Source organism: Rhamphochromis sp. 'chilingali' (genome assembly GCF_963969265.1).
Source record: "Rhamphochromis sp. 'chilingali' genome assembly, chromosome: 2".
Lineage (NCBI taxonomy): Eukaryota > Metazoa > Chordata > Actinopteri > Cichliformes > Cichlidae > Rhamphochromis > Rhamphochromis sp. 'chilingali'.
Genome location: NC_137930.1, coordinates 16,933,744 through 17,222,101, shown reverse-complemented (window position 1 = coordinate 17,222,101; position 288,358 = coordinate 16,933,744). Strand labels below are relative to the sequence as shown.

The 288,358-nt window shown below is 39.6% G+C and overlaps 2 protein-coding genes across 4 annotated transcripts; both read left to right on the top strand.

Moving 5' to 3' along the window:
- Positions 1 to 55,068: 55,068 nt before the first annotated feature.
- On the top strand, positions 55,069 to 180,014 carry fibcd1b (fibrinogen C domain containing 1b). 2 transcript variants are annotated; one of them, XM_080874886.1, is made up of 8 exons: positions 55,069 to 55,933; positions 84,345 to 84,428; positions 91,859 to 92,338; positions 104,601 to 104,760; positions 118,113 to 118,249; positions 140,879 to 140,975; positions 176,003 to 176,182; positions 179,745 to 180,014. In XM_080874886.1, the coding sequence occupies exons 1-8, from the start codon at positions 55,862 to 55,864 to the stop codon at positions 180,008 to 180,010; spliced, it is 1,476 nt and encodes a 491-aa protein (XP_080731012.1). In that variant the 5' UTR covers positions 55,069 to 55,861; the 3' UTR covers positions 180,011 to 180,014. The 2 variants fall into 2 exon arrangements, with proteins under 2 accessions (XP_080731012.1, XP_080731013.1); XM_080874887.1 differs by lacking the exon at positions 84,345 to 84,428.
- Positions 180,015 to 261,599: 81,585 nt separating this feature from the next.
- On the top strand, positions 261,600 to 266,106 carry LOC308392475 (protein CutA homolog). Of its 2 annotated transcripts, XM_080875545.1 has the most exons (6): positions 261,601 to 261,926; positions 262,471 to 262,619; positions 263,605 to 263,664; positions 264,419 to 264,464; positions 264,559 to 264,608; positions 265,080 to 266,106. In XM_080875545.1, exons 1-6 carry the CDS (start codon positions 261,852 to 261,854, stop codon positions 265,180 to 265,182), a joined length of 483 nt encoding a protein of 160 aa, XP_080731671.1. In that variant the 5' UTR covers positions 261,601 to 261,851; the 3' UTR covers positions 265,183 to 266,106. The 2 variants fall into 2 exon arrangements, with proteins under 2 accessions (XP_080731672.1, XP_080731671.1); XM_080875546.1 differs by lacking the exon at positions 263,605 to 263,664 and having other exon boundaries at positions 261,600 to 261,926.
- The last annotated feature ends 22,252 nt before the right edge of the window (positions 266,107 to 288,358 follow it).

Genomic DNA, 288,358 nt, shown 5'->3' with positions numbered 1-288,358 from the left:
ACAGCTAAAACAGGACATAAACAAGTGTCATTCAAGAAACTGGCTAGTTCCCAACACTCCGAAAAAAAGTGAAGACTAAACAAAATTCCCATCACATTCCAGTCTATGATGAAGGCTCTCACATGCAAATAGATTAAAGCCATTTGATTAGTCCTGTAAGTACACATATCTACACACCTGTGCGGGATCTGTTGAAGCTTTGCTTTAAGCTCCACAGTTAGTGGATTGATCCTGCTCTGTCAGCGTATGTTCAGGGAAAAAATGTCATGGTCCTGGGTCGTGTGACCCAGTGTGTTATGCTTAACCTATTTTGATGTTTATTGTTTGCTTAGGTTCTTTAAGGTAGTCCAGCCCTTTTTGTAATTATGTCACCCTTGCATTACGTCTCCCTTGCCCTTCGTGTGTTTATGTCTGTGTGTCTTGTACTGTCAAGTTCATGCTGTCAGTTATGTCACCTCCCCCTGTACTACGTCTCCCCGGTTCATGTCTCATGTTTCCTGTTTTACTTTGAAGGCCTGCATTCACTGTCTGTGTATTCAGCTCACTCCTCCTGTCCTGTCGTTAAGTTCATGTGTGTCAGCTGCGTTCCCATGTGTGGCCACTTCCCCTGATCATCCCTCATGTGTATTTAGTCTCTGTGTTTCTTACAGTCTGTGTCGCGTCGTCTGTGTTATCTCCCCTACCCCTTGTCATAGTTTCCCAGCCTTAACTAGTCCTAGTTTGTACTTTGTTTAGCCATAGTTTTCCCAGTCTATGTTCAGGTTTTCCCTCAGTTGCTTTGCTGCCTTGTTCCTTAAGTTTTCGGCCCTAAATACAGGCTCGCCTTCTGTTAAGTCCGGTTTTTGTGTCCTCACCTCTGTTTGCTCTTGGGTCCTCCACTCACTCCACACGGTCTGCCCCGGTGGCCCGTGACAGTACGACGCGACCAGTATGGACCCAGCGACACAGAGAAGGGAGGTCGTTCAGGCAGTGGAAGCGCTATGCTGTCAGTGGATGCAGCGTTCCAGGGAGGAGGATACGGAGGAGTTGCTTCACCCATTGCGGGTGAGCGTAACCGTGTTCCCCTGGCTATGGGAGGCGCTACCCCCCCTGATTTCTGATTACCTCCGCACCATCCTCCAACCCCATCCTCAGGAGCAGGCGCCCAGCGCACGGGCTGCGTCACCACCGTTCCGCTGTCACGCAACTTCCCCATCACCGCCTCCACCATCTTGCGGCTCCGGGGTGATTAAGGTTGGCTCACTGAGACTCGGGCGCAACCTGGGGTCGCTACCATCCATTCCTTCGTACACGAGCCGCTCACCCTCGCCGTTTCGTTTGGACTTCGCTTCTCCAGCCTCCTTTCTGGCACGGATGTGGTCGGAGGACGAGGAGCCAGCCGTCACGGCTATCAATGTTGTGTCAACAGCCGTTGCTAGGAGGAAGCGGCGCCCTCGTCGCCGCCGCACGTCAGCGCAGCCAGAGTCCGGGGTGTCGTCAGAGCAGTCGCCTGGGCTGGAACCGCTGGCCGAAGTCGCCTCCGAGTCCGCGTCAGCAGTGATTTTCGGCTCTGAGGAGATGTCCCCACAAATCACTGCCCAGGACGTTGCTGAACGGGAGCAGGTGGTTCTCGCGGAGCTGGAGGAGAAGCTCCGGTGGAAGCCGTGGCTGACCCCCGACTATGAGCAAGTCTTTCGGGGAACGCGCCTGGCTCTTGGGGGCCCGCGGAGCTGCCAGGGCCTGCCCCCTTTCACTTCCCCTGCAACCGGAGCTTCCGTCACCGCGTCGCCTTCAGGGAAGAGGCGACGGCGACGTCACCGTGGCGCCGCTCGGCAGCTGGAGGTTGGGGAGGGTCTCGTTTCATCTCGTGCCCCTTCCGACATGGAGGTGAGTGACTGTGCTTTTGCTCCACGTGTCTTTTCCATGGGCGAGATTATGCCCACTACTGAACTGCTGCCTTGCGGGCTCAGCCATAAGAGAGGCGATCGTATCAAAGAGCCAGAGTCCGTGCAAATAGCTGTTTTACCGGCCAAGACTAAAGAGACTGTAAATGGACCAGCTGATAGTAACACTACGAGCAGCAAGACTGAAATTAAACAGCTAGAGAGGCCCCCCAAGGGTTGTAGAGTGTCTCAACATGAATGTTTAGCGTTTCCATGTGTGACCTGTGTTAACCACCACTCAATCACTGATGATGAGTCTGGGGGCATTCTTGTTGCTGGAAATGTGAGCAACACTGAGCGTGAACCATTAAGTGGGGTTTCCAGGAATTTTGATGTAGAAGCTCTTCATGTGGCCGTACAAGCGCCAACAGAAACCCTGCCAGTGTCATGTAGCGAGGATGGCAGGGCTGTGTCTACCTGTTCTGAGGGAGCAGATAAGGAAATTCGATACCATGTTAATGATTTAGAGAAACCAGAGACTGTTTCCTGTGTGGCTTATATAACTGAGCCTTTTGACTCCCAGTTGAATGCGTCTGAGAATTGTGACCATGAACCCACTCTAGTTGGTGAGGACGCCACTGTGAATTCTAGGCATAGGAACTTAGACCCAGTAATTAACCCACCTCCATTCCGTGAGGGCAGGGCACCTGTTTCCACCTCTGCCAGGAATAATTCAGTCCAGGACCTGAGACCAGGTGGCGAACTGATAAACAGTGAGTACATGGGCACGTTAGCCAAGAAGGTGTATTGTGTGTCTGAACATGCTCGGCCTGAGACAGTCATGACTCATGCTAGAGGGTCTATGGATAACCTGGACTGTGTTCTGGATGCTGTGGGAGATGAGCAAACTGTGTTAGCTGACCTGACTTTTTCCCTGAGCGACACTCTGTCGAAGTCATGTTATGAGTCAGAAGAAACTGTGTTTAGCTCCACAGCGAGGGCAGCCAAGGGCAGCAGAAGCCACGTTAATGGCTTAAAAGGACAAGGTTCTGTTTCAGGTGTTGCTCCCTCAGCCACACCCCATGAAGCTAATGTTCCCAAAGCTGAGATTGAAGTGCAGTCTACTTTGGTTTTCTGTGACATGACGAATAACATTGTATGTGTTACTGATCTTGACACTGGAAACGTACCCCTAGGCAATAATTCCACTAGCAGCCATGTGAATGTCGTCCATGTGACCAAGTTTTCTCACATCAAGCCGGACACAATGAACTCTGAGTTTAAAGATTCTAAGACTGTTGACTCAGGAGACATCGTGTTCGCAGAGTCTAACGCCGGTACTGTGAACATTAAAAGCGTTCACTTTCTTGACCCCTGTTTGAAGATTGCGGGTGCTAAGGACAGTTCTTCACCTGCCCTCTCAGAGCGTGGAGTTATGTCCCAGCGGTCTGTTTCGCCACAGGCTTCAGCCCGGCTACCTGCTCAGCTTCCAGGTCGGCATCCCGCTCTGATGTTTGCTCAGCCACTTGTGCAGGCCCTGACACAAACACCTCCATGTCCACTTCAGCTCCCTGCCCGGTTACCGGCTCAGCTCCCTGCCCAGTCAGCGGCTCAGCTCCCTGCCCAGTTCGCAGCCCGACCTGCACCTGTGGCTGGATGCCTGGGTGTGCCGCCTCGGCACCTCGCAGCACCCCCACTGCTTCGTGCCTCGCCAGCTGGAGGGCCCGAGGAGCCCGTTCAGCTTCCTTCCACGTCTGCTGTACAGGCTGAGAAGCAGCCTGCTAGGAATGGCGTGAGCTTTCTCTCCGCCTCAGGCTGCCTTCTGCTTCAGCCGTCTCTTCCAGCTGGAGGGCCCGAGGAGCCCCTTCAGCCTCACGCCGTGTCAGCTGGAGGGCCCGAGGAGCCCGTTCAGCTTCCTTCCACGTCTGCTGTACAGGCTGAGAAGCAGCCTGCTAGGAATGGCGTGAGCTTTCTCTCCGCCTCAGGCTGCCTTCTGCTTCAGCCGTCTCTTCCAGCTGGAGGGCCCGAGGAGCCCCTTCAGCCTCACGCCGTGTCAGCTGGAGGGCCCGAGGAGCCCGTTCAGCTTCCTTCCACGTCAGCTGTACAGGCTGGGAAGCAGCCTGCTAGGAATGGCGTGAGCTTTCTCTCCGCCTCAGACTGCTTTCTGCTTCAGCCGTCTCTTCCGGCTGGAGGGCCCGAGGAGCCCATCCGGCCTCAAGCCACGTCGGCTGGAGGGCCCGAGGAGCCCGTCCAGCACCATGCCACGTCTGCTGGGGGGCCCGAGGAGCCCATCCGGCCTCAAGCCACGTCAGCTGGAGGGCCCGAGGAGCCCGTCCAGCAACCTTCCTTGTCAGCTGGGGGTTCAGGAGAACCGCACCGGCCTCGTGCCACGTCAGCTGGAGGGCCCGAGGAGCCCGTCCAGCCATCTTCTGCTTCTGCTTCGCCTGATCCGGCTTCTGCTCCTGCTTCGCCTGGTCCAGCTTCAGCTCCTGCTTCGCCGTCGCCTGGTCCAACCTCTGCGTCAGCTCCTGCTTCGCCGTCGTCTGGTCCTGCCTCGACTGGTCCTGTGCCCACCGGGCCTCGGCCAGTGCGCCTGACACTGGAGAGCCACCGCTGCCTTCCGCGCGGTCGGCCCCCTGAGCTGCTCCGCCGTCCCCTTCGCCGCCGCCGTTGCCACCCACACGGCTGGCCTCCTGACCGGCTCTGTCACCTGTGGCGCCCGCCTGGTCGGCCCCCCGACCGTATGACCCTCGAACTCTTGTGCCCGCGGGCTCCGGGTCGGCCTCCCGAACCGCACCGCCACTGCCTCTCACATGGACGGCCTCCTGATGGGGGATGGCGTGGCCTGTTGGGTTGCCAACCCCCGGGTCGGCTGCCTGAACTCGTAAACTGTGGGCTGGTGTGTTGCCGCCCTCCGGGCCGACCCCCTGAACTATGTCTGGCCTGTTGTCACGTGCTCCAGTGTTTTCTGTTGGCTTTTTTTTTTTCTCTTGTTCTGGTCCCTCCGTCCTGGTCCCCCGCCGCCCGCCCGGGCTCGGTGGTCTGTTTCTTTTGGTTTGGGCTGTCTGGAGCCGGCCCTTGGTGGGGGGGGTGGTGTCATGGTCCTGGGTCGTGTGACCCAGTGTGTTATGCTTAACCTATTTTGATGTTTATTGTTTGCTTAGGTTCTTTAAGGTAGTCCAGCCCTTTTTGTAATTATGTCACCCTTGCATTACGTCTCCCTTGCCCTTCGTGTGTTTATGTCTGTGTGTCTTGTACTGTCAAGTTCATGCTGTCAGTTATGTCACCTCCCCCTGTACTACGTCTCCCCGGTTCATGTCTCATGTTTCCTGTTTTACTTTGAAGGCCTGCATTCACTGTCTGTGTATTCAGCTCACTCCTCCTGTCCTGTCGTTAAGTTCATGTGTGTCAGCTGCGTTCCCATGTGTGGCCACTTCCCCTGATCATCCCTCATGTGTATTTAGTCTCTGTGTTTCTTACAGTCTGTGTCGCGTCGTCTGTGTTATCTCCCCTACCCCTTGTCATAGTTTCCCAGCCTTAACTAGTCCTAGTTTGTACTTTGTTTAGCCATAGTTTTCCCAGTCTATGTTCAGGTTTTCCCTCAGTTGCTTTGCTGCCTTGTTCCTTAAGTTTTCGGCCCTAAATACAGGCTCGCCTTCTGTTAAGTCCGGTTTTTGTGTCCTCACCTCTGTTTGCTCTTGGGTCCTCCACTCACTCCACACGGTCTGCCCCGGTGGCCCGTGACAAAAAAGTTGGCAAAAAGTTGGAATTCTGAGTTCATGTGCAGATCATAAATACAAAGTAAATATGAACATTATCATCAAAATATAAACTGCAGCAGTCTAGTAAACAGTGGCACAGATTATAAGGTCATTACAAATTTTTGTATTTCACATCCCATTAGGATTTACGTCAATGTGTTGTAATGGCGTAAAACTGCAGTTCGTGCATTTAACACATTTTACAGTCCACACAACAAGTTAAAAACAGTCTGTGTTGAAAAGCAGCTGCCTTCAGATGTTCGTGTGTTAAATCTATTTAACTTCACAAACTTGAACCTCTACAGAGCATCAAGTAAAAATGATTCAATTTCACTTGTGGGTAGAAATCCAATTAATCTACACCGGTCTATATATTTGATAGCTATTTCACCTCATCCAAAGTGTCAGTTTAATGGCATGGTTATGTAACTATTGTAATGCCCTCACCAACCAGTCTGATTAAGCTACAGTATACTGGGCCAAAGTACAGGCTCAAGAGACAGATGCTAAAATGCGCAAGATTAGTGAATAGCTGGAAGGTTGCGACACAAAGTTAAAGAAAACACAAATGAACAGCTTAAAAGATTCCATTTACCAAACACTGAAATAAAATAAAATAAAATATTGCCATTCTGCCGTAGCGCTCTTACACTGGCATATGTGTTAAATCTGAAAAATGAACAATGCAACAAAATGGCCACAATTTCATAAGAATAATAAAATTTAATAACACTAAAATTCTCTTTCTTAATTTCATTAAATTCTGTACAAGTCAGTAATTATATACTCTGGCAACTGAGCAAATATTAGTTATTACTGCATCACTGCCTGTTTCTCCAGATAGAAAAGTATTTAGTCAGGTGTTAAGTGAGTTTGCTCTCTGTGGGTGTACCCAGTAATAACAGCCATCAATAGAATGTGGGATCTGTTAATCTTACCACATCCAAGTGTTTCACCAGGGGGAAAGATGGAATGGGTGTGTTCCTTCTCCGGTGAATGGAATGATCAGAGCGTTGGGCAGTTCGCCACGTCCTTCAGAAGGTATCAAAGAAAACCCACAACAATAAAATACTAGTAATTGCATTGGTTCATGTATTTTTAATTACATCAGGCCAATTAACCTTTTCATCTAATAAGCACTGTTTTAGTGATTTTACGTTAGTTATGAACTATCCCATGGAGTGTTTACAACATTAGCTTTTTTTTGTTTTTTAGCACTTTTCAAACCATGAATTATCATTTAATGACCATGAAATCCACTTGTTTTTGTATGTTAAATCATCTACTGAAATTTATTTCAATATAACAAACTCCCTTTCTCTCCCCAGATATCTTACTTAATACATTTTGTGGGCTTTCTGTGCACATTTTTACCTCTCGCAAAAAACTGAACATATTTTTAAGAAATACGTTTTACAGAACACATTTGGTACTACAATAGCCTTTTATGTACAACAAAACAGAGCTTTAGCTAGCTTTCAAGATGAAATTCTCCTATAGACCCCAAAAAATATGTCCTCCATACTGTACATGCTGTACACATGTATACAGCACAGTAGTGATTCAGCATCTTCAATTTGCACAACACAAGAAAAATATACCCACTTAGATATTAGATAGACATGCCAACGCCATAACGTAGCGGTAAATTCACTCTGACAGACAGCTTCCCCACCTCTCAGTCACTTATACTGTTACTCCAGAACACTTCAAGAAAAAGAGGACTTATTTTCACTCAGATTATTTTTCTTAGTTACTTCTCTGCTTCTTTTTGTTCCGTGTGCTGCAGTGCATCTCTGCTTCTGGCTGCCCTGGCTCCTGCTACATGCTAGAAGAGAGGATGCAGCCTTCACTCCAGTAGGATTTACCAAGAGGTTAACGTGGGCCAGCATGGTGTTCTGACATATTCAATTAATGAGCAATTAAATATGATAGGCAGGTTAATACACAATGTCAAAGACGTTACTTGTAATTTTTCATGTACTTCCAGCAGACAACACCCATACACTCGCTCACTAATAAGAACATAATGACATCACATGACTTTTAATGTATGGATTTTTCCTCCTCATGCTCAAGGTGCAGATATAACATTGCCAGCATGGCACTTCAGCTTCTAGGCAGCCCTACAGCAGAGGGGTGAGTGAAATGGAGTAACGATTTTTAATTGGCAGAGAGAAAAAAAACATACATTTGTGGCACAGGGATATGGACAAACATACAAGAAAGACACAGCAGGAGAGGAAGATGAGACATTGTTGTCAAAGGTAGGGATTGCTGAGCAAATGACATTTTATAAACTGGAAATTAAAATCTTACTCATCACATCCTAATCATCATTTTTCTATATTATATAAGGTCTTTTGTGAAACATCTCATTATAATTATGTGCTATTCAAAGATTGCATAAAATGATGTACCAGGCTGTTTACTGCAAGCTAAACTGTACTCACACGAATGTTTAGGGTCAGGACAAAAATGTAAGTTACAAAACAAACAACGGCCCAAAAAAGTCAGGGGCTAATATATTTGGGTTCTTTATTTCATGGAAAACTAATTCCCAGTGACATAATGAGAAATTAATGTAAAGTTCCTGTGCTCCATTTAGCATTCAGAGTTATCCAGGAGCTATTTATTAAGAAAGTACCTGCAGGTTCACAGTTCATGTAGAAACTCTGCTGAGACAGCTGGTACACTTTTTCAGATTCAGTATGATTCAGTATCCCGCAGTCTGCTCTTAGTTTTCTCAGCTTTCTTAAGGATTTACGTGTTAGCTATTTGTTCCCACCTACCACTGAGCTTTTTCATATGGTTTGAACACCAGAGGAGGTAAAATATAACAAATAGGACACACCAATCCATCATACTTAGCTAATGAAAGATGAAAAATGATTTCTTTTAATGCAACCCTCCACTGGTTACAACGTTGCTCATGAATACAATGCACTCGCTTTGTGTTTGCAGTATGTGTTTGACCTATAAGTGAGCAGTGATATCCACAGTCCCAAAAATCAAGCAGTGTAAGACGCTCAATGCTGGGTTCCCGATAGTGTTAGGGCATGTGGCCCAAGAATCCAGGTGAAGGTTGGGCTTTTGTGGCCAAGCAATTAGGTGGCAGGTGTTGTGTGGTCTGGCAGGAGGAGCCTGGGCTGTGTGCCTGTGGGCACTGATTGACAGATGGGTAAAAGAGTGAACCCTGTCTGGAGAATCTCCTGCCGTTTGATGGATGGGGATGTGACTGAGGAGCACCAGCGCATATTTGGATGCAGCCTATTAAGACAAGAGGCGAAACTTGTGCCATACAAATAGCATTTATGCACAACCACTTTTTAACCTTGTACATGCAGTATGTTTCATCTGTGATCCCCTTCTATCACTGAGCTAATACAGAACAAGAAGATTTCTTCTTCCAATCCTCTTAATGTGTAAAACTGGTGCTAGAATTAGGTTGGGTGGTTAATCTACTGTAAACTGGGCTTCAGACTTGTAGCCTTGTTTGAACTAGGATTTACTAGTCTGGGGAAAGATTTTACCCGAGAAACACTTCTGGCAACATCGTGTTTTCTGTCAACCATAAGAGACTTTCTCTCATCCATTCATCCAGATGTTCAATCATATTCGTCATAATAATGCGTGTACAAAAACACTCAAGTGCACTACATTTGGGTCACCTAAGGGTTACTGCCTGATAAAACAGAAAAGTCAACATTTTCTGCAGCTGTGGAGTGGAGCTGCTACTTGGACAGCTATGAGACGGAGCAATGTCTCCAGGGATGGGATAAGTATTCCTCAGCACTGACACTGCCATTTAGCTATAATAAATAGTTCTTTGAAGTAACATGGTTTTGTTTACACATTTGAGGGGTTACCTGTATTACTTTCAGCCTGATATTTAAAAAATTTAATTATGTAAGTCCTCCAACCGAAACAACCATACAGGAAGTTTGTCACTACCTTTTAATAAAGACCCATAAGAGATGGAAGCAGCACATGATAGCTGCCACTGCTGAACATGACTGTCCCTTTATAATATTCTGATGTATGTTACATGCAGCTTAGGTTTAGGCAGAAAAACAACTTGTAAATAAATGTGTGTTACATTTTTTTGTCCTTGTGGCTGATTTGACAAAGACACTCATCACAACAATTACACAGTTGTGATCTTGTCAGTCCCAGACAGAAGGTCTCTCAGCAGGTTTCCAGCAGTTCACCTGTCTCCTGACTTGAGTAGCGGCACCTTGATCAGGAAACCCAACAGATGGGGATTCCCCAGGTGCACCTGAAAGGATATAGAGCAGATGAGTCAGTATTATTAATTTATCCTTACTTCATGAGCAGTGTAACCATTTGAAAGCACTATTTCATTGCACTCCCTTATATGCTAGCTGAAATAAGTCTAACCTGTACTCTTGATGAAGTGGCTAGTAAGCACAGTGGCTATTTTACCTTTCCTAGCATTCTGGGGTCCCTGTGCAGGACCTTTTCTGCAAAATCTCCACATTTTTTAAAATAGAAAAATCACAATTTTCCTCCGTCTTCTCCTATCTGAATTGTGGGCTCAGCTGACTGAAACGTGTGTTTTCCCCATCCAATCCCAAATTTTTTTTTTTAGATCAACTGTGTTAATACAGTATGTCAAAATGAAAACATAACTGTAAATTCAGACACGTGAGGTTGTGCTGAAAACAATGATACTAAACAAGGCAAAGTAAATAACACACAGAGTCGACTATGAAATCTGAGCAGGGCAGATAGTAAACCACACACACTGCCTCTATTAAAACTAATAATAGTAATTCATTCATTACACAGATTAAATTAAAGTGAATTAAATAAAATTAACATTAAACAAATGGACTCACATATGGATGCATTTTAAGGAATCCATATGTCATTTAACATGTCATTTTATCTTCTTCTATGAAGTCTTAATTTGGGTGTGTAGGCAAACGGTTATCTAAGGAGTAAATGCCAGACTCGGATTCAAACCACTGGTTAAAATTGTGTGATTGTAAAAATTTCCATTTCACTTTGAGAATAGTTTCTTGTTTGCCTGTATTGAAATATTTAAAGGGAATTGTGATACCAAATTAAGTCACTTTCAAGCAAGAGGCAGCAAGAGGGCATGCTTGCCACCTGTGTTCATGTCTTTTACAGGTCAATACTGTTAAGACACAGTGAAAATACAGACACATAGAAAGACATCATCTACAGTAATCAAACATATTAATAGATTTATAGTGTATAATGTGGAAGCTATTAAAAAAAAGCACAAAAAACATGTTTTTTAATTGCGCTTTATAGACAAACCTAAAGAACTAACTCACTGTTTCACTCAATTCAGCAGTCACGAGTTTCTGCCACATTTGGCTGTAATATTGTTTCATAAATCTAATTAAAAAATGTTGTTCATTGGGGGCAAAGCTTGTTTAATTATTAGATGCTGCACAACCCTCTTTGGATAAAAGTCAGGACACTACATAAAATATATATAAAAACAAAAAGCAATCAATTTGAAACTCATTAAAACCCTATATCTTCTACGTAGACAACAAAACACGCATCGAAAGTGAGAACCTTTTGTTTAATTGTATATATTAATTTAAAAAGGTGATGCTGAATTTGATGCCAGCCAATTTTTTAAAAAGTTGAATCTGTGGTGATAAAAGACCAGAAAAGTTGTGTGCTAGGAAAACATCAAATGAAAGAACATTGCAGAAGCTTATCATGCTACAGATAAGGAAGAGTTTACCCTCTTGCTTCCCTTCTCTGGGCTAAGAGATCAATAACTTATTGTTTAATAACAAGTTATGGACAAGGTTAAAAACCCAAATTAAACTATGGCTACTGGGCCATCAGGCAGCAGAGTTATTTTGTAGAAGAAATCCACTTGCACTTGCTCAGGATCACTTCTGAAAAAAGGGAAAGGGAAGGTCTCGCTAACAATACAAAACCAAATTGTGTGCATATTAGAAGAGCATGACTCTGTAGGACAAGAAATGACTGCAGTGAAAAATAGGGCAAGGGGAACGACAAACAGTTGAAATTTTATAGCCAACAATAATAGAAAAAAGTTTGCTATAGATTTGACTGTAGCAAACCTTCTGCTGTGACTAGAACAAAAGTTTCTCACCTACTTTTTGTTTTGGGTTGGATTTTAGCCGGACAGTACGAGCAGTTACAGCCGATTCCAGTGTCCAATCACATTAATCCATGACTCATTTGTGTATTATGGCTCGTATCAGTGTGAGCAGAATCAAAATCTTTTGACCTAGAACTCACTGGATTAATGCTGTAAAAGCAGATGACTGTATATCCACCACAATTAAAATTGATGAGCCCACTGTCTGAATAGGGCTTGCTGACTTTTTATTGATTTCTGCACCACTCACTCATTTCCTATATGCAGTGCAAGCCACTGATTCTTGTTAGTATTCCCCTCAACATCCCCTTTTAATGCCTTCTCCACAAGAAAACATGCAAGCAGCTCAACAGCCTAAAGAGAAATATTCATATTTTATCATTGCTGGTGAAGGTCACTCCTGTCTATGAATCCACTATTAGCCGTGTCATTGGATATCAGTCTAGATTGAGACCATATTTGCAGACTGCCAATTATAAAGGCTAATATTTTTATTTGCATTTGCATAAAGCTGGGTTCATTATTCTCATTGAAATGTCAAGTTAGCTGACAGACATGCACACACTTATAATTTTATAGCTGCTGCATAGTAGGGTACACCATAATAATACTACTATGAATAAAAGTCATTTATGTGCTTTAGAGAAAGAACATTTCAAAATTTCAAGATATGGTTAAAATCATGTCTTGAGCCACTCCTCCCCCTCCTTTTTTTAAAGTTGTCTTAAGCAATAGTTCTCCAGGCTTTCTGAAAGTATTACAAAGCTTTTCTTTGGACATTCCCTGCTTTATCACTCATTTTTAGGAAAGGGAAACAAGGAGAAGAGGCTGCATGGCAAATTACACAAGAACTGTGGAGGGCTGAGTCCAAATTTGAGATTTTTGGTTCAAATCATGAAGGAGGTCAGGAGAGAGGCACAGCAGTGAATTTCTACAGCCATCTGTACATTGCAGCGGAGGCTCTGTCGTGATTTGTGGCTAGATGTTCAGCCAGTTAAACGCAATCCTAGTTAAAATGTATCTATTTTTCATAGGAAAGCATAAAGAAATGTGGGATGGCTCAAGACTTTTGCATTGTAGTGTCCACCAAGCTGATCAGATGCAATATGGGTATCCAATGTTTTTTATAAAATCAACACCTGTTGAGAGAAAAAAAGATAAAGGATTCATTCTCAATGACAAAAACAAAATCAAGACAATCGTAAAGTATGCTAAAATATCTCCACACACAAAACACGTTTTTTTTCTGTAGTGGTTCCCAAAGTCATCTTTGTAGAGGATTCTTTCTGAAAAGACTACTAGAAAAATTGATATAATACTGTTCTCTACCAAAACAAAAAATAAATAGACGTTCTACTTTTGGAAGAGGTGAGAGCAAGCTGATATTTAAGAGTGTTTTTTCAGTAAAAACAGAGGTGTCACTGGTGCTGCACAGCTGTTTGTTTATATTCTCTCTCTCGGTTAGAAGCATTGGAAAAAAAAATGTTTTCATCAGCACCCCAGAAGGGATAGTAAGCAAGTGCTATCTCACACAGACACATTCCCTTCATCAGGCATAAATTTAACTATGGTACAAAAACAATTTCTGGTGTGTAAATGAATACCTCCCGTACCGTAGACGCATCTTCGACAGGCGTAACAATTGCTATTAAGCCCCAGAATCACCCTAAAAGACTCTAAATTAACCGAGAACACATTGCTCATTGCTTCATCTCCACATTAAAGGCATCTGCAGCATTTGCAGTAATTTTGTGTGATGAGGTTTTTTTTTGTGTTTGTGTGTGTGCGCGTGGTCTGATTGCTCTCCGGATTAGTTGCGCTGTCTCTGTTTCTAGCTGTTTGTCCCTTCATCGTCATCTGTTTCCTCGAACAGATCAGTGCAGATTGGGTCCAGCCTTAATCTGAGAGGTCCACATTGCTAAGGCAGCTGCTGGCCGACCAAGAGGTTGGCACTGCTGCCACCTTGTAATGACCACAACAGCTGGCGTGGCACAGGCTCGCATCGCAGTGGTCGAAGACAGAAGTGTGCCTCTGCCATCTCATAGCAATGAGTATTACCAAAACTTTTAGTTATACCAGATTTGCTAGGAACGCATTTGCCATTGTGTTGCGCATAAATCTCAACTATATGGTTAACTATTATCATACTTAAAGTACTATTACAGGTACAAATGATACATTTCCTCATTCCCAACTTTCTTTATTTCTCTTGCTTTCATACGGCTCCTCTTCTCTCTTCTTCTCTAGCACAGATTCTCTCTTGGAGTGTGCTGCAGCAGATGCTCACAGGGCTAAAATCTGGATGGATTACAGGGTCTAACAGATGCTTCTACTGTTTCCAATAGCTCCCCCAAATCAAGCAGAACGCAAATATGCATATGTGCACATTCTGGCCGGTATTTATGTTACTAGGGAGTAGTCACTCGAAAGCTGCAAATAGTGGAAACGTCTGTGGCGCTAATGCAATAGTAAAGCCATTTATTGGGGGGAAATTGTTTTACATACAGACTATCAAGTGGTCATGAAACTCCTTATTTCTTTCTCTTTTTTTCCACTGAAGCTTAAAGTCTCATGTGGTGGAAGCTGCTGAATGTGGCGAAAACACAATTGCAAAACTCAGGGCTGATCTTAATACTTTCATCTGGAGCCCCCTTCACCCAGCTCTCTGACAAGTCGGTCCGGCCAAACAATTTGTGAGAATCCTCAGTAATTCTCTGCTCTTCCTCCCTCCCCATCCCTTTCAACTTCTTTTTTCTCCCTCTGACAAAGAGTCACACTGAGGTTTCTACACAGCAAAACGGTTTGTTCGGCTTCTCTTAAAACTCATCTAGACTTCTTTTTTTTTCCTCAGGGAGGATACGCGCTCACAAAACGGCCATTTACTTAAAAAAATACTAATCAGAAACACATAATAGCGATTGCACTTCCATGCATAATTTAAAGATTTGAGGGCACAGGAAATGGCTGAGCATTTTAAAAAAAAGAACACACCAAAACAGAATATCTTATTATACAATGTTTATGTCCTCGTTACAGCCCACTGATAGAGCCACTAAAACAGCAGTTAACAGCTTCTGTTCTCTCAAGGGTATGCAAAACTCGGACTCAATCGGTGATGTACAATAACAATACATAGAAGGCACAGGGTTGGAGCTTCGATTGATTGCATTTTTATGGTAGAAAAACTTTGTGGTTTTGTGGGCAGTGGGGTGCAAATATATGATGATGCTGTGATATTTTGCAATTGTCTCGTATAACCCCCACTTTTGCCATGTTAAAACGCAAAAGAGCACAGAAATCCAACCATCCATCCAGAAATGTCAATACAAAATGATGAAACTTGGAAATGAGAGATAATGTTTACATTGCGTTCTTAAATAAATACTGCACATGTCATGAGCTCGTGCCAAAAAAAAAAGCAAAGCAAAGCAAAACAAAACAAAACAAAAAAACTTAACCATTGTTTTGGGAAGCAATTTGTAACAGATGGCTGGATGTAATTATTTTAGACAGAAGGAATGAGGGAGGCAAAATACAAACATACACAAGGAAATGAAAATATTGCTTGATGCTGAGATAGAATAGATAGGCCCTTTTTTCCATGTCAACAATATTTATGTATATGAAGATTAAATTAATTGAAATAGAAAATAGTCTAACGCTGAAACAATATAAAAGTAAAGGTGCCATGGTTAGATGGAAGTCATTATATTTCGGCTCTGGCTAAGCCAGGTTGATTTACAACATGCAATCACATCTGATTTTCTTTTTGTTTACCAAATGTGGCCAGTTTATTTCAACCATGTCCTTCTTACTCTGTTTTGGCATATTGCACCTGTATTTTTTCACAATATTTCATGAGGCTTTTGTGTGATCATTTGTGTTCCAATCAGGGTTATAACCAAATGAGTAAAGTTCAGAACTTTTTTCTCTTATTGTGTCATGTTTAAGGTGTAGCACCTGTGCTCGGGCGACCCGCACCAAAGTCTACACTTTTATAGAGACAAAGTCCTATAACTCCGTTACAGTCAACACAACAAATTTTGTGTTGTGTACAAAATTGACTTTATTTTGTATTGCTTTATGTCTTTGGTTGAAGAAACTGTGTATGTATGGAAGATAAGCGTTGTATGAACAACAAAAAATTTATAAATCAAAAGATTTTCCCTTCACTTGACGTTAAAATAGCACAAAGGAAAAAGTTACACGCCCAGTGACTCTGGTCCTACTCTCATTCGTTCCTCATGCCAAAACCAGACAATACAACCAAATCATAACTCATCATAACATAATTGAATCCCCATGTCTTTTCAAAGTAAAAGCCTACACAAAAATGACCATGGCCCACACCTGTGTGACTGCACAGCTGGTTACAGCCATGGTTCAAGTTACACTTTTAAGACAGTTCTGATAATGGCAGCGGTTTCAAACATGTAGACATTGTAGATTACTGAACCTAGAATTCAATGTGAAAACCTTCACTTTTTAAGTGGTGAGTGAGGAATGAAATCAAACTGTGCTTTAAAAGTACACTGGCTATAAGTCCATTTATTTAAAAAGACATAAATAAAAGGACGTGTGGTGAAATGAAACGTTTTTGGATTGTGGGCAGCATATTGTGCATTCCAGCATGTTGCTAAAATGCCTGAGGGTTCATGTAATGAACTGTCATAATGTGCGTGCCTGCTCGTTTCCTGTTTTTCTTGTCAAACACATATGAGGTATATTGGAACAAAATCTGTATCTGCAGACAAATCGGTATAATATACATAGCTAGACAGACAGAGTAAGCATCTTATACTGGGTGACATAATGGACTGCTTAAATGAGGGCAATAAGTGATATGGGAAATGCACCTTGATATTTGGTGAAGAAGAAAATGAGGAAAAAATAGTATGAAGTTAGTGAGGATCTCAGGAAAGAGAAACACCTGTTAAGTTTATATGAACAGCTGGTCCAGTGGCAACCTTGGGGAGCGTTGAAGGATACAGGCTTTGTGGGACTGTGTGCAGTTCTCTTGTAAACATCTACAATGTATTCATTAGCGAGTCTCAAAGCACAGAATACAGCCAATAAAAGACATGCATTTGCAGATATTAAAGGTTTTAAGCAGCACACATCCTAGAGTCGTATGCACAGATCTTCCTTTGGCCTCGTTCTCACATCTTCATGTGTGATTTCAATCACAGTCACTGTCTTAAAGCTGGTTATTTGAAAACTCTAAGGAGCTCTTTTATCGCAATTTTATGCCCTCTGTGAAATATGAGTCATTGAACACTAAGTTATGGAGAGGGTCAATTCAATCTTAAGGAAACTGCTAACAGTCAAATCATTTTTTTTCTCTAAAAATATATTTGAAATTATGACCTTTTAGACACTTTAAAGCACATGCTTTGAGGGAGGGCACAAGCACGGTGCATATTTGGAAAGCTAATCAGGTTGTCCTCCTGCCTAAGCTTAAACTCAGACCTATGGTTTGCAGGTTAACAGATCTTGATGTTTTAATCCTGTACATCTAAGGTGCATCGCTCACCATCTGCTTACCATACCACCCCTCAAACCTTGTAGGCATATTAATTTCCTTGTAAATAATTTAATTTGTGCCTTCAAGAAACAGCGACCTTCTATTCATAGTCATGTATCTACATTTTATGCTAGAATAATTTAATTCATTTAATTAAATTTTAATCAATGCCTCTGGAACCCGACTGTTGTTTTCTTTGTTTTATTTTTCTTACATGTTTTTTTGGTTTGCTTATTTTATTTTATGTGCTTTGTAGTAATATAACTACTGGCATCTTTGCAAATTCTGTGACTCATCTGTACTAATTGCACATAGGCGCTGTAATCCTTAAGCATTCTTAACAAACTTCCCCATTGCTATTTGTGTTGCTTTTCTTTCTTCTTTCTTTTTCAGTTTCCGGTGGCATTTCTGTTCATTTTAGTGTTTGCATTTCACGGTGAGTTATTTAAGTCAGTTCCGAAGGCTGTAAGTGCTTGTATGTGCATAATGAAACCCTATATTTATAGTATCCCCGCTGCATACAAATATGTATCACAACATGTAGATCTAAAGCAAACAGGCAGAGTAAGTCTGCTATAAAGGCTGCTCTTCATTCCCCTGTGGAGGTTCAATCAGGTGTGACTCACGGTGAATAGGCTTGGAGGACAAATGGAATTCATAGTGAGCCGTCATGCTGACAAGCTTGTCATCTTCCTCCCCTATAATTGTCTTTCCGTGTCTCAGCAGGTCAGCAGAGATACGGCTGAAATCTGTAGTGTTGCATTTATGTCTCCCTGTCAAGTCCAAGGAAGGCTCTAAATAAGGGATTTTTATCATGTCTTTAGATCCTCTTTTGTCTTCAGATGCAAAAATTTATTGTGATTGTCAAGATTCATGGGTTCATGAGGATCACTGCTTGGTGCCAAACTTCACTCTTGTTAAAATGCATTCCTACCCCCTGTTGTTTTATTTTGAAACTTGAATTAATGGCTGTCTTGGCCATTTGGGATCAGCAAAACTGGGATGTAAACAGCGTTGACATTACCCCCACATTTGTTATTAAATACTTGCCTTTCTTTTTGATATGTGTCAAAGGAAGTCCCATAGTTCATCCAATATCCAAAGTAATAGCAGCATTTATCCTCCTTTCTTTTTCTGTTTAGCTGCTAAATACTCCACCATGTTCTCCGGTATGCCACTAACAGTGCTAGAAGTCAAAACATGGGATGTAATAAAAAAAAAGACCTGAAGTAGTAGAGCTTGTGTTTGCAACTGTTATTTGAGCCACTAAATATGTTTAAAATTTATTAGGGTAGATGAAAGAATAAAAATTTCTTGGCAACGCTTGAGTAGCATTCTTTTCTCCAGTTGGTAACCTTATGAAAAGTTAATCCGAAAGCATGTGCTCAAGATCTTTTTATGTGTGAACTTGGCCAGGGTGAATTTGTATCAAAAGGGCTGGAACTGGCTGCCAAATTCAAGTGAAGGCTAAAAGCATGAAGACCTTTCAAAGCTGAGCGGAGCCACCCCTGTGTAAGACCTTGTCTGTGAGCAGCATTGTGAATTGTGCTAAAAGCTTCAGTTGCAAAACAGAGTCAACTGGTTTTTCTTTTGTTTTGGTTTTTTTTTTCCTGTATGTAATAATCAATAACAAGCTTCCCTTCCCTTGTGTCTATCCTTGACAGAATTATTAAATAAATAATAATATGTTGTAATATGAATTATAAATATGTTTTAACATATAAATATGTATGCACACACACATGCATTAATAAATCCTGCTTCACCAACATCTGATGTGATCTAATTATTAAGCTCAGCGACATCTGAGCCTGTATGGTGTTTGCTATGTGTTACCTGTTCTGACATAGACTTGGGTAGCATTGGCTGGGAACCCTTACTGGACATGTGTCCTTACAAGGGCTTGAACCAATAATCTAGTGTTTCGAAGACAGTAAAGTGGCCACTACTACAGCAGGTGTGTCCACTAGTGCCTAGAAAAGGCTGGCACAAAGGCTTTGATCATGGCAACACAAGAAATAATAATAATAATAACACATTTTATTTGAGGGCGCTTTTCAGAAACCCAAGGTCACCTTACATTTGCAGGCTGTGCAATTCCTGTCCTATCAATTGCAGTAGACTCCTCCCTTTATGGATTTGGGTCTTTATTATTATTATTATTATTATTATTATTATTATTATTATTATTATTATTATTAAAAGTAGAGTTTGACATAATATGTGTAAAATCTGAATGCATTCCTGCCCTCTTCATCTGCTTTGTTCTTAACACATTTTTTGTGTCACTTATGAAATTTGGTGGTGCATCAGAGCTGGACTGTAACACAACTGGTGCATTTCATCGTGTCTGTTTGTAAACATAAAAGCTCAAAAGGTTTTAAATGAATGATGCAAAGGTGTACAGTGGAGTCATGTTAACAAAAACATTAAAATTTGGCTTACATGCACCAAGATCTTCAAGGTCATCTTTATTTATCAAAAATTGACAAAAAAAAAGGCTCAGAACTTGAAATGATTCTCATAAGTGTGGTGTGTAATGTGAACATACAGAATGTAAGATATAAAGATTTTAAACTTTGTATATGCTTTGTATGAAGCTTGTATGACCTCTGATATCCTTCGAGGTCAACAGATATGAAGGCCAGACTTATAATAATGCTGTATAGAGTTATTTAAAACGATGTTACTTACTGCCATTGTTTGTATTGACAACATATAGACATATAGGGAATGATATTTTGAGATTTTTACACAGTACTTTGAACCTCTGAACTTTGAACCTACTTTCAAAGTTAAAAAAGGTCATACTTCCATTAAAAGTATTCAGTCTTTAAAACTATCCTTAAAAATTCTACTGCCTTTGTGTGTATTGGCAACAGTTTGGAAATGATACGGATGTGGGGATTCTAAATATCAAATTGTAGTTTGAATCCAAAACACATTTGATCTCTGATCTAACGTTTTCATTTCACATCTGCATTTCTTTCAAGTTTACCCTAAAACATGTTATTTTTACTGCACTACAAACATCTTAAAATTAATTTGAAAAGAAGAAAGAACAAATGTATATATACAAATTACAATACTATTCCCTTAAAAGTAAATACTGCACAGAGAGGGAGCTGCCTTAGCGAAGGTTTGCACTATCTGAGTGCTACTTGAAAGTGAACTATGCAGTACAGAATAGAAAACACCTTACACAAGATGATTCATACACCAGTTGAAAACAGAAAATCCTAGTGGGTAAGTGTAAGTATAAGCACCACAGGGGTGCATCGATAACCAGGTTAAATAAATAAGCGGAATATTTTTTTCTCCTTTTACGGAAAATAAAAGAGTGTTCTGGTGCTGTTGTACTGACCTTTATTTAATTCAACTTGGATCTTCTTTTTTCTGTTTATAAACTTTTTTCTGAAATAGGGCATGTTAGAAAAAAGTTTGAGAACCATGCACTGGGGAGTTTCTGGAAAGGAAACAGAGATGTTGTCTAATTAAGAGTACAAGATATTAGTGTGAGTGAGAGAACCTTTGTATCCATCCAGAAAGGACTGAGAGATTTGCCAGCATGACTGACAGCTGTTGATGGTCCTGATTTGAGGATGACTAAGTAGGGTAGTTCAGAGTGATAGTTCAGATTGTAAGTGTTAACTTACAATGAGATGTAAGTCGTAATAGGTCAAACCCTAACTGTAACCCAAAGGCGTCTGTTTTTTATGTTCACAAGCATGTTCACACAAGTAATAATAATAATGATAGTAATAATGATAATAATGATAATAATAATATTGTTAATAATAATAATAATGAGTCCTGTGGTAGTCAGGCGAGCAGGTGGAACAGACAGAAGGGAAGCTGAAGAAGAGCGAAGTGTACGAGGAGGTGTGTATGTATGGAGAAGATCAGATAAATATGCAGGAGCAAGATTATGAAGCACTTTAAAAGTAAGAAGCAGGATTTTGAAATTGACATGGAGGTGAATTGGAAGCAAGTGGGCTTTTTAAGAACAGGTGTTATATGTTCAGTGGATCTAGTTCTGGATATAATACGTGCAGCTATATTCTGAACTAATTGCAATTTATGAAGGGATTTATGAGGTAGACCATAGAGAAGAAAATGACAGTAATCTAAACAGGATGTGACAAGAGCATTGACAAGTATGGCGGTACTGTTTGGAGCGAGTGAAGGACAAAGGCAGTTAATATTATGAAGATGAAAATAGGAAGACTGAGTGATATTATTTATATGTGCTATCGAGGATGACACCAAGACTCTTAACCTGAGGGGAGGGCATGACAACAGAGTTATCAATGGATAGTGAAAAATGTCTAGTTGGAACTTTAGTCAGTTTTGATTTGGTGCCTATTAAAATAATTTTTGTTTTATTGCCATTAATTGCGATTTATTATTAAGAAAGTGAGTAAACCAGACCTTGATTTCACTTAAACAGTCAGAATGAGTGTGGGTGGGAGAGTAGCTGTGAGTTTGGAAGATAAGTAGATCTGGGTGTCTGTATAGCAGTGAAACTGGATGTTATGTTTTCTGAAAATGTTACCTAGGGGTAGGAGATAGATGATAAAAAGTAAAGGACCCAGGACAGAGCCTTGGGGTACACCGGAATTAACTGGAGTAGATTGTGATCTGTGAGTGAGTAACTAAACAAACGGCCAGAGAGATGCAAAGTAAGGCGAGTGCCAAACCATTGACGTTAATAGATGCTAATCTATGAAGAAGCATGCGGTGGGAGATAGTATCAGTGATAGATAGGTGATGAGTCCAGAGTCAGCTGCAAGCAGAAGATCATTTGTGATTTCTACGAGAGCTGTTTCTGTAGTATGAAATGAATGGAAGCCAGACTGAAACTGGTCGTAAATGTTATTTCCAGTGAGGTGTCTATGAACCTGTGCAGCCAATATCTTTTCCAGAATTTTGGCTTGGAAAGGCAAATTTGAAATTGGCCTGAAGTTATTTAGATTGGAAGAGTCTGAACCTTCTTTTTCAATATTGGAGTTATTATTGCAGTTTTAAGAGAAGATGGAACAGAACCAGATATAAGACAGGAGTGTATGATATTAACAACCAATGAGCCAAGAGAGGGGAGTGAAGTTTAACAAAATTAGTTGGCAGTGGATCAAGTTTACACGATGATGACTTTAACTTAGTAATTATGGAAGATAGCTGAATAATTGTAGGTAATCCAAATTTGGATGACAGTTGTGTAGGAGAAAAAAATGCAGTTAGAACAATTGACCATATCACAAGTAGAAGGCAATTGTTTAGCATGATAAATAGCTTCTTTATAGTGCTGCATATGACTGAGATACATGTCCTTATGAATAGTAAGTCCTGTTTTCCTGAACAGACGTTCCGGGCGGCATCCAATAGCTTTAAGTTGGCGAAGTTCAAATGAATACAATGGGGCTGAACGAGAGAAGGAAATGTAATCTTCCAAATGACATGCATCAAAAACTACTCATGTTTTTCATTATTTTTAAGTCAGGTTTGATCTCCAAATGCTACAATTAGTGTCATCACCTATGACAAGTAGGACTTAAGGGTTTAAATTACAATAAAAAAAAGACCTTCTCACAATCACAAAATGTCAATGTTCTGTCAACTTTTCTCATAAGAATCAGATTTCAACACTTTTAGGAAAGTACTTGCAGGAATAAGTGACTACTGCTATTTGTGATTTATTGAATAACCACCTCATCGCCTTCCAACTTTTAAAAGCCATATATGACTGAGGTGCATAGTATTAAATTTAAACTGCTTTATTCTTTAACTGCATTACATAAAAGTTAAATACCATATATAATTCTGCCTAATATGAGTCAAATATCTCCATCTTAACAATTTGTACCTCTGGGTGTCATTGTTAGGGTCGAGTCTATTATAAACCTCGCTAAAGACTTAGGTGCACAAAAGTCTTTAATCTTCTAATGAAAAGGTCGGTAACATTACACTGACCACTTCCCCACTGTCCGGCCGTGGGTGCTTTTAACCTCTCTCTCTTCTTCTCACCTCTTAGTTTTTCCTCTTTTTTCCCCCTCTGCTTTCTGAGGTTTTTCCTCACTGCCAGTCTGCAGCTCGCTCAGATGTTACCCCCTTTGTACCTTTCTATAGAGCTGTGTTCATATGATGGCTTGTGATCTTATGATGAAATGAATCCTAAATGTCTTCACTCTACAGAAGCCTGGGATGCCTCTCTATCTGTCGCTCAGTCTCTTTCTCTCTCATTGGATAGTGTGTTTATGTGTGTGTGTGTGTGTGTGTGTGTGTGTGTGTGTGTGTGTGTGTGTGTGTGTGTGTGTGTGTATTGGGGGGAATGATAATGGCTCACAGCTGTGCATCATCAACGTACGATCATTGCCTCTGCAATCTCTGTTAGAATAGATGCCCAACCTGACAAGTCTTGACAAGGCTTTTCTAATTTCATATTGTTGCTGTCAGGTTTCTGAGCTGCTGTTTTACAGGCCATTTAACGTTGCATTATGTGAAGATGCTATCTTTCCCTGACTTCAAGAACATAGGTGAAATTGTGAATTATGTTCAGGCATAAATAGTATTCTAGGTATTCTCAACACATGCAAAAAACGAGAGAGAGAGATGCTTAAAACAGCTTAAAACTAATGCCAACAATTGTGGTATGGGAAATATTCCTTAAATGTCTTCCAATCGAGATTAAATTACACATAACATCGATCTTACATACCATAAAACTACAAGGTAACAAGAAATTTCTTTCAGTATTTGTAAATACCATATACGCTGATACCTTTCAGGAAAAGAAAAACATAACATTAAACACAGGTTACTGTAAAATTGGCTTCTGTTGAGTCAGACCTAAAAACGTAACTCTTCTGAAAATCATTTTGCTTGATGTCCCATTGTCTCATTTAGAAAACAGTCAACACACTGTAAGGGCATAAAAATGTTTTAGTGACCACCTGGATTAGGGAAAGTTTTACGCAGGCAGACTCACGAGAATTTATGACTTCCACCAACCATTCTTCACCTTTGTGGTCTTGAAATGTTAAACATACAGAAGCTGGATTTCTACAACCAAGTGGTGCAAGGAGCAGAGGAAATCTAACAGAGGTTTTTGGGGGTTTTTTTTATCTTGTCAAAGTCCAGGAAAGACAAGCAGCTGAATTCATGGTACATTGGTGAGCACATTTGTTTCAAAGAATTGTATTTTATAGAGACAGACCTACAGTACGGTAATAATTTTACTTTAATAAACAATTACATTGACATTATAAGGGAAATACTAAAAAAACAGTACATGGTGGGGCGACCGTGGCTCAGGGGGTTGGGAAGCGTATCTGTAACCAGAAGGTCGCCAGTTCGATCCCTGGGCTCTCTGTCTCGGTCGTTGTGTCCTTGGGCAAGACACTTTACCCTACCGCCTACTGGTGTTGGCCAGAGGGGCCGATGGCGCGAAATGGCAGCCTCGCTTCTGTCAGTCTGCCCCAGGGCAGCTGTGGCTACAACCGTAGCTGCCTCCACCAGTGTATGAATGCGAGAGTGAATGAATAGTGGCATTGTAAAGCGCTTTGGGTGCCTTGAAAAGCGCTATATAAATCCAATCCATTATTATGGTAAAATGTTAATTTTAGGCCAAGTACTGTAATATTTTGACAAAATGTTGTTAGAGCGTAAATAGCATGCACAACGAAAAGCAGTGTTCATGCTGGTAAATCTAGCTGGCACCTGTCCATATGTTTTTGGATAGTGATACTTTTGCTAGATGCACCACCACAGTCTCTTGGTTTAACTGCACTTGTATGCAAACTTTTTATGTAAATATTCTCTTTTCTCATAAAATTTACAACTAAATAGAATCAGCAGTCCAACACAAACCATGAATGTTGTGTAATATGAGAAACAAAACACTACAATGCCAAACTTTGTAATGATCTGGTTAATGGCCTTCAATGAAACCATCATGAACTACAAAGTCAAAAGTTATTTCACTGTCCTGTATATACATACAAAATATGACTTCAATGTCTTCTGGAGGCAGAGGTTAGCACTGTAGTTACTGTAAAAGAAAACTACTGCTATAATAAATTGGTGTAAAAATACAGTAAATGTACACTTTCCCCTACAGACAGTCATTTCCTTCTGGTTGGATTCAAAGAGCGAGGTCAGACTGAGGTTATCATCATTTTTCTTACATATTGATCAGTATATGCTGCTGGGAAATTAGAGGTCAAAAGGTGTCTAAGAAAAACAAAGGTAAATACTAAACATGACAAAATGTGGAGAGAATGTTCCTCCACACCCAAAAGCCCTCCGAGGGATTAGTTAACCAGTGTAAATTACGGTAAAACTTGTGAAATGACATGGGCTCTGAGACCAATTAGGTTCAAGGCCTCCAGGCATCGGTGAATATATGGCTGCTGCACCTCTTGAGAGCATGTTTCAGGTCAGAGAAAAACAACATAGAAAACAAGCACAAACACATGACTACACAGAGGGAAGAAATGTTTTCTAACCCAATCTTTTATACATTATGCATGATTGTAATGAGGTGAAGTGATTTAGTGGCTCTCCAGTGTGTCACGTTTTTCATCCATATGTGACCATTACTTTTTTTTTTCCTTGTGTAGGTCCATGTATTATTTTACAAAGAAACTGTATTATTAATTCATCCTTAGAATCCTTCACAGCCTGTGATATTGATCATGGAATAAGAGGTCCAATTGCTTGTTCAAGCACATTTCAGTACCATCAAGGGGACTTGAGGAGATTCCTTCTTTTGAAATGTTGTATTACATTACAACATTTGTTGTCAGGAGAAATACAAATACAGGCTATAACAAATTGCATAAAAGCACATTCAAAGTATTAAAGCAAGCTGAAACATCTTTGCCCTCTACATGCAATTTCAGAATGCTGCATTCAGAACAGATGATGGTCTATTTGTTAGCAGCTACCTCACTCACTCACTTTTTAGCAACACACTTCAGAAACTGCTGTCACTCGATCGTGTTGCTGGATCGTGACTCAAACAGTTGGCAGTTCGTCTTGTAACCGGAAGGTTGCCGGTTCGAGCCCTGGCTCGGACAGTCTCGGTCGTTGTTTTCCTTCACCAAGACACTTCACCTACCGCCTACTGGTGATGGCCAGAGGGGCCGATGGCGCGATATGGCAGCCTCACTTCTGTCAGTCTGCCCCAGGGCAGCTGTGGCTACAACTGTAGCTTGCCTCCACCAGTGTGTGAATGTGAGAGTGAATGACTAGTGGAATTGTAAAGCGCTTTGAGGGCCCCAAAAAGCGCTATATAAATGCAATCCATTATTATTATTATTATTATTACCTATTACAACTACAAGTATTGACATAAAAGTCTTTTTTTTAAGTATATATAACTGGGTCATACACAGTTATAAAATATCAGGGAAGATTTTAAAGAAAATGAAATTATGTGTATAACCTACTATTAAAAGATTAATGCCTGCACTAGGAGCCCGTCTGTTGTCACTAAGGAGAACCTGCTACAATATCCTTTTCCAGGCTTGACTAAGGTCGGGATGTGAGTAAATGTAAGTTCTAGACACCGGTTGCTGTCTAATGCAGATCATCATTTCTACTGCGACTACAGGAGCCTGTGAGCACTTTGCATAAAAAGTAACAAATGAGATGCCTAATGAAGAAATCATTTTGCTTTACGAGATATACTGCAATCCCTGCAATCCATCCCTTCTAAAAAGCTGTCAAGCCAGAGAATTCAAAAGCTAGCTTAAGCAAATCTAACAATTTAACTTAAGAAATAAAATATTTGAAAATCCCCTACCTTTATGTAACGCAATAGCAATAACTGACTCATTATTGTCAAAAAAAAAAAAAGTCTGGGAAGCCATGCTAAGCCAGATATGACCACAAAGCAACTGAGGTTCAAACAAAGTTGTCTTCATTTTATATGAAATGCAAAAGAAATATAAACAAAGAATATAAATTTGACATCAGTCTGACAAAGACAGAACAGAATACTGTTAATCCCAGCTGTAAAACACCAGACTTTGAATGAATCACCACGTCACAGCTGAAGACACTGTGTGGTATAACAACGCCAGGCCACACGAGAGTCTTAGACAAGTGGCTTACATAGGTCAACTTTCATAATTGTCTCAGGGACCACTGTGACCCATTTAGTCCCACTGTGTTAATAACGTTGACCTTTATTGGTTTGACGAATCGCTTAAAGTGCACCCATTCATACAATATAAAGCTAAACTGCTGTCTAGAGTCACCAGCAACCAACAAGTACTGTATGCAGGAATGTTCCACCTGTACCACCTAATCAACAATACGTTTAATTACGATATCATGAATTCCAAATCAGGACGGATAATTGTGAACAGTTCTCATTAGATGATTTTATTTTCGATGTTTTTTTTCAGTATGGTTGCAACAGAGCCCCTTTAGGCCTGCCAGGCTTAAAGAAATGTCTGCTGAACAGAACACCTGAAAGCAAGGTGGTATATACTGAACAAACTGAGCAGTGCCTTGGAACACTTTCCCTAAGACTTCAAAAATAAGCCTTGGCTTTTGACGTTCACTAAATTTGAAAACAAAGAAGAAAAAAAAAGTGAGGTGCCAAAGACACAAACCTACATTAGCAACTACCTGCATTACCAGAGGAGGAATTATGCTCTCCAGAAGTTATATTGTTCATGGCCACGTATTAGGCACTCTAGTAAGAGCCCTGACTTCAAAGTCAGAGTGTGAAAATTACACAAAAGTGTCTTCTGAGCCACAGCATTCTGGCAGCTTTTCAGAAGCAAAAAAGAAAGTGTATTTTGCCCTATTTTATCCACAAAAATTGTAAAAACATAGGAATTTGATATACCTGGAAGTTGAGAGTTGGTTAGTTATTAGTATTCTGAAAGCGATTATAAGATAAGAAGCTAGTGCCTTTCAAATCATCCAGGTAGCTAATGCTTAAAATATGCTTTATAACTGATTCACACTATGTGAAAGTCTGACAACAACCTGCATTAGCCATATACCATCTTTTCAGTTGGTTTTTAAAATATATCTCGGGACACTGGACAGTGGATCATAAGTGGGCGGCTAAAACACACCTGTTTCTGTACTATTACGATATATTACTGTACTATTACAATTTAATTAAAGTGTATCACCTCTGCTAAAGGTCAAACGGCTTGTTATTCTGTGATTCATCCAACACTGCATTTATTTGGCAATGGCTTACAAAGAAAAGTATTTTCATAATTAACATACATATACAGTGCAGTAAAAAGTATTTGCCCCATTCCTGATTTCTTACTTTTTTACATATTTTTCACACTTCATATTTCAGACCATCAAACATATACAAAATGCAGTTTTTGAATGATGATTTCATGTATTATGAGAAAAGAATAACATACAAATCTGCTTGGTCCTGTGTGGAAAAAGCATTTGGCTTCAGGACGACTTGCTGTAAGTATTGGAACCATGAATTCTGCTCTCTACCAGAAAATCCTGAAGGAGAATGTCCAGCCATCAGATTGTGCCATGAGGGTCAAGCACACTTAGATTATGCAGAATGCAACTATGATCTTAAACACACCACCAACACCATCTCTGAATGGCAAAAGAAAAAGAATATGAAGGTTTCGGAGTTGCCGGACTTAAATCTCATTCACATGCTTTTGTATGACCTTAAACATTCTGTTCATGCTTGAATACCCTCCAATGTGGATGAATTAAACAGTCTAACTTTCACAGACGTTCATACTCTGACTCATTGGAGAACAAGGTCCCAAGGGTGGCACAACCAGTTATTAGGCTCAGGAAGCAATGACTCTTTTTCACAGGGACAGGTAGATTTGGATAGTTTTTTTTTGTCTTTAAGAAATGAAATCCTCATTTAAAAACTGCATTTTGTACTTGGGGTATATTTTCCTTGTATTTGACACATAAAGTGTTTACACTACCAAAAATCTGGGGACAAATGCACAGACAAATGAGACATTTCAAAATCAAATGTTAACATTATTAAAGTGGCAATAGACAACTTAACCTTACCCCTCCCCTCGTGGCACTGTTTTGAAGGCTGGATTGCTTCTGTTTTAACATACTCACTAATATAAGCACGAGGTGATAAGCAAACAATGTTTCCACTTTCTATTTTTTGTCAGAACATTTTGCTAATCTTAAACGTTTCTTGCCAACTCAGTGTGACCTTTTGTTTAGTTCAAAAACTAACTGCAGAGAGAAAATGCCCACCTGTGCTTCCTCTGTTTTCTGTTGCCGGGTATAATCCTGTGTTAACCATTTTAGCTACCTGATCTATTTATCAATGTCTAAGAAAAAGAAAGAAAGAAAGAAAGAGAAACCCTTTTTTCCACTGGTTACACAGTCAAGCTTTCATTTTTTCATATCTGTGAGAGCATTTCAAAATTATGGCAAAAACAAAAAGGAATAAAAGAAGAACAACTCATTAACCAGTATCTTTCATCTCCCAGTGGAGGATCCAACCATTGTCATTTTGTGGGAATTATGATTAGACGTGATAGGAGTCATACAATCTATCTGCTTAATCAATATGCATCATACATGACTCTGATGTCACATCATTAGAAAACAATGTCTGGTGTTCCTTTCACATGAGAAGACAAAAGGTTTTCTCATGCTTTATATTAATTTGATGCTCAAAACACAGCATTTCAGGTTTCATACAGTATGTTTTCTCTTGATCTTATTTGTATTGTGTAATTGTCACTAAGCTCTGCATTAACATTGTGTTTTTGTGTTTGCATTTATCCTGAACTCTTTATTCACTCTCAGACAGTAGTTCTTTGAAAATGTGATTAGATGCAAGTAGAACTCATCAATCCATGAAGATAAGACAGCTGCCCTAGAGCTGTGGATTACAGCCAAATGAATAAGTCTGTGGTGGAAAACAGCACCAAGTAAGTCAACCCACTACCCATTTCTCCTTTGCCAGCTGAGAATGAGTCATCTGATACTGATGCTTCTCCCCAGCTAAATCTTTCTTGTACAGCCACTGGACAGAGATCCTCAAATGACTCAGTCAGAATTCGAGCAGGTATATTTGAAACCCTCTATTCTGTAATGTCTGTCTGTAAACCACACAGTGGAAGTCATGTCCATATTGGAGCACCCCACACATTGCGATTTATAGCCAGTGTCTACTCTGAGAGCCAGCGTTGGCCTCCAGGGGGCACTAAGCAAAAACTTCTGGCATACTAAAGGGTTCCTACATGACCCATAAGCCATGTAAATTTTGCATGGCTTATGGGTCTGACAACATAGTGGTCCCACTGCACTCCTTTGTGATCAATATTAATTGTGTTATTGTAAAGTTACCAATGAGCCAGTGAGGAGTGCCACCTGTATATTGTCTGGACCCCTGTGCAAAGGTGCCCATTGATGTTCATCAAATATAGTAAATAGTTATAATTAACTCTCACAGTTGCCTGCCTCAAAGTGACCAAACGCAGCCCCAGAGATGACAAAAGACAAGGAAGACAAACAGACGGACAGAGATATGCACTACAAGCTAGAATGCAAGATAACCTGATTACTTTCACCACACTCCACACTCGTATTGTCGTTTTCTCTTTCCTTTCTTGACCAGATCTTTTGTGGGGCATTTAGGCTGTGGATTATTCCTCATGATTTTATGGACTTTTCCTGTGCTGTTCCAAGACTGTTCTGCTGTGAATTAGCTATCCCATTCAGGTATAAGCAGAGATGGGCAGTAACGCGTTACTGTAATCCAATTACCTTTTTCAAGTAACAACTAAAGTAAGGGATTACTATTGCAAAAAAGTAATTAGATTACTGTTACTTTCACGTAAGCACGCTGCGTTACTAAACCAAGATTTTGTGAGTGTCTCATGACAATGACGTAAGCGCGTGGCAGAGACAGACGTGTGTAGATCAACAATGGATGATATGGAGTGTGGGAGAGAGTACGACCATGCAGCGTTTAAAGCTTGGAACTACTGACCTTACTTAGAGTTTGATTCTGTAAAAATTGACAGGAACATCAGCCTCCGCTGTTCACTCTGTGTGGGAAGAAAACTTCTTTCTACAGCAAAAAATTAAACTTCAAATCAGGAATGTGAAATTCACAGAGAAACCCCCGGATCCCTCCAGTGACATTACCACATCCAAAACCTCAGACGGCCCCACTCCAGCTAAACAGGTATGTTTTACTTGCATTTATTTCAAAGAGTGAGTGTAAACACAAAAAAAATATTTTATTTTATATGCTGGAATATGCAGAAAATAGGTTTAAATGCTAAACAAATTTCTCCAAGTCAGAGAATGTTACATATATTTTAATTTTTGCTTGATGCAATGTGCATAAAGTTAAAAGATTAAAACTAATAAAACAAATTTTAAAAAGAGACTTTTTCATTTGATTCAATTTTATATGATGGATTATGCAGAAAAAATAGAATTGGGCTGTAAGGTCTATTGCTTTATTACATATTTAGGTTGTGTATCATGTTTTTAAACAGTAACTAATTACTTTTGAAAATGAGTAATCAGGAAAGTAATGGGATTACTTTTTTATAGAAGTAATCAGTTTATTAGTAGCTAATTACTTTTTTCAAGTAACTTAACCAACACTGGGTATAAGGAAAATTTAAGAAACGTTCCTAAATTTACCTCTATCTGTTAGTGTTATCTAATTATGGTCTTACATGGCCATCTTTTTATATAGAGGAGCCAGCTTTCTAGAAGCACTGGACTACCACAAACCACAAACTCAACTCTATGCATCACATAACCCTGGATTTTAGTTTAGATTCAGCACCATGTCTTATGGAGAAAATGGAGCACAGACGTGGAACCCAAGGGGTCTATAGTGTGTAGATTGATTTCTTTTAACATACCTCATCTTGCTTTCTCCCCTATTCAGTGTTAGAGAAAGTCAAGGGCTTTCCACATTTCCAACAGATGGGCTACAGTGTTGAAATTTTTACAGACAGAATTTGGGTTTTGAAAGTTTTACACTTTTTTTTTTCAAATGGTTTAAAGAGATTCATAAAAAATACCTTTTGAAACAGACTACTTGGAGAAATTCTGTTAAGTATACTTTTCCAGCTCTATGGCTTTCTCTGTGATACACATAGAGAATGATATCTCATTTCATTAGGTTACCTTCTTTAGTAACCTGCAAAAATATATTTCATTTTTCAGTAATTCAGTAATTTTTGTTATTGTTGGTTCTTTTCTATCCCACTAGAAACTAAATCCTGATTCTTGAGGTATGCTTAATGGTTTTTATAGTGGGATATTTATTCTACTATTATAAGGGATAACCACTTATTTTTTATATAGTTTCAGTCTAATTGTGAGAATATTATTAGAAAGTATGAATCTCTCTCCCACCTTTTAATCCTTGTAAAGGCTGATGTAATAACTGTCACAATGTCCAGAGAGAACAGCGATTATAAAATGCCTAATATGTAATAATTCTCAAATAACAACTTATATAATCATCTTCCTGAAACTGTTTTTAATAGAAGTCATTTTGCTTGGATAAAAAAAGTATTTCTGGCATTTTTTTTCCCATTTGCATCATTCTCTTGTATTTTTCTTTTCAGATTTTCCATAGATATGTGAATTATTTTGTTAAGGCAGCAACTTTTTGGCCATAAAAATTGTGCAGCGAAAGCCTTATTCCAAACCTGAAGGCCTGTCATTTACTCGTTTTCCATGGTCATAATAAGAAGGACCTTTTTGCAGGCTACTCAGCACATCCACGTCACTTTATGACACAATCACTGAGCATTATGCCAAAGTGCCCATTGGCTTCTTAAGCCATTTTTGGGTTCACATACACGTTCAGTTCCCAAAAGCAAGTGACCACAGAGGCACCTCTGAGCGGTATGACCAGTCCAAATTCTTCCCCAAGCATGGAAATCATGTGTAGCTCTGAGCATCCATCAAAAACCACATTTACCATATAAATATACATAGTAACATCGCAAAAACTGGACAAAACTAAGATGTAAAAAACAAATACTCATGTGCTAGTGAAGGAATGGAGTTGAATAGAACCACTTAAGGGTCAGTCAGTATGGCACAGGTACATTTGTAACTCGCTTGATCCCTATATCAAAATCCTATTTGAGGTTGACAGTGATTTTCTAAATTGTTAAAATATCAGTGTTTGAAAACTTGTGAGACCATGGACTTAGGTTAGAGACATGCTACACATAAAAAGCACTGCAAAAATAGCTTAGATGAAGCTTATAGCAGGGCACACTGACACTAATAAAAATAAGGGGCAAAATGATACAGCATGTTAAAAATACGAGAGTCAAAACCAGCACAGAATCGATTCAGACACAGAATCAAAATGTTATCACTTAATGTGCAGTCTCCATAGATTGTAGTGGTTTATGTGAACTCATTAAAACTGCTGCAGTTTTACGTAAAACTGCTAACCTATCTCTTTGTGATACTGATGGCATGCAGTGTATAACAAGAGAGAAGAAAAAATGGTAAGAGGGTGACAGAAGAGAAAAAGGAGATGGAGAGATAGTGATGGGAAGAAAGCATTTGCAAAAAAGAGTTGATGCTGCTATTACCTGCAGTGACAGGTGTCATTTCATTCCCTGATAGTCCTTTTCCCTACCTGGGGGAGTTATGGGTCATAGGCTATGGCTCAATCACATAGGATCAGCTTTATATCTCCTCTCGCGCATAGTCTCTTGTCCTTATTCTCATCCATCCATCCTGATTACACCTCTAATGGTTTCTCTTCACAGCAGCCACCAACTGTAATGGAATTATGCTTGAATGAACAACTGTGTCTCTCCACTTCTCCCCTTTTCTCCCTTTCTCTACTTTTTTTGTCTTTCTTAACACACACTCAAGCCTTCCCTTTCTCATTTGTACTGAATACAACATACTGGAACCCATGGAAAAAGACAAAAGCACTGCTTTTTCATATTTAGAGTGTGTTTGTAGTTGGCTCCAGTTGGAAAGAGTCCCTCAGCGTATATATCCACTATGTGAAACACTTTATTCAGGAGTAAAGGTAATTAATCATCTCCTGCTTTGCCCTGTATTTCCACATTAAAATGCTTTAATAATTGCTCATACTTTAGCATTATTGTTCAATCTTGTCCCTTTGCCCCTCCCCGTGTGCCTCTTCAAGTCTGTATTGTGACACTGTTGCGTTGCATCTCCCTCTCCTCAGGGAAAATCATCCTCCCATCGTCCAACCCCGCCAGCCTTATCAGTGACAGGGTAGAGATGAATAAGGGATCAAAAGGGCCTTTTCTCTCCCTTTTTTCACACTGTCAGGTTATATTTACTCTGGGTCCCTGTGGCTCAGCACAGTGCCACACACACCAATTACACATGACAGGCTTTTTCATTCCTGGGATCCTGTCTAATGCAACTATAACTGCTGTACCAAACATGTCTGAAGACCATACCTGCAAATATCACCCAGCTTAATTTTACAAACTTTTTTTTTTTTTTACAGTAACTTGATTATTTTCTAATTTTGCACTCTGTTTGCCAGATTTTGGAGAAGTTTGCTCACGGCAATCCTTCGAGTATAGATTTACAGCAGGCTAGAAAGGCCAGAAAGTGTTTACATGAAATGATTTAATTGACAGAAAAGTATCACCAAGCTACCGTTAGCTCATGTGAGACCAATTATCATCTTGCACCACAAATGGACAGCTTGTTTGGCAACATGATTCATCCATGGATTCTCTGCTAGTTCAAATAAACCCTGCTGTGGAGAAAAAAAGAAAAAAAATCCCCAAATCCCACAAATCATTTAAAAGGAAACAATGGCTAACAGTATCAGCCAAGCCAATATAATGACCCGTGTCTCATTCTTTTAAAGAATAAAAGATGCCTTGTTTCAAGTCTCTACGCTAACTGCAATGTCACGATATGTCCGCGCACTACATAAGTGACGAGTTCACCCCTGCCACTGGGATCAAGGTTAATAACTAATCCTTGATATAAGCAGGCAATTTAGCTTTACAAAACTACAGCAGGCCAAAAATCCCAGTGTGTTTGAGTGTTTACCCAGCCCCCATTACAATGTACTAAAACCTTGGCTCTGATGTTGAGCACTGGCAATAACCCACCACTTAATGAGTAAGGCCTACTGCTGCTCCTGCCAGGCGATAATCTTCTCTTGGCATAACCAAATCAAGCAAAGAAATGTTCTTATCAGGAGGGAACAGCACACATCCCCCCCAAACACCCAACAGACCCCCGACGTAATTGATTTTCACCATCCCAAGGCAGCTCATTGCATGCATCAAACTATTTTATTTACTGGACTCCCTGTTTGGGTGCAGGATTGTTTTCTCTATATTTTTTCTGCATCCTTTTTGATTTGATGATGTGATTTTGCCCTTGATCTCGGTTGTGGAAAAGCAGCACAGATGTCATTGGGCGTTTTTGTGTTGCTGGTGTGTAAGTGTCCTTGTTTTAGTCAAATTAAATCGGTTTCAAAGTTACATCAAAATGTTGTACAATGAAATATTAATAAAGACTTTTTTAGGGGACATTCTAAGGCTTGTTAGTCAGATTAGTCATTTGTAGGACAGATTCATACATAACATGTGTAAAGGGACCTGTCTCTGTGAATGTCTTTGTAGGTCGGTTTCTCTTAATACAGTATATAATGACTTTTATAGTTAAAACAGCAATCAGAGTAGAAAGGGTTAGTTTCATATTTTATATTTGTCTTGTCAAATGTTAAACCTAACCTGATTAAACAACTAGACTACCACTCGGACTAGGGAGAATAGGGATGTCCAACTAATCATACATCCTGGATCACATGCAACTGGTGTAGCTCACATTGATGGGTTGGATCAGTTAAATTCCCTTTTCTAAAAGTGTAAAGACATTTTAATTGAACATGTATTACATATATTAAGACATGTCTTAATATAAGAAATAGCAGTGCAGTCGTGCAATTTGTTTGTAATATATGTCTAACAATGCATTTCAGTTTTCTTCATGACAGACCTGTAAAATTACAAAAGAGATTTGTGTATCTCAGAACCCAGACTGTCCTTTATTTTTAATGTTTTTTTGTGGTTGTTTGTTTTTATCATGGACCTACAATAAAAATAAATAAATTATTAAATACTTCTATAGCAAATATTAGAAAAACAGGAACTTTTCCATCATTTAGTTGTTTGTCTATTAGTGAACTCAGTTAAGTTAGGATGAATGCTGTGAGGGAGCTATAAAATGTATGAAAATACAATTAACAGTTTAAAATCTATGCACTCACATCCCAAAGCACTGCAGTGAAGTCTCTGCTGTCTGGTTCTTGCCCCCGGGCCTTATTTTTAACACCTCAGCATTAGACTATTAGATATTTTCAAACAAAGCTTGTCAGATTTGAACTTTCCCACTTCTCCTCTTAATTACAACTTTCATTTTTTACTTGGTCCTTGAGGTATAATTAATCCTATTAGACATCTCCTTGTCCTTTGGGTAAAATATTACAAGAGTGTTTTGTAAGTATTTTTTTTTCTTTTAAAATAATAAATTTAACATGTAATATTGTAATAGGATTCTAGAGGATGAACCTGAGCAGATTGCGCCTCGTGCTTTTGCTGTACTTGTAAAAACCTCTTAACAGGATGACAGGTGATGTGTTCTTGGTACCATTCATCACTGTAAAATAATTAGGCAGTTAAAAAAGAGGCAAGAGGACACGCAAACACTGATGGAGACAGGAAGTGACATTTTCTGCATAAAAACATAACAAATCTTATGGAACAATTTAATCAGATAACTTATGTAAATGTTAGTCCAAAATATACACTCATTCAGTCATTTTATGACCAACTATTGTTATAAGATGTTTTTATTTGTCACTTGCACAGACCTATTTTTTTTTAAAGAAAGAGGAAAGGCGGGTGAATTTATGCCTGTCTGGATGCCTAGATTTAATCCTGCTACAAAACAGACTGTTGCCTCATTCAAAGCTAAACTCTAAACTGTCTTGGAAGAGGGATTTTTTTTTTATCTACAACATGTTTTTCAGTAGCTTTTTTTCTTTTTTTTTGCTATACCATACCCGTTCTTGTATTTGAAGACTCCTGCTGCTCGTCCTTGAATAGTAACTTACTTTAGAAGAAGCCAAAGCATGCAGAATGCCTAGTGGCTATGGATCTCTCAGTATCACAAAAGTTATTAACCCTTAAAGCAGGGATTGAACTTGGTTGCAGACGGGAACATAAACAGCAGAAACCACAGATGAGTAGTCACTCCTGTTCTTTGAAGTCCACTAGAAATCCATCTGAAGGGTGCATGTGTAGATAGTTCATTCACAAAAAATTGGCAGCGACATACACATTCTCACTGAGCTTCAAACTCACTTAAGAGGAAATTTACACGAACCCCAGCACACGCAAGGATATGCAGACGCTATACAGAGCAAATTTTTTGTTTTGATGTGTTTCAATATTTAATCTCGTTTTTATCTATGTATAATAGAGGTGAGCCGATGGACAGTGATGCCAGGGACGGACGATGGTGATAAGGTTAGGTAATGGTGATAGCTCATCAGTCAAGGAGATTTTTATCTAATTTCACCGTTGAGGCATTAAATTAATATTGTCATTGTGCTGAGCTTGATAATAAATCGTATCTGGAAAGCCATCGTTTCATATCACACCTCCACACATAAGCAGTGCTGCAGCACAGACGTGTCTGGGCCTGCACAGGCGTCCTCGCACAAGTTGGCATATTAACTTCTGCACGCGTTGAAGTTGGTGTGTGTGGAGCAGTTGCATGGATCCATCATAATCATCATCAAATGAGAGGAAAACAGGAGGAGGATATTTCTGACTGCCGGATTGATTTTTAAATCAGAGCTTAATGTGACTGCATTTGTGGAGACGCTCGTTTGTCTCGTCTCCTTAACTTTGTTCCGCCGGGCGTTTTTGTCAGCGTGTTGGTGGGAGGGGGTCAGTGAAGAGACATTTTATTCAGAAAAAAAAGATGAATCAGTAGAACTATAAATGCAAGTTAAATAAAATATAAAGAGGCTTTAAATCTCATGACCTTATAACTTTTTAGCTGCCACATTACTGTAATTACTGGCTACCAAGTATTGTCGATCAGCATTTTATGTCGACGTGCAAATATTTCTTCATCCTCGAAATGAGAAATAAACTCCCAGTGTGCATGCTTCTATTTCACCTGTGTGTGTGTGTGTTTTGTTTGGGTTTTGGGGGAGGAGGGGTTCTGCAGCTTTAGACCACAGTTTTGCTACATTACGAAGGGTGGATAGCACTAAAGTAATTGTAGGCTCCTCTGCTGCCCAGCAGAGATGCCATTGTTGTAATGGGATGCAATAGGATGATTGGACTATAAAGCAACCCTAAAGTAGAATGTAACCAGCTGTCATTTCTAGCTCTTTTGAGATTGTATCTTCTGGTACAGATTATTACTAATTTGAAGTTTGCTGTACTAGTAATTGAGACTATTACTTTTACACTGTTTATTGTCCCTAAACACTCTTTCGGTCATGGAGCGTGGAAAGTACATGGACCGGGCTCCACATCTGCATAGTGAAGCACGTGGGAATGTGTTTTAATCTGCTTTCGTTCTAATAAACATAATGAGGTGACTTATCTAGTTGCAAAACAGAAAGTCTGACTGTAAAAAATCAGAAGACATCTTAAGTTAATTGCCTTTAGATATGTGTGTGTATGTATTTCTATAAAATGTTTAACTTGGATAATTGTTGCTTCATGTATTCTCTTTGTGTTCAGTTCCAAAATGATTTGCTTCCTGAATTTGTTTTATTACACTCTTTAATTTAACCACTCCAGTTTTGAGACTGTACAGTATAGCAGTTTGGCTGCATGACAGCCTTGTCAGCAGTAGACGATCATTTCCTCCTCTCCTTTACCCGAGTTCCCCACTGTCGAATGAAGCGTATACAAAGTGAGAGTTAAGCAAGATATATTTGGCATTGTTTGGCTGTGGTGTTTAGCTCAAGTCAATTTGCATACATAATGATTAAAGTTTTCTGTTTTCAAACTTTGGAGGAAGGCAGTGCTGCATATGCAGTGTGCGGTATGCAATCCCAAACATTAAAGCAGCTTTAAAGCAGCTTTATTATAGCAATAAATCAAATGACTACATGTAATGTGAAAGCTATCTAAGGATTGCAATGACAGTGCAACTCTTACACTCCTCCGGGACACAGCAGGGAAGGACTGATCAAGAAATAGCAGCTACTATGGATATTGTGGCTTTCCGAGCTCAACTGACTTCCGATCTACTCGGGTTTATGTCTGTGAGAGATCCCATTTTGTTTTTGTTTACTCTCGTGGGGGGGGAAATGGCAGTATTTGCAAGCCAGAAAGCGAAATCGAGATGAGATAACACAATGTATGCTCACAGTCTCCCACTAAGAAAGCATTCAACAAGGGGACAGAGCCGTTTGTAATCCACCCGTGATAAACTAAGTGCTTCGAGAGACGGTTTATGAGAGCCGCTCCATCTGCTCCAGATACCCGAAATGCATCTTTTATCTTCCATGAGTATTGTAATCACTTCCACATTTAGAATGGATTTCTTTCTTCCTTTTAGTCTTCCCATGCAATTTGTTTCCAATTTGCCTTTTCTTGGTACAGCACTTGAATACACACATCACCCGAAACGTCAGAGTGCTTCAATAAAACTTTGCACAATAAAGCAGTAAAGCATATAGTCCATGTATTTATGATCCTGAGTTTTCGTCATTAGTGCTACCTGGTGTATACAATGTAATCTTTGTTTAAGTTGCACACTGATACAATTTATTAATGGATATGTGCCTATACACAATAGGCATTGGCACATATTGTGCATCAGTGGAAATATTTGCTTTGTATTGCAATACCAGTTCAACACTGCGTCCTACTTCCTCTATGAGGATACTGCTATTATTCATTTTTGGTCCACACTAGTTTTAACCACAGTATCCACAAACACAATAATAACACTTGACTACATGGGACAGGGGTTTCTGCAGTCACACCACTGTGTGCCTGAACAGCTGGTAAATAGCTTTGCAGCCCCACAGGAAAAATTCCTGTCTCCTTTCATGTTCACACTGCACACTGTAGACTTCAAATGAAACCAGGGCTCATCGTGTCTTTGACAGAATGCCTCAAATGACTCTGCAGGATAGCTAAGCAGGGGTTTGAGTTCGGGGAGGAGACTGACAGCTTGATGGAGTGATGTGGTGTGAGCCATATGGACCTTATTGTGACAAAGACAAAGAAGATTGTTGATTTAGGGAGAACGACGAGCAACCGGCCGGTCAGTAGTGGGTGCACACGTAGCATCAGCAGAAACCAATCTTGCTGAGGATGTCTCAATCTAGTGCAAGTCCAAACACAGAGGAAACAGATAAACAATCACAACTTTACTGGCAGAGGCTTTATCTAAAACTCATGTGGCCAAAATGTAATGTCACAAAAGTCCATGTAGATGGACACAAATTGTTCTGTAAAGGTTACCATGTGTTTGAAAAAAAAAAAACAATTAGAAGTGTGATTTATGTGAGCATATGTGAGGTAATTTAATCACACAGGCAACCCCAAAAGGGAGCTTGGAAAAATGTTAAAAATAGCATTTTTACCCAATCCACATTCTTTTAATTAGCTTTAGTTTGGTGTGGAAACTTAACTAAGCAGAGTGTTGTTGTTTTTTCTTCATTTTACATGTTTTTTAGCCTAATCCTAACTACACAGCAAGTTAAAACGGTCACGATCCTGGGTCTTTTGACCCAGCATTTTAAGTTTTAGTTTATGGTTTATGTTTAAGCCCTTCAAGTTTTCTAAGTTCATTTTTATCATGCCTAGGTTGTTATAGTTCTTTGTCATTAGATTCCCCTTGTGTCTTCCACCCCTGTTAAGTCTCCCTTGCCCTTCATGTGTTTCATGTCTGCGTCTTATGTTTCCTGTTTTATTTTGAAGAGGTCTTGCGTTCCTGTGTTCATCGTGTTTAGTTTTACTCTTCCACTGTGACGTCCTTATGTTCATGTTGTCAGCTGTTTCCCCCATGTGCTCCCACTTCTCTCATTAGCCTCCTGTGTGTATTTAGTCTGTGCCTTCTCATTCAGTCTTTGTTAGATTGTCTGCGTTGTTCCCATGCCATGACCTGCGTTCAGGTTTTCATATATCCTCATCATCATGTGAGGATACATGTTTAGAGTTTTGTTTGTTTTTCTGTTTGCCAGGGTTTGTCACAGGTTTCCTTTCTAGTTTACCCAGTTTAGGTTATTGCTTAGTTTGCGTTGTTTTTGCCCTTTTATTTTGTACTGTTCTGTCTGCCTTAATAAACGGCTCATCATCAGTTACGTTTGACTTTTAGAATGTCTGCACCTGGGTCCACTCTTCACACTCCACGCAGTTTGCCTCGGCAAACTGTGACAAAAACACATACACGTGGATAAAGTCACAGTTTACTACAAAATGAAAATTCACAAAGAAAAAGTAACAAACAATGGTCACGGACATTTTCAGAATCCCGTATTGACAACTTTCAGCTTTTTGGTATCTATATTCATTAACAGAATTCAATTCAATTTTATTTATATAGCACCAATTCACAATAACAATCACCTCATATTACTTTACTTATTGTAAGATAAAGACCTACAATAATAGAGAGAAAACCCCAACAATCAGATGTGCTCCCGTGAGTGAGCAATTGGTGACAGTGGCAATAAAAAAAACTCCCTTTCAACTGGAAGAAACCTTCAAAAGAGCCAGGCTCATGGACCATCTGCTGCGAATTACTGGGAGTGAGGGGAAAGAGATGAAAGCAGATAGACAGGACTAGTGGAAAATTATAGTAGAGAGAGCCAGGGATTAATAATTGCAATAAATTAAATATTTATAACAAAATTCCATGAGACAGTGTAGGAATTGTTAGCCCCAATGGATAGAGCTAGGGCCACTTACAGAAAATCCACTGGATTAATTAAACTGATTTCACTGCAAATCTTCTGCATTTCATGTGCTGTGATTGCAAGTTTAGAGATGTCATCAAGACTGTAGTGCATTATCAAATGTTAATGTATTTTATTCATTTCTTTTCAGTCTGTGGTATGATCCTGGGCTACTAGTAACACATGCCCACAATGGTATAATCAAATCATGTCAAGCACATATGAGCTGTAGGCTACAGATGTCTGGTAAGCTCATTCTTTCTAACCTCCGTTTTTGCTTTCAATTAAAAATTTACAGCACTTGTTCCACCCCTGCTGACATTGCCAAGTGACATGACTTGAGAAAATTTATTAGACTTTGCATAGCCTCCTGTAGGACTACAAACAGTTTTTTATATTTTATTTATACACAGTTTCTCTTACATGAGAGTATCCCAAAACCTAAAGAAACCATGATGTTTAAAATTTATTAAGTTCACCTTTAATTTATAAAATACTCTGCGTTTTTTTACGGTGGAGATCTTTCTTTTGTTTGTTTCTTTGATGTTCTCTGTGTGGGCTATTAAAATATTTAATCAAATTTGATTATTTGTCATGAATTTCATCAATACTTGTTTGAAGCACATTAATTGGGTGGACTCGTAATATTTTTATGGTGTTTTTCGGCTTTGGCTCATCTCGAATTATGCATTATTTGTTGCCTTTGGATAGTCTGTGGAAATAAAGTGAATACTGTGCAGATTTATTTAATATGAACATTTGCACTATGTTTAGTACGGGCGCATCAAACAGAGGATTTCTGTTCTCACTCCCAAAGTACCGAGTTAAGTATTTGAACACAATTCTTGAGGGAGTGAGCTACGTCCAAATTTAGATATTAATCACTGACTGGTGGCAGAGTATAACCACAAGCAAGCAATAAGAGCATTCAGCCTTTTTAGGCAAGCATAAATTATTCAAAAACTTGATATTATTTCTTGGTATTAAATATAATACTGTCGAGATTCAAAATAGACACAACCCCAGATATATTAGGGTCAGCCAAAGCTTTTAGGAGAACAGAGCCTTTCACCTTTGGCTTGCTCCCAACATAAGTAATTTACAGTTTTTGTGTATGGATAGATATGTTTTTCTACACCAAAAGATTAAAGAGTTGGATCCTCTTTCATCCATGGCAACTCAACCCACACACCCCTCTTTGATCAAGGTGCTGTTTTACCTTTCCTTCAAGTCAGGAATGAATTCAATAGGTTGACATTCTGTCCTGACCTATCTGCAATCATCTCCAATAGCTCTGATACTTCAAGCAGCAAGACTGTGATATTATGATTATTATATATCATTTTCATTCTTCTCTTTGGTTCAGGCTCTTTGGTTTCACCTGAAAGTGCACTGACACAGGCGGAGTGAAGAATTTCATCTCTCTACCTTGATAATTCACACACATTACTGCATATCGGCACAGGAGAGACTCTCTCGCACAAACTACAGCTTATTCATTTCCAGAGCTCTGCGGTCACATGGTGCAACACCGCAAAATTCTGGTGATGACCACAAACGTTCAATTCTGGAATACATGCCGTAGACACAACATACACATTACATTGGTCCTTAATAACGTATGAGAGAGAAGGGCACAAAAACATGGCTATTATTTAACTATAAACAGATCCGAATTTATTTTGTTGCTGCTATTGTGCTTGTTGTGGGACCTAGATAATATTACCTGCATAACAATTTGCTCAAATGGCTAGAACATGTACAATACACATTGATACATAGAGCCCAACGGTCAGACCTGACAAATGGATCACCTTAATCAGGTTCATCTCATCCAAAAGGACAACAAAACAGCCCCCCAATAAATCAATTAAAGGTGGAATTATGCTAATGAATCCCAAGGTGAATGACTGCAATGCTATTTAACTACATTTCATGGCATTCGGCTTATGTTAGCGAGCAAACCGTTTCTGTGATGAGCTACAACATGTCGAACATCACAGCTGACAGATAAACATCTGTCCTCTGTGCTGTGTAATCAGACACGAGGCACGACTTTGATGGTCCTGCAAAGAGAGTTGGCCAGTTGTTCCCATTAGGCCAAATGACACACAGCTCCATGTGAGAACTGTCATCATTAAAAATCCCACACACATTATATAACCTATTTGATTCTTCACAGTCAAATGAGAAAAAAAGATAGAACAGAAAATTAAATTCATGTGTTCAGGAGGATGTTTATGTGTATTCATAATTAGCCTGACCCGTCAATGATGCAGGACTCTGCTGTGAAAATATTAAAAAGCCATGCAGCTAAAATCAATTTCACATTTACAGTAATAATACAATAAAATGCGATGATTGCATTCAAATTCATAAACATGACACATGACTGTGTGAACATTAATATTTTCTTCATTCACTGGTGCAGGCATAGTCCAACAATTCCACAGGAGGAGGATCCAAACACAGGCCACCCTGAGAACAGAGTTAAAGTCCAAATTCCAAATCTTTAATCCAAAAACAGGAGATGGTCACAGACAGTGAGGCAGGCAAACAGTTCAGTGAGCAAAAGTCAAAATCCAATAAACAGACCAGAAGGCAAAGTAAACAAAGAAACAAGAAAAAGACTTGAAACATGGGAAACAAGAAATGATGCCTGAACACCTTAAGCAAAGAAACAATACGATCGAGCAAATCAAAGCTGCAGGCATAAACATATACGTAGACTCATTACTGACAGGTTTGACATAAAACTACTGGAAACAGAAATGCAACTAACTGAAGTCAGAGACTTCAAATTAAAACAGGAAGCCAGTAAATATATGCTAATACAGTGACCGAAAACTCTTAGCAGTGGGCAATTACCAATGATGACAAAAGGAAATAGCTCAAGAGAAACTCACTGTAATAAATACTAACATACAAACTTGTTTCTTTCTCGCTCCTCTCACCCCAAAACAGTCGCTGTAGATGGCTGCCCCTCCCCGAGTCTGGTTCTGCCAGGGAGGTTTTCCTTCCCGCTGTCACCATAGGGGGTCGTCTGGGATTTTGTCTGTATTATTGTTGAGTCTTTACCTTAAAATATAAAGCATCTCAAGGCAACTGTTGTTGTGATTTAGTGCTATGAACTGAATTGTTTCATCAGCAGTCTATGCAGTGCACATCTGACTGTTGCAAAGCTTCAGGTTAAGTTGAAAGTGGATGCAGGATACAAGTGCATTGTGTTATATACATAATGTTTCCATTTTAGCCTCGCAGTAAACACGACTGACACTCATTGTTATATAAGTATAGACATTTATTTAGCAGGACCTCGGTGTGTTCATGAATATAAAAAATAAAGATATTCAGGGGGGAAAAATCATGTTGTACAGGCAACTAAACCCAGAAAGCACACACTCAGTGTAGTAATGAATCAACCGTTATATAAGTTACATTAATTTGCTAAAGTTAATAAGCATAACAGGGTGTCAAAAACATTTTTACTAAATCAAGAACCAAAGCCTGACATGTTTTGAATAATACGGCACTATGAGACACTACTACTACTGAGAGACAAAACAGAAAACTACAACTCCTAGAGAATCAAGAAAACAAAAAGCCTTTGGTCAAAGAAATGACAAATTTATGACAAACATCTTGGTTGTGTATTATGTTGCATGAATAATTCACAGTTCCTGATGTGTGTGGCTACACTCCCTTACAGTACTGTGCAGAAGTCTTGAGACACATTTTGTTTCCAAGGAGTCAGACTTTCTTGTAATTTTTTTTTAAAGTGGTCGTGAGCAATAGTTCTCCAGGCCTTCTGTAAGACTTTAAAAGTTTTTCTTGGGGCACTGGCTGCTTTTTCATTCACTTTCAGTTCAGCTCTTGTACTTGACCATTTTTGGAGGAATGCTTTTGTCCTGTTAGGCTACTTTACACTGACCTATGACTCATTCAAGCACATAAATGGCACTGAAGTTAAGGGAACAAGTGTTGTGTCACAAAACAGAAAAGTTAGAAGTGAACTGATTTTTAAAATGTATCTTTATATCAACAGTAGCAAAGTTTACCAGGCTTAAAATAGTAATTCTGCACAAAAAATGTGATTCCAAAATAAATATTAACTGAAAACTTGGCATACTTCAGCAGGGCGTGCAGTGTGCCCTAAAACGTGGTGCAAACTGAGCAACCAACTCACCCACAAAGTGACTTAATAACCTCAGACTTCCAATTCCATTTCTGCACTTAAAGAAAACTTCTCTCCCTCCTGCTTGTGTCCTACCTTTGCCTTTGCAATCTAACACTGATATTTTTGCACTTCTAGAACCGTGGCTACATTTCTCTGTGAGGGCACTGTCCGTGTATGGTTGTAATAAGATTTGTGACGTAGTTTAAAGGAGCTTATTTATCTATAGATTTGTTGTGTGGCCTGTAAATTTATATAGGTTTATTAATCATGTAATATTGACTCTTGTAGTACTATTTTAAATATACATTTACATTTTTGCTGTGTATTTTAATTTATAACCTCTGTTTTGTTGACATAGGGTGCAAGTACAGTTGCACTTATGCACCTATGTGACAATATGAGTATTTCAGTTTTCTTTTGTTTTTAATTCATAGCAAAGTGGTTTCATACAAATGGCCTGCTGACAAAGTTGGTTGCCCATCCAATTCATATGCTCTGGCACCATACGCCACACCCAGCTACTACAAAGAAACACGCAGAAACACATAGTTTCTGTGTCCTGTGATGGCAATCAGAACTGTAATCTATGATCCTGAAATGAAAGAAAATCTGAGTGTCTACCATTTGCATATACCATGAATGTAATAAGAGCAACCACCCTCAGCCATCTGTTGTTTTGGGGAGATACATCCTGATCTAGCATTATTGTAGACTTTACCAATTCACCTCACATGCAAAGTTAATTTTCACTTCAGCCACACCATGTTTTAAAATGAGATTTGGGTGGGCGGTCCACATTAAAAGAGAAGCATTTTCTTTCCAAATGTAATGACCCAGGAGTATTAAGGAAATCCTTGTGTTATTTAATGTCTCTTTCACTTTGTGCAGATTACACTCACAGGAGATTTCAGGGGCTAAAAAAAATAGTGGGGCATCCTTTCCTACCCAGGAGCTACCTACAGCTTAAGGACGTTGTAAGGTTAAATGGTAAAATGAGGTATCCGTCTGTCTTTTGGGGAAATAAATAGCCTTCATCAGGTAACTGTGAGCATGTGATGCTGAAGCCTGTGTGTTTAGTTCTAACACCTGTAAACACAAGGCAGAAGAAAAGCTGACACTATATTGGGAAAGGAGGCCACTGGTTTCTATTTTCTTTTTTTCCCTTTTTTAAAAAAAAAAAAAAGAAAAAGCCTTAGGTAGACTTAGTCGTGTTCCACAGAGGAAAACAGCTAAACATGTGCAATTTGGGGCATCAAAGAGATTTAAGGGCATTATATGAGTCACATTAAGTCTTGAACTACTTCAGATATACAGGGTCGTCCTTGTAGGGGGTAAAGATACTCAATGGAGTTATATGGCCCTACGAGATGAACAAGTATTTTTGGATTACTTCCTTCCTACTTAATGCCCAATCCCTTAAAGAGGTACAGATTGGATTTAAACCACTCTGAGAGCTGAGTCCCACATACATTAAGAGACTTTACATATTACAGGATTCATCAGAGTCAAATACTTGTGTGTGTTTTGGTAGGTGTGCTTGTTTTTGCATATACACATCAATGAGTTGCTTAGGAAAGTAAACTGGGAAGTCAGAGGCTGAGAGGTGAGTGTGTATTAAAGCAGAAGGGTGGGTTGGTTTTTATGAATACTCCTACTTTCTACTATCTGCATCTCTCAAACTAAATGTGAAAACTGTGTTTTCAAACATCCTGCAAAGAGCAGTAGCTTCAAGTAAAAAGGGGTTAATCAGAGTACTGCAAACTTGTAAAGGTGCCCCGAAGCATTGCCCATGGGAGGCCTGCGGATAATTACAAACCATTCAGCAAACACAACCCAGCAGCTCACCGAGACATTCTGACAGGGAGCCAAAAGGTAAACACCGTGCAAACAAGACATAGATGGCAAAACACGGAGTATATAAGTTATACAACATTAGCTCTCAGATTGAAAGCGTGGATCGAAGGGACACCTGACTCATAAATGGACCACAGCTACGCGTGGAGCATAATCAGGCTACGGATACTGTAAAACATCACACACAGAGAGCATAATCATAGTTAATAGCTTAGATACAGAAGTCTCCCACCATATTTCCAAGATCATAATCATTACAGTCTCTTTTGTGATCATCATCAGCACCACCACCACTTATGTAGTTCCAACTCCCAGATTTGTGCCTAATTAGCCTCATTAGTAAATGTCACCTCAATCTGAATTTGTACTCACTGGACCTCCAGTGCTCAAGAATGTGTGTTTGCAGTTGGCTGCGTGTGCGCTGCGTTTGATGAAATAGTTCTGCCCCACGGGGTTGATATTGCAGCTGAAAAAAGGAATAGGGCAGAGCGAAGACTGCAAAGAGTCTGATGTATCAGTAACCTCCATCTTGTCCCACACCTTTGGCTAACCTCGGGCTAAGTTAGGGAATTAACAGAGGGAGCCGGGGAGAGATGCAAGACTGCCTTTGACTTTGCACTTCAGAGGTGTGAGTGGTTTTTGCCCCTCCTCTGGAGACTTTGAGAAAGACCGGCATTATACATTAATAACACCAGAGATTTTTCACCCCGTCTGCACAGCATTTGTTTGTGCTCCTTATTGATTTTTCATGGAATTCCTTTGATGAGAGTATAGGAACTGACACCTTTGATACCACCTACCGTTAATCGTTGTGTGCCCTTTTGTGTAAGCGTGAACCTTTTTAGTATATAACCGTGCGAGCCATTGCTAATTGAATGTATTATTAAACTGTGCACATCTGTATGTGCATATATGCGTTTTACTAGGTGTTCTTTTCTTGTTTAGTAATGAGTGCTGTTCAATTATCTACATTAAACCACAGTGTCATAACGTCCCTCATATTTTTTTTATAACCATGCAAGCCTTCACACACATCTTTTCTTTTTTCTTTTTTTTTTTTTTGCATCTCTGTCACTTTACAAATTATAGACTTGGTATTTTGGGAAGGGCAGTTCACGCTGTTGGATCTTCACAGTTCTGTGCATTTGTCCCACTGCCACTCCATGCGTGAAAATAAAAAAAAGAAAGGAAGAAAGAAAGAAAGAAAGAAAGAACATCCAAGAGGAGAAAATCTCAGACAGCAACAATGAATGAAGTATGAAACATAACAAAAAGCACAATGGATGTTAGGAAACCAATGCCAATAAATGGCTGTATAGTTTGGGTTAATTTTAGAGATAAACAGCTTTTCCAGGAGATTTCTGGATGTCTTTGTAGATGTAGCTGATCAGATTTCAGTGACATTCAGAGATGAAACCAGAACTAAGCACACAGATGAATGCACATAAATGAAAGCATGCACGTTTCCAGTCAAAGACACAACTGATGGGATGACCAAGATTCTAACTTTAGCCGCTCTGCTGCATTTCTGGCAGCCCTCTGTTAAGTCTCTTCCCTCGATATTAAATTCATGGCTCATTCCTTGTGAAATAAATTGCTATATTATTGCAATATTTTGTCAAAAGCCCGGAAGGATATGGGCTAAATTGAACACCCCTGCAGTTTGTAAGCAAATGTGCAATGTTTGCACATTCCTTGTTTTTCATCAAGTGGTTACCACGACACCAGGGTGTAAAAAGACATTTGGTGTTAACTGCCTTTTGTTCCAGTAAGCACGAGTCGATACTGTATGTCTGTTTTTACATGTTATGATATATGACACACTCTCTTGAAGCTGTTTGCGAATGCCTAAAGGATATCATGTCACCTGACTTTGTGTCAAAACAGACATAATTCATGTCTGTTTGCATAAAAATACTTCACCGAAATTTGTACATTTGAAAAACATGTGATGCCCCTGCCAACATGTCATCACATGTTATCTTGAATGGTGAGCTTGATGTTTTTTTAGGAGTACTCAAAGGCTGCACAGATTGTGAGGGGAAAAAAACACATTGGGAATGACAAAATAAAAAAATAGGAGAAACATAGAAGATTTGGCTGTAACAATGAAAAGCATATTTACTGTTAACCTGCTCATTAAATATGTAGTACCCAATCAACCAATTGCACGGCAGCAATTCAGTATGTTTAAATGTTTGATAAACAGTCACCCATTACAGCCAAGGTGTGCAGCAGAGCATCTCTGAATACACAACACGACCATAAAACAGAAGGGCAGCAGAAGACCGCACCTGTAGCTGAAGCTACAGTTCACACATTGGACCACAGAAGATTGGAAAGACGTTGCTTGGTAATGAGTCTCTTGTGGCATTTGGATGGTACGGTGTGAATTTGACATAATGAAAGCATCCATCCAGCCTTGTATCAACTCTTCAGGCTGTTGGTGCTGGTGGTGTAATGGTGTGGTGGATATCTCTTGGCACATTTTGGGGCCCTTAGTGCCAACTGAGCATCATTTAAGTGCCACAGCCTTTACGCAACAAGTGTCCAGTGACTGTACATATGCTCTTTCTACTGTGCATGTTGCACTTACATGTTATTATGTTCATCCACATAGCCAATGTCATTGAGCATGCATGTATTCAAATACAATTACACAGAGATATGTGTGTTTTACAACCAGTTTTCCATGCATGACAGTTTGTGGATTTGAATTCACATATGCATATTGCATATTATTAAAAACATACATACACATGTATTTTTAAATAGCTAAACAGATGAAAGGAAAACTAGAATTAATGTGTAACATTAAAAACTACAAGCTTTTCCCCCATTCTTTCTTTATTAATCGCCCTACGAAGCCTTAGATTGAAGGAATTCACACCACCAATCCTCCAATAATTATTAACAAAAAAGTGGCAAATATGTCTTTTCAGAAAAATGCAGGACCAAACTTTAAAAACTTTAAACCACAATTCTCCAGTGCTATTGTGGTTTTCTAATATGTCAGATAGGTTCCTGCATGAGCACAATGTGTTCTGCCAAAACGGAAAAAGTTATTTCACACGAGAGTTCAAAATTCCTTTTCCATGTTGATTTGTAGTCGTCTCGTTGGTTTAAAATGAACTGGAAAGGGTGAAGTTGCATACTGTCCTTGAAAGATTTATAAGAATCTGTGTGACGGACTTAATCTTCACCACTAATTTAATGAAACCTTATCTGAATTGAAAGAGCTACAAAAAAGAGCAAGTCTGCTGCGTATCATAGCATTATTTTCAAGACATTCATGACGAACCATGCAACCTTAACCTTTACATACTTTTCCTATTTCATACCTTTATAGTATGCTATCATGTATCATGTCTTGATTTACCTAAGAAATGAGAACATGATAGCTGTAACAACTTAAATATATTTTATTGTATGTAAAAATGGCAAAACAATTCTGAAACTGTTGGAGCTTGTTACATAACTACATTATTGTATAACCGTTACAGCTGGTGTGCACTCACTGCTATATCCTCACTGCTATATCACAAAAATCCTCAGAACAACCATCTGTACTGTAATCATTATTATTAATTCAACATTAAGAATCACTGAAAACACAAAACATGCTTATTTCAAATTAACATATTTAAAGCAGTGGGAGGAAACCTTACATTTATGGGATTTCTCACGTGTTTCCCACACACTCACTGAAATGGCAGCTCAGGTGCATTATAATCTTAGGACTTTCCAGCCCCTCTTGGGATCTCTCGTCTCTGTCTTTAATCTCACGAAGCTCTCAGTTTGATCTCAGCTCAGAAAAAAAGAACTCTGATTGGTTTAGTTTTAGATTATTTTATTATATTTCAGATGCTTTATTTAGCAAGAGCAAATATGTTTGCATTTATATCTAATCTCACTGACCACTTAAACCACTTTTAACTACAATTCAGACTTTAACTATACATTAATACAGCACTACATTCTGTGCAATTCAAGGACTTTATTTACCTCATACCCATGGCCGATTTAGAATCACCAATTAGCCTAACATGCATTTCTTTACTTGGGGGAGAACATGCAAAGTTTAAACAGGCTCTGCCTAGATTTGAACCAGGAACTTTCTTAGTATGAGTTGACAGTGCTAGCTCGTGCACCAACATGACTGCCCTATTTCAGGTCTCATATCTGTTTCAGGGGACCTTCTGACTACTGTAGCACATCTGTTGCCTTTGTGCACTATCTATGATCACTTCTATGTTTACTGTTTAACTCTTTGGAGGTTCCCCCATGAATGCTCAAAGACCAGCAGGTCCCTATGACTGCAGGAACTTGGGCAAATGTGGTGGGAAGACTGAAAAATCGTGTGACACCTCAAATTTTGTCATCACTTTCCCATAAAAAAAACACAGACGTGTGCCACGTCAAAGTCTCAAGATTCTTTAAAACCACCATTTTCTTGAAATCCATCTCAGTTTACAGTATATAGGTCAGTTTTGACCCAGGTCAGCTAGCCCCTGCACAACAGTGTCAAACTTTCAAATAGTTTTTGTGTATTTTGGGTCACTTTAGGAAAAGTCACCAAAATTAAGGCTAAAAGGATGACATTCAAGGTATTTTTAATCCTGCTAAATGTCAGGACAGGTCCAATTTGACCCAAACAATATGTAAAGGTTAACAATACCCTCAATTAACTGGTGGGTGTCAGATCTGCTAACAATGTACATTGTTTAGCAACGACTCATTATTCCCCTCAACCCATCCTCACTCCTCTGCCAGCAACTGCATCTTTATCACAGGGTTGAGTAATGTCACTCCTGCTTTGCCCCCTGCACTAATTATCAGATCTCTAATCATCAGTTTATCACACTTTCTTAAATGAGCAGAAACAAGGCCAGTATTGAGGCCCATCTTATTGACCGTATCGACTGCGTGGAAAAGAGAAGGGTGGTGGTGGTCTGAGGTGGGAAAAATGTTGAAGAGAAAATTGATTTTTAGGAACGTTCATCAATTCATAACTGGAGTTCAAATAGTAGAGCTATTATGTTAACCAGCTGAGCTTTCTTTTAATGGTGTTTTTTTTTTTTTTTTTTTTTGTAAAAACTGCTTCCAAAAGAACCAAACGAGTCAAGTGCACATTTTTCCCTTATTATCATTTCCCCCCTTCATAGTGGCAATTCATATGATTTTCCTTTTATTTGGTTGCCGCTACATAGTCACTTTACTACAGGTGGGAATGAAAGGAAAAGGCTGAATGAAAGAATGGCACAACACAAAATATGCAAATGATTCCACACAGATTCATCGCATGACACAATTGGGCAATTAACAGCTAATCACGCTCTGTGTTCAGCTGACTGGTGTGTCAGTAGATACAGTGCATTTAGAACTATGGCAGACACCAGAGTCAGAAACAGAGATGGGAAAGTGCGCGTTTACAGACCTTGATACTTGTGCATTAGTGCCATATGCATGGAAAAACAGAGGATCAACTCTACCTTAGAAAATGTCAGTGGCGTGATTAAACTGCAAGCAAGACTAGTCAATAAATTCTTCAAATACAGAGAAATTTTTTTATACCGAGCTTTAAGTGGAAAAACTCAATTTTAAGATGAATGCACACTTTAGAAGTCAGCATTGTTCTGCAGAGATGCAAAGAGAAGGTGATATGGTGAGATGAGTCATCCATCACCAACTTCTCAGTGTGTGGGCGAATGCATGTCATGCACCAAGAGAATGCCCATGGACATAAAGGCTTGACCCCAGCAGCAAGAGGATCCAATGGCTCTGTGATGGTATGGGAGGAATTTTGCTGACATCAGGAAGTGTCACTGCAAACCACTGCAAAGCTGTACCGAGTGGCCACCTTTATTCTGTGACAAAACATTTCTTCCCTCATGGGAGTAGCCTATTTGAGGATGACAGTACCCCCTTCCCTATGGCAAAAGTGTTCACTGAATGGTTTGAGTCACTGGCCGGAGCTGTGGAAGCTTTTGAACCAACAGCGCTTCTCATAACCATCATTGAAACTGTCCAAATCTCTTTGGATGAATTGAGTTCAATCTCTCAGGTCGAGTGCAGAGTCAGTACAGACGTGCATGCAAACTGTAGTGATGTCAACACCAAACTGAGACGCTGTATGTATGTTTTTCTTTTAATTTGCCACCCCTTTTTTAAAAACTGGCCTGGATTTTTATGTTTGGGATTTGATGTCCACTAAGCTTGAAACACAACACAAACTTGTGTTAATCCAGGAAAGGGCTCTAGTCGTCTGACTTCTGTGAAATAAATGAGGTAGTAGCTTCAGTTTAATATTCTGATTCATCTCCCTCTTTTTTTATATACCTCACTGAGGTTCTTCTGCCTTTAACTCCCAAAGAGCCCCCCCCCCCCCCCCCCCCCCCCACACACACACACACACACACACTTCTAACGGCTGTCACACCAATTAGAAATCCTAGGTAATCTTACGTCTAGTCATTAAAATCCAGTCAGACACTGGGTGCAATAATGTTCAAAGGGTGCTGTGACAATCTCTGAAATATGAAGCAACCTTTATTAGATTTCCACAAGGAGGATTCCATCAGCAATCTGTTCTCAGGATTGTGTTTAACCGCCTACAGTCTGTTGTCTCCACATTAGAAATATATATATATATAATCTATGATCTGCTTCTGTTTGGGTTGCAGCGGGATAGGAGGGTTTGCGCTGAGGTGGAAGTGAAGCAGTAGGCGGTGAGGCGGTGGCACATCTATCGAGGGCAGGGCGGTACTGGGGTGGAACGTTGCCCTGGAGCGCGCCGCACGTACCGAAGGGACGCGCTGATTGACAGTCGGAGGCACGGAGCGCCCCGTGCGGAGCTCGCAAGCGGAGCACGCTAATCTCACCGCAACACGTCTTGTCAACGGCATTGTGTGAAATTCCCAGATAGATCAGCCTGGCGCAGAAAAGAAAAAGAGCAAGAGTATCCGTCCAGCGGCTCCGTTATTGGAGGGTTTCTGGAGAAGTGGAAAGGACGCGGCGGCTCTGCAACTCTCTCCCCATCTTCTCTCTACCTGTTCAGTGATAAGTGGAAACAGTCTTGGCCAACCTGGCGCCTCAAAGTGTCCGGATAACGGGAGTGGGTGGACGCAAAGGTCAGAATGCACCAAGCAATCTGAGCGAACAAAGATTTTTGTCGATTTCTTTTTGTGGACTAAAAGGACTGCGCTTGGTGCTTGATCAAGATAAATTTTTGGGGGGGAGAGGTTGCTCTTTTTAAAAAAAAAATTGTTAAATGCAAAATAATCGCGTTTGTGAATCTGTTTTTAATTTCCAGGCGATTGTAATAGAAGAAAACTCTTTCTAATTGGAATATTGGATACAGAAGCAGGAAAGTCTGGAGGAATTTAGTCTAAGTTCCCTTGGTGCGTAATGTGTGCAAGTGCCACATAAGTACTTTTGCCTTGTCCGTTTTTCTACGTCCAGTACCCCCATTTTTCTTTCTCATGGAGTAGGCTGAATCGCAGGTAAAGACTTAAAAAGAGTGGGCTTATTCCCTGCCGCCCCGAAACACAGGCGGATTCGATGCGCCGATTCTTCGTGTGATGGTAAATGACCGATGGGGAATCATGAACAGCTCTTCTGAACTCGAAGATGGAACTCGGCATAAAAACCAGGTATGTTCCGCACATTCTCCACTCGATCTGTGGGCTTTTTTAAATTATTATTATTATTATTATTATTATTATTATTATTATTATTATTATTATTATTATTATTATTATTATTATTATGAGGAGTGGTGCATCTGCTTGCTGCAGTGTTACCACGCTGAATTTGGTGATGTGCCTCTCGGGCGAATCACTGCACTGTAGAGACAGAAGCTGCAGATGAGCTGTTATTCCCGACTCCCCGAGCTTTAGCACTTCTGTTCCTGTCATAATGTTTCAACCCACCCGCGGATCACACGGTCCCCACGGCTACTTTTTATTTATTTTTTTATTTTAATGTGTCACAGCGCGCGAACGTGTTAGTTAGCCCTACTTAGAAATACATTAATTAAGGGGAATAGGTGAAAATCACTGCAGGAGATAATTGCGCATCTCGGCTGCATCCTCACCACATATTGTCAGATTACTTCGGGCTGCAAGCTGCTCGCTTGTCTGAAAATCCCGTTTGTCTTGTTGAAAATGCCGAAACTTGGCTCACAGACATCCTCCCGACAGTCTTGAGTTCAGCCTGTCTCCCGCTCGGGTGAACTGGGACAGGGTCGGACGTGTATGGTGTTGCATGCACGAAAGGCTTACTTTGGGGAATAGTCAATGTGTTTTCACAAGGTCAGTAGAGGGTTATTGACAGCCAATGAGAGAGAGAAAGAGACAGAGAGAGGAGGCGAGAGAGAGAAAGGTCTCCTCGGGAACAAGGGATCGGATTTCGGGGCACTGATGCAGCTTGTGGCCTTTGCAAAACACACAGAAAGGAGAAAACACACGTTTTCCTTTCCTTGTTTCTAAAAATGTAGATGGCTTTTAATAAGAAATGTGAAAGTGCTGAAAAGTTCCTCAGAGAAATCTGAGACAGTAAGAGCAAATCTGACGTGAGCCTGCAGTTTGGCGACCTTTCCATTGCTGACGCACCTTTGATTTGTTTCAAAGGAAATCAGCTCACATAAATCGCACAATAGATTTTTTTAAAAATATACGACAACATTATTATCCCAGTGAGACTAATCAATAATATGTGTTTTTAGAATGTTTTTGTTTTGTTTTTTGTACTGTGAATTGCGAATGGTGCCATTCCAATTGTTAGAAAGACGCTCGACTTTGGCACATTTCTAATACTGCTTAGGTGTTGGATGTGTGGCTTGCTGCTCTCCTGTAGATTTCAGGGCTCAGTCAGAGTCACTTGCATGGTGGCACTGTGGGCCTGTGTTTGAGTCTTGCTGCATGAGTATGGACTGATACCGAGATGAGTTTAATGTGTTGTATGTTACAGCTGGCAGATCTTCATGTAACCTGCTTATAAGTGAAGTCGAGGCCAGCGTTTTATTGCCTGCAAGCTCCCCTGTCTATTTTATAAGCACTTAAAGGTCACGTGAACACCAGATAGCCTGCCCTGGGTTTTAATGTGTTGAGTGTGTGTGTGTGTTCTGCAATGCTAGCCTCTCTGTGTCTGATCAGTAAACTAAACTGAGGTTGGGGGGGGGGGGGGGGGGGGGGGTGTTGTTGATGAATGAATGAAAAGTGAAGAGTCATGTTTAGATTTAAAAAAGAAAAATCTGAATGACTCTAATATTGTGAAAAAGCCGAATGTTATCCATAACTTCAACACTGGGTGAGAGGAGATGTTGTGGGAAATAAGAATGCCTAATGCTCCAATCTGTCCCACTCCTCCCTACATCAATCTGTCTCTTTCTTCGGCACTTGTTATGTTACTATCACACACAGGCAGACATAGCCATTCTCTCTGCCACCCCCACCCCATCCCTCTTTTTCTGTCAGCCAGTCTCTCCCTGCAATCTTTAGCAGTAATACCAATCTTTTATCTCCAGTCTCGTCCTATTGACACAGTCATTTCAGACCCAGTGGGGAGGGATCAGGTAATAGAGATCTCTTGCGGTCTCTGTTTGTCTTGATATTACAAAACATCGCCTGGTATTTGTCTGGTAACTCTGCATATTTGAGTCGTTGCTGTAGGTGGGCTGTCATCTGTGCCCTTTTGTAACAGATGGGTGCCATTTAGAGTAAAGCGGAGATTCAAGTGCGACTTAAAAACCGGCTTTGAAATCTTCGCCAGATACAAAGCAACTGTGTGACTGTGGCCACATGGTTGGATGTGCTATTAACTTGGGAGAATTTCGAGCGAGCACAATAGCGGAGCATTCATATTAGGCTTTTTTGATGAAAAAAGTCAGAGCTGAGAAAAGTCAAGGCAACAGTCACCTCAAGGTGCTTTATATTGTAAAGTAGACCCTAAAATAATACACACAAAGAAAGACCCAACAATCATATGCACCCCCATGAGCAAGCACGTTGGCAACAGTGGGAAGGAAAAACTCCCTTTCTATATCAGATTTATAGATTTGTATATTAGTTACTGTGATGTGATTCTTATAGCAGGTTAAGGGGCATTTTCTTTTTAAATTTCATAGTGTGATATAAGTGCATACACATGTGCTAACACCTATGGTATATATAAATGTACTGCACATAGGATATGTCTGTATATTTCTCATCTTTACCACACATGATGCAGAAACACGCACACAGTACAGCTTTAAAGGGAGATAAGCCCAGTGGGGTTGCCCACTTGGGCTGGAGATAATCAATAACATTCTCTAAACTTTCCAAAGCATTGAGGAAAAAAAACTTTTTGTTTATGACTAGAAAACCATGGAATATATCTGACAGTTTGTCAGCTCTTACACCCTAAGCTTCACTTTAGAACCACAACCAACACAAACTGATCAAAGTCAAGAAATGGAATCAATGAGTCAGCAAAGCGTGTAACAATAGTTAGGAAGTCTATCTATCTCCAAAACATCATGAAGGAAAGCTATATGAAGGAGGATGATGTGCAACACATACATGCAAAGATATGTGCACACACACACTATGTTTATCACACACAAGTATCAAAAACAGACTCAGCAGCAACCCATATCACAAATTATGTCGACACCTCTGCTGGTATTTATCAAACTGCACTAACTCACTTAATTAGATGTTGTACCCACACGCAACTGTGGCACAAGAGTCAGGCTCTGTAGCACTTCATGCACACACTGATTTACGCCTACAGCAATAGTGGAAATTTTTTTATTTCTAAGTAACTGTGTGATTATTTTATTTCCGTCCTGTACGTTAAATTGAAGTGCCCCGAAGTGAGTGCAATCACTAAGTAATCTTACTCATGTACTAATGGAATATGTATCATATGTATTTTTTAAGCACCTTAACCTCAGTTTTTAATGGAAGGGAAACGTGCAATATCTTCTGGTCAATGGGAGGGGGTGTGCCAATCAACAGTAGTCTCATGCTTGACATTGCTCAGTAGCATTCAAACATAATGAAGAAGTTCCAAAGTGCCTTTAGATTTCTGGATAACAGCACAACACGATTGCAGAGTGGCTACTCCATGATAATAACGACAAGCAGCTGTTAAGAGGCAACTGATGGTAATCTTGATATCTGCAATCACAAAGCACGCTTCTTTGCAGCTCTGAATCGTTCAGGTCCCGATTTATAGCGTTCATGTGACGAGTTCAAAACAGTAATGTGCGTACAACTGAGAAGCCATTTACACTCGACAAACAAACACATGAAACTGCCATGATCACTGTACAAAAATGGTAATTATTCTTTTTTTCCATATAAAGAATACGTCAAATGGCAGCAAAACCTTTCCCACATAGCGATCAATACAGAGAATTATTAATCTCCTCTTCTCTGTAGAGCCTTTTAAACCAAAAGCCATAATTAGTGAAAAAGAGTGAAAATATAGATGAGTGCAGCCTGTAAAAAGTCAGCTACTTCCCAAAGGATTTGGTAAAGACCAAAAACATGACTAAAAGAGAGTCGTGGCTGTACTTACATTCCCCGCTGCTAATTAATGATCAAATTAAAACTGCTGGCATGCCCACAGTTAGCATACTAGCTAGGATGATAGCTAGGATATGCAAAGATTTAACATTTATTAACTGTAACAGAAAGAATTTGCAGTTGTCATCATAGTTTAAACTTTTACTCGCTACGGCTTATTTGTGTTTAATAGGGCAGCATTTGCGATTGGAAAATTGCGGCCTTTCATATCGTGACTTTGATTAATTGTTCGGCCCTAATAACAACGCTACAGTGGAAGCAGACACATGTGAAGTATATGTTCTATACAGCCATGCCATGATACTTTAATCATCAGCATAACAGTATGTTGAGGGCTGAAGATTGTAAATGCGTGCCGTCTCCGTGACAGATGTGGGCTTGCTGCTTCTGTGGGTACCCTTGTCGAAATAATGAACCTGCTGAGCTGGCCAGAGGTATAGGAGGCCATGTGGACTGGAGCAAAACAGAGCAGAGAGACTTCCCTGGATCACTGGGCCTGTGATTTCCCTGTGGGGGGTCTTGCTGTGGCAGGACTACAGCTCTAACAACCTCGGCCTTGGTCTCCCCTGCCTTGCTCTGGCTTGGCATCGAGGAAGCACCTGACACCAAAGGGCTTCGTGTATTTGTCACATCACCGATACGGATACAATAATAGCTACACATTCTGCTTTCAGTCAACTTCAGCGCATCAATTACAATGATAATGTGGAAGTTGCTTTCTCTGTCTTTACATGTGGGCGCTTTTGTCTGTACTGTAAACATCTCAAATTAGGCTGTGTTAAGAACTGTACAGTACATGAAAGTACTTATAGTTTGACATTTTCATGCGAGGGTCTATGCATGTTTCTCTTGTGTGATGACTTACTTTTATCAATCCTTTCAAACTTAGTTGGGGGAGGGGGACAGAATAGATATAGTAACTCTATTTATCAAGAAGAAAACAAAAACAGTCCCTCGGTGTCACTGATTTCACTTTGCTCTTCATAGCAACATCCCCTATAAACTGGCGCGTGTACTATAATGAATTTCAAAGCCTTAATTTTTTGCTGTTTCTCATCTTCCTGTGGGTACGTCTCTTCTCACACAAATGCTTTTCTAATTGCCTCTCTCTGTTTTTATTCTTTGTATCGGTGCAATATCAGCTTCCTTCCAGCTATAAACACATCCATGCTCTATAGATGCTTTCCATTGTTTTAGTATTGTTGAATTGTGGGTTCAAAGCCTAAGTGGTTCACAGGAGTGTAGGACTATTGTTAGAATGAAGGTATGAATGTGTGAGAGGACCCTGTGTGTTGGTGGATCAAAGAGGTAATGAGCCATTACTGTCAAGTTGTTATATAAGTGAAGAGTGCTTTCTCATAGAAAGTGATTGAGTGTCGTAATGGAGCGGCATGCAGTTTTGTTTAGGTTTCCGACACAGACAGAGACATTTTGTGTAGCATCCCAGCACACTCCATGGTTACAGCAATAGAAATGGTCACTGTTCAGCTGCAAAATACTGAAGGGTCATAATGAGCAATGAGGCCAGAGGTGGCCAAAATATTGGTTACCAAATTGCTATGGAAATAAAAAGCAGATGCATGTTGTTTTTTTATATTTTTTTTAATAATATTTCCAACTTTTTTAGTTACAAAATGGTTGTAAACAGGTAGTCTTAATATGTTGAGTTATTTTTTTTTTAATTGAATAAAAAAAAATATTTATGTATGTATTTCAATGTAGAATGTTGGTGGTTCAGTCCCTGAAGAACCAGAATCCAATCCAATCTGAACCCCGAGCTGATCCTGATGCGTTCATCGGACTCTGAATGTGTGTCCGAATACTGGATAGGAAGTACTTATGCAGATGAGACATATTGTATAAAGCCACTTAAGCGCTTAAGTACTCAAATGGCACTATATAAGAACCACTCCCATATTTGGAGTTTTCAAAATCCAATACATAATAGGCTGTATTTTTTCAAAATATTGGTTATGTGTAGGGATGGGTATCGTTTAGGTTTTATCCGATACCGGTGCCAAACCGGTACTTTTGAAACGGTGCCGGTGCTTAAACGGTGCTCAAACCGGTGCTCAAACCGGTGCTTAAAGAATGGAGAACACAAAATTGTTCCAAAAACCTCTCATGTTCAGCTGTTTTTTTGTAAAAAGATAACAATGTTACCCTTTTCTGCAGCTATAGGGGATTTATGGCATCACTCTGGGCTGGAAGCAGTGCTTAAACAATGGAAAAAACACAAACTTTGTCCAAAAACCTCTCATGTTTAACTGTTTTCCACTTTTTCTTTGGTCATTTTAGCCTTTTTGGCCAGGGTGAAGGGAGCATCTGCCATCAAACAAGAAGACAGCCGCATGTAACTACGACGGTGTTTGCTAGTTCACCTTACATGCATTAATGTAATAACGTGGTTAGCCTACTCAACGTAAATTACACACAAACAACATTAAGCTACTCACGCAGAGAAGAACGGCTGCTGCTGCCATCATCATCCTCATCATTTCTGCTACACTGGCAGGGCTAGGGGCCAGGACTCTCCTCTTTGGGTTTTTGGGGGATGTTGCTAACTCCGGGTCCGATAACAGGCACCACACCCACAGTAGATGTGCTCGGTGTGAGGTCTCGCAGCAAGCTATCAAATACGCGCATTTTTCGGCTTTTAAAAAAACGCTATGCGTCGCCAGGTGTTTCATCAGATTCGAGGTGTTACCTCTTTGCACAGTATCACAGTATCAGCTTAAAGCACTTGTTGCAGGCTGCTGAGTTTGCATCTTTTGCTGTGAAGTACAGCCAGACTTTTGACCGCTTGGCCTTGGGCGTTTTTAATATGTAGCTCTGCTCTAAAAGAACGTACGTACCTGGACCCGCCTACTATCCTCAGAAACGTAAAATGATTGGCTAGAATCTAAAGTGTATCACAGCTCAGGAATAAAGCACCGAAATGTGCGCTGCTTTTCGGTCTACCGTTTATGTCAGAACCACTGGTACCCATCCCTAGTTATGTGTATTAAGTTCTTACAATAATGACATAAAGATCATCTTTCTTTGTTGTCATGACAAGTCGTATATCACTCATGTCTTATAGTCTGCTAGCATTAGCTAGTTGTTATTTTTGTGGTGTTGAAAACAGAGAAGTTGCAGAGCGCCTTCTGATGGATAACTGTGTAATTAATTTTCAATTTTCCACTGTTGTAAATGCCAGTACCAATATACTGACAAATAGATAATACACAAATACAACCCTATGGTTAAATTGTAATTTGGCTAGTTCATGGTAGGATTAAGATTATGAGTCTGTCTCATGATTGTGTTTAATGTTCTCATGTTTCCTACTCTTTTTATAAGTATTTCTGTCATCTTTTGTTCTAATACGACGTTTTTGTAAACAAACTGCTTGTTGGTAAAAAGTCCAGGAAGGGCCTCTAGGCGATATTCAAAAAGGACATAAAACAGGTCACATCTGGAATGCCTGCACCATTTTTCAAACAAGACTACAGATCCACAATATTGGTGAGCTAGTGGATATTCAGAATAGAAATGTATGCTGGGATGCGTAGCTCTATGAAGATAGGCCTTTGCTCATCTGAAGGTTAAACATGGGAACTGCTTTCCTGTGTGCTTTTCACCCCTTATTTCTATATTTTTTTTCTCACTTTCTCAGTGTATATATTTCTTATTCACATGAATGTGCAGACTTTCAGATCTCTAGTGCTGCAAGCTGGCTAACAAGGCCTTCGGAGAAAAAAGAGCCATTATCCAGGAAGGACAGGAACACAAATGAAAACAGAATTTGATGAAGAAGAATGAAAACAAGACCTAGAGTAAAGAAACAAAAGAGTAACCCAAAGTGGAGTAAAAATGACACAGGAGGGTTGGAGCGAATGAATCATAGACAGTCCCAGATCAGTGTTGCGCAGACAGCGGGCTAGCTGGGGGCACATGTACCTTTGCAAGATGACGCAGATATATTCCAGCTGCTCAAAATCCCACGTACCATCAACAAAGGGTTGTTATCAGATATACCACACATTGCTTTTGGGGAGGGAACGCAGTCTTTTGCCACACAGTCAACTCTTGGATCAGTTACAAGGCTCATTGCAGATGCCCCAAAGCATCACCAAGGGCTCACTCGCATCCAGGAAAACAGCTGTAATAGGGAATAACTGTACCTAATTGATTCATGGTTCTGGTGATTATGTTGATTTTGTGCACTACATACGCTTTGGGTCAAGTGTGTATGCCCGAAGGTGCACGTGACTCAGTGCACTTGCATGTCCTTAAATGTGTGTGGGCAAACACAACGTGTGTACATGATGATGATGGTGGTGGCCTGTTGTATGTTTTTGAACAGTTGTGAGAAAAAGTAAATGCGAGCATTAAGAAAGAGGCCAAGGTTACTCTCTACCAGCCAGAGCACGTATTGACAAACCTGTCAACAAGCTGACCTGATGGGTAGGGTTTTACAGTAGAAGAGCTAAGAGTCCAGGAAAAGACTTGGGGGGAGAGGAAAGCAGGCAGGGAAGGACATGAAAAGTACATCTGTTGGACCTTTGCTGGTCCTGCAGCATATGTAGCAAAAAAAGTCATGAAGATTAAAAAAGGAACACTTTAAAGGAAAGAAAATGTTTTATTTTATTCCAAGAGACTATAATATCACTAATATGCAGCTGATCATTCACCTCCCTGCTAATTCAGCATTAAAAATGCATTGGAAATCACCTGTGAGAGGCAGCAGAGCGAGGCAGATGAGAGGTGTGTGGAGATGGGAGGAAAAGAGTGGGCTAGATGTGAAACGAGCGGTGGGGTGAGGGATGAGAGCGATGCAGCGTGTGCATGTATTACAGAGTTCAGTCATCGCAGAGGACAACTAGCCGGGCTCGTTTCCCTGACAGATTGGACCCTATCTTTATATCTGCAGTGAGAAATGTCCAATTTCCTCCTGGCGATTTCAATGTAAGAGTTAAAGAGCTCTGTTCATGTCACGCTAGCGTCTTGATAAAATAGAGATGTGAGATTAGGATCCTTCTTTTAAGCGAACATACATCGCTCCACAACACCACATAATGGGCTTTTTTTTGTCTTGATGCTCCCTCATCATTAATCAACTATTAAATATCATCACACATGGAAGCACACAAAACAAGTCACCTATGCATTTTTCCTTTCTGATGCATCAAACTAAAAATGAAGCCTGAACAGTGAATTAATTGAGCGAATTCATTTGAAAATCTAGTAAATAATTTATGATATACAGGGAAGTTTAATCAAGAAATCCATCTGCTGGCCACTGGACCTGGAGCAGAAAAAGCATAGGAGAGCAGGGGGTAAGAGGATGATAATGCAGTCTTAACATAAACTAAGCTGAATATGGAGAATGCCTCGGAGCAAGCCACAGCTGATTTTTAAAATAGTAATGCTAAAGAGTGTCATCTGTTCCTGTGCTTGTGTACTGGGGGCCTCTTTTTACTGCCAGAGCACACGTGATCGAGATACTTTGCTCTCTCTCGTGCAGCCATCTCTCCAAAATCACATTATTGGTTCTTCTCTGAGCCAAGTAAAGGCAATTCCACAGCAAACCAGCTTCATATATTTACCTGCTGATGACTTGCTTAAGCTAACGGAGGAAACATAATAGCGTCATTATGGGCCATGCGCCATCAGATGTCTCAAGGTTAATAGCAGCATTAATTGACAACAAGGATGGAGGCTAAGAAAACCTTGTTCTAATTAGGTAGTATTCTTGACTTATGAATTGGCTTGGAAATGTAATTCCTTATCCATTCAGTTAAATGTGTCAGAAAAAACACACTCAGTGGATGGTTAATAGCCACCGACTTTTTTTTTTTTTTTTTAGTTTCAAGGACCGGCTTTTACAAGATAATAAGAAATGAGAATTAATTAGATCCTGCACCAAACCAAGCCCAAGCCCAAACACACTCAGTGGATGGTTAATAGCCACCGACTTTTTTTTTTTTTTTTAGTTTCAAGGACCGGCTTTTACAAGATAATAAGAAATGAGAATTAATTAGATCCTGCACCAAACCAAGCCCAATCCCTTCCTTTAAAATGTACATCACATTTTCTGCAAGGATGGCACTGACCGCAAGCAGTAAAGCATCTTTGGTATCAGTCATTAATAGTAGAAGAGTTCCCGCTAACTATATTTTAAGTCAGTTATGTTTTACGTTTGTGATTAGTAGGATATGAAGAAAACACCAAGAGAGAGGTTAGGTGAGTGATATGAGTATCCCAAAAGGTATTGGAAGTGAGAACAGTTTTAGGAGAGGAATAAAAAATAAATAAATAAAATAGATTTGATCCATGAAATCTATCCAGGACTAATCAGACACAGAGGGAGGCAGGGGGGTATGCAGAAATGTATTTATTGCAGCTATCCAATTAAACAGTTATGACAAACTCATGGCTAATGTATTAACAGACTTATCCACTAACATCCATTATTTATTCATCATCAAAAATTCAATCTGGCAGACTGTGTGCCATTATTCAGATGTGCTGGGGGAAAGTGGCACATTTGAATAAATGAGGATTGTAGGCCTCACTCCCATGGCTTGTTGTTATTCCAAAACCCTCCTTTTAAGTGATTCAAACATTAAATCTGTCAAAAAAAATGTAGGAGAATGATTGTTGTTGCGTTTTGTTTTTTTTAAAAATCCCTCCCTAGCCCACATAGCTGGATTTACTATATCTTTGGGAAGAAACATATTATTGTTCTCAGCCCATTTAAAAAAAAAAATCACACAGACACAGAGCTGCTGAAATGGGCTTTGTCATACATCATCTACCTTGCATTTTTTTAATCACCAAAAAGAAAACCATTATGCTTTATGTCAACTTACATCTCATTTCAGAGCAGTTTTTGAGCCCCTCGTATGGCTTCACTAGACAAGAGCATAATTATTATATGTGGTTTGTCTTGTCTCCTTTGGTGAAATTCTGCACGTCTCTGCAATACTATATCCTGAATGTGATTGGATATGGAAATGTTGAGTACTGCAGACCACTCGTTCTGCTGATGCTGTGGAATTTGGCATCAACAGAACAACATATTCCTCAGAGAAACAAACACTCACTCATGCAGACACCTACTGTGCATGAAACCGGACACACAGACTCTTTAGTAATGCAAAACATTACAGGAAAACCAGCTACAGTAAAATGTACACATCTAAAGCTCGGTAGCTAAAGCAGCTCGTGAATGGACACAAATATCCAGGAAACAGCAGATAATAGGCATAGCATTCTACAATATTCCTAATACTCAATATCACATGCAATACATTTTGACATGGAGTCTGTAGTCCGTAATAAGCTTGTAATGTTAATGCTTAGCATGGACCAGCAAGTTCATCTTGGACTGACTCACTTTGGTTGATCTGGCTTCACTGAGCCTAGCATTAGGTGCTCTGAATAACTAACATCACAGAGCAGGCTGTGTTAGATTTAGATTTACCTATTCAGCAAAAACCATTTTCATGTGAAAGAGGTAGAAGTACATAATTGCAAACTCCATTATGATAATTATGAACAAAGCACCGGGAAAATGGTGTTATAGTTACACACAAATTATGATTTGACATTTAAAATCTGATCTGCAAATATTTCCGATGGTCTTCCTGTCAGTCCTGTGGGAATGATGACTGTAATTTAATCAGTAGTGAGCTGCTGGTCTGATCCTCTGAAGTTAACCCGGTCGAGAATAGCGCTGGGATGACCTTGGTGATCCAACCTGGTTAAAGTGAGACATCTGTGTGGCAAAGGTAAACACGAGTTAAGCTGATAGTTTGCTGATAATCTTCTCTGTGTGTAAAGTTTACCATGTTACCTTTACCTTTACCTTGGTAACACAGTAGTAAAGGAAAGTACCACTTTTATGAGCTTCCATGAGCAAATATCTGCAGACTGACTCTGCACATATTTGCTCATAACCTTGGTCATATGGGATGAACTGTTGAGATCTCACCATAAATGTTACAGTTTGTCTTTGAGAAACCATGACTTCATAAAAATAAATTCAACTCTATGATGCATAAAAACAACCAGCTGGGCAGAGGTTTTGTATTTTCTTGTTGTGTGAAAGGCAAGCAGTGTCCTTTACTGGCATTTTGTCTGACTTGGCTCTCACAGTGTTTATTGGCGTAGACTTGATAGCCACCTGTAGAATAATAGCAATCTAATACAACATCCATACAGGAAATAGTATAAATAGTTTTCAGGCTTTTAATGTTAGTGTTTTGTTTAAATTGTGCCAGAGGGGATTTTATTATTCTCTGCTGAAACTGATGTCTTAGTTTTGTTATTCTGCTGGAGTGCTTGTTATTTTATCCAAGGACTTAGAAGATGTATGGCCCAAACACTGCAGCATTCAGTCCCTGACTATCAAACAGTTCAAAACAGAATCTTAAGACTATCTTTGCATTCTCTCTGAGCATTATCTGCCCTCTATATCCCCCTATCCTTGTGTTTTTAGTATTATTTAATTTCATTCATCTATTTTTGTGTCTCATGGATGGCATGTAAAAGCACAATTTAAAATCTATACACTTGTAAAAGTTTCTTTTTACTTTCATCTTGACCTTGCTTTAGTAATCTTAAATTGACATTTTCCAGACAAGCTGTCAGATTATCAGGTACAAGTGCTTCCAGTCTAGGTTTGTGTGATATTGTAAAAGCCTTTAGAAAGTCTGTCAGCACAGCAGTGTCTCAGCCATTTGTCTGCCACCTTTATTTAAAGTTTCCTTACAGAATCACTAATGAATTAAGTTTACACGCGACGGAACTGGACTGGATCTGTGACAGCCCTCTGTCTTGGTCAGGGCATGATGTGTTACGGCTGTTTGTTCATTTGTGTTGTCTGGTAGGCAGAGTTAATCAGTACAACAGGAAACACCTGGCCAGTCTTCCCAGAGCATTTAAGAGCTTGGTGTCTCAGCTTTTGCTCCATCTCTCCATTCACCCAACACCATATTATTTGTTTTGTGGGCTTTGGCCTGGTTGTTTAAGGTTATCACAACATCCAAAGCCATATATATTTAACATTCAATCACCCATCCAACTAGTGTTACGATGAAAACGCTGATTAGCACACCTCATGAAGCATGATGTTTGTCTACTTTATTTGGTTAATAAAAAGGTAAATTTTGGTTTAAGTCATTTCTCTCCTATTATTTGTCATGGCACTTGACTAACTGTGACAAATTTGGGGGCTCGTCCAGGATTTGAACCTGGGACCTCTGAACTGGTGGCATCATGTTATTGGTTGGGCGGCTTTTGGCCTGGTTGCTTTAGGTTTTACACTAAACAACACATACCTGACATTCATCCGCCAACATTTTTGGAGAGGCTCCAGGTTCAAATCCCAGATGAGCCCCCAAATTTGTCACAGTACAACTAAAGGGCCATGACAAATAATGGAAAAGACACTACTTGCACCAGAATTTAACAATGTATTTACCACATTTAATAGAAAACTATAGTACTCCATGAGGTGTGCTGATGTGTTTTATCAGTTGATAAAATGAAATGAAAGCCAAAGTAAACAAATACCATGGAGTTGGGTGAATGGAGAGAAGGAGCAGGAGCTGAGACACCCAGCTCTTAAATGCTCCAGGGAAGCCGGCTAAACTTTTCTGTCACATATCTAACAGAAAAGTTTGAAGTCTGGTGTTTTTATAAAAGATGTAGGGTTTGGAGAAAAAGCAGCGAAAAGTAAAGAATAAAACTGAGAGTCTATTTCTTTTTTTGACAACCCTTAATTTGCGACTAGACTGTAGCATAATTGTCATATAATCACAGACAAGTCTTGAAAATTGTTCTTTAGCTAACAGTGTCTTTCTTTAATTCCCACCATACTTTGAACTTATTTTCTCTCTCGCACAGCCTCTCTCACTTGGGGAATGAAATCTGGCAGCCCCCTCACAGGCTCCTATAATGTGCTAACATAAGAAATCAATCAGACTCACACTATTTCTACAGCCACTCAGCTCACATTGATTTATTGCATGTGTTGAAGATGCAGAGAGAAACTCTTTAGCACTATGGGGCAGGGTGGTCAAGAGGAATGGATGTAGGAGAGGAGGATGAAGGAATGACAAGTTTAGGAGAAGAGATGGTGGGGGGATTTGGGGTCACTAACCTTTGTTCTGACAGACTGACTTTTAACTCCAGGGTTAAGGTACTGCCAGTCATCAGCTGAAGAGAAAGTGATGATTGTGTATTTTCTATTTTAGGTGGCTGTGGTGTTATTGCTGTGGGGATTTCTGTTATGTGGGGTATAACAGTTGCTGTCAGCTTGTAGTGAGACGTGTCAGGGGTCACAAAGCTGCAGTGGCTTAGATATCTTCCATATATTATCAATAAATGAACCTGAGAAACTTATAGAACAATGTTCCTGACTTCCCTGTCTAATGGAAGAATTCTGCCCTAATAGCATTTGTTTCTAATCCACTTAACAATTTAACTCGATTCAAGTCTTGGCATCAAGTGTGTGCCATTGATGCATGAGCATCACTGGGAAAATGTGATAAAAAATGACTCCTATCTTTGAAACAAAATTATTACTGTAATAAAATCATAATCTTTACCTAATATACTTTGCAATGGCTTTTTGACTGTTGTCACTGATCTGAGGAAAATTCAGTTTTGACATTTTTAAGCTCAAAACAAATTATTTTGCCATTACTAAAAAAATTATGACTCATGCAGGTGAAGGGGAGGGAATACCTCACCAGTAAGTTATATACACCTCCCGAGTGGAAGGCTTGTTTATCTGTTTTGTGAAAGATGACTGTCTTAGGGAGAGACAGAGTAAGTAAGAGCTTAACAGCAGCTTGGTATATTTATATCATGAGCATACACTTAGAGACACCAAAGAGAGTTGATGGAGATGACGAGTGAAGTGGATTACTGAGATAGGATGGCACTATGGGGAGAATGAAATCGTATGTTTATATTAGGCTTTCATGAAACACATAAGCAGGAAAACACACGTCATTTGTGGCCATATGCAGCTCCGCTGAGTGGCTGTAGGCGTCTCTCTGCTGGGGCTGCGAGGCCGATGGAAGGGGTTAAAGAGAAGATTAAAGTGATAATGTACATCTCTAATCCGCAGCACATTAGGAGGGCAAAGAGGCAAAAACTGCCTCTGACCACGGAGCCTAACATAAAGAGCATGCATCAGTCGCCATCAGGGTCAGCTGTCACCATGGTAACAGATTATTCTGAATAATTGTGTGCCATATGCGCCTTGTCACAATTAGAAGTTGGCTGTGAGCCGGGCCATGGGTCAAATGGTGATCAGGGTATTGGGGGTGGTGGCAAACACATCCCTCTACAGTGTTTATTAAAATAAAGTTCAGCTTGCTGTTCACATCTGTCACAAGCCTCACAACCCACTCTCTGCTTCAGAGCAGATTTTCTTAGAGCTACAAGCTACAACACTTTGGTGCTGTGGCTTACTCGAAATGTCACTGCGTGCTGTATGTATTGAGCTTTCAATAGTTTTTTCCCCCCTTTTATAATAGATCTTCCAAAATGAAAATCTGGAAATGAATAAAAATGGATTTATGATTTCAGTCAGACTACTAAGCTTCTCGAATCAACGTTTTAGCAGAGTAGCGAGGAAAGGAAATGACTGTGTGAAGACAGTGCTCAAATGTAAGCTGACAGAGGCTCAAGTAAAAAAAAACAAAATTGTGTGGTGTGTTCTCCCTCCATTAGGAGTCCAGACATTTTAACTCATCACTGCAGTTTTCCCACCGGGCTTATACAGAGAATGCCTCTGTTCCCATAAGCCATGTTCACACTAGTGCAGTGGGAAAAGCAGCAACAAGGTGCAAAGTGGTTTATCCATTATAGTGAATCATTTATTTTGACACTTCAGCCCATGTGTGAAAAGTCATTTAGAGGGAGATACTGTGCTTCCCTGTAAAGCATAAATCCCCAAATCACAATTAATTAAAATAGAAAAGCTGGTCATCCAAATACCATGAAGTAATGCAGCTGAGTTCCTTCTTGGTAACTTAGAGCGTCTTACGTTTGGCTCATTTTCCTAGCCAACATGTGCCATCTGAAACTTAACTTTCTCAAGTGACCCGTGACGATCTCTATTCACATCGAGTTTCTACATCTGATTGTGAATTTGGCACTAAACAGGAATCTCCAGGGAAGTGCAAAATGTGACAGCGGCTTAATCAGTCTTAAAACGCTCGCTTTTCTCTGATCAAATTTGTCACATCATGTCAGGCTGGATCATAAGGTGCAGGCGCAGTCGACACATTTAGGAAAGAGCCTAGATGTGTTCAGACAAGTCACTTACATTTAAACACCAATTAAGCCTCGTGCACCACTTATATCTGTAGTCTATTAGATTGTCACCCATCACTATTAAGAGGTACTTGAAAGCCCTCTGGCATTCTGGGAAAATAATTACATTCTTTCTGCGTCATAATTACTGCCTTGAAAGTGGCTCTTTCAAACACTAACAAAGCAGGCTCTTACTCTTTCTCCGTCTCCCCATTTCTCTCCCCCCCCCCCCCCCCCCCCCAAGGTCTGCCTTTCTCGTCTGTCTGTTTTCTCCCCAGACACTAATGAAGCAGTTTAATCTCGTAACTCCAGAGAAATTGTCAGCAGAGAACTCCATTAATTAAGTTCTTGTGTGTCTTCCTTTTAAAGTTTCCTTATTTTGAGAATGGGTCAAATCTATAGGTTTGCCACCTTACTGTTGTTTTGAAATTGGAGAATTGGCATGCTGTAAGGACTGCATCGTCTTGTTTAATTAGTCAAAATTAAACTAAGTTAAGTTTTTTAATTTGATCCATTTGATTTCCAGTTGCCAGTCTTAACTCAAGTCGATGTGTAATCTAGAAACTCATATTAAGATTTGTTTTTGCTAGCTAACAGTAAGCTAGTAGCATTAGGATACCATATGGTTATTTTCCTGTCACTTCTGAACCTACACTAGCCCTTGCAAGAAGTTGGTATGAAAAACCTGCCAGACATGAGGTGAGTTTGAGTTATTATATAGTTCTAGTTCAGTAAATACAGTGAAAAGCTTGTCTGCTACTTCCTGAGCATGACTGATGTCTAGCACTAGCTAACCACACTCAATTGGTCTGTTTATGCAGTCACTCTACATTTATTTAGTCCTTGCTGTATTCTGACTGTTCATTTGGAGTACTTTTTTTGACACAGCCCTAGTTCATTCACAGGAAAAGTGACAGTTGTGTGACAGTTCCTATTACAAACAGCCAGAGAGCAAGTGTGCTTCTGCTCTCATATTTGTCTGCTTCTCAGTCCCAAAGATTCAGGCTGGTGACTTTTGATCCAAGTTTTCAGAGTAATGTAAAAGGAAAAAAAGTGCTCTATTTCAAATGGTGTGGCCTGCATTTCATTTTTTCCACCTCATCACTTTTTTTTTCTTATTTGAGCACTAGCCCAAGTAAAGTAAAATATGCTAGGTTGCAATTCGGATTGCATTAACTGGCTTCAGTAACTGTTAATGGAACAGCTTAACAGTACATACAAAAAATTGTTGTATGCAGTGTTGTTCCCGGATTCAAGTGCAAATAGTTATTTCAAACCATATTGAACAAATGGGATGCTTGGATATATCTAACAGGAGTTTTGCAACAAAAACAAATCAAATTCACCACGAGGGAAAATGTTTTACCACAAATCAGAACACTAATTTAGTAAGATTGTTATTATACATGAACATAAATATGTTATATGGTTAAGAAATATATTAAAACATACCACTAAAAATGTTAAGGGAACATGTGAACAACATTAACTTATTTTAAATGCAATATTTAAAGATTTGCTGATTTTGGTTTCCACTGGCTCTTGTTATGACTTTTGGTTTTCAACAAATTATATGTCAGTAAAGATTTTTTAGTTTGATTATTTAACTCATCACAATTTTTGAGCAGTATATACTCCATACCAACCCTGGGCAAGCCATTAGGGTTTTACTTTATTTCCCATTTTTCACTAAGGTGGGTACTACTGCTTTCCTCGTGGAGTGGAAAACAGTGCTTGCAGCGCTTTTATTTTTGCTGCAGCACTGTTTTATGCATAATGCCATTGCTTTGCTTTGTTTTGACTCATTGCTAGGGTATTGCTTTACCATGCAATATGTATTTGCTCGTAAGACTATTCCTTTTCCATTTGTTTGCCCTTTGATAGCTTTAAATCTAAAAATATGCCCTTACTGATGCTGAAACTGTGTCATTCTCAATAAGTTATACAATAACACAAACATTTTCCTGTGACCGATACTACACCTTATAAAGGCAGCGATCAAACCCCCGCACTCTACATGAAGAGCCCCTTAACGATGCATGCATATCCCCATTCTGCAGTACGTGCTCCACTTATTGCCCATAGCTTCTGAAGGGTTATTGTGCACCGAAATTTAGAATGTTTCCATTACAGTAAAGGCCCTATTGACAAAATTGCTTTGGTATTTATGAGTAGTGCCAGCAGCAGTACTACTGTGTTTGCTTTCTGGGAAGCTTTGTAAAGGCTAACAAGACCGAAGCCAGTAATAATCTTTTCACATTCACTTTTGAGGAGGGAAAATCAGATTTAGGACTCCAGGAAATTGACCTTAATGAACAGGTGTGTTCACACATACATGATCATAGTCGAACACAAACACATACTCTTTTCTAATGCAGAACATTGAAGAAGTTTGGTTATTTGTTGTAGAGGATGTCACTTTCAAAGAAAATGTGAAAAGGTACAAATGTCAGGGAGACAATTAAACTTAATGGGTATATCTTTAACAACAAATCTGTTCTTTAGATCTTTAATAAAAAGATATTATAGCAACATATCAGAAGGTACCTTCTGTAGTCTTACAGTTATTTATGTTATGATAAATAATACGAGTTACTGTCTACACTTGTGCTGGAAGTAACTCAGTAAGCATTTCATACTAAAACCTAACATCAATATTACAAGATGTTTAAGAAATACACTGTTATCCACTGTTAAGGATTGAAAGTGAGGTCAAGGACTCACAGATCTTAATAATGCCCTTGCTGTGCTTAGTCTTTCTCAGTGCAAAAAGCATAGAAATGCAAGTCATTGCACTTGATTGGTTAACATAACATCCCATTCTTAAGTAATATATCATTATAAAACCTTGATAGAGTTATTAAAGAGCAATTTGGTTTCCATACACTAGCATTAGCCATTTTTTTACAGTTCTTCTGCACTTTAATGAAAAGAGTTTCTATTTTACCTCTTAGCACAGTTTTCATATATCAAGCTAAGTTGCAAAAAAGCAATAGCAGACGTGATTAGCTATAGAGTGGTGAGCATTTACTCCAATGTGTACAGTCTAGCTTTTTTATGCCTGTCTGATTTTTCTGTGATTTTCCAATGATTCAAAATCAGAATAGAAATTCCTAATACGTAGAGCACAGATTATAAAGTTTTGAGAAAATAATATAATCTTCTCCAACTAAAAACAACAAAAATGATTATGCTACAGAGTGCTAAATATAATAAGAGATTAGTTTATTTGCTGTGTCTTCATGGTAGGCCACAATGATTTGAAAGGAGCAGCTCTGTGTAAAGCTCATGATTGATGAAAATGGTGCACTTTCTTTGGATTCCCTAGCTAATGACTCGCAAAAATATTATATTACCCTTTATGAGCAGTTTATATGTATATACGCATATATTTTCTTAATTCTGCTGGTTGTTGATGCTGTATTCCTACTTAGTCGGAGACAGAACACAGGGTCAGACACATTTGGCATATGTGTTTGGCTGAAGAGCCAATGGTGTGAAGCTACCATCTGTGGGATTATGACTGAATGCCTCTAAGACAAATCCTGGCTAGAAATCACAATATTAGAGCAACGTAGAACTTTGGTTGGTCCCAGACAGCCACTCCAGACTGATTAGAAAAAAAATCCCCAGGTAAAAATAAACTTAAAAAGTCATAATAAAATGCATAATATAGTACCAAGGCCTAAGGAATAGTTTTTATGATAATGTTTAAAATGTTTTATATGGTCAGAATAGTATATATAAAATATACAGTATAAGTATTTATATCTCCGTTGGGCTAAAGCAAATATGTAAATTGTGCTGTAGCGCTTTGTTTAACATACAATATCCTTATGTGAATGTTAATGGCTTATTTGAGGATCTGTGACCTTGTGTAACTGTGCACGCTACACAAACTCTAAATTCGGAAAAGACAATATGCTGCATCAGCTAAAATGAATGCATGCAAACACTGCAAGAAATGTTCTTCACCTTCAAAATAAGACAGCATGCAGAGAAAGAAGAGGAAGGAGAGGCCAGCAGGAGAGCAGGGGGATGAGTTCAATCCTAAGAGACAAATCACCCGCTCTACCCTCCACTGCCTGTCCTTGGAGCTCACACTGCAATTGGCCACACAGAGACTGACTCTGTCACCAACTGTCCCTGAGACGCACACACTGGAATGCAAAAACATATCACTGCAGCCACGATTATAAAGCACGCAATCACCGTAAGGTCAGAACGGCTTCTTTGTAAGCATGAAGTGAAACAGCAAGATTGAAAAAGGGCTTTCAGTTTCAAAAGGCATATATTGTTACCTCTTCTCTCACAGGTTATGTGAGACTAACCAAATGGAGACAAAATATGAACTTTAAGTAAATATTTTACATCTACTTTATGTCTTGTAAGACCTATATGTCCTATGCTGTCGTTTAGTGATAAAAAAAAAGTGTTGCTTGCAATTGTTAAACACATAAAGCCTATCAGTATGAGGTAGGGAAATATTACATATTGAATGAGAAATGTGTCAAAGCAGTAAGTTTCAAACATCTTAAAGAGTTTTTAATAAAAGAAAATGATTTGAAATTTCTTTAAAAATCATGTCTCTACCATATGGGTCTTTTTTGCAGACAGAAAACATCATATTTCAAAAGCTCAGCCTACAATTTTTGCAATATTATGTTAATTTTCCGTGATTTCTGTGAGTTTTCTTCGACTTCTAAGACATTTCAACTCATAATTTTCACTTTTCTCTTTGATTTTTTTTGTTCCATGTCACTGACATCCCCTCGTTCTTTAAGTTTTTCATTCCTTTTTCAGAACAAAAGCAACCAGGCCTTGCTTTGGTGATATGATGACAAAGAAGACAGTGAATGTGAGATTGGGCTTCACAAATAAACCTGACTTGTCTTGACTTGAAATTAAACTTTAATGTGCAAGACGCAGGTCAAGTAAGGAGGATTTGAGCATGATTGCATAAAATGTCAAAAACATAATGCTCATGCACATATGCACATCAAGAGGGGTGTATTCTATTGGAGGTTATACATGCACCAGTCATGCTTTGTTGACAGCAACAGCATCCTAATTGCACACACAAACACAAGAATATCTTTGGTAAAGGCACACCTTCACCATTCAATAAATTATTGTGGAGTGAAAAGGATAGATTTATAGTGCTTTTCCTGTTACTCTCGTCAGGAATAATCAAAATAATTCTCATCAAGGACTCCTCACAGCTGAACTTCACCAGCTTGCTTGTCTTTCTTCGTCCTTTCCACTCCCACTTCAATTTTTCTCTTTGAAATTGCAGGCCACTTAGAGTTGTGATTGCTGTTGCAAGAACAGTTAAGTGCACAAGCACAATCATGCAAGGACAAGAAACACACTTACCTGGGCACGCAAGTACACTCCTACCTGGATGCACAAGCACATTCACTGATACCCTTATGAACTTCATGCAGACACACACATGCGCACGCACACAAATAAGACGCATCATTAAAAAGCAAGATGAATCTCCACCCCACAGTGTTGCTACTTTAATAGCAGCGTGATAAGAAGGCAGACACTTCCTCAAATAGGCAAAAATGAAGAGCTGCGTCTCCTTAATGTATACATTTGCATATATCACTACGTGTAAACCGTACAGGCACTCATAAATAATACATGCATGTTAGGGATACTGGTGTCCTGCTTCATGGTACAGCTACCCTGCAGAATGACTAATGACTGTAGCTCAAATAGCACTACTGGGTCCCCTTACTTGTGTGTGTGTGTCCATGCATGTGTGTGTCTGCCCATCTATCTCTCTGTGTATGTCTATGTTTGCGACTGCGTTCGCACAAAGGGGGTATCCTACATCTTAAAAATTTGACCTTGGCAAGGAGATCAGATTTTGATGCTGATGGCACAAGACAAATGTAGCGTTTGCTCCTTTACTCGTGTTAGAGGATATGTGCATGCATGTGTGTGTGTGTGTGTGTGTGTGTGTGTGTGTGTGTGTGTGTGTGTGTACATGTATGGCAGTGCACGAGTAAAAGATGTGATGGTTGAGTGCTATCGGGTGGCAAGTGGTCATGTTCACTCTCTCTCTGAGGGGATGCTGTGCTGCAGTGGATATTGGTCTTCTAAGGTCAGGGGGTTAACTCAGCTCTCCGTAACAAAACTATAGTTGTGCCATCATAAAACACACAAAACCATTATTTTAAGGACACCAGCACCTAATCAATTTCACCCTGCTAGATATTTGTTAATATGATTACTTCCATACATCTTCAGTCCTGCATAAATAACAATGGGAAGGACAAGATCCATGAAAGATGGATATTGGGTGGTGGTTTACTGGGACTCAACAGATAGCTTAACATTTGGACCAGTGACTGGGTACAGTAAGTTCTACCCCCATACTGACACTCTGGCTGACTTCTGTAAGTAGATGATGATAGCAGATCATCTGCAGACATGATACAGTGCAGCTTTGGGGTGTCTTTTCTTTTAGTTAAAGTTGGAAGCTTCCTTTCATCTCAGGTAAGCATCTGTAAGACCATTAATCATCATTATTCTGGCAAGGCCGGCCTCAGAACTTGTTGAATTTTAAATGTAAGTCCCTGAATTAATGATTAGACAATGTTTATTTTGTTGGGTTGTGACATTTGAATCCTCAGAGAGAAAAAAAACAAAACAAACCCTCAAGAAATAAATGACCGTAAATTTAAAAAAAGAAAAGATTCGGATTAACTCCCATTTAAAACAGCCCCAAATTATCTTTAAAATCCAAGAACTTAATGAGTTCTTTGTGATTTTACATTGCCATATTTTAATGTAAAATACACTCAAAAATGATTCAATGCCCTCATAAACAGGACGCAATTGTGTGAGTAAAACACAGCTGATACAAATGTATATAAAATCAAAAGTGTATCTATTCAGATAAATAATCATTAAGGAAAAAAAGCTTCATATAGACTGAATGTATACCAATCAAGTAGATTTGTTTTGATGAGATTCTGTTAAATGTAATGTTTTACATTGTATAATATATCTACATGTAATCAAATTACTTTAAGTCATTATTTTGGGTATTAATATTTCCTTGTGGGTTTGGAAAATAACTTGTTGAAATAACTGCATGAATTGTTATTAAGGTATTAAAATGTTAGATTAAATGTATATTTTTAATACTAATCTGTCTCATTATAGATTTCAAGGTGTATTATAGTTTATCTTCTTAAGATCTGATTACAAGCTAGAGAACATCACAATTTATTTTGGAGGAATGGCACAAATTTATACACTTAGTCATTATTTTATCACTAATAAAGTTTCCGTTTGGTTTTGAGTGTTGTTTGGTATAGCAGTGTCTACAGAGAATGCACACTTAAGTAGATAATCTCTTATATGAAACACTGCTGAACTATGTAAGGGCTTTCACCCCTACACAATATCCTTCTGCTTTTCATCCTGCTTTATATACCCCCTTTTTCTGCTTTTTTCATCATTCTGTCCCCTCATTTACCAATCTGCAAGTCCCATTAAATGATTTGTAAGCCCACAAGTGAATATATGCAAAGCCTCTTTTACTCCATCAGCTTAGTGAGCACTAGGCTAAAACACACCTTGCTAAAGTCCCTGTCACACAGTCTCACGCAAAGGTATTCTGCAAAGCGAACTAATTATCCCAAGAACAACACGTTCACACAATCCAAATATTCTGGGGATACTGGCCTAAAATATTTATATTCACACACTATCCATGCACTCATGCAAATACATAGGTACGCTTATTGAAAAAGCACACACGTACACATTCAGGCACGCCCGGGATAAGTCTGAGCCCTCTCTGTCTTATCGAGACGTGCCTCATCAGATAGGATTCTGCTTGTAAGGTCCAACCAATAAAAAGCCCAAATATTCCATTAAGTGTAAATCCTCTCCGCTGGTGGAGCTTGTGGAGTCAGTTTTGGACTAGACAAACACTGCCAAGCAGTCATGCCCAAGCTGGGACCACTGCCAACAAGAAGCTCCACAGATATTGGTGTGTCACTGTGGGGCACGTGCGTATATGTTTGTGTGCACGGGCAGCATGAAACCCCAATGTGAGCATTAGCAGGCAGGGGAATGAACAAACTAAAGCTCTGATCCATGCTGCTCAGTATAATGGAAAGGCAGAGTCTCAGGAATCTAAGTGGGTTGCAGCTGCAACACATAAGCTTTTGTTCTGTGTGTATGTGTTCACATGTGATGTTTTTATAAATTTTTTTCCCTTTTGCAACAAAACTGGAGTACACGTTGTGCCCATGTGTGTTGGTGCACACAAGCATTTACGCATTTTGTATACTCACAACACATTTGCCTGCTTTTTATTACTAAAATGAATTTGTAAGACACACAAATTCAGTAGCTTTCACTCTACTATGTAGCTGATTTGTTAGTGCGTTGGTCATATCACTGTGGAGTCTGTGTTTATTTAGTAACGCAGCTCTGTAGCTCTCTGTGTACTGCACAGACAGCTGCAATGTTTTAGGCAGAACAGACATAGATTTCTATCACTGACCCTAAGGCTGCTCATTAGAATTCTGCACACCTCTCTCAAATCTCCCGCTTCCCCCATCCACCCACCCTTAACTTTTTTCTCTCTCTCACTACCTTCCTTTATTTCTTTCTTGCTGTCTTACACACTGGAAATGAATGCTTAGAGCAAAAAGGTGAGCTATTGGTTAGCCGAGATAACAATGACTGTGTGAGTAGCATACGCGGCAAGTCGCAGCTGACAAAACATACACAAAGGCAAGCAACGCTGCACAACTGCATACATGTAACTGCTGTTTGCATGTTTACAACATGCACTTTCACAGCTACTATATTTGAAATATTAACATTAAAAAGCTCAAGGCATCCATCATACCTGCATTAATCTGAGAGAATTATCAGCAGTCTCCCAACTTTAAGTGGATTTCAAGACTCTTTTAAGTGTGGCTTTTTCAGAAGGCCCACACAGTAACTGTGTGGCTTTGTATAGCTGCCACACTTGCCCCCCATAAGCAGCCATTTCCACATTTAGAAAGCTTAATGTTTAGAGATTTCTCATTTGAGGTCATAAGCCCATTGCTCCAGAGTTAGCCATATTGAGCGTCTTGCTGCCACCAGCTGCAAGTGTAAAATGTGTATTCTGTCATTGGTTGACAAGTAGTTGCCCGAGGTTGCCCATATGGAAAAGATATATATAAATCTTATAAAGTTTGTATCTGTCTTGTGTGAAACTTGTATGAAAAACATACAAGAGTGAAAACAGATATAAGATCCCTTGAAAAATTATATAAATTGAACTTGTATTTTTTGGATACTTACTAAAACAATATATGAAAGTAATGAGAAAGTGGCCACTTTCACGAGTAAAACCTTATATGATTCACTATATGGAGTAGGCCACATCTTATGCAAGTCTTTTATAAGTTTTTACTATTTCTTTTCCATATGGTTGTTGACTGACACTAGGTGAAATTGGTTGCAAACTTATCTGCAATCACTTGCAAACTGCTAGCTAAGCTACTTGAAAAAGTGGACTTTTATTTTGATGGGAAAAGTTCTCTGTGTCTATTTTGTGTCGCACTTTTCACAGTTTCACTACAACCTTAAAAGTAGCTGCTCAGTGTTTTTCCACGTTTGTTTTGGGGTTTTTTTGTGGACTTTGGATGACTGTGCCAATCTCCGACCAACCAAAGCAATTCCAAAGAGGCTTTTGCCACATCTTTCTTTAGTGTCAGGGAGTCATTGACTTGTCAGCAGATGTAGGTGACTGGGGCTTTTAGCAGTCGATTTCCCAGCAACTGCCATCAACCTCCAGCAACCACTCACCAGCTGGTAGGGGAATACATATTTTTCCCTGATGACCAGTGGTTTTTAGTTGGTTGTAGATGGGTCTCTAGGTTTGTGTGACTGGGGCCTTAATCACTTGGCCACATGTTCAAAAACAGAGCAAGTTAATGGTATGTCGTTAGAAGTCATGTGTCTGCAAAACCACCATATGAGTTATGAGCATCACAACAGTCAGACAAATCAAGTTAGCTTAACAATTAGCACACAAATAGTTCTAAGGCCAAACCAGAGGTAAAAAATGAGTGTGGGAGGGTGGACATGCCATGTCTGCTGAATATAAGAGTCAGTGGTTCTTTGCCAAACCAAAGCAAAACTTAACCAAACCCAACTTACTTCACCCCCTGGTTACTGAAAATTAGTACAGCTCTAAAGTGATCTTATAATACTGCTCATAACAGGTGTAAAGACATATAGTCTTAGTCATATAAATTCACTAATGAAAATCTTATGACACCAGGCTTGGATAGAAAACTCATTTTGATATATTAATTGCTAATGTTTGCTGCATCCATTCTTAAGTACTCAGCTGGGATTGGGGATGTGTGCTTTTGTGTTGGGGTTATTGTCCCTAGCTAATTGAGCAATTCCAGTGGGGGAGGAGTAGTGTTTAAGGTCATGGAATAACGTGGTCTCTGGAAGCAGTTAGAAAGCTCACACTTCCGTAATTACTCTGGTTTTATCTGTGTAGCAGCTAGAACCGCTAGACAAACACACATATAAGCAGCACTAGGCACATACTGTATCCTGAAGCATGTTCAAATTTCACACTGCACACATTTACCTGTATGAATAAGTGCTGCTTGCACACAGTGTTTTCCCCGCATGCAGTTAATTAAAAGTTACTTTTTGATATTTTCTATTATAGAAGAAACTCTGTCCATGATTTCTGGAAATTGAACCTGTCATAAAAACGGAATTTAATGATACGTTTGAGATGTAAAGGAAACGTTTGAAAAGTCATGCTGAATATTTATACTGACATTGGATTGGGTAATGTGGAATGACAGGATGCCACATCACTTGATGGAAATGAAAATGATGAATCTACTGTACAGAAGGCTGAATTCGGACATCCCGAAAATCAAAGTGGAAAAATGATGCAGCAGACTCCATTTTGACAGACCTGAACAGTCTGAGGTGCAACCTGGCAGCGTTGGACGGCCTAAAACATAAAGTTCCAGAGGTGTTCGATTAGATTTAGGTCTGGCGAGTGTGGGGGTACAGTCATTGGTATCAATTCCTTCAATCTCCAGGAACAGCCTGCACACTCCTACCACGTGAGGCTGAGCATTGTTGGACACCAGGTGGAATCCAGGACCCACTGCACCAGGATGAGGTCTGACAGTGGGTCCAAAGATTTCATCTCGATACCTAATGCCAGTCAGGGTGCCGTTGCCCATTGGCTGTAGAGGTCTGTGCGTCCTTCCATGGTTATTCCTCCCCTGATGATCAGTGACCTACTACCAACCCAGTCATGCTGAATGACGTTACAGGCAGTATAACATTCACCATGGTTATCCAGACTCTTTCAGGTGTGCTGAGGGTGAACCTGCTGTGATCTATGAGAAGCACAGGGTGCAAGTTTTGGCACCAATTGTGGTATTCTATGGCAAATGCCAATCTGGTTTCATTGTGCTCTGCAGTGACCATGAAGCCCTTTAGAGGATGTAGGTTCCTCATAAAGTCTTTTTCTGATTGTTTTCTCAGACACATTAACACCAGTGGTCTGTTGGAGGTCATTTTGTAGTTCTGACAGTGATCATCCTGTTCCTCCTTGCAAAAAGGAGTAGATGCTGGTCATGCTGATGGGTTAAGGACCTTCTATGGCTCTGTCCGGCTCCCTTAGAATAACTGCCTGTCTCTTGAAATCCCCTCAATCCCCTCAAGGTCCAATGTGCTAGGACCTTTGCACCCTCTGTACGGTCCAGATTTCAGCTCACAGTACCAGTAGTGACACTGGCCCTAGCCAAACAGTCAGAAGGGATGAGGAGGGAAAAAGTCAGTGGCCTCCACCTGTAAAACCATTCCTATTGTGGGTGCTCATTGTTACCCCTCTAGTGCACCTGTTTTTAATTTCATTAACACCAAACCTCTGCTGCCAGATCAATATCCTACAAGTTTAATTGACTTGATGCTAAACCCTGATTAAAAAGTATTCCTTTACTTGTTTTCAGGAGTATATATCCAAAGCCTGTGCGTCTATGCATGTATGTGTGTGTTTGTTTGCATGTGCACGCATGCTTGATTGCACATGTGACTTGAACAAACGCCAACACTAGTGGCCCTATCTGTTTGTCCCATGCAGACGTTCTGTGAATGTGTGCCCAGCTCCTCTCAACTCAAACATCGCTGGTCAGATTCAGAAACAGCCAGGGAGACCCCAGCTAAGGTAAGGCCCCGTTATCACAACATGTACGCACATGTATACTTGAGCAATTTGTCTTTTTAACTGGTTGAATTTACACAAATCAAACAAATTATTTTGGCTAGAGTTTGAATTAGATTTCTGCAGAATAATATGTAAGTTGATATGGGGACTAGCAAACACTGAAGTGGATAGAAATGGCTAAATAAAAATAATCCAAACTGATATAATGTATAATATTATAATGACACAAATTAAATCCCCTTATTTCTTCCTCTATACTACGTGCACTGCTGTATACACTACCATCCACCATCCTCCTTTTTAGTCAAATCAGGGGCAGACATTGAATAGTTACTTGCTCACCTGTGGAGGAGATTATGTTTCACCGACAATTATTTTTTTAATCACCAGCCACTATCTCACTCCTTTAGAAATGAATCGTTGTGTGTAACACATTATATTTTGCCACTGAGAAGCAGCAATTGCACAACCTCAGCTCAAATACCCAGACGCACAAGAGGAAGATGGATAAGACCCTGCAGATACTCTGAACTGAGAGGGGAGGTCATGGCTACACTGGGAAATGGAGCCTGATTGTATAGCAGATTATAATGAAGAAACTGCACTGAATGCTGTTATGAGTCAGATTCAAACCGCCAGTGAATGAAAGGAGGGTGGAAATGGTGAACATGACTTCTTTTAAAACCAGTCCGTGCATGCCAGTTTAGCTTCAAAATATTTTTGTACCTTTCTGCGTGTATTAGTTTGGCAGCTCCAACGTGAATGTCTTCTGTGTATACATCGATTTGTGTCAGCATGTGCGTGTTTGTGTTTTGAGAAGAGGGAGAGAGGACGAGAGAGCGAGGATGCTTGGAAGAGTTTTGCTAGTTTCCTGCTTATCTAATGAGCAGGCAAAACCTTTTGTCCAAGAACTGTCTGCCAGTTCTCCTGCGTGGGAGGACATCATTTCCACAGAGAGGAATTCTCTCTAATTCTCTGCCTCTTCTTTCCGATCTATCTATCAGAATTCCCCAGTTCTCCTCTCAAATCCCATGGTGTGGCTTGAGTACAGAAAGGAGAGGACGTGAAAGTCAGCCACTAATTACAGAGTGGTCTCCTGCTGTGAGATCGAGAGTCTCATTTACAAAAAAAACCTAACTGTTAAGAGGCTGCTTGCATCCTGTTCTCACTGTCATTATGCCACTACAAATCTCAACCTGAGGTGGGAGACCGCGTACTCCAATGGGGCATGAAGCAGGTTGCTGTTTCATTTCATTTTTTACTGACCATCAAAACACAATGCAAAAGAAAATCTCTGGCTCCAGAAACATTTTGGTTGGTTAATAATGCATAAAAAAAGGTTAAATTAGCCACCTTTGTTTCTAAAGTGGAAAAGATGCCTGGTTAGTTAATTTCTTTTTACACTTGCTCTGTTTTCTATTTCTTTTCTGTTGTCTTATCCCTATGCCATGTTTATTACTGGGAACATTGTTTGCCACAGCACAATAAAAAAATAAAATCATAAAATTATAAGATCAACTTAACTGAATAACCACCTTGTTGTTGAGCCAGTGCGTTTCTACAGACCAAAATATTACCTGTAAACAGAAGAATGAGTGCATTTCCTGTGATTATTCTTCTGTTGAAAAATAAATAAATCCTCATCCTGTACTTGTTTGAGCAAACATCCTATAATGACACATAATTATGTTATTGTTAAGTGACCTCGTCTTTTATTGACATTGTAAGTTGTAGGAAAAATTGACATCCAAAGCAGTAGAACTTCCCAGGAGAAAAAAGGCCTTAACAAAAAAAAGTCAGCAAACCTTTTAATCTTTTTTTTTTTTTTTTGATTTGATGGAATACGTGTGTGGTGAAGTGTGGTTTGTGCAGGGGTGGGGTGGAGCAGTGGGTAACTGCCAGGGTATCCAAAAAGAACTATAATAAAGCACTGTTGACTGTGACACACTGAGTGAGTTGTGTCCTGTCTTCACAGCATGCAATTTTGATGATTTTTGGTAATGGTTCAAAAAACTTTTCAAATAAGTGTCTATGGGCATTTCGAGATGGTGCTGAGTAACACACTTCTACAAGGACTGTGTCTCTATCAGTGAACTGAGAGGTTTTCAGCAGTATTTCAGCAAATGCTTCCCAACAATGCAGTGTCTGTGGGCAGGAGGGTGAAATCTGGATTGACAGATTAGCAAAACACAGAACTTTAACACTGAACTGCACTTTTGTTGATTCATTGTTGTATTCATAAACATGAAAAACAGATTCTGCAGTCACGTTAGGGAAAATGGTGGTTTGAGATTGCAGCAACACCAAAGTTACTGCAACCATGTGCAATGAATTTGTGGTTTTGTTGCCCTTTGAAAATGTTTCTTTGAAGACGAACGGCAGGTATGTGTATGAGTGATCAAAGCAACTTTGGTTCATCAAACCAGCAATAGAGCAGCAATAAGACAGACTCAATAAGACTGAATTAGATTAATAACACTTAATAAGACACAGAGTTGAATGTTAGATAGCAAGCACTTAGATGTAGAAAAAAGTTCTTATATAAATGTGTGTGAATGAGACATGTTATATGAAGTGCTCTGAGTGCTCAGAGTAGAAAAGCACTATGTAAAAACCAGCTCATTTACCATAAATGAACTGGTAAACACAAAAGTAGAGATTCCTAAAAAAATAGGATTATTGTACAACAGCAATTTCATGGCAACGTAACATAGGCACGTTCTTTTATAGAAACCAGTTGGCAACTAGTTAGGTCGAGTTGGGAGTCTCTCCACATTTATATATTATATGCCAATTATAATTGGCATATAATTATATTATATTATATTATATATAATATAATTATATTATATTAGCCTTAATTTTTCAAGACTAAATTATTATTACAGATTCGATCATTGTCTAGTTACGGTTCAACATGCATGAAACACATCTACTCCTCTGTGTTCTGAATATGTTTTAATGTATAGAGGTCTGCCTGTCAGCATAACTATGACTATCATATATCTTTTCCATTCTACGTTAATAATCAGTGTGCTAGCAATGAATATTTAGTGTAGTGCCAGTGATAGCTTTCACTGATGTCTTGGCCCGCTAGCGATAGTACTCAGGCAAACCGTTCTAATGTTACGTTGCTGTCATTCTGCAGAGCAAGGCCATTATACACATTATGTACGACACAGACACCCCTCTGCACACACATCCATAGACACAGCCAAGCCCAGTGAGTTAAAATCACTGAGCCGCACCTCATACAAACTGGAAAAAAGAGAAACACAGTTTTGATATGTAATGAAAGATTTTAAGGTAAATTCTAAGTATAGTCATAAGGCCTACATGTTGAATTAGAGCAAGCAAACGAAAAAAAAATGCTATGTGCAGTATTATTCCCCTGGAGCTCATTTCTACGATGATGTATATGGGTGAAAAAATAAAGCAATGCGCCAGTTTTTTTTATGTTCTTTTTCCCAAAAAAGCATTATGGTCAAATTATGTAGGTCTCCATGCAACTATGTGTCCATGTGCATATATGCAGTGAACATTAAGTGGCATAAATGTGTGTAGTGTATCTAGTGTCTAGTTGTACAGTATGCAGTATGTTGCAAAATATTACATATTAGGACATAATAAAAAATTATCTGGTCATCACCAGCTCTTAAATTAGATAACAACAGAAGACACATTATACGGTCTCATTACTTATTTAACTAAAAAAAAAGTACATTTGAAAAATTAGTACACCAGAAGATTCAGAACTTTTAGCAACAGTAACTAGATGGCTTTAGTCTGTCACATCATTGTGGAGGAATTTGAGCCCATTCATTACAATGTTGTCTGACTTTATTGAGGTTTGTTGGGATTCATTTATGCACAGCTCTCTTAGGGCCCTGCTATCCAGTCGTTAAGTGATGACGTGACGAATCCTACTTCCGGGCCTAAAGTAGTCTGCGTTTAATATGGCTTTTGTGTTGTTAACATGTTTAATGCTTTGTATTTTCTTCTATTTAATCTCAAAAAGCTCCTAAAACAGTCAGTGATCACTGTTGACCTCCCTCGGCTTTTATTACCACTAATCATTTATTTAAGCTCAGTTTTTCAAACCTTAGGATGTAACTACAGCCCAGTCCATGCAGCAGTATATGAATGACTAACCTCCTATTGTGGATGGATTATCTCAGTTGTTCTCCTGGCTGAAGTTTGGTCCTTTTACAGCATCTCGCCATGCGATTACATTTGTTCCTGACCACCGAGAACACTCACGTTAACTTTTATCGAGTGGGAAAAAAGTTAGCTTGTTTATATTACGCTAACATAGCTGAGTCGCTAGCGGTCACATAGCACATCATTATATACCAGCTAGCCAAACTTCAGTAACCCTACAAACGTCACTGCTGTTTAGTTTTCTGTCTTCATTTATGTTGGAAGTGATAACAGAGCTGTACGCTTTAATTTGTTTCCAAAACCCCGCAGTCTTGACATGCTATATATTGCATTTAGATAGAAGCTAGCGAGCTAACTTCCTGCTAACTTCTAACTCCGTTAAATGTCATAAATTCTGTTTTCATTGATGCCTGGATGTTAAACTCAATTGTTACACCTGGTAGAGCAGAACGCTGATCATTTTATTAAAGATGAAAGACTTTAGACAGTTTTTCAACTCTCAGTAATGCCATAGTGATCGTTTGATATATGGACCTGCAGCAGAGTTTAGGCCCAGACACGGCTAGTGACGTCAGACTTAACGACCGGATAGGAGTTCTGTCAAGTTTAGGTCTGGACTTTGACATCTTGGTTCTGTTCTTTTTCAGCCATTTCGCTGCAGATTTGCTGGTGTCTTGGAAATATTATTATTATTGTCCTGTTTGCCAACCCACTTTTGCCCAAGTTTATTTGTCACACAGAAGCTCCCACATTTGACTCTAGAATATGTGTGAGTTCAAGGTCAACAAGTAGCTCCGCAGAGCGGATCAGCCACTAACCAGAAGGTCAGTGGTTCGATCCCAGGCTGCTCCAGTCTGCATGTCAACCCCATCTTGCTGTCCAATGCATCCATCGGAGTGTGAATGTGTATGAATGTTAGGCACTTAAGCTTAGAATTGCTTGTGTGAATGGGTGTGATTGGGTGAATGAATTAGCTGCATAAAGCGCTTTGAGTGCTCGGATAGAGTAGAAAAGCGCTATATAAGAACCAGTCCATTTACCATTTAACTAAGGGACTGCAAAGTGCTCAGGTCCTGTGGCTAAAAAAAACTAGTCCGAATCAACATGCCTCCACCACCATGCTTGACAGCTGGCTTGATGTGTTTATGCTGACATGCTGTGTTTGGTTTTTGCCAAACATATTGGTGTGCATTAAAGCCAAAAATTTCCACTTTCATCTTGTGTGTCCAAAGGAAACAGCTTTGCAAATGTAACCTTTTTTTTCTATGAGCATTATAATTTATTGAGCTAACTGAGGCTTAAAAAGTCTGAGATGTAGCGCTTTGGTTTTTTGTGGTCCTTTGGAAATAGGCTCATTACCTTCCCAAACAAATGGGGAGGATATAAGACCGTAATGAAGTAGCAACTGTTTCTTAAAGATCATTGCTAATGTCTTTCTTCCTTGGCTTTGTGTTAAAACACCTGAATGCCTCAGACCCACAAAACTGCTGCTTTTACTCAAGTGCTCACACTTTTTGATGATTAGTTAATCAAGTGTATTTGATTAGCAGCACCTGATTGCTTCTTACCCTCTTAAAGCAGTAAAGGTTTTTGTTTTTTTTTCAGTTCCTGCATTTTGGCTAATTTTTGGTTAAATAAATAATGTCATAGTGAAATATGTCACATGTTGTTCATCTGAGAGCATCTTTTTTCCCATTTCAAAATCTGCTATGGACTTTTTTATTTTGTCCCAATGTGTAAAACCTTACTATTGAAAGAGGGTGTACTTTCTTTTTACCATACCTGTACACCAGTTAACACCCTTAACCTACTAATGTTGAGATCCTCATCATTTTTACCTGTCAGGGCATGGTTGCCCATGCCCTGTAGGATGATGCCTTATAGCATGTTCTGAAGCATCCCATCCCTCTGATGCTAAATCAAATTGGGTATTAGAAAGTATGGAGGCCTGGTACCCTCTGACACTTTAGCTGTCAGTAGTTTTAACAACATTGTTTATCATTACATCTGTACAGCAACTCATTTTAAAAAAATTAACGCAAGAGAGTTTTTGCAGCGACAGTGATCACACACATGTGAATGGTATCTCAAAAACAAAAGCCACATTAAGGTGCTTTAGTAAGCAATGATTCATGAAATTTCACTAAATGTAATCAACAGATTCTACTGGAGACAGGAATTAAAAAGAAAATAATAAAATAAGCCAAGTGCGGTTGAAGTAGTCATATTGGTTGTGTGTCTTGTGTGCTTCAGGTTTACAAAATTGGCATCCCATGTACACCTGCACATATCCAGGCAGTAACAACGTTTTATGTCTTCTATCCAAAGACTGTGGGTAAACAAAGTTGATAGGAGTACTTCCTGCACAACACAATTGATTTTCCTCACATTAAAAGAACTGTAAACCTCTCTCGTAAAGCAGGCCATTAGCTGTCTATTAGTGTGCTTCGCGGTGCTTTGTACAGCCAATTTACATATTAATGTGCTCACTCTCACTTTCACATGCTAACATAAACCAAAGCCCACATACAGTCATTGAGAACAAAAAAAAATACAGACTGTAGAAAATAAAAAACAAAAATCACTTAGACATCAACTGGTGATTCATTTGTTAGAAAGATATTGGGGAGCTAGGAACTATTAATCATTCATATAGGCGGGCCATAGTGCTTTCTCCTATCCATTGCTTAACCTAAGTGGGCCATCATAAAAAAAACATTTTATAGCCCAATTATTGAAGACTATGTTACCGGTACAGTTCCTCCATTTTTTCTCTAAGTGGTTTCTGCTCATTTATTTGCATCCGACTGGCCGTCCACATCGTCTTTGCTTTACTCTTTCTCAGTAGCTCCAATTTCTTCATGTTTTCTTGTTTTCTTCTCCATGTTAGAACTGAAAAGAAGGAGCTCTCAGGTCCCTGAGTGGTTTCCAGACATGTATGAGGCTAGTATCCTCCCCCACACTGCATCACCACTCCAATGATAAGCAGGGTCTTTGGACAGAAATTGTCTCTTTGAGTTTTAATAAGGCCGACAGTTGATGGGATCTTTTTTTTTTTTTTTTGCTGCATAAATAATTCAAAACTACACTTTATCACGGAAATATGGTTACATTACTTAAAACTATGGCCCCGGTGATTGAAGAAAGTCATTTCTTTTTGAATAACTCAGCTTTTTTTTAAATGTCATTTTTGGTGTAATTGCATTTACTTTTCTAAAACATACCTTTTCTCTGCCTACCTTTCTCCCTCTCTTCTTTCTGACTTACAGAGGATGAGCTGCAGCTACCTGCTCTGCACTATCCTTCTCTTCGTGGCTGTATTGCTGGCTGTCACTGTAACTGGCACCATCCTTTTCATGAATCACTATCAGGCTCCGCCCATGTCTGATGGCCTACCCCACATTTCTACCAACCAGGATGAAGCCAATGCCCTGGTCACTGTTGAGAGAGGCGATGGCTCTCGCATTAACATCTTCATTGACCCCAACTGTCCGGATTACAACAGTAACTTTATGCGACTGGAGGGTGTGCAGACCTCATTGCTCCACTCACTGACCGACCACGACTCCGACTTGAAGTCTGTGAAAGGACAGGATCGGGCTCTGCTTGTCAGTCTGGCTGAGGAGGTGGCCAAGCTGTCAGCCCACGCAGGCCAACTGAAAATGGACTATGAATCTCTACGCAGGGGGCAGAGCAGCCTCGGGCAAGACCTTAACACACTGCAAACGGAACAGGGACGCCTCATACAGGTGAGACGCATAAGCAGAGAAACATTCCTTATACCTCAGTGTGATGTAAAGATCAATACCTCTTTCATCACAGCTTTTAGTTGAAGTATAAATATATGAAACCATCCAGAGTAGTAAGCATCTTCAATTTTTTTGTACTTATTTTGGCACATAGAAGATTAGAAAGGGTTTTATTTCTTAAGAAGAAAGGGAAATTCATGCAGTTTGTGGGAAAACTATCAGTTTTGATTTGATTGTTTGTTTAGTTGTTGTTGTTGTTTTCTTAATCAATGAACCAATTTGTGAACTGTATTTAAAGCAATGCTCCTAAACCCTTGGGCAACACCCAAGTCCTGACTTTAAGTACTGTACTGAGGTGTTCAAGGACTGGATTGTGACACATCTATCAATATGTATCGATTGTGACACCACCTTCAGGAGCGTGAGACAGCATTGGACTTTCTGGTGTTATTTAGTTACTTCCTTTTCCCGACTAGAGAATCCAAACACCATCACTGACTAATCAAATGCCAAGTAGACTGTGTCAATTTCTTTTTAGACTGTTAAAGCCAAATAACAGCTAATTTGAAGTGCAAATAGGGCTCATGTTCCACTGGGTACAACTCGCTCACTGTAGTGTTTGAAGACGAGGTCACGGGGGGAAGAAAATGCCCATCATGTTTCAAGAAACAGCAAACACATTTGCACATTAATGCAGTAAAACAACATAATGTTTCCCAGTGTGTAAGTCAGACTGAGCATTGGATGTAAACATAATTAGACACCTTTTAGTTTCGACTGTCCACATTGATTTATTGATGATACAATTCCCAAATGTGCGTGGAGAATCTTCACACTACATGGTCTTTTAATTTTGGCCCATCAGGCTCAGTCTCTCTACTCTGCAGTAAATAGATTTCATAGCTGCCAGCCATATAGCTCAAACTACTGAATTCATTCTGCTTCTGCCAGTCCCCCTTTCTTTTTCTTTTTTTTCTTTCTTTTCTTTTTCTTTTCTTTTTTTGTTAAGCCAGACCTTTAAAGCTCACAGATCAACATTGTATAAAAATCACCCAGAAACTCCCTAGATGAGTCTGCTCTGGACCTGTTGGCTAAGAAAACATGGGTGCTGATTGAGCACACAAAGAGAACGTAAAACGGTCCATTGCCTTTGCTCCTGTTAATTTCTGGTGTGGGTGGCATCGTGCAGTGGGTACTGAGGCTAAGTGGAGGTGGTACTAGCAGCTTAGACAGTCCAAGTGATTGATTTCCTCTTTGGAAGCAAGGCATGTGGTGCGCACATCCGCTGTTTCTGCCTGACACTGTGGTGTGACTATGTGATCTATGGGCCACCTGTGGCCAAGACGTCTGATTTATACGATGACACAGAGCTGACTGTGCCAGTGTTAGTAATGGCTCTGTGTGCACTGCAAGCCCCCTGAAGAACAGTTTCACCCAGCTACATAGGGAGAGGCCCTTCCACATCACCTGATGTACAGGGAAATGTGATTGCAGCGGGTTTAGGACCAATCTTTTTCGATCATTGAAAAACTGACATTCATTTTTCACAGTAAGTGCTTGCAGCCTCAAATAGAAAGGTACGCCAAAGCCCCCGTATTTGCATCCAAATAAATCACTGTGATGGGAAAGGCTCGTGAAATATAGGGATATAGCAATGAGGCAATACATCCAGCTCATGGTCAGGTTTCAGCACCAGCAGAACACAGGCGGTACTTCTCGTTAGTTCAATTTTCTTTCCTTATTTTGAAAAACGTAGCTAAATTTGACAGCGTTTACTGTGCTGTAATGTTACTCTAATCTAAAAACTTTAATTGGGAATTTAAGATTTAGAATTGTGAGCAATGACGTTTTGACCACCTGATAATGAATGCACATATCCATAACACTTTGTTCATTAGCCCATGTTCACATTTTAGATAACTGATTATTTAGATGTGCGTGCATAACAGGCTGCTAGCATAACACATCTGGAGCAAGAGCAGATGAACTACAAGCTAGGCAGTCGAAAACTCTGCAGTTCTGCCTCTGAACACTTTTGCTGAATGTTTTGACAGATTTCTCATGTTCCCACCTTTACAAGCAAAAGATCTGTTGCATTTGTGACAACACTGTCGGCATCGACTCTAGCAAAGTGCAACCGCACTTTTGAGCATTTCATTCTCTCCTCCATCTGCACAAAGACCAGGATCTGTGTGGTATGTGCGAGACAGAGCTCCCCTCGCCCCTCACATGCAGGCTCTGAGAGAGATAAAGAGACAACTGTCCTCAGGATAGGGAACAGGGGAAATGCCTTGGATTAATGGCTTAATCAGTAACAGAGGAGGTCAGATAAAATGTGAAAGATAACTTTTATGTACCAATAGTAAATCTATTTTCTTAATTTTTTCCAGTATTGAAAATAATACAGATAACATTGGAGCTTACTGATACTTAAATCGTTTTGCCCTGGAGCCTGTTTAATATCAGATTTCAGTACCCATTCCCATTTAGCATCATATTTTTGCTGCTGATCAAATACAGTTGTTAGGATAGAGTGCCACTGTTTCTGTTGTTTTTAGGCACAAATAATCATGGTACCCTGTTAAATTAACACTCTCTATTAATGTTACAGACAGGCAGGAATGATAATGTTAGCTGCCAAGGCTCCAATGTTAACATTATTGTTTTATTACTGAGCTGTAGCCTTTGGCAGCTACCTTAATGATAAAAGACAGCTAATGTTACTGTCAGGCAGTTGCGAATGGTGAAATGAGTAAAATTAACGTGTCCGTCAGCCAGGTTAACGTTAATGATAACTATTTAATACTTCAGTGTTGTTGGAATGGGAGCTTTACTGACCTCTCAGAATTCCTCATGAAGAGTAACTCAGTGTTATGAGCCTCAGCTACTTCAGCTGCCAGTGAGGGGAGGGGCTGTGCGCCTCACTGCCCACGGTGGTGCTATGTGAAGTTGTCCGTTAGCTGGAGGAAGAGAAGACTATCATAAATTAGTATCTAAACTGGTCGTCCATTAGTATCTGAGAGGTGATTTTTCTTTGACAACCCAGTTGCTTACTTGTTCAGAGTACGGCAGTGAGTATTCATTTGGAAAATATTTAAGGGCCATGAACAGAACCCTGGTGGACTCCAGTTTGCTTCATTGCTGAAATTCACATATGCAGTGAGGTGATGCCTATAACTTCTAGCTACAGCTTCATTCAGACACATGTGATTTATTACTTTCATTGGTGTGGCCTCACCAGCCTCAATGCTATGATGTTATAACAAGCCAGAATGAATACTGTCAGAAAGGTTACATTTCTATTTAGGTCTTTATTACACATACACATAAAGGTGTCACACCAAATTACTTATCTGTAGGTTTAAGCTTTACGTACTAAAAAATATAACTATAGTGCTTAATATTCTTGCACCCTTTTCTCAAGCGCCAACTCACTGATTTTGCCTTCTGTCATTTATATAACATAGTTGTACGCTGTAACTGAAGATTACACTTCTGGTTACCGCAGGGACCAAAAGTCAAGCTAACTTTTTAGTTCTTATTGTAAATTACCCAAGTCCCAAAGCACTCCAGTGCAACACCCTCACACTACTGCAGTGTAGATCTTTATTTCCTGTGAAGTGTTCTTACCGTTAGGGGTTGTCTCCATTAATCTTTTTTTTGTATTAAGTTAGAACCTGTCAGCAGCGGTATGAATTACATTAAACATTTTTAATGTATTTTATTTTTAGATCTGACCAGCAGTGGCAGCCCTGTGCATAAGCTATGATGTACAAAGTAACCGTAAAAACTGAAGGCTATGGCCCATTAACAGAACTCCAGCGCCCACAAAATGAGCCTAAATATAATGTTTGGCACAATATATGACTGCAAAAACTCAATGAGGAAAAAGCAACAAGGAAGAGTATGACTTGCTGATATCCTTGAACCACAGGTCACAGTTTAAACTGAATTATGTGCCTGTGGAATTTTAATGTTGTTGACAAGCAAAACTCAGCAATAGAAAACCGTATTGCTCAAGATGTTCATTAAAGTTGATGCAAGTACTGTAAATAGCTGAGGAGTTTAATATTTTCTGCCAGAAATGAGATTTAAAGAGCTTGAAAAGCTAAAGCCTCAGTCACAATCAGTAAAACTAAGACTAGTAATTGGCTGTTTATTGATTGTGGAAGGCTGCCAGCTGTCGTTGGATCAAATCAGCTACAAAGAAGGCGCCACACTAAAATCCTCCTTGTGATTCGGTCTCTCACAAATTGCATAGATGACACTTAACTTCTCATGAATATGCGTTAACTAACAACTGAGCTGTAGTGAAATTTGAAAAAAAAAAAAACATAACTTAAACTGGAAATACAAACTATTTTCTTTTATAATAAACATTTTTCTTTTCCTCCTGAAGCCAACATGTTTCATAAAGGAGCAACTTTTACTTTGAAGGCAAAATGGCCTTCATTTCCTGCATAACACTCTTTATAGTTTCACAACTGCTTAGCAAGTAGGTGTGCATATGCATCTTTGTGTCCAGTTTCACTGAGCTACAGCACTACAGCAAGCAACTGGTTCCCACCACTTGTTAACCGGTTGGGGAATGCACATTTTCCTAGGAAAAGTTGGTTTCCAGGGGGTCGCTGACTGGTCTCTAAGCCTGTGTGACTGGGTTTATATTAATTTAATAGATTACAGTTACCAACCAGTTTCTTGGTCTGTGTGACTATGCTCTATTAACAGTAGGTATTGATGACTTCATAAAAAAATCAATTGCAATTAACAGTTTAAAAGGAATAAGGAAAATGTATGTTTTAAGAAATAATTGAAACAATACAAATGCTAAGATAACCTTTATTAGTCCCACACGTGGGAAATTTGTTAATATACCATATTAAGCTTTTAAAAATATCCAAAATACAGTCAGTAACAATAGGTCATTTGCCTCTAACATGAATGGGATCATTTAATTCAGTGGATTAAAATTAGAACTGATGACTGTTTTTGTTAAATCTAATATTTTGTAACAAAACACAAGACATCATGAATTTCTAGGACTGTGGAAAACAACTCTGAGACAGAAATGAAATGCAGTACTTATTTATGCATGTGTGGGCCTATTTCGCAAGTGAGACTTAGGACAAGTATAGCAGAGAAATGTTGAAGAGCCATTGCACGTCTTTATTTCATTAACAGTGATTTAATGGCATAGCTGGGCTCTTTGCACTCCACCCCAACAGCAAGCTACATATAGAAAAAATCAAAATCCTTATCAGATATTACTCATATTTGATATGAAAACATCCTGTTTATGTATGAAGGCTCTCTCAATCATCAGGGTAATCTTTTATTCATCGTTTCTTTGCTTCAGAGGCCTCATATATCTAGAATCGCTGACTGTTTAATTAAATGGATACAGGATAGGAAGAGGTCGGCCTAACATTTATGAAACACTTTAATACAGCGAATTACGTCAAGCCCTTGTTGATGGTCAATTTAAGCACTGCTGAATTGCTTTCACATAAGATGTTGGCATATCTGTGAAAAGTATATGTAACTTTTTCCCCCTTAAAAGATAAAATGATTATTTTAAAACTGCATTTTTGTGTTTACATGGGTTATCTTTGTCTAATATTGAAAGTTGTTTAATGATCTGAAATATGTAAGTGTGACAAAGATGCAAAAAAAAAAACAGGAAAGGGGACAAGTACTTTCTCACACCGTAAACTCACAGGCCTGTTAACTAAAGATATGTAGTAAGATGTGTTACAGTAAGTTACAGGTGTTTCCTTTTTCATTGGAAATACTTTGTGGAACCATTTGTATACTACCCCGGTTGTCTGCAAATGAACTGTCACTGATTACGCCGCTTGAGCGCAAAACAAAATCTTAATGTTTTCCTTTTGCATTTTAGACCTGTTTGAAATTATATCTGAGGTTCGGAATAGACAGATATGGCTGAGAGTTTAAATTATTTCTAATTTGCAAAAGGAGAAGAGGGTGACTTTGTGAAGTGAAGATGTCATATTATGCAGATGGTGACTAAATGACATTTTGTAATTGCCCTTTCTAGCCTTGCTGTGCCTCTCTGTTCTGTGACTCGGCACCCCAGGGATGAGAACGGACTCTTTATTGTGTTTTGCCACAAAGTTTCAGCAGGTCAGCATTTAAGTTTGCAGTTTTAAGAAACAAAGCATCAGATGAGAGTGGATTTTATCGATGGTGAGAAGCAAAGAAGCTGATTTTGAGTGCGAGTGCACTGCACATTATCGTCTGAATTGTGTTAAGCTCTAAATAGGAACACTTACTAACAATTTGACTTTAACCTTGACTCATGAAACAAGGCTCCATGTGTTGAGTGCTGTGGTGTAACTGATTTTGTAAGACTGTGCAAAGGCTGCCTAATGAGAGGTAATTACTTCATGATCCTAATTGATGTGTCAGTCAAGGCTTAGCATTAAGACCACAGACAATCCTCTGTTTTTGGTACGTACAAACAAACACAATTAACTTTTAAAGACAACACCAGTAATAATGTTAAATGTGCACAAAAACAACATTTACAGGGTAACTCAAATCTTTGATAATTTCCCTACCTTTCTCATTTTTAAAAATGAATTTTTCTGACCACACAATGGGGTTGCTTTTGCAATATGCTTTGGGTCATTAACCATTTGTATTGTGAAGCACTGCCTGATCAGTTTTGCAGCATTTGACTGAGCATTGCCCAGTACACCTTTGACTTTATCCTGCTATTTCTAGAAGCAGTTTCATCATAAATATATTCTAGTCACAGGTTCAATTGGCAACCATACATTTGCATGCTAGAAGATTGCCTTCACACCATGTTTGACAGATGATATGGTATGCTTCACATCATTAGATCTCTTTCCATCCCTATAGGTTCTGCTTCCCATCATTCTGATACAAGTTTTATTCATCCAAAGACTACACACACTCTTTTAAACATATTCTGGCCATGTCCAAGCCGACCTTTTTGACTTGACTCAATATCATAAAAGGGTTATTCTTAACCAAAGAAACAATTCTGTGACCCTGAAATAACAATCTCTCAAGCCTTATTAAGAATTTGGCTATTTAGCTGTCTCTCTGAATTTTTCACCCTAATAATGGCCTAACTTCCCTCCCTGTGGTCTCTTTGGACCTCGTATTGATAGTACCTGTCACCAGTCACCAAATCAAGTTCAAATCTTTAAATTAATTCTAGCTCTTAATATATAAAGTCTTTGTCTGTCCACACACTCCTTCTAGACAATCAATAGCTGACCAACCAAACTTGCCACACAGGTTCATCTTAGACCTCTGAAGGTTTTGTCTACATCAGGTATTATGACACCATCATGCTGCCTAGCAACTGCTTAGCAGCCGGCTAAAATCACGAATTTTTCAACACTTTATAAAATATAAAAAGGGTCACATCATATCAATTTTACAGCCAACAGTGCAAACAGGCCCAGCAGTACTGTAGCATGGGCATGTACTAGTCTGTTTAATTTGGCATAGGATCATGAGGGACAGACCTTACTTTGCTATGAATCTCCTTGTCAGTAAATTCACCAATTGCTTTTCAGCCCCTTTAAAATTGAGGTCTGGTATACTTGTTAAAGCCCTTAAATTAAAGCTGAAAGTCTGCACGTCGATTACATCTTGACATTTGATTTCAAATCCACTCTAGTGGTGAACAGAGGCAAAATTACAAGCTGCATCATTGTCGAAGTAAGTACGGACCTGTCCCTGCACTTGCAGTTGTACACATCAAACTGTCTTTCTTGTATCTAGTCTAGGTGTAGAGTAAGTGATACCTGTATGGAAGGCATGCGTCTTCTTCTTTTTTTTTTGCTTTTAAATTAAACACAGCATGCTTATACAGATTCAACTTAGGACAATTACTACATTTAGCATTTGTGAACTTATAAGCATGGAAAAAGGAAGAAAAAAGAGGAGGAAAAAATATAGCAATATTAACTAAATAAAGAGTAAAATAAAATAAAATAAGAAAATTCACGCGGGGTGTGAGGCATGAATTATGAGCAGTTCATTTTTAAGAATTCTAGAAATGGCTGCCAAATCATACAAAAACTCGCCAGTTTCCCCTTTCTATCACTTATCTGTTCCACCCTGGCCACAGACACCGTCTCATTAAGCCACCTTTTAAAACACGGGGCCGAAGAAGACCGCCACTGTAAAAGCATACGTTTCTTTGCCACCAGCATGCCCATTGTAATTATCTGTTTTTGTGAAAAGGAAAAAGATTCGATTGATGCAAATGATCCAAGTATAGCCAGTGTACCATCAAGTGGTACTTTTTTCCTAAATTGGTTTGAAAACCACGTAAGAATTTGGCTCCAAAAAGCTTTCAAGACAGGTCAATGCCAAAATAGATGTGCAAGGGAACCTTCACCGATATTACTTGTATCACATAAGTGGGACACAGAATTATAGATCCGGTTAAGTTTAAGTTTAGAAAAATGTGATCTGTGAATGACTTTAAACTGGATTAATTTATATCTGGCGTTTATTGAGCCTTTCTGAATATTGGTAAAAAAGTTTGACCATTGGTCCTCAGACAGAGGAACGCCGAGGTCTTCAGCCCATGTACTCCTAATTCAATCAGAGTCAACTGGGATTGTAAAGCACTTGACAAACTGAGATATCAGATGTTTAAAATCTGCTTTCCGAATTATATCAAAGTAAGTATGACTTAGTGGCTTCAGCGGAAAGTCTAAAAAGTTTCATTGAACAAAAGGCATGCGTCCTCTTTGCACTGACATGGAGGCATGCATGTAAATGTGTCTTTTTGTTTGCAACTTTGTGTTGTGTTTGTGCGTGAGTTAAACCCCCAGTGTCACCGTGATATTATTTCATTTTAGGTTGCTGTGCCTCAGAGGTGTGTTGCATGGTTATTGAGGGCAGGGAATGGCCACTGGGGTTTCTAGCTAATGCAGTTTTAGGACCCAAATATAGCTGCACAGACATACGTTTGATAGAAGATTCTGAATCCCCTATACATGTCTTTGAACACTGCAGGTCTCGGTGTGTGTTTGTGGGTGTGCATGTGTGCATTTGGGTACAGGTAAGATGAAAGAGAGGGAATGAGATGAGGATTGTGTCCGTGTACAAATAACAGCCAGACTATTTCTCCTGTCTGCACAATATAGTGTGCAGTGTTCTCAAATGGAGCTTAAGTCCTGGCTGTGCATACACTTTGGCCAACTAGGGCAATGTGTGAAAACAACCTTTCTGCAATGAAAAGCACATTAAGGGCTGCAGGTATGTGGCCGTGGCAGATCAGAGAGGTTACACTGATCTTTGCAAGTCCTAGCATACATATTCATCAGCATCCTTCCCACAGGGCTCTTTGTGTTTCACAGCATAGTTGATTGCTGGGAAGCATTACCAACACATATTCTGAGTCCAACCTGGAAAAGAGCCAACATGAACGTGGTAAAATACATCGAGTCTTGCATTTAACATACGAATCCCAATTATAGAAATTGGACTGCTAGAAATATTCAACCATAACATCTAGATCATCCTTGAGAAGACAAAGGAGGAATTTCAAAGTCTGCATATGTAACATTGATTTTACATTGGAAAAGTTCAGAGAATATAACATTTTAGTTTGGGTTTATGAAGCGGGTAATTATAAATGCATCTTTCAAAGCTACACTGTTAAAAAAACATCCTAAAACAACGGTAATATTCCGGCAGCTGGGGCGCCAAAATACGACCGTAAAATAACAGAAAATAACTGTTCCATAAAAATACGGTTATTTTCAATAATGAAAATAGAGTTTGTTGCGCTAATTTGACATGGGATTCTGCCTTTTCCAAGTGCTTTTAGACATTAAATTAGGAACATTTTTACGCGATCAAACAATGAAATTACCTATAAACAAGGTCACTGAATGTGGAAATATGAATCATAATACGTAAATGTACAGAAATATACAGTTAGCAGTTGGTTTAAATAATAATTGATTGCATGCCCTGGGACAGACTGACAGAGGCGAGGTTGCCATATCGCTCCATCGGCCCCTTTGGCTATCACTAGTAGGCGGTAGGTGAAGAGTCTTGACCACGGACACAACGACGGCGAGTGTCCGAGCCGGGGCGCGAACCGCCAATCTTCTGATCACATGGCGAACTGCCAACTCTTGAGCCATGAACGGCCTAACTAGCAACGATAATAATACTTATGTGATGTAACACAAGCTTATAGGGATCATGTTATATACTTTTCCATAGCATTACATTTGAATTCAACAGTTCAATCTTTCAAATAACGGACAGATATTTGTGAAATCATGATACATCTGTGAATGTATTTTAACAATCTAAATATGCATATGTACAGACAGATACATTTAATAATCATGACAATTATGTTGTATTACATTACAGTGATTTAACGTTAATTTACATTCAAAATGTGAAGTTAAAGTCTATTTACGTAACTTTAATGATATTCTAGAAGAACAGAGCATTACTGTAAAATGCACAGTAAAATGCCTTCATATTAGAGTTTTTTCCTACGGTCGCAGCGTTACCCACAACCTTGTTGTTAGTTCACATTCATTGGCCAATGCTTAGCGTCATGTTATTTATATTAATTGCAATTCCTACCTCTACATTTCTTTTTTCAAAATATATAATTAGCACAGCGTGACCGTGCAATGTTTTACATTGTGGCATGCAGAGAAATCTTAACAAAGTAGCTCACAGAGAGAGATTGAGCTTGTTATTTAACCCCAAGCTGGTAGGGGGAGCTCCTTATTAAAACACTTGCCGGTGCTACAATGTGCCTCAAGGTTCAACAACAGCACAACAGAAGTCACTCATGGTACAGCACTCTCTCTACAAAACAACAACTGTCAGTGACTCTGCACCACGGCGTAAACACAACATTCAAGATAACAGTTAAAAGTAACGTAACCATAAACAGTAGAACAAGAACATCTAAACAGCAGCACATGTCCCAAGGCATGATGGGAGACATTTCTGGATGTATTTTTACGATCTAAATATGCATATGTACAACAAAATATATTTAACAAACAAGTAAATTGTGTTTTATTACATTTACAGTGATGTTATGTTATTTTACATTTGACGTGTCAGATCACAGTCTACTTATGTAAATGTAATGATATTCTAGAAAAACAGTACACAACTGTAAAATACACAGTAAAATCATTTGACATTACTATTTTTTGGAACAGTGTAGACTCTTCAGTCCACTTTGGTAGTGATGAAATTCATAAATCTTCCTTATGTAGCTGTATCTATAGTTGTACTGACAAATATGAGGAGATTAAAGGGAATGGCATTATTTCATTTGAGGATAAATTATGTTACTGCACTTGGACTCTGCACCTGGTTAGCTCCTGCCTTCCAGATAATGTGTAGTACGTGTATTGTTTTCACATGGTATTTGAATCCAGTGCAGAAACCACTGACAGTGCACACTTTTCTGAAGAGGGGTTTGTTATGCTGCCAGAGTGTAAATACACTTCTGTCAGGAAACAGTCTAAGTAGCATTGCTATTCCATATGCATTAATTCATATTTGGAGGTATGGCTCTGTTCTGGGACTCCCCAGCTGTTCTATTTGCATTTGTAGAAAGATTAAGTATGGGAGAGCACACACCTCCTCCCCTTCCATTTATGGACATGGAAAGCAGGAGGCAAAGATAGATTAAAGACACTGAGCATGAAGGTGGAAGTGGGATTGCAAAGGGGCTTGCCTGTATGCAGGTTGATGAGGCTTAAATAGCATTAATCATTTTATATTTACCATATCAGCTAATGTTGGCTGGCACTGACATCAGCTGATCTGCGGGGATTGCTGGCTGAGCTCAACTCTGCAGCTTGCCAGAACTAATGTCATGCTCAATTGATTGTTTATAACCGAATAAATTCCAGCCCTTAAGAGGGTCCAAAACAGATTTCTTTTATGAAAACTTCAAGAACCACATTTTACTTTAAGACTCACATTCAGTTTTACTATGCATATCTAAACAGTAATGTGTATGACATGTTCAAAAAGGTAGAAGAAGCCTGGCTGTCTAGGAGGTAGTAAAAAACCCTCGGAAAGCTTTGGGAAATGGTCTGAAGCAATGTGCAGAGTAGACAGTTTAAAAATGTTCAAAGTAAATAGAGACGACTGGCTTGTGTGCATTTGCATTGTAATTACGAGTGTAACGCAACATATATTTAAGTGTTTTTCTCTGTCATTCCCTGTTTGTGTGTTGCAGCTGCTGTCAGACAGCCAGATCAACATGGTGAAGGTAGTGAACTCGGTTAGTGATGCTCTTAATGCCATGCAGAAGGAGAATGTGGGTCTGAAGGCACGTGTCAAGGCTGACTTACAAAGGGCACCAGTCAGAGGTGCCCGCTTCAAGGGCTGCTCCAACGGTAAGAGAAATGAAGCATGGTTGGACTTTATGTATCTGTCCTGTGGGCTTGGATTCTTATACACTCAACAAAAATATAAACGCAACACCTTTGTTACTGCTCCCATTCCCCATGGGATGGACGTAGAGACCTAAAATTCATTCCAGATACACAATATAACCATCCCTCCCAAACAGTGGTCACAAATCAGTCCAAATGTGTGGTAGTGGGCACATCTGCCATATTGAAATAATCCATCCCACCTCACAGGTGTGCCACATCAGGATGCTGATCTGACATCATGAGTAGTGCACAGGTGTACCTCAGACTGCCCACAACAAAAGGCCACCCTGGAATGTGCAGTTTTTTGCGCTATTGGGGGTCTGGGGACCCAGAACCGGTCAGTATCTGGTGTGACCACCATTTGCCTCATGCAGTGCAACACATCGTCGCATGGAGTCTATCAGATTGTCAATTGTGGCCTGTGGAATGTTGGTCCACTCCACTTCAATGGCTGTGCGAGGTTGTTGGATATTCGTGGGAACTGGTACACGCTGTCGTATACGCCGGTCAAGCACATCCCGAACATGCTCAATGGGTGACATGTCCGGTGAGTATGCTGGCCATGCAAGAACTGGGACATTCTCAGCTGCCATCTGCCCTGAACAATGTGAACCATGATTCATCCGTGAAGCGCACACCTCTCCAACGTGCCAGACGCCATCGAATGTAAGCATTTGCCCACACAAGTCTGTTACGGCGACGAGCTGGAGTCAGGTCAAGACCCCGATGAGGACGACGGGCATGCAGTTGAGCGTCCCTGAGACGGTTTCTGACAGTTTGTGCAGAAATTGTTTGGTTGTGCAAACCAATTGTTCCAGCAGCTGTCTGGGTGGCTGGTCTCAGACGATCTTGGAGGTGAACCTGCTGGATGTGGAGGTCCTGGGCTGGTGTGGTTACACGAGGTCTGCGGTTGTGAGGCCGGTTGGATGTGCTGCCATATTCTCTGAAACGCCTGTGGAGACGGCTTATGGTTGAGAAATGAACATTCAATGCACGGGCGACAGATCTGGTTGACATTCCTGCTGTCAGCATGCCAATTGCACGCTCCCTCATTGCTTGTGGCATCTGTGGCATTTTGCTGTGAGACAAAACTGCACATTCCAGGGTGGCCTTTTGTTGTGGGCAGTCTGAGGTACACCTGTGCACTACTCATGATGTCAGATCAGCATCCTGATGTGGCACACCTGTGAGGTGGGATGGATTATCTCAATATGGCAGATGTGCCCACTACCACACATTTGGACTGATTTGTGACCACTGTTTGGGAGGGATGGTTGTATTGTGTATCTGGAATGAATTTTAGGTCTCTACGTCGATCCCATGGGGAATGGGAGCAAAAACAAAAGTGTTGCGTTTATATTTTTGTTGAGTGTATGTAAGGTTTTCTTTTTCTTATATTCTGTTTTTACCTTTGTCTCTGTATATGTAATGTATACATCGACACATTTGACCTTTTCAAACTCTATTCTGCTCCCCGTCACGATCAGTCCTTCTCTTCTTCCATCTCCACCATTCATCAAAATTTTATTCCACAGACGTGCGTCTACCATCGGTCTTCCCACATATTTATTCAATCCAGCATCTCCTCGTGATATCAATATGTTTCTCTGAGCTACATCTCATCCACCTCATCCACATTATCCACTGGCCTTGGTAGAGATGTGGATTTTTTTTTCTCGCTCTCAGCATGAGAGATGACTTGCATGGCCACCGGGCTGTGTTGCTGAAAGGCAGAGAAGGGCCTGAGGCATCATCCCATTGGAAGGCTTTCAACCAGGCATAGTACACCCAGTGGCATCCCCCTGTTGGATTTGCGCTGTCTTAGGTAGCCAAGGTCACAGATTGAAAGCTGCCCGTGTATAGCGGGTACGATGCCAGAATAAAAGAGCAACCATTTGTGTCTTAGAGGTACAATTTGAGAAGGTGCAGGTGTTTACATAAATCTGTAGACATAAAGAAGTAGGCATCGTCTAGGAATTGCATAACAAAGGGATATTTTGAAGTTCAAGTTTTGCTTATGCTCTAGAATGCTTTATAAAAAAGTCATGACTAATATTTAGTATATTTATTATATACTTTAATATTAATATATTGCAGGCTTGTAACATCATCAACCTAACTGTTGCAGCTGAGTAAGTTCTCCTTGATGCTGATGATGGGTTTCTAAATTAAATCCAAGTACCATATTTATTTATTTTTACAAATATAACATATATACTGTTATATTTTAGGTAAGTGGGTCAACGATGTTCAGAATTTTTATATTTAATGTATCGCATTTTACAAATGTATCTATAATACATTTAATATAAATACTAATACTTAACAGTTATAATCAATTTGATCTGGAATCCATTTAAGCGTCACTGTTAATTGGAAAGCAGGTCTTTAGGTTGAATAACACTATTGGAAACATTATATATTCTTTAAAATTTAATCTGTGACAAAATTCATAGTCAAAACTCAGAAACTCACAGTCAACTCAAGGTTCAGTTCAGAGGACGCCGCGCTAAGGCTCTGTCCATGGCGCCGAAGGTTTTAACCAGTGTGCCAGTATATTGTTTCATGATGATGGCAAGAGTTGTCATCCAACAATATGTAATACACTTCAGTTTGGCTTTAATCTACTGTCTCCTGGCTATATATTAATGGCAACAACATCCGAGACAAAAACATTAAATTCTCCTATTCAGTCAGGAGATCATTAGTCAATTTATGAGCCGCATTGTCATAGTCCTGTGTCTCCCACCGAGCCGGCATCTCCACCCCTGGGAGGGGCCTCAGTGTTCTGCTGATTGCTCGCACCTGTGGGTAATGAAGCCGGGGACTCATAAGGCCAGCACACTCAACCTCTCTTCGCCAGATTCTCAGCTAACCCTACCACGCACCAAGTTGCCAGACACAAATCTCCGCCAAAGAGCTCCAATCCGGACGCTGGACCTCCTGACAGTCCCACGGGCTGTTCACCCGACTCACCTGCCTGCCTCCCTGCCTCAACGCCAGTAATTTCGGACCACTCACCTGGCCCACTCACCCCTTCATGCCACTACAGACCACCCACGGCAAGTACGCAGTACTAAGGAAGATTCAGAACGAATAGCTTGCCCGTATCTCTCCCGAACCATACCTGAACGTCTGTACTCTATTTACAGTGACTCTGACCCTTGCCCTGGACCCAGTTTGACTCTCCCTCCAGCCCAATCCCCGGAACAGCTGTTTCCACAGACCAACAACCAGATTGCTTTCTTAGCCCAGGCTGCTTAAAACCCTTTTGGTTTAATTGTGGCATTTAGCACTTGTTAAAGTCACATCCCAGTTTTCCTGATTGTGAACACTTACTGAGAAAACAAAAGTTGTCACTGAAACTACTTACGAGCATTTGAGTCCTTTCCCTTTTGAGGCGGCCTCGGCCGTGACACGCATAGATTTCCCCCCACTCAGTTTGAAGGAAAAATACTTTCAAACTCTAAAGAGTCAAAGAGAGAGAGTCAAAATAAGACCCACAAGGTGCTATTTATTCGATAACTTCCATCATATTAAATTGTACATGTATTTGCGTTACTGTGATTATGCCTGTTCAAATTAAGGAGTCATCATGTACAAGGTATATGTTTTTCCTAATTCCGTTTCTGGTTTACATCCAGTACGGGGTTGTAGTGATGATTACATCAGCCCTGTTGTGCCTGCTGGAGTAGCTCGCAGGCTGCTGCCTCTCTCCAGTTTTCTTACGGTGGAGCCTAAAAACAGGTGTTGAGTTCAGTCAAATATTTGTCACGCGTTATCGCTCATTATTAATAGTTTTCCACATGAGTAATTTCACCACTTTGCATAAAATTTACCAATGCAAGATTTTTTTTTTTTTTTTTTTGCTAAAAGAAAAGTTTAAAGCCAATTTAAAATGTGCATACATTTTTATGTTGGAAAAAAACATTTTGTGTTTTGGGACTCACATGCTTTTTGGAAGAAAGAAGAATACAGTCTGCAGATATGCTTCATGCCTGAATGTACTATTCTTTGTCCCACTGATATAAGGGAATACAGGAGAATTATTTAATTTATTTATTACTCCTGTTTACTTCATCTATCATTTAGGATGAGCGTTCCAGAAAAATTCTGGTGTGTGTATTTCCAACAAATCCATTCTTACAATCTTTCCCATAACATAATATATGTTAGATCCTGTTAAAAAAAGCAGAAAAATGACCAACTCTTGTCTTAAAATTGGAATAATAGCGTACCATAACGCATAACTGTCATTGCCTGTAAGGGTGTAGGCAATGACAGTTTGACATCAAAGCATCTTAAAGCACAAAACGTCTGTTATAGTCTACCTCTTTTTAATAGCGCCAAGGTATAGAGTATAAATGCAGAGTAAAGATAATTAAAATACATGCTTAGAAATCCCATAGCACTGGTTTAGTTCACAGGTTGAGCAGGCAGCCATATGCTGGGAAGCTAAACTGTAGAATCTCGGGTTTAACTTTTTTCTTTTTAACTAAAGAAAAAAGGCAGATACCTTACACAGCCATTACTTCAGTGTCTCAATGACATTAAGACTTGGATGTCTGTTAACTTTTTTAAATTCAGTGATAAAAAGACAGAGGTGATGGTTTTTGGTAGCCCCACTGAGACCCCCAATGTGTATGTAGATTCCCTGGCCCAGTATGTTAAGCCAACTGTCACAAACCTGGGGGTCAAAGTGGACTGTGATCTGAAGTTTGATGGTAAAATCTAGCTTCTTTCACCTCAGGCAGCTGGGAAAAATAAAGCCACGGCAGCACTTTGAGACAGTGATCCACGCCTTTGTTAGCACTCGGCTGGATTACTGTAATGCATTTTATATTGGGGTCAGCGCTTCATATATTAGTCATCTACAGAGGGTGCAAAATGCCGCAGCTCGTCTTTTAACTGGCACTCGAAAGTTTGAGCACATTTCCCCTGTTTTAGCTTCATTTCACTGGCTGCCCATTTCTTTTAGGATTCATTTTAAAATTCTTTTATTTACTTTTAAAGCCCTCCATGGCCTAGCCCCATCGTATCTCTCTGAGCTGCTACAGCCTTATACACCCACCCGCTCTCTCAGGTCAGCTGATCAGCTGCTCCTGAATGTACCCAGGACTGGGCGTAAACTTAGAGGAGATCGTGCTTTTGCTGTAGCAGCTCCAAAACTGTGGAACGAGCTTCCTTTAGAGATTAGACAGGTCAGTTCTTTATCTGTTTTTAAGTCACTCTTGAAAACCCACCTTTGACACCACGTGAGATGTTGGTTTTTATTTTTATTTCAGTTGTTTTTAGGTGATTCGATGCTGTTTTATCTTGTTTTTGTTTTAATATAGGGCTGTTTTAATTTTATGTTTTATGTGTTTTATTTATTTATTTGCTGTTTTCTGTTATTCTATTGTTTTAAATTATTTTCTGTACAGCACTTTGTTCCTGTGCTGGGTATTTTAAAGTGCTTTATAAATAAAATTGGATTGGATTGGATTGGATTGGATTAATGCTGACATGGAGCCTTGTGTTGCGTTTCTTTCCCCACCCACTCACCCATCATCTCTCTCTACCTGCTTTCCTGTCTGTAACTGCACTGTCTAATAATGGCAAAATCAAAAATAATTAAAAATAAAACCGCCTGCCCTATATTAAGAATTTTACAGGAGTGGAAAGACCTAAAAGAACGTCTGTCTGTTATTTGCTTTTTAATTTATTGCGATGTGAAATTTTTGTGTATTTTTCAAGTTAAAAACACACACTCACACATAGTGCTTCACAGAAAGCTGTTTTAATGGTGCTTAACTTGTAGCTATACAAATGTCAAGAGTAGAAAAGGCATTCATGCTAACTGATCGACCAGCTTCAGGGTTCAGCACCCTGGACAGAGCTTCACATACTGAACCGACTAGATTCTTTGAAAGGATGTTTAAGCTTGAGGCTCCATTTTTCCGTGCTTTTTATGTCACTTTAAACAGGCATTAGTCTTTTTTTTCCTTTTAAATCTGTGCCTATTTGGTGACAAGGAAGAAAATGAAAGAAAAGAAAAACCTCTTTGTATGTGACCTCTTTCAGATGGTGGCACATCTTGGTATTTGATGCAGTATAGTATTTTATTCACACCGAGGAAGTTTTTCAGCCTACGCTGTCATCTAAATATGTAATATGGTGAACCGTAGTCTCAAATTAATGTACATACTGATACTGCAGTTGATGAGCGCAGCATCTTTCACCAACTTAATACCAGTAGTCATCGCACTGCAGCAGAAATGATCTACAGTTGCTAATTTCAGACTTGCTGTGCATAATTTGAACGCATGACATATTAGGAACTTTATTAATTAAGACTGGTGTTAAGCATTTTTCTAAATGTCACTCTACAGAGGCAGACTCCATGCTCTGCAGACTAATCATCTAGAGCAGTGTGCAAGACGACTTCTGATATTTTTACAAACAGGACAAATTTTCAAAAGAAAAAAAAAAGTGCAGGATTTTAATAGTGGGAAGTTGAAATTTAGTGAAACTTTAGTTCCTAGTTCTTTTCTGTTAACAAACAATAAAACCGCATCTTTAAAAGTTACTAACTTATTAAATTTTGGTTGGTAGAAGATGGTCCAGGTGGTTATTGTAGAGTGGTAACTGATGTGTGCAAGTCTTTGTAGAGACAAAACATTGTGTAGTGTATTTACCAAGATTATTTGCTTCACTCCTGCTTCTGCTTCACTCAGTGTTTAGTTTTGTTTTCACTTGCTGTTTACTTTCACCTCCACTTACTGTTTGGTTTAGCATCATAATCTCCAGAGGGGTGTGCTGTGAAGAAAGTTCGACATTACCAAGGATATCTTTTCTTTATCCTGGCTTCACTAACCCTAATATATTTTATCAGGCTAAGCAGTTACACACAGGCAGTTATCAAGCCCTTGTTTGTCAGTCCAAAAATGGAGCTCATTCAAATGAAAGAGGTAGTCTTGGCAGCATATAACAGTCCCAAACTACAATACTACAATATGACAATAAAACAAAGCAGTGTATTAACAGTGCTGTGTGAACGTTCATGTGCATTTAGCACTTTAGTCCTTAAGAATGGAAAAAGCACTGCTATATTAATAAAGTCTTACATGTTAGTAGCAAGGAAAGCCAGCCAAATTGCAGGCTGTGTAAGTTAATAGACTTATCAGTACTGCAGCTCCATTATTAAGACACAGGGGAATCTGACAGATTACAATTACGTATTCCATTAAATTAATGTTTAGATGTATGTAAGACAGTTGTAACATTATTCTTTCAGCTACAGCCCCAGTGGTGTTTAAAGGTCTGAGAGCAAGTGAAAAAAAATTAATAAAATAAAACATAATTTAAACATAAGCTTAGACTGCCTTCCAGTTTGGCATAAGTTGAAATAGGTATTGAAATGGGATCATATGATAAGGCTCAAAGAACAACAAAAATGTTTGAAAATTACTAACAGCAACCAGAGAAAAAGCAGGGTAAAGTTGGTGGTCAGAATCTGTATTTCTTACTGATTTCCCAAGACTGAGCTCTTATATGCAGTTTAGGTCTGCAACATAAATGTTGCCTGATACAAATCCTGCTTCATAGCACAGGTCTCTGCTGAAGTTTCACAAGATCACAATGTTTACATTTGGAAAAATTGAGAATACACATAAATTATGACGTTAAAACCATTTAACTTTGGCATTTATTACAATTTTATTGTTAGGAATACAATAATTATTCATTAAAGTTGCATTAACTGTAAATTTACCATCTAATAATAATGGTTATCATAAAAGTAATGCTAGCCACGCTACGTGCGTATTGCTAAGTCATACACAAAAGAAGGAGCCAGAAATTCAGGTCTGAAATGTTTGGAATTAGTTTTTTTGTATAGAAGCTGCAGAACAAATTAGATTACTTATTGTCAATTAATTATTAATTTTTAAACTGGTGTCATTAAAAATTTGTTGTTGTTTTTTTTCCAAATTTGGGATAAATGCAGTATAGCTTTTCTGATCTTATCCCATAACTTCATTAAAAATTTTTACAAGAGGTACCAGCACAACAAAAAAAACTCATTTCCAACTGAATCCATCCTTTTATGCAAGCTCACTGCAACATGTTAAAAAGCAAAGAGAAATGCAGAGGATACAGGATCTTTTTGAGCAAGGAGGTAATTAAAAAAAAAAAAAGACATGATTGCTCTTCGCTTTTTAACATGTTGCAGATATGTTCATGGTAGGCTCCTGTTTCTCTCTTATTATTTGATCTATTTCTTGAAGAGGAAGAGGGACGCACATGTGACCGGTCATTACTGAAGCTCACCCTGACTCCATCTGCTTATTCCACATTCCTCCTAGTAATAATGTATTCAGCCTCTCTTCCAAGCTGCATCCAGCTCCACCTGCTTTGCTCCTGCACCTGTGCTCCCAGAAATTTCAAAAGTAGAGTTTGGCACAATGCTGTGAACCAGTAGGCTTCAAAATAGCTAAATGGTATGTTTACATGTGCTTATAGACTATAAATATGCTCTACATTAAGCTTGTGAAATCCTGAAATGCAGTTTGATGCTGGGTTTTACTGCTTTTAACCCCTAGAGTTACTGTCAAGATAAAGTACATCAAAGCTGCCGGTGGTAAATCAGTGTTTCTTCTTTTTTGGATTGTTTTGGGGTTTGTTTGGTTTTTTTTTTCCTGTGTGTGGAGCAAAAACATCTAAACTAGGATAGACAGCAAAACAGCACCACAGAGCATCAAAAATGATTTTTTTTCCACCTAACCACCCATACTCGTTAACTACATTGATTATTTTTATTATTACTAGCATTAGTAACTCTTGTGGTGGTTAAGTCCAACTCCAAAAATTTGGATTTACATACTAAATGTTAAAACCAGATACAGATTTAATAGATTTACATGCAGTCTTTAGGCAAAAAGTGATCTTTGACTGGCTGTGTGCCCATATGTAAGTTCTCATGTTGAAAAGCAACAGAAAAGCATATGTAGTACATGTACTAGACAGACCTGTTGAACCACATTTTAACGCAAATATTCATATAACCAATCATATAACAGCAACTCAGTGCATTTAGGCATGTAGATATGGTGAAGACAAACTGCTGAAATTCAAACTGAGTACATCTTTTTGTACATCTTTTCCATATGGGTGTGAATGTTTTAATAATTCATGTCAGTACTGTTTGCTCTATATTCCCAAAAGAACATATTAGATTTTCAAAGATATATGAATGCAAAACTGACAGCACTGAAGTCCGTCCCTGCATGCAGCAGGGTTTCTGATCAAACCGCTCTATTAGTCCTGCTCTGCAGCTCTCAGCGAGCTCGACTTGCTGTATTGTTACACGTCTCTACTGCATTAGACGCCAATGTTGTTTCAAATCCATGGCTGGGAATATTCCCCCAACAACTGAACCAACTGGAAGCTTACATTTATGGAAAAACTATAGTGGTTACTTTGCCGCTAAAATAGATTCAGAAACCAGAAAGTCGATATATTGTACATGTTATAGGCAATGGTACATTTTAACATTATAGGTAATGTTTCTAAAAGATCTGTAGAGATCTGGGCGACATTATGTTTTAAAGTTGATGAAGTAGATTTTTTTAAAATCCTTATAGTAATAATCAACAACCACATGATCACCTAAGCAACTCAGAACCCTGCAAATGAAGCAAATTTGTGCCTACAAAGTACAGAAATGCTATAAAAGACATTCCAAAAAGTTTTTAAGAAATGATTGAAACAAATTCTTTGATTGAAACAAAACAAAGAAATAGTGGGCAGGAAATGCAAAGCAAAGACTCCTTAATGACTGCAAAAAACCTGCAGGAAGGTTTAGCTGACACAGGAGAAGTGCTACACCATTTCATTGTGCAATTTCAGTGCATTGACAAGGTTTACATGGATGAGTCACTAGATAAAAGAAAAAAACCTACAGTCTCATCGCAGATGTCTGAAGTATGAAAATCGTCATCTCAATAAGCCGTACATGCTGTTGATAAAAAGGTTCTTTGCCCACAATCATCAAATATATTTAGAGAAATGTTCTTCTTTGGTGTTTTGTAGCAGACCTTCAGGACTAATTGAAAAATGTATTCTGATAAATCTAAGTATAACAGTGCAAATTTTAAATTAAGAAACAGAGATTGAAAGGAGGCTGGCTAATTCAAAACAGGTAGATGATCCAAAACTCACCTCAATATGCTGAAACAACTTCCTGAGCTGAAGCTTTCACAGTAACGCTAAACATCATTAAATGTTTAGCGTTAGTGAGACTGAAACACAGGTTTCAGTCTCATTGCCAGAGGTGTATAAAGTCAAGCACGCGCATGCAAGTCTGCCTTCACAAAAGAGCTTATTGATTTGAAAGCGATACTGAAATTTGATGGCACAGTTGCAACAAGTCATTTGGTGAAATTTGTTCTATACTAGACATTTCTTGATCAACTAAAATTTTAAGTGATGTTATTGCAAACTGAAATCTTTTTTTTTTTGCCTGTCCCGTTTGGCTCTTTTGCCATCAGAATTGTTGTCTAAAGGCAAAGAAAGATGCCCAACGGATTTACTTTACCAAATGGACCGTCCCAGCCTTGCCGTAATGGTCTATTTGATTCACCTTTTATTGTTTATTTTAGTTTTTATTTTCACTTGCTAGAGATGGGACAGACTTGAATGAGGAAAAGAAAAGGGAGAAAGAAAGAGGGGGAAAAAACAGCAGAGAAGAGGGACGGGGATAAAGGGCAAAAAACAAAAACCAACAAAATAAGCAGACAAAAAATACATAAATCAATCACCTGGATCACCTGTTGAGAAAGAAAAAAGAAAACAAGCATTTAACAAGAGATAAACAACATCATGATGATCTATGGGAATATAACAGTAAATACTAAACATTATTGTGCAGCACGTAAGATCGACAGCGCACAGGGTGCTTTAAGGTAGGAGCCAAAAAGGGTGTAGTTTGTGTGTGTGAGCACCCGTGTGTACACCTGTGAGCATGAACACACTTGTTTTTAAAAGGTTCCTTCATGTAATGATCTGCTAGAGGGTGTGGGGAGCCACAGCCCCGTCCTCCAGGGCATGAAGCAGGTATGGAGGAGATCAAAACTCCAGACATCCAGAGGCCCCCAGAACACAAGAGACCAAGGAAGACCAACAGAGGGGCAGCCGCGCCACTGTCCCAGAAAGAGCTGAGGAGAGTCCCAGATGAGGGCTCACTCAGCAGCCGTGGAGCAGAAGCCAGGAGGGGTTGCAGTGACGTGCCCGTGAGCTCCGCCGGCAGCCAGCTGTGCCAGAGTGAACGAGCCCCAGGCCGAGCCAGCTCCCCCGCACCCCCACACTCCGCAACCCGCCAGGGAAAGGGGGCCCAGGCCCATCCGGACCGGGGCCCAGTACAGCAGCGCCGCCTGGCCTCACAGAGCCCGGGACAGCCCACCCGACCCCACCACAGAGAAAACTGCACCCACCCCGTCATCCACTCATGTTCCAGACTACATGAGACAATAGACGCCCAGGCTGAGATCTTCCTCCACCTCTCCTGTATCTCCCCCTCCTGCAGAGTGAGGTCCTGAAGAGAGGAGAGCTCCTGCAAGATGTAACAACCTCCCCCACCAGTCGAAGAGCCCCCCAGGTGGCTCGATGCACCGGCGGCACCCTGCGCAAACTGAAATCTTATAAAAACTACAGAAACTGCTGAGTCCCAAACTCTTCTGGCATTAACATCAGCACAAAACCTGTGCCGGGAGCTTTGTGATGCCTATGGCCGATCTGTAGATGTAATGTGTAGACGTCCCAGTACTTCTTCCCATGTAAGGTGGTTCTGGGTAGATCTGATAAAACTTGTGTGTGAGTATGTGTAAGTGATCTGCAAGTAATGTTCTTATTTATTCCAAAATATGCTTGCATTTTGGAATATCTAATGGGGCATTCCCATGACTCATTAGACTGATAACTTTCTGTGCATGCCACAATTACTGTTTAATTTTCTGCGTTTACTAAATTAAAAAAAAAATAATTGCATTCAATGAAAGGGCCACATATATATCTAATGCAGTGGGGTTGTATTTAAAAAAATAATTAACAGAACATGTAATTTGATGATAGATGCACAGACATATGCATACAACTATAAGACATCTAAAGTTGTGAATGTAAAGCCTGTGTCACTAAGTCTTGGAGAAAGATTTGAAAACGAGTGATTCCCATTCATTTATTGCTTCCATTGTATGCTTTTGTATTAAATATCTTGCAGCCATAAAGCAGGTCAAGTAAAAGCAGACCTAGAGTGTAAGTGCAATCAATGAAGGTGTTACTTGGAAGGAAATTTTCTCGGCTCTAAGGGATGATTAAGCTGAAAAAGAAATGACTGTGTTAGAGAATTCTAAATAGCGACTCTTCTATCGAACCTAGACACCCCCAGTTTCCAGTAATGAAAAGAAGTAGGAAATGTTACCATTTATGTGTGACGGTGATGAAAGTTCGGATCTTATTAGCCGAGGCTTACACGGAGAAACTGAAAAGCTTCGGGGAGAGCAAACATTTCCTATCATGTAGGGTTCTGTAAAAAAAAATCTTGTATGGTCTTTTTAAGAAGTCTCCTGGCTGTTTTAAATTCAGGGGTTTGACCCGGTGAAGGCATAATCTATAACACTGTCCTCATCACAGAGTTTCTCTCCTGCTTCCTGGTGAATAGATTTTGTATCCCTTGTGTAAGAAGGGTTTCTCAGTCACAGACAAGGGTGCTACTATTCTGCTCTGCTGTGGCTTACAAGCTCTCTCTGTCACTGTCACGTCTCCTCTTCACTAACTCATCTCGAATTCTGCCTGTTATATACTTCTCTCCAATCTTTCTGCCTCCTTGTCTGTTTTATATCCCTCAAATGTATATACCTCCTCACTAAGATATCCTTCTTTTTCTCTAACTTCCTTTTGATTATTCCTTTCCCAGCTACTTGTATTATCTCGCATCACAGTGCTGTATATCTGCACTCCACCCTCGTGTCTTCCCAGCTTCATTTAACCTACTTGCTTTTCATATTTTTCCTCCCATAATTTCGTCTTTGACAGACTTACAGTGTGTTTTGTTCCACTTTTGTCATCCATCACCTGCTCGTCGATCTCATCATCAATCTTTTTTTCACAACACTCAAACTGTTCCTTTACAATTCCTGTGTCCGTGTGTCAGTGGCAGTGCCTGGATTTAAATGGAAGGTAAAGCAAGACTCGTGTACAAGTGCATGCTTTGCCTTTGAAATCCATATTAGAGCCAATTTATTTAATGACTCGCTGTTTTTGCATGTCCCCAGGCTCACGTCCCCGTGACTGTGGTGATCTGTATGCCAGTGGACAGAGAGAAGATGGCATCTATTCTGTGTTTCCTATTCACCACCCTTCAGGCTTCCAGGTCTACTGTGACATGACGACAGACGGTGGAGGCTGGACGGTGAGTCAGAGAAAAACACACTTTTGTATCACAGTGAGCACACACCCACACACAGCTTTTAACCCCTGTGTGTCTCTCCCCGAGGGAGCAACATTCACTCTTTTGGTGCGCTAGGGTAGTAATCAAGATGTATTCAGGGAATGCAAGGTACTAGAAGGTCATTTTATTAGGTCTGCTTTTTAAAATCTGCATGTATGAACCGATTACCTAACCCTTGTCTTGAGGGAAGTTTTGCAATATTTTTTTGGACAACGATGGACTTATTAAATGTTGCTGGTTAAATATAAAGTTAACAGTTACTGGACGAAGCAATGTGTGCAATATGTCATGAACACCTTGAGATTTTTTCAAATTTGGGAAAGTCTTTACTTTTAAAAAAACTGATTATAATTTGGTGGTTGAAGCATATATGAATGAAATATGAAATATAAATAAAATATATTTTGTGCCATACAGTACCATGCAAACGTCTTGAGTCACCCCATCCATCCATCCATGTATTTTCCTCTGCTTATCCAATTCAGGGTCGCAGAGGGCTGATGCCTTTCCCAGCTGCCCCCCTTAATTCTTTATGATTTCCTAAGGAGTCGAAATTCCTTCCAATTTTGTTAAAGTGGTCTTGTGCAATAGTTCTCCACACTTTCTGAAGGCCTTTCAAAGTCTTTCTTTGGACATTACCTGCTTTTTAAATTACTCCAGTAATTGTACTTGATCTTTTTGTTGTTGGTGTTAGCTACTTAACACTGATCTAAGAAGCATTTAAGCATAAAAACATCACCTAACTCAAGGGATGAACCGCTCTTGTGCATACACATAACATACAACAGCAAAGAAACTATTTAAATTGTATTGTATCTTTAGGTACTTTTTACTACTGCAAAAACACATAATCTCTTCCCAGTTTATTAGCTGAATCTCCTAAATATGACAAAGGTAACGTAGTTTGACAGGTATAAGATAACATTTTTGCACTAACAAGCTGATTCCCAAAGACCTATTGGCTGAGAAATGTCTTCGCATGATTTACAATGTGTCCTTAAAAAATCTGAAAAGAGTTGGAGACAAAATATGATGTGGCAGTTCTAAAAGAAACTAAGTACAGCAGATGAACAGGATCTCACGATCATGTCCATAAGAAACAGGAGAAAATCCAGCAAAGACCTGAGACATGACTTGATAGAAGCATCGGGCTCTTTGGCTGATCCATCTACTTTTCACTGAAGCCTCATTAGAAATGGTGTCAGTGGAAGGGTGTCAAGAAGCCATTTTTAAGGAAGTAAAACGGGGGGGAAAGGCTGACATATGCCAAATTACACAAGAACTGGACTCAAGATCATTGGTACCATGTTTTATGGAGTGATGGGCAATGGGTGGAATTATGAACACAGAAAAGTCTGATTGGCAATGGCTTCATTTTTCAGCATGACAAGGAAGTCAGAAGAACCCACAATGGAACAATATGAGTCATGGATTGGCCTCGTCAGAGCCCACCCCTCAACATTATTATTAAAATTGGAACAAAAAGGCAGCAAACATCCCTTTAAAAGGCTTTGAAGGTCTTCAAGAAGCCTGGAGAACTGTTCCTGAAGACTACTTAAAGAAAGCTGCCTAAGAGACTTCGCACTCTGTTGGCCTGATATATATATATATATATATATATATATATATATATATATATATATATATATATATATATATATATATATATATATGCTGTATATCAGCGTATATTTGCACAGTACTGTAGCTCAAGAATTTTCACATAGATACATGTCTAAACTCTGGTAAAATTATGAAGTTGTGACATTTTATATCCAAAAGTATTGTCTAATTACTAAAACAGAGGTTTCCTGCTCATGATTTGCTTTTAATTTCAAAAACATAATATTCGTGACTCATAATTTAGGTGACAATATCAAATGAATAAAGCAGAAAAGGAAAGCCAGTATTACAGGGGCAGTCACAGCAGAAGATGATGACACCTTTTGTTTTGTAAATGCTCAATAAAGGTTAAGTAAGTGCTGTCATCATGAGTAGAGATTCAGATACTCTTTTGCTTTGCCCGTGCTGAGATTTCTTGTAGAAAAAATACAAAGAAAGCATATTACAGCATCTGACTTTATGCGTAATTCCATTCGCTGTGCATCAAACTCACCGGAGAAAATGTTTTCATTATAGCTGACAAATTCCTGCACTGATTGTGTGTTTTTCGCTTTGTAATTCTTGCAATCTTGTCTTTGTACAGTAATATTTTGTATTTAATTAAGAAAAAAAAAGAGATATTTTTGTTTCCTAAGAATGTGGTTTTTCTTTGATCAAATACATGTCAGCTGTCTGGCCTTGTTAAAGCAAACATCACGGTTTAAGTGAGACTGTATACTGGATGCACTGCATCTTTGGGGAATGAAAGACAAGCGAGGTGAACAAACATTTACACAGGGATGTTTGAGGTTATATTTGGAAGCGTGGTTTAGATGTATCTCACACAAAACACACACGGAGGCACACGCACACACTCTTACTGGTTAGAGCCATTTATGTCTATTTGTTCTAAAGCATAATGTAGCAGCTGTCAGGAAAGCAGAGCAGTTTTTAATGGAGGACTAAGACTCTGAAACTGAAGCTGCACAATCCAATATTTTGATATATACAGTGGGGCAAAAAAGTATTTAGTCAGCCACCGATTGTGCAAGTTCCCCCACCTAAAATGATGACAGAGGTCAGTAATTTGCACCAGAGGTACACTTCAACTGTGAGAGACAGAATGTGAAAAAAAAAATCCATGAATTCACATGGTAGGATTTGTAAAGAATTTATTCGTAAATTAGGGTGGAAAATAAGTATTTGGTCACCTCAAACAAGGAAAATCTCTGGCTCTCACAGACCTGTAACGTCTTCTGTAAGAAGCTTTTCTGTCCCCCACTCGTTACCTGTATGAATGGCACCTGTTTGAACTCATCATCTGTATAAAAGACACCTGTCCACAGCCTCAAACAGTCAGACTCCAAACTCCGCCATGGCCAAGACCAAAGAGCTTTCGAAGGACACCAGGAAAAGTATTGTAGACCTGCACCAGACTGGAAAGAGTGAATCTGCAATAGGCAAGCAGCTTGGTGTGAAAAAATCAACTGTGGGAGCAATCATCAGAAAATGGAAGACATACAAGACCACTGATAATCTCCTTCGATCTGGGGCTCCACGCAAGATCTCATCCCGTGGGGTCAAAATGATCATGAGAACGGTGAGCAAAGATCCCAGAACCACACGGGGGGACCTGGTGAATGACCTGCAGAGAGCTGGGACCAAAGTAACAAAGGTCACCATCAGTAACACACTACAACGGCAGGGAATCAAATCCCGCAGTGCCAGACGTGTTCCGCTGCTGAAGCCAGTGCATGTCCAGGCCCGTCTGAAGTTTGCCAGAGAGCACATGGATGATACAGCAGAGGATTGGGAGAATGTCATGTGGTCAGATGAAACCAAAGTAGAACTTTTTGGTATAAACTCAACTCGTCGTGTTTGGAGGAAGAAGAATACTGAGTTGCATCCCAAGAACACCATACCTACTGTGAAGCATGGGGGTGGAAACATCATGCTATGGGGCTGTTTTCCTGCCAAGGGGACAGGACGACTGATCCGTGTTAAGGACAGAATGAATGGGGCCATGTATCGTGAGATTTTGAGCCAAAACCTCCTTCCATCAGTGAGAACTTTGAAGATGAAACGAGGCTGGGTCTTCCAACATGACAATGATCCAAAACACACCGCCCGGGCAACAAAGGAGTGGCTCCGTAAGAAGCATTTGAAAGTCCTGGAGTGGCCTAGCCAGTCTCCAGACCTCAACCCCATAGAAAATCTGTGGCGGGAGTTGAAAGTCCGTGTTGCTCGGCGACAGCCCCAAAACATCACTGCTCTCGAGAAGATCTGCATGGAGGAATGGGCCAAAATACCAGCTACTGTGTGTGCAAACCTGGTAAAGACCTATAGTAAACGTTTGACCTCTGTTATTGCCAACAAAGGTTATGTTACAAAGTATTGAGTTGTATTTTTGTTATTGACCAAATACTTATTTTCCACCCTGATTTACGAATAAATTCTTTACAAATCCTACCATGTGGATTCATGGATTTTTTTTTCACATTCTGTCTCTCACAGTTGAAGTGTACCTCTGCTGCAAATTACTGACCTCTGTCATCATTTTAGGTGGGGGAACTTGCACAATCGGTGGCTGACTAAATACTTTTTTGCCCCACTGTAATAGGTTGTGATACTTGTAAGTAAAACCAAGAGCCCAGTTTTTCAGCTCTGTCCCATGTATTTGAATGGATAGTTAAAAAAAATCTATTCAATGAGCTGTTAAAGAAAAAGATTCCTGCTTCTCGCAAAGTAACATAAGCAGCATTAAAAGTCTTCTACATCCTTTAAGGGAATAATTAAATCTCTCCCATTTATAAAGGTTAGGGTGCAATGCTGCCTTGTTTATTCTTTTTTTTAAATGGATAGTTAAAACTCTTTGAAGGCTTTCCTCCTGAATGTGTGCAGAACTTTCAAAGGTTTAAAGGAGAGCGCACAGTTTCAAACCTCCAAACTACTTTGCTCGCAGTCTGTGGCTGCAATCACAGCTATATTGTCTGCATTTTACGCACTAATTGACTGTTTATACTGGCGGACGTATTATGCCGCTACAGTCATTATGCACATTGTCAAGCTTACAGTTTTTCTCAAATGCTAAAACACATGTCACAAACGTTACCACCAGGTCCCCCAATGTCCAAACACAACACCCTTCTCTAAAGCTACATAAACACAACCACACCTTCCCACTGCAAAACTCAAACTCCCACACCAAGAGAGCAGCTCGAAGCTGTCAAAACTGTAAACACTATACACAGCATTACACACTACAGCAAAACAATTGAAAACACAATGCTCAATTTGTGAGAAGGTTCTTTGTTTCATAACTGCCAATGCATATTTTAGAAACTATACAGTAACGGATCGTCGTAGATCTCTGCAGAGGATTAGGCATTTAGATTTGTGAGTTTCATATGAGTAGTATAAATCTATAGAAAATCCTGCATGTACGTACACTACTGTAACACAACTCAATGCAAAAACAGAATCTATTGCACACAACAGTAATCTTGAAAACATGAACAGGGTGTGAAGTTTTTTTATTTACGTTATTCACACCACACACACACCACAATCACTGTGCGGCATCATGTCGCTGAGCTGTTGCTCGCATCTCGTCCGTAATGATGGTGCGAGGTTGTCTTGCTCTCCCTCCTGGACCTTCTCCTCTCCCATGTTGGCCTTCTCCTCTTCCTCGTTGGTCGCTCCTCTTCCTCCTCTCATTTGAACTCCTCTTCCTCATTGGCCTGCCCCTCTTCTTCCAGGGCCAGCTCTTCTCCCTCCTCTGCATCAAATTCCTCTTCCCCTGACTCTGCCTTCATCCATTGTGTTTGTTTGGACTCTTCAGCATACTGTGCACTCTGAACTTGCTTTTACATGTGGGTACAGCATTAGCAACAAGTGTCTTCAATTTTGAGTCATTGTGTGTAGTGAATGACGCCAGGTGTGTTCCCTGTGTTCAAAGATTGGTGACTGTGGCAAGCATTTTGCATCACATGGGCTTTCATTTGAGAATATGAGCAGAGTTGTTTTGCAACATGTGTTTTAGCAAGGAAAAATGTGTTTAGATTTATGAGTACAGAGGGTTGTGTTTTGTGACTTGTGTCTTCATGTGACATGTGTTTATGGTACTGGAATATGGTGGCTACATTTAGTAAATGTGTTTAGACTACTGGTCATTTGGGTTACAGGATTGGCTTTTGTGTTTTAACATTTGAGAAAAACTGTAATAAGGAAAAGAAGCACAGCAAAGGCAAATGTAGTCTGAAATAGGTATCCTATTATACTGCGTCTGAGTTTGCTTTCCACATCCGCGACAGTGACATAAGCACATATAAAATATCAGCTCAAGTCGCTGTTTAATCGGCATGTCAGTGAATTGTGCGTGCATGTGTGTGCACTTGTAAACCAGTGACTAACTGCGTGAGATAGGCAAGGTCGTACCCTCCTATCATCAAATAAAGCCAGACTGTCAGAGTGACAGAGTGCTTAGCCCAGCATGATGGAATAGAGCTACATACCAGCCTGTCAGTGGATAGCAGCTTGTATGTGTGTGTGTGAGTGGGAGGGTGTATGTGTTCGTGTGTCTGTGCATGAATTACTGTTTGTGCATTAAAGCGAGCATACTTCCACAAAAACAGTTTCTGAACGTGAACGTGCTTTCCTGTCAGAGTTCCCGTCCGTTTTCCGAAAGATGCAGCAGTGTCAAAGTGAGCAGACTTTGCGTATGGTCCTATAAAAGGATTAACAGCTCCGATTGAGGTGATAATATAGCAGTTACTGATCCGGCCTGGTGTGTTGAGCTGATTGTGATAACGCTTGAGCCTCATTAAGAGATCAGTGTGGTGTGATCCAACTGGGGCAGGTAGGGAGAGGAGATGCATGGTGAGTTGAGTGGCTTAGTGCCTGTCTGACGGCTGAGCTTAAATAAGGAATGAGCCATATGCTGCCACCTCATTAGCATACTGACATACTGTAGCACTGTTGCAGAGGCTGCTGCAGACACACTGAAAGATGAGCAGGTTACTCGCAGAAGGGAGGGAACAGAGGAGAGCGAGTGGGACTCGGAGGAGACAAAGAAGGGAGTGGGCTTGATGAAAACATCAGAATCCAAAAGGGAGGAAGAGTGATAACAAGGATGCAGGGATTTAAAAAAAATAATACCATAAGTGAAAAGGAATTAGATCGCTCCCCGTACTTTGAAATGGATAATTCAAATGCAATCAAATGTTTCTGTTCTGCAGTATTTGCAGTGAAAAGGTGACCTTTAGGGAGCCTTGTTAATTGTACAGCTGTCTTACATAGATTTAGATGTCAGTCAGCAGAGCTGTAGCATCAGTCAGTGATGACCTTTAGAAGAATGTATTTTCAGGGTCTGTTCACTTGTCTGTACCTTAATACAGCAGACAAATATGTTCACCGGATATCACCAATAGCAGTTCCCATAGTTTTAGCATTTGGAGGGCGTTAATGTGTGGGTTCGCCTGGACGATTTCTGTTTCATTGTTCTAATAGCACCCTATAAGATTTGCCTTTAGAAAAAAGGGCAAAAATTAGAGACCACCAGCTGTTTTAAATGGCAGCATGTTCAAAGAAAATGTGTTCCATAATGCCATGCATGACTCATAATCAGACCAAACCAACACAGCCACCCACAAAATCCACTATTTCTAACATCACGAATCTCAGATTTGCTTCTTTTTTTAAGGGGTTAACTTCTTCTGAAACTATACATTAATAATAACACATAGTTAAATTCTAGTGTCTACTTTTTCCATCAAGCTGTCCACACTATGAAGGGTGATTTTTGCAATAATCTGGTTATGAGAATAAAATATTGGTACTGTGTCAAACTACAAATATGCTGTGATAATATTAGGATACACATATAATTAATTATAATTATAATTAATAAAACAATTAGGGTGGAGTTTACTGCAAAACAGAAATGGGAGATAATTAAAATCACAGAGGATAATTACAAGCAAAATTAAAAGCATATTTGAAAATAAGAATGAGACAGTTAAAAATTGAACTAAAATTAAAAGGTTAAAGAGAAAAGATGAATTTTTAATTGAGATTTGAAAACTCTTAGTGAAGCAGTGTTGATCACTCTAGGATATAAGGAATTGCATTAATCCAGCCTGGGTGTGATAAAGGTGTTGACCACCTTTTCAAGGTTTTAAAAGAACAGAAGGGTTTGGCTTTAGCTAAGAGTCTTGACTGAGAGAAGCCAGCATTGACGACAGATTTAATCGGCAAATCTAATTTGGGAGCAGAAGTCAAGATTATAACAAGGTTCTTTACATGAAGTTTACAGCATGAAGTTAGAGATCTGAGGGATGGAGTCAAATTTGTGAACTGAGCTGCCTGGCAATGAACAGGGTTAATAAAAAACATATAGGATTTTGGTTTGGTTTTCACTGAGGGTTAGAAAATTCACTGACAGCCAAGTTTTAATCAAGTAACGCCAGTTTTTTTATTTTTTTATTTTGCGCAATAAAAACCAAAGGAAAACAATGCATTACATAGCTAACAAATTTGGGAGCCATTGCAGTTTCAGGAACCGGATGCATTAAAGCTGCGGTCTCGTTACATACAGGAAAATCTCACTTAAAATAAAAAAATAATAAAACAAAAACACACAAGTGTGCAAAAGAAACAGCCAGTTTTTTCTCTGTTGGGTCTTAATGGCTTAATGTAGAAGCCTTTACCTTACAATAGTCCCCCTGGGGTGACTGCAGCTGTGATTTGGCCATTTATAAGTAAAACTGAATTGAATTGAACTAAATTGGCTGCTTGCAAACTGCAGATGCTGTAAAGTAGGTTGTAACGTGGTGAATACTTAGAGAAAGGTTTTTGTTTGTTTGTTTTTTTACTATAATTAAAACATGTAATAACTGGAAAAAAAACAACAGCCTTTTACACAATCAATAAATAAAGAGTTTAGAGGCTGCATGGGAAAAAAATGGCCGTGTACCAGGTTGATTCAGAGACTGAGATAGAAAATTGTAGATAAAGACTAAATGTAGGGTTTTAGTAACTGTCAAGTGAGTAGAGTGGTGGTACCTTTATACGAAAGACAAATCAATAACTAGAATAACATGCTGAGTTTTCTCGACTGTAAGATACTATGCAGAATATGAGTTTCCCGCACTGCAGGGAGTATCCTCTATAGCACGATGACTCATATGTCAAATAGATATAAATGTGTTTTTTACATTTTTTTTTTAAAGAGAAGACGCTAAACAGGATAAAAATCAATGAGCAGCAGCAAAAAAAGATGTATCAGATCAAATCTATGTTGATAAATCATAATGATATTGTTAGTCAGAGTTAACATACTAGTTTTGACAGAGGTGCGCATCTTGGATAGGGCTAGTATAGTACACAGTAACCACCATTAGTGTATTTTAGTGCTTGAAGAGAAGAGAAGAGAAGAGAAGAGAAGAGAAGAGAAGAGAAGAGAAGAGAAGAGAAGAGAAGAGAAGAGAAGAGAAGAGAAGAGAAGAGAAGAGAAGAGAAGAGAAGAGAAGAGAAGAGAAGAGAAGAGAAGAGAAGAGACATTTCATGCAGGTTGATGTGAATGGTTGTCAGAGGAAATTGGTCAGTATTTCCTCACTGCCATAACTCATGCCCCAGAGACTGTTGGACAACAGAGGTAGGAGGGATGATGGCAGATAGGACATAAAAGAAGAAAGCTGTCATTACCTGCTCCCAAAACACACACTCAGCACTCATAAAAATAAGTTATGAAGTGTTCAACTATCTATACAAATAATCAAAGAAACAGAGATGCCTGTACATATATATATATATATATATATATATATATATATATATATATATATATATATATATATATATATATATATATATATATCCTTTGGGCAAGCATTGCCATCTGCAAAAGGGTGATTTCAAATGCCATTTAAACACATTCTCACGGCTTAGGGTAATGTCTTCTATTATTACTATTTTATTTGTTAAAAGGAAGGGCCTAAAAATGACCACAGCATAAATAATTAATGAGAGTAGATATATCAAAGTGCTCTGCGGGTCTGCATTATCAAATGGTGCTTTTATCGAAAGCACTGCAATCACTCTCAAATATTCAATTCAGCTAAGAACTGAAATGTAAAAGTTTTTGAGATTGAATGTACGATTGTGTGCATGTTGTATCACTCCTCAGGAGGCTTAGAGTGCCTTTTTGAGCATGTCGGAGGCGACGCTATAGGCTTTTCAGCATCTCTATCTGACTCGCAGGTTCTTCAATATTTCATGCCTGTTAGTTTATTGGTTTGAAAAATAAAGCAAATCCAGGATGGAAGTTTCTCCAGTTGTTTCATATCTCTAAATGATCTGTAAGGCACAGAATTGAAAACCTACGAGTACAATCTCACTTCTGTTTAAAGCATGCATTTTTCTTTTTAATGTTTAGTTTGCACACTCAACAGTCACTCTATCCAAATTCAATTTACTTTTCTCGACAATGAAGCAAACCTCTGTTTTCACCCTAAATATCTGACATAAAGAAATAATATTGTGGTGCTGAGACAGAGCATGAGCTGTCCACTGGAAGCATTACAGCAGGCAGAGTCAGACATGTCCTTTAGGATATTACTGCCATTAGGCTGGGATGAGTGTTTTTTGGGAATGGGGAAGGTTAGACGGCTGTGGGAGAGATGCTGCACAAACATTTGCTAATTCTACATTTCCTATCTGAGCAAGCACGCGAACAGGACTCTTGATATAGCTGCTGCTACCGTTTAATGGAAAAGCCTCAAGCCTCATCTCGAGCCACTTTTCATTTCTTTCTGTTTTGCTTGGAAACACATAGCAATACATGAAGTAAGGCAGAAACAGAGGTCGTACAGCTTCTTTAAGTAGTCTTCAGAATTTTCAAGGACATTCAAAGCTCTTCTTTGAATGTTGGCTCCATTTTGTTCCAGTCATTGTCGTGATGATCCCACACTGCTTCAGTAATGTTAAGGTCCGGGCTCTGGGGAAGCCAAGACTGCTAGTGTCCCATCGTGTATTTTTCTCTTCAGGTATTTTACAGCATTGGCAGTGTGTTGAAAGCACGAAAAATGAGGTCACTGACAATCAGATGTTTTCCAAATGCTGGATCAAAATCTAATGGTACTTTCATGGGTTCATAATTCAACCAATTTTAACAACGTATCCAACACCACTGAATGTAATGTAGCCTCAATCCATGACAGCCGTCACTGTGTTTTACAGATGGCTGTAGATGCTGTTTCACTTCTCTCCTGACCTCCTCAGTACTTACAGAATTTTCAAATTTGGATCCATCACTCCGTATGACCCGTTGCCACTGATTTTCAGTCTAGTTCTTGTGTAAATTGGCATGTGTGCACCTTTTCTGCCTGTTTCCCCTTCCTTATGAATGGCTTCTTGACAGCCATCCTTGCACTGAGTGAATAGTAGATGAACCAAATGAAGGGCCAGATGTATTTCTCGGGTCCTGTGTCAGGTCTTTGCTGGACTTTCTTAAGAGCATGACTTTCAGATAGTGTTCATTTGCTGTGTTTTTTTTTTTTGTTTGTTTGTTTTTTTGTCTGCCACCTCTTGTTTTGTCCTCTAAGGACACACTGGATGTCATCTTGAGTTATGGCAAGTGTTTAGCTAACAGCTCTTTGGCAATTACCTTGTTGGTGCAAACTGTGCAAGCCTTGGCATTCTTCATAGATATAACTAAAGCGGTGGGAACAAATTATGTGTTATTACAACAGACTAAAACAGTTTCGTTCTTTGTCTTTTTGGCGCAGGTTTCTGTCGTGCAGACACAACAATAGTCCCTCCTTGAGTTAGGTCCATTTTTATGCTGGAATGATTCAGAATTCAGTGTTAAGTGGCTAAATAACAAATTTCAAATGACAAAATAGAAAAACAACTGCTTTGTTTTTTTGTTGGTTTTTTTTTTCTTTTCTTTTTTTTTTAATAAATTTGTTTTTAGCTCTTTGAATGCAAAATATAAAACAACAAGGGCTGGCTTTAGACTTTTGCACAGCACTTTATATAAGTAAAGCTTATACTGGCTTTAATAAATAAATCAGTTTTAGCTTCTTGTATCTTGGCACGCGCCACACCAGTGTGATGCTAAATCCCAAAGTCTTGTACTGCCCTTGATCTTTGTCTACATGCAGACTTTAGAAGAATGTTTACAAGCCCTAGCAGAGATCTACCTGTGTTAACCCGGTTTCTCTTAATCCTTTCACCCCACCCAAAAAAGGGAAAAACAGATTTCTTATTTATATGATGTTTCTGAAATCAGGTTACCCCTGCAAGCCAAGAATAATCTTTTTTACTTAAGCACATGTAAATGCAGAAATATGTGTGTAAGCAGGAGTGAAAAAAAAAATAAAATAAATAAAAAAATGCTTGTGGATTGTGTTTGTCCTTCTGTTCTCATTTGCTGCTGCTGTGTTTGGAGCACATCTGTCTTTCTGATAGGATTATAAAACATTCACCAGCAGATGTTTGCACTCCTCTTTGAAGATAGCAATTGTGCAGACTGTTGTGGATTTATGAGTGCTTTCATCAGACAGTGTTGAATTTGTCACTATATCATCAATATTCTTAACAATGTAATCAAACTGTTAGAAGCTCCTCTACCAGTCTGTTTTGATCCATCTTATGAAAAGGAGCACGGAGCTGCTTTTGGAGCTGATTTTATTAGCATCAAGTCATGTTTTGTGTATTTATTTTATTTATCTTATTTTCCTCCTGTCTACATGTCTATCTTGGCTATTTCCACATTGTGTCTGTTTTCCATAAATGCTGCTTTAAAAAAATAAAAAAAAGATCATTCCTGTGTGATTCAGTTTGCCTTTATAGCAGATATATTAAGCGCTCAGGAAGATGTTACCATTTACCTTCAGGTAGTGAGCAGAGCAAGTGACATCTGTTGCCAAAGCACCAAACATATAAACATAGTGTGCTCACAGCATGTAGCCTATATGCCAAGAGCTAACAAGCTATTGGCATAATGCCTTTTTTCCACCCAGTCACATGCCAGACTGTAAATCTCCCAGAATCAGCTTTTGAGTGCTTGTGTTGATTCTTCCCTGTGTTCTGGTCTGTCAGTCAGGGTGTCCGTCTGTGCACGCTGCAGGCTCCCAGTAGTTGACAGAAAGCCTGCTGAAGAGCTTAAGGCAGCTTGTTAAGTAGCCTCCATCTACTGCAGAGATTACAGGGAGCTTAATGTAATCATGCCTGTGCAATAGCCCGTGTGTTGGGTGAGATGGTCATTAAGGAGTGGAGATTTGCTTGTTAACGTTGTTTCGGCCATTGTTTTTTTGTTTGGTTTTTTTCACTGCATTTCTTGTTTGCCTGTTTAAACGGTCCTCCTAAAACTACTGACTGTATTTGCATAGAGCATTTAGATGTTGGCCTGATGCTAGTCTTGATTTATTTTTTTTTTTTTTTTTGCATGTGTGTGTGTCTGTGTCTAGCCAGTGGCTGCAGGCCCTAAACCCAGAGTCCCTAAATGCAGGGGTTACTTTTTTTTCAAAGAGGTGTCAAGTGAACTTGACTTTTACATGTCTAATACTTAAATGATGTTGATTTGGTGACACAGACACTCTGACAATACATGTTACAGGAGCTGCTGGCACCCTCAAAGCTATTTTTCTTCATCTGTACAGCCTTGTAAATAACTGCTCCTCAAAAAATAAGGAAAAAAAAACAAGGGAACAAAGATCCACTCCACTGAGTTAACAAAAATACAGCTGTTGCCACTGCAATTCTGACTTGTACCCTGTGACATACTGTCATAAACAAAATAATACCCTGTTAGTATATCCACATAGGTATAATCCAGCTATATATGTGTGTGTGTGTGTGTGTGTGTGTGTGTGTGTGTGTGTGTGTGTGTGTGTGTGTGTGTGTGTGTGTGTGTGTGTGTGTGTGTGTGTGTGCGCGCGCGCGCACCTGGAGACAATAATAAACAGCTCAGTGCCATAGCTGATTATTTTCTCTTTGGAACTACAGTGTACTAGTGGCAGTCTCAAAATTTTATTCTAATATTCCTAAGGGAAGAATCCCATCAAACTTGTGTAGGTAGGGCCAACAGAGTTGGCAATCGGGAACAGGTTTATTTAACACAGGCAGCTCAAGGCTCATATTATCCATGTGCACTGTTTCATTTCAGCTCAGTGCATTTGACTGTCATTCACAGATGCACTATTTTCTCCGTCTGTGGTGTGTTTGTGTCACGGCAGAGCTGTGTGCTACCTTGCTGTAAGTGCATTAATAAAAGCTTCCAAACATGGGTTTATCTGTCTTAAGGCTTTGTTTGAGAATGACAGTTTTGTTTAGACTTAACAGCTGGCACCTAGGTCTCGTCCGATGTGGTGGAGGGACTGTGGATTTTTTTATTTTTTTTATTTTACTGCCTGTCCTCTGATTTATCAGAATAGCCCCCCCTGTGCATTTACAAATCAACGCTGGGTTTCACTGCCTTTTAGCAAAACATATAGTTTGACGGCATGGACTGGCAATTCCTATAGCTTGCTCGGGGAGTCTTCAGATGAAGGGAAGAGAAGTGAGCCTTTATTGAAATAAATAAATAAATCAATAATGCATGAGGGATGAACCTTAATAATCCATTCAGGGAACTTGATTTATAACAGTTACTTACTTAAAGAATTGATTGTACTATGCTATGATACTTTTGGTTTTTTTGTCTCAAGTTTCCTTTAATATTGACTTATTGTTGTGATCCCAGCCTGTATTCACAGTGGGCTTTGTAACTTCGCTTTAGGGTGGTTATATACTTTATGTTGTGTTAGTAAACCCCAGCATCCGTTGCTGAACCCTTTAATAAAACTGCTGCTGTATCATAACTGCAGTTCTCAGTCTGTGTACGGCGGGAGCACTGCCTGCCCCTCACCCACATAGAACAAGTCAGCTTCTGACCTTAGCAGAAACAACTTTGATGTCAGGTACAGCCCTCTAGCCAGACATTGTGTGTGAGGATTTGTCATTTGGGATGTTAAGCTGCATCCTAGTGGAAACTGTGTGTGTGTGTGTGTGTGTGTGTGTGTGAGCGTGTGAAGAGGCATACACTCTGAACTGGGTGACTGATTCCATTTCCTGTTTTTTGAAGGTGCGGATGAAAAGCTGTGGGGGTTTGGGGGGAATTTTTGTGACACAAAAATTCTTTTACAATGCGTTCTGACACAGTGCTGACCAGTGTTCGGAGAAAGTTCTGCATTAATGATCATAATGTAGGGATCAGAGCAGACAGCAGTCAGTCACAGCCTCACTCAGACTCTGTGTGCATGTGGATGAGTGAAGTGTGAGGTGCTGAATTTAGTGCTGGATGCTATAAATCAAATCAGGGGAGTGAAGAGCTCCACTAGGATGGATGATTCATAGTGCGAGGTCCAGGAACACATCAACAGGAGAAAACATAGTCAGGATAAAGAGGCAGCTGACCGTCACTGGCCTCAAATTTCTGCACATTCTTTACTCAGACATGTCAGCGATGAAAGAGGCCAGAGACAGAAAGTTTGTATTACTCATTGACTTCAAAATTAGAGTGGGAATAGACACATTTTTGCTTTTATCACCATGAAGTAAATGTTGATTGCTAAATTTAATGGCTATAGAGTTAAAAAAATAAAAAATAAAAAAACACCAATGGCATTTAGATTGGTTCCCTTCGAGTCGCTCTTTCACTGTGCAATTATATCTGACACCAGGTACTCAATCTCCTGGGAAAATGAAGGGTCGATTTTGCATCCAAAACAGACAGCGCACTTTGTTTATATTCTCTCCAGGTAGTGGAAATGGTGGAATTTGTAACAACCTGTTGAATTGTTTAAACTTTACCTGGTAAAAGAGAAAAGAGCTCCGTAGCTGGAAAAGACAGTGAAGCCGAGGAATCAGAGTAATGGGAACAAATGTTGACTGTAACCTATTTAACACTCATTATGTCATAATAGAACACAAATGCGTTACAATGGCTGGAATATATATGTAAAATAAATAAGTACATGAATATTTAAACTCATTGGTTGTGTTTAGAAGCAAATTAGCAGTGTTTCAAATGTATCTGTACTCATACAGACAAAGGTTCAGATTGACTACACGATCAAGCACCCACTTTAACATCTCTACACATTTTTTTTTCCCCACTCCAAAAAGCCTCGCTTCATTCCACCTCCCAGTGTTGATCAGTGCCTTTCCCTCCTCAAACATGTGAAAGAAAATGATTGGTGTCTCTGCAGAGGTTCATGTCTCCAGGGAAGATACACACACAGAGAGAGATTCTGGCCTTCAGGGTCAACATGCAATTAAACCTCAGATGGGCTCTCGAGTCTTACAAGAATACTGGCTGTGGAGGGAGACATGGCTAGCAAGACAAGTATGTTAACCCTGATATGAACTGAACTGCTTGTTGGTTATCCTGCTTTTGTAGAGTACTGCTCCACGTGACCACTCACCAATGCTGCAGAAGTGATTCACAGTATCGGGGTAGCTGGTACACCAGTATCTCTGATTTTGTGTCAGACAGCAACCCCTGAATTACAGAGCTAGTGGGAAAGGTTAATGAAGACTCGAACATCAGCTCCAAGGATGGCTGCTGACCTTTTGTATAGGAGCTAACAAAATGAATTCTAAAGCAGTGCCTTCATTTCACCCGAGCAGTTTTTCCCTTTATGTTTCAGTGTCAGCGGGACAGATGTTTGAAAGCATGGTGTAAATCTCTCATGTCTATCTTTTATCCGACATGTGTGTTATATGTAAGCATGTAAGCAGCTAGACAGATTTCATTTGAGAGGTAACGGGAAAATAAAAGTCATTTTTTTCAACGACACATTTGCTTCACTGCTGTAACACAAAATACCACAATTTCTATTTTTATTTATTTATTTTTTGTACATAATTTACATTATAAGCCAATGTTACAGCAATTAATATCATTTTTTTCAAAAGTCTTTATCCTGTAAAGCCTTTTTTTAATGAGTGAAAAGTTTTGTTTTTTTTAAAAAGGAGAAACTTGCAGATTTATTTTTTCATTTGTGTAATTTTTGCGACATCTGACATTTTTGTGTAATTTATTCCCGTTTTTCCAGAAAACAAAATCACACTGATGATGTAGAGGTCTGGAAATCTCACAAAACACATGTATTAAACATGATAGATTTGGTGTTACAGGGTTAAATATTAGCTGCTTTTGTATCAAATGTAAGATGAACATTTATGAATATGAGCTCGGGTTATGTATAGTAGCTCAGGTTGCAGATCAGGTTTTCGTGGATGACAGTTTGATCTTCAGCCGCTCCACTTTCAGAGGTTTCCTTTGACCACTAAAGTTGTTCCTGATAGCAGGTCATCTGCCATGCATGGCAGCTGTGTCACCACTGGTGTGTGAATTTTCCAAGCTATTATTTCAAGTAAAAGTTCAAACTTTCAGAGTCTTGGAAATGCAGAAAACGCAGCTTAAATCCCAGAGATTACATGTCTGCTATTTTCAGACAGCTTCCCTGCATACGCTTGACACCATGTGGTAATTGTAGTAAGCAGAACATGTTAACACAACATGACTGTCATTAACTCCTTTCTGACACAAAATGTACAATATGTGTTAATAATAATAGAACTGAATTATAGTGCATTTGCCATCCATCCATCTGTGCTTTCAGCTGCTGGGATGTGGAAATGAGCTACACTCTAACCCTGTGTATGAATGATTAATAATATTATTTACAGTCGAGACAGTATTTGGACAGTTATATGCGCAGCAGTGGAGTGCCAGGTTTCAGCTTTAATTTTAATTTCTGTTTTGCATCAATATTTAACAAAGTGGGTGGTAGTCGTGGCCCTTTAAAACACATGGAACCCAAACTGCAAGGGTTCAAAATAAAATTGGACACTTGGTTATTAAATCTTTCTTGGAGAGCTATCTGTCATTTCAACCGTAGTTCACAAACCAAAAACTGCACACATGGCTCATGGAGAGTTTATTTAGAGTTGCCATTCAGACTGAGGGGGAGCTGTCTGTGAAAAAAGCTCTGCCTTGCTCTCTGATATATGTGAAGACTGTCATAGCGAGAGGCAGGGTACACCCTGGCCAGGTCGCAAGTCTTTCACATTTAATTCGTGGGGTTGAATTAATGAGCTGCATTAACTGTTTAGGCATCTGGGGCTCAAGAATAATTAGACAGTTGACAGATAGATTTAGATAGAGTTTTATGCCCAGGTGAATTCCAAATTAAGAAGACAAAAGACCTGGAGTTTATTCCAAGTGCTGAACTTGCATTTAGTTACTGTTCACCACAACTCTCAATATGAGGTCCAAGGAGATGTCGATGCAAGTGAAAACCCAAATTAATCTGTTAGAGGGAAAAAAGTTTAGGAGTCACTTTAAAAAGGCGTGTGATGGAGATCAGGGATTCTGTTACATTTCCCAGTATTATTATTATTATTAATTTAATGGGGGACTGATACAAAATTATATATTTTATTTTTGGTAGTATTATTTAAGTGATAGTTAGTGGAAGGTGAAGAAACGGGGGGTGGCGGTGTGTTAATGTCAGTAGAACTTACCTGTAAGAGTAGAAGGAGCTCAATCACTTGCTTATGATGTCACGGTCCTGGGTCTTATGACCCAGTGTTTTGAGTTTTAGTTCATTTTGATGTTTATAGTTTATGTTAAGCCCTTCAGGTTTTCTAAGTTCATTTGTTACCATGCCTAGGTGATTTTAGTTCTTATTAATTCCCCCTTGTGTTTCCAACCCATGTTAAGTCTCCCCTGCTCTTCATGTGTTTCATGTCTGTGTCTTACGTTGTCAAGTTCTGGTTGTCATGTCTGCGTTTCATTATGTTTCCTGTTTTATTTTGGAAGGAGTCATGTGTTCTTGGTTCTTTGTATTTAGCTTCACTGCTCCTGTCATTAGGTTCATGTTAGTCAGCTGTTTCCTCATGTGTCTCCACTTCCCCTGATCACCTCATGTGTGTATTTAAGTCCTCTGTTTTTGCATGTCATTTGTCAGGTCGTCTGCTCATCCATGTCTCATCTCCAGGTATCTCTGGCAGTTCACTATGCTTAAGGTTTTTTCATGTTTAGTTTTAGTTCACCCAGTTTAGGTTAGTGTTTCGTGTTCACCTATGCCCTATTGTTTGGTACCCTTGTTTCTAGCCTCAATAAACGGCTTGTTTTGTTAATCCACGTCACGTTTTGGTCTGCGTTTGAGTCCTCTTCTGCAACACATACAGTCTGCCCCAGCCAGACTGTGACAGTTGAAGCATCTGGCATAAACCAATGTGCAAGGCTAGGGGAGGTTAGGTTAAGATGTTTCTGATAAATATAACTGATTAAAGCATATATGTTGTTGAACTATTTATAGGAATGTACTTTTTTACTAGGCTTTACTACCCCAAGACTTGACCTGAGGTAGATAGAGTACTGCTGCTTTTCATAGTGGCTGGTATGTGTTGTGTTTGTGAACACTCTCACTCTTGTATTCAGCTATTAAAAGGTTTCTGGTCAAGGTTTGGGTCAAACTACTGTAACTCTTGATCCACTAGCACAGTCGAAAAATGTTAACGGCTCTTGAAAGCATTAACTCTTTTTCAGTGATATTAGCGTCATTGCGGTTATCCCAGACACGGCACCACAGAAACATGGTGAAAAGAAGACAAATGTCTCATAAAATGTCTGTGTTCTGTAGAGCTCCATCACAAACACTCACACTACTGTCTCGCAACCAACCTCCGTCTTTGCGGTGCTGCTGTGACACTGTTCCTGGGTTTCCCGTAATCACCCTATTACCACTGAAAAGCACAGAGTCACTGCTTTGAGGAACTGTTGGAACTCTTTCAATTGAGCAAGTGGTTCAGGAGTTAAAGAAGTTGATAACATATTGCAAAACAACCATCTGACACCCGACACAGGTTTCGCTGTAGAGGGTTAAAGACCACAAGTTGGTGAATGACTTTTATCTGAACTCCATGCCTTTTTGTTCAAACCACAAGCAACCACTGGCTAAACTCAAAGGAGTGAACTACCCAGTGCATTAACACCATGATGTCTAAAAGATGGCAAGAAGACAGATAAAATGGATGATCGCAGAATTCTTTCCTTGGTTAAGAAACATGTGTTCTTCAATCACATCAAACACCAAAAAAACATATTTGTCAGAAATTCCATGCCTACATTCTAGTAAGAAATCTCACCTTCTCTGTCAAATATGGTGGATGACAGATTTTTAATATTTAGCAGAAAAGGAACATAAGGTTAAACATAAGGTCAAGTAACAAAAGTGGCTGAATGAAGGCCGAGAGAAACTAAATGCTGAGGAAGAGCTAATGGTGGCTACAGTAAAGGTCAGGGAGAGCATCACCATACAAAGATGCAATATCTGTGGGATATGATTTAAAAATTTAAAATAATTTGTGATGTAATTTAAGATAGGAGTCGTGTTTAGGCACAACAGAGACTGTACAGTGCACAGTAAAGAGAGTTAAGATACTTATCTGAGAATCTTGGTCAAGTTGTGCAAGTTCCTGGCTCACCCGTTGAACGGCCACTTCAAAAAGTTAATTCCGAGAAGGTTTCTCATGAGCAGGACCAAGAGATCTCGCATTGCTATCATCCACCTGCAAAAATCACTGCCATTGTGGGAACAGTCAGTGATGATGGCCGGGATTCGGGACATCGCCAAGATCTGCTGCACTCTGCACATTGAGGATTACCAATGGTGCATGTGTCAGAATGCTGAAGGCAGGAGTTCAGATGACCTTTGACCAGCTGGCTTTGGCTTCTCCCAAAGGCTAAATGCTGCCGTCACAACCCAAGCAAAAACAGAGGGCTGGACGGGCTCTTTGGAAAGAACTCTTGGAACAACCTCAAAGCCGTAAATTAAATGTTTTTTGCTGTCTATGACATCTAAGACAAATAAAAGGCTGGCTGCACTAAATAAATGAATAAATAAATAAAGAACACATCACTCCTACTAGTGGCAGTCAGTCACACTGCTTTCATACTAATTAACTGTAACTGTAACTTCGGTCGTTGCTGTGCTTTTTGGAAGTCGAATTTCCCAGAGGAACCCACCCGAGGGATTAATAAAGTTCTATCTTATCTTATCTTAATTAGTAGATTCAGAGTTATTATAAGCAGCAACATTTCTTCATGTCATCTTGTGGAAATTAAGAAGTGCAATCACTGCCATCATTACTGGCAGCTGAGACACTTGCTCGATGGTCTAATGTGCCACAACCAGAGGAAAGACAGTCTTATGGAAGTGCTGATACAAATCCCTTTGTTTCACTTTGAGTAAATGGTAGTTTCAGATCTATGCAGTCCTTGCAAAACAATGAGCTACACTGTTTATAATGCATGTTTAGAGGCAAAAGAAAAAAACAGCTGTTTAGTTTCTACTGAAAAGAGGATAAACAGTGGCTATGTTGCATGAGTCTTTATTTTTCTACTTTAAATGAATCCCATGAAAAGAAAAACGATGCTGTTTTATTGTGAAATATGTATATTCTTGGCTTAAGTCGTAAGCAGTGACTCTGTAAAAGTTCTGTTAGCTCAACATTAAATCACTCACTGTCCTGTAATAATTGTTGATTTTATTTAATGATTGACAGAATGTTTTTTTCTTTTTTTACTGTAAGCCCATAGAAAAAATCATAAAATGTTTTGAATGGCTGTAAGGAAGGTCTTTATGAGTAGGTAAAGCTGTAAAACGTATGTAAATGCATTTTCCAAAGTCATCCAGTGGGACAGATTAGAGTCTTTGGTGGACCATGTGTTTGATATTTCTGAGCTATAGTGTTAGAGCTCCTGTTTTATCCTGCTTCAGTACAATGTCTCAAACACTTTAGTGTCACATAGTATTAGGAAATGATCTAGTCTTGTTAAAAACAAATAATAATAATAATAATAAGCGATTAACTGACAGACATTTTTAAAGATTTTTGTTTACAGCTTTATGTAAGTTATAGCAATAAATAAATAAAAACCCACATTTCCATTACTGACTTCAGATGAACTGGGGCAGCTACCAGTATTAGAGAACATATCGATCTAGAATGGGGAGAAAAATTCCTGCAGTGATAAGTGATGATGATGATTCAGTAATGAAGATTAAGACAATTTTGTAGACAATTATCAGGATGAAGATGATTAGGACGTAACCGTCGCTCAGCAGGGTTTCTTTGTCTGTGCGGATGTTAAAAGCAAACATGGCTGTTGGTGCCATCTGGTACCTTGTGGTATGCTTGGGAATTAGTCATGCTGAATATATACTGTCTCAGGGAATTTCTTTTGTCATTTTGCCATTTACATGGTCTCCAACAGTAGGTCCTAGACCGTTTTCCATCTGCATGCATTTCTCTTCTGAAGCACATTTCCAATTTCCTTTCATCTTGGGCCTGATGCTTGGGATGTCAGCACTTGTAATAGATAGAGTGTTTCATTTGGCGCTACAGATGCTGCACCCTCACACATGCATATGGCTAAGCTAAATCGCTAAGTATCTGCTAAGGTTTTCCTTGTTTCTCATACTGGAAGGGATGCTATAAAAAGCTCATCATATAATTTCACTGTGCACCACTGTTTTTAGAGACTTTTATGATACATGGTGAAAAGCAATTTCATCTTTCTGTGTGTATTTAGAATTATCATTTTATGAATATCATCTCTTTTCTGGGATTTTTTTTTCTTTTCAATTACATATGCAGATTCCCCTGCAATTTGATTCAAAGTCAGTCAAGATTTAATGGATTCCTTTTATTATCTTCCGACAAATTGCCTTTTTAGTGGGAAGAGTGTTTGCATTATTCATTTGTGAAAGAGCAAGCATTTATGAGTTCATTTAGTTTAGTTCTGGATGAGCTCAGCGACCAACAGAGGGGCTCAGAATGAGTCATCACAATGGATGATGAAGCACACCGCGTGTGATGAATCTCATCTGACCCCTGAACTCTTGTCTTGCTGTCTTGACTGTGTAGGTGATTCAGCGCAGGGAGGACGGCTCAGTCAACTTCTTCAGAGGATGGGAATCTTATCGTGAGGGATTTGGCAAGATCACCGGAGAACACTGGCTGGGTAAGTGGCTCAGGTGTGTGCGTGTGTGTGTTCCGCAATGTATGACTCATGCGCAAGACTGCCGAGGATGGTGAGCCAAGCTCGGGGGAAGGAGATTTCACACAGTATATAAATGTTGGTCATCTTGTGAGTTGACAAAAAAGTAAAAGAGAGAAAAACACTTAGTCATGTCAGGTGATGGAGCAAGATGAAAGAGACACCCAAGAAGAGGCCGACAGATAGAGATGAGTTTGACCCTTCATAGCATCAACAGAGCAGCAATAGCTGTATTACTGACAATGAAAAATGCTGCGGTAACAGAGAGAAAGAACTACAAGGATGTTTTATTGTGATAGCCACTCAGAACAACACAGGCCAAAAGACCTGCAATGCAATAACAATATTTTTGGTTTTTCATATGCCAAAACACACAACAGTGTAATTATTTTTGCAGCTTTTTCAGTGGTCACCGTCTGCTTAAAACAAGTATTTTTTCAACCAGCGCCTTTTCCAAATCCTTATATTTCTCACTGGCAGCCAGGCATATTAGTCTATGCCTCCCCTTAAAACTTGACAGGCGAAAGAATGCCAACAAAAGAATTCATTCGACTGTGAAATTATCGACTTTTCCGAAGCCAAATTCTTTGCCTTCACACCACTTCTCATTAAATGTACCAAAATATTTCTTTGTGGGGAGGGGGAGTTGCGAAGGAGGATCCATGCACATCATGGTCTAAAAGCAAGTTTCTCACAAGGATGAGGGCAAATTCGTGATAGCTGACTAAATTAGAAACATTTCCGGCTGTAGAATTAAATTCTGTGGCGACATCTAATCACTTTTTTCGCAGTCATAGTCAGCGTCTTTATAGGATATCAGTAATTGCTACATGGCGTCAGCTCTTAACATCAGCCAAAGTCATTGTGAAACCTATAAAGTCTTTTTCCTATAAATCTGTGTTTTTATTAAAAAAAACAATATGTCATCCATGGAGAACAGTGACCTGCTTCGTATATTTTCTGAGTGCATCACTAATTCTGAAAAAAAAAAAGGGCAGCTCATTTTAGAAAGGTTGAGCAGCCAGGTGTTAATGAGCTATCATCGTAGTAAGTGCGGGTAACCACCTCACAACAGTTTGCTCAAGTTCAGACTGGCAGAGTAAGTGGCGCTCGAAGAAATCTATTTGTGTAAAAGCACACATTCACAGTCAAGGTCATGGACGTGCTTACCACAGCTGAGATATTCTGCCATCGGCTCTCTAGATTAGAGCTCTCTTCACTCAAACGCACACACATATGCACGAAAGAGTAACACAACATAAGCATCTGTGGGCAGCTCAGCTTTTTAGGCACGCTATGTACTGTAGATTAATTGTAACGTACTGTAAATGATTTTTTTCCCTTTGAGCCGCAAATGTGGCTCGTGAATCACAAGGCCCAGAGGGTACCCAGAGTTTCTGCCCATTTGTGCTCTAAATAGAAGCGTAATTTACAAAATGAACACCATTTAGTATCAAATTCATCTTTAAATTAGCAACTGAAACCATAAACTCATAAGGAAAGCGTAGACTTCTATCGATTATGATACATGATGAGTGTCAATAAGAATTAATAACTCATAGTGTGTAAATAGGCAGCACTGCAGACCAACAACATGATATGGGCGTACGTGGTTTTAGGCACTTCACCACCTCCACGCTATGTCCTTGCTGGACATAGGAATGCTTGTGTGTGGTTCACAGCTTTTGCAGAATTTATGTGAATTAATGGAGATCTAGGTCTCTTTGCTGACCTGAGGCCATTACAAAGCGCAGCCCATAAAAAAATAAAAAAATAAACGTGGGTAGGGATCTGGTGAGATGGCACACAGTGGAAGTATAGTGGGAATATGGAAAGCTCAGGTTTTAGCAGACTGAATTTGAATGAGGCTACAAATTACTTTGAACCTTTCAGCACAGCCTTGGTCATTCAGGCTGGGCTGTTTTCTAGTCACCCCCCCCCCCCCCCCCCCCCCCCCGATCATCGATGGCAAAAATGAAAAATGGATTCATGCTCGCCTGGAGCCTAAAAAAAATCATTGCAACTCCTTCCTCCGAAACCAGCACTGCTCACAGCTACCACCCACCACCTCGGAGGTTTTGTACATTTCTCATTAGCATGAGTTTCATTGTATTTACTGAACTACTGATAGTATGATAATAGTGATACATTTTGGAAAAATTTTGGATAAATTGATATAAATATAAATATTCACCGGCCACTTAATAAGATACACCTGAAATCTCAGCCTTATTATTTCAGTAGCTGCTGATTTCCAGGGATTTTCCCACAGGACCGTCTCTGGGGTTTACAGAGAATGGTCCGAAAAATAGAAAATATCCAGTGAGCGGCAGCTCTCTGAGTAAAAATGGCTTGTTGATGCCAGAGGTCTGAAGAGAATGGCCAGGCTGCTTTAGTCTGAAAGGAAGGCAACAGTGACTAAAAATAACCACTCGTCACAACAAAGTATTCAGAACAGGTTGAAACCTTGGAGCCGATGAACAACAGCAGCAGAAGACCACACCGACTGCCGCTCCTGTCAGCTAAGAACAGAAAATATGAATCAACACTGCAAAAAACAATGGAAAAGAAATAGAAGATTGAATTGACCTCGCTTTCTGCTGCGACATTCGGATGCTAGGGTCACACTTTGGTGTAAAAACATCCATCCCGCCTTGTGTCAGCAGTTGAGGCTGGTGGTCTGGGGGATTTTTTTCTTGGCACGCAATGGGCCTCTTAGTGCCAGCTGAGCATTTTTAAGCACCGTAGCCAACCTGAGTACTTTGGCTGACAAGTGCAGACATAGAGCACCTTTGGGATGTGCCGGAATGGGAGATTCATACATGAATGTGCAGCAACTGTGTGATGCTGTCGTTTCCGTAGGACCAAAATCTCTAAGGAAGGTTTCCAGCAGCACCTTGTTGAAGGTGAGTCTGTGCCATGAAGTAGTTCTGAATGCAAAAGGTCCTTCAACCCAGTACTATGGTCACCTAGATAGACATACACTGTATATTATCATCTGTGCACCAGCATATGTGTCAATTAGTCTAACATTTTAATTTGTGTCAATCCAAAGAAAGAGTGCAACAGCCTTTTCCACTTGGGATTAGCTCTTTTTCTATTTATGACAAACTGTCATTCACACTGGTGATTTGAAACAATCTGCTAACTGAGTTTCATAATGACTGTCGAGTTTTATATTATATTATTTATGTTACATTAGCATTTGTCTCTTGATTCTGTTGTATTCTTTAAACCTTCTTTACACTGACGTCAAACATCTGTAGTTATAAAGGTACAGTTAATGTCAAAGTAAAAGATAACTAATAAAATTTATGCCTGACAGAAAAATGCTTCCCACATGTTGTGTGTATAAAGATAAAACCAACATATTGCTGAATAAACTCCCGGAGGAGTAAGTATAAAGAGCATAAAACTGGGTCAAGCAATTCCATTGTCACAATCAAATCTATTAGACACCTGGTCGCCGATGCTGATGTAGGCTTGTCTACCTGTAATATAGGTCCTGAAACAGTTTAACGTGGTCCCAAAGGAACCAACCTAGTTTTCCAGATGGCCTATTACAATAACAGAACTTGGTCTGCAGTGTCAAACCCAGCATTAAAAGTATAGACAAACGATCTGTTGTCACAGTCATGTCTTCTCTCCTGCCTCCACTTCCTTAAAGTACACCTAGAATAATTTTAATGTTTTACTTTTTCTTTTGAACAAAGAAAATATTATATAACTTAAAAGCTGTGTAGTAGTAGCTCAGGAAGACACTTTTGCTCACATTGTTAAGGATGTGAAGGTCTAATTGGAATAAATCCCAGAATAAGCTTGCTCAGAATTACATTACATACAATCTAAACACTCCAAGTGAATGATTTAAAGTACGTAAATGAAAGCATTAACAACTTTCCAAGTGTTCTCTTACATATACATGCATCTGCATATTTTATTGTTGAAATGAGCATGAATTTGTTTTGGTTTCCTCATCTCTATTAAAGAAAACAGAAACACAACATTCTTGAGCAGTACTCATTTCATTATCCAGTGGAGCTTAAACTGCTTAATCAATGACAAAATGGAATTCTAGTTTTTGGTAACTGCCTGTAAAAACAACAGCTTTTCATTTCTTTTCATGCAACTGCTGGACTGAATTCCAGTTATCCATTTATTAATTTACAATCAGAGATGTATGTCTGTGAAGGTTCTCAGTCATCCAGGTCATCGTAGTCAAAGGAGCTTGCAAAGAAAAGCGTCTGGACTTCTTTAACTTGCTTGAAGGCATTTCACCTCTCATCCGAGAAGCTTCTTCAGAGATGTACTGTTCCTAATACAATAACAATCCCGATACCATTCAGTGCTGGCTTAATGTATCAGCTCAAGGTATCTGCAGATAATGGATAATGATCTGATATCAGTGTTGATCTGATACCAGTAAGCTGTAATAATAAGCTGTAATCCATGTAATTCAGCAGGCTTAACTTGGATATTTATTTCCTGACTTGGCAAATAAAAATATGGCAAATAAATATATCCAAGAATATAAATGTGCTAAATGCAGTATAGAAAACAACATACTATAAAACTGAGTTAAGTGGAAAGCTCATTTTCACCAATATCCTATACCACAGCGTTTAGAGTTCATGATCAGTCCATTAGCCAATTCAAATATAAAATCGGTGCACCCCAATTTAAAATAGATGTTCATTCCTTTTATACTGCAACCCCTTTGCAGCTTATATTTCACTAATCAGTGCACATTTAAATGTCCCTGCAAGAATAATCTGTAAAGCAAGAGGCATCTCTAAGAAGACACTAATCTGATGTGGCAGCTGGTACACAGAACCATCTGAAAAGTTGTGCAGAGCTGCTTGAATAAGAGCAGGCACACAGCGGGCCATTTGGCCAAAAGTCCATTTACAGTATCACTGTCTACCGCAAGCTGATAAAAAACCAACCACGTCAATGTACCACAAGGCACAGCGTGACAAAGAGAAAACAAAAATAAAACCACAGTTAGGATTTCATTAGATTACTTTTTAGCATGTTAGATTGCATACAACTGACACTAGCAGGATTTTATTTATTTATTTTTCATTCTTATTTCAGAAAATGTAACTTTGGATGGTTAGTGGTTTGATACCAGCTCCTCCAGTTTTCATGCTTAAGTCTTCATAGGCAATCCCAAATTTCCCCTCATTTACTAATAGGATTAAAAGAAAAAGAATATATATAAAAGTCAATTTACCTTTAACAGTTGATTAGATAAACAATCTGCCTTTTATCAGATTTAAGAAGATGCTGATTGGTCCAACCCAACTGTGGCTTTCCTCGTGAATACAGCTCTGAGAATCCAGCTGCTTTGTCATGTAAAGAAACTGGCAATTATAAAATCACAAACTGTATGATGCAGAAACTTGTACTGCTCTGTGATTTTCAACATTTCTGAGGGGCAGAAATACATCAGGAGATGCAGTCCTCTGTTTGAGACTTGGACCTGTATGATACCTGCTTGCCTTGGCTTTATACTTCAAGGAGTGTGTATTAAGAGAAGATAGAATCAGCTTTTATATGAGAAAAAGTCAGTTTTATTGATATAACAATGTAAAATCAAATCTGTTGCCCTCACTGTTAAGCTCTTTCCATTAACGTTAAGCCATTTTATCCACCGCAGGAGTTTTTCCCTGTTATTTTGGCGAGTATTTACATCCTGCCACAAGCTGATGTGAGTGCTGCACTGCAGTGTGTGGCTGCCCAGATAGCCAGTATGAAGAAGAAACCAAAACTCTCTTCTCATTATTTCAGGGGATTTTAACAGAGCAAATTTCAGCAAAGAACTGCAGAAATCCACACAGTATATGAAGAATCCCACTGGGCAACCTACTGTCACGGAGTATTAAAGGATGTATACTGCCCTGTTCTTCAGCAGCTTTTAGACCCTCTCATCACTCATCTTCTTTCGGCTCACAGGCAAAAGATAAAGTCTGCAAAGCCTACAGTAAATACAGTGGGGAAATGGGTCTGATGAAGCTTAGTGAGCATGCAAAAGATGCACCGCTGATTAACTAAAAAATCAAAGCTCGTACCTCTTCCTGGCACCAAGCCATTCAACTGCACAACTTACAGCTCCAGCTAATTTTACTTCACGTGTCCTTGTGGTGACCAACTAGCTCCAGTCACAGCTCTGCAGCAAAAATAATCAAATACTCAAATTCTTTCTCCAAATTGTTCTATGGGCCTGCCACACACATGTAATCCTGCATCACAGGGTCCTGCCTCACATCTGTAGTACAAGTCGGTGTAAAGCACATCACAAGCCCTGTGCCGGGTTCACTTATCTTCTAGGTTTTAAAAAAAGTTGACTACTTAGGCAATGCTTAGAGCACTGTTCATAATTTTTATGCATCAGTCCCAGTTCTTGTCCTGGCACTCCCACTGCTTAAAATTCACTCCCGCAGCTTGCACACAATGTTCCACTTCAACCTTTGGATCACAAACTTCCATAACCCCCCCCCCCCCCCCCCCCCAAAAAAAAACAGGATGGAGTGAAGAGAAAGTAGGGAAACTTGCATCCAGTTCTGGCATTCTCCAGGGATGTGTGTTCTCCTCACTGCTCTTTTCAGTGACTACAACTGTGGGCACACTGGTCTTATCTGAGACTCAGTTTTCACCACAGCCTTCATACTTCACACTGTGGCTGCCATGAAAATTTCTCGGTTTAGACCAAGCTGTTCTAGAGGGGACTGTTTCCACACTCCTACATTGGCCTTGTCCCATTGGATTTCCAAGCATTGCAGCCCACCCACACAGATGCACCGTGCTGCTCCTTCCTTTTTTTTCCTGCGGAGATGCTGATCGCTGTCACCGCTGTCACAATACCCGCTTTCTGGCGAAAATCTGTCTGCCCCATCCTGCAGGGAGCACATTTAGCCCTTATAGATTGTTTTAACCCTCTGATGCATAGTGGTCACTGGAGTGGACAGCTACTAAAACGTACATATCTCTTTAATGCATTGGTTTCTATGGTGGAACTGCATATTAGCCTCTAGAGTGCTCTCTGCTGCCATGCTCCATTGAGGTCAATTCAGTGTTCAGTTAGTGCAACTGCAAGTAAATTTCCTCTGAATCAAAGATGGCAGACAAACTGTCACCCCTGCCGACCACTGCTGGCATATCCTGTCAATCCTTCTATGCTAAAAGAGCCCAACAGGTAAAAAAAATATGATGATATGCAGTAACATCTAGGGAAGGATATTATCTGTTTGGAATAAGAAATTGTTATGTCTAATATGTAGAAAACTACAATTAACCATGTGTCCACTGTAGTGGACATCATGCATTACCCACTATATTTTTTTAACATAAGTCATAAATTGTCTCACTGTTTTTTGGGACTGTTTTGGTTATAATTAAGCATATAATTGTTACATTTATAAGCTACTCATTTAAAATATATATTTCTGTGCAGATCAGCTGTAGTTTGAGTTACTATAATAATTATTTTATCATATTTTGTAGACTTCAAATGCAGCAAAGAATAAGGCAGCGTACAGAATAGTCCAGGAAATTCCATCCAGCTCCAGTGATGATGATTTCATTGATGAGTGCAGTGATGAGGAGTTCAGTGATAAGTCCAGTGATGATGAGAGTGGCTGCCAGAGCAGAACAGAGACATAGGAACTACGGATGATGAAGACACAGACAGTCAGGATGCAGAAAGTGAGAACGATGAGGGGCAGGATGAAGAGGAAGGTCAGTATGATCAGGGAGCTGTGGGAGATGGGTACATGGCACCTGACCATACTCAAGCCCGCAAAAATATTTGGAAAGTCCAAGACAATGACTTGGTTGGAGACTTGCCTCCTTTTCTAGGAGAGTGGAAATTGAATGTGGAGGGGAAGGATCCCATAGATTTCTTCAGACATCTGTTTCCAGCAGATCTAATTGATAATATAACATACAACACCAACTTGTATGGGAAAGAACTGTCAGTAACAAGAGAAGAGATTCTCCCTCCAGCAATGCAAAAGAGGAAGACCCAGTGGGACCCCACAACCCGTGAAGTGGAGAGCAGTCACCAAAGTAGCCTGTGAGGTCAGGTTTGCCACAGGATATCACTGGCCCCAACTGACCGAGGTGAAAAATGCAAACAGGTGCCATGATGTTGTGTGCACACGGAAGACCAAATACATCTGCATGCAATGCTGTGTGCCATTGTGCCCTGGATGCGTTGCAAACTTTCGCACAGCCTAGGTGTGATGAACATAGAACTGTTTGGAGATGCAGAGACTAAGATGTCAGTTTGTGTTTTCTTCCAGCATGCTACTAAGGGCTTGGTAATACTGTCCTGCATCGTTATAGAACTGTGTAGACTCAAAAATGTTTCTCTTGTTGGAGATAGTTTGCCATATTCAGGTGTAGGATTCATAGCTAGGACTGTTGATTGGTTTTGTTATTTACGTCTAAACATTGGGGCCTTATGAGTTGAAAGTTCCAAAAAAATTGCTGAGATGTTTTTCAAAGGATACAAGCAAACAAGTGTTTGTATATTTACAATAGAACACAAGGTAATTAATTTTTACAGTAAATTCACAGTATTTCATGCTAAGTGCTCAGGCGCATGTAGTCCACTGGAGTGGACAAGTTTATAACTTTATAAAAAAACATATTTTTGAAAAAAAAAGAGTTAAACATTTTTTTTTCATGTCCTGAGAAGAATAAAAGCACTTAAGAAAAAAATCTTGACCAAGGCTTTCATAATTCATGCATCAGAGGGTTAATCCAAGACAAAAATGTTAATGCAGTTACTCAGCTGTTTAATAAGCCAGCTGTAGAAGCTGTGAGCTGAAAATAAGCTTTATTAAATTCCTTCTTTATAAAAAAAGAAAAAAACAGCTTCAGCCTCAGGGTGTTCGAACTAAAAGTGGATGGTAATGTTATGGATCGTGTCCTTGTTTCTCTGACAATTTATGTCATATCTTATAACAAGAGATGCAAATCAGAGTCTGCAAAGCTAGAATTTAGAGCAGGAATTATTACTGTGTGATATTATTTCACATAAATTTTGGCTTAGGGATTAAAATGGTTACTCATGTTGAAATAGAATGTAGGGGTCTGACTGTGCAACTATTATACACAATACGGACCAAAGTACTGAACCTCCTACACAATACACCTACAGGAGCTGGTCGGCCTTATAAAGCCATGCCATGAAGCTCCCAGCACAGTTTTTGTGCTGATGTTAATGTCAGAGCAGATGTAGAAAGAAAAGTGATGTACAGCAGTGATGTGATGCAGCACTGGGGTTCCTAAACACACTACTTGGAGTCGATTGTAGTTTTATTGTTATGTAGGGAGGAAATTTAATGAACTATCGTCCACGCTAAAATTCAGTGAGCGCTTTACAATGACCCATTCTTTCACGTACGAGATCAGAAGACTTTGAAGACTAAAGGCAAAATATAGGGGGGTTTCATTTGCAGCAAATTTATGAAAATCTAGGAGGAAATGAGGCAAAATGTCAACAATTTAATAAAAAAGAATGAATTATAATAATATTAAGATACAAATCAATGCTATTTGCACTTTTAAAAAGATGTCTGAAAAGAAATGTTTTCAGAAATTCGAGGATTGCACTTTGTAGCCTCAGCTGAGATTTTTATTATTATCTTTAAGCACCACTAAATTTGTTTATTCCAAGTATTCTATGAGCCTTTATTTCCTAAGCACGCCCAGAGAATGTCACATCATTTTTGCGATGGTCCCCAGCAGCGCGAGCGTAGAATTTAATAAGACCCATGCATCTCGACTGCTCTGCCTGGAAGTCGTCCTTTATTCGAAGAGTGCCTTGTTGTGATCTAACATTCCTTGGTTGCCTACCTCAAGATACACTTACAGCAGCCACTGGGAAGAAATTTAAAAAAAAAATAAAGTCTTTTTTTCCTCCTCTACAGTCCTTTCTTCTGTCTGTCACTAAAATTGCACGCAATTCGAAAATTGTGTGAACCACTTTACATATTGCTCACCTTTAACGAGTGGGGCACATGCAAGTGCTGTAATTGAACTCTTATGATCAAGCAATAGATGTTTGTTACATATATATAAAGCTGCATTCTAGTGCCTCTCAAAAAACAGAAAATTCTTTTGCCTAGTTTAATTAAAAAAGTAAACTTCAACATATCTCATATTCATCGCATGTAGAGTAAAAAAAAAAATTCAAACCTTTTTTTTGTTTGAATTTTGATGATGATTGTGGCTTAGTGCTCATTAAAATCGGAAATCCAGTATCTCAAAATATTTCATGAGGGTGAGAAAATTACTATTCAAACAGTACTAATACTATTTATCTCTCGGTCTAGTTCAGTGCACACAGCCACAATCACGGGGAAGACTGCTGACTTGACAGTTGTCCAGATCACAGTCATAGACAAGTAAGCCACAGAAAGTTCATATTCAATGTAATGTAAAGATAACTGGAAGCTGATGAAAGGGAAGTGGATGGTCAGGACATTTTTATCTTTGAGAACTTGGGAGAGCTTTACAATGACTGCATTGAGGGTGGTGTCAGAGCATCAAAAGCTACCCCACACAGAGTTCAGGAGCTGGCTAAAACTGTTATATAGCTATTATCAGCCCACTCCAGAAACAGACATTCTTAGGGATAAGGACAAGAAAAGAAAACTTGACTGTTTTCCATTTGGAAATCAAGGTGTCTGTAGGAATAGTGGCGAAGCATTGTACATGGCAGCGAATACTTTTACCACAGACTCTTAAGCACATATGCCCAAGACACAAAACAAGGAATTTATAGACACACTGTTCACACACATTCAAGCATGAATGCAAGAATTGGGGAGCATGATTCACACGGTTAAAGTATTGTATGTCACAATACACCCATTATATTCAGTGCACATCTTCACTTTTTCTACCTACAGTATGTCCCTGTTTTTTTTTTTCATTCCTCCTCATCTTTTTTCTTTCCCACACATTCGTGCATAAGCACATCCTTACACACAGTTATCCTCCACAGCGCGCATGTATCACAATGCTGCATCCTGAAGCTTGTATTTATATTCTCATCACCCAGTAGAAAATCTAAAGGAGGACTGTATCAACAAAGAGAGCACAGCTCAAAGAACACCACTATTCCCATGAGGATGACAGCTCATTTTGCTCTTTGTGTGTGTGTGTGTGTGTGTGTGTGTGTGTGTGTGTGTGTGTGTGTGTGTGTGTGTGTGTGTGTGTGTGTGTGTGTGCGCGCGTACTTTTTCCCCCACCCATCATTTTGACTGTGGACAGTTTCTTGCTGTTGCAATAAGCCAGGGAAGTTTTCATGGGTTTGAACAAACATTTGATCAACTAATAGGGACAAGTTATAAAGCTGGCCCTTTTCTTTACTTTGCACAACGCTGCAGTCCAAGACGGAACTGGAAAGGTCAGGCAGACAGCAACTCCAATTACACTACAAGTAGACCTGTTCTGAGAGAAGCTATGAACCCAGATAAAAACAATTGCAGTAGATCGTTTCTTCAACTCTGACAATCTGTCAAACACTCCAGTCATGTGGTCCTGCATCTTCTCTCAGCAGTGGTAGGGCTACTGACAGCAGCAAGGTCAGGGGTCAGTATCTCCTGCTGCCCACCAGTTAGTGGACAAAGGAGGATGGATTGCTGATTGATTGTGCTCTGGAAGATTTATTGCTCCAGTCTTTAACGGATACGCGACGCCTTAACCTCATTTGAAGTGAAGGGATTTTGGCTGGACACCCTACTGTGCCCATGCTCATGAAGCAGATTATATATTTAGACATTAAAGGAGTTAGAAAGATAGTAAGGTTGAAAAAATGTACATATAGGTGTTGAAATAACCAGAAAAGAAAACAAGCGTCGATCAGAACAGCTCACAGTGGAGGAAGAGAAGAAAGCAGTGGTTAAGGAGGAAAATCCAGTGGGTTGTGAAGATGAAAGAGACGTATAAAGGGAATTAAAAGAGAGACTAAAGCTGAAAACTAAGAAAAGTTAGATCAGATTTTTTTTTCTTTATAACGAACAAAGTTAATATTTGACTGCTCCCAGAATTTCACCCCTATACGAATGCATATTCTTGCCAGGGGTGTTGCATTGCACAAGTAAAATACGCATACATGCATAAACATAATGTGCATAAGAAGACGATTTGAAACTACTGTACCTTACAGGAAGGTTGCCGCTTAGAGAAACTCTCTAGAAGGCTCTACACAGTCTACCCCTGAACTCTCACTGTTCCCGTTAGAGGGAATAAATAGCCTCATTATTCCACCAGGCGCTCACCATCCATCCCCCATGTGTCGCTTCCATTGTTTCTAAAAAAACTCCTTTTGCATAGCTGTGAAAACTCTTCATTCTCTCTGCTTCGCACAATAGCCCCCATAACCATACTGTATGAATGATTGGACATTAAAAATGTTATATATAATTTGCCATTTGTCTTTTCTATAATGAAGAACTCGTCGCTAGATGATTTGTTCTGCCTGAGGAGGCAAATCTTAAATTCAGAAGCCTGCGTTATTTACAGCAGGTGACATTTAATCCTCCAGTCTCCACTAAGAAACAAGTTGCCAGTTTATATATAAGAATATATTAGTGGGATTTTTTTGAAGACAACTATGAGGTAGTTAGCTGTTAACCTTTCTGTGGTTCATTAATCAAACACTATTGTGTTTTGATTTTTTAGTGTATTTTTTATATAAAGAAATAAAATTTTGTTTGCATGCCATTAAACGATAATAAGCACAGTGAATCCATTTATCACTCCCACCTTTGGGTAAATACTCCCACCTTATAAACACGGTATGTTGTTCTTCTGTAATTATTGTTAAAAGCCCGTAGCTTGTAGCGTCATCATTAAATATACCGACACCGATCGATTCATTTAACAACGCTGAAAACACAAACAAATTATTTTCACATGCGGGGATCACTCATTATTTAGCTGAGGTGTTCTTTGACTTAGGGTGTGCCTTGCATACTGCCAAGTCTTTAAAAGCAAAACAAAAAAAACATCTAACCTGGCCCATCATACAGTTGTTACTCCCAGATTTGTTCCCACAACAGTAATTTACTGAACAGTCTGAGGAACCTTTACTCTTAATTTCCCCAGATCCTAATGTCATCTTTGTCTTTTCCCGATCAGCCCAGATTCACACTTTATCATTAAAGAGTCAGGCATTTGGAATTATGCAGAGTAATGCTAATTCTATATCCACTAAGTCTTTCGCAACAACATACGCATTAGAATTCTTACTTTGATCACGTATGGATGAAGCCGAGTGTTTTTTTCAGTGCATTGTGCAGCTCTTTACCTCCAGTATCTGCCCACCAGCAGTGGGTCTGTGTTTTTTACTGCCATTGGCTTTCTACCCTGCAGATTTCCTCCCTCCAGCCGTACCCGCTAGTAATTATATTCCAGAAAACCATTTCATGAGTTAGTACAACCACGGCAGTTTGCTAACACTATATTTAATTCCTCACTGTGACACATTGTACAATTTTAAGAGTGTTTCTGCAACAGTGTTTCATACAGTTGCTGCCATAATAATTGGCTCCATATGAAAGGGGCTTTATAAAGTACATGTATTACTTTGGTCCCTAACTATTCACTTAACACTCGGAAAGAAGAGCATAAAGCCTTGGAAAGGTACAATACACTTAAAATGCATATACTGCGCTAGATAAATGATGTCTGTCTCAGGTCATTGACTTGTGTCTTTTAGTGTGGGTGTGTGGAAGCTCTGTTTTGCCTCCTTCGTAGCCTTCAGTGTGCTCATTGAACTGACTTACATTAATCTCTTTCAACCAAGATGTTGCGTTTCAGATCAATGTTTCTCTCTCAGTATTTAAGCTGTACATCTCTCTGTAGATCCTTGTCCTTTGGAATTACAAATCATTTAATTCATACTCAGATATTTGATACTACTCACTTTTATATGTATGTGATGAGCATGTGTTTCTTGAAACCTCAATTCTAGCTACTCTGCATTTCTTGGAACACACCACTTAGACTACATCTTGCAGTCTACTAGGAAATCTACTACAGTTATACAGGTATGAGTACATTTGCATTTGTGCGCTAAATGCATTTCAATCAGGGGCGGAGCGTGGGGGTGGCTTACGGGGCTTAAGCCCGGGTTGTTTTGTCAGAAGCCCGGGGTATTTTGGAGTGTAATTTTTTCATAGTTAGATGCCTGGCTGACAACTGTATAAAACAAAAAGTACACACAATATTCGAAGCACATAGTGCACACTGTGGGAATTTACGACTGTGCGTGAATCCCCCCCTGATATTGGTATGATCCAAGCTCAGGCACTAAGCGACTGAGCGAGGGGGCGGGGCAGCTGCTGCCCGTGAGTGCGCTGTTGGAGAGACGGAGCCAGCCATACTAAGGAGAGCTTAAGTTTGACCAGGTACCAAAGCAAATCATTCGTACCGTACAAATAATGTAAATATGACGGTGCATCACGAAAGATTGATATGAAACTGATCACTTGACCAATATTACGTTACTTGCTCTTCAAGTGAATCAACAAATGGCAAAATGAAAAGCCGAACAAATGCTATTTTTTTAGAGAGTCTTAGCTTACGTGTGTTTATTTCATATTTTCAGTTCTTACCCTCCCCGACTAAATCGGTTTCAGTTATGTACTGAAACATAAGAATGGACATTCGAGGGTTCTTTCAAAGAAAAAACTCAGGTAAATGTTATTTTATATATTATGCTTTGTATGTTGTTCAGTATATTTCTATGCAAAACAAGAGGGATTTCAGTACACAGCAGGATATTCACATTTGTAACCAGATATTTACATACACTTTAGGGAGAAAACATAAAACATTTTTACTGTACAACATCAATTTAGAGTAAATTTTTGTTTTAGATAAATATTGAAATATATTTTGAATTAGTTAAATTTCAGAATAAAGAGAGACAGAGCTATTTTTATCACTTTCATCAAATTTAGGAGTACATGTACACTAAATTTATTGTTAATTAATAAGAAAACTCCAGACGATTCCATTCTGAGCTGAAGAAGCTTCTGATAGGTTAGTAGAGTCCATGTGAGTAAATTGGTGGCACAGCTGTGGATGCATATAAGGCAAAACACAGAGCCTGTTTCTTTGACATGGGAAAATCAAGAGATATCAACCAAAACACCAGGAAAAGAACTGTGGAGCTCCATAAATGTGGCTCAGTTTGAATACAATTTGGTGCCATTTGCAATTAAGAAATACAGATAGTTTCTCTCTTTACTCTTAAAGTTAACAAATATGTTTTTATATTTATCAATCTAAAAAAATAAACATTTAGTCTGATTTGATGTTACAATTAAAAAAGTGTTTTTATCTGAAGAGTAAATATCTGGTTTCAACTGTATATTTGATGATTGTCAGCACAAAGAGGGAGAGAGAGGAGAACGAGGACAGAACAGATGAACAAGAGCAGGTGAGACACACATGTTAGTCAAATGGTTGTTTACCAAAAGTATCACCGTATCATAGGTCCTCATGTATCTCGTACCTAGTGTTTCTTTTTAGGTTTGTTATTTTTCAAATTCTGTATTTATTAAGTTCTGCAGGCTTGTTTGCACAACAAGGCTGAATAATTATATAAACTTTTCTCAATCTAAATAGTGGACTTTGGTAGAATTAAAAAATAAGTGTAGTGCAGGTCTATGATGATTTTTAGTGCTATCATCTAGTTCTGATTCTGGTTCTGTCTTGGTTAAGTCCTCAGTAGTCCTGATTTTGAACTGTTGTAGTCCTGTTTTAATTCTGGATCAGTTCTGGGTCTGGTTGAATTGGGGTTTAGTCCTCGTGTCTTGATACAGCCCTGACCTTGTTCTGCCTTGCTGCTTAATTAAAAAACTAGTTTAAGGTGTCCTGCACATGTGATATATATTTTTCCCTATATGAAGTCATTCTTTTTTGAACAGAGCCTATTAATCTTTTAGTCATTTCTACACCCCCCCCCCCCCAAAAAAAAAAAAAAAAAATCCCACATGCATACTACTCTTTGGGCTAAGCCCCGGGTGTTTCAAATGTCTGGCTCCGCCTCTGATTTCAATGCATGTTGATTAATGTGGCAGCACAAGCTAGAGAGTGCAGTTCAACCCAGGGGATCTGATTAAGATTACTCTGGAACCCAGCTGCCTGAAAATACAGTGAAATATCATATGATACCATATCCCATATGACAAAGGGAAATAAAGACTACAATCCCCTGCAATCTATTATTTAAAACACTTGTAAGTGTTTTCAGTTAAAGCTCCTCCAATACTGCGTTCATATTCAATCAATTATTCAAGAGTATGATTCCTCTTCAGTGAGTCTGACATAGTGATGTTGGCTGTCCGGGGAACCAGTCAGCCAAGCAACCGAGGCCTTGCCAATCACTCCTGACGCTGACACAATGATGCTTTGGCCTCCAGCTCTGCCTGTGCTTCCTTCAGGAGGGTACACTGTCTCTGATTGGTGCAGCTGTACCCTGGCAGACACTCCATCTGCACAAGATTGCAGTGCTGAAGTGGAGATAGCTGCAATTTGGAGCAATTCTCCCAGTAATTTCGATATGTATGAGGACGATAGCTATTCGAGCTCCTCTCCACAAGACCCAGGTACTTTATTTGAAGCCTCTCTTTACCAGCCTACAGGTATATTGCTCCACCTCTCTACTTGTGCTGGTACCAGAGTCTGGTGTGGTCCATGCAGCACAGAAGGATCTTTAAAAGGGGGAAGGGATTTTTTACCTTCCAGTTGATGTACAATCTTTATGAGCAGAATCTGCTCATAAAAGAATGTCGAACGAGCACAGATGGGACGATTGAAAATTTTATTGAGGAATTACTGAATAGATCCCCTTAATGACAGTGACGGAAAGGTCTTTGAGGACCCAGCTTCTCACCATATAATTCCATTTCCAATTTTGTTTCATGCAATAATTCATTTCATCATTTGTCTTGCTTTTCTTGAGGGCTTTCAATTAAAAAGCACATAACAGCTTTCGAGTACACATAGCCGTGCGTCATTGTTCATGCCTGGTCAGACATTAGACAACAGAACAACATATAGATTAACAATTTATGAATTCAAGCACTGCTTCAACTCCTCTGAGCCAAGATAAGCACACACTTCTGCAGGGTCTCATCCTCGCTTTGCGCTTGTGCATTGTGAACAAGAGTCTAAATAAGGGAGGAGGCTATGGTAACTGTGAAGAGTAGGTTTCTCTCACTGAATTAAACATATGTCAGACAGTCTAGTGCTACTTTAGACAGTAAGGGTTCCTGTCTCGTTGAGAATCTCTCGATTGTCATTATCTCATCATTAACCGAGAACATTCTTGGGAATATTCTGCATCTATAGCACTTTTGTAGGTCAGTATCGGTCATTATGCAAACTTCCTTTAAAATACCTCAATTTGGCTTCTGTTTTAGCCTTCATTTTCAATTAGGCAGGGATTTTTTCTTTTTTTATTTGCTTAACGGTCAGAAAAAAAATCTTTCTGTCCATATGACAACTGAGTGCACTGACTTCTTGAAAAGTCAAAGATTTCTAATGGCGCCTGGTGCTTAATTAGCGGTGACCTTTCAGCAACCTCATTACAACCAAACAGTGCTGGAGGGTCTGAAGATGTGTTGCCCTGTTGGACACTTTCCCTCTCAAGCCTCTCATTACTTTGACCTTGGAATCAGAGAGATGCTTTGCACAGTGCCCATGCTTAGCCCAGAATTGTGTCACGTGCATCTGATCAAAGCTTTCATTTCAGTGGCGTTTCAGTAATCTACTCCATGCAGTTCATGCTTTGCTGAATAAGAACCCTCTCTCCCTCCCCGTTACGCTTTCAGACGCTTTTTCTTCTTCTTATCTAATACAATCTTTCTCCCTAGTTGGATTTCCTCCTATTCATTCTCTGGGCTTTAAAGGGACATATCTGGTCTTTAAGTCTGATGTCACTAGCCGTGTCTGGGCCTAAACTCCGCTCCAGGTCCATATATCAAACGATCACTATGGCATTACTGAGAGTTGAAAAACTGTCTAAAGTCTTTCATCTTTAATAAAATGATCAGCGTTCTGCTCTACCAGGTGCAACAATTGAGTTTAACATCCAGGCATCCATGAAAACGGAATTTATGACATTTAACGGAGTTAGAAGTTAGCAGGGAGTTAGCTCGCTAGCTTCTATCTAAATACAATATAGCATGTCCTGACTGCGGGGTTTTGGAAACAAATTAAAACGTACAGCTCTGTTATCACTTCCAGCATAAATGAAGACAGAAAACTAAACAGCAGTGACGTTTGTAGGGTTACTGAAGTTGGGCTAGCTGGTATATAATGATGTGCTACGTGACCGCTAGCGACACAGCTATGTTAGCATAATATAAACATAATATAATATAATAATAATATGTTAATAATAATAATAATATAAAGTTAACGTGAGTGTTCTCGGTGGTCAGGAACAAATGTAATCGCATGGCAGGATGCTGTAAAAGGACCAAACTTCAACCAGGAGAACAACTGAGATAATCCATCCACAATACGAGGTTAGTCATTCATATACTGCTGCATGGGCTGGGCTGTAGTTACATCCTAAGGTTTGAAAAACTGAGCTTAAATAAATGATTAGTGGTAATAAAAGCCGAGGAAGGTCAACAGTGATCACTGACTGTTTTAGGAGCTTTTTGAGATTAAATAGAAGAAAATACAAAACATTAAACGTGTTAACAACACAAAAGCCATATTAAACGCAGACTACTTTAGGCCCGGAAGTAGGATTCGTCACGTCATCACTTAAAGACCGGATATCTGTATAATTATATAATAAATAATAAAGATCATTTTGGCAGCATAATCCAAAACTGACAGTTTACAGATATATGGTATGGTATGTGTCGGGGGGGGCACATGGGTGGAAAACGGGGTAAGCTACCCTAGAAGGATCCTAAATAAGAACAAATCAAGGTCAATTTTCAATAAATTTTCAAAGAGCTCACATTTCCTTTGAATGTACAAGTAAGAAGGACAATAGCTGCTGATATAACTGGAAATATTGTATATTAAAATAAACAATTAACAAAGTCCTTTACATTCATATACCCATATTGTATGGTAGTGAAGTTAAAAATTAAACTACAACAGTAGTATATTATAGTAAATTACATTTAAGCTCACTTTTAAAGCTCAGAGGAAGGGATTTTTTGGTCTTGCTTAATTTTGAAGTTAACAGTTTCAAACTTTGTAAAGCATAGTTTCAATCTGATTTGATTTTGAAGCTCAACTCACTAATTCCAAACTTCATAAATGTTGTGCTCAGAGCATTAAATGTCATTTCAAGCTGTATAAATTTAGAGCTTTTGATTGTTAAACTGTTTTGCTTAATTTACTTTTGAAATACCAAATCAAACCTGATAGCGTAAGTTAAAATCACAAGTTATCCATTTCAAAATTGATGTTACTTTGTGTCAGGGATAATTAAACTGAACATTGTCCAACAATATTGGGTGTCACATATCATTTCCATCACATGCTGTCATGCTGCCACACGATGTCATCTCCATTACAACACAAATTTCGGGGGAAAATGTTCGATAAATAACACAATTGAGAAAATTATATGTTGTAGTTGTGAAATTTTTGCAAGAGGGTATATGCAAACATATATAAATAAACTATAACCATAACTGCGCAATTTTTAGAATATGCTATCAGAAATTATATATTATTTAAATTAATTCATCAAAGGAAGTTTTTCTACACTATGTGGAAAAATGAAACATTAGGTATGTTAATTTCAGCACCTAATTTCAATGAGTTTCACAATTTTGGACTGCTTGTTAACCTGTATGTGACCTTTTAAACATCCTATTTAGCTTGTTAGAAAATTGCATCTTCCGCTGGAAAACCTTAAAGCATTATTCTTGTGTGAATACTCCGCACCCAGTGGATCTTCATGCCGTCTGTTGCCAGTCCTTCCTGTCAAGCTGGGGCTGCTCTGCTCATTTTGTTTTACCTGAGAGCACCTCTAAATATTAATGTGGTCTTCTCCTAGAATTACATCCTTGAAGGCCTGCCAAATCTCTCAGCATTTGTCTACCTGCCTCTTTTCCTCTCCTCCACCTTCCCTCTGTGTCTCCCTTCACCACTCTTGGCTCAGTCTTTTCCACCCCGAAGGTTAATTTCTGATGATATCAGATGTGATGGGTTGTTGGCTCTCATTCTTCTCTCTCATGATTTTATGACTCTAATCTTGCCACTTGAGCAAAATCCTTTCCTTTATTTTGCCCGGTGGATGGCATTTGGAAGTGTTTCGTTTCACAAAAGCGTGAGGTTGAAAGCAAACCCGAAATCTAATACTGACATCTATGTGAGGTGGATAAATTAATCTTATGTGACGCGAGCCAACATTAAAATCAGCATGACTTCAGAGATTTAAATTTGTTGTATCGCAGCGTTTTACCTGACCTTCTTATCAGTAAAAAAAATGAATCCCGTTTAAGTCGGATAAACAAGCGAGCTGTCTTGGCTGTGGCAGGGACCTCAGCAGCAATTTTGAAGATTTATGTTTGGCACTCTCATGGTTTGGGAAAAATACATCTGAAATGGTCCAAAAGGATAACATTCAGCCTCCTTGCACACTAACGCTGTCCTTGAAATACTCTGTGAAGTGAAGTGCTGTGAGTAAATCAAAGTAAATTTAAAAAATTAAACATCCTGAAAGAGCAAACAACCAAATGAAAACAAATCATTAGGCAAATAAACCAAAATTGTAATGGAATTGAAATTCACAGACAAAAAGGTGGAAATGAATAGAAAAACAAAACACCTTAAATGAAATAAATGAAAGCAATAATGAGCAGAATCACAGGTAGTCATCCTTTGCCTTAAGTGTTAATAAAACAATACATTCAGAAATCAGCAGAGGTTCTGCCACTGTAGTAGCATTTTTTTTTACCTCCTTTCCTTGTTAAGTGTTTAATATGTTATGACAAACCATGTCCTCCACATACAGTACACTTAAAGTGGTGCATGTTTAGTATAAAAAGTTGATGGTACAGAACATTTGGGATTTTACACAATGCATTTTTTTCTAAAAACACAGAGCTAAAATATAATGAGCATCACCCATGGCCGGCCTAACGCTGTGTGCATTCTAATGATGTTAGTTCTTCTGTTACAGTTCAGATCAGTTTGTGTGCCTCAAACCAGAGAACAGTAATCCTAATTAATCATATCCCTGAATAACCCGTTATCTACACTTGTGCCATCAAAGGCACTAATTCCCTACTGAATGGCAGTCAAACCTATGGCACCTTGCTTTCACTGCTAGCTCTGCTGACTTATAGGTGTGCTTGATCTTCAGCTGGATTTTAGTCAGAATGAATTAGTTGGGAAATGGCCTATTAATTTTAAGGTCACTGTCAGACAACTGAGTGTTGTATTTCTTGTCAAAAAAAGGCCACTTTTAATTTCAGCAGTTAGATAAGGAGAAGAAAATGCACGAATAGTCTTTTTTTTTTTGCTGATACTGCAATGAAAATGAAATTGCAAAGTGATATTTGATATCTGATATTCTATTTACATTTAATTAGGATAGGATTAGTTCATATAGGCTTAGTTGGTCAAAAATGTGTTAACAATAGCACCTCTGATATTGAAAGTTACTTCTTTATCCATGTGAATGCTAACATGTGCAATAAGATTACTATCAGTAATCACAGGCACATGTATTATTATAGCAGACATTTTGACATCCTTGTTCTGTCCTCTGTTTGGTCTGCATGAATTATTCTTTGAGCAAGTGCAATGTTTTATGCATCACATATCATATCAGGATCACATGGATCTTAATGGTAAAACACTGTCATGAAGTAAAGGAAATAAGCACAGAGCCAGCCAGTAATGAAGTGAAATAATTATTACCTATCTTAAGATTATAAATCCTTCTGTTTGTGTATCAGACAGTAACAGTATATGAGCTATGTATTCTTAATGCACTGCTGATTGCTACGGTTGCTTGGTTGAACTATAGCGGAGAGGTTATTTGGATAGGAAAACGCCATTAGTTTTAATGTTTTCAAGACTCACTGCCATGACTACATCACAGTACATCATTGTGACCTGCCAATTAGCTTTGCATCTCACCTGTTACATCAACCTTTGCCTGTCCTCATCTATTTAAAAAAAACATACCCAGTCATTAATAATAGTCATGATGAGAAAATGCATTGGGTGGAGGAAGAGCTTTGCGAAACAGACAGCAGTTTGCATTGGAAGAGCTCCAAATCAAGCTCGCTAGCAGTAGCTGAACCATACAATGCAAACATGCAATTAAACTGTTCAAGCTACATTATAAGCAACATGAGCAGACTCGTAGCAAAGTTAGTGTCTTACTGTGAGCTGTCACTAGCAGCAGCGGCAGGTACTCATTGTTTTTCAGAGATTTCAGCAGAGCTCAAATACAGAAGTGGAGATATTTGCAGTTATGGTGGCTTCATGTACGCAGTAGGAAAGACAACATAAGTAGACATTAACATGATATGAAGGAAATAAACAAAGAGATAAAATCTTTGGAGACAGTAATACATGCCATTATTACGTCTTGGTTTGATTGCTGGGTCGCACTTTGTGTTGGAGTTAGCCCTTCTTCCGGTTGGTTCAAAATGATGCTTTTTGATTGGGAACACATAAAAAGAAGAGCACATTACACATGTTCTGACTTTGCTCCACTGTCTGTGAACTTTAGAGTCCATTTCAAGTTCTTGTATTTGTTTGTAAATCCTTAAATGGTATAGCCCCGCCTTACCTCAGCTGCTTTACCCCTGCACTCCTGTCTGATCTCTCAGATCATCTCACTATTTGCTCCTACATACTCTGCACATTAGACGGTCACCTACGTTGGCCAATTTTAAAAATTGAAATTGTGTTATAGTTGTTTTTGTAGTTTTTTATGATGTTCAATTTTATTCAATTTTGTGTGTAGCACTTGTGCGGCATGGTATGGTAATCATGTAACACCACCTTTGTCATTTTACTGAAAATTACCAATAACATCCCAACATTTTGATATGGTAATTATAACTGAGAGCTACAAGTTGCAGTTCAAACTATTTACTAAAAAGTTAATAAATGATTAAATAACATGAAAAATGGGGAACAGGTTAGATAACTAATTAATCATCTGTTGACTGTCAGTAAATGTTAGAGAAGTAGTTTTTAATACACAGTTAAACATGCTTGACTTTTGTCAAATAATACTAAAATAATAAAAAATAATTATGAACAAATTTGGGGAAAAATATTAATTAATGTTACAGATACATTATTTAAACATGAGGTAAAAGTAAAAAATAATTGGTAGACAGATTCCAGTTTATTAGCATAAAATTAGATTAAATAACAATCTATGCAGTATTTGTTGTGTTGGATCAGAAAACTAGTGTTTCGTTATTTGACGACATGGTAGGTTTTTTTGTGTGTGTTTGTTTGTTTTTCCTGTCTGTTGAACATATAATATTAATCCTGCATGATCATTTGTTTAAACCTTTAAACTTCCTCTGCTTTCTTGCCTGTGTGTTTGTTATATTCGTTATATATACAGTTCCTGTTTTATCACACGTTATACTGAAACTGATAGCAAACCATTCTTAAATAGTTAAATTCTGTATTTGCATTTTGTTTTACTTGTACATCATTGAATACCACTTCAGTGGTATCCCATTAATTTTCCATCATGTGCATGGCAGTAGTACTTGCGATCAAGTTAGTCAGCAACCACTAACACACACCAGAGATTTAAACAAAAAATAAAAAGATGGTAATATCACAACTGGCTTTTATCTGTGCAATTTAGAAAGACCAGCTGATTTATATTATAATATTTTCACATTATGCAACAAGGTCACTTTTAATATTGCTTTTTGAAGCAGATAAAAAAAGACCAATTCCCACTTAAAACTGTTTTACTGCAGTATGAGATGCCCCTGATTGAGAAAGAGAATTTTAAAGTACACATATTTTGCAGCGGATTAGCATTTAATTATACGTTGTATTGGAACACTGCAATAAGACTCTTTTGCTCATCTCTGCCACTCAACAGCTCTGTTGGGCTGCCAGACTAACAGCATTGCCACCCGTCGTGATCCTTCATTCTATAGCTTTGTGTGTCAACTCTGCCTAATTAAATATGACCCTTGACCTTGAAATAGTAAGAAATATCCTCCCAGTTTACAACTTCATTTAGTGATGTCACGCTTCAGTGTCGAGTGTCATGGATTAGCAGTGTAATTCTTTTTTTTTTATGCTGTCATCCTACAAACCATTTATCGATTCTGCAGAGCCACATCTTCACACCTGCAGCCATGCTGAACCACCTCCATCTGCGGGCACCGCGAGACAACTTCCATTAAAGCCACAGAATTTAATTCAGTGAAAATGCTGGAGGTCTTGAATATGCGGCTCAGTGAGCTTTTGTCTATTCAGAAACCCATAAGACTCAAAGGAAACAATATGTATTAATAATATATTGCAAAATGTATCTATCTTCAAAGATGAAGCAAGTGACTCCTAGCAGCAGTAATGAGGGCGCTGTGGGCAAAGTGAACAAACATTCCCAAGATCATTATTCCCAAGTTAGACTCAGCCTGGGGAACGCTACCGTGTGTTTGTTGCTGAATAAATAGTACTACTGAAGTGTTCGTTCAGCTAAAGAATATTCTGTATTCACTCTCGAAATGCTTTTGAATATTGTTAAATCAGGCTCATGTGCACTTGTTCGATCGGTTAAAAGCAGGGTGTGTGTGTAAGGCTTCTTACCAAGCCTGAAAGATCTAGGACCATGTTAGCCCCCACGTTTCAGACCATATCTCATTTGATCTAGAGGCAGTCGGAACATCCAAAAATATGAGTGTGTAAGGGGAAAAGATTTTCCACTTTCCAGTTCCAGTATAACCAGAGAACATGTATTAATTAGCATACATTTTTAAAGCGTCCACATGCCATCTTCCTGTTTATGATAAATAATATCAAGTTTCTAGAACAACTGACTGATTCGAATTTGCAAGAGGAAAGTTTTCAAACAGGCAAAGCAATGTCAGAGGTGTGACAGTTAATCATAAAATTCTTTTGCTTTTGTGTCCCACCAAATGTCACAGTTGGCTCGGAGGGAGCAGCAAGTCAGAGAGTTCAGCGCACACCTGTCTCTGTTTTTCTCCCTCCACTCCTATCTTTTGATGACAAGGGGAGAACCAACGATAGCAAGCCCTTTGTATTCCCTAAGAGGAGACGACAGCAAGCTTTTTCACTAGACGCGTGTTCGCAAACCCTTCAACCAGCCTAGCCTCTGATGGCAAAGGGCAGAAGAACTGTCCTTGTGGCTATGGAAATAACCGCTCCTCTTCGAGCGTCCACTCCCACCCCCAACATCCACAATCTCTGTAGAATAAAACTGCTTGACAGGAAGAATAAGGAAAAGACAGCGATGGAGTAAAAGAAAGACAACATGAGGGAGGGGTTGAGTTATCGTGGGAGGGTTAGAGGAGGAGGAGGAGGAGGAGATGGAAGAGTGCTGCTCCTTTTCTCCTTTTTCTACTGAAACAGTCTCAGGAGCTGCCCCCCAGCAACAGAGGGAGAAAAGCATGATGAATAATTAACTTCGAGAAATGTCACAAACGGCAGAGAGAAGTGTAATCATTCCTCTGTTGGGTTTAGAGATCTGGGGGGTTTTTTAAATTCTTTTTCTTTTATGCCCCGTAGAGCTGCGTGCACGGCACTGAGACTCTGAGAGCAGGACTTTAACCCTAAAAGCATCAAATACATTCCCCTACACATTTTTCAAATAAAAGGAAATAAATCATTAATATTTAGCCCTTTTAGCAAGTATCACAAAGGCATCTCACAGAGGTCTTCTGCATTTTTAATCAAACCATTGATGTCAGTCTCATTAGCTCTAAAATCACATTTAGGGAGCGAGAGCCTCTGATGGTAATGGTTTAATCAATGTCAGGAAGGCTTGAGCTTTGCTTCCTTTTAGTTTGGGAGAAGCGGAACATGCCCTCTCAGAATGATGTTACACCCCGGCCTAGGCAACCGGGGTGCAACGTAGAAAAATAAAGATAAAGAAAGTAAAACCACGAAGGCTCTCCACCAAAATCCCAAAACAAAAATATCCCATAACGAAAGTATTTACAACAAACTATTTACAACGGGGGAGATCGCGCCCATGACACACTGAAACACAGGGTTTAAATACATAGAGGGAGCAATCAGGGAATGGACAACAGGAGGGAAACACAGCTGGGGCAAATCAGAACTGACGAGACAAGAAAGCGTAAACTGAAAACACTGAGATAAGACAGACTTTCAAAGTAAAGCAGGAAACACATTACAGTCACGCCTAAAACAAAACACTGACAACACCGAATCGTAACAGTTCCCCCCACCCAAAAATCAAACATTTAACACCAAGTGAAAAGTTTGATCCAGACAGATGAAGCCGATGAAGGCTGGAGCGGTCCCACTGACCCTCCAGCAGACGACGAAGGCTGGAGCAGTCCCACGGACCCTCCAGCGAAGGCGGATGAAGGCTGGAGCGGTCCCACGGACCCTCCAGCGACGACAAAGGCTGGGGCGGTCCCACGGACCCTCCCCTCAGCGAAGGCAGACGAAGCTGATGAAGGCTGGAGCGGTCCCACTGACCCTCCAGCAGACGACGAAGGCTGGAGCGGTCCCTCGGACCCTCCAGCAGAAGCGGATGAAGGCTGGAGCGGTCACTTGGACGCTCCAGCGAAGGCGGATGAGCAGCTCACCAGCTGCACACATGGACACGCAGCCCGCCAGCTGCACACACGGACACGCAGCCCACCAGCTGCAGAAGGCTGGAGCGGTCCCTCGGATCCTCCAGCGAAGGCGGACGAAGGCTGAAGCGGTCCCTCCAACGGACCCTCCAGCGAAGACGGACGAAGGCTGATGAAGGCTGGAGCGGTCCCACTGACCCTCCAGCAGACGACGAAGGCTGGAGCGGTCCCTCGGACCCTCCCGCGGAGACGGACGGCTAAAGCGAAGGCAGATGAAACTGATGAAGGCTGGAGCGGTCCCACTGACCCTCCAGCAGACGACGAAGGCTGGAGCGGTCCCTCGGACCCTCCAGCGAAGGCGGATGAAGGCTGGAGTGGTCCCACGGACCCTCCAGCGAAGGCGAATGAAGGCTGGAGCGGTCCCACGGACCCTCCAGCAGACGACAAAGGCTGGGGCGGTCCCCGGACCCCCCAGCGAAGGCAATCCCGGACGAGCCCCCATATGTTACACCCCGGCCTAGGCAACCGGGGTGCAACGTAGAAAAATAAAGATAAAGAAAGTAAAACCACGAAGGCTCTCCACCAAAATCCCAAAACAAAAATATCCCATAACGAAAGTATTTACAACAAACTATTTACAACGGGGGAGATCGCGCCCATGACACACTGAAACACAGGGTTTAAATACATAGAGGGAGCAATCAGGGAATGGACAACAGGAGGGAAACACAGCTGGGGCAAATCAGAACTGACGAGACAAGAAAGCGTAAACTGAAAACACTGAGATAAGACAGACTTTCAAAGTAAAGCAGGAAACACATTACAGTCACGCCTAAAACAAAACACTGACAACACCGAATCGTAACAATGAATAAAAGATTTAAAAAAAAAGACAAATTATTGTCTTCATGTTCTAAACAAGCTAAATTTGTCCTATATCCCAGAAACCTGTTGTGAAAATGAGTTATAGATTACCATGACCTAGTTTAATGAGGTATTGCGGGTTATATATATCATTTCTATTGTCATTTTCATACATTTATCGCCAAAGAGGATCGATAGCTGGCTTCCATATTTGTGTGTTTTAAGTTTAACGTTGGTCTGCTTTTCATATATTTAGCAGAGAAGACTCTTTCTCTTCTGTTTACCTGATGTGCAGTCAGCTGGATGAAGATGTTTAAGGCGCAGAACTTTTTAGCTTTGCAACTTTGTTGGTAAAGACATTGTGAAAAAGAAATAAGGACATCGATAATTGAAAAGCAAAGAACGCTTATAGATTGTTCTTCCATCATTGTGCAATCAGGCACACTCTAAATGAGATTCCCTGTCAGTAAACACATTGATTGTTCAAAATAAGAGGATTTTGCCAGTATTATTTGTCCTCTTTTCATTACACAGAGTAATTATCCCTATACGGGTAGTTTTGTATAATGTAGAGATCCATCTTATGAAGAAAGGTTAAGGAACATTGCTACTCATTTATATTGTGTTTGAAGCGCTGGATAGCATTAGTAGGAGGGGGTAGATTACCTCACCAGGACATTTTTCTAGCATCATAGAAGCTGGTATCGATGTCCTTGCTTTGTTGGTGATGGCGATACTTTCAGTAAGCTCACATTCATTTCTGATATGCAGGAATGTTTGATTTAAACATTTATAGTAAAAGGAATCAAAACTTGATGTTATCCAAGGTGGCCTTGAAAGGGCTGTAACTTTTGAAAACACCAGCAAATAGGAAAAATGCTGCAAAAGTTCACAAAAAAAAAACCAAATCACAAAACACTGTATTTGTGGTTTTTTGGGGGGGAAAGACAATAACGTGTCTCACAACCGTGACAAGCTAATAGTAAACGCCTAATAGCAAATATGTGTCTACAGTAATAAATAAATCATGATTAAAACATACATTACCTTGCTTCTTTTTCTGTCTCACAACAGCAAAGAATCCTCTGCTTCTTTTAAACGTGTCTTGGTGCTTAAATCCTTTTCATGCGTTGTTTCTCTCATTTCTACAGCTGTTCCGTCACATTAATGTCTCCCCAAAAACACTTCCATTGTGTCCATTGGTTTTTTTTCTACTTCTGATGTCTCTTAAAGTTTTGTTGTTGTTTTTTTTTGGTTTTTTTTGTGTCTTTTACTGTTTCTGTTGTCTTTCATTAAACTTCCTGTTTGCTTTTCCAGCATCTTTCTGTTTGCTGCTTTTTTCTTAAGTTGCAGTGCATCTCACCTCTCAGGGACAACGTAGTACAGGAGCTTTCTATGAAACCTCACTAACAGGACTAACCAGTCTACCCTACCTTGTTATTGGTGTTTGAAGTAGGAGAAAGTTCCACATTGGACTTATAGTATAACTAGTGTAATTTCTTTTTCATGACTACATCATCCAGTTTGTCTAATGTTTTCTGACGTACCAGAACATTTTTGAATTTCTTTTCCCAGCCAACTCTGTTCAGTAGCGCAAAACCAAGAGTGTACTAACAGACAGCTTGTGTTCTGTTTGTAATTTGAAATGTTTTATATTTAAATAGAATAGTTGTCAGTCTGTCAGTCCACCACTTTAGTCCAAACTGAAATCTCTCAGCAACTATCAGATGGGTAGCCATGAAATTGGTACACATTTCAATAATGCCCAGAGGCTGAACCCTACTGAATCTTGATCTCCTATGTTCTTCTAGAACTGCTATCATATCTGTCCAGTACTCTGTTTTGTGACCAATTAGGACAAAGATACAACTTCCCTCACACCCTTGGGTGACAGCTGTACATCCACAGACAGTATGGCTGCGTGACATAGAAACATATAACTGCTGATTAGTGATACCTGAGTGACTTGGGTTAGGTGCCCAGCAGGCAGCCTGTCACTCAAAGTGACCGCATCTCTAATAATGCAAAACTTTAAGACTTAAAATTTGGGGTTTTGGAGGGGTGTAGCCTATCCCAACTGTCATAGGGCAAAAAGAGGGATACATTCTGGATGGGTGAGAGAAAACCATTCACGCTCTCATTCATTCTCATATCCACACCTAGATTTACCATTTAATCTAACAGATATGTGGGAGAAAGCCAGAATCCCTGGAGAAAACCCACACAGCGAAAACATGCAAAATCCACAGAGAAAGGAGCTTAGCCTGCATGTGCATTTAAAACTAGGACACTCTTGCTGTGCAGCAACCGCTATAGCTGCAAACAGATGAGCTCGGAAGCATCATCCTTTGTGGAGGTGACTTTAGCAGAAAATGTTTGTACTATGTTAACATGTGAGTCTACGGAAGAGCAGGTCGCCTATGGTCAGTTGAGCAACTGCAGTTTTTTGGCATTAGCTTCATTTTTCAGCCTCACAGGCTTCCACAATGTAGCACTACCAACCTTGACCTCACCGATCTCATTCCGCTTCTATACAAGAAAAGCAATTCAAATCTAAATATTTTACTGGCTCTGAAATAAAATCATTTTGTATCTTTTCTCTTTTTTTGGCATTGTTATAGAAAACCACATTTATTTTCAGCTATTTGTACTGAAGATCTAATTATTGCATTTCCCATGTATATATACATGGGTTTAGTCTCTGGTCAGTTGTAACATTTTAATATTAACGGGCTGCAGAAAGGATACAGTACATCAAAATAGATAATGATATGCCACTATAGCTAGAACAAAGGGAACAAAGAAAGCATGCCCTAATTGCTCGTGTGAAGCGCGCAGGAGGACAGGAGGACAAGTTTTCTGACTGCCTCCTTTGCTTCTCTTAAATGGCAAATCAGCGAGAAGAGAGAGAATCACTGCCCCAGCAGAGCAATCAGCATGTTAATACTGAAGCAAAACACCTCAAAATCCTCCCATGTACCAGAATCCATTTTTAAATAACCTAACAATAACATTTAATTAACAGAGAGAGTTACACCTGAGCATTTAGATTTTAACCAAAGAAGTCTCTGTTGTTATTTCACTTGTCTTCCTCTTTAATTATTCTGAATTGGAGTCTTGCTGAGATTCTCTGGGGCTTTAATTAGGGACTGAATTAAAGTTATGTAAATACAGTTGGAAGCCGTAGAGTCTTTAAATAGAGTTGTGTTGCATCTGGCATTCCCCCCACCTGAAAGAGAAAACATCCTAAGTCTTTCTTTTGAAGTTTGTCAAATCACTCTGGGGTACTTTTCCCTTAGGTGTTTGTGTGGATTGATACTTTTTCTCAAAGGGTTATGACACAAAAAATATTTCTGTGAATGTGCCGGGTTTTTCTGTCTGAAGGCATGTAGAAAACAATTAATGTGTGTCGCGTTCTCGCTGTGTTTTTACTGCTGTGTAATCCCGAGCATTTGTATACTCGTATAAAACTTTTAACTATTCACTGGAAACCCGCACGCATGATGTTACCTGCCTATGACTGTATTAATAACTGATTCTCCAGCTCCAATTTGCTGATCTACTGTGAAAATGAAAAGAACGGGATCAACCTCCCATTGGGCTAGATTAAATCCAAACTAAGTGCCTGGGCCCAGACTGCGAGCTTCTGTCTCTGAATAATAATGGGTTCTTTCAGCTGTGTTTGTCATCAAATTAGCCCTCTACTTCAGTCGAGGCACTCTCAGAGAGCAATTCTCGACAGCGATGGAATTCAAATTAGGCCGAGTCAGTTTGAGGTTTGTAAGCTTTAAAAAGGAGAATGAGTTTCATTTGTGGAGGTGATGATTGCCGTAGGAGGTAAAATGACAGTGTTTAGGTTCATAAAAACAAACAAAAAAAACATCTTCCTTCCTCTGGTGAAGTACCTTTAATGGTGATTTTGAGTCATGTTACGGGACAGACAGTAAAACAAACCCTAAACCAGAAATTGTAGCCTGCAGCATGCTCCACATGCGCTAAATCCAACTCTTATTCCAAACCATAAAGCCTTTGAAGCTCTTCCATCGGTGCATGCACTCATTTCAATTTTTTTTCCTCTCTCTTTTTATTCTCTCACATAAACACTAACAGTACAGAGTGCACTTATAAGCATAGCGGAGGATGTTTTACAAACTCTTGAGGCAAAGTTCACTTTTGTTTGTCTTCCTGCCTTGTATTTGGTATTAAGAGGACCTAGACAGAGTTCTTCCTGCTTCTCTGTGCCTGACACTGTGTAACTTGTAGCTTTGATCAGCTCAGGAGAGGAAAACCTGCACTGGGAAGCGCCATCACTACAACGCAGCAGGGAGGACACATAGAGCAGGAGGGGGCAAGGAAGAAGCAACCCTGTTTTCCCTCTGGCACTTTCTGTCTTGCATACGTTCGTTTAAGGGTTTAGCGATAATTAAAAGATCCATCCGGGGGATCGAGAGAACGATGACAGGCATGAATCTAAAACAGCTGAAAGGGTTGAACATGGACTGTGAGTTTATAAAGAGGTCTTTGGAATATGTCTTGGATATGAAAGCAATACACAAACTTAGAACATATTGACAACTTAAGATTTTCTTGAAACTGAAAATGCTTTTTGGATGCTATTTTTAATTTGCAAAGAATTTCCAATCTAGTACATTTCTTCCTTTTGGTTCTGAGCCTTAATGAGCTGGGACTTCACACGTCAGTAAAATCAGACTTAATCTGCGCCTCATGCCCAGTTACACGTATTGATCTGATTCTTGCTTTAGATAAAATTGTGTTCATAATAGCAGCTTATTTTTTGTTAATACCTCCCTCACTTTCTTTTTTGAATATCACAGATCTGATAAGAATTGAAATGATTGCGTCCCTGACATCTGAGAGTTTAAATAGTGTTTTATTAGTGCATTTGGAACAAATGTAAAGCAAATTACAGTCATGTGAAAAGGACTCTATGCTGGCCTGTGAAAATGTAATTACACCCCATGATTTAACAGCTTCTAGAACTGCATTTGGTAACGACACCTTGACATTCATTTACTGTATGACTCTATCAGTCTCTCGTTGTGGAGGAATTTTGTATCACTCTGCTTCACATCATTTCAGTCCACTGAGGTTTGCTGCTGGTTTGGTTTGAGGTCTGGACTTTGACTGGGTCATTGTGACACCTTGATTCCTTTCTTTTGTAGATTTGCTGTTGTGCTTGGGATAATTGTCCTGTTGCATGACCTAATTTGCCACAGTGTGAGTCTTGACTCACATGTGAGTCTCGAATACCTCACTGACTGCAGACTGTCCAGGTCAAGTGGCAGCGAAAAAAACCCAAATCAGCACCCTTCCATCACCATGCTTGACAGTTAGGCTACGTTCACACTGCAGGCGAAAGCGCATCAAATTTTTTGACCCTATGCGACCCATATCCGATCATGGTATGACAGTGTGAACGGCACAAATCCGATATTTTCAAATCCGATCTGGGTCACTTTCGTATTTGGTACTGAATCCGATACATATCCGATGTTTCAGAAAGCGACTGCTGTGTGAACGGTCATGTTGCATTAAATCCATCTTTTACGTCACTGACACAAGACAGACGCTAATTATCAGCGCCGGAGAAGCGCCAGATAGGACATTGCGAACGCTTCCTGGCCATCCGGTGAACCTGCTGGGAAGACAACGTTGGAGAAATGTTAACGTTTTATTTGTACTGCATAATCTGCAGATTCTGACAGAAATCTGCAACTATCCTTTGAAGCACCGCTCCTCTCTAAAACAGCAATAAGGATCATTAGTAGGTTATTTACATCATTATGTAATAACTTAAAGCAAAAATTGGGAAACGTGAAGTCCGAAGTCTTTATATTAAGGGCCATCAGTCAAACGATATTGTTTGCTCTGGATCTAAACAGAGCGCGTTGTGTGTGACATCTTCTTTTGCGCATGCGGGCCGCTTTGAGCGTTCACACTGGAGCGCGTTTGCTGTCGCATTTTATTTGTAGCGTGAACGAGCAGACAAAAAGATCGGATTTGATCAAAATATCGGAATTGAGCATTAAGACCTGCAGTGTGAACGTAGCCTTATTATGAGGTGTTTGTGCTGATGTGTTGTGTTTGGTTTTTGCCAAACTGGGAGCTGTGTATCATGACCAGACCACAGACCTCTCCACTTTGGCCCGTCCAAAGGAAAAGTCTTGCTGAGCCTTGGTTGTTCAGTCTTCATATAATTGTCCTGACATGAACTTTAACATTTAAAATGTCAACTGAGGCCTGTAGAGTCTGCAATGTAGCTTAATGATTTTTTCCAGTTTCTCTGGGACAGTCAGTCCTTGGAAGATTGGCAGCATCAACACATACGTGAATGCTACAGATCAATTAATCAAGTGCACTTGAGTATCAGCACTTGATTAACTGATCTTGATTAATTCCTATGATAGCAGTAAAGGTGTGCTTAGTTTTTCTCACAGCATCTTGTGAAAAAGTACTTCTAAAAACAACTGTGGGTGAGCCCAGGATTTACAAATCTGTATTTTTCTATCATCCAGGGAGCAGCGATGTTGTGAAATTTGCATTTAATAATGCATCCTTTGATGATGAAATGATAGGTTTATGGCTGAGTATGCTTGTTGTCCAAGACAGCAAGGGGAAATAATCTAGAAATTGACTTACGGGACATTGGTACCCTCTTCTTTTGAAGAAAGACGATCTTCTCCTCTTAAAGTAAGACACTGTCCCGGATAAGGCTGCCCAGCCTTGCAAGCACATGATAAAATACAAAACGCAGCCTGTCTGCTTTGAGAAATCCAGGACATCGCCACCTTATCTGGGAGCCTTCAAAATAATGTCAACTGGTAATCAATAGACTTTGGTGATTCAAATGGCTTAAAACCCATACTGAAAAGTCAACATGCTAAACATAAACACGGTTCTTATAAATAAACCAATATTATCTTGTGATACACGAACATGATTAATACAATTTTGAACTACACTTGAAGCGGGGTCAGTGTCTGGTGCCATTCATTCAAGAGGAGAAACGCTGATGGATTCAATAGATTCAGCTGGGTTCTCTAACCTCCAAGCATTCAGCAGTGTGAGCAGTCCACACCCACACAAAAGAAACTCTAATCTTGTTTTGGAAAGAAACCCTACACATGCAGGGAGAGACTCTAAATGGGACAAAAACCATGTTACAGCTTATTTCCAGAAAATGTATGGCATTGAGAGGCTGCTGAAATAGCTTTATATTGCTTGCTGAGAATAACGGCAGTACTTGGTAATGGATTATTTTGGTCTGTGTCTCGCTCTTTTTTCTCCCTGCAGGGCTAAAGCAGATCCATGCCCTGTCCATCCAGGGGAACTATGAGCTACGTATCGACCTGGAGGACTTTGAAAATAACACAGCGTACGCCCAGTACGGCACCTTCGGAGTGGGCCTCTTCTCGGTGGACGCCGATGATGACGGATACCCTTTGACTGTGGGAGACTATTCAGGCAATGCAGGTATGTGCTGTGTACTCAGTGAACTCATTAAGGCTTTTCTTGGAAGACATACTGTGCACTCTGATTAGTATACACCATATTTGTTTTGCACATATTATTTTTTTCCCCTTCGTTCAACCTAATGGCAAACACAGCAGTGTGCGAAAGTCCAGCCAACGCCCCTCGTATTCTGCATTCCAGCAAATATAACTGTGCATTATTTTTGCAGTGCAGTAGACGTGTCCACTTGTTAAGCTTTGCAGAGAGTGCTCAGAGTGAGGGACTGCTAGTGTCTGTTTCTCTGCTCACTCATCATGAGATTCAAGCCAGCTACCTGTCACCTTGATTAAATTACTGCCAATTAATTGCCGTGCTTGACCTGCAGCGTAAACAAAAAAGCTGCCATTGAAATGAAGAAGCAATTTAAAGAAGCTTTGGGGAGCAGTGCTTTGAGAACAGACAGAGAGAGAATGGGGACAGATATGAGAGCGGGGAGGAGAGTAGTCGATAAGAAGGAGGGCGACTGGAGGAAACTGGGATGGGAGAACTAGGGGGACAGGTGTGGGAGAAAAAGAGGTAAATAAAAATGAGGATAGAGATATTTAAGGGACAGAGAAGGCAATGAAGCGAAGGAGGAAGAGAAAAATGGGTTGTATGTATGATGGGGATGGGGGGGTGTTCCTCCAGCTATGGCTCTGCTAAAATTCCTGTAAAACTCCAGGCCTGTCCTCTTCAAAGCCTGACCTTGAACTCGTTTGCCTGCTGGACATTTGAATCCAGTCAAATTATGGCTACTCCAACTCTCTCGGGATAGTCACACTCTCACGTCAGCTTCCCCCACAGCAGCTCTACTGTTATTATTAGTAGTATTTTCCATAGCTCTGGCTGCTTTTGATCAGCAGACAGGTGCTCGTTTCTACTGGGAGCAGCTGGATCTTAATGGGCATCAGAGGAGGCTGCCGGCCCCCAAACCACCCAAGTGGCATCCTCTGCCTTGTAAATGAGCCTGTTTTTGCGCCCCTCCCCCACCCTTCCCCTTTTCTTCCTAGCTCTGGACATCATTGTACTGTTGACACCAGTAAGCATTTTTTTTCCCTTGTTCTACTCCCCCACTATCTAATTTCTCCTAACATCAAGCGGCACACAACGTGAATATCAGACATGCCTGTCAAATTATTTTTCCTACCGAGCGGTTACCATAGTAATGCCAAATAGCAAGTGGAGCAGGGCAAAGTGAGAGGGTAAGAAGCTGTGCGGCCACATCCTGGGAAATTAAGGGCTGTTTGATGCCCTGACGAGCTGTTAGGCTTCACCTGATGACTGGTGAGCACTCTTTCATTCTGCTCACCACTTTATCCCTCTATCCATTTCTAGTCACAGTGTGAAGCCTGCTTTTTTTCCAAAAAAAAAAAAAATTTGAAGGGGCAAAGAGTGGAGGAAATGTATGGGGAGTTTATTGAACATTATGAGCTCTTTCAACATCCATTTGCAGGAAACTTTTGGTCTACCGCAGCATCTGCAAGGGCGTTACTTTCATTTTCCTGGTGAATTTACAGCAGCGGCTCGCAAAACAGTTGTCAGTGTGAGAGGATTTGCCAGTAATAAATCTTTAAATAGTCAGAGCAATATTTTCAGCTGTGTGGATCAGATTGACCTTTCAGACCACTATTAGGTCCACTTAGGTGATGCAACTTGGCTGCGCCACATCCCTGCAGTGGTCTTTCATCACTGCCATAATCACAATGAGAGGTTATGGGAAAGAATGCCCTCTTATAGAATAAGTACGCTTTTAAAGCTCTTTGAAGCTGTTACAAAAGTTACATTATTATACTAAATTTCTTAAAGTGGACAAAATACCCTGACTTAGCAAAAGACTGAGGGGCAAGATGTAGGGGTAAACACACACCACATAAACAAACACAAAGTCATAACCGGAATGAGGGCACAGAGGGCAAGGGGATGTGAAAACACTCAGACCTCGAGGGAGGGAAGAACAATATGGCCGTACCTAAAACCATGACATCAACATATGTGAGACAGACCATTTAGTATGTCTCATGTATCATCTGAAAGATTTGTATCCATTAACAACCTAATGAAATAATGAAATCATTTGGGGAGTGTTATTAAAAGGTCGCCACAGAACCTTTGAGTAACTGCCTACAAAGCCGTCTGACCTACTGCTTCAGCTAATGACAAGAAATACTCAGGAGGACACTGGAGCTGTATTTTTATTCCTTTATCTCTTTCTCTCTACAAAACAAAAAAAAGAATAATTGGAAAGTTATGAGGTCTTTTGAAGTTAATCGCTTGTGTATATGTCTAATTACAGGTTTCTAAACCAAGAATGTTCTGATGAAAGATGTAAAGGAGATAGCTATTATTTCAGTAACACTTAATAATATATACTTTACTAAGAGAGTAAATCCCGATGGAATTCAATGGAATTTCACTTTCATTTATTTGAACAAAAATGCAATTATATTTACCTACAAACACAAACAAGTTCGGTTTTTGCAGGAAACAAAGACATAATTGTAATGTAAGTAAATTTAAGTACTATGTGGGTAATTTTGAGTTGATTTCACTTCTATGGTCATTTAGCAATGAAATCAGATTAATTATGTCACATCATAAATATGGTATACGTTTTGGGCCACGGGCCATAATATGGAGGGTTTTTTTTATTAAGAATTAATTAAGAAAAAACAGGTCCCATTAAAATATGGGGTCTCGTGACATAATGATGGGGAGAAACCCTTTTTTAACAATGACTGTTCAAACATCCTCGTGTCCTGTAAAATATCTGATAGTTAGGCAAAGTTTTGCCACCACATAATACAGTCCGTGTTCCAAAAGGTACAGTGTGCTTACAATGTACGATGGAAAAAGTGGCTGTGGGGGTGGCTGTAGCTCAGGCGGTAGAGCAGGATCAGTCATCTACTGATTGGAAGGTTGGTGGTTTGATTCCCGGTTTCCCCTCGTCTGCATGCCAAATATCCTTGGACAAGATACTAACCCCAAGTTGCTCTCTGATGCATCCATCGGAGTGTGAATGTTAGTTAGAAAGCACTAAGAAAATTGTGCTTGTGCTTATGGGTGAATGCACTAGTTGTGTGAAGCGCTTTAAGTGCTCAGAAGAGTAGAAAAGCGTTAGATGAGAACCAGTCCATTTACCCAAAATGTTCTTTGTTTTTCCCACAAAATTACCAAGAAATGATGCAGTACGGAAAATGTTCTAACTGTGCGATTTGGATCGCGTTTCTTGTAAAATACCCAGAACTTAAATTTACTTACAGTCTAATTGTTCCTCTGTTCCTTCTAAAAACCTGATTTGTCACCGCATTATTCTAGTATTTCTACTTTTAAGTATTTGTAGGCAAGTATAATTAAACTGTAATTTAGTTTAAAAGGCAGTTTAAATTTCATTTAATTACAGTTGAATTACACTCTTAGATGCAGAACATATTTTTATGAAGTTACAGATTCATCTATGTTGTTTTATTCATTAACTTCAGTTATACGACTATTTTGTGTGTACTGACACATTCAAATTTAATTGCCGTTCTTTTCTTTTTTTTAGGTGATTCTCTGTTGAAGCACAATGGAATGAAGTTCACCACCAAAGACAAAGATAACGACCACTCGGAGAATAACTGCGCCTCCTTCTACCATGGCGCGTGGTGGTACCGAAACTGCCACACCTCCAACCTTAACGGCCAGTACCTGCGCGGTCAGCACACCTCCTATGCCGATGGCATTGAGTGGTCCTCCTGGACTGGCTGGCAGTACTCCCTCAAATTCTCCGAGATTAAGATACGCCCGACCCGCGACCCAGAGAATAAATGAAACTGACACGAGAAGGAAAAAAAAAAAAGAAGAAGAAAATTTTCAAACATTATAAACCACAGTTTCTGACAGCTTGATGGAGTTACTTGTCTCGATATTGTTTATTCACTAAAACGTGCATCTTTGACTTTAGTTGACTCTGCTGTTTTCTCGTGATGTCTCTCTTCCATTTTTTTGCTCCTCTTCCTCGCTCACTCAGCTACTAGTCACCCTGGCTACCTTAATCCTTCCCGTGGTCCCATTCTTTGAGAAATTAAATAACCCGGACGCTCTTATTTTTGAACGTTTAGTTCACAAAAACAGCTTACCAGAGCCCTGAACCAACAACAGTCCACTGCTCCGGGTCTGTCAATGTGGTCCAGCCCCCCTCTGAAGTAAAATGGGTCCCCTGACATCAACCTGACCTAACCTGTGCTGACATGGCACTCAGTTCCACTGCCCACTCCTGTAAAATATGTGAAGACAACCCCCGTTCACAAAACATGAAGACAGAATATGGAAATTATTCAACCCCGCAAACCCCACCCCCACCCTCTGCAAAGAAACTCTCAAGTTTTACCAGGGAGAAGGGGACAGGGCAGTGGTGCACTACGTCACATTTACATCTTTGATCTGTCCGAATGAGCCCCGGCAGGGAAAGTGGCGAGAAGTATGGGCGCTCCGATAATGAGAGCGAGACGGAGAAAATGAGGAAACAATTTGACAGGAGCTAAATTGGTGGAAGGAATGGGGGGGGCAGAGTGAATCAAACTGGGGAGATGAAGTAGGTGAAGAAGAAGAGGTGCAAGAAAAGGATGGGGGGGGAAAGAAGAGACAGTGGAGGATGTCATTCATCTGACTTGGACCATTAGGGAGCATATTGGGCACTTTGTCTGATCTGCCTGCCAGCTGAGTACTGGCCAACTGATGCAGCACTCACAGATGGTAACCCAGCACTTTGTGTGTGTGTGTGTGTGTGTGCGTGTAAGAGAGAGAGAGAGAATGTGTGTGCCTGAGACAGAGAGAGACAGACAGAGTTCTCTAACACTATCAATTTCCTGTCACGGGTTCAGTAGAGCATCTCGATTGACTACAATGTTTAGCACAGAAAGACTAAGCATGATGCACGGCTGGCTTACCTGCACTCTGTCCAACTAAGTAGCTGAAATACGCCTGCAAGGGATGTAACGAATTAAAGCAGGAAAAGACAACAACTTAGAAGAAACTGATGGAGCCACTGAAAGAGACCCGAGGAAACTTCACGCCCCCCTTTCTTGTTTGTCCTCTCTTTTGTACGTTTTTTTTCCTCTCTCTGTTGTTTCCAGATGATTATTGTGGAATCGGTTTGTGCGATACGGTTTTATCTTGTCATGCAAACGGAGCGAAAGATGCTATAAAATAAGATTTGACGCTCTCAACCGCCGTCTTTTTTCTTCAGAGTCATGGCAACATCCAAACTGCCTACAGAAAACAAAGCAAAAAAAGAAAAAAAGATGAAGTCAGTTTTAAAAAAAAAGGAAAGAAAAAATTCACAGCACATGGGCGGAAAACAGTGCAATCCCGATTTTTTTTTCCCGTCTCTTTTTTAAAGTCGGTGAATCAACTTTTTTTTGGATGTAATAAAAGCTTTAAAATATCTGTAGATTTTATTGTACAGTGTGTATGACTTTTAGAGCATGAGAATCTGTTTCTTACTATGCTACAACACAAAGAGAACTCAAGCACATAGACTTTACAAAATCCACTGGTTCAAAAAAAGAAGAAGAAAATGCAACATGTGGAGCAAAATAACTTTCCCCCCCTTCTTATAAAATGAGCAAAAGGTGGGGAGTGGCGCTCCTTAGGCCAGATCCAAGTGAAGAAGAGTAACATGATTATCCCTTAAGCACATGCCCGCTCTAATCTGCAGCACAAATTTCAGTCTTTATGTCAAAGGCACAATGATAAGAGTTTTTTGAACCTCCTCAGGCACAATAGCTGCCTTGCTGGACATTTGCGACCTTTGTGATTACTTGGCTTTGGAGAGTCACTTGGAAGCAGTTTTGAATCCGTGCTAAAGGGTGTCGCTCCAGCTGACAGTGAGTTAACGTGTAGCACCGAGCAATGTTGCACTTAATACCTCTGACACTGGAACAGCTGTGAGTTTTTCTGTCATCCCCGGTGCTTTGATGAAGGATCCCGTTTCTGTGTGTGTTTCTGCTAGCGCCTCGGCTGTGCACACGCGGTATATGTCACGTCGTGGTGGTGGACTCCTGCCACGTCTTTTCATCGAAGAAGCGCCGAAGACACGTTACACATGCCTGCAGATGTTATTGTGGCACAGAGTGTGCGGTGCGCTATTGTCAATTCCGAGACAAGCTGGAACTGTGCGGAGTCGCTCGAGGAGAGGGAATTGGACCGCTCGTTGAGTATGTGTGCGAATCGTGAGTATGTGCGTGTCTCTTTGCCGGACGGAGCGTCGGTATGCGTGAGCGCAAGCGTGCATCTGCAGTGTTTCTGTGTGTACACGTATATGCACATGCGTCGGTTTGTACACGCCCAACGTGCATGAGCCAGACAAGAGAACAGGAGGCTGGGTGTGTCTCTCTGTGGAATTCTGAAGTAATGTGATGCCTATGTACTACATGCCTCCCTCGCTATTTGTGTTGATAACAGAGAGATTTACATAATTCTAATAATGAACTATTACTTATTGTGATTGTGATCCCATTAAAATGGACACCACCTTCTTGGTACTGTGTTGAACTGCGCTTGTGCCCTCGAATCCTGACAACCCGCTCCCGAATTCTCTGTTCGCCTCAACATGACTTTGTGCTCACTGTATACGTTAGCGCTATGTTTCCCTTGTTATTTAAGTGTAAAGACATGTATTATTTGACATGATGATCCACCACCCCACCCCTCCTTCCCTCTGTGTTAAAGGCCTTCATTGTCACTCTTTGCTGCTGCAGCTTGCTAAGTCTCCGATGGAAGAGATGATAAAAGAAGTGAAATCAGAGGCTCTGATAATTCCCAGTTAACCCACTCATTACAGAGTATCCGCACCCTCTCCATCGATCCGCCACGTCCCCAAACCCCTTTCTTACTTTGTACCTCCTTAATTGCCTTAGCCTGTGCTGCCAACCCCGGCTCCTAAATTCCTCTCTCTGCTCTTTCCGCTCCTAACTCCTATCCCCTTTATTGCTCTGTTTTTCTTCCCCTACTCCCATCTCCGCTCTCCCAGCCCGCCCATTCCTTCATTCCCAGCGCAGAACTAACTATGTTTTTCTTTTTTCCTTTTATTTTTGGTGAAGTACTATAGATTGTTTTGCTGAATCTTGATACTGTGTTTTAATGTTCTTGTCAACATTTAATAAACATTCACATTTTATAAATGGAGCACACGCCGAAGCATTTGTGTCTCTCTCGCTGTCTCTGTCTCTAGCAGCGCATCCATACACATCTATAGGCGTGTGGTTCTGTGTTTGTAAGAAGCATTTAGTAGCCTTCTGCTTGTCAAAAGAAAAACTTGTTAACGTTTTGGAACATCAACCACGATAAAGTACCACAAAGCATGTCCTTGGTTTTGAAAGGTAGACTAAGCAGACAAAGAAAAGAAAAAAAAAAAGCTTTGGGTCTCTGGGGTCGAGCCACGTAGTTATAGCTTTGCTCGGCGAGGGTTTAGATAATATCAACTTTCAACAACTTTTCTGCTGCAAACTAAATGCAGAGGTAAATTGAATTTTTGTTTATCAGAAATGATGCTGCAGCTATTTTAGAGTTGTTCCACAGAGTTGTTCCTTGGGAAAACTAAAGAAGACCATCACCATGCTCCATCAGGACATATAACTGCATGACTGGACATTGGCCCCATTTCTAGTATAAGTTCCAAGTTAGTTTTAGCATTAATTTCACATAAGTGTATACCTAAGTGCACGGAATGATCCAATACCTTGTGCAAACACCTTTAGCATTAATAACTTGAAATAACACATAGATTTCTGTATGATTTTATCAAACTCTGACATCATTGTGGAAGAAAGAAAAAAAAAAACTCAAAGTACAAGTTTTCTAATTTATTAAGCATAATAACAGTGACTGTCTCCTCCTCTGTTCAGCATGCCAAACAGACAAAGTGCACCACACCCAAACAGTAAACACTTTTATTATGAGACACAGAAACAGAATATTAATGTCATTGTTTAAAAGTTGGTTTAGCCTTGGCTTCTTCCCTTATATGGAGCTGGACCCAGTGCTTGGTTCATCTTATACTTTCTTTACTGGACATCTCCCTGTAAGAGAAGAGCAGAAAAACAACCCCTCTCTAGACACAGAACCTGGTATCGCATGGGTATGGCGTTCTCTTTCAACACTCTATTCTATATCACTTATTTGTGTAATAAAAGATGTGACATAAATGTGATAACTGATAAAATGTAAATATGTGATATGAGGTGTTTGTGTTATCTAAAATAATGAGGTATATTTGTATTAAAGATAAAAAGTAAATTGCTAACAGTTTTGGCCCACTCTTCTTTACAGGATAGCATCAGTTTATTAAAGGTACTAAGGTAAGTTGGTGAGGATTTCCTGAACTTTTCTATCAGTGAACATTTCCTTTGTTGCTTCGATTAGCTGCTGTTAGGTAGCATTTGTGAAACTTTCTTTGAAATGGATCTAACATTGTTGAACTCAGGCTCTTAGCAAATAAAGTCTCATAGAATCTGAGAATGTAATCAAAGTGCATATCGGAGGAAAAACGTGATTTTGATTTTCAGGAAAGTTGAGCCTAATATTAGCTGCCTTAATGTTAGCAGGTCTGATCTTTTTTTCTATAAAACCTGTATTCTATATTTCTATAAAAATCTACAAAAACTACTACTGTTGAGAGGATAGTGCCAGTTTTTTAACACACCCAAATGCTTCACACCTGCCAACTGTCAAAATGTCTGCTTTAACAGAGGTGATCACATTTGCCAGTGGTCAGTTAATCAAGGGCATTTGGTTATTAGCACTTGGCTGCTATTTACTTCTTAATTCCCATGGAAGCAGTAAGTTTGTGCATAATTTTTCACATGACTGCATGGGTAGAGTAGCCCAAACATATTCAGAACAAATTTAGAGAGAAACATTCAAAACTTAGATCGCTGGAAGGACAAACATAATACAATTTGATAACAGCAAACGAGCAAGTGATATTTTCAAAGGTTGTATTGTGTGTAATTTTATTACAGTAACAAAATAATATTAGTCAGCTTTATCCTTCACTGGGCTTTCAGGTCTTTGTCCTTCGGCTCATTTTTAACTTGGTTTGAAGGCCACAATAACAATGTCTCATCCTGTTCTACGGCAGCTCAAGATCAAAGTTTACTCTAAACACTACATATGACTAATATCCAAATTCAGATCCCCCCTGTAAAAACGCATCATCAATAGAGCTCTTGATAAGAGGAAACCTCTAGAGCTGGAAAATAAAGCCAACGTGGAAGTGGCAAAAATTGCAGGTGGTGCCGCTTGAGGCTGGCTCCAAAAGAAGTCAGTCCCCACAGACTCCCCAGAGAGTTAAAATGTCTAAATTTTTATATTTTTATAGTATTAAAAGCAGATTTACAGCCTGGTGAAATGACAGTTGTGGTCTCCATAGTCTCCACCTTCATAGCAAGTGGATAAATGAATAAGGGGCAAAGACATGTCAATTGACAGGTGTCCCAACACAGGCAGCTGGAGCGTCTGCTTGGCCTCGTTAACAACTTGGAATCTTTAAATTGGACCAGTAAGTGTGTGCTGCTGTTGCCTTGTGGAGCATTTTTCATTTTCATGCAGACCATCCTGGGAAGTTTGTCCTACAGTTTTAATTGAGTGAAATTCTAGTGTTTTATCAGTTTGTTCACAAATTTTCCTCTTTAGTTCATCACACAAATGCTTATCACAAATTTATCATCTGAATTTTAACGAGTTTAATTATTTGTGTTTATTTCTTTCTTTTTTTTCCCAATGGAGAAACAATCTCAGACTCTCACAGTCACAGCATCCAATTGTCCATCGTGTAGTGAGCACCATCTCTTTGGGGGAAAATATCTGCCCTTTTATCTGCATTGCTAACAGTACCTGTGTTCCATTTGGTGCTGAGTAGGTAGTATAAAGTGGGGGTTTAGTCTCTTTTCTATTACAAAAATATATATAGCAACTTCCTTTTTAGGGATATAAAGGTTGCTACAAAAGTGAAAGGGCATAAAAGAACACAATGAACTGAAAGATGCTACATTTTCAGCTTATACATCTTCAGAAACTGCAGTGAGACAGCCTGTTGACAGCGTGACATTTTCGACAGAAGGAGTTTATTTCGTAATTTCACTGCCATTAGCAGAGTACCCATTCAAAATGTCCCTGTTAAGATTATGTGGTTTAGGTGTATAATTAACAAACAAACATTAAAAAAAAAAGCCTGCTGAACAGAGCTCTCTACTCTTTTCACTCAGCACAAAGAAGGAACAGGAATTAGCTTTAAGAGCAGAGCTATATAATCTCATAAAACAGCCAAATATAACTTCAGCATTTTATCCCCATTTTTACATGAGCAGAGTAATATTTAGTAGTTACTACAGACTGTAATGAGTATGATTTTACAGGATGCTGCACTGTATATAAGGCCACAGTCACACAGGTATAGAGAAAGCTTGGTAATTACTGGTAACTTTTACTTTGAAGGCCTGGTAACTACTGCTTGTTTATTCCCTAAGCAGTTGTGAATCATTGCTGTTGGTTGCTGAAAACTATTGAAAACCTACTTGTGAGTGCTTTGATGACTAGCAGATCACCCATAGTTTGTGTGGATGAAGCAGCATCTCACCAATCTGTCACCGTAAACAAAGACTGTTTGCCTTCAAATTAAAAGTTGTGCTTTCTGAAGGTGTGTTGGTTTCAACAGTAATGCAGACATTTTGCTTTGAAACCAAATGTTCTCCATTTCTGCATTGCGTTGAACTTTTGAACCCCTTTAGCTGTACAAGGCTGATGGAAAAGGACAACTTTTTCCAGCTAGGGTTTGACAAAAAGCAGCATCTGGTATCTTACAAGCACTACAAGCAATTGCCACAATCTACAGAGCCCTGCAAGGGACTTTTGCGCGATCCTGAGAAAGATCCTGCATTTATCGTACTTCAATAGGTACCCGTAAAGTTATCCAGGGTACTCCAGCTAGCTGTTTATGTATTCTACCAACCAAGTCCACCAGGTCAGAGTACACTTTGCCTCAAGTGTTTCAACTGGTACTAAGAAGTCTCTTCAGATGTCTCTCACTTATATAAAAACCATGACCTGGAAGTGCATGGACTTGAATTAAAAACTTTCTGCGGGATCTTCAAACCCACAATTTTTTATTTTTTTTTGGGGGGGGGGGGGGGGGGGGAGGCTCCGTAGAAGTCTGCTAACAGACAACACAATCACAAAGGGATTTTTTGGTGAAGCAGTCTCTTTGTGATTATTACACCTAATTAACCTCAAACAACCAGTCAGGAAACACACCAGGGGTTCCCAGAGGTCAGCCAAGCTCTATACATGTGTGATTGAGACCAAAAAGAAGAAAGATTTGAAAAGTGAAGCCAGTGCAGCCTTCAAAATGGGATCTCACCAACCAATGAGTTGATCACAGTCATTGTTGGTGCTTCAGTCTTTTATATACAGTGTTTGCAGCCACTGCTAAGGCATTTGTTCTGTCTCCTCCTCAGAGGGAGTGAAGAAGACAACTGCAGTATCAAACAAATGGCTGAAAGTGTGACGATGACTGACGATGTCACTAAAAGCTGTTGTGAATGAGCCGTCATTGCCAGTGTCAGCTGAAAACAAGAGTTGGTCACAATATTAGGACGGCTTTATCCAAAGACCTCATTTCAACTGCTCTACCTCCTTAGGCCCTTAGCAATGCACTCATGAAGGATGAAGCTGATCGGAGAAACACACATATCCATACAGACAGATACTCCTCCCTCGAGAGTTAGATGACAGCGGTAATAAACATTTCATATCCTGTCCCTGCTCACTTTGGCACCAAACAGAATTCCTAACCAGCTAAACATAAATAAAGGATGCAGAACAAGTCAATGAAATTAACTGCTACATGTTAATTTGCACTTCTTAGAGCATTTAGAGCAATTATTAGTGAAGCCAGTGGGTGAATAATTAAATTTAATTCTCTCAGTAAGATCACACACTACAGTGTAGCATAAATATATCTCCAGTGTTGTTCAATTAACATATTGCTACTGTTGTCACCAACCAATTATTTCAGGACTTATCAACACTGACATTACTTTAAACTTTTATAATGTTGGCCCACAAATAACATTTATGCATTAGTTTGTTGTCATAAGAGAAAATGTTTATTTTCCATTTCTCTCCCATACACCGCACTAGCGTGATGGCTAGCATGTAAGAATGGAAGACTCTTCGGTTGTTCAGGCATCACTTCTTGCTTGAATGATTTTATTGCCCTTATTGTTTTCTGTTTCCTACATCTATTGCTTTTCACATTTTGGCTGTGTCATTAGAGTCTGTATCCTTTCGTGCGCCACTGAAACATATTACTCGTTGCAGCTCTAGCAAACATCATGGAAAAGCAATTGTCTTGCATTTAATTTCAAGTAAAGTTCTGTTTCCTGTTGAAAACCCCACATGTGAAGTGAGTTCTCATACCATGCACATGGAACCAGTGCTGTAATAAGAAAGCCAGAGAAACCCCTGACGTTGAACAATCTTCTATGGATCCCAGGGGTGTTTTGAAACTGTGCACCTCGATTGCATTTCAGTTGTCTGTGTGTATAGCACATCTACTAATTACCCTGAAGGAGTGTGAGCTGCGATAGGGAGGGTGTCTGCTTGAAAGACTAGCAGTGGGGAAGGATGCCAGCCTTGTGATCGATCTCTTCAATTCATAGCTTAAAAGACCACACACGATGTCAGGGACCGAGTTCTTATCTCTGGAGAGCCACTAGATGCGCGAATACATTCTCGTCTGGCCTTGACACAGCATGCTCACTGGTGGCGTCGTCTATTCAAGCTGCTTCAAAAGTGCCGAATTGGCAGGGAAAAATGTGGCTTGCTTATTTGTGAGGCTGTGTCAGGTGGTTTTAAATACCGTTTTTGCTCTTCCCACAGAGATCAGTCAATGAGCGGTGATGCAACATTACTACTGTTTTGTGCAATTCAGCTGCTATCCTGTGCAATTTGAGAACTTCCTTCACTTGAAGCCTGCTGCATACTTTCATTTTCTTTTGCAAATGCCCACTGATTGGCCTTACCTTAAACAACTACAGCATTGTCCTGTCTCATTTTTAATCTTAGGAATGGACAAAGCCCATGTTATTTTTTCCACATCAGCTTTCATTGTGGATCACAACTGAAAAGACCTGTTAGAGAACTGTCCACGGAGTGCATTTAGTGCCATTCTCTTAGCAAAATCCAAATCAATAAAAGCACAGGGTGGCAACGCAGAGGTAAGAGGCGTAAAACAAAACATAGTAGTCATTCTGTAGTTATTTTATTTTACTGTGGCATGAGAATCTCAGTAAGACTTACCAACATGCTTTACATCTCCCATTTATTTGAGAATAAAAGCATTCCTTCCCTGCATATCTTTTTAATATGGTAGCAGTGTAAGCGCACAGATGAAAGCAGAGCCATTAAACCCAACTAAACGCATGGCCACCTGCCTGAATGAGAGCATTGTATTAGTTCAGGCAGAGCACCCATGTCATGCTTTGCTAATCTATCAGCTAATCGCTAATCTCAGGGCTTTGCTATTAATAACAAAAAAGCAAAAAGAAAACTGTTCAAATGGCGAGTACACTGATCGTTGCTGCTGCTGCACTCATCCTCCTGCACAGTAAAGCTTTACCTACACATCCCTAATGCTAAATTTGATATAGTCTATCCAGTGGCTCTGACACTGACAACACAGTATTGTTGTTGCCCTGGCTTCACTCTGTGAACACCCATGGGGGATTTACATTACAGCCTGCCTATATCTTCAGTGTGTCTCCAGAAAGGCAGGGGAGCAGCTTACAGGAGAGCTATGAAAGTCAAATAGAAATCTGTTGCCATTTTCTTGCCATAAAAAGGCTTCATCTTTTGGCTGCTGTCTTTCTGACTGAATTAGACGCATCTTTTGTCTCGTGTTTTCGTTTTAGAAATTCTACCATTGTGCATCAGCAGTCATTATTATGCAGCCAAGAAACGCCACAACAAATGCAATACATATTAAAGCAAAAAAATAAAAAATATGCATAAAACAGATGCACAGATTTGAGCTATTTCAGTGGCTTTGCACAGGGAATCTGCACAGTCTGACAGTGAAAAATTATTCAGCCTTTAGATCATAAAAACTTAACAGTAAGATGGAAAACAGCAGAGTGCATGCCATGTTTAATGTCTTGAAAAAGCCTGGTCTGGTCTTACTATAGTTTTTTTTTTTTTTTTTACAATCATGCCGTGTTTCCTTACATCACCTACATTATTTCCAAGCTGATTTGGAGTCATTTGTATAAAGGATCATTTAACAAAAACAAACCAGACACGGCCAAGTTGGTCCACATGATGTGGTGCTTTTAAAGTGGTTTCCAAAGTCTCACTAGTTGAGTCATAGCTGGAATTAGAAATGTGACTGATATTATGCTGTCTAACGGTCTTGTATTTTGTTTTGTTTTTTACAACATGGCACAATTATCAATGTACTGCAAAGCAGTTTCAATGCAGACAGGTAATTATGCCTCCTCTTCTCATTATATTGATTGAACCAATGCAATGAGTAACACTGAGTGGCTGCGTTAGTGCTTTTCGAAGACCTTGTAATGAGAATGTGTTGATGTTTTTTTCAGAACTTTGAGGTAACTATTTGAATTTGATGATCTAATTATATGAAGTAAAAAAACAGTTACATTACTGTCACCTTCAGTCTAAAAGCAATAAATAGTCGTCAGATAACAATGCATACTGAGGAAGACATGAAGGCTGTTTTTTGTTGTGCATTGATCAGATGCTTACAGAACTAGCTACTGTGGTTCGATTATTTTTTTTCCTATTTATATCACAAATGCTCCTTTGTTGTCAACAAATGTTGGTAAGCCAGCAACCGTCACCATATACAGTTTGACATCTGAGCTGCAGATGGAAAAATGTTTTAATTTGGAAACAGTTATGTACACATAACAAAGAGGAACTTCCTTTTGACATTTTACACTTTTATTTTGTAAATCCTCGCCACTGTGATTAATTGTAAAAATGAAGAATACTTAAAAAAAAAAAAAAGCTCATTGTTACATACACCCTTTTCAAGACTGTACGATTTCAGAAGCATACATGACATATTCTGTACTTAATAACTACAATATACTCAATTCACTACAGCACTAAATCACAACAGATGTCTCATGGCGCTGTATATTTCAAGGTAAAGACCCTACAATAACACAGAGAAAACACACAAAACAATTGGACGACCCTCCTTATGTACAAACACTTGTTGATAGTGGGAAGGAAAAACTCCAGTTTAACAGAAAGAAAGAACCAGCAGAACCAGACCCAGGTGGTGTGACCACCACTATTTTTAAACATAGTCTCAACTCTCTTGGGCAAGCCTTCTTTAAACAGCCTAAAGTATTCTTCAAGAATAGTTTTCCAGACTCCTTGAAGGACATGTTGTTTTTTGGATGTTGGCTGCCTTTTGCTCCATCCTGATGATCCTACACTGATTCAAATCTTAAAGTCCAGGATCTGGGGAGGCCAATCCATGACTGATAGCTTTCCATTCTTTTCTTTTTCCGTCCACGTATGTTTTAAGGCAGCGGTCTCCAACCTTTTTTGCGCCACGGACCGGTTTATGCCCGACAATATTTTGATGGACCGGCCTTTAAGGTGTCGCGGATAAATACAACAAAATAAAACTAGTACCGGTACCGAAAAAAAGAAGATTTATTCATAACACACGTGAAAAGACCCAGGAAAACCGAGTTGACAATCAAAACGATAACAAAATAACGCTGAAAACCGATAAAAACCCTGAAAACCATACATTTCACACCTGAGCCTCAACTCTCGCGGCCCGGTACCAAACGACTCACGGACTGGTACCGGTCCGAGGCCCGGGGGTTGGGGACCGCTGTTTTAAGGCACTGGCAGTGTGTTTGGGATCGTTGTCATGTTGAAAAATGAAGCTATTAGCAATCAGATGCTTTCCAGATGGTATTGCATGGTGGATTCAAATTTGACGGTACGTTACTGCTTTCAAAATTCCATCAATTTTGACAAGATTCCCAACACCACTGGAGATAATTCAGCCCCAAACCATGACAAACCCTCTATCATGTTTTACAGATGGCTGTAGGCACTCACTGTTTGTACCTCTCTGACCTTCTCTGTACTGATGATGATTTGAACCAAAAGTTTCAAATTTGGATTCAGCACATTTTTACTAATTATATTTATCTCTCACTTCTGTGTTAGGTCTTTGCTGGATTTTTCTTTCACAAGGCACAAAAATGCCTTATTCAAGTACTCTTGAAGTAGTATTCAAGAGCACTTTAGTAGCGGTGCAATTATGTTTGGCTCCATGTATGAAAATATAAATAACATTTTAAAAATACAAATGAAAATAGCAGTCTACTTTGGACTACAGTGGCCCCGCCTGAAACATATTCATGAATTCAAATCAAAGTGAAAATTAGCCTGTTGACTGCTGCAGACAAATACTTTAATAAAGGTTCAGTAAACCTGAGAAATGTTGTCAGCCAATCAAACACACACTGTGCTTTAGTACTTTTTCTGAAAACTCACTTTCAAATTAATTAAAAAGCATTGCCTATGCAGTGACAATAACAGCTAGACTAGCTGACCGAATAACCTGATTGTATGCTTGCATGTAAAAACTAGGAAGAGTTAGATGTTAGTGTGATGTTGTTTTTGCACAGCTTTCTAAAAATGGCTAACAAAATGATAAAATGTACCCACATAACTGCACTAAGCCAGCAGAGATTTTTTGTGAAGTATGGATAAATACCATGACATAGAGGGAACAATGGACAGGGAATCAATCCCACAGACGGGGTTAATTATCCCAGGCCGAAAAACTAGCCCTCTGCAGACCTCAACCTTTCCCCTGGTGGAGCCAGATCCAGAGCAAAGGAGTAACACAATAGCACTCAATGCACAAGCAGTTTGTGTGTGCAGCCAGAAAAGCAGAGCAGATTGTTCAAAACTGGCTTCTCAACTAAACAAGACGGAGAATTTTGTGGCTGCTTCTTAGCCAGATGTCAAGGAGTGTTATGAATACATCCTCAAGGAAAATATGAAGGGAGTCACAGACACCCGTCCCGTTTGCTGGTTAGCTAGAAAATTATTGTGTGAATCAATATGAGCCACTGATTTAATCCGTTAAGAGAGCCGGGGTTAGATATAATATGCGCACGGAACAGAAAGAACTTTTAACGGGTTCAATTTAATTTAAGAAGAAGTCTGTTATATTAGAAAGGCTTACTCCATCTTTTTTTTTTTCAAATGTTCCAATATGTGAATCGTATAAATACTGAGTCAACTAAGATTTTTTTAAAGAAAGAAACTATTTTATTGTAGCAGTTTTACATCAAACAAGCAAAATACGAAATTATCAAACAGGTGTGAAATAAACTGAAAAAGGTGTGGAAAAAACAACAACACAGAATCACATATAACAGCTGGAATTTAGCAGTTTTGCTTTTTATAATTTTGCTTATTTTACCTGCTTGCTGTAGTTTTACTTTTTACATTCTTATCATGTGCAAGCTGGGCAATTTAAGTTAGCAATGTCATTCACTTATTCATAAATGCGGATGTTAAAAATTAGCTGTTATATCCATCAACCCCTTTTCTCAAAATTCCTTTTATGATAATCTTTCTGTACTGCAGCTCACCAGAGGCGTTTCATCATGCCATCGTCCTTTGAATCCTACATGAAGAGTTTCAATGATGTGTACGACAGAACAGTGACAGGGACTTACTGTAGTGATTTTCCTTAGAGCAGGAGCATAAACTGCCTCTCTGGCCTTTTCTCAGAGCCATGGTTTAATTTTATTTTTAATTTTTAAATACAGATCTTTTTTTCTCCTTTGCAGAATTCACCTTGCTTTTAGCAATGCTCTGGGCATGTCAGCACCTTAATTGGAATGATAATACAAAGAGAGAATAAGAATGGGTTGATGAAATACTGAGGCAATACTGAGGCTGGTTGTTTTACTTTGCTTTACCTGACAGACATCTTTCTACATAAATCAGAATCATGAAAGCATGATCCTTGAATTTGTGATCTGACTGACTATTTCTCATTTTTTGACAGCTTTAAAGCAGCACGCAGCAGAGTTTTTCGGTGGGAGCTCATTTAGAAAAAAATCCAGCTTAGAAATATTATACTGTAATACATTTGAGACCCATATTATTCAGCGAAACAGTAGAAATTGATCCCCATTATACTTGCTTATTATTATCAGCAGAGGTGTGGACTCGAGTCACATGACTTGGACTCGAGTCAGACTCGAGTCATTAATTTTATGACTTTAGACTTGACTTGAAAAAATGTTCTAAGACTTGTGACTTGACTTGGACTTTTACACCAATGACTTGGGACTTGAATTGGACTTGAACCGGTTTACTTGAAAAGACTTGATATTTTACCCCAAATATAAAATTTAACATGCATATTATATAGAGATTGAAAATGTGACGTCATTCACGGGTAGAACCGCAAAGGATTCTGGGAACTCGTGGCAAGCGGTACTAGCGCACGCAGGCTTTCAATTAAAATCAGTCACACAGCGATAAAAAGAAACACAAAAATGTCAAGAAGCCGTTGTATTATTAACTGCAATAGCCGGTCGCATGACAGCCACGGGAAGCCGACGGGTAAAGAGATCGGTTGTTATCGGATTACGTCGTTGAAGAGAAATTGTTCAAGCCATGTTTCCGAAGTAACAAAGATGCGACGGATGGCCTGGATTGCAGCCATTCAAAGATCAAATATAACGTCCCAGAACCCTCCAGCTCACAGGTTAGTCTGCTCCAAGCATTTACACACAGGTCAGTCTGCTGTTGTAGTTAATACATCATTTTCATAACATAATTGGTGATATAGGTTACAAGCAAGTCTGGCGCTGAACAGAAATTGTCGCGCTATGCTCCTTTATTTATTGTGCATAAATAGTGAATTGTCCTGACACAATATTGCGTTTCGCTTCTGTTATTATGGTACATTGACAAAAACATATGCTTTTATTCACAGGATAAAACAGGTTTTTTGTATCACTAATTGCCCAGTACGATTACAACATACAATATTATTGTCACTGCTACATTTCTGTGATGCTACCAGAAATTATTTCCACTACTAATTAATTACCATTGAGCTCAAAGGTCCTATTAATAAACGGTTAAGGAATGTATATTTATGACGACGATTTGTGAGACTGGTAAACTTATGATACGTACGATGGTCTTTCGTTCGACACGGTGCGTTTCAAGGTCCTGCACCCATCTGTCGGTAAACTGTACCTGGACTTGTTGCAGTGACCGGAAGTTACTAAACTTCATGAGTGTGTGCACTCACTCCAAGAACCGTATGATTATAAATATGCATATAAATATGCTACGATGAGATAGCTGACTTCATCTAACTAGCAAATGTTGTCCAGGCTATGTTGGTGATACAGTTTTTTTTTAATGTGTATGATATTTTTGTCATGCGATTTTAAAGCCGGTCCTACAACCGCATCCAAGAATAACATGCAGCTTATCTCAGAACTGTCGGTGAAAATTATTCTTGGAGCTAGGTTTAATTGAGCTGCATTTTAAAGAGGTGCAATTTCACAATTTGTGTATATTTTCTAAGTTCACTATTTTGTCATGTGTTGAGAAAAACACAGATTTTAAAATTACATGGTCTAATATTTACATTTAGCATATAACTGCAACATTATTTTTTCGTTTTTTTTTTTTTTTTTAAAGACTCGAAAGGACTTGAAATTCAAAGTTTCAGACTTGTGACTTGACTCGGACTTTTACACCAGTGACTTGAGACTCGACTCTGACTTGCCTGACATTACTTGAGACTTGACTTGAGACTTGAGGATAAAGACTTGAGACTTACTTGAGACTTGCAAAACAATGACTTGGTCCCACCTCTGATTATCAGTTAACTGGGCCTGGACTGGAGCAGTCACTGAATTAAATTGAATTACTAATATTTTTCCAAAAGTACTTTTTTAATATTTCTATTGATGATAATTTCGATCTGGATATTCTTTAAGACACACATATCAGGTCTCATATCTACACCGTAAAAAAAAAAAATCCTAAAAAAACAGTAATATTCCGGCAGCTGGGGCGCCAAAATAATACCATAAATTAACAGAAAATAACTTTCCCATGAAAATACGGTTATTTTCAGTAATGACAATACAGTTTGTTGCCCTAATTTTACATGGGATTTTGCATTTTTTAAGTGCTTTTAAACATTAAATTAGGAACAATTTCAGTCGATGTGTCCTTGGGCAAGACACTTCACCTACCGCCTACTGGTGATGGCCAGAGGGGCCGATGGCGCGATATGGCAGCCTCGCTTCTGTCAGTCTGCCCCAGGGCAGCTGTGGCTACAACTGTAGCTTGCCTCCACCAGTGTGTGAATGGGTGGATGACTGGGTGTGTAAAGCATCTTGGGGGACTAGTAAAAGTGCTATACAAATACAGGCCATTTACCATATTTATGTGAATTTAATGATATTCTAGAAGAACAGTACAAAACTGTAAAATACACATTAAAATACTTTTATATCACAATTTTTTTTTACAGTGTAGAACCATCCTCTCATTAAACCTGTATTGCTAATAAATAGCTAACCATAGACTGTATATAAAAGATGGATATAGTCACATGTTGGTTTGGAACAATTTTTACACGTTTTGATATTTAGAAGCTTTAGAAAGTTGTAGCTAGAAATCTTATATATAAACTCCAACAAGGTGATTCTCAAAGAAAATCTGTCAAATCTTGTCATGGTGTGCAGTGGGTCGTAAAAAAAAATCTGAGGATACTATTTGCTTGAAGCCACATCAGAAATGCTCTCAGTTGAAGTGTGGCTTTTGCGCCACTGTTAAGAATTCTTAACAATGGTGTCTTGAGGGAGAACACGCTAAGGTTTGCCGATTACACAGGACTGAAAATCAGTGACAACAATTCTATGTAGTGATGGACCCAAATTTGAAATGCTTGGTTCAATCTGCCATCAATATCTAAAGAGAAGGTCATGAAAGAGGTACAACAGTGACCATCCACATCTGTAAAACACAGTGGAAGCTCTCTCATGCATTGGGGCTACGTTTCAATCAGTGATATTAGGGATCTTCTCAAAACTGATGGAATTATAGCACACAGAAAAGATCCAACATGTGCTACCTTCTGGAAGACGTCTGATTGGCAGCGGCTTTATTTTTCAGAACCAAAGTTCCCAAATACACTGCCAGTGCAGTAAAAACTTACCTGGATAGAAAACCACACATTGAACACTATCAGTCATGGACCCTCACACCCCCACCCAGAGCCTGGAGCCCAGACCTCAACATTACTGAAACAGTGCCAAATCATCTTGACAGAATGGATGGAAAAGCAGCCAACATCCAAAGAACAGATTTGGAATATCCTTCGAGAAGAAATATTTCTGAATATTAGAAATGTGGGGTGCCTCAAGACTTTTGCACATTGGTGTAATTCCATTAAAAATCCTCGAAAAGGCATCAACAGTGTTAACACTATTGAGAGATTTATAATCTGAAGGAAACACACCTTTGATTAGTCAGTTGCTAAGACATAACCACCAAGAAACAAGTTGTACATGGAAAGAATTGATAATAACAACAACTTCTCACGTGCAGAGATTTAAAAAATACATTTTAAAAAAGCAGGTTGTTAAAGTTAGTGATTGAAGTCACACAAAGCAGCTGAGCTCCAGTCTGTCACTGAGTTGGAGGGTGTAAGGAGCAGATTGGAACGACTCTATTACATCACTTCCTCTATTGCCTCCCATTACACTAACGGAGGACACTATCACAGAGACCACATAACCACACAGCGTAATAATGTGCTTGAGCGAAGCCACCCATGGGGTTGATTTTAGATGGATGGACACTTACCAAGCTATTCTTGTATTATTTTCAAAAGCTTTAAGTTAGTTCTGAATCAGCTGCTGTGAAAACACATATTATTAAACACCCCTTCAATTCTCCTGGAGAAAGGGAGAGTTTCTCTCTCAGAGAACTTTTACTGCAAAGAATGCATTCCACCTGTGCCCATTCAGGCTCCCTTCAGATGAAAGGGCAAGGCAGCCTGACCCAGTTGCTGAACATCAAGCTGAACCTTCCAAACAACAGAAACTGTGACATCCTCTCTACACAAACACAACTAGAAACCTTTTTTTCTCAGGGTCCAGCTTTGGCAGCAGCTGTGACAATCTCTATAAATGAATGCTCACACCATGAGTGACATTGAGAGAGAAACCGAACAGTAGTCATTCATCTCAAATGAGCACTCAGACATGAAGAGCACCAGAGAGCAGAGCGGTGCTGGGTTAGAGATCTCGGCATTTTTGGCAGAAAGTTGAGCACAGTTCAATTTGATGCAGCGAGGAGCAATTTGGTGCTGTCACAGTCAAGTTAAGCTCACGGATGGGCTTCTATATAACTTCTTAAACTTCTGTTTGTTCGCACCACTTTACGGATGACTCTGTTCAAGAGTAAGGAAATGGATTTTGGGTTAGAGTAAGCCTTCTGGTTGTGGCATGTATGGATGTGCCATTCTCAAGGATTTAGACTACCTGTGCAACCTTGTTAGGGTCCAGGTATCTCTTCATGCTACCAGGAGTGAAACTGACTCCAACAGAATTTGATTCATCTCCAGATGTAAAAACCATTCCTATTTTGGGGGTTTTGTCATTGTTGCCCCTCTGGTACCCCTGATGATGAAAACCAAAGCAGCTGAAACTAATTAACAACCCCCTCTGCTACTTAACTGAACAGGTCAATATCCAGGAAGTTTAACTGACCTGATGCTATACTCTGACTAAAAAGCATTCCGTTAATTTTTTTGAGCAGTGTATTTGGTTCAGATGTATTTTAAGTGTGCTGCTGTATAGCTGTACACATAAAATACTTGAAGAAAATGCAACAATCAAAGTAAAATACATTTAGGTATCATCAGTTGGACCTGTGGCTGATTGCAAATTTGAGCACAATTTAGTAACTGCTAAAAATAACCAACCACCTTGGAAAAATAGCATTTCTAATTTTACTGTATTCTGTAAAGTGACAAAAAGCTTTCCATTTTATTTCCATCAGATATTTCTAAATCCTCACTTGCGCACAAAAGAACATAAATCTCTTTCTTCTAAATACATCCTCTCCTCTTCATTCCAAGTGAAAAACAAAAACACCCACAGAAATCTCGCTTCTAACCTTAGCTGAGATTTTTTTGATTTATGTAAGACCCCACTACTCATAATGAAAATGTGTTTTCAGGGCATTTATTGGTCTTTATACTTGCAATGTTACATCTTTGTACTGCCGCAGAGAAAAGTTAGAATTAGACGCATGAAGCTGTTTTGGTGTCGCTTTTTAGTGATGGATAAAGCTCTTGTACCAAGGTAGAGCGTTATTTTTGTCAGACAAGAGTCTCACAATCTTTCAGCGCATTCTGTGTCAAATAATTGTCCCTGCATGCATCCATCCACATGTGCCACTATGTGCAAGACATATATTATGCGGTTCCCCTTCTCCTGCTAGGTATGTACAGCATATGTGAAAATATCTCAGGCCAGGCAGCCTTGTCTCCGTGTCCCCATATCTCCATGGAGTGTGACATTATTGTACGTTAGGCTAATTGATGGTGCTGCCAGGTAGAAGGTCCCAGTGGGGCCTTGTGGGAGCTGTGGAACTGATATCCTGCCTGACAGACACAGGCAAAGGTAACCTGGAACCTGCTTATTACTGGTGACACCTCACAAATATGGAGCACTGGCTAATAACTAAGTAGACCCCATGAGAGCCTTTGATGGAAGGATGTTGGCAGGAGATTTCAGCTACAAGGCTTTTATTCAAATTTCAAAAAAGGCTCTCACTTTTTGGCGGGTATAAAAGGGTGAACTCAACTTCTACTGTTTAGCCTAAATGGTTCTGGACTGGTCCTCTAAAGAAGTTTAAAGGAACATACTTGAGGTAAGAATTCATGCAGACTGAAAAATCTTACTAACTATTTACTGGAATAGATTGTCAGTAGTTTATGGACAGAAATTTCTCTCCATGGTAGTTGGTCAAAATGTTTTCCCTTATTCTCACATGAGGTGTGATCAAAATATTTTGGGACCCATAAAAATTAAAAATGGTAAATGGTCTGGTTCCCCTCTTTGTCCATTGCATCCAGTAATTTTCCACTACAGGCTTGTGTTATATGGATGTGTTATTTTCTTTCAACACTCTATGTTAAACTGCAAAATGTAAATGTGTAATAGAAGATAAAACATAAATGAGATCATCAAAGATAAAGATACATGAGGTATATTCCCAAAAACCCCAAATGATTAATAGTTGACCTGCTCCACCTCCTGAGCTACAGCAACCCAAAAGTGTAAAACTATTTTTAGTTTCAAGTTGGGTAATCATCTCCCCTTCAAAATCATCTTCTTGTTCACCTCCAAACTATTTTTAGCAGGTTTTCTATTTTTAGATCAGTTCCTGGGAGTCCTATTCTGTCCCCTCCACGACAGTATCTCCCCGAGTAAGTCGAAATGGCATCTCCAACATGATTTTCATTTTGGGAAAGCGTTGAAGTCCTGCATTTTCAATGTGTCATGTTCCAATGAAAAGAAAATAGCACACACCACATTTCAGGTCATTTCTATTAAAAATCCTCCCACAGACATTTCAGGACAGTAAAGCTTTGTGTTGACAGTCTCACCCTCAGGGTTGTATTACTGTTACACAATTGTGTGAATGTCAAAAAAAAAACCAAAAAACCCCAAAATGTTTCTGGTTACACTTGTTCATAAAGTCTGCTTTCAGTTATGGAAACTGTGGACTGTTCAACTGAAAACAGCTGGGTTTAAGTCAGAGCTCCAGCTCTCATCGCCAGTGATGACTTCCATGCAAACGTCATGTTAGTTGAATAAAAAACGTTGGGAACAGCTTATAATACAGCTTAATGTCAAGGCAATTAAATGGAAAGTCCTGGTATTTTATTTGAAATTAGCCCTTTCACGCATAGTGGTCACTACAGCGGACAGCTATTCAAAGGCTGTTTTCTTGTATTTGTGTCAGTGTTGATGGTATACTTGCACATAAACCACTACATTGGACACTGATGTGTCAGTTCATACCCTGCCACCCACTGTTTAATGTTACTATAGACATATGACGCGTTTCATTGTAATTATTGTTATTTAACCCTGTCATGCATGAATTATGACAACCTCAATCAGGATTTTTATTCATCTTTTCATGCCTAAAGATGAATAAAAATACTTAAGAAAAACATCATGATTGAATGTAATGATTAAATGTAATGAGGGTTTGATGGTTGACTTTCCATCTTGAACTATATTATAGTGTTATAAGAGTTTGAGCTTTACTGTAGACAGAATCATATAAGGAGAAACTGAGCTGGGATCTGAGCTAGGAGCCTACCAGAGAGAACTCAGTATTGTGCGGTTTTTTAAATAAGGCTGTTCGGTCTGCACACAAGCACCTTGTAGCTCATTACTGATCAGGTGTCACCATAGCATTATTTTTCCAGTGCATCATACAATGTGGAATACGCAGTTCTAATAAAAACAAATGAGCCCCTTTCTCAATTCTAAGGTTTTACATATTACGTCTTTACCAAATATTAAAATTAGGTAAATAAAACTTCAGGCATATTACGCTGTTTAAAAATAGGGAAAGAGTAAAAAAAATAAAACACAAACAACCAAAATTTAATAAAGAATGAATAAACTGTGTTATTATTTATTGACGACTAATACAAAATGCAGAAGCAGTGTGTGAAAAAGTAAGTAAACTCTATGACTCAGTAACTTGTAGAACCATCTTTAGCAGCAACAACTTGTAAATAATTCTTTTCTGTATGACTTCATGAGTCTGTCACATTGTTCTGTAGGAATTTTGGCCCATACTTCTTTACAGCATTGCTTCAGTCCTCTTTAGTTCACAGGATTTAATTTACACAAAACTCTCTAAAGGTCCCACCATAGCATTTCAGTCAGGTTAAGATCTGGATTTTGACTGGATCCTTGTGACACCTTGATTCTTTTCATTTGCAATTAAATGGAATGTCCTGGTATATTTGCTGCTCTGTTTTCGTTTTTTGATCTTTGTCCTATTTGACGACCCAGTGCTGGCCAAGCATTAGCTTTAGCTGACTCTAGGATACTTTGGTATACACAGGAGTCCACTCCAGTGACATGTGGAGACTATTACAGAAAGGCAAGCAGAGGTAATGGTATCCCTCAACCCCCACCTCACTCCCCACTTCCTCCACTGTTTAACATGACAAATTCGATCAGAATAAAAAATACGATTTTGTGCTGCCTGTCTTTTATTATTCTATATGTACTGACAGCCTCCTTCAGCTTGCTGCACGTTTCCTGAATTCCGTCACCTTTCAGCACTCATTCCTGGCTAAAACATTGTAAAACATTAAAACTTCTATAGTTTAATAAATATTTACTATGTATCCAAATATTTAGTATTAGCTGACATGATGAGTGCTGGAGGAATTCTAAGAAGCATTACTGGAAGATTAGCAAATAAAACCCTGTGAAAGCATCTCATTACACATGAAACGATATTATTGGCAAATTGTTACTGTGATATAAAATTATATGTTTAAAATATGGCTGAACTGTGACTACTATCTGGAAAAAAAACTGCTGTTAAGGAGCTCAGAAAAACAGACCAAAACCTTGATTTAACAAAGCATATTATATATATTTATAATAAATCACAGCTGAATAGAATAGAATAGAATTCAGCTTTATTGTCATTGCACATGTCTCAAGTACAAGGCAATGAAATGCAGTTTGCATCCATCCAGAAGAAATAAAAGGCATAAGCAGTGTGTGGGTTAGTTAACTGTATGTACCTACAGGGGGATTCACAATATTAATGAAAAGTGTTGGCAGTGTTTTAGCAAATCAGCTGGTTAAAATTTGTATATTGATTCAGCCGAGTGATTTCTCAGACATGCTAATCAGAAAGTGCTGTCTGAGTTAAACTTGTCTGTTTTATTAAACCAAACATTTTCAGAGGTGACCTTCCCTCTCCATCATAAAGGCTTTATTTACTAGTGTAGATAACTCAAAGAAGCTCATCTAGCTGCAGCTCTTTTCCACACAAAGTGCAGCTCCTAACTGATCTCAGAGCAGGGACAGCAAAGCGATCAGCAGCTTGTCTAGTACACTAATCTCTCATCAGCCTCCTGACAAAGACCAGAGTTTTATTCACAATGCACACGTGCAAACAACCAGAAAAAGCTAATATGCTGTAATATGCTGGCCTCTCAGCTTGACAAGCTCAAACCTTTTGTTAGCAGGACAAGGACATGCCAATGAAACGAGACATGCTAGAGATAGGAGTAATGTAAAGAATGAATGCACACAGGCAAGAAGCTTTAAGACAGCACAGTGTGAGATTAAAGTAGAGGGTTCGCTTTCACTTTGGTTTTAACTAATGTCCATTTTTATTTTTCCCTAGACGAGCACTGCCTGCCTTGCTTGTACTGTAGAAATGCCACTGGTTTACTCCACGACTACCACATGCCCAGATCCTGTGGCTGCAAAACAAGCACAAGTCAGCACTTTTCCATCACCTTACTAACATGTTTGTGCTACTATACTGTGTTTGGCAAGCATTGGGATTGGTGAAAGTCAAACATGTCCACAGATATTTCCATTTTGGTCTTGTCTTTTCAAAGAACCTTCTTGCGGTTTGTACTTGTAACCTCTGACCTGCAGAGTATAGCAGATGTTGTTTTTCTAAATACTGCACAGCATTGCCTGACCTTGGGGTGAATTCCCTGGGATGTCCACTCCTGGGAAAATGGGAAACTGTTTTGAATAATTTCCACTGGTGAATAATCTTTCTAATTATAAAATGATGGTTTGGCAATGGCCTTTTAACCAGAGGCGGAGCCAGACATTTGAAACACCCGGGGCTTAGCCCAAAGAGTAGTATGCATGTGGGATTTTTTTTTTTTTTTTTTTTGGGGGGGGGGGTGTAGAAATGACTGAAAGATTAATAGGCTCTGTTCAAAAAAGAATGACTTCATATAGGGAAAAATATATATCACATGTGCAGGACACCTTAAACTAGTTTTTTAATTAAGCAGCAAAGCAGAACAAGGTCAGGGCTGTATCAAGACACGAGGACTAAACCCCAGTTCAACCAGACCCAGAACTGATCCAGAATTAAAACAGGACTACAACAGTTCAAAATCAGGACTACTGAGGACTTAACCAAGACAGAACCAGAATCAGAACTAGATGATAGTAGCACTAAAAACCATCATAGACCTGCACTACACTTATTTTTTAATTCTACCAAAGTCCACTATTTAGATTGAGAAAAGTTTATATAATTATTTAGCCTTGTTGTGCAAACAAGCCTGCAGAACTTAATAAATACAGAATTTGAAAAATAACAAACCTAAAAAGAAACACTAGGTACGAGATACATGAGGACCTATGATACGGTGATACTTCTGGTAAACAACCATTTGACTAACATGTGTGTCTCACCTGCTCTTGTTCATCTGTTCTGTCCTCGTTCTCCTCTCTCTCCCTCTTTGTGCTGACAATCATCAAATATACAGTTGAAACCAGATATTTACTCTTCAGATAAAAACACTTTTTTAATTGTAACATCAAATCAGACTAAATGTTTATTTTTTTAGATTGATAAATATAAAAACATATTTGTTAACTTTAAGAGTAAAGAGAGAAACTATCTGTATTTCTTAATTGCAAATGGCACCAAATTGTATTCAAACTTGAGCCACACTTATGGAGCTCCACAGTTCTTTTCCTGTTGTTTTGGTTGATATCTCTTGATTTTCCCATGTCAAAGAAACAGGCTCTGTGTTTTGCCTTATATGCATCCACAGCTGTGCCACCAATTTACTCACATGGACTCTACTAACCTATCAGAAGCTTCTTCAGCTCAGAACAGAAACGTCTGGAGTTTTCTTATTAATTAACAATAAATTTAGTGTACATGTACTCCTAAATTTGATGAAAGTGATAAAAATAGCTCTGTCTCTCTTTATTCTGAAATTTAACTAATTCAAAAGATATTTCAATATTTATCTAAAACAAAAGTTTACTCTAAATTGATGTTGTACAGTAAAAATGTTTTATGTTTTCTCCCTAAAGTGTAAATATCTGGTTACAAATGTGAATATCCTGCTGTGTGCTGAAATCCCTCTTGTTTTGCATAGAAATATACTGAACAACATACAAAGCATAATATACAAAATAACATTTACCTGAGTTTTTTCTTTGAAAGAACCCTCTAATGTCCATTCTTATGTTTCAGTACATAACTGAAACCGATTTAGTCGGGAGGGTAAGAACTGAGAATATGAAATAAACACACGTAAGCTAAGACTCTAAAAAAAAAATAGCATTTGTTCGGCTTTTCATTTCGCCATTTGTTGATTCACTTGAAGAGCAAGTAAAATAATATTGGTCAAGTGATCAGTTTGATATCAATCTTTCGTGATGCACCGTCATATTTACATTATTTATACGGTACGAATGATTTGCTTTGGTACCTGGTCAAACTTAAGCTCTCCTTAGTATGGCTGGCTCCGTCTCTCCAACAGCGCACTCACGGGCAGCAGCTGCCCCGCCCCCTCGCTCAGTCGCTTAGTGCCTGAGCTCGGATCATACCAATATCAGGGGGGGATTCACGCACAGTCGTAAATTCCCACAGTGTGCACTATGTGCTTCGAATATTGTGTGTACTTTTTGTTTTATACAGTTGTCAGCCAGGCATCTAACTATGAAAAAATTACACTCCAAAATACCCCGGGCTTCTGACAAAACAACCCGGGCTTAAGCCCCGTAAGCCACCCCCCCGCTCCGCCCCTGCTTTTAACGCTTCACAGATTGATGCTCCAGAGCAGCAATCTGCCAAAACCTCTGCTTTTTAGAAGTGCTCATACTTGCTGATGATCAATTTATCAACCGCATTTGATTAGCAACAGTTGTCTGCTGCTTACCTTCTTAGTTTCTGTGGAATTAGTACGGTTGTATTTAGTTTTTTTCTAAAATAAAATACTGTGTAATGTTTCATTATTTTGTCATTATTTTTTTAATATCCAGAATTAGAATTTTAAGCAAGTGTGCTGACTCTGTCGAGGTCACCTGAATCAAGGTGGGATTTGGGTTTAAAATGAACAAGTTTTTTGGTGAGTGGTTTTAAAACTGAAGAAGCCTCTTGAAAAAGTGAAACATCTTCACAAACCCAAAAAGGGAGTCAAGTTCTTTTCAAGAACTCAGGACTAATGTCAAGAAAAGAAAATGCACAGATAAGATGAAAATCAAACATTCAATATTCAACTTGCTTTATTCTGCGCATCTTATTAACAGTCTCTGAAGCTGAAGTTAAGTCACTGTGGGGGGAAAAGACTAACATAGGCATCACATTTTTCTCACAAAGGTTCTTCCCACAGAGAACAAGGACTATTAATATTCATAAAATTAGCTTGAAACCAGTTAGAAGGATATATCTGAGCATGGGATGGAGTGAATTTCAATGAGAAAGTGCAATTGTAGTTTGATAATGAATACATGGATACTGATTGAATTTACCGCAGTATGAGAGTTCCTGTATTGTTATAGTAAGCAACAGAGTCACACAAAAAAAGCCATGCGTCATTAAATGTGAGACATCTTGTAGATCCTAACTCGGTGGCATTTACACCACTGTTAGTGAGAAGCAGATATTTTTACTAGCCTGATTAAGTACCACTATGTATGTGTGTGTGTGTGTGTGTGTGTGTGTGTGTGTGTGTGTGTGTGTGTGTGTGTGTGTGTGTGTGTGTGTGTGTGTGTGTGTGTGTGTGTTTAATAACTGACATCATTAGGGGATGAACATGTACACATGGAACCTTAATTTCCCCTTTGCTTCCAGCTACATATGGGACACTGCAACAAATAATAAAGCAATAACTCAGGTAAGCTAATGTGCCAATTGACTCTGTATTTATACAGCCATAATGTGCATGTCAGTAACCATACAGGTACATGTAAGTTTCCTCTTTCATGGAAAAAAGCTGATATTATATATTAGAATTCATGTGAGGAATCATATTTTTTCCTCTGAAGCAAATTGACCTCCACTCCTGTGCATCAATCATCAAAATCAATTTCAACAAAGTGTGGCTAAATAAGACCTGCAGCCAAAATGTATTCAAACTCCAAAGCATAACTTCAGAATCAAAGTGACACTTTGTTGATCCGACTGGCTGTATGCAAAAAAAAAAAAAATGCTAAAAAAGATGGGCACGCAGCTTGTGTCAAACATTATGCGCACATGAAATTATTTTTGATGTGTACCAAATTAATTCACCAGAAAGTCAGTGACGAGTATGCTGCAGACTTTCCAACTCTCAACTAATTTGTGTTCAATTTCCCTAAAAGCTAAATTTTAGTAGAAAAACCGGAATGTTGTATGTGAATGTGCTCACATCACTGATCATAAAATTTAACCAACACATTTAAGATTTTACTGCCCTTGTGAAGGTCAATGACCCATCCCTAAGACTTGTCTCTGAGGGGTAAGGGGAGGAAAGATATGCATTTGGGGACTGCTGAAAAATAAAGTGGTGATGTATTCAGAGGTGGCTGCCAGCATCTTCTTCTGAAAGTGAAAGTCCTTACTGGTCCTCCTGTATATCCCAGATGAGAAGCTTTCCCAGAATTATTTGGCACTGTATTCAAATGTCAGCACACATCTTATCTTACATTATCTTTTAATCCAGATTTAAGTATGCAGCACAGCATCAATGACTTTATGGGGCCCTTTACAGAAAGAAAGTTTACAAATCCCCTGTATGAAGCTTGGTTATGGGACACATTTGATCTTAGATTTTGTTATGTTATCTGAGGCTGTACAACATACCTGCATTTTCAGTCACATAAACTGCACAGATAAAACCACCAGCCAGATATGCTTCAAACGTTTTGTGACTTTGTCCCTGATATAAGGTTTAAAGCTTTTTGTACGCACATACAAAGTTACACAGCTGTGTGTCTTTGTCTGCAGCTAATGTGGGAGCGCTAAGGGTGCGATCAGTGTCTCTCGCTGATCCCACCAGAGCACTTAAACAAATACACGCTTACCTACATTTTTACAACATTCCTGCAACCACACTATTGAAACTGTTGCAAACCTCAACTGTGAGCATGCCGCAGTGCAACAACGTGATTAGCTTTAATGTCCCCCGGTTCGACTGTTGGAAAGCAGATGATTGGGTCTTTGAGGGAAGGAGTGGGACAACCACATCTGGCATTACAGAAATTTCCCATAGATTTCTGTTTGGTTTTCTCTGAGTTCTATGTCCCCACTTTTGCTGTCCTTTTTAGTAGATTTGCAGGCTGTTAGATACTGTTTTCCTTTCTCAGATCCTACTTTTCCTCACCTTTTATTCAAAGTCTCTTTCTCACTCACACATACTCTGACACAAACTCAGCAACACTTTGCATGCCTTTGAGTCTGATGTGGGATATTTAATACAGCAAGTAGTCACACTGCAGCGGGTTTTTATTTTGGGGTGTTGCTTTCATGTGTTTCACACTGGTGTTACCTCGCTTTTTATGACAATAAGAAGTGAGCATTTCAGCAGGTTTTACAGCTTAATTCAGATACACTTCAGGCGTGTCTCTTTATTTCTGGTCACACAATTGTGGATGATCTCTTTGTTGCATCTTTGCAGAGAAGTCAGATTCTAAGCATCATAATTATACTCAAATCAATAATACACTCAAATATGTATTTTTTTTCTGAAAACACCACTTTAGCTGTCACTTACCACAGCCATTTGCAGATGTAGTACTGCATTGTTCTTCCTCTTCAGGCTTTATTTCTCTGTGTTTTATGATAAGCCTCTGGATTGTGAGATTGTGGCAACCCTCCACATAATTCAGTTTTATTCGCATCATGGTACTTATTTGTGAGTTTGGTTTTAGTTTATGAAACTTTCCAAATGTTTCAGTTCACATGTTGGTAAGTAGAATGTCTTTCATCTCTTTTTTAAAAATCTGCAGATCTTAGCCCTGTACTTTACTCTGACTACGGTAACATTGATCTCTGTTCCTGGGTCTGAAACACAACCTACCAATCCTGATACACCGCTGAAGTGCTGCACGTTGCACGCATGTGTCCACTTTTTACACATGCGTGCAAGAATGTAGGCTTATCTTTTTACATTGGCTTTGCTGATTAGAATCTACAGAGCAAAAGGAGATAAAGATGATCCTTACGAAAGTGCTCTATGGATCTGTACACTACAGTGACAACCTCCTTAATACCAAGAAAAAATATCAGCAGTTGTCTAATGTAAATATTTTTACATTCAGGAACCAATTGCAAAGAGTTGCAGACACCAACTAGTCGAGCGTGCCACATGGTCTCCAAACGGTTGCAATCCAACTCAGACTGATTGGAGTCATTCTGAGGCAATTATTCTCAGACTGATGAAGGTTTGCAAACTGTTACTGTGTAACTTATAAACGATTGCCAAAACACTGCAATCAGTCAGAGTCAGCCTGGACTGATGAGCACTGCAGTGCGCCTTTTAACAATAGGGGATTCAACTCATCGCCAAGTGATTGCATTCTTGTTCCTACATAGAAGCAAGGTTGTGGAGAGTCTCTCATTTTCCAGTTAAAACAGCAGCATACTGCAGCACCTACATTGTTATTTGTGGAGGTGTTTCTGTTTCAAATGTGTGAGGTTCTGGCTGGACAATGAATTTAAGAAGTTCATATTGATATTTGTGTATGAAGACAGCAACAGCTTTCCAAAAGCTGGCAACATCTCCATTAATCACCATAAGATCACAATCACACATTGCACATAACTGCCAAGTTGACCAATTTAAAGGCAGACTGACAGCAGACTGAGTGTCTTTTTGCTTATGACTAAAGTCTGGGGGAGGGTGTGCATCTATTTGAATGTAGCCAAAAAATAAAGAGCTCCTTGCTGACTGAATTTACTGTATACTAATATACTATACTATACTACTTCTGCATTTACCTAAATCTCACTACAATACACTGTTAAACAAGAGTATTACATGTTTGCTGTAACCAGGTATTACCACCCACAGCACATTTGGCTAGCACATGGCTAATTACCATGAAAACATATACCTGTTTTTTCAATATATACAAAGTTCCCTTTTTGCTGTCATAGAAAGTTTTCAGACGTACATAAGCACATAAATGCTTAAACATTCATTTCACAGCATTTCACCACAAAACTTGGCTATCTTACCAACTGGAATTAGGTACAGTGATAAACAGCCCTCTGTACAGTGTTCACCTACACTCAACAAAAATATAAACGCAACACCTTTGTTACTGCTCCCATTCCCCATGGGATGGACGTAGAGACCTAAAATTCATTCCAGATACACAATATAACCATCCCTCCCAAACAGTGGTCACAAATCAGTCCAAATGTGTGGTAGTGGGCACATCTGCTATATTGAGATAATCCATCCCACCTCACAGGTGTGCCACATCAGGATGCTGATCTGACATCATGAGTAGTGCACAGGTGTACCTCAGACTGCCCACAACAAAAGGCCACCCTGGAATGTGCAGTTTTTTGCGCTATTGGGGGTCTGGGGTCCCAGAACCGGTCAGTATCTGGTGTGACCACCATTTGCCTCATGCAGTGCAACACATCGTCGCATGGAGTCTACCGTTTACCTAGCTGTGTGTTCTGTCAGTCCTCTGGTGTAAGTTTATTTTGATTTTTTCCAGTTATGTTATATTTGAGTTTAACATTAAAGCTGTTTTGAGTTCACATCTGTCTCCGGAGTCTGCACCTTGGGTCCTATTCCTGTCTGCACACAGCCGCTCATAACAGCCATTGCTTTCTTGGACCTGTCCCCTGCTTATCCCACTCACCTGGCCAAGACCCTCATGCCCCATGTGTCAAGCCTTAAATCCAATCAACATCATTTTTTGGTGTTAGTTAATAAACCTTTGTTAAACCCTTTACTTTGCCTCCGCCTTGGGTTTTCTGCACGTGGGTTTGAATTTTGGTGCTCGGCCTCCGGCCGTTTTGTGACAACAAGGCAGAAAGTCCGTTCATAACAAATGGAACAGTGTTTCCATTATCATTGAGTCCCTCGTGTAATTTATCTATTTATCAGCCTCAGCTGCTCTCTCTCCAATAACTTATACTGCTTCCATGTGTGGGCGTGCTTGGAGTTTGAAGCTGAAGCTTGGGAATAACATCACACAGAGACTGCTGGTGTCCTTCTACAGAGCCACCATTAAGAGTGTTCTAACTTACTGCATATGCATCTGGTACACTAGCTGCACAGGGGCTCAGAGGAAAGCACTCCAAGGTATCATTAACACCGCCCAAAAGATCACTGGCTGCCCTCTCCCCACACTGGAAGTTCTACACAACGCCCACTGTTTTAAAAAGGCCCAAAACATCATAAAAGACACCTCACATCCTGGCCACTCCCTGTTCGAACTGTTGCCCTCAGGCAGACGGTACAGGGCAATCAGAGCAAGGACTAATAGACTCAAACACAGTTGTTATCCAACTGCAATAACACATCTGAATACTACAAAAAAATGTCCATCACGCCACTCTTGTGTTAATCTATGCACGGTCTGAAGCATGTGTGTGGGAATGTATGTGAATGTTTTACTGTTATATCTTATTAGTATTTTAAGTATTCTATCTATTTTATTTATTGAATTTTATTGTTTTATTTATATTTTGATATTGCTAGGGATGATGCAATGATCGGGGACCATTCTTAATTTCGTTGTTCTCATGACAATGACAATAAAGTTTCTGATTCTGATTCTGATTCTGATTCTGATTTACCAGCCCATCTATGCTCCAGCTCTCACCTTTAGTCTCGAGCTGTGGGTCATGACCGAAAGGATGAAACTCCAGATATTAGCTTTTGAAATTAGTTTTTCTGTGCAGGCATAGGCTTGGGAGCTCAGATTCTGTGATACCCTATCTAAGCTCCTAACCTCTTCTTGCAACAGTTGCTATTTTATGTTGAATGGAGCCTGCTGAGGTTGTGGGGGCATCTGATTAGGATGTCTCCCTGAAGCCTCCCTGTTGAGGTATTCTGGGCATGTCTGACTGGGAGGAAGCCCAGGAGCCCCAGGAGAGATTATGTATTCCAACTGGTCTAGGGATGCCTCAGGTTCCCCTACACAAGGCTTGGAGAACACGGATGGGCAAAATGATGCCTGAGCTCCTCTTGTTAGTTTGCTGTCAATGGAGCCAGAACCCTGATATGTTGATAGACACATGTAAAGGCAGATGTCGTTGGAAATCTGAAAACGCTTCAAGGATTTTGTCTTTTGTCAAATTGTGGTTGTCATATGGCAAACAGCAGTGAGGGGCAACTCCTTGAGGGCACACCCGACTACAGCATTTTTCTAAATGTTATTGTTTAGAGAAGTCCTTAAACTCATCGTGCATTTGTAATACATAATTGCATTAAAAGGTCTCTATCTTGAACAACTCTGCATTTTTAACTGTAGTTATTTTTCCCTTTCTGTCAAGATTTATATTCCAGTATATTAAATAGTTTTTCAAAAGATCCTGCTAAGAGGCAAATGGGGTCAAAAAAATTGTGTGCTGAAAGTAATTGCAGAGCATTTACTTCACTCAGAGCTTTGACTACCTTTTGTATTGTCAGCACTGTGTATGTATTGTATGTCTGTGTTCATTTGTGCGTGAAAAAATTGACAGTTGCATAAGGATGAAATTGGCTGTTGCTTGTTTGAATAGAAAGCTTCCAGCATGCAGCATAATTGTCCGTGACCTTCCCTTAGTGTTGCTTTAATTCTCTCTGAATTATGAAAAAAGAATGGTTACTTAATGTAACATTTATTAAGTTAAATTCTAGTGACAATTTTTACTTCATTTGAGTGAAAGTATATTGAGCTTATGCAATGGAGAGGACTCGGTCGTAGATTTTCTCTGTTTGTAATTCACAAGAATCACTACTCGTCCTCGAGTATTGGTCAGAATTTTATCAAACATACACACAGAGATTACGGATGGTGTCTTTACCCAAACTGAGCTCAAGGTCAAGATCACATTTGTTGTTGTCCGGGTAATAATCTGTGAATTGTGATGGATCGTGAGTCAGATGAGCTACTGCGTCACTGACGTTCTGATTTCTGATTGGAAACAGCACTTAGGATTGTTTTCAGACATATTTATGAAAGACAAAAAACGATGAGGATACTCTGAGCAGGCAAAAATAAATAAATCCCCCTTGTATTTCAAGGCAGAGATCCGAAGAACATCTTTCGACCATTCATCACATCTTGTCATATCCTATCAGTAGCCATCCATAGTAAGCTTCCTCTCTGAATACAACAGCATGCATCGATTGACTTCAAATTCCACCTTCCTCGTGACTGTGACTTTTGCAACTCGGATTTTGATGTCAGGGATGCTTTGCAGGGCATTGCAACATGTTTAGCTTGAATTTATTGCTAAAATAGGATGCTTTATCTGGATGAAATACACAATATGGACAAAAGTATTGGGCCATACCTCTTAATCTTTGAATTCAAGTGTTTTCCATCCCATTGCTACAGGTGTATTCAAGCACCTAGCCATGCAGTCTGCTTTTGTGAAAGAAAAAGTCGTTCTTACTGAATTTGAATGTGGTACTGTGCCACTGTTGCAACTAGTCAAGTTGTGAAATTTCTCACATTCTAGATATTACATGATTAACTGTTAAGCACTATTGTTGCAGTGGACGTGTCTAAATAACTAAAAAACAATTGTTAAGACATTTTTCAAATGTTCAAGATGCCTTTTTTGCCCAACACAGTTCATCGATGAAACTCAAGATGACAGAACGCATGACGAAAGTCCTGCACATGGCTCAACATCACAAAGTCTGAGCGTGTGTGAAGAAGGGGGGGAAGCCTCAGAAAAAGAAGCGCTTTTGTGTGTATCGACACATCGTGATTTCCCATAGTCAGTATTGGGATTTACTGAAAGAACTGAGGCTGTCGTTAGCAGAGATGGGCGCGTTACTGTAATCTGATTACTTTTTTTAAGTAACGAGTAAAGTAAGGGATTACTATTGCAAAAACGGTAATTAGATTACCGTTATTTTCCCGTAGGAACGCTGCGTTACTGCGTTACTAAAACCGTGATTTTTTTGCGAGAATGCCTCATGACAGTGACGTAAGCGAGTGCGACATTCGTGACAACAGCTGTGTGCAGATCAACAATGGATCATATATCGATTGTGTCACAGATTAGTAGGCAGAGGACTCACTCGCAGGACTCTGAAGTTTAGAGAGAAGGTGAGGGTTTATTTGCAATGTGACACCAAGTGAGAATATATACATATATACAGTGGAACAGATAACACGGGGCTCCAGGGAGTAGGGCGGGGTCGGAAGGGAAGGTCCAAGACGGGGGTACACACACGCTCTTCTTCCACTTGATCCGTAACTCAAAAATGTCCACACTAAGAAGCTCACGCTCACTCACACACATCCACAGAAATCCAGACGGCAGGGAAGACGGGCAGGGAGTCTAGAAGGCACTTGGTAATGTGACGATCCAGCGAGGAAGCAGCCTCTCTTGCCATCTTAAGTAGTCTGCCAGGATCAGTGTGAATGAGCCACAGGTGTGTGTTCAGGGTGGGTTCAGAGGCGGGGAACCAAGGTCCAGTTCCGCCCTGGTGGGAGAGGTTAAGACAAAAAATACACACACCACGACCTCTCCAGATCTTGAGAACCATGACAGATTGTGGGAGAGAGTATGAGCGTGCAGCGTTTAAAGCGTGGAAGTACTGATCTTACTTTGAGTTTGATTCCATAAAAAGTGACAAAAACATTAGCGTCCGTTGTGCGTGGGAAGAAAACTTCTTTTTACAGTGAAAAAAACCCTAAACAAGCACCGAGTGCGTAATGGGAAATTCACAGAGAAACTCGCGGAATCTTCCACTGACCGCTGCGCCACACCTGCACCAGAGCACACCTCCGCCTACCCCACTCCTGCTTTACAGGTGAAAATAGAGCAACAGGACCGCTGAGTCTTTGACTTTATTTATTTTCTGCTGTGTTTTACTTGCATCTATTTGAAAGACTGAGTGTAAACACAAAAAATATTTTTTTTATGTGCTGGAATGTGCAGAAAATAGGTTTAAATGTTAAACTAATTTCTTCAAGTCAGAGAATGGTGCATATAATTTAATTTTTGCTTGATGCATAAAGTTAAAAGATTAAAATGGATAAAACAAGTTTAAAAAAAAGAGACTTTTCCATTTGATTACATTTTGTATGATGGATTATGCAGAAAAAGTAGAATTGGGTTGAAAGATCTATCGCTTCATCACCTATTCAGGTTGTAAATCTTGTTTTTAAAAAGTAACTAACTAATTACTTTTGAAAATAAGTAATCAGTAAAGTAACAGGATTACTTTTGGGGGGAAGTAATCAGTAATTAGTTACTGATTACTTTTTTCAAGTAACTTGACCAACACTGGTCATTAGTGGCAGGTTTCTGCCTACACATGCATTTCAGCCGCTTACCGTACACCCATCACTTTCAGGTTCTCATATGAAATTACATAGTGCTGAGTGAGGGCCTGAGAGGATTTGAAGGGGAAGTGTATACAATTTAGCTTACAGGCTCTACAAGTTGCATTCAGTAAAGAAACTAAAAAAACATCCAATGTCAATGTGACACCGCCCGAAAATGCTGGCCTTTAATAGAAAAATTCATAATGTCTCCTCTGTAAAGGATGCATAAACCTTTGGTTGTCTTCAGAAGCCAACTATTAGGTCTGAAATTGTTTTTACTCGTATGGTATGTACAGTTTATTATTATTACAGTGACTTTTATGCTGCCCTCTAAGCCAGAGCTCTGATTGACCAATAATTAAAGTTTCAGTAGGCTACTTATTAATTAATGCCGGAAAGACATTGAAACTGTCACTTTTTACTGGCTTTAAGCCTGGAGGTATTTAATGGCCTTCTCATTTTTATTCACAGAGGACACATTTTTCAGTTGACTCTAAATCCTGTGTGTGTTGCATAAATCTAGAGTCAGCAGAACCTAAACAAGAGGCTGGTGACACTCATATATCTCTTTTATGCAGCATTACATACACTTTTAATCTCACAGAGAGAAAAAAGTTTTTAGAAATTAAACTTCAAGACAGATTTACAGCTGAGACATTTTTGTTAAGGCACAATAAATCTTTATTATTGTGTTTAACCATTCTTTGAGCATTTCCCTGTGGAAAATACTTTTTGTGTCTGACAGCATTTAGTGTCAGTGAAAAATCAGAGTTCAGAGGAAGTGGTAGGGCTGGGCGATATGACCCAAAATTCATATCTCGATATTTTTTAGCTGGATGGCGATATAAGATATATATCTCGATATATTTTTTTTAAGCCATAAAGTAAGAACAAAAAGAGAGTTCTTAGTCAAAGCTGTGTCCCAGATGTCACACAGGCATTTTTATTAACATACAGCACAGATGTACATGAAAAATTACTCAAAATTAAATTATGAGCATTCATTAAATAATCATGCTCCATAAATAAAAGAAAACAAGGTTGTTTTTGTGCTAAACAAAGAGCTCACAATTGTGCAGTCAAAATGTAAACTAAAAGACGCTGAGCGTAATAACAAAGACAGACAGATTTCACAGCAGCTCTATTTCCAAGTTTTACTGCGTGACTGACAGCCTGGAGTTTGAAATCCACTTCATAACCACGTCTCTTACAGGTGCCATTTATGGTCCTTATACACACACAATACGGTAATATTACGTTGAAGCACAGTACGTATCACTCCGCGAAGCTCTTCGGTAGCCGTAATGCGCCGACAATCTATCAAGCGGTGCAGCTCCGTAGTTTACCAAAGTCGTACTCAAACATTTGTGACAGATTGCTGAGCGCCGTGTACCACATAAAATCGGTTCGCGGCCATCAAGCACAACCAGAATTCATACATAAGGCGCGCTATCAACTTTTGAGAGAATGAAAGGATTTTAGGGTTAGCGCTGTTAGCTCGTTAGCATGTTTAGCTCGTTAGCACGTTGACGCCGTCCAGCCCCACGCATGGGGCGATGCGCAGTAACTCGTTAACGGAGATTTGCCGTGTCCGTTTTGTCGCTGCCTGCACGTGAAGCGATGGGGTAGGAGGGGGAGTTGTCTTCAGTGAAGGCGAGGCGGAGTAACGTTGCGTAGAGACAAAAGTGGACGAAAGAGAGGCAAACTTGCGGCTCCACAACTATAATTATAACGTAACATAGTCTATATCGATATAAAGGATATTGTCACATCTTATATCTCATATAAAAAATATATCGATATGTTTTAAAAACTCGATATATCGCCCAGCTCTAGGAAGTGGCACCATTACGGGAAGCTTGTTTTGTTGACGCAACGTGAGTTTTTAGATGGCAGTTATGTACCGCCACCCAGAGAAAAAAAAAGAAAAGAACCTTTTGGAAAGATGCTGAAAATGATTCTAACAGACGTCAGAACAACAATCTGATGTGCTTGAAAGGTGAAAAGCTGTTTTCTCACGTCGATGAAAAGATGTCCAAATTTGGGTGAAAGCGAAAACACATTGTTTCCTCCTCAACACCTCTGCAAACTGCTCAGCTGACACGAAGATTCAAGTCTGTAAGCTTCTTGTTGTGAGGCAGCAGTTCTAATTTCTCCACCGCCACACCACCTTTTCATATAATACATAGAACCAGTAAGTTTAGATTAACCAAAAAGTCCATTATTATTATTTTTATCCTGTTTTGTGACTGTCTGCCATTGCACAACCAAATATAACGTTATTTGTGACAGATTATTGCACTATTATTTTTGTCTGTGAAGGTTCTCAGTCATCCAGGTCATCATAGTCTAAGGAGCTTGGAAAGAAAATGACACCAACTGTCTGCCATCCATAATCCAGTTTTGAGATTCCTTCCCAGAATCCTTAACGCCCACTCACATCCTGGGCCATCTGACCTCAGGAAATCACATGATAGGGTGGGGCCAGGTTTCACAATGAGCTCACCCGAAACCCTGGCTGATTGGGACACACACCCACTTTCACACCGTGGCGGATGTGATTAGGTAGAGGATCATCAGGGGGTCCTTTGTCCCTCTTTGGGGGGAAACTCCCACTGGGTTTAAATCTGGGACTCTCCACCATTGACCCTTAGAACTGAAGAAGCTTCTCGGATGAGAGGTGAAACGTCTTCAAGCAACTTAAAGAAGTCCAGACGCTTTTCTTTCCAAGCTCCTTAGACCACTATTATTTTTATTTCTTTATTTTGTCTTTGCTTTTCGGTGATGTCAATGTCTTTCAAAACTTTTGGGACTACCAGTTACAGCCCAGATGAGGTCAATGTTAGTTAGGTTATAGCATGGACTCATCGACAAGAGCTCAAAGTTCTTTCTTACTTTTTTCTACTGTAGGAACCACTGAGCTGCATTCATTAGCTAGTTTGTTTCTCTACCAACAACCCGAAAAGCACTGCAGAGAGCGGTAGAGGCGGCAGAGAGCCGGGCAAGATCCTTCCTTACATTAAGGACATCTACATCCAACAGTGCCTGAGTGAGGCCCACAGTATCATCAGGTATCACGTCCATCCAGTATAACAGCTACTCTACTTTTTACTGTCAGGCAGACATGGGAAGTGGGACGTGTAAATTCAAGAATGTTTGTTTATTTATTTATGGATTCTTTTATCTTTTTTTATTTTATCTACTTTTTTTCATATTAGTTTTTAAACTCATATTGCTTTAGTTTTTTTTATCCTGCAGAATTTTCAGATGCTGCGTGACCTGGTTTTTGTCTTGTCAAACACATTTCATTGTAATGCTGACCCTGTCATAACTTGCTGTCATGAGCTGCGGAGTGCGCAGCTCAAATATTGCGGCATGTGAGGACCCAAACACAGACACTCAAAAGTAAACTGTAGTAAACAAAAGCAAGCCGTTTATTTAGGCTGGTGGTCTGAGTACAAAACAAAGCAGGGAGATAAAATACAGAATAGAAAAACTCGTGCTAACAGAAACTACACTGGAAAAGGAGTCAAGAATCAGGGACACTGAGGCTACATGAGAGGAAAGTGACTGACATTCTAACAATGGACAAATGGAGACTTGAGACAACATAAGGGGTGGTTGGGAGAATGACAGACAGGGGACACTACCAGACCATACAGAGAAAAGACTAACATGAACAGGACACAAGAGGGAACTAACTAAGACAAGAAACTAAGAACTAGAAATGTGAATAACTAAACTATGAAACACTGAAAATACTAAAGATATAGTACAAGAGATATAGGAGAAGTTCTAAAAGAATACAAGAAATCTAAACTTAACAACATAAAGATATTTCAACAGACCTTGAAAACTCTGGGCAACAGATCCAGGACCATGACACGTACATGTAACAAATAAAACCGAAACTGAACATAAGCAGTAAGTTGGTAAATGGGAGAAAATCAGTTTAAATTCAAGTTTGTTTGTTTTTTCTTTCAAGCATTTTTTACTTGTAAACTGATTTAGAGGTTAGGGGAAACTGGCTGATGGACGTCTGATGTTTAGGAAGTTGTGTTTACTTTTCTCTCTAGCCGCTTTTTATGAAGATATGCTTGAGTTCCATCTGAAAAGACTTTATTGAACTTTATAAGGAAGGCTAACCATTTGCACATGAAGGATGTGGACACTACATTTGCATACGTCATATTTTCTAGATCTTCTGTCCATAAATGACTTAAAATTCAATCAGCGGGAGTCATCATGAACATGTTTGCTGTCTTAATGTTAGTCAGGAGACAAAAAAGTGCTAATGTAGTCATGCAGCCACTAGTGAAGCAAACTGATGTATACTGCTTCACCACAGTGCTGCAGTTAATAAAGTTAGCATTTTAGCATTTCTAAATAATTAAACAAAATTAAAAAATAATACATCTATCCCTTTTGAAAAGTAAACATTACAAGTTTAATAACCTGAAATGCAATTGTACAGTGGAATGTAATGCATTACAGGCCTGGCATTGGTTATTATGTAGAAAATGCATAAATCATTGCACTGAATTAAAATGTTATCTGGAGAGTGATCTGTGCTATAGAAGTGTGAGCCTGGGCTTCCAGACCCTCGTCTCTTTTCCATACATTCAGCTAAACAAACTGATACTGCAGCACCGTAGAGCTGATGAGACTGGTGGAACTTGTGTCTCATAGCTGCGACTAGTCTCTGTACTACACCAAGATTAAACCCAGTGGATTTTAAATGTAGCAGAGCGAATTAAGTTACATAATTTAGTCTTTTTCTATTAAAACAGGAATTTTGAGTCATTAAAGCTTTCCTCTGGAAATGCCATTCATGAATTCAGACTTCAGCGACATGTCCATTTGTCCATATATGAAAGAAAAGGTTGTTACCAGCCCCCGTGCAGATTATTGTTATCTGCTGATACAGCTTCCGCTGCAGTCTCAGCTTGTTTTTCGTCTATCTGCATGACCTAGGAATGACTTCGGTTTTTGGCAAATGCCTCTTTTCTCTCCTCTGTTTTGAGAGAACCCTTATCTCTGTTTAATTTGCCACACAAACATCTTTCTTGCTCATCCTTTGTTCCCCCAGTCTCTGCATATCATGCCACGGAGAGTTCAGTCACTCCTTTCTTGGCGGTGCTGCTGTTAGAAAACCTTGCTGTGGCTCTCTGTTTAAAGAAAATGCAAATGATAAGAGCGATAATGGATTTTTTTTAATGTATATCCTTCTCAATCATCTTTTCTGAGTTCACCCAGGTACACATCCAGCACACGGACTTCAAATGCAACATGCATAATGCAGACGATTTTTCTTTGATAATGGCACAGTGCAGCTAAACGAACAAATTGAATGTAGCTAAGGCTTCTTCAGATATTGATTCACGGTTTCAGCTCAGTATATGAATTTGCACAAAGGGGATTAGAAAGACTCGTGCGCATTAGAACACGCCGTGGCATGTCACGGATGCATATGATAGATGAGTCATAGCATTTGTTCGTAATTTCCTCATTTGTTTCCAGACATCAGTAATAACCTGCAGTGCTGCATCCCCATCTGTAACACACTGTACAGGGCCAGGAGTTCTGCCGTATCCTTTCCTGTAAACCATATTTCCTGAATGAGCGTGGTGTTCAAGGTTATATATGGGATAACGTTAAAGTAAATGATGAGCATGCTTTATTTCAAGTATTTGGGATATTTTTCACGTCCGCGACTCCACGTGTCAATCTTATCTACATGCAAAGCTAATCTATAGCGAAGGCACCGGGAGTGTTGCAGTGTTTGGCTACGTCATGTTAAATCATTTGCAAGTCTGCACATGTGTGATATGAACTGCCTTTCATTAATCATTCAGGTTTCACCAGATAGCAAAATAGCAAAGGCAATAAATAATCACTATTTTATATATGTTCTTTGCTCCTTTCTTTAAAACCAGTGAGATCTCAATCTGGAAAACATTCAAACAAGTTTGCCCTGATTGGAAAAAAACAGTGAAGGAGGCTTCTTTAGCTAAACAGTGTTCCTCTTTTATGAACTGAATGAGAGGTGATGTGGCTGCTGATGCAGCTCCCTGCTAAGATAAATCTCGCTGATCTCTGGGGACCTGTGACTGTTCAAATGGCATATACACACATGTATTATCGAAGCTAATGTTTTCCAATATTGACACGTTCGTTGTTAAAGTTGTTTGAATTGAATTAAGCTGGGGTGCACAGTGTGAGGTTACCTGGCTGATATTAAAGCCTTGGCCTTGGATCAACATATCTGGGAGGTTTCCAGGAGATTGGAGTAATGCATGTCCCTTTATACAAGAAAGTGACCTGAGGCGAGAGAGTCTGGCTGAGGCAATAAGGCAGAAAATCTAATATGGTGGCATGGGCTCTCCCACTGGGCTAAGCTCTCGCAAGCAGCGACGGTGGGTGTCTCACTCTGAGTGTTCCTCCTCTTTTTTCACCCACCTCCCTTTCAATTTCTGTTTCGGTCTTTTCTTCCTGTCTCTCTTTCTTCTTGATTTTCCTTACATCATGGCTATACACTCATTAATGCATGCTTGCACACACACACACACACACACACACACACACACACACACACACACACACACACACACACACACACACAGTGACACACAGGTAAAGTGATGATCTGAGGCCTGTCAATGACCCTAACCTCATTGCACAGTATATTGGGCAGCTTCACTGGAGAAGTAACCTAATTCTGCCTGGAGGAATACAGAGTCAGCTATTTGTTTGGGTGACTGCACACTTCCAACACCCTCATAATGCTAACAACCCTCTTCTTTCCTCACACTATCCTCTAGTTTCTCACCCCAGTATATCAACCAGCATCCACCATGCATTCACAGACGATCTGCACAGGATGGTGTTGTTACAGTTGCGCACCTTAAAGAGCAAACAGTTTTAGGAAACGAGCTGAGCAAAATCACTTCCCGAAATGACACGTTCTCCATCAGTTGCAGGCTAATGTACTGGGATGCACTCGTTCACTGAGCAAGCGATGCAGGTCATTGATTTATTTGCATCCTGTGACTGATTAAGTATATCCCTTGGAGCAAATGTTGGCTATGTACTGTAATCCCAGATTCTGTGAACATAGGTGTAGCCCGAAGAGATGATGGCCCAAGTCTTCAGGTGGTTACTCTTAGAAAGCCACATGATCAAAACTTTAAAGTACCACTGTACTTGAAATAGCGGAGAGTCATTATGCCAATATGAAAACATTATCTTAAGTAACAGTCAGAACTGTAGATCAATGTGAAAAAACAGCGTTTCTGATACTCTGAGAGATGCCGTCTAAAATATTGAGATTTAGATGCTTTTTTTAAAACCATCCATTCATACATTTTCTTCTGCTTATCTAATTCAGGATGTTCAGGGTCGCAGGTGCTGTAAGGGACTATCACAGCTGCCATGGGGTGAGAAGTTGGATACACCTTGGACACAATGCCAGCGTGTTGCAAGGCTAACGCAGAGAGGCAGATGATCATTTACACTCACACTCACATTATGGGGAATGTAGAATCCCCAGTTAACCCAGTCCCACTAACGTCATTTCTTTGGACAGTAGGAGGAAACCAGAATACCCGGAGAGAGCCCATGCATACACAGCGAGAATATGGTTGATTATGAGGAATATAGCTCAGTAGCAGTGTTTCAGTTCACTGAGTGGGACTTTGTCGTCGGAGCACCAGTGTGGTATTGAGCGATGGGCAACATGTCTTTTGAATGAACCAGTTCTGGTTCAGACCACTGAATCAACAAGGAGCGCTTTGAAAATCACTACCATAGATGATGTGGTTCAGAACAGAATAAAACTGGCAGCTTTCTGCTAAATTGCTGATGTAATGTTCGCACCTGATGATGTGGAATTGTCTGCAGTCAAGCACGGGTAAAAGCCAGTCACTGCAGTGACCTCTGAAATGGTCTTGAGTGAAAACAAAAGAAGCTAACAGCAATAACTTAAATTTATTATTCTCAGAATCAAAAGCACTAAGAAAGGGGGGAGACATCACTCTGCCTAGTTCTTTTTAAGTTTGCATTGATTTTTACGCACTTCTCTGTCAGAGCAGTTTGTTAAGATGCTGGCTTTCTTCTTTTTTCCATGCTTTCTTCATTATCTGTCTTACCACACTGTGAGTGTGTGAGTTGAAGGGCGGGTCACATGGCGGATTATTCATTTGAGGTCACGAGAAAGACTTTTCCTGCTGTACAGACAGAGAATTATGGACTTATTTCCATATTTCTTTAAAGCACTCTCCACTAGCTTCCCCATCGTGCACAGCTGACTGCACGGTGAACTCCCAGGTCCTCCACGTGCACCAAGTCCACCACCTCAGCCTCCACCCTCAGGCATTAAGCTGTCATGCATGCTCGCTGCATGCACCTATCATAACTGATGTGAGGAAAAGAAAGACTCAGATGTTGATTATAGAAACACCAGACTAGTGTACACGCATAAAGAAGCCAAGAAGTAGAAGTGCCTGAATTTGGTTATAGTGCTTAAATCTACTATTAGCCTGATCAAAAACGTCGAAATTCTTTATGGGATGATCATATTGGGAAGGTAATCTTTTTGTAGGACTTCAGTCGCATCCTCTCTTTTGTGGAATTTAAAGAATGGGCATTGTACTGTATCAAATGTTAACATTCATTCAGGAGTATGAGGTGTTTGTGCTCCACTCTCATTAGTGTCAAGCGGGTGATAACAAAAGGAGAACAAAACATCTTCAACTGCACTGAATTACTGATTATGTTAGCATCTAAATTTCCACTGGTGTGGGACAGGGTACAAGAGTGACTTTATAAAGCACCTTTTGAGGCACACAATGGGCTCATACATCTTCTTTGCTTTCCTTACAGCCCTGATTAAATGAGTGTGATGGATCTCGGCATCATTAGGGAGACTGAGGGCTGGCGGACTGGAGCCATCACAAATCAGCTTTATGTGAGAAGAGCATGGAGTGGCAGTGACAGCTTTACAGCTCCTGTGATATAAATGGAGTGGCCTGTTTTACATTGCATGGCCCTGAAGCCTGTTCCACATCAGATACATGGTAACCAGTGGTCATTATACACCTCTGGGCTTCAAGTTATGAGCATGTCCATTGCTGTTCTTTACCTTAGTCAGCACATTACTGGTTGTCCACAAGGGTGTTAATCATTAGCCATGTTATGAGAATGCTGACCTAGTTCCTGCCAATGTAAATTATGTCTAATAGTACTGTGCCAAAAAAGAAAATGCATCTATACCCAGAACTTACAAATAATTATATTTCTTGAAACTCCCTGTACTTATCCTCTCTGAGAGTTGAAGTTCTCTCAGAATGCCTTCAACCAGCGTATCGTCTTACCGCAGATGGTGTCGCCTTCTTTCCCCTCATTTGGCACAGCTGGTACATACGTTTTCCATGATCAATATGACATGATCAAATGATTGTTTAATGCTTCATTCATAGTAAAACACAGAAATCGTTTAAAGAAGTCGTTTAAGTTGCACAAATTAAGAATTCATCTTTTTCAGAACTGCATTTTCTATCCTTTTAATTGCAGTTCAATTTTATTTATATGATGCCAAATCACAACAACAGTTGCCATAAGGCGCTTTATATTGTAAGGTAAAGACCCTACACTAATAGTGAGGAAACCCCAACAATCAGCAGGAAAGAAAAACTCCCTATTAACAGGAAGAAGCCTCCAACAGAAGCAGGCTCAGGGAGGAACAGCCGTCTGCCATGACTGGATGGGAGTGGTGGGATGGAGACAGGACAAAAAACACACTGTGGAAGAGAGGCAGAGATGAATAATAAAAGACGATTACCGTTAATTGAAAAATGGGAAAAGAGGTGAGGGAATAAAAAAACATTCAGTGCATCATGTGACATTCCTAGCAGCCTAGGCTTCTTGCAGCCTAACTAAGGGAGAATTCAGGGTCACCTTTGTCAAAAAGAAAAGTTTTAAGCCTAACTATAAAAGTAGAGAGGATGTCTCTCTCCCAAATCCAAACTGGGAGCAGGTTCCATAGAAGAGGGGCCTGAAAACTGAAGGCTCTGCCTCCCATTCTACTTTTAAATATCCTAGGAAGCACAAGAGTGAAGCTTTGCTGTGGCGGTATGGTGCTATGAGGTCTTCAAGATAAGGCGAGCCCTGATTATTCAAGACCTTGGGCTATTGGTGATGTGACTTCCCAAACTTAAAAATGTATACAGTGATGTAGCCACACAGTAAAATAGGTTACTTTGAGACAACAAAAACTAGGTGGGGGGTGAGGGGAACATGTGGGGGAATCATAGCTTTACTATTAGTTGATGTAAAATTGTCACAGTGATGTTTTTTTCCGAATTTGGCACATTTTCAGAAGCTTTTATCCGTCTACTTTGTCAGGACTCTTTGATCTATAATGCAACATAAATACAAGTTTCTATCTAGTCTTGTTATAGGTTCATTACCTTCTGCTTTCTACTGAAAACAAAACATGAATTTCACTCAAGCTGCCTTTTGCACACTTGTTTGTTGGTAGTATGATCAAATGAGGAGATAATAATACAGATTCTTTTATCAGTGCCTTCAGCCCCCTTTTTTCCCATTAATCAGAGAAGCATAATGTGTAAAGAAGGCTTTTCATCTCTATCATCCTCTGTGTCTCTTGATATATGAATGTGTAGGATTATTTTTATACCACGACCATATGTGCATGTTTGAATAAGCAGCTAATTATGTCAGGCTTTATCACACTTGATCTTGAAATATCCCTTTAGCCACAAAAGGGAATCAACTTCCTTGAAGATGCACTGCAAAGAAATTGTTGTCATTAGATTGCAGGGATGGTGGTGGGAGGGAAGCTCTGACAGATTCACCACACCTGGAGTGGAGGTCACCTTTCCTGGGGAAACTGGCATTACAGCTGCAGTAAATTCAGGCAGATTGCTCTCAAGCGAGCAAGCTTGGGAATTCAATATTAGAGCAGCGGCAAAACAAAAACAAAACTAAGCCAATAGGAGACACAGTGGGTTGTCAGGCTTTTGCTTTCAGAAATGAGTTATATCCAAACCATAGGCAGCCACTGAATATAGAGCAGCAGCCCCATGCCCACGAGTATGCAACTTCCAGCGAACAAAGTGTTCCCTAAATCTGTGTTTATTTCTGTGTGCGTATGCGCACGCACATGTGTATGTGTGTGTGTGTGTGTCTGCGTTCCTTTGGTATGTGTGAATCACAAAACAATGTCTCTGTGTGAAACCTCTCTGGCAGAATTTGCCTAGTGTGAAAATCCATCCACCCAACATGAGCTAACATTTTACTCATTAATGTCTTGAGAGGTTTGCACCAGAAATACCAAACAGCCTGCTGAATGCATCTTTGTATGAAGATGACAGGATTTGCAGTGTTGTTTGTGCCTGTTTGCGTGTTTGTTTGTTTGGTTGTTTTTGCCATGTGCTTTTTCTTTTTTTTATCCCTTTGTGTGTTTTGACATCCACATTGCACTCTCAGTTTGAGGGATTGACTGTAATCTACAGTCTATTGTCACTGAGACGTGTTTTTTTTAGTGCAGCTTTTCATGCATATTCAATAGCTTGTCACCAGTGAAATAATGATTAAAAAGAAAAGTCCATGAAAATCCAGCTAATGTCATGGGATGCAAAATCCACCCAGCCAACAAAAGTAGCTCTGGAAAGTATGTAATGCTCAGGCTTATCACAAAAAGTACGAGTTAACTCAACAGTAAAGCAGCTGGCAAGTTCTGTTTTCTGTTGTTGACTGTATTCGGATTACAGTGCAATCAGTTTTAGCTCATCTATGCTGAGGACCAATGAGCTCCTGCCATGGCAAAGAGTCGCTAGGCCATTCGTCAATAATCCCCAAATTGGCTATTTGTACTACAGTACAGGTCAGAATTTTATCAAACTTTCACACAGTGATGAAGTAATGGGTCTTCACCCAAATTGTGCAAAAGGTCAAGACGACGTTTGTTGTTTCATTTTCGTAACATAACCTTCATGAACACTTCAAAATGTTCACTCTTGATGTACTTTCTTTTTATTTTTTAGTTCAAGCCATTTAGCAAAGTCCTTAACATACGATTGTCGATCTTACTAGATTGACAAATAAAGACTTTCATGAAATACGAAATGACAGGCTGAAAAATGTCACACGTTACAGGTAAGTTTCATCCTGTTAGATGGTAATGACAATGATCTTATTGGCCGTGACCATGGAGGGAGTTGACTCCTACATTACCCCTTTCACGCATAGTGGTCACTACAGTGGACAGCTATTCAAAGGCTGTTTTCTTGTATTTGTGTCAGTGTTGATTGTATACTTGCACATAAACCACTCCATACCCTGCCACCCACTCCAAAGGTGATGCCGTCCACCTAAGTGGACATGTAAAAAGCTCTTTAAAAAGTACCTGCTTAAAAAAAAGGAATTTCAAAAATCTTTTTTTCATACCTAAAGATGAATAAAAATCCAGATTGTTGCCATGCATAAAAGGGTTAGGTGGGCCTGCCTATCACACTTACATCAGTAATATGTCAGTGCTATGACGTGCTTTACATATTTTTATACTAAGAATTTAAATTGATTAATTTGTCTGTATATGACTGTTTTCAAGCCTCCTCGACTTCTCTGTTAATTTTAATTCCCGTTAGTTTCTGCCAAACGGTCAACCAGTGGCAAGAAAGCTGTTCACTGTCTTTCTGAACTTCACACATAATAACCTGTGAAATGTTGTGGATCATGGACCTGGATGAGCTACTACATTGCTCCATGATATGGTTAGAAAGATGACATAATTACCCTGGAGTGTTTGTGTATGTTATTTGAAATTGCAATGTAATTATATTTACATACAAATACTTAAAGGTAAAGTAAACAAGACCAGTTTTTACATTAAACATAGAACTGATTATACTGTAAATAATTATAATAGTATCACATAATTTCCTGAAGTTTAACTTCCTGAAGGTTAAACTACTGCACAATATCCCCAAAAAGTACAGCATACTTATGATGTAAATAAATATTGCTTGTTTTTAAATTGCCAGGAAATTAGGCAGGACTTAAATTTACTTGCAGTATAATTATTTCTTTGTTTCCTGTAAAATCTGACTTGTTAACCCCTTATTTTAGTGTACCTACCTTTAAGTATTTGCATGTAAATATAAATACATTCAAATTTTAAATATAATACAGTGAAATTGAATTTAATTACAGGGAAATTATACCCTTTAATTACACATAGCTTGTAAAGAACTGAAGAACACAAGTTCTTATTGGCATAGTAGAATTTGAGATTAAGATCAACAGTGCATTCAAACTTGTAGCTGCCTTTATTTGTCCTGAAGGGTCTTTCGTCTAAAAGTGTGTGGTCTAACTGTAACAATGCAGCCTTCCGCTGATAAATCTGGCATTCATGAACATGACATGTACTCTCCCAGCAGGACAATGTTCCCCGCTACACTGCAAAAACTACTTTGGAACAGCGAGCCAAAGGTACTGAGCAGTTGTCAATCTGGTAGTCCATGTGCATCCTACAGGATGCAAAGGAACTACTGCTGTAACCCTTCTGCCAGAAACCCTGGGACACTAAGAGATTATGTCCTGATCTGTTTTGTTTTGGCACGAGGGGGACCTACACAATATTAGAAAGGTAGTTTTCATTTTGTGTCTGATCACTGTGTATTCCATGAGGCACAATTTACTTAATAGCATCGCTGACTTGTATTTGTATTTGTAACTGTTAACACCAAAAGGACAGCACATATCCAAGTTAGGGATTTTGGTCCTGTTTATGGGCTGGAGGTTATCCTGATCTTTGGATCAATTTAATGTGTCCCTTTTGTACGGCTGTAGTGTGTCATGCATGAAAAAAATTTGCATCAAATTCAGCCTTTCTAAACTTTCCTAAATTGTATAGCCGAGGGCTTTGTGAGCCTAAGTTCCGTTAAGGATAAAGACAGGGCATAATTAAATGGAATAGGGACCATCAGAGACATATTTGGGAGTGGCACGCTAGTCTCAGCGAAGCTACTGAGCCGCACAGACATGTTGGCATGCTAAAACGCTATGATAATGTAAATCCCAGTATTAAGCAGCATGCTAACATTTTCCAATTTGCATTAAACACAAAGAAACACTGATGGGATTGCCACTCATCTGCAGATGTTTAGTCACAAAACAAATATTGAATACATAAAAAATTTGACTTACGCTGAAGGTATTAAATAAAAATGCAGCAATAAATGTTGTTGTGCACGTTCTTGTACCAAGTATCCTTTAAAGGTTTAATGAAATTCAGTAGATGTTAAAACACTCATTGTTGACTCGAAGAAAAGCCACGAGTCACCGAAGTCAGTGGGATACATCTTTTAGAAAGATGTCTGAACAAATGTTCATGGTAACAGATCTGAACCTTGTTAAGATATTAGACACTGTTGTCATAAAACTGATACCGTCTTCACCACACTCTTAATGTAGTTTCTCCCTGCAGTCACAGTTTACTGGAGCTGCATTCAACACTGTGACACTGGCATGCATGAAGATGATATATAGATGTGTGTTAATATATGCCATTTACACTGATGGCACTTTATCTTCCTATCATCACAATCTATTTTTACACAGACTGTGAACCAGATCTTCAGTCCACAGTTCATTAAAAATTCCGACACTTACATGTAGATCTGGAACATGAATGTTGTAATGAGATAAACCTGGAAAAAACTGTACCTGTTCTTTAAGGTGACATGCTCCTCTCTACTTATCCAACCATTTTAAACAGCCAAGGCTTTGTTACACTGACTGCGGGCACCATACACAAAGTCGTCTGGGACAAATCTGGCATATCATCCAATCCACCTACTAAGCAGGAGGTGAGAGACAGCAACAGCCAACTCATGCAGATCGTAAAGCATCAGCTCTGTATGCCTCCTACACAACAAATCTCACATGCCCACTGGACTCATCTCAGATCCAAACCTGAACCTTAAGGGAGACCTGAACACAGCACCAGACGGTCAAGAATATATTTCCACTCTCTACCTTTTCTTCTTCCTGCAAAGCAGAATGTGGGAGGAATAGTGAGCCAACCAAGGCAGGTCTAGTCAATTTTGCACATATGTCCTCCTCACGTTCCACTGATTTAGCCTGCTGATGCCAACACAGACTGCCTTTGTCTGCCAACATGTAAGCTTGCTATGCCTATCATAGGGACAGCAGGGAAGCCTATTTTTAGACCTAAGGCTTTAGAATGTGTATGCACAAGATCACCCTCGAATCACCTACAGTATTTATTTCAGTTCAGCCAATACACTCTGTGGCTGTTATGGGACTCAAAGTATTCCTGATTTGAAAAGAAGCTTTGTACTTACGGTTGTTGATTAAAGGCATATTTTTTATGCTCTAGATCAAGCAACGGGGCTGGGTGTACTTTTATAAGGGCAGTTCTCTTGGTGTTGCTGCTACCACCCAGCCTCAGTATCTTTCTAGCATGCCATATAAGATTTCTGGAAATCATCCCACCACTGCTGGGATCTTGCTGTCAGTGACTAAGTTGACACTGAAGGTCAATCTTGATGACCGTACCTACAGCAAGATTTTCCAGATGGCTCAAAGTGTACCCAGGAAATCATAACTGTTATCCAAATAATACTGCTTAGACCCATGTATCCTCTAAATTGCATTGTTTTTTTTCTTCCTATACCACAATGGCATCCATTCTGAGGCTTCACTCTGATCTATGTCCCTAGAAAATCCCCACTCCCCAATTCAATAGATCATCTTTATCAGACGTCAAAACTTTCCCAATTAGTTCTTTCCTGCATGACGGAGCAACATTTGTGCTCCAGGCTCCTTCAGCCTGTCCAACATATTCTCCCCACAGCCCAAAAAAAAACCCCAAAACAAAACAAAACAATCATTCAAAACATGCCTCTTCTTCATGACTGTCACCACTTAAACAGCCCTCTTGCATCCTTGATGCTTTCTTCGACAGTTTCTTTGCTCGCCCTAATGCAAACTCAATAAAAGTGTTATTTTTTGTAGCAAACTTGCAGAGCCACTAGAGTAGGACAGCCCTTGGTGTCTCTGCAGCAGCAAATTTTAACTGAACTAAGACGGAGGCTGTCATCGCTGAGGGTATTAGCTGAATGTGATTCGGTATTTTCTGCTTTATAGCCGCGGCCCCCCTCGCACTGCTATCTGGCAGTGGAACAGAGGACTTGGGGCTGTCATTTTGCATAGCATAAGCAAAGACACTGAGAAGATAGTGTCAGCACTGGAAGATCACAGGTAGAAGGAGGTCTTTTTCTGTGGGATGGGTGCTGGTAATAAGACAGCATTAGAGAGGCAGGAAAATACAGGCCGACAACTAGAACTTATCTGCACTGTCACTACCTCAGCGTGCACACTTTATGACATAAAAAAAGAGAGATTGTATATAACAAAACTAAATCTGTTGCCAAAGAAATGTAACCAATATGTGGTATATATTACAACCAACCTATGCATCCTTCTAGTACATATTCAGGTCATATTTCCATCATATATAAATCTTACACATTTTTTATTTTCATTTAATTTTTTTTTTATTATTTTACTGCGCTTATATAATATGTCAACCTTGGCTTGTATTTCCAAGTCACAAATATAATTATATTCCCCACATGTGCACAGGCAGTTTGAATGAAAAGGAAAGCGAAGGCAGTGAAATATGAAAAATACAAGATCAGGCGATGAAGGACAACAAGGGAAAAAAATGATTGGAACATGAAAAGTTAAAGAGAAATCAATAAGGGAGGGGGGGGGGGTAAAAAAACGCTAAGGTTATTTGGTGTGTCCTTGTGAATGCGCATAAAACCTTCCATCAAATATCTACCGACACTGAATGATTCTCTTGCAGTTAGCCATCTTTTAAAATAATTGGTCATTTGCAGTCGATCATAATCTTAATTAAACTTAAAAAAAAATCTGTCTAAAACAATCTGCCTCTTTTTCTCCCTCTCTGTTAGCTTTATCTAGTCAGGTATCTCAATATACTGCTCTGTTGCTCTTGACAGATTGGACCTTGTTTGTTTGACTGCAGAAATGTCAGACAGAAAACAGCCAAATGTCACTGGTAGACTTTCAGCTAGCAATCTATCTTTCTGTCTGTCCACTAATACTCACACACACACACACACACACACACACACACACACACACACACACACACACACACACAAGTATTTCATATTTACACCGAAGTCATCCCAAGACCGCTCTCCTGAGTAGGCCAAACGCGTTCCTTAATCCATCTGCAGAGGAGAAATCAATAGTGTTTTGCTCACCCACTTTGAAAAAGATTGTGAACACGGTCACATCTGTCCAGCTCACATAACTAAATTGTTCCATGTTATTAATCCAGACATCAGGGCTGATGGCAGACAAGATTGATAGGGTTCATGGGATAATGTATAGCCTAATAATATTTGTCACTTTTTTTCCCCAAGAAATAGACTCGGACGGCCTTTTCTTTGAAATGCCAAAACCGCTGACATCTCATTCACAAAAAATCTCCTCTTCCATCTCCTGCTTATGGCCACAGTAAGATGGCTATCATACCTTCATAACTTATCACATGTGTTCAGGATTTATCAGTGTCATATTAACGCACTGGGTACCTTTGGCATGCCAAGTGCCATTTTACTTAATCTGACAAGAGCTGTAGGCTTATTTAACCGCATCTAAATTTGCTAAACCAGAGCAGCTATTTTTGGTGTGTAACTCTAAACTCGCAATAAGCAAAAGCAACAGTTAAAAATGAATGCAAATGAAAATTAGAGAGTGGAAACTAAGTCTAAACTGGAAACAAACCAAAACATCTAAGCTGACAAATGGATTTACCACATTGCTTCGTCCTTAGAGTACTAGCTAAAGCTGTGACACATGTGAGAATAACCCTGTTTATTTTATTGGAGTTATTTTGGCTCAGGGCTTAGAGACATATTTAGAAGACAAAGCCTGGATTCAGTTCTAAGTTAAAGAGGGGCTTCAAATTTACTAAACTATCAAGTACCATTATGTAGGCTCCAGTGGTTTTAGAGGGCAATTCACATTATGAAACAAGACCCATGATGCTTATTATTTTAATTCCTGTGTTCTGCAAAATAAGCTTTTTTTTTTTTTCTTTTTTGTATTTTGTAGTTCAAAATAAGTCTCATTTATTTTATACTGGGCCTTGGTGAAGCCTTGATTAGTTGGATTTGTGTGCCTGGGAAGACCGTATTAAGGTTTTCACTCCTCACTGACATACAGAGCTAAGAGTTGAAAAAAGTGTGTGAAACCAAGAGCTTACAGAAGTCTGAAGCCTGAGATTGTGGCTCAGAGGAATCACTTGTACTTGTTCCTTATTTTCTGTCAGAAAATAAGGAAAAAAGCATAAGAGATTCCTCGTCAAACCCACTGAACAAGAACTGATATTTTTCTCCCCTCTTTTGCCACATGGGGCTTAAAAGTGAAACAAGTTCATACTGAAAACACACATGATTTCACGATGATTAATTTTTATGGCAATTATCAGTGTAGATCCAACATCCTCTCACTTTTTTTGATCTGTTTTTTTGGCACCTAACACCTGAGGAAGGAAAATACCATATGTCACTGCATCTGCTAAACATGCTAACCAGCTAGCTGCTAATGTCATCTCTGCCATTTAGCATTAAGCAGGTAACGAGCAGTTGGTTTTTAGTGCGTTTTCACTGAAAACAGCTGCCTGCTATGGCCGAAATCAACAGAGAGCACTAAGAGTGAACTATCACATCAAAGTCGTGAGCCGTACAGCTGAAAATGACTTAAAATTCAGTTAATCACTGCCAAGCAGATTGGAACAGCAGAGTCGGGTGATAATTATCTCTCTAGTTTTAATAATTGCTAGTGACAGCTTTCGTATTGTTACATTTTTCTACATTTTAAGTTGCTACACTTTTATTAGAAGAGTCTCTGGCAGCTGCTGAACTAAAAGAAAGAATGTCATGGTGTCTTTTTGCATATTAGTGGCTTTTATATGTTTGTTATTTTAGAAATTCAACTTATAAATAACTGGTACGAATCTATTGTACAAATTGTTAAGGTTGTTAACATATAGAGGCAATGAAGAAAGCAGCTTACACTCACTGAACATTGACAAAATACATAGGAAAAGCAATGAAGACCTGCTTACACGTATATACATGACATAAGTTGGGATTTCTGACCAGAGAAAGGGAAACGGGTAGTTTAAGTACTTATGATAATAATGAAAATGTCTCAGTTGTGTTTCTTTAGGGGCTAAATAGACCTGGATCAATTCTCCCCAGGCAGCGGTCGGAAGAAACCTGTAGGTTAACTTGACTGGACATGCCAAGGCAAGTTTCTGGTTGAATTGTTTACAGCGCCATGTCTCCATAGACATGACAAGTGGGCCCTAACTTCTGGCTAAGGAGCAGGAATGGTGTTAATAAGGTGGGAACTTAGAATTTGGGTTAGCAGATTTGGGAAAGAAACTGACGGCTTAAGTGGAGAATTGTGCAGGAGTCTGACACACTGCAAAAGCAACATATGCAAATTCACATACACGAGCAGAAAATGCATTAACCTTATGAAGACAAGACAAGCTCATGGAGATTAATGCATAGATACAGATTAAACCTGGCTAAGAACACAAACATATGCAATGAAGAACAGCTTGCTATTTTGTATGAATGATACAATGGTGTGAATGTTTAATAAAATGATTTAATGAGTTGGGAATGTTTAAACATATGTTTCTGTTGTTACAGCTTGTTGAGAGATGACTCAGTATGCACATTAGCTGGAGTGAGTGGTGACGTAGGAGCTTCCTGTATGTGTGTGACTGAGGAAGTGACTTTCAGAAGAGGAAGCATGGCAGACGAGAAGTGCAGATTGGGGGAGGGAATTTATAGTTTAGTGATTATATGATGTCGTAAGGGGTCTTATGCTGAATTTAAGAGCATAAGGGGGTGATTTTTGTGTGCAAATTGTGTGGTTTTAATGAGACTTTCGGTGTATTGAGGAGGCGAAATTATGTGGTGGCAAAACTTTTGTGCGTTTAAGGTTGTTGAGGTTGTTGTGGTGATGGGTTGATTTTGTCAGTTAGGTTTGGGTTGGTGTTTTTGTTTTAATAGAGGGAGTTTTAGGAAACATGGACATGTCTGGGAGGGGCCCATTATTTTGTAACAGTGCACTTAAAGAAAACCTGTCAGGTGATTTTGTTTTGTTTTTATGAGCTAACAATTAGCTCTATTTTTCCATTTCTGTTCTAAGCAGGCCTGCAACAGTGAATAACGGCGCTGAAAATTCTCGGGGAGAGCAAATATAAGGGGGGCTTTCCAGATTACAATTGGCTGAGGAGAGCTACCTGTGGGGACTGATCAAGGTCGTAAGTCCCTGTAAAAAGGATTTTATGCGAGTCAATCCAGTCCAAAAGCATAAATATTTTCCTATGGAAAATAAAAATGACTGAGCTCATTTTGCTGAGGGTGGAGTATCTGATCGTGCGGGAAGCTCCACTATCAGCAAATACATGGTGTGACTGCATGTGAGTGAATGTGTGACTGCATGTGAGTGAGGATGAATTAATGTGGACAAACAATTGTTTTTACCAGAGAAAATTTGTTGACTGGGGTTAGATTATGGGATTATAGTATATTGTTGGGAGAATGCCAAATGCTAAAGGGGAAATGTTTTTGATGTAACTCAGTTATCATTAATTGAAGAAACACATGACTGATAACTGTTCTGTTTTAAGTTTATTTTTATGACATAGATTGGATCATGAGTGGGGAAAACTGAGCATTTTTAAGTTTTGTATAGTATCTTGACACATGAAATGTATCAAGATAAAGGGGGGTTTAGGGTTTAATAATTTAATTGTTTAATAATTTAGGAGCATTTCAGGACCTTTTGGGTTTTTGATCATTTGGATATGGTAAAACTGAAACTGTTATTTTTAAGTTAAGGTTAAAGGATTAAAGTGAACTTGTCACGGTTTGCGGGCCAAGCCGTGTGGAGTTGTAGGAAAGGACCCAAAAGGCGGCAGCTCTGGTGCAGGTGAATATTTATTTACAACGGTGGGCACAAAACAGCACTGGTGGAAAAACAAGAAACCGGAAACCTAAACTGGGTAAGCTAATAACACAAACCAGAAACGAGGATGCAGGGAGGTCCGGGGAAATACACAAGAGACGCAGGGAGACCGAGGGGAAACAACACAGACGAACCAGCAACTACCATAACAGAAGACACAACTTAAATACACCCAGAGAACACAGGGAGATTACACACAGGTGGGGAACACAGGGGATACTGATAAACATAACGAGACAGGGCAGGAGTGAACACAACATTACGCATACTGACGAGAGACTGTCAAAGTAAAACAGGAAGTACACAGAGGTTCAGACAGGAGGAGAGAAAGCACGGGGAGAACACAGACATAACAGGCTGGGGGAAACATGGAATAAACACAAAGAGAGACGAGAGCTCATAAATAGACAGAGGGGCACAAGGGGGTAAGAGTCACAAAGGGAAAAAACACTTAGGGAACACCACAACAGGACACCTCAGAAAACCTGGCCTAAATAAGGAGCGAAAATACAAGGAACCAAGAATACTGGGCCAACATGGCCCAGGACCATGACAGAACTGAATCCTGTTTAGAAGATACAATGCCGGTTTTTCAAAGCTGTAAATAAGTCTTAGAGGGAAAATTAGTGAGGGTTGAAGGAGTAGAACAGCTTTGATTTCTTTTTGATTTCTAGAAGTAGTGGTTATAATGTAGGCTTACACATACAGATATTACATAGGAGGTATTTTTAGGATAAAGGGGGAGCTTATACGGAGAAATGATTTTTATACATATTGCATTTTGTGCTTTTAAAGGAGTTGTGGCTCAAATTTGTCTCTGGAGGGTCACGAGCCTTTGGCTAGCGCTATGATTAGCCAATCTACTGTGAGGATAATATGAGTTCATGAAGGATTGCACACGCTTACAGACACAGAGTTAAGAAACACACATGACAGTATTGATTCCAGGCAAAAGGCCTCAAATTCATTTAGCTTTTTGACTGAACTTAAAGAAGGACCAAAGAGGAAGGAAAGCATATATTTTGGTTAAGTCTGATAAACTAGAATTAGAAGGTATGGTTACATTAAAAGGAGCAAAATGAAATAAAAAGGCTATACCAAAATGGGTTATAACATAGGAAATGTGAGGTTAAAATGAAGTTAACACATAGGAGTTGTTTCAAGGCAGCATTTAGCTATGATGAAATGTATACAGGAGTAATTGCTTATATGCTTAAACTTAATCGATTAGAATGGTTGTTTTCTTTTGGATCTTTTAGAGTAGAGGAACTTGCAGCAGCGACAATTTGTGCACAGGATGTTGATGATCAGATAAGGGAAAATAGAGCGAGCAACCGGACGTAAAAGCAGGGCTTAAAGAGTTTTAAGGTGATGAGTAACGTTGAAGAATATATATAAATACAAGTCAATAAGTTAAGAAGATAATTAGGATCAGGCTTTTGATTAAAGAGTCCCAGATAGGATAAGTTAGGGAGGTGCAGGAAAAGGTGTTTTGTTTCCTTTACAGAAGATCTCGGCGACCACAGGAGGGGCGAGGATCCTGGAGATCTCGAGGTCCGAGACCACCAGAGAGGGTCTGAGCGAGGACACAATGTATTGCGACCTCTGGTGTTCCAGAGGTCGAGAGAGGGAGTGTGGAGCAGGGAAATTATTTTACTGCTATTGTTGAATAATTGTCATCAGTACCATTGCATTAATAATATAATCTGGAGTTTATATTGCATTCAGATGTTGAAACAGTGTGTGTCTTTCAGAAAGACTAAGTTGCAGGCTGACAGGAAGTTGCAGGTTTGCAGAGTGTGCCTTTTGCAGAACTGAAACCGAAAGCAGAGTCTAAGTGCAGGTTATTTTGAGGAGCATTTGAGGACGAGACACAGACAGTTAAGAGGTGACACAAAGAGCATGTGAGGTCAACACATACACACATATTAGTTAGATTTATTTAGAGGAGAGATCAGTTATGTCTCGACAAGAAAGAGGAACAATTCATTTTAAGATAAGAACGGAAAGTACCAAGCCATGAAAATAGAAGATGATCTTCTAGGTGAAAAGTCATTCTGGTGTTGATCTGATCTATGTATAAAATGTATCTGTGACGCATGAAGGGGCGTCAGTAAATCAAACCCTGATGCTATAAAATATCTGTTCATGCTTTGATTAAGTCGAGGACTACTGGCTGTCTGCGTACAGAGTGTCTTCCCACACGTGTGTTCATTAAAATCATTGTTGGACCAAGATCCTCTGGACCATGGGTGGTTTGTACTCTCCTTCCTCAATTGTGAACCTTAACAAAATATATCATGGTTTGAAGCACGGAGATGAAAAAGTTTGGATTTGTTTCAACGACTCATAATCTCCACTATCTTTATATTGATTTTAAGACAGTCGGTGCGATCACTTTATTTTTTTCTCTCTCGTGTTCTCTCATGTATGTCCATAGCTGCTGTGTGACATTCATCTTTTCTTGCTGCATTACATGTCTGCTCACACAGATGTGCTCAAAGGTAACGCTTTACTGGTCTCTTTCTCCACCTACTTCGATCTCGCTCTCTCTTTCACTGCTAATGCGTGCCATGTCAGTGATAGACAGCCATGTAAATGAAAAGGCATGAGCCTGGGATGATGCTTTGATGCTGGTGATTCATTCTCATAAAGAAATGTCATCCCGTCAAACAACCTGCCATGCGTGTATTTTTTCACATGCCGAAAATCTTAGCATGAGAACCCAGATGTGTATTGACATGCTTCATATTTCACCAGCATTCAGTCTAATTATGCATGTGTATGAAGTCAATTAGGATAAGTACAGGATTTTCCTACAAGCCGTGCCATAAAGTGGTACCGTACTCTCTGCTTCGAAAACCTCCACAGCTTTCAGTGCTTGACACCAGAAACATCAATGTCTTTTACATCAGCTCAATTGGTACAATACTGAACTGACTCACCGGGTAACTTGGGGACATCTCTGCATTGTATTGCTATTGATCGTTTAGTGGTGCATCACAGAACCACAAGTCCCAATCTGTAAGGTCAAATTAGTCCTGGAAGTATTCTTCCCTTCTGCTTCTGCTTGCATTTTTTTGTCGAGACAGAGTCATTCGGACTGCCGTGGTACAATGAGAAGATGTAATGCTTTTTTGCATGATGCCACTCAGTTCAATTAGAGATGGTGTTCATTTTTAACAGTTCTCATTTTGGCGCAAGTCAGCCGCCTACAGTGTTAAAGGAGAAATGGGACTTTGGCAGTTGGTGTTTTGTTGCCTACTTCTCTTCTCAGTAACAGACACACAAAACCACTGTTACATCTGAGAAAGTCAACAGCTGCAGTATAAGAGAACCAGCCGAGCCGCTGCAGGAATAATGTTCATAATGGACTTTATGCAGTACATGATTTTGCTACAGTAACAGCAATCTTCTACCAATGCCACAGAGACTGCTGTGCTTTCACAGAGTTACTTTATATGTTGTGCTGATAAAGACAAGTTTTCCCTAGTTCCCAAGTTTTACCTAAATGTCTAGTGTGTGGGATTTGAAGAGTTCCAAGACCTGCTATTAGTAGCATTGATAATATATACTGGAAAAAAAAGAATAAGATTAAAAGAGATTTACATTCCCAACCCAGACTGAATTCTGTTAAAAAGGTAAATTTGCAGTGAGGCAGGAGTTATGCCGTGGTGACCTACCCATTTTCCATGCTTCTGTATGCAAAAAGATAGCAGAGCCCAGTGTACTAGAGGCTCGGCTTAAATGTAAAACCACAAGAAATGAATAGTTATGGTGTCATTTTCAAAAAAGTATGCCATCTATGACCTTGAAAAGTACAGTCGGTGGGGAGAAAAAAAGAAAGTTTGTAAAGATGGACTTAATGTTTCAGGGTTCACAGTTTATTGTAATGTTGATGACCTGGCTTGTTTTTATGGAGATAGACTTGGGCTATGATTGAAGGGAAAGAAAGAGCGGTGTCAAAAGAGCCCTTTTTTATACTTGAATGGTATACACCTGGTAGATACACCTGGTAAACATTGAGCCTACTTTCTTTTACCTCTCTTTCAGTTCTTTCATCAACTCCTGGGAGAACTACATTATATGGCCCCACTGGCACAGGTGTATAAACTCAAACTCCTAGCCACGCATGCTTTTACAAAATTTTTGAAAGAATGAGTCGTTCACTGGAAAACACCTATTATAGACTATGGTACTGCAATAGGATGCTGCTAGTGCAGCAAGTCACTTTGTGAAATTTCTATTCAATTTTCAGTTCAGATAAATTTTATTTAAACAGCACCAAATCACAACAACAGTCGCCTTAAGGCACTTTATACCATACGGTAGAACCTACAATAACACATACAGAGAAAAATCCAACAACCATATGACCCACTATGAGCAAGACTTTGGCGACAGTGGGAAGAAAAAACTCCCTTTTAACAGGAAGAAGCCTCCTGTTAAAAGGACAGCAGCCTTCGACACTGTAGATCACAACATACTGCTAGCCCGCCTTCAACACTGTGTCGGTTTAAAGGGCACTGTCTTAAAGTTTTTCCAGTCCTATTTGAATAATAGGAGTTTTTCTGTTCACCTTGGTGAACTGTCATCTCCCAGAGCTCCTTTAACCTGTGGCGTACCTCAGGGGTCCATACTAGGCCCCCTGTTGTTTATGCTGTACTTGCTCCCTCTGGGCGATGTGCTCCGTAAACATAATGTGTCCTTCCACATCTTTGCCGATGATATTCAGATCTACCTCCCTCTGAGGTTAAACTGCAATGTTTCTTTGCAGCCGCTACTCTCCTGCTTGTCTGACATTAAGACTTGGATGACTCTTAACTTCTTACACCTTAATGAAAGCAAAACTGAAGTCATTGTGTTTGGGCTTCCTAAAGATCCCAACTTCTCTCTTGACTTTTTGGGACCCCTAACCTCCGATTGCACTTCTTCCATTAAGAGTCTTGGAGTTATTTTTGACAATGCTTTTAAACTTGATAAACAAATCAGCTCTGTAGTTAAGGGATCTTTTTATCATTTACGGATTTTAGCCAAAGTCAAGTCTTACCTTTGCAGGAACGATCTAGAAAGAGTGGTCCATGCTTTTATTACTTCACGGCTGGACTAGTGTAATTCCCTCTATGCTGGCCTAGATCGTTCCTGTCTACATCGCCTTCAACTGGTGCAGAACGCTGCCGCTCGCCTGTTGACCGGTTCAAAAAAAAGAGACCACATCACTCCGGTTCTCTGCTCTCTCCACTGGCTCCCAGTTGCTTTTAGGATTGATTTTAAAATCTTACTGCTGGCTTTTAAGGTTTTAAATGGCACTGCACCTTCTTACCTGTCAGAACTCCTTAGTACTTATCGCCCCAGGAGATCTTTGAGGTCAGCCGATCTGATGCTTTTAGATGTTCCCAGGTATAAATTAAAGACAAAGGGAGAGAGGGCGTTTGCTGTGGCTGCACCCAGACTGTGGAACAGTTTACCTCCTCACGTCAGATTCTCCAAAAGCCTAGAAACTTTTAAAACTGCTCTTAAAACTCACCTCTTTTCATTGGCTTTTAGAAAGGTTTAATTTATTTGTTTATTTATTTTTTATTTGCTCAGCGAGGTGTTTTATGAAATTGTGTTCTATTGTATTTTTATCTGTATTTACTGTACAGCACTTTGGTCAGCCTTGGTTGTTTTTAAATGTGCTCTATAAATAAACTTGACTTGACTTGACTTGACTCCGTCAGAACCAGGCTGAGGGAGGGAGGGAGGGGGTGGCTATCTGCCGCAACCGGTTAACAACAACACGGGAACAGCAACTTAAGTGGAAGGCTTGTATAATGTGGCCAGTTTTCTTGGTTCTTGGGAGAAGTTGGGATCTAAATTATATGTAATGATTTCTGATTGATACCTGGTAAAAGACTATTACAATAATCTAACCAAGAAGAAATAAAATATGTTAAGTGGTATTACTGTGAAGTGGAAGTGTTTAGGGACCATGGCAACATGACTGCATTAAAATACAGAGCAGGGTTGCTGAGTGCTTAGGAACACAGACTGGAAAAGTCAAAAAACACTCTGCGGACTCAAGATTTCCAAATTAGCATTAGCACAAAACCTGTGCACCAGGTTTTGGTGCATGGGTTTCAGTGGCCAAATAGCTCCCTGAGGTGCAATATGAAGGTGGCCCAGAACTTTGTGCTTATATGACTCATTCTGACTCATTTCTGCTATCTCTGTGCAGTAGCCATGAAAGGTCAAATTCAGTGCAAATTAAGAAAACACCATCAAATAAAAAAAAAAGTGCTGCAAAAGCAAACAAAAAAAAACAGAATTAAAAAAAAAACAGCTCAGAAAAGGCAACAAAAGTGTTTTGGGGAAGACAACAATGTGAGAGAACACTTCCTGAAGTCACAAGCTAATAGCATATGTACCTATGGTATTATATGTATCATACGATTAATACCCAGCACTGAATCCTCTGTTTCTTTTAACCATGCCACAGAGCCTTGGGTTTCTTTCACTTCTGCAGCTAATGTCTAAGTTTTGTGTGCGTTTGTAGTGTTTTTATGTTTGCTGGTGTTTTCATAAGTTGCAGTAAATTTGATTTCACCATATAACAGCCACGTTAAAGCCATCATCAAGTTGCGTAAAATATTTTCTGAGACCTCCAAAAGTTGATTCTGTTCATCTGGACGTAGCGTTTTGTGGGATAAATGTTTCGTCACTCATCCAAGTGACTTCTTCAGTCTCAGCTGACTGCAGGTTTCCCCAATCTTATAAACAGTACATCTGCATAATGATGCAAATGTACTGGAGATTTACTTTCCTGGGTGATTGAGAATGCATCAAGATATATTTTCAGAGACCTCTTTTGCTAACAACAACTAGAGTAGGTACTATGGTTTAAAAAGAAGTCAATTAAAGTGATCAGGATCGAGTCCAGAATTGTAAAACTGCTGGCCGTTAAACCAAAACAGCAAGTTAAGAGATTGTAAAAGCCACTGCACAGCTGAGGCTTAATGATCCCCTTCGTTATACAGTCATTACTTCTAAAGGAGAATTCAAGGCATTTCTTTGAAACTCTGAGAGCATGAGGGCTACACATTTTATATATACTAGTAGTTACTCTATAGTTTAATGTAGACTTAAGATTAATGTAGCATGTTCTTTCTCACTATCTAAATAGATGATATTTACTTGATGTGAATGTGAACGTGCACACACTGGACTGCTGTGTTTGTAATGATTATAACGCCCCACTTTGGGGGATTATTACATTATGTTTTGTCTTTCTTGATCGCTCACATTGCCCTATTAAGGACATCTCTGTTTCACTAGAGGAATATGACTAGTTAAAATCTTTACGTCAGTTTCATTTAAGGACAAGGTGACGGTTTCGCAGAATTCTTCGGTAGGTAGGATAACAGGGTTACATTCTCTAATGTGAAGGCTGCTGTTATGTCTGCATTTCCTATAAATAATGCATGGAATTTAGTATTTATGTACTGACTAGACAAAACCTGTCAAAAAGGGAATGGGTCGCTCTTTGCCTTGAGGGCCTTGCTCACTTGACCTCGCTTTAACCTTGGCTGCTATGTCACATAGAGAGCCTGGGAATGAGATGTGAACTCTAATGCTGGCATATCGTAATCTTTTAAGTTGAGAGGGAATATATGTCAGAGACTAATTGTTTATTAGGACACAGTTTACTTGTACTCTGCTTTATAATGCCTTGGAGTTTCACATTGGTGTTTGAAACTACAGTGAGCTGGATAGATTGCTACATGACGATGGCCCCATGTCTATTATATCACTTTTCAAAGCAGGCCTTTGGAAGAAAATCTCAGACCTGATGCATCAGGATCCACCTGCTGTTGGGTATTATTATTAACCAAAATTCTTGTTAAAAAGAAAAAAGATCCAATTTAACATGGCTAAATGCTAAGCTTGTCAACATCTGCCTCCAATGTGTTATCTGGGAGGATGGCACCTCCAGATAAAGGCAAAATAAGACTTACCAAAGCAAGCATTACTCTGACAAGGCTGAGCCAGTGAGAAAGAGAGAATGGTGCTTGTGTGGGTTCATCCCATCAACACAGCAGATCACGTCAAAATGTGAAAACAGTTAATTCCTCAGTTCCGTCACATCTGTGCAGAAGTAGGTGTTCGCCACAAACGTTTTCCAGGTAAAAACACCAATGTTCACAAATCTAACAAGTGCAGAATATTAGCATTCATTTGTCTCATTACTGGGCGTATAGATGTTAAAGTGCAAGGCACCATTAACAGCTCATCCTCTTACTTCCTGTCACGTTTTCTGTCATGATTAAATTTGATTTAAAATATGTATTGAAGTTGTTCTAGATTTTCTAAAGTTGAAACCAGCAGTTTTCACTGCATGTCAGTAACAACCCATCTAGTCCACACATGCAAAGAAATCAAACCACAGATGTCCATAAATGCTGTGTAATAATGAGAAATGACACAGGAGGAAAAGTATCGAACACGCTTAAGGCCTTTGTTTATGATGATACTTCAAGACGCCTCCTGTATGGAGGAGTATGGAGAAACTAGTCACATGCATTGTTCAGGTGTAATTTTGGCCCATTCCTCCACACAAACAGCCTTCAAATCCTGAAGGCTTCATGGGCCCTGAATTCTATGAACGCTGAGCTTTAGTTTTTGTTTTGTTTTTTTCAGAGATTCGCAATTGGATTCAGGTCAGGTGCTTGGCTGGGCCATTCTAGCAGCTTTATTTTCTTTCTCTAAAACCAACTGAGAGTTTCCTTGGCTGTGTGTTTGGGATCATTGTCTTGCTGAACTGTCCACCCTCATTTCATCCTCATCATCCTGGTAGATGGGAGCAGATTTTTATCAAGAATGTCTCTGTCCATTTTTCCATTCATCCGTCCTTCAATTATATGAAGTGTGCCAGTGCCATATGCTGAAATACAGCCCCACACCATGATGTTCCCACCTAATGTTCCCAACTTCACTGTTGCTATGATGTTTTGGGGTAATATGCAGTTACTTTGACCGGCAAACATGGCGTAAAGGGTGGGATTCAGTTCATTTAAATTTTATTTATACAGCACCAAATCACAACGTCAGGCGCTTTTCATTGCAAGGTAGACCCTACAATAATACATACAGAGAAAAACACAACAATCATATATCACTCCCTATGAGCAAGCATTTTGGCAACAGTGGGAAGGAAAAACTCCCTTTTAACAGGAAGAACCTCTGGCAGAACCAGGGTCAGGGAGGGGCGGGGCCATCTGTCGCGACCGGTTGGAGTGAGAGAAGGAAAACAGGATAAAAGACATGCTGCGGAAGAGAGACAGAGATTAATAACAGGTATGATTCAGTGCACAGAGGTCTATTAACACACTGTGAGTAAGAAGGTGACTGAAGAAAAAAATACTCAGTGCATCATGGGAAACCAACACATGGGATGGTGTGAGACTGAACCAGCTGATATTTGCACAAATTGGCATAATGGCTTCCTAATTACTGAGAGGTTGCAGCAGGTGCCATGACTTTCCATGCCTTTTTGCCCGTTTCTTCATGTGTTCAATACTTTTTCCCTGTATCATTTCTCATTCTTACACATGACCTAATTTATGGACATCTATGGTTTGATTTCTTTGCATGTATGGATTGGTTGTGAGAATTTCTTGTCAATAGCACCTTAAGAAACATATTTCCTTAGAAAATTTGTGAAGTGTTCCATACTTATTTTGCACGCTGTTTATGCTACTAACCAAAATATATTTCCATTTGCCTTCGCTGTATTATGTCTCCGTTAAAATGACTGACAGTCAACACTTAGTACTACCCACACGATTGTGTTTTTAACACATAACAAGATGACTGACATGTGTAGACTAGCAGAAGCTTGCTGAGTACCTTGCTTTTGTCTAGCAGACATGAAGTAAAATAGGAATAAGCTGGTGCCAGTAATGCTTGATTGATATTCACACGAAAATATATATTTGCAAACCATCTGCTGACTGCTTAGCATGCTGGTGGGGTTGAACTGCTGCATAGGGGTTTTCATAGCAACCTACGTGGGATTTGAGTAACTAAGACCGTGGACTGTGTATTGTTATAGTAAATGCACTGGATATTTGTTAGATAATACATTATATAAGTTATTTTGTGTTATTGAGTCTGCTTATTAAAATGACTGACAGAGTTTTTAGTTGTTTTTCTTTATAATATCTGATAAGATTTGTTTACGAAACCCTGGCAATGACAGCTGAGCCTGACAATGGTTTGTTTTTTTCACATTCACTCCCCTTTAAGTTTAAAAATTTACATTTTTAACTACTGATTCAACTGCAACGGCGACCATGGCTCAGGGGGTTGGGAAGCGTATCTGTAACCAGAAGGTTCGATCCCTGGCCTCTCTGTCCTGGTCGATGTGTCCTTGGGCAAGACACTTTACCCTACCGCCTACTGGTGTTGGCCAGAGGGGCCGATGGCGCGATATGGCAGCCTCGCTTCTGTCAGTCTGCCCCAGGGCAGCTGTGGCTACAACCGTAGCTTGCCTCCACCAGTGTGTGAATGCGAGAGTGAATGAATAGTGGCATTGTAAAGCGCTTTGGGTGCCTTGAAAAGCGCTATATAAATCCAATCCATTATTATGCACAGACGCTGGCAAAGCATGTCTTCGGGCAAGATATCACAAGCTCCCATCATGCCTTTACACCTTTCAGGACTACTTTTTTTTCAGCTGCACGATTGAAAATTTCCCGTTAACTTTGGGAAACGTATGGAAATCCCATGAGCATTATAGTATATATGGTGCACTTACAGGAAAAGATGGTGAACTGGAGCTGATGGCTGTTTCTGTATGTTTTGTAGCTTGTAGCTGAAGCTCTGACTTCAGGAAATCTGGTCATCGGGGCAGTCTCATGCATGACTCAGCAATGTGTCGAGAAAACATTATCTCAGCCGTAATGTCCCCGTTTCTTTCATTCGTGGGGCGGTTTAGCAGTTTTTCCAACATCTCCCACTCCTAATCTGCCACCTCTTCAAATGTCAGAGAACGCGTGCCTGCTGCATGCCACTGCCTCTCGGGTAGCGCTTGTGTTTTTCATCTAAAACTAATAATAACGAGACAGGCCCTCAGAGGCGCTTTGTAATTTCTCTTCTCTTTTTCGCTCTCTTTTTTTTCTCCACAGATCACTACGTTTCTTTTTTATACCGCCGCACATAAAATCCCTATTACAGGGCAGCCGGGGAGTACTGCCATCTCTAATTTTCACTTGGATTGTGATTTTATTCCAGTCTTATGCCACAATATGTTCTACAAAGATTTTCTTCTTTTTTTTCTCAAAGAGCCTGTGAAAGTTTTGCTTTATTTATATATTTATTTATTTTGTGGAATGCTCAGGCTGGGAAACTTTTCCTGTTAGAGTATTTGCACAGTAAACAGAGTCAGAGGCTATCACATCTGACTGAATTTGTGTTACGGCCCTTATTTCTCTAAACTTCAGTAAACTGTGAACAAGTGGTGCCAAATCCCTTCAGGTGTCAACGAATCACTGATATGTTCGATGGTGGGTCAGTTGATGTATTTTGCTCTAAACAGAAAACGCTGGGAGTGGCGAAAGGTTTTCATTATTATAGACATCGATTTTCAATACGCGCGCTGCCGATGAGGAGACGGTGGCGGCAATCCTCGAGTCCACTTGATGTTATTGACTGCATCACCCGGCAAAACTTATTGCCCGGATCGCCGCAGTCAGCAAAATATTTTGACAAGTGATGAGATTGAGTGGGTGGAATGAGCCACTGATGGACTGACGTGAAAGAGCTGAGAGAGAAAATGAAACACTGTTGATAGCTGTTTTTTTGCAGTTTGTCCTTACGTGCAAGGTTTTTCCGGATTATTTTAAGGTTTGAGTGGAAATCAATGAACTCATTGTATATCAGGAGTCCATACATCTAAAAGAAAGTGAAATTGCAAAAGCAATATTCTGGCTATGTAGCAAAGTCTCCTGTGTGATGCACTTAGCAATGACAACAAAACTAATGGTCCTCTGTATCAGTCCCAATAGGCTAGGAGTAGGCCAAACACATGAATCAAAAGCTATACTTGGAGCGTAGCTACTTCCTCGGAGTGTGAAGTACATCCTCACTTCATTACTCAAAGCCAATGAGTTGCACTCATTCATAATGTAGCCTACATTACAGGTTGATTATCTGACACATTAATAACACATGGAGCTCGATCCAAGGTAAATATGATTGATCAAGCAAGTGAAAGCCGTTTTTCCACATAATTTGCTCTTTATATACATGTATTAAAATCCCATTTTCACTATTAATTTTTAAAGACACACATGCAGGAAGACATGATGTGAAAGTCAATCATTACCGATTATGTGTGTAGGTAAGCATGGCACACTTATGCAGAGGGCTGTGTGTGTGTCTCTGTGTGTTTATTTCTCATGTAAGTGTTCACAAGCGTTCCATGGTTGTATAGAGTCCAGAAAGGAACACATTTTAAATGTAGCCCAAGCAGGCGTGTGGCAGCAGAAACCCTCCGAGGGAAAGATTGAACAAAACAGAGCACAGAGCAAATCTCGGGGCAGCTCGGCCGTCTTCATTGTGTCACATTGGAAAAGCAGGCTATAGAGTTTTTAGTTAAACCGTGTGTCTTAAAGACATGAAGACCTGGATGAACTCTAATTTTTAGCTTTCAAATTCAGATAAAACTGAGGTCACTGCACTCAGGCCAAAAAATTCTAAAAACATGGTCTCTATAACCCAGTACTTAATCTGGGTGGCATTACCTTTGCCTCCACTGTGAGGAATCATGGAGTCATATGTCTTTCAGTGCACATATTAAACAAATATGTACCACTGCTTTTTTATTTGTGTAATATCTCTTAAATTAGAAACATCCTGTCTCAGCCTGATGCTGAAAAACTAGTTCATGCATTTATTACTTCTAAGCTGGACTATTGTAATTCATTATTATCAGGATGTCCTACAAACTCCTTGAAAAGCTTCCAGTTGACAAGGACTAGAAAGAGAGACCGCATTTATCCCATATTGGCTTCTCTTCAATAACTTCCTGTTAAATCCAGAACTGAATTTAAAATCCATCCCTTCACATACAAAGTCCTGAATTATCAGGCCCCATCTTATCTTCATAGTATCGTGTCAACACATTAGAGCACTTCGATCTCAGACTGCAGGCTTACTTGTTGTTTCAAGGTATTTAAAAGTAGAATGGGAGGCTTTCAGGCCCCTCTTCTGTGGAATAATCTCCCAGTTTAGATTCAAGAGACAGACACCCTCTTCTTTCAAAAATAGACTTAAAACTTTCTTTTTTGATAAAGCTTGTAGTTAGGGCCTGTGTTCTACCTTAGTTATGCTGTAATAGGCCGAGTCTGCTAGGGCTGGAGTGTTTCTTCTTCACTCACCTCTTTTCACTCTCTGTGTGTTTATAGTCCATTCTGCATTTAATCATTAGTTAATATTAAACTCTTGCTCTCTTCCACAGCGTGTCTCTTGTTCTGTTTTCCTCCTCTCACACCAAACTGACAGATGGCTGCCCCTTGCTGAGCCTGGTTCTGCTTGGGGTTTCTTCCTGTTAAAAGTGAGATTTTCTTCCAACTGTTGCCTAGTGCTTGTTCATAGGATTGTCTGATTGTTGGGTTTTCCTCTCTATTATTGGAGGACCTTGACCTTACAATATAAAGTGCCTTGAGGCAACTGTTGTTGTAATTTGGCACTATATAAATAAAATTAATCTGAACTGAACTGACGAGATCATGCATGCCCAGGGTGGTATGGCAGTAGTGGTGCAGTGGTTAGCCTCACAGCAAGAAACTTCTGGGTTTGAATCTACTTTCTGTAGTTTGCACGTTGTCCTCATATCTGAATGCGTTCTCACTGGGTAATTTGGCTTCCTCCCACAGTTCAAAGCCATGCAGATAGGGTCAGGTTAATTGGTCATTCTAAATTGCTCATAGGTGTGAATGTGAGTGTGAATGGTTCTCTGTCTCTTTGTGTTAGCCCTGTGACAGACTGGCAGCCTGTTCTAGGTGTACCCTGCCTCTCTCCCTGTGGTAACTGGGATAGACTCCAGATTCCCCACAACCCTGAATTGGATAAGTGGACTGAATTGAATTGAATAGAGTCGCATTAAAAATGAAGCTGATGTCGTGTAGACAAGCCAAGAAAATTCTAAAGAACACCTTATACTGTACATAGCCTCGACTTTACCTACAGTGCAGCTCATTCTGTCTTGTTTGCTCATGCTGTTGACATTCCCCTCTTGCCAGGCAGCTCTGACAAATATAAGCTAACTGATGCAATAGAAAAACCTTTTAAGGTTGTTTTTTTTCCCTTTCTCTTTTTCCTTCCTTTCATGCAGTTACACACTAATGGATCTATTTTCCAGCTAAGAGCATATCTTACCTAATGTCTTATACGGGATTAATAAACAATTTATGACTATCAGTCTTTAAAAAAAAATGATAGGCGGGTTTTCCTACAGAATGTAAGTGCAGAGTTGTTGCGCGTTTGTGTTTGCATGTGTTTGGTTTTATTTATTAAATTATAAAAACACATGTCAGGTAATGCTTGCAATGCCGTGGTCCATAAACTGACAAGATTTTTTTTTCTGTATACATATATGCACATCTTGCTAATCTTAAACAAATCAAGTGGCATTGCATTTATAAATAAATCCCCAATTACCTTTGCAAATGTCTTTTATGAGAAGATAAATTCTTTGAAATTGGATGTGGGATTCCTCCAGCGATGGAAGCTAGCCATGTTTGCAAATAGTTAATAAAATGTTCTGGTGGTTTAAAAGCCTACAGGGCATAGCGTTGGAGCGCTCATAATTTCTGAAGATTCCTATCTGCGAAATAACCATATTATTGATACTCTTTAATATCTCTCAGACGTGGCGATAACAGATCCAGCAGGAAGCTCGTGGAGAGAGGGAGCAGAGATTAAATCTCAGCTGGCAGCCCCCTGTGCAACTTTTACACACAATCGGCTGACTGGATCACCGCCAAGATGCTGCAAAGAATCGAGCAGAATTGGAAAGTGGTGAAACATTTGGTGCTGGAGTGTGTCGTGTGTGTCCGTGTGTGAGTCTCTAGGTGTGTGCAGAGGATGCATGTGATCTTCCCATTTCTGGAGGATGATTTCTGTTTTTGTGACTCCCACTTTCCCCAGCCATCTGTTGCTCTGTTCCTTCTCTCATCTATATGGATAACGAGACATGCATTAGAATACCTAATACTACAGGCCTCAGATGGTGACTGTGCACTAACAAGGTGGTACAGATTGCAGGGAGGTCCGTCGAGGTTACGCTCTGCTGAGGTTAAAGGCCATGCCTGGGACTGCTGAGCTACAGCAGCATGGTGGACTTGTGATGTGCCGCTCTTGTGGGAGGTCATATTTTATATGCTCCAGACTGAAGACCTGCAAATAGCTCATGTTTGACCTGTTTTTGCAAACAGTAAATATGGCCACCTTTTAAACAGGTCAACTATGAGGTCACACTGTTAGTGGCTGTTTGGTGAAGACTCTAGAGAGGCAGGCCAAGCCATGAGGGGAGGATGTGGTAGCAATGCTTCAAAAAAGAGCAAGATAGATGGAAAATAAAGAATGGGAGATGAAATGTTGTTGAGGGAATATTCCTCAGTGGAGCCTCCAGTGGTAAAATAGAATGAGAGGCCAAGGGGTGGGCTGAGAGAAGCAGTCTCCCAGGATGCTATGCTAAAATGGAGAAGTGCTCTTGTATGTCCTGAGGGAAAGGCTGTCCACATCCAGATGTTGTGAGGCACAGTTGATGTCTGACGCCTGGAGGGAGAGTAGCGACCGTAGACGATGTGTAAGCACATACACAAGCGCACACTTAATGTCTGTATGTGTTAGTCACAGATTCACGCTAAATATTTCAAAGGGCCAAGAGAGAAAACAAAGGGAAAATGGGTATCAGAATCTGGAGCAGCAGTCCCACAAGAGACACCGAAGGAGCCCCCTTCTCCCAGTTACAACAGAAATAAAAATCGTTTGATCTCCGCCGCTCCTGCTTCCATTGTTATCTCCTGCAAAACCTCCACCCGCCCAACTCTAATCATCGTAGCACTGTGAATGTGGTGAGGCCAACAGATACGCGCAGATAAATAGGCAGAATTAAGAAACGTTTTCTTTTTTTTCCCCTCTCGTGCAACCTGCAAAATTCTTGATACCACTGGGACACAGCTAATTTGTAGCATTTTTAAACACCTTCCCACTTTAATTAGCACTTTCTGGAGAACAACCTCACCCCAGCACGGCAGCTGCACCTGATTCAGTCTAGCTTGGCAAATCGTAGCCACGTCATCCTCCCCACGGGAATCTCGTTAAGCCAAACAAACCTATTATAAGGTAAATAAATGTGTGGTGTTTCTCATGTTCACGATGCAGCTTGGATGGTGTTTGTGAACAAGCTGCAGCTGGATAAAGATCCACTGTATTGTTCCACATGACAAAACATAACAGATTTTGAGAGGCAGAGCAAACCGAAGCTTTTTCTTTTTTATTCTTTCTTTTTTTTTTAAGTACAATCTGTCCATGTTGGATGAGACTAAGAAGTGTGAAAGTTGACATAAAACTAAGGCTTTTCCAAACATGTTTTGTTTGGCTCTTTCAATTCTAACTCTGGTATGAGTTCATATTTATTTTATTTTATTGGTTGAATGGTTGATTTATTCATTTTGTTTCATTCCAATACACATCACAAACCAACAAAATATCACAGACACGTTTAGAACTATTTAGACCATGATACTCCCAGGATAAGGAGCACTTAAAAGTAATCATAAAGATCCATTTTTGGACCTTTTTCTGAAACATTTTTTGATAAGAAAACATGCCAAGCAACAGCAAGGTAAATTAGCCACATTCCTCAATTTGCTAAGTAATTCTTTACATCTTAACTGTAAACATATACTTGGATGGAATATTTATTATATTATATTTTAAATTTTGTAGCACTGCATCTAAGTTTTGTGGTTTTGCCCTTGAAATAACATATGACATATTTATTATTGCTCTATTGTTATTATCAAAAGTTATGTAACGAAAGCTTCTTTTTTGTTTAGCTTTTTTTTAGCTTTTTTTGAGCCAATTCCTAACACATTCTGGAGACGATTTAAATTCAACATCCTTAAGAGTTTTGTTCCAGTAACTATTAGAGTAGAATCATCTGCATAAAGAAAAGAAACAAGAAAAAGCCTGAGATATATTAATATACATAGAAAAAGTAAAGGACCTAAAATAGATCCTTGTGGTACACCAAAAGTAACACTGTAGAATTATTGTTTAATTCCATATACTGCTTTCCTTCTTCCAGATGAGACTTAAACCACATTAAACATATATCATCTAAGTCAATATCTTCCAGGTTTGTTTCTAACATAGAATGTATAGAATGGTCTACAATATGAAAAGGACTTTTGAAGCTCAATCAATACAGCACCAGTGTTATGTTTTTATCAGAAACTAATAATAATCTGCATCAGCTGAAACATTTCAACCACAGCAAACCAGTCAAAGTCACTTAATCAATGCAACACTCTAGATATTGACCAGGCCTTTAGTTTAGACTGCTTCCTAATGGGTCTGGACACCTGTGTTTGCTGTACTTTGCAACACTGCTGTTGTCCTTCCTTGATGCCAAACATCCTTATTGGTTTCTGGTCACACACAGATACTCACACACACACTCTGCAGCATCCTCTTTAGCTGGTCATTTCCTTATCGCCACAAAGCTTGAACCAACCCATTCATTAGCATCGATTTCCTTTTGAATGACCACAAAATGGTCCTCTGTCCATCCCTTCACCCACTTATCTCTTTATTCTCTGTTCCCATTTTCCTCCTGGTTCTCTCCTGGCCTTAACTGCTCTATTTCTCCTCTGGCTCAAAAGGGCTCTTTTCCTTCCTGACTCTATACAGTAGAGGCAAAGTCTTCTTAATTGCTCACAGCACTTGGAGGTTATCAGCTGACCAGCAGTGAAGGTCTGAATAATAGGCTGAGCTAAACAAAGCTGTTGTGGAAAAAACTTTATCCAGGAGTGGAACTGCTGCTTTCTTTGCAGAGAGGATGAAGACGGAGGCGGGGAGATTAGATGAAGTGGTTGCAGGTTTAGAGGTGACTCATAAATAGGGTAAATAGGAGCAAAGGCAGTTGGCAGGCTGATTACGGTCTCTAAAAGGTTGCCCTAAGCATGCCTCTGGCTGCCCTTTTTATGGTGATTCCAGCATTTCCATAACATAACGTTTCTCTCACACACATGCACTTCCAGCTTGACTACACACAAAGCTCAAAGTTAGATCTGCACTGGATGGTGCGTCAATGAGTGTATTGATTTTTTCTTTTTTTTTTAAGCAGCATGTTTTTTTCCAAGTGACCTTGCCTTTGCAGGCAGATATTTTGCAGACAGGAACCTTTAAACATTTTTTGCAGGAAATACTTATTATGTGCAGTGATGGAGACACGAGAAGTATAAACCCCTGTTTCAAAATCCCCACCAAAATCATTATAGATTTCAATTCATGATTTCAAATTCAGATATCATCAATCACTGCGACCGCCGTGGAAAAATATTTAAAGTACACTTAAGGATTAGTGAACTAGGTTTTTCCTCTTTTTTCTGTTGCAGTTGTAGCCTCCTTTCACACATGCACACAGCCCTTTAAGTCCACATGTTATTGCCTGCAGCTACACTAACTTGGAGCCTGAACTTATTATGCCTTCTCCCTTCTCTGAATTTTGGTGCACTCAGCCTGTGAATGGAGAGGGGGAATGAGCTCATTCTACCTGCATCAGCACAAGAAACGGTTATGCTGCAGACGGCTCGGTGAAGAAAGTGTAATAAGGAAGCCCGGGTCTTTCTGTGGCGGAGGTGGCCGCCTGCTCTCAAGAAAGGTTTCACCCTGTCGACCAAACGAGAGTGATGTGATTTAAGCCCGTCGCCGTCACTGCAGGTGAACTCTGCAAGAACAGAATTATATTGTTTAACTTTTCTTTTTTTTCCCTGTAAAACTGCTCCAGGGCACTTTGTCCTCTCTCAAACCAAAAGAAGCAAAACTGCTGCACATCTCTCTCTTGTCTCTTTTATTTTTTTAATCTTCCCTTCATTCTGCTCACTGAAAAGCACCGAGCTTAAATTCAGGCTCTGGATCTGGAAAAATGTGGCTATGTTGCTCTACAGATATAAAAAAAAAAAAAAAACTAAAAAAGCTCTGGGTTTTCTTTTTGCAAGATTTTTGACAAGTGCAGAAGAAATATATAATGTGACAGTTCAGTTTTCTGAGGAATGGGCTTTGTGTGTTGCACCGGTTGTGACATAGGGGGCAAAAGAGAAGGGAGAGAATAGGCAAAAGATGACAAGATATGGTGTTTTTCTGATCCTTGAGAGAGGATGGGTTTCATTACCTGAGGGACTTCAGCAGGGGATGTCTTCTTTTTTCTTTTTTTTTTCTTTTTTGCTGCTTGTCAGTGTTGTGGCGCCGCTATGCACTCCTGTGTTTTCAGCCACTCTGGGATTTCTGTAGAACCAGCAGGAGCCAAGGCAGCCCAGAAATCAGCTGTGACGGATAGCCATGTCTCTCTGAGAGGATGGAGGGGTCTCCGGGGTTTGCAGCAGTGATAGAGACACTTCCCTGCTCCAGCCCCTGTGACTTCTTTAATTAACCTCTTTGGGAGGACCAGCCTAGGTAATCACAGCCTAGAAAGTCCAACAATTAGGACCTATCTGACCTTTGAGTGTCCAGTAGTGTGTCCAGTTTCTTTGTCTGCCTGTTCCCTACCTCTACCCCCTCCCACCCTCAATCAATGCTGTAATGGCACTGCCACACAGGGAAGAAGACAACAGCAGACACAGGCTGCAGAATTCTTGGAACTGTAGCTCTGTAGTTTTCATTTTCCGTAACCCCTGTTTCCTTGTTCACACAGAGTTATCTGTTCTCTCTCTCTCCTAAACTCTCCAGTTCTTGTGGCTATAATTTGTTTTCTTTCAGCGATTCAGTTTAATGGCAAATTAGAAATGGCACCCGTTGCCACGTCCTTCTGTGCTTTTTTTTCCTCCTTCTTTTCCCCCCCCTCTCTTCGCTCTTGTACCGTGGACCTTGTGGCCTCATTACATACAAACAGTCAAGAAGCACGGACAGAAATAAAAATTTATCTTATTTTTCACATTAGACTTCTAAGGGACAAATAGGCCTCTACGCTTCTCCGGGGGGAGGGCTTTGAGTGACGCCCTAGAACAAGCAGATCAAACGCCTCTTCGGCCAGCTCCTCAGCTTTCTTCCTCTATCTCGCTCTATTTTGGTTGCTTTCTTTCATTCATGTTGGGGAACAGTGGCTTAAGTGGCTCTATTGGAGCTCTCTCATGGGCTCTCAAATGAAGCCTGCGTGAGCTTCGGGGAAATAAATTGGTTTGTTCTGAGGCGTTGTCTCTTGTGGCGCCCCCTGCTGTTCAAGCTCTGATCTGTGCTTGTCCGATGGAGGAATTGAAAGGGTTGGGTGGAGTGGCGGGGATGAGCAAAACAAAATACACAAGCCAGCAGTGGGAGAGGTCAAAGAAAAAAAAAGCTGGGGTGGGAATGAGATGAGTCATGTGTTGGAACATTTACATTTCATTTTAGTCGAGAGTTTTATACAAGCTAAATGAGCGCTCTGCATTTGATTTATTCACAGTGGAAGTAGAGGAGGCGACAAGGACCTTGTAGATGCATGAATCCACAACTCCCCCATGTGGGCATCCTGTACAAAACTGCTTCTTTTTCTCTTTTTCTTTTTTTGGGAAAAAAGTATATAAATCTTTTTACTGATTTGTATCAGCGGCATCTTGTCAGGGCCTAATATTAAATTTATGCCCCGCAGACAAATTTAGTGTCATGCAGACGTAATTTCCTTTCTGTTTTTTCTATTTATAAACTGTTTCCACCAGACTTGGCAGTTTCACATGCCAACTGAAGTTTTTTTCCCCCCTTGTTTTCTGCATATGTTATGTGAGGCGTTGCTCACTCGCATATTCTGTGAAGCCGCGCGGTACCCGTATCCCCGTCTGCATGTCTGCGTGTGAGTGAGTCACAAAAATGTAAGATTAGGATTTCTTTGGCACAGCATTTTTGTTTGTGTCTGTGTTTTGTAAGTACTGATTATTTTCTAAGAAGATGAAAATGTGCAATGTGAAATAAATGTGCTTGTTTATCACCACATGCCACTGAACGCAACGGACTGTCAGGCTGCTGGTATACTTTATACATTAAAAAGCATTTGTTGGTGCTCGTTTAGCTCCACAAACACAATCCCGTGGCTGGAACACAGTGGCCTGGGTCCAAACCCAACCTGTGGCTCACTACTGCATTTCCTATCCTTCTATACCTTCTATCCAAAAAAAGAAAAAGTATTTGCCTTAAAGGTGTCTTTGGCATTTTAACATCTGAGCACTAGTTTCGATTCTTTAAAGTTGAGTGCAGGGGGTTGTTTAGAGGTGTGATGCTGATGGTTTTATTGTTTTTTACTGCCTTATTAATATTATATGTGGACAGTTTGTTGTCATATTGATTTTATTTTTAAATCAGCCGTAAAACTTCTAGGTATTAGGAATGGGAACCAAGATGTTTCTTGGTTGTGTTTTTTGTTTTGTTTTTTGTTAGTAGAGGTTTTTTGGCAGAACTTCATCTCCTTTCAAGGTGCATGAAAAAAAAACTCTGAAGAGGTTAAGCTGTAGCAGCACTTGCAGTATAGAGAAAAACTTTAATGCTTGACAGGATTCAGAGTCATCATATGGTCTGCGATGATAAGCCGAAATGCGTCAGTCGAGGAGGAAAGTTGTTCTTTATGCTGCAAGTGTTGCTGAAGATTTAACCTCGTCTGACCTTTTTTAACCACATGCATGTAGAAAAGCACTATGGCAACCAAATGTTCAGTTTGCACCATTGGCAGGTGATAATGTAGAGAACCTAAACAGAGCAGTTTAAGGTAAACAGTAAATATGCTGGTACTTATAGATCACTTTTCTACTGTAGCCGAGAACTTAAAGAGCCTTCTTCAGACAATCACGCAGCACTTTCATGATATGTCTTTAACAGTTTTGTTTATGAAAAGCACTCACAGTGATATTTGTTCGAGCAGCATTTCAGTGTTGCCACAAATCAAGGTACTCTATAGTCAACAACTTTACATGACATATTATTGCACAGTTTATGATGCAAAATATGTTGCAAAATGTATCATATTTTACAAGATAATACAAGGCAAGGGCTTAATCAGAAAACAAACTGAATGACAGAGTTGTCATGTAAAGATCCTTACTTTTTTTTATCTTTTCTCAACACTATGCCAGGATAGTTGATGCTCAGTAAGGATGTTTATACAATGCTACGAAAATCTGCTTGTTTGTTTTTTGCATATTTGTCACACTAATTAACAAACTACTTTAATATTACACAGAGATAAAGTGAGTCAATACAAAATGCAGTTTTTAAATGATCATTTCATTTATTAAGAAGAAAAAGCTATGCAAACCTTACTCGGCTCTGTGTCGAAAAAGTAATTGTCTCCTAAACCTAATGACTGGTTGTGCCACCCTTAGCAGCAAGAACTGCAATCAAGTATTTGCGATATCTGGCAATGAGGCTTTCGCTGTGGAGGAACTCTGGCCAATTCCTACTTGCAGAATGGTTTTTATCCAGCTACAATGGAGGCTTTTTGAGCATGAACAATCTGTTTAAGGTCCTGCTAAAGAATCTCAATTGGATTTCAGTCTGACAAGGTCACTCCAAAACCATCATTTTAGCCATTATTTTTTCATTAATTACAGCAGGTAGCCTAGCTAACAAAGCAGAAATCTTTAGTCCACAGGATATTTTCCCAAAAGTCCTGGGGATTATCAAGATTTTTTTGGCAAACGTGAGATGAGCCTTTGTCAGCAGAGGTTTTCATCTTGGAACTCTGGAGTAATTTTAATATGCCAGCCACTCCTGGGAAGTTTCACCACTGTTCTAAGATTTGTGAATAATGACTTTCACCACGGTTCACTGGAGTCCCAACACCATAGAAATAGCTTTATAACCCTGTCCAGACCAATAGAGGTCAATGATTTGAGTTTCTTGAGATTGTGGCAGGCTGCGGGTTCGGGGCTGCAGCCCCTGTGTCTTCTACACCATGGCTGCTGGGTGCAGAAGGTACCCCTCAGCTCTTGGTGGGTGGCACAATTGTCCCTGCAATGATCCTCCTTGGGCTCTCGTGCCTCTGGATGTCTGGGAGCCAGATCTAGCTCCCTACACTCACTATTATACATTTACATGAAAAAATCCTATGAATACAAGCACACACAGGTGTGCAAACAGATGTACAAACAGGTATGCACAGGCGCTCTTTAGAGGCTGCTGCCTCTAAACATATCATGTAATCCTGGTACTGTGTGCTGCTCAGTAACATTCAATATATTTATTACTCACTGTTCCTTTTGCATATGTTGTTTGTTGCTGTGGTTTCCCTGCTGTGTTGTTTTTGTTTTGTTTTTGTTTGCTGTTTTCTTTTCAGCAGTTGGTGATTCAGATTTTCAGTCTTTCCTCTCTCTATCCCTCTTCTCTATTTTTCTCTCCCTCTCCTTCTGTTAACTTTCTTTCTAAATGTTTCTTTCCCTTTTCTTACTCTTTCCAGTCCCCAGTTCTCTGTTATGATTATAATAACTAAAAATAAAATAAAACCCCTAATAAAAATCTAATAAACTATGACTATCAAGTGGAGGGGTATAGCAAAAGGCGTAAAGCTCCACTTGGGAAAGTAAATGTGCGGGGCATTTTTCTTGGCCTTTAGACAATAAAGGGGGGTATTTTTTCCACGCAAAGGTAAGGTAGGTTTTCCCCTAATACATGAAATAATAATTTTAAAAACTGCACTTATAAACTCATTATATCTTAACATTCAGATTTGTTTGATGAGCTGAAAGGTACAAGTGGGACTAAAGAACAACAACTATGAAATCAGGAAGTAATAGAACAGGTTTTTCACAGCTCTGCAGACTTTGTGGGTGATTGTTTTTTGGAGGTTTTTTTGTTTTTGTTTTGTTTTGTTTTTGAATACTTGTGCATAGTTGACTTTGTTACACATCTTGAATATGTACTTTTATTTTAACAAGTCATCTTTTGTCCTGCGAGATCAGTGATTTTGTGCATGGTGCCTGACAAATAAATAGTAAACTAAGTCAATATGTCCCTAAATGGATAGGGTAATATAAAAACAAGCCTATAAGCTTGATGTATATAAAACGTCATATATTTTCGGGGGTTGTGGATAAGAGGGCATTATAGGAGATTAAATAAGAAAAAAGGTCTTCTGACAAAAGGACTTTATTTTTCTATTTCAGCTTGAAATAAATTAAAGTAAAGATTTATGGATTTATCATAGTGTTTTAAGTAAAATCCATGGGAGACGTGTTTATCTAGCAAGATAAAGCCGATTATGCTCCAGGCCCGGAGGCAGCGCACTGGACGTGAACTAGCAATTTTATTGGTCGCCGGCGTGGCAGGAAGTCATAGGCAACCAATGGAAAGGGGCAGAGATTCGTCACTGTATTTCTCCATTCAACCTACCTGTCAACTTTACTGTATACCCTTCTTATTTAACGTTAGCAAGCGTGTTTTCACTCACTAAACTCGTATTAAACAGGACTGACAAAGTTCTAAAAAATAATGTCGTAACACTAGTTACAACGAGTGAAAGTGTTAGCGGTTTAAATGGGCGAAGTTCAGCACAGTTAGTCCCCCCTGCACTGTCTAAACTGGCCGGTCTCCGGAGGAGGATATTAGTCAGAGCCCGCAGGATGGAGTGGCTCTTCCAGCGATGCTATAAAGAGGTCGTCTTGAGCTTTCGCTCCGTACTGCTCGTGTCGTGTTTGGTGAGATACTGTTTTTGTGGAATTACATGAACGTTTCTGTTTTCGAAAAGTCTCGTAAAAGTTGTGACTTTCCCTGGTGACAGCTGGTGCTTTAATGTTGGCCGCTAATTTAAAATTATAAAAAAAAAAAAAAAACTGCCTGCTTTACAATGACTTGTTTGGGGGGAGGTGGAGGATTTTACGTGCATCTGTGCCGGGCTGTGAAGCAGCGCTATACGGAGAAGTAGGGCAGCTTATAAATTGGTCACTGTATCCAAGCCAAGTCCAATACTAATTTATCTGTGACAGACAGTGCCAAATAATAAGAGGATAAATACTGAATCCAATCCAAACATGGCAATCCCTACAGAGGCCAGTGGATAATTAAATTGAGTTATAAGTTTCCTTCATCCCAGCATAAAAAAAGAGGGAAAAAAAGAAGTTTGACATCTAAATGTGATAATAATTATAGACAGGCTTTATAAACATTACCCAGCTCTTGCAGTGTCTTGAGATGTCAGCATTTGACAGCCCTGTCCTATTGCACTCACAAATCCCCTTCTAGTTCTTGATCCTGCTGGCGTGCCTGTTCCCCGGGCTGTGGTCCATTGGGGTCCAGCTTCATTCTGTATGCACAGGGAGCTATGTACCAGGGCACTACTCTGTCCTTGTCATCAACACTCCCAATGAGCAAACAGCAAAGGACGTTGGCAGGTATGGTGCTTTTTTTTTTTTTTTTGTCTTTTTAAACACTTGCATTGCATTTTGCAGTCTCCTAAGGTGTCATACACCGTTTTTTTTTTTTCAGTGTTTCCACAAAGTGAAAGAATATTTATGCCTTTTCTTGTTCAGCTGAAAACATTATTATCACCCTTGTTTGGCGTGCGCAGTAATTATAAAAGTGCCAGCAGCCAGTTAGCTAAGAAATTGGAAACACCTCTAACACTTATTAATTAGCACTTTTGCTCACATTTTCTTGTTTAATTATTAGTTTTGTTTAGTTTTTATAAAACTGTGCAACAACAGAAGTTTCATTTGCTGCCAGGCAACAAGAAGTTCCAAATAGCTTCACATTTATTAAACAGAGCCTTTCCAATCTTCCCATCTGATTTAAGAAAAATACTTTTCTAATTGTAAAAAGAATAAAATAACTGAGTATTGATGCTCATCTCCTTTTTGGCGTGTGACTTGTGGTTTGTGAAAGATTTGAAGTGACTGAAGTGATTTCCCCTGACATAAGTTTGACTTTTCTGCTCGGAGAAGAGATACAATTCTGTCAAACCAACAAGTGGAGCAGAGCACTGTGTTTGCACTCTCATCTCCCTTTGTTGGCATTTTAGCTGCATGCAGATGAGATTCTATCTATTAACCACGTGTCATGGAAAATAGCCACAGTGCGCTTTCCATATATGTAAATCACCTCCTTCACAGCTCCTCGCTCAGGGAAGGGGGACAATGCAAAGGTGGTAATAAAATTTAGTTTACCGTCTTTTTTTCTTTTCTTGAATTCCCATCAGATGTCCTTCCCCTTCAGCTTGCTTCGTGAGTCTTGACAATGAAGGGCCCAGTTTTAATAGACAAACAGCTGTTGGCTTGTGTTTGATTTTTTTTTCTCTTTTCCCTCTTAGCCCCCTTCATTTCATTTCCACCAATACATCCAACCGTTCTCGCCATTCTCTCTTTCGTTTTTTTCTTCCAGGGCAATCATGGAAAGGCGGTTGGCGGCCAGCGTTAACATTCTCTCCAAGACCTCCACAATGTAAATTACACCTGACCTCCATTTTTGAAACGCCTCTCTACCCAGGCGGCACACAATCACAAAAGCTCCCCTTAGTTACCGTGTCCATCACATGTATGCGCTCATAAATACAATGAATGCACATGCTTCTTTGTTCACAAAGGGGAAGCTGTTTTCTTCACAAACCACAAAGCAAATGGGCTTCACCTGAATTTATTTGTTTAGCCTTATTGGAAGGCTACTGGAAACTTGAATGGCAGTTAGCCTTCAAAGTAGGCGTGTTTTTGCATGCATGGATTAGCTTTCCTGTCAATGCATAACAGCACAAAGGCGGGGGGTGGGGGGCGATTAGGTTGGGGGCAGGGGGAGGAAGCTGAACTTTGGACAAATAAGAGTAACTGAATAGAAATGTCAGTGTTAACACCTGTTTACAAAATAGAGGTGAAAATACAGGTTTGGCTTGGACTTGGCGTGGTGTGTTATTGCAGGTATGCCGTGAGCTTTCGGTTATCTTCGTATCTTAAATGTCAGCATAAAACTTGTTGACATTCCTGTGCTTTAAAACCACTTTTTAAACAAAGAGGGGGTTTTGCACCTGACACCACAGGAGCATATCAAGAACAGTCCGACAGCCACTGTAGGGTGTAATAAACTATTATTAGTTCTTTGCATGAAAGCTCTTATTTTGTTAAATTTGAAGGCTCCATTTGTCTGCTTGTACTTTCCGGTCAGTAGCCCTGCAGTGCTTCAGTTCCAATACTTTCTGTCATTTTAGGTTCTATTGGAAAGGAGAAATCCAGGATGCAAATGAAATCCTGATGGTAAGCTCTCGGAGACAATTCCTTCTGTGATCAGCATGCACTCGGGCATGTCGAAATACAAGACTGGTGAGATGAGATGTGTTTGTTGTTGCAGCTGGTGAAAACAAAGACTTCCAGGATCCAGAAGGTGGTGGACTACGTGAGGTAAGCTTGTCACGTTGTCAAATTCACACTGGACACTGTGCCTTGTGCTCTGTGAAGAAGAGTTATTAAAGGGAGAAAAAAGCCAGGTTCGTGGCTTCAGTCTGAACATTATTTTCAGTTCAAACGTTCACATTCAAACACTGATACTTTCATGTTTGGACAAAAAACTAGAAGTAATAGATAATGAGGTTTTTCTTGTCAGCTTCTGCAATTCTGCATCAATATTTCACACTATTTATAATTAGAGATTGGCTCATTCTACATGACAATTCACGTTTTCGGGCTATTCAGTATTAGAGCGTTAAAAACACTGCATAATTGCAATATATGCACACATCTTCAGTGTACTGTCAGCATTGTGAGGCTTTTAAAGCACTGCAGTGCTTTTAGTCCTAGGTGATGGGAAATTGAATCAAGAACCACTTTATACAGATTTGAGTTTATACGAACACATTCTTTGCGTGCCTTTAGGTCTATACATCCCTACGGGAACCCAGAAGTCCTCAGTCTTGCAGTAGATGACGGCAGCTTGGCATACATGAAATGGATGGACGAAGCCATTCCAGATGACTGATATTTCGTTAAGGCCAAAGCTAATCTCAGCGAGGACTGCCGTCAAACAAGGAAACTGAGCCATGTGTGTTTGTTGCTCTTAACTTTTTTTTTTCCAGGATTTGGAGAGTTTTAAAAGTTCAGGAAGTGCTCTGTAGCATTAACGTTTAATACAAGGAAGTTTTGTAGGCCTGACCTTCTTAACCGGAAGTGTACTGCAGAGATTGGATTTCAAACACTGCTTGTAAAAAGAAAAAAAATTACATGAAAGAGTCAAAGTTCCACTCAGGTAATCTGTTGTAAGGAAATGGACAAGAACTCTTATGGTGCTTTTAAGCATATCAGTTCTTTTTTATGGTATGTTACCAGATCATTCTCTCCAGTTTAAAAAAACAAAAAAAGTATAGTATGTGGCAAGTCACATAACCAAGATGTAATAATAATAATATGAAATAACAATAATAATCAATAATCAAGACCTATAATGTGATAAAAGTCATAAAAAGTACAGTCAAATTGCCCCTTATTTCCACTTTGCCTTAACTCACCTACATGGTAAAGGCCTTGCGTATATGCTTTACTGCTATTGTCATATAGGAAGTGAAAAAAAAGTGAATTTTATGGAACCACAGTCTGCAGCACTTCTCTTTATGCCCACCAGTCCAGTAGGGCCAGGAATTAAACACACTGGAATGTAGCCTGTGTGCATTTACATAATTTGTCTCAACTTTTAGAGAGTTTTTGAGTTGACCCCTGTATTTTGTTAGACCCAATTTTTTCTATTTTGCATCTGCAAAAGGCTTCAAGGAGAGACCAGCTGAATGTCAATAATGTAGAAGGCAACTGAGTTTCACCCTATTTTGGGTGAATGCATAAAGAAAACCCTCTATGCAAGGTTAAACTTCACACTCGCTGTAAACCTATTGGCTCATCTCTCGTCTGTAATAAATGCATCTATATTTTATACTATTCCGCTGTATCTCTTGAATTATTTTTTCCGCTCGAGGACAAACCTTTTCTCTCCGATATTTCCATACCTGTCATCCATACATATGCTGTGTATAATGAAATAATGGTAAAATACAGGTTTAATAACCTATTTCTTAACTTAATGTAATTTATGTGCATTAAGAAATGTTTAAACAGCTCAGTACCAAAGTAATTAGTAAATCACTGTCACCTAGATAACATACCATGGCCCACGGTGAAATATTACCCTATAATATATTTATTGTTATGAGTTATGTATTTTTAAAGCCCTTCCCAAAAGCATAGGCACACTGAGAAATCTGTGCATGCAGCAAGACAGGGTATCAGAGCAATCTGTGTGTACCCACAGTTTATAGATTATCTGTCAGGCTCTAGAGTAACACTTGTCCACATGCGCACATCCTTTATTAGTGTGAACTGAAACACAACAAAGAACAGCACGCCTACATGTTGCATAAGTGTCCCAGATTAGCTCTGCCTGTGTTAATAAAACATCTACTACCAATTAGCACAACCTCACCTAAAGATAAAAATATGTCTTTTTTATCTAACTTACTATGGGTAAGTTCATCTATTTGATTGTTATATCAGTTTTCCACTTTTAGCACTCCTTCCTAATTCTAAAAGCTGAAAGAACTGCTGCTGATCTGTCCTTGATCTTCATAGATGAGTCCAAAAGGTTTTTTATTTAATTTTCTAATAAACGGCACTTGCACATTATGTGAACAGACCAGGTAAGAGTCTTGTTGCCCTTATGAATTTTACAAAGTGTACATGAGCAAATATGCTGCCTGTAACCTTTCAGATACTATTAAAATTTAACTTCATTCAATTTCAAAACCAGGTAATTTTAGCTAATCTGATAGGTGTACCACCCCACATTTGCACTTTTGCAAAAATTTGTCAGCCGTGCAAGCTTACTCATTAAACCAAAGTATGCACTAAGCCTGAGTGTGCATAAAGTGTTTCCGGCATGAGGCCTCAACAAAGGAACTGCAGACATGGTTTAGTTTGGTGTTGTGTCTGTGGAGCCAAAATAATCCTGCCTGTCAGGTCCAGAGTTTAGGCCATTTGGTGGTAGTGTGCAAGTGTGGCTGTTAATTCAATGAATTTCCTCTTGTTCAACTGTAATTACACCCACACCAATGCATAGGTATACATCCCATGTTTTTTAGTAAGCCACATTCATACTTATGCATGTGTATACAGTGTTTGCCTTGGCTGGTAAATATGGTTGTGCAATGACAAAAGATGCTATATAAAATATAAACTGCAGTTCACGTTGTGACAAAAAATAATAATTATCATGCAGTTTGATTAAATGTTCACTAGATGGCAGTGTTTTAATACACAAACAGACTCGACATCATTCTTAAACAATCACATGTGAGTCATACTGAATGAATGCCTGTAGTTTTTGCAGTGATAGAGCTCAAATATAATCTATTCATTTCCAGTCAGTGTAATTCTTATTAGTTAAAGAGTCTGGCCCCAGTATTAGTCAGTGCTACTTTAAGTATTTTGACATAAAGTTCAATAATGAGCCCTCTTGCACAGTGTGCTCATTATAAGACACATTCAACAAAGTGTTTAATATAGCTGTCCCACGTAATGATATCATTATTATTATAATGTACTGAGACACTATAAAATCTCTGCTATTAATATTTAATACATGTGACTATTAAGAGTTATCCTTTAACTAATTGACAACTGAAGAAGCACCATATATATCCTTGCACGAATATTGTCATAAATTGTGTCAACACAGAGACATATGGCTGGCTGTTTTTCCTTCCTGTGCTTGATTAAGTTCTCCATTGGATGCAGAGCTCAGAACATGATAATTAAAAGTAATCTGTAAGAAACAGACGCTTCTAACATGACGCTCCCGCTGAGAAATTCAATAAACTGAGGATAGCACACATGCAGAGACAACAAGATGTCCAAGTAGTCAGCATTTTCCCAAATTTTGATTTATTTATTTTTTTTGCTATGTTGATTAGTACCTTATAGCTGATATGTTATTAAATTGAGTGTTTTTACTAGTTATTGTAATTGTTTGTATTATTATATAGTATATCACAGTGGTTTCAAATTTTAGTATAAAGGTAGGTTTCTCTTATGTATTGTTTCACAGCTGATAAGCGACAAGATCAACTGTATTTAGATGACAATACTGCGCATAACATTTTATATACTATATTATTTATTTGAGATTTTTGGTCTGAGTGTAATCTTTTTTTGTATGTAACCCACACTATAATCTTTTCCTGACTCTAACCAAACAGCAATACCTAATATATAATTATATATAATAATATATATAATTGCTAATACAGCAATAAACCTAATCAAACAGTTAGTGAAAGTAAAAGTAAACGAAAAGTAAAATAAGACCAAACAGTGAGTGAAACGGACAATTCCTCCACCCTCCTTTCTATCTTATGAGTTTTGATGCATCATCATTCAGGTAAGTAAATCCCCAAAAGTTGATTCTGTTCATCTTGATGTAGCGTTTTGTGGGAGAAATGTTTCGTCACTCATCCAAGTGACTTCTTCAGTCTCAGCTGACTGCAGGTTTCCCCAACCTTAACAGTACATTTAAACAGCACATTTGCATGATGACTGAAACTAGTACCACTGAGGGAACAATGGACTGGTTCCTTGATCATTAATATGCAAATTCTCATGACAACAACCACTGATCAAGGCTCATTGATCAAACACCACTGATCAATGGTCATGAGTACCATTCACAGAGAGTTGGGGAATAGCTGCAATCACACCATTGTAAGATGGTGAAAGATGTACCCTCGGGCCCCCTCCTCGATGACTCCCCGCTCAAACCAGTGTTCCTCCCTGTCCAGGATGTGTACATCCTCATCATTGAAAGAGTGTCCACTGGCCTGTAGGTGTGAATAGACTGCAGAGTTCTGGCCTGACGAGGTAGCTCTTCTGTGTTGTGCCATCCACTTAGCCAGAGGTTGTTTGGTTTCCCCGATGTATAAATCATGGCAATTATCCTGGCACTTTACAGAGTACACTATATTATTTTGTTTGTGTCGGGGATCACTTCGGGTTTTCACTTAAGCTCCAGCTGTCCGCTGATCAAGGAACTGACCTCCCAGCCCATTGTTCCCTCAGTGGTGTTAGTTTCAGTCATCATGCAAATGTACTGTTTATAAGGTTGAAACCATGCTGAGGCTTCAAGAACCCTTTCTCATCGCTTCATTGTATGGCTGATCAACTTTATCCTTCTGTGGTCACTCCAGCCCTGCTCTTAAAGATTGGTACCAGTGCACTTTATCTCTACTCACTTGCCAAGACCGTTGGTTAAAAAGTCCACTGCCTTCTCTACTAGACATCAACATACCGCCGCAGCTATGTCATGTGGACCAACTGCCTTTCAAGTCCACATCCTCTTCATAGCCGCCCTGACTTCCGCCTTACTAATCCTCTACACGCCCTTATTTATCTTTTCTTCTATCTGTCCTCAGCACTCTCACATTTTTCTTCATTCGTCCTGTCCTCTAAGTATTTCCATCTTTGCAACCTCTCTTTGAACTGCAAACTACTCAAAGTATATTTTAGTACATATGAAAATAACAAAAGGAACCACCAGCCACTTATGTAACCTATACCATTATCGTAAAATAACAAAAAAAAATGTATAACTCACCTGCTTTAAACCTTTAAACTTGCTTCTGTAGCCAGCCTTAAATGGCAATAGTAGGAACTGCAGCCCTGGAAGTCACTACTTACAGTAACCACTCTAGGTCTGTGGGGAATCTGTGGGAAAAACCCCACTTATAAATTAGTTATTAAACATTTTCAACTGCAGACAACAAAGCTGCTTTCTTATGAAATTGGCAAATGCAGGACCGATTTATTAATGACCTCTGAACAGTAAGAATTCGACAAACTGCTGGCCGTGCAACCATTCAGCACAGCACACCACATAGTGTCAATATGTCAATATGGTGTTGCTTTTGCACAAGTGGTCCACTGGTGTTTCCAAACCCATACAAGTTAGAAAACTCAAACACATTATACACTCGCCTGATATATTTTTTTATATGGTTTTCAAACACTGACACTGGCTGTATTTGTGCCAGTAGTCTGCTCAGTTCATCGGTCTGCCATTCACGGGGGTAGATTAAAGAAACAGGCTCAGCCCTGAGGCTATATATAACCTATGGAGAGATGACAGTGAGCAAAATGGCATGCAGTGACATTCACAGAATTTAACATTTACCACTAATAGCACATGATCTTCAATTTTTTTAGATGCCTGGATCCTCGGCATGGTAAGCACCACATTGTTTGGTGCATATTTATTGATAAAAATGAGAATTTTAATTTTAATATATTCTGAGATAAAAGTTTCTCATCAGTTGTGGGGAAAATGGGCTATTTATGTTGTTCTTTGCCTGATTTTAAATTCCCTGGAGGAGCACTGTACTGTATCTGCATTAACCTGCAATAAAATCCATTTGGACTCTCTGAGTCTGTATATGTTTCCCAGAACATGTTTAAATGAAGTCATTTCTTTTGACCCTGTTATATGTATACTATCGTGGCACATTCTAATCAGGGTGAAGGAGTCGGGTGAATGCATCGTAGGTAGGAGGAATATATTAGTCACACGCACTTTAGTAATGGGATGGGAGGGAGAACTCCAGATCTGCTTCCCAGAGCAGAAAGTCTGCTCTTAATTTAGAACAATGCATTCACATTAAAATTCTTTCTGTAAAGCTTTGCTTTAAGAAAATCTAAATGTTTTATTAATGTTGTATTAAATTATATCCTATCACAGTGGACCAAGATGGAACTTTTAGAAAGGCTGAGCTTTTATATTTCATAACCATAGCACATAAAGTAACATGAATCCAGTTGTCAAATTCAACCCAATTTTTTTGGGCTTTTTACTTTTTACCGAGGAAGAGGAACTTTGCACGTATTTCCCAAAGCTAAATAAATCTGTGTTGGCAAAGAGGAAAAAAAAACCTTCCAGTTCTGCGGCAAATAAAAAACAGAAGTATGATAAATAGTGATGTGGGGGTGGGAAAAAAGCAAACCTTACATAGATTTGTGAAAAGAAAAATATATATTCATTTCCAACTCCCTGCTCTTGAGCTGCAAATGACGCAAAGCTGGTTATACTTTCTCATTATTCTTTCTTTAAAACTTTTACATAAACTTTTATTTAACAGTTATCGGAAGGTCAACAACATATGGTAGTTAACTGAAATGTATCAGCTTATTTCAACAAAATATCTTTACCTACAAACTTACCTGAGGCTTGACTAGAGGTCAGGCTGCTGGCCTTTCAGTACAGTGGTATAAAGCCTGAAAGCATGAAGGAGTCAAAAACATCTCTCTTACACTGAGTGAAATGCAATGTTAGTCCAACTGAAACGAGGAAATACAGTAAGGGAGCATCATCATCAACAATGACGAAAGAAAGGTCACACACACACGCACATAGGAATTACAAGAAATACACACACATCCGCTGAGAAGCCCCTAGTGATACTGCACAGGATGTTTTGAGTTGAGTGTTATGAGACAGAGTTGAGCACTTTGATGGCATTTGGACAGAGGCTTTTCTGTAGTCTGGAGCCGCAGTCTTTTATTGATCTGTAGCATCCTTCAGAGGGCAAGTGAGTGAAAAGGCGGCACCCAGGATAAGAAGAGTCCTTGATGATGTTCGGGGTCTGACATGAGGGCTTCTGTAGATCTCCTCAAGTGCAGTGTGAGTGAGTGTTGTTGGTTGTCTGTGCCGATTGGATGGTTTTCTTAAGAGCCTTGTTGTCAGCCTCATTGCAGCAGGAATGCCACACCAAAACTCCATAGCTGAGTGCACTTTACACTGAGCTACGGAAGGAGGACACCAGCAGCTGTTTGGACACTTTGGCTTTCATAAACATCCTTAAGAAGCTGAGCCACCTCTGAGCCTTCTTTACCAGAGAGGCTGTATTTATATTCTATGTGACATCCTGAAGGGATGTGTGTGTGCCAAAGAATTTAAAGTTGGACACTCTCTCCACAGTGTCTCCACCCATGTGTAATGTGACAAGTTTCTCCTTCTGTCTCCTTAAGCTCAGGATCAGCTTTTTTCTTTTAGAGGTACTGAGTGCCGGGTAATTGATGGAGCACCATACTGACGGTTCATTCCTGTAAGCAAACTCATCAGCCTTGTGTATTAATCTCACCACATCATCTATAAACTGACCGTGTTAGTGATGAAACTCATTTTTCGTTTAAAAAAAACAATTTGAGGTGATTTGAGTACCAAGAGAGCCACACCATTCCACCACCAGTAGCAGCCTGAACCATTGCTACAGGGCACGATGGCGCTTTCATGTTGTTTATACCAAATTCTGAGCCTATTATCCAAATGTCACAGCAGAAATCAAGACTCAATAGACCAGGCAACATTTTTCCAGTTGTGTCAGAACTGTACCCCTGATTTAATGTCCTTAGTTGACAGGGGAGCCACCACTGTGGTCTTCTGCTCCTGTAGCCCATCTGCATCAAGTTTCAATATGTTATGGATTCAGGGATGCTCTTCTGCATATCTTGGAAGTAACAAGCGGTTATTTGAGTTTCTGTTGACTTCAGCTTGCTGCAGTCTGGCCATTTTTCATCTGACCTCCGACACCAACAAGGCATTTTTACCCAAAGAACTGCCAAGAACAAACTGATTTTCTGTAAACTCTACAGATGGTTGTGTGGGAAAATCCCAGGAGATCAGCAGTTTTTAAAATATTTAGACCCGCCTGGCACCAACAAGCACGCCTCGTTAAAAGTCACTTAAATGATCCATTCTGATTCTCAGTTTATAATTTAGCAGCTCATGCCTACATGCCTGGACTGAGTTACTGTCATGTTTTTTGCTTAGATATTAGATATTTGCATTAATGAGCAGTTGAACAGATGTACCTAACAAAGTCACCGGTGAGCATAGACACACATATATAAGCACACGTGTCTCCTGTTGTTAGACATTTGGAGGCAAATAGTCTAAACTATGTATGTTTGTGTTTTTTAAAGAACAATTAAATCACATTTTTTGGTCAGTTTTGACAGCCTTAATGCATAATAACAGGTATGTTCGCAGGTGCAAATAAATCCCGCAGTGTTTCAGAAACATGGCGCATTCCTTGAATTGTAGAGTCAGTGCACATCTGATGTCATCTAATGGTCACGCCTTTTTTTTAATCAAGTGAAAGCGAAAAGTCATTCATCCTACAAGCCGCCAAGGTTGTTAAGAATTTCAGTTCTAATCTCGCTTCATACTGGAGACAGAGTTTGAACAACAGAACATTAACCGACCTGTCTCCATACAAACATCAGCTTAAGACAACAGAACAAAGCTTTCTGCACTTGCGGCTCTTCTTTGTGCACTATACTAAGCTCCCCAAGCCTTAAGAATGTGCATGTGGATTTCCTACGTGCCCTCATGTAGACATGCTGGTATTATACCATTTAGACTGCAGTTTCACTAAAGATTGGATCTGTCACACACAGCCAAAGTGATGCAGTACATGTAAGCTGTGAACTGGCTTAGCGCTCTGCGTTGCAAGGTTACACAGAGGAGAGGAAAGAATAATGTCTCAGTGCCTGACTGAGTAAGCCCACACTAGCAGGTGATTGCTTTCTTCCTCTCCTCAGCACCTCCTCTTCTTCAACCTTTGCAACTCCTCTCTCTCCTCGTGCTCCTCCCATTTCCCTGCCCCTGTGTACCTCATAAATCTTCATCTGCAGTACACGTGCTCCGTGTAAGTCCAACACATCCACTTTCGCAGCAAGTGAGAGCAGGAATGAGAGAAAGTCAGAATGAGAGTGGAGACACTTGACGAGGCAATAAAAGCAGCTCATTTCTTCTCCCGCACCTTTCTCCTGGCTCTGTTTGCTCGCTCACTCCTCGCTCGCTCACTCCCCGAGCTGCTACACAGACTCCGTCATCAAAACACACACAGTGAGGCGTGTTGGCTCGCTCACTCTACAGCCACACAATCTGGATCAAGCGTTCAAGATGCAGCAGCAGGGAAAGATGTCTTCTGATTCCCTGTCAGGTAAAGGCAAGAATAAGATCTGTGTTTCTCTGCCTTCCTTCCCACTTCTTGTCATCACTATTCATCCTGTTTCCTCTCCTTACTTCAGTGTTAGAATTCTGGTTTCTGTTTGTGTAATTCTTTGCTTCGTATGCAAGCCCATGAGTGCAAGTGTTGCGTTAAAAGAGGTGATAACCATGGTGATTGTAATTGTAAATTACATAGTGTGTGTGTATGTGTTGTATTTTTTCCATATGGCAGTGCTAAAAGAGTACATTAAGGTGGAGTTGCTCGTGCTACTATGACTACCTCACTTCACAGCTTAGAAAGTGGATACGGACTAGAAAACATTGCATTCTTCTGACCTAGATATACTGACAAGGCTTGTGCTGCTTTTTCCTTCAACTTACTGTGTTTAATAGGTTGCGGCTGATTGCCAGAAAGTGTTGTTTGGGCTTGCTCCTATAGAGTGACAACATAATTTGCATGCAGGTCGTATGTGAATTTTAAACCACGAAAGATCAAAGCAAGTAGCTCGGGCTGAGGAAGAGTGCATTTACATTTGCTGTGCTCGGTCTGTGGAGGTTGATAGCTGTCCTCTGTGATGAGGATGCTCCTGCTGGGTATTGAGTTGGGAACTAGACTGTTCGCACTCATTGGCTGTTTGTTGTGTAATCCATTTGATTAGAGCCAGAGGGATAGATTCGTCCTCAGTGAAGCCTACTTTGATTTATTGTACAATGAAAGGTTTGATAATTCTGTTAATGTGTCGTGGGAATCTCAGCATCAACCTAATTAAGGCTACTTAGTGAGAACAAGAAGTTTGAAAAAAACTTGGCGAGGTGTAGAGAACAAATTGAAACTGTAAATGTAAAGAGGACCAAGTTAAAATATATATATATGGATAAACCAAAAGTGCACCAAAAACAAATATAATTTGGCACTGATTAAATTAAGAAACGTAACAAGATGATTTAGTTTAATTAGCATTAGTATTTTTTACAGTACTGTTGTTTTCTCTGTTCTTTGAGCTACATTAGCTCAGCACCTTACTCTATCAGTCTCCTGACTCATTTCTGTCTTGAGCTTTTCTTGACCAACTAATAGGTACAAAGCTGAACCTATGACAGTCCCATCATTTGCCTACTGAAGAAAATAAAGAAAAGCTAAATCTGGGAATTATTAGAAAAGAGGAATACAAGTAATGGAAAATTGACATAGAAACATCAGTCCATGTTACATTTTAAAAACAAATCCTCGTCTATTTATTTATTTATTTATTTTTAACACATTGATAAAATGTAACTTTCTTTCTTTCTTAGTTGGCAGTTTTGATCCCCCACAGGTCTTAAGTAGTCTTAAGTAGGATGTGAAGACTTCTTCATACACTGAAAATGATTATGTGCAAGTTAATAGAGCCTGACCTGTTTGTCACATGTTATTATCGGCCGATATTACCTATCTGCTAATATATTGGTATTGGCATTTATAACAGCTGATTAATGACAATAAAAAAGCAACGTAGAGCTGGGAGAAACACCCATATTCAACAATTGAATATTGGTGTTCCATAGTTTATCCTCGTCCCTGATGGCAACACACGTGTTTGAACACCACAAATGCAACTTGCTAAGCAGTCGAGCAGAGTATAAACGAGTGAATATATAATACACGTAACAAATGAAAGGAAAATCTGTTTATTTCCTTTTATTTGATATTTTTATTTAAAAAAATATCCACCAAAATATTGGAATATTGGCTTTTTCAATAACCAAATATTGGTATTAGTCTTAAAAATCCCATATCAGTCGAGCTGCATAACATAGTTCTTGACTGATGTATTTATAGTTTGTTTTTTTTAATCACCAAGTACATAAAAAACCTATCAATAAAATATTGATAAGTTGTCTCTAAGTGTTAAATAAGGGGTTTGATGCCTTTTCCCATCTAGCTATGTTTAACTTGTTTGATCTTAACATTTAGTCCATTATTTTGGTTAATGTGGGCAAGGGGGACTTTTATGATTAAGAGGATGCATGGCAAAAAAACAAGAAATCAAGAAGGGGGAAATATTTTTTCACAGCACTTTGAGTTACAGTTAAGTAGTGAATATCTCCATTGCACTCTTAAAACAGTGACTTTGCAGTTGGCGTTTGTTTAAATAGCTAACATTGCTGTATTGTGCATTATGGCAGTTGGAAGACAAAATAAAAGTGGCTCCCGCGGTGTTCTTCATTACTTACTGACACATTGCTCCTGTTCTGACATGACACCTGTCACCCATCGCAAATTTAATTCAGGCTCCAAGTGAAATCCCTCTCATCTCCTTTGCTGCTCTTCGTCTGTGAGCAAGACAACAGCAGAAAACACAGCTGTGTACTTCCCGTAGACGAAAGGCTGTTATTAGTAGAGCCATCCTTATATGAACAAGAAAAGCAGAATCTACTCTGTGTGTTGTATTGGAACCTCAGCACTGACAATAATAGCTGGTCAGAAGGGTTACATAATCTGTGTGAGTGCAAGAGAGAAGTGTGAAGGTTCACAGGAAGCTAAATGCAAGTGGAGAAAAAAGGTAAACATCACCAAAACCATTTATTCAATATAGAAATAAAGTAAAGAATCGTCCCTGTCAGCCTCTTTGCATTTCAGCTGCATGCCGCTGTGTTTTCCCTTTTTTGACAGCAGTACTTTTTTTCTGATTGCCTTGGCACAGATTCTACAACAGTTTGAATGTGAAAAAAAACTCTTAATCAAAGAACCAAACTGTACTGAAAGCAGCTGGCAGCAAGCACTTCACTGAAACAAACTCCATTTTCACAAAAGACTCTGACCATCTTTGTATGTCACAGGAAATGAAAACAGTGTACTCAATAAAATCAGCAATAATAACAAAGCACATAAAGAACAATTCTCTCCTCTTCCCCTTGAAGAGGGAAAACATTTTCCCCTTGATTTTCGTACGCAAGTACGTGTATTCTCAAACACAGCAGCAACAAACCAGAGAAACCATCAAATATGTAACATGGTTAAAAAAAAACAGGGTCCTCAAAGTACAAGCCAATAGCAGACCATTTAATGTGACCAAGGACAGTGTGCACTATTTTACATTTTATTCATCAAAAGTTCATGTTATACAAAATGAGACCAAAGCTGAACGTCTCTTAACCCTCAGCCCATTCGTTGTAACTATCAATGCGGACTAAAATTTTTCCTAAGAGCTAAAAAAAAAATGTAACAGCCACTTCAAATACAGTGAAAATATTTCCAACATAAATCTCCACCTTCTGATACGACACGTTCACTAATGTGTCTGTCCGCCTGCGTGGCCGCCTAAATTTGCACGTAGTCATAAAACCCTTTTTTTGGTAATAAGATACCATTCTTAATCAGGATCGGGCTTCATAAAGGGTTAAACGGAGCTGTAATTTGTGCTTAACTTTCCTCATGCATGCTAGGCCACAATTATCAAAGGAATGTCCATCAGCAAAAAATCCACAGAATGATATGTAGGGTTACAAAACTTGTGGAGCAAATTATTGATACAAATCGCCAACCTAGGCAAAAAGTTTCGCACCATTTCCTTTCAATTATATGGTAAACTCAGTCTGAAACATATGGCAGTTTTTCTTCTTTTTGGTTTTGCGGATTTGAGGTGTAACATTTCAATCCAGTGGCAAATCTTAATTCAACGTCAGTGCAAACACACGCCAGTTCTAAACAGCTGCTTGAGTTTTGAGGCTGGGGAGCTGTTGTTATTCATGCATAAACAAGAGTCGCTGCAACAAATAGAAGAAAAGCCTGAAAGAAGTGCAACGCTGTCTTCCACAGAGAAGAAGCAGAAAAGTTAGTTTGAAGAAGCGCAATAGGGAGAAGCAAAAGGAAAAGATGTGGTAGGGTAAAATTGCATCAGCTGTCCTGTCCTACATAAGAACAGTACATAATCAAGAAAGCAACTGACCCTGAACACAGCTTCTTTCTTTCCACTAAAACATCCCCACTCTCTAAATGGCCTTAGCTAACTCAACGTCTGCATCTCAGGCTGGTTATAAATGGCAATGCTACATGAACCGACCTTATATTGGAGCCAAGCAAGTGCCAGCAATTACGCCTGACTGCCTGAAGGGAGAGAGAGCCAACCTACTGACACCTTAGCCAGGATTACAAGTTGTTGTAGTGAATTAATTAGGGAATGGGTCCAGAAATATTTGTGTCCAGGTCTGTGGTGAAGCAGAGCAAACACACTTCCAAGTTACATGATTGGCTTTCTTTGTCACCCCACTATTCCAAATAACACATGCTGCCTGGCTTCAGCCTCGTCTCTCTTCCTTGAGCTGCCTTGTTTCAAAAAGTTTGCTTTTCTCGCCTCGTCCATAATTGTTCTTGACTGTCATCTGCACTGGCTTTATATAAGAGGAAATCACAAGCCCCACAATAAATTTCAGTCTTTTCGTCTTTTCGTACCTTTGGGTTTGTCCGATGTTTGTATGACAAGAGGGAACAGCCTCATCGAAGTCACAGTCTGCAGATAATCATGGTAGCGCCACCTACTGTAAGCACACTACACTGTTTTATGCATGCATCTTGCGTGTAGTCAACACAATTGCCTCATGCTTTAAAGTTAAGTGTAACTAAATAGTGTAGAAACTACATGATATGCAGAGAGGGTATATTCAATTGTTCATATCACGTTCGAGTGAAGAAAGTCAATAATATGTTAAATCTCGCGACAGAGCATGTGATTTCATCTCGCGCACTTCGGATCGTGGTTTGATCCTCGACTGCTCACAATCCGAAGCACGGACAGTCGAGCAGTCGCCTCTACTTTTTTCGGTATACCAAAAACAGGACATTGGGTGGTTGTTACATTTACAAAAGTCTAACTTGTAATTTGAACAAAAGTATTTCATGTTTCTATGGTGAACATAATGAAATCATGTAAGATCTGTATGAAATTCAGCTACTTAATTTGTTCTTATTCAGATAACATTATACAATCTAGTAAGAGCTGTTCAGGGTGTACCCCACCTCTTAACCTATCACTTAAGGTGTACCCACATGGAAAAGATATACATAAATCTTATAAAGTTAATATCTGTCTTGTGTGGAACTTGTATGAAAAGCATACAAGAGTGAAAACAGATATAAGATCCCTTGAAAAATTATATGAAACTTGCATGTTTTGGATACTTGGATACTGTTACGCCCCACTTAAGAACGAAGTGTCGACTGGAGTGAGGGGTAACACAAAGTGAAAGGGAACACATGAACTACTGGAGAAATAGATGTCAGTATACAAGATTTATTTCCTAAAACTACTACAGTACGAAAACACAGGGAAGCTCTTTTCTTCAGGGTCTCCAAGGCCAGAACAATAAACAAAACACCCCCCTTTAGCTAGAAATCAAAACCAAGTACTCACTAACCAAAAACAAAATACAATGGCTGAGCTCCCTGTCTAACCAAACCAGGAGAAAACAGTTGAAACAAAAATGGCAGAGAACCCCTACCTGCTTCCACAATGACAAACTAATTATCACAATAAGGGCACACCTTCGCTCACAATAAAAGAAAGAAAAACCAAAGTTCACAGAGGGTAAGTTCTCACACACATACACACAAAGGCCCGCTGCCCAAAACTCTACAGCTCACAGCTCTGGCAAACATGGGGAAAATGGCAGGGGGTGTGGCAGTTTAGGACGGCAGACTATATGCCGTGGCTGACGAGCTGAAACACACCTCAGCTGCGGCTCATGAGGCAGACCTGCAACACAAGAAAAGGAGAAAAACAACTCTTCGACAGAGGGAGAGCCACTAGAGGTCAGCGACCGTAACAGATACTAAAACAATATATGAAAGTAATGAGAAAGCGGCCACTTTCATGAGTAAATCACATAAGCCTAGTAAGTAGAAGTAGGCCACATCTTATGCAAGTCTTTTATAAGTTTTTACTATTTCTTTTTCATATGGGTTATGCCCCAGCCCCACTGCAACCCAGATGATGATAAGAGGATGGTAGTTGTTGTAAATCCATTCAGCTTTTATGTTAACCAGACTCTAGACTTTGTTGAACGTTATGTAATAGAAGACAACATTTATTATTTAAGTGACCAAGTAGTATTGGGGTAAAAGTTAATGAATAGTCTTGGAATAAAATGACAAAATTGTGAAGGATTAAAATATTCCAAGAGCTCAACTTACTTCATCTAAACACGTTTCAATCACGTTTTATCAACACAACATGCACAGGTTTATTAAATATGAATGAGTTGTGTTGATTTAACTCAGTTGTTTAAGTTTCTGCCAAAGCAAAACAATTGTTTGCAACTAATGTCCACTATTGATTTAAGTAAATCCAACATGCTCTTTTTTTCTGTGCATGGGGAATGATCTTGCAGCTTAGTTTCACAAACTTTTTTAAAAGGGCCTCCAGGTTTCTGAATTATCTCCAGCAGGTATAGTTGCTCCACAACTTTAAGTATTTACATTAGTGGAATAAAAGGATTGACTTTAGGAAATAAGAATAAAGAGCTTCCTGTGCATTTAGACATGATTAATTCAGATGCTCAGATGAAGCAGGTCAGTTAAGAGGTTCAGTGTCCAGAAATAAACATTAACAACATTTCCTTTTTGACTGAGGGGCAGACAAATGATGCTTAAACAGTAGCTACCGAGGAAGTACAAAGTCTGGATCGGTGAAAAAAAAAAACAAACATCCTCCATTAATGTCAAGTGTAGCACTGCCTACACAACTCCTACTCACCAGCCAAGAGAGATGGCTCAAAATCTACTCTATTGTTTATTGGAGGGGGGTTGCATTCAAGTATGATCCATAATTGGTTTATAGGCTTTTTTTTGTTTGTTTATTTCTTCTTTGTCATCACATACAAGCTCACAGGGACACGATGTTACTTGTGCACACACAGGGTTTTTTTCCACATATAGTTTTCACAGTCCAGTTGTTCCTCAGAGAACAAGAGAACTGTTGACAAGTTGGGCCACATTGCTTTTTCAAACATTGCTTTTTCAATAAAAGCCAGCTAGAATGGCAAAAATGACTGCTCATTTTTCCCAAGGAGCAATGAAAGACAAATTGTGAGCGTACTAACAGGACGGTCATCCTGAATTGAAACAGATGTGCCAGCAGACACAGCAGGAGGTACCAGCTCACCTTCCTCCTTCCGATAAACAAACAACCATCCAAACCATCAGCAATAACAACTTGTGAGACTTTCAGGTCTTTTCTTCTCTCCATGCACATAAATCAGATCATAGAGAAAAGGTCCACAGTTTTATCTGTCTCTTGATAAGAGACTGATTACCAGTGGTTACATACTTTAAATAATTTTAGAAAACACATGCACAACCACTTCACTTAAGTGCCATGTGCTCAAAAATATGAATATACTTGTCTCTATTTATCATTTGTTTTTCAATTTTTTCTTCATTTAACCTCTGAAAGTCTAAGACAAACAAACAATAAAAGCACCTTGCTGTAGGAAAATGAGCAACTGCTAGACCAGAGGGGTTTCCTATGACCCAAATTTAAAATAACTAGACTTTCTTTGTGTGAGCTAGCTCAACAAAAGCTAAAACACCAGCCAGAGACGATGGCTAGTACAATGGTTGCGGCAGATGGCCGCCCCTCCTTGAGCCTGGTTCTGCTGAAGGTTTCTTCCTGTTAAAAGAGAGTTTTTCCATCCCACTGTAACCAGAGTGCTCGCTCAAAGGGGCTCATGTAATTGTTGGGGTTTTCTCTGTTATCTCTGATTTATTGTAGGGTCTTTACCTTAGAATACATAGTGCCTTGAGGCAACTGTTGCTGTGATTTTGTGCTATATAAATCATACTGAATTGACTGAATTGAATTGAACAAAGTTTTCTGTGTGCTTACAGAGAAGGAGGCTTGCAACACCTCCCTTCTGCACAAAATGGACTGATCCAGTGCCACCTGGAGGAGAATTGGAGAGTTGAGATGTATCTGTAAAAATATATTACAGCAAAAACAGCTACAGAGTGCAACCACGGAATATTGCTATTCTGGTAAATTTATGAGTTGATGTCATTAATTTGAAGCACATAATTATGCAACCATAATAATGTCATGGTTGCACACCAGAGCTCCAAAACATTAAATTGTACCAGTGAAAAGCATGACACTCAAGAAGAGAATTTAGTTCTGATGTAAACCCATAATGAAGTTTTTTTTTTTAACAAATCAAGGTTAAATTCATCAATAAATACAAATATCTCTTAATATTAATCCATCTGCTCTTCTTTTTTTTTTTGAAATTCTGAAAGTATTAAAAAAAAATACAGACCTCCAGACTTCCACTACTTTTTTAACTGCATCAACTCTTTCATTGACATTCATGCTTCAACGACACTGTCATGGAAAGGTTTTTGTGTGATTGCGATGCTTTATCTTTCAAACCGAAGCTTCGGGTTATGTGTGGAAAACACGTTATCATGGTGAACTAGGCAGTTTAAAAAAGAACAACCCTTCTTCTGCACCCCTATATGAAGATTTGTGATGAAGAGTTTGAATCTACAAAGCATCTAGAAGCAACAGTGCTGGCTGCTATATTGTTTTGTGCACTCACCAGTCATGTTGTCACACCTCTTCAACTGCTCTTTACCACGATTTACAGAAGAAGAAGAAAAGAAAATATCTAATTAGTGGCAGTTCTCCAGGTTAAAATATCTTTTTTATGCTAGAGGTCAAAGCAAAATGGCCAGACTGCTTCAGGGTTATAGGAATGCAACAGTAACTGTGTTGCCATTTACATTTGAATGCCTTGTATTAGAGGTTCAAGCTGGTTAAGGTGGTGCAATGGTGTGAGGGAGACTTCTTGGCACACTTAACTACTAACTGAGCATTGTTTAAACATCATAGCTTACATAACTATTGTTGCTGACCATGTCCATTCTTTTTAATGATCATATTGTACTGATTTTCTAAAGGCTGCTTTCAGTTACCAGGGTTGTATCTGTCTGTTTTTGCCAAGCGTAGTGACCGTTCTTCAAAGATGGTTGAACACTGTCACACGTAGAAGATTTGTGATCGTTTTCTCACTTGTCAGAACTGTACATTACATTTTAACTGATGCCCCATAGTCACAAAATTGCTCAAGCCTAATGTATACCATGTGGAAAAAAAGAGCTGCACATACTTCACTTCTTTTCGCGAGCTTTGCACCAACACCGTGTGGTTTACACAGCAATTCTAGCCTTATGCCAGTAGTAGCTTCATATTGCTTAAGTGCCTTTAGTATGGCTTCATCTTTGAGTCTGTTGACAGCAAAAATGAGGAGTTGTCAAGAGTATCGTGACAGAGCTACAAATGACGCCTGTAAAGTTCTCCAAACCATGTGGGAATAAGACTAAAACGTTATTTATTTGTGTGCTTTCTTCATGTCTGTCACTTCTTTTTAAGTTGTGATTGGTGGCAGTGCACAGCTTTAAGTCACAGGCAGGCCCGTGACATTTATATGCTTGCATGGCATTTCTGAAAAGCTCTGAGAGGAGGTTCAATCACCGTCTCTGCATGTGGCCTTAACTTGTGGCCTTTGCTATGTAGCTTTGTATGAGCAGAAAAGAAGATGAAGCTTTCGATCACAAGTGGAGCCAATCCAGCAGCTCTAAATCTCTCTTACTGCTGCATTAGGGCAAAGGTACTTGTGTAGCCAGCAGCATGTAGACAGGCGGGATTTATTGCGCTCTACTCAAAAGGATGCATCTCTTCTGAGGTGCTTCTTCAGTAGTTTATGATGAATGCGTATTACCTTGTAATATCCCATTCCCAAGTCAGTTTCCATCTTTGAAACTTTAAACATTCTGCAAGCTTTGTGTGTAGTGGGATATGCAGAATTTGTTACATAAATCAAGGCTGCACTCCCAGTTTTTGGTATCTGAAACTATACCACATTCTAATTAGTCAGGACATGCAAAAGCAAGGTCTGAATGCAACACAGCCCAACTAATGTCACTAGTTTCACCTGAGTTTGTTTTATCAGTTTGAGCAAAGATACAATCTTACCAGAATGTCCTTATTCCCTCTATGTTGTACTGCTCAAAAAAAAAAAAAATTAAAGGAACACTGTTTAATCAGAGTATAGCATCAAGTCAGTTAAACTTCTGGGATATTGATCTGGTCAGTTAAGTAGCAGATGGGGTTATAAATCAGTTTCAGCTGCTTTGGCGTTAATTAAACTAATAAAAGGTACAGTAGAGGAGCAACAATAAGACAACCCCTAAACAGTAATGGTTTTACATGTAGAGACCACTGACTTTTTTCCTGCTAAGATTGGAACATTAATGTGTGCCATTACCAGAATGTTTGCTGTGTGTCCTAGCACAGTCTCAAAAGTAGGAGGATGAGGAAATTCCAAGAGAAGAAGATACTCTAGGAGAGCAGGACACAGCTATAGAAGGTCCTTTACCGATCAGGAAGGCCGATATCTGATTCTGGAGGACCAAAATGACCTCCAGCAGTGTTACGTTTCCCTAAAAGGGGTCCAGGCGATGAGGGGAAGTAACAAAAAGTGTCCGGGTCAGAAAAAGGAGACAGAGGCAAAATGGTTAAATTAAGGAGTTTTATTACGGTTTCTAATAAAACTTCGTTTTTAAGTGGGGTGTAACAAGCAGGAAACTGGTGTGAATATCTTACCAAACAAACAGGTGGCCCGAGGGCCTGGCATCCACTAGTGCCACTCCTCAGCATTGTAAAGTGCGATTGGTATTTGTCATTGAATTCCAGAATTGGCAGGCTCCACCACTGGCACCCTTTGCTCTTCACAGGTTCCCCCTGAGCACATGTGACAGATGTTTCTGGAGAAGCCATGGAGAACACTATGCTGCCTGTGACATCATTCAGCATGACCAGGTGGTGGTGAGTTTGATAGTCTGGGGAAGCAAATCCATGGAGGCACGCACAGACCTCTACAACATAGGCAACAGCGCCCTGACTGCCATTACGGATTAGGATAAAATTTTGAGCAGTCTAAAGACGCGATCATATGAAGAAGATATGTGGGTCTTGATACACTATAGCAACACTGGGAAACATAAACAAATTAAGCAAGCTAAAAGATGGGTCTTATTTATACGTCTGGAACTGGATATTATCCAAACTTTGTAAGACTCTTGTAAGAGTTTTATTCGGATGAGCTGGCAGGTTAAAAATCCATAACATGTAGGAGTTGTAGGTGCAGTGACTGTTCTCTCATGGCAATTCAATAGTAACCACAAACAAAACGGAGAACATCTACAAAAGAGGAAGTTAAATTTAAGACCTCGCTGTAAAGTTTCGTCAGATTAGATTCCAGCCAGAGTTGGCATGACATTTCCACCACTCAGCCTAAACACCTGTTTTTGCTTCCAATCTCTCAGTTTCGGCCATCACTCACTACACTGTTCACAGAAGAACATTTCAAACTGAAATTATTGATTTAAAACCATTTCATATTCTTTTTGCCAATACACCATGGTGGAAGGCCTCTGTAGCAACGAGTCGTTTTTATCGGATTGCTAAGCGCCGCTATTGATGCAGGAGTAATAAATGCTAATCTTCTGCCATTATTGATCTACTCAGTCAGCCAGTAATATGTAAAATACATGAGGGAGCAACACAGCATGGCCATAAATATATGCAAATCCAATGTGGCCAAGCATGTGTCATCTGGGTTAGATTTAAGCATATATCTGCTATCCGACTGGAGCACTCCTTATCTTTAACACCCAGAGTGAAACACACTCATCTGTGACACTGGACTTTCATGGACATACAAATATCAATGCACACAAGCCCAATGAATATGTGATCTACTGTCTCTCGATGCTCCTGTTCATTTGAAAAACATGCTTTATTACATAACTGTGGCACAATGGAAGGTAACACTTCACAAAGAACCAGTGTGAATGTGCCACTTCTCATTCAAAAAAGCACTTTGTGGCTTCAGGATGGACACAGCACATGGGGAACCAATGCTGTGTGTGTAATCAAGTGACCTATTTAGACCTAATGGGTCACTGTAATGTCGTAGGTATTTTATATTGATGGAAATGTTATGTAAATGATGTGAGGTGCAAAGTGTAAATAACATAAAATGGATGGTTACATTTTTATATCTACAAACGCGTCTCAAAAAAAGTAAAATGGTGAGAAAAGTTTGTTTATCTTCAAAAATTTGATTAAAAAACAAAGTTCGCATAATCTGGATTCACTGCATGTAAAGTGAAACATTTCAAACTTTCATGTTTTATTTTCAATAGTTATGATGTATAGCTGATGAGAATATGAAATCCAGTATCTCAAGTTATTAATAGTTCTAACAATCAATTAAAACACTAATACAATACAGAAATGTCCAACTTTTGAAACATATGTTCATTTACAAATTCTGTACTTGTTCTTAGGTCATTTAATATAAATCGAAGTGATTGGATCGTGTCACTGCTGAGGTGTTATTAAAGCCCAGGCTGCTTTGACAGTGGCCTCCAGCTTGTCTGCTTTTGGGTCAGGTGTTTCCCATCTTCCTCGTGACAATATCTCACTGGGTTCCAGTCGGGCGAGTTGGCTGGCCTGTCGAGCAGGGTAATAGAATGATCTGTAAATCATTTGGCAAAGCTTTTGGCACTGTGGGGAGATGCTACGTCCTGTTGAAAAAGGAAGTCAGCATCTCCATAAAACTTGTGAGCAACGAAGTGCTCTGAAATCTCCTGTGTTGATGTCACATTTGATATAACACAGTGGACCAGCCACCAACAACAGCAGCATGTCAGACTGCAGAGATTTATGCTGAACTCGAGACACCTTGAATTAAATCCCTCTACACTCATCCTACAGACTCTAGTTCCTTGATTTCCAACTGAGATGTGTCTGTAGAAATCTGTAAAAGACTGCCTACAAGTGCTGACAGGGTGAGGAAATAGTCTTCCTGTGGTGCTGTAGGACGCCCACTTCAAGGCCTGTCTCTGACTTGGCCTTCAATTTGGAGACGGTACTAGGGCTCTGGTCATAATAATGCTGAGACACCAGCTTGAAGTTGCCCTGTGGCACAGGATCTAGTCTGCTGTATTTGTTTTTCCTTCTGTGATGAAATATTGTTTTCGTGTTGGGTGGCTGTTTCTTTGAGTGCTGCTTGACTAAAACTCCATATGTAAATCCATATATTCTCCACTACCCAGATTTTTTACCAGGAGATAGCAGTACTCACTCTTCTAACTTTGTCTATTATGACATAGTGTGCACAAAGTTATTTATGCATGCAAATTATCAAAGTATGTTATTTATACTCAAAAGAACCTAGCAAAATTAGCCTAACTTGCTAACTTTCCCTAGGGTATGCCATAAGGCTTGTTTATGTGTTGAATGATGATTTTTCTTTTTTCCTGATACTAGTAAAGTTTGATAAGTATGTGGTTAATGGTTAATTATCAGCAAGTAATGTATTGGTTGCTGATACTTAGACTTTGCTAGTTTTCTTTTACATGTAACAGTGTATGTGTGGGAGCTTGTACTATAACTTCTGGTTAATATGGCTTTTGAAGAAAAAAAACAATTATCTGTTTTCCCACAAAAAGATAAGAGCCTTCTGCCAGGTTGTATCTGTGTTGTGCATTGTCACAGTTCCTTCAGTCTCTTCATGTATTCCCAGAATGATTCAGTGATGTTGTTATCAGTGTTTTGTGTGGACCATACCATCTGTTACAAGGATGCTTGTGCTTATTAGTTTGGGATTGTTAGCATGCAGCAGAATGATTTTTTGAATAAATTGGATTCCTTCCTGGTTGTGTTGTGATGGGTAACAATCTAAAGTAATCATTCTCAGAACCAAACCACGTCTCCAACTCCTTTTGGAGAAATACGGATCCAAATCTGCGAGGAAGTGCTTCACTGTTGCCTGCAGACATTCATTCTTGTGGCATTCACCAGGTGACAAACAAATTGTTGTCTTTCAGAGCCGCAACTGTGTTGAACTCAATTTCATTAAAGTAACACTGAGAAAGGATGATCACACTGAGGGTCACAGGGGGGTTAATTTGATAGAAAAAGTCAAATGTTCACAGTTATGTTACTGCGTGTTGCAAATAATCTTCTCATATACAGTTTGGTTCACGTGGCCCTCGACAAGTCACCAAAAGTAA

Excerpts from the sequence above, each read along its gene's own strand:
- fibcd1b (XM_080874886.1), top strand. The coding sequence starts at position 55,862 with ATGGTAAATGACCGATGGGGAATCATGAACAGCTCTTCTGAACTCGAA. Across the intron at positions 104,761-118,112 it reads CTTCAAGGGCTGCTCCAACG|GCTCACGTCCCCGTGACTGT; the intron begins GTAAGAGAAATG and ends GCATGTCCCCAG. Across the intron at positions 140,976-176,002 it reads CACCGGAGAACACTGGCTGG|GGCTAAAGCAGATCCATGCC; the intron begins GTAAGTGGCTCA and ends TTCTCCCTGCAG.
- LOC308392475 (XM_080875545.1), top strand. The coding sequence starts at position 261,852 with ATGGAGTGGCTCTTCCAGCGATGCTATAAAGAGGTCGTCTTGAGCTTT. Across the intron at positions 261,927-262,470 it reads TACTGCTCGTGTCGTGTTTG|TTCTTGATCCTGCTGGCGTG; the intron begins GTGAGATACTGT and ends ATCCCCTTCTAG. Across the intron at positions 262,620-263,604 it reads ACAGCAAAGGACGTTGGCAG|GGCAATCATGGAAAGGCGGT; the intron begins GTATGGTGCTTT and ends TTTTTCTTCCAG.